A 288,358-nucleotide genomic window follows, 5' to 3' on the forward strand; every position below is an offset into this window, starting at 1 on the left:
GCAATTTGGAGAATTGTTGGCTCATGTATGATGATGAAGAAGAAGCGAGCCATCATCTTTGACATTAGTACTTAGTTCATCATCTTGAACACCACCTTCCTTAGAATCGAGACTTCAATCGTTACTTCTTTGCAGTCTAACAAGTGACCAAGCAACCAGACACGTATTGCATGTATGATAAAGAAGCACATCGTCCAAGTCAAGAAAGAAGGGAAAGATAGCTTCATGTTGCCCTGAGAGGAGAAATTTGCACCATGCCATCATCTACTTTATACATGTGGCAGTGTACCTCACTACAAACACGTGGATATGTAGTGAAGAAAATGATGCACATGAAGAATCCTCCATGCTCGTTTGAATGATTGTCGTCATGGGAGCCACCAACTAATGCCAATAAAAACATCATTATTGAAACTAGCATCAACGTGAAGATGAAGCCTATCATGATAAAATCTTTGGATACCTATGACATAAAAGAGAATCATGGCACCCATGTTTCAAGAGGGAAGCTTTGAAAGTCGTCTTGATCTTGTCATATGATTACGATATGCCAATGTCATGCAATTGGCCTCTTGTGAGCAGCTGTTACAAGTGCCATCATATGCTACTTTGATGAGGGAAGGAGAACATTGATGCCAGGAGGCATATTTCACGGTGGATTCCGTGAGGTTTTACGGTGGATTCCGTAAACTTTGATGACCGGGGCTCATACACAAAGTGGATTCTTTGTGCCAGAAGTTGATGGGGACGCCTGTCCTTTTCGGGCGTTTCATCAATTTAGTGTGTACATGGGTGATTCCATAGCGGGTGATTCTGCAAAATGCATATTAAATTAATAAACGTTTATGAGTTTAGAGTCCGCACTCGTAATAAATTAAGGTTAGGATTTATTTCTAACCAGTTGATTTATTTATGTAGCTGAAGACTGCTAGGTATTCACTTTTGTCGGTTTAATTGTATTATTTTACTAACGATTGTGAATGCTTCAGTTGATGTGTAGAGATAGCAGCAGTGGCGGAGGAAAGCATTGGAGTTTAGCGAGTATTCGACCTATGGATTATATTTTGATAGGTGCCACGCCTATATTTTGTCATGTCTATTGAGACATCGATTATTTATTATTATTTTGTATGCGCTCATGCGCACGGATATGTTATTTTTATTTGGACATTGTATTGGGCGTGCCAGACTCTTTGGGCACCGTCCATTACCTTTATTCCTATTTTTTGTAAAAGCAAACTCAAAAGCTAAAAGCTTGATATATTTTTGTAAATTGGGCTATTATTGAGCATGAAGATGGAATATACATAAAATACATGCTTTGTGAAGCGCTCACACAAGGCATGGGGGGAGATTGAACCCAATTGGTCTCTTGCTCTTGTCATTCATGCTTTTTACCTTGTAACTTATGCAAAAAGTAGAGTTCATTGTTCTTAGGGACCTTCCGGGATTCACTACGTGAGCATACAGCGACCGATCTGCGCACCAGTGGTATCAGAGCGGAGCTGAGATTAAGAGCTTCCAATCGCTACCCATCTCGTGCGAAGGCGGAGCTCCTGGAACGATCGGGCTCTACGGTCAATCTCGTCGCGAACCGTCGATACAGACAGACTTCTGGCGATCAAGAATCCCTGTTTCTGTCATCAGATTGCAAAGGACCGGGCTATACAGGCGGAGGATCACTCCTACATCTCCTTCAACAAGTCGTGGTTAATTAGAGAGATAAGTCCTCAAATCCATATCTTTCAAGACTTAAGCTTCAAAGCTTAGAGAATAGAAGCTTTAAGCTTCAAATTTTTTAATCGTGAGGTTTCAGAGAACCTCCGATTTTTTCGCGTAGCGAAAAAAACGCCCCTCCCCCACGAATCTGCGCTGTTTTCTGATCATAACCCCCCCTTCTAAGCTTAAGCAATTAAGGTTAATCAATTAAGATAAATCAACTAAGCTTACTCCTGCAAGTCAACAACTTCAGGCCACACACCACAGAAGTCAAGTTCTGCAAGTAATCTGTGATCAAGTTCTGTAAGTTCATTAAGTTGGCTAAGTTCTGCAAGTCTGCAACTCTGCAAGTCACATAAGTCTACAATTCTGCAAGTCAGACTAGTCAACTGCAGTCAAAACTGACTTGTGCTCAAAACTCCTAGAAGGACTGTTCCTGCGCAAAGACTCCGAACTGCAAAGTTGTTCGTTGGAAGGTACTCTACTTATACGCAGGTTTGTTGAAGCATTTTCAGCATACGAAGAAGGAAAAATCGCAGAATTTCTGAAGATTGAGAAAGATATACCCAAAAACACATAAGCCTTGTATTCCCGAACTTGAGCTACGCTCATCCCGCTAACCTGATTTTGAGTGAGAAAGGTCTTTTGAGTTTTTCAGGATGATGGAACCACATACAGATGATCTTATGGCTGAAGACAACTTACCTGAGCCTACGATGGAGCAAAAGCTGGACTTAATCATAATGCAATTGGAAGAAGAACGAAGGGCTAGGCAAGCATTGCAAGCGCAACTGGCAAAATTACAAAGAGCATTTACCGACAAAGAAGAACCTCAAGCTGAAGATATGATTCGACGTACCATCGACGCCACTCTTGAAGCTCAAACCATTCGCAAGGAATCAAAGATAAGTAAACGAAGTTTCAAATTTCGTACTTTCAATGGCATACGAGAAGGAAAAACTGTTCTAGCATTCATTAGTCACTTTGATGACTATTTCCATGAGGAAACCTATGCAAAAAAAGATAAAATCAAGTGTGTTACTAATCATTTGGTAGACAGAGCATCACTTTGGTGGACTCTAGTACGCAAGAGCATAGAATGTCCTGCTACTTGGGAAGATTTCAAGAAGAAGTTCATGCAGAATTTCCTTCCACTGCAATTTCATGAGAAAGTTATTAAGTAATGGGATCTACTCCAGCAACGGGATCGTGAGCCTATACCTCAATATACAGAGCATTTTTGGAATGCACTCCTCCAACTACGCATGCTTGAAGACATACCAAAGGCGATACATAAGCACAAGTATATGTTTGGACTCCTTGGGCATTACTACGTTGAAGTTAACATGTTCAAGCCTACTACTCTTGAAGACGCCATTTCACTAGCTCACGACACTGAAGATAAGCTACGCGGTAGAGACAGACGACCACAGCAATTCCAAGCCAATGGTAATTATGGATCTAAACAAATCAATTCCAATTTTAGAAGATTTAATCCAGGTCGTTTCTCTTCATCATCTTTTCGCAAAAATTGGGCAAAACCACTTGCATTACCATCCAATGTCAATCAAAACCCTAAGCCTATTCCACAACCAAATCCTAATGTACCTAGACTTCCTGCCATTGCAAACAATGTAACCAAAGCCAAGCCAATAGTATGCTATAAATGCCACCAGCCTGGACATCTAGCAGCAAATTGTCATTCAAAGAAACCACCAGCTCATATCAACTACCTTGGAGCCATGGATGAAGACGAACATGAAGATATGCCTGATTTCACTGAAGATGAGGACGACACTACTACTACTTCCGATACTTCACCAGGTATGCCTACTCCACATTCTTTATTGACTATGAAATGTTTGGTGCATGGAAAGGAAAAGACTATTTTGCATGATGACGGTAGTACTCATGATTTTATTTCAGCAAAATTGGTAAAAGAATTGAAATTACAGACTGTACCTACGCATTATCGCATAAAAGCTGCATTTTTAGGCACTAGGTATAATGGTACACATGAAGTGCAAGACTTAGAGATTCAAATTGGTTCATACACTAAAAGAAGAAATTTCTTAGTTGTTCCATTACAGTCGAGTGACATTATTTTAGGTATGCCTTGGCGACACCAGCATAACCCAGATATAGATTATTCCACACACACAATGAATATTAATTTTCAAGGAAAATCTATTACATTATATGGTATGCATGCATCTAATGTTTTTCCACTGCTTTTGCATACTCAAGCTAAACGTGCATTACGCAAGAGTAGTAAATCCTATCTCATTTGGATGAATGAATTGCAAGTAAAGGAAAATCATATGCACCCTAGGCATAAAGAATTTCTTGCATATTTTAAGGACTGTTTTGCAGAAGACCTACCACCAGGTTTACCTCCTTCACGTCCAGAAGACCATAAGATAGATTTGATCCCTGGCACACAACCACCTTGCAAAGTACCATATAGGCATAACCAGATAGAGCAAAAAGAAATCCAGAGTCAAGTTGAGGAATTACTAAATAGAGGATTGATTAGACCTAGCAGTTCTCCATTCGGTGCACCTGTATTGTTAGTCAAGAAAAAGAATAATACCTATCGTATGTGCATTGACTATCGAGCTTTAAATAAGATCACTGTAAAGAATAGATACCCTATTCCTAGAGTTGATGACCTTATGGACAAACTGCAAGGATCTGCTATATTTAGTAAAATTGACCTTAAGTCTGGTTATCATTAGGTGAGACTAGATAAATTTGACATATTCAAGACTGCATTTAGAACACAGTTTGGTCATTACGAATTTTTGGTCATGCCATTTGGATTGACTAATGCACCTGCTACCTTTAGTAGAATGATGAACCGTATATTTCTGAAATATCAGTATTGTGTAATTGTTTTCTTTGATGATATTTTAGTGTTTAGTCCAAATGAGAAAGAACATTATGAGCATTTGTCATTGGTTTTTCAGTTATTGAAAGAAAATCAACTGTATGCAAATCCTGAAAGAGTGAATTCTTTAAAACAGAAATTGAGTATTTAGGTCATATTGTATCATCTGATGGAATTAAAGTTGATCCTAAGAAAATTGATGCAATATTGAATTGGCCTGTACCTCAAAACGTGCATGAGTTACGCTCATTCCTTGGTCTTGCTAGTTTCTATAGGAAGTTTGTACGTAATTTTTCATTACTTGCTTTACCATTAACCAAACTTCTGAATAAAGGAATTGTTTATCAATGGACCGAAAATTAACAGAAATCCTTTGACTTACTGAAACATGCATTAACCCATGCCCATGTTTTACAGTTGCCTGACTTTAATAGACCATTCTTTCTAGTAGTGACCGATGCTAGTGGATCGGGAATAGGAGCCGTACTTATGCAAGACAATCATCCTATAGCATATTCTAGTTGTAAGCTGAAATCCTCTGAGCTGAAATATTCCACATATGACAAAGAACTATTAGCAGTTGTACAAGCATTAAGACAGTGGAAACACTACTTAATGGGTTCAGAATTTATGATAAAGACCGATCAGCAAAGTATTAGACATTTACTTAGCCAACCCCAAATCTCTGACCGACATATCAAATGGGCATCCTATCATTCAATACCAACCCGGAAAAGAAAATGTAGTGGCTGATGCATTGAGTAGAAGACCTGCCATTCATAATATTTCTATCATATCTTTTGATTCTTTGATTGCTATGAAAGATACATATCACCAGGATATTACTTTTCATTCTGATTGGAATAAATTAGTTCAAAATAATTTCATTCCTGTTGATTCATTGTCATATAATGATGGATTTATGTTTTATGAAAAGAGACTCTGTGTTACAATTCCATTCCGATCTTTTGTTTTGAATGAAATTCATTGTCCCCCATATCAAGCTCATAGAGGTATCATATCTACCTTACGTATGTTAACTGAAGATTTTTATTGGCCGCATATGGATGCCGATGTATCTAACTTTGTTTCTGAATGTTTGATTTGTCAAAGAGTTAAGAGACATCATGGTAAACAGTATGGATTACTTATGCCTTTGTCTATTCCATCTAAACCTTGGGAACAAATTTCTATGGATTTCATTACTGGTTTACCAAATACTAAATCTAACCATGATATGATTTGGAGAGTTATAGATAGATTTAGTAAACAAGCATATTTCATTCCATGTAAGAAAACTTTAACAGCATCACAAGCAGCACAGTTATTTTTGAAAACCGTTTTTACTAACCATGGATTGCCAAAATTTATTATTTCAGATCGTGATTCTAGATTTTGTAATAACTTTTGGATTACTCTGTTTGATAACCTAGGCACAAAGATTGATTTCTCATCTGCATTTCATCCAGAAACTAATGGACAAACAGAAGCCACAAATAGCACCATTCTAGATCTTTTACGTGCATATACTATCTCTAAACCTCAGACATGGGATACTCATTTGCATTTATTACAGTTTGCATATAACAATACACCGCACACATCTACAAAGAAATCACCGTTTGAAGTCATTTATGGATATAGATTATCTACACCTGTTGTATCTTTGTCTAATAGAATTCAGAGTGCTGATGATATTGCTAGTATGCATAACAGTATTTTTGATGAGGTTAAAGATATGATTGCTAAAGCCTAGCAATCATATACCAAACAAGCCAACAAGAAAAGACAAGCCATGAATTTCAAAGTTGATAATTATGTTTGGCTGAGAATAGAAAAACGTAGACTGCAAAGTGTAGATAGACATCCAGTTGTCAAATTAGCTCCCAAATTCTATGGAACATTTAGGATCATTCATAAAATTAATGATAATGCATTCAAGTTAGAATTACCATCTCATTGGAAAATTCACAACACATTTCACATTAGTTTATTGAGACCATTTAGAGGCCAATTACCTGTATACCCTGTTTATGAAAACCCACCTTTATTAGAGGAAGAGACTGAAATACTTGAACCAGAAGCTATTATAGACACTGATTTTATGACCACTAGAAATGGCCGAAGGTATTCTAGATATCTAGTTAAATTTAAGAACCATCCTGTAGAGGAAGCACAATGCATGCACGCTAGAGACTTAAATGCTTTCCCCACTCTGTTAGCTCCACATTGAGCTAATAGCAATTGAGGTCAATTGCTATCCCACCCCGGGGGTATGATGCCAGGAGGCATATTTCACGGTGGATTCCGTGAGGTTTTACGGTGGATTCCGTAAACTTTTATGACCGGGGCTCATACACAAAGTGGATTCTTTGTGCGAGAAGTTGATGGGGACGCCTGTCCTTTTTGGGCATTTCATTAATTTAGTGTATACATGGGTGATTCCGCAAAATGCATATTAAATTAATAAACGTTTATGAGTTTAGAGTGCGCACTCGTAATAAATTAAGGTTAGGATTTATTTCTAACCAGTTGATTTATTTATGTAGCTGAAGACTGCTAGGTATTCACTTTTGTCGGTTTAATTGTATTATTTTACTAACGATTGTGAATGCTTCAGTTGATGTGTAGAGATAGCAACAGTGGCGAAGGAAAGCATTGGAGTTTAGCGAGTATTCAACCTATGGATTATATTTTGATAGGCGCCACTCCTATATTTTGTCATGTCTATTGAGACATCGATTATTTATTATTATTTTGTATACGCTCATGCGCACGGATATGTTATTTTTATTTGGACATTGTGTTGGGCGTGCCAGACTCTTTGGGCACCGTCCATTAGCTTTATTCCTATTTTTGTAAAAGCAAACTCAAAAGCTAAAAGCTTGATATATTTTTGTAAATTGCGCTATTATTGAGCATGAAGATGGAATATACATAAAATACATGCTTTGTGAAGCGCTCACACGAGGCATGGGGGGAGATTGAACCCAATTGGTCTCTTGCTCTTATCGTTCATGCTTCTTACCTTGTAACTTGTGCAAAAAGTAGAGTTCATTGTTCTTGGGGACCTTCCGAGATTCACTACGTGAGCATACAGCGACCGATCTGCGCACCAAACATAGAAGATATGATAGTATTCCACGCAAGAGTTAGATGAGTGCTACCCAAGAGCTCCATGTGTTGGAAATTCAAGAGAAAACACCTTACACAGGAGTCAACCTGTAGAGACAATATCATGTGTTTCATCTCCACTTTTCTTACTTTGTCCACATATATATTTAATTGAATGTGTATCTTAACCATTCTTCTTACCCCATGTAACTGCCTTGAGTTGAGTACTCTTCATAATACTTTGCTCCCATCTTGCATAGTGTCCTTGCGAATAAGCAGCTTTCACGAACTCTCGCGCGTATTACGTGCATCGACGGCGGGGATAATGCAAGAGCAAGGAACAAGAAGGCCAAAAGTTTGGGAGGCATTAGATATAGTGTTTTTTGTATTGTGATAAAACACCTCGGTCCATTGATGATCTCCTAGGCTTCAAGAAAGCCCCTAACAAATTCAAAACCTTCATGAAGGATACCTAGGGAAAAAAAAAATTCACACACTATATGGTGTGAAGATCAAATGTTTTATGCATGCGTAGTGAATGCCGGAAGGTCCCCAAGAACAAAGAACTCTACAAAACCTTTATAAAATCAAAAGAGAATTTGCATGACATGAGACAAAAAGGAAAATTGGGTGCAATCTCCCCCCATGCCTTGTGTGAGCGCTTCACAAGGAATGTATTTATAGATTTATTTATCTTTAAGCTAAAAAATAGCCCACTTTACAAATAGCATGCTTTTGGCTTTTGTGTTTGCTTTTGCCCAAATATAGAGTAAGGCATTTGGGTGTCCAAAAGTCGAGGGTTGTGCCCAAATACAAATATCGAATAATGAAATATTAAACCAAGCACCTATGCACATACAGGATAATAAATGTTTTGTCAAGCACTTTAATAAATAAGTGTGCTTGAATAAATATTGGTACCACGCCTTTAGTAATAAGGTACACACCCATCAAAAATGGTATTTTTTTCTAGGCATTTGGATTCACGTCATCGCCCAGTGCTACCCAACACCATCCTCGCTGCTCTACACATCAGCTGAAGCATTTACAATTGTTAGAAAATAATAAGATAAAACCCAACAAAAGTGAATACCTAACAGTCTTCAACTACAAAATAATTAAATAGGTTATAACTCTGTCCTAACCTTAATTTAATTAGAGTGTGCACTCTAAACTCGTAAAAATCCATTAATTTGATATGTATTTTGCAAAATCACCCGCTGTGGAATCACCCACATACACATTAAATTAATATGACGTCCGAAAAGGACAGGTGTCCCACTCAACTTCTTGCACAAGGAATCCATGACTGCCAATTTAGACCAATCACAACAAGAGTGATAACATAAGCCACTGCATATTTGAACTTAAGAGTCTCCACCATAACATACATGACAAAGCTCCAAACTTCTAGTGACACAACTTGAAAGAGTGTTAGGATGGATGATGGAAACATGTCAAAAGATTGATATCCATAGCCGAGGTTTCCACTAGTTTTCTTGCATATTAAATTGCATGCCACTTAAGTCCTCTATCTGAGAAATGTGAATAGTATATTACAGGGTAGGACATTTGGCCATCTATTTGTCTTATACACATATATGCAAGATTTGACCCAAAGAACTAAAGTCCAATTAGTGAATAGAAAAATACCATAGCAAGTGCAAGTAACATCAGATCTTCAAGTGGCTCCATACTTCTTTGGAGAGCTTTCAAGATTGCTAGCACATTGCAATCTGTTAGAAAACAGAGTTGCAGCATTGGAATATGTGCACAAGAGGGAGAAAGAGGCTCAAAGTACAAGAACAAATTCTTGTTTAATAAGTTGCTCAAGGTACAACTTGGGTACACTCTATCTCACCCTTGATAGTGACCCATAGGCTGTTTATATAGCCTCTGCCAAGCTAGGTTTAGGGTTTCCCCTGCCCCTAGGGCTATTCACACCCATTTGCCCTCATACTCCCTTGCTTATAGTGGGTTCCTATGCCTATCTTCTAACACCACCCCTCAATGCCAGGGTGGCATTGGATTACAAGGCATGTAAGATGTCCCCCCCTCCCCCCCTTCTTGGGATGCCTTTATAAATTAGACTTACAAGAGTATTTTAGGTAGATGATTTAAAGAGTCAAAATAGTCAATCTTCAGATGGATTGGAGGCATAGTTGGCCACCAATTCGTTGGGTACATCAGGAGTGTTGGGGCATTTACTTGTGATATGCCCTATCTTCTTGCATTTGTTACATTTCATTTTCTCAGGATACTTCTTCCAACAGTTGTTTACAAGATGTCCTTTTTTCTTACAGAAAGAACATCTAGTGAGAGCTGTATGTACTATAGACTACTAAGACCTCTCAGGTGATGGTTATCTTGTTTTTCTTTTTTTAAATCCTACAATCTCATGGATTTTTTTAAAATTTTATTTCTTTATTTCTTTCTTGCCTTCCGAAGAATAAATATTTAGACTCTTCCAAACTGTTGTTATTTGGATTGGATTAGTAGGTTTTTTTTTTTGAAGGATCAATTAGAAGGCTAAGAATGCATCACTTAATTGAATAATCAAGCATTTCAGCTCAACAACTTCACTCGAGGAATCTAATCTAGCACATAATACTAGTCACAGTGACTGGGAAAATAATTAGCAAAGATACTCATCAGCTTAGTATCTCTCGTCCACGCTACTCCTAGTCAAAATTTCATGGACAGAACCTTGTTATTTAGCTACCCCCACATCATTTTAAAAAAATGACAAAAAGATAGGAAAAAACTCTATTGGATTCCTAATCAAACTTCCATACAATGAGATTCACTATGTCATGCACACACATCACCCCCTATCAATCACTCCCTGGTGCTAAGTCCCATCTTATGTGGGTGGACTCTCATATAGACTAAATTGTTTATGTATCGTTCGGTGTATGTGTGTTAAAAATTGAGTTTTGTGTTTCTTCTATAGATATTTAGGTTTGGAAAACTCTAAATCATTGCAATCAAGTTATATTTTTAACTTTCTCTTATTTCAAATATGAATATAAATAGATAGATTAGATACGAAACAACCTATTAAGTACATGGATATTGCAACTCCAAGATAATGCAAAGATAAGCACATAGTGGTTCGCAAATTGCAATAATCATCAACCCTACACAAAACTCAACTAATAGCCACTAAACCATTAATATGTAAGATCAATAAAGAGTAAAACTCCTTTAAAAACCAACCATCTAATCAAACTTCCTTGTAATGAGCTCGTAGCATTGAAGGAGTATCCCAACAGTGTGTGCAACTAACTACCTAACCATGTGAAGACTAACTAAACTAAAGTGCGCTAAAACCTAAAATGTAAAGGTATCAACAAACTAAAAGTTTTTTTTAAAGGATTATTTATTTTTTATATTTTTTTAAATATGTAGAATAAAGTAATAACCCCAAAAGACTCTAAGAAAACAAAATATCTAAACTAAAAACTTCAAACTCCCTTAGATCTTCTATTGCAAACAATAACCCTAATCCAAAATCATCCACACTCTATAAGTCAAGCTTATCAACTAAACCATCAAATATAGGATGCTCATGAATAGCCTCCAGCGTAGACACATCAGATGTTATAGACCGACTATTAGGTGCATCACTAAAAACCTCCATCACAACGGAGCCACAAGTGCATCGTCATAATAGGGCATAGGTGCCACCGATAAACATCCTAAAGAGTAGTCCTCAGTCGCATCCATATACCAATAGATATAATCTCAAAAGGGACAACTAACATTTACTTGATCATCGGGATATGATGGAGTAAAACGGTAAACAACAGCTTGATATCGAGAAAATTCATGTTGCTCTCTACCCACCTTAGACTGAGCGACACCACACTCAGGTGATAATACACTATCATAATCATGGCACCGATAAGTGTAACCTATAGCATCATGCATTATAATGGTACCATAATGTCAAAAGTAATTACGATAATTTTCCCCATCATAAAGGTAGAAGGTGGATGGTATTACAGTATCGTACTTACTTTGGTGAAGGGGGTAATAACTTCAAACATAATTGTCTTTGGTGTGGGCCGTCTTCTTATACCCCCTTCACCAAAGAAAGCTCATCAGTCAAGCCTGATAATAAAGCCACACGTCCACTTGCAAAGACTCCCTCTTTAAGCCTTAATAAAACCATTATTATTGTTCTTCTGTTGATTGATGCAGCATTTCCCATAGGCATTTTTTTGCATAGAATATAGTAGTAACCTTAGATTGATAGTTCGTCCTCATTTGTTCAGATTTGATTTTAAATCTTTCTTTCCATGCCACTTTCTTATCCTTTTCAAGTACCACATCTTTCAGAATGCTTGCTAAGATAGTTGTGTTATAGAAACTAAACTTCTTTGTGTTTCTATTCTTCTTCAAAAGAGCCTAATGCTTATAATGAACTCGAAGGAAAACTCACCTAATTGCAACAACCAGAATATTTACTAGGAAATATCCAACAATCACAACAAGAGTGACAACATAAGCCACTACATATTTGAACTTAACAATCTCCACATAACATGCATGACAAAGCTCCAACCTTCTAGTGACACAACCTAAAAGAGTGTAAGGATGGATGATGGAAACATGTCAAAAGACTAAGATCCATAGCCGAGGTTTCCATCAGTTTTCTTGCATATTAAATTGCTTGGCACTTAAGTCCTCTATCTAAGAAATGTGAATAGTATATTACAGGGTAGGACATTTGGCCATCTATCTACCTTATACACATATATGCAAGATCTAACGACCCAAAGAACTGAAGTCAAATCAGTGAATAGAAAAATACCATAATAAGTGTAAGTACATCACATCTTCAAGTGACTGCATACTTCTCTGTATAGCTTCAAAGATTGCTAGCACATTGCAATCTACTGACATTGAAAGTGACCCCAAATGAGTTGTGGTTTGCATTGTGGGTTACGAGGGGCATGCAACTGTTACTTAAGTGATGTGTCGAACCACCACAAAGCTCCTAGATCTGCCCCTTTTCACTAAATCAAAATCAAATTTGGTATTGGGAATCAAACAAAAGAAGACAAGATCTTATCTTCTCTAGATCATAAAAATTCCCTATGGGAAAATTTTAGATTGTTCATGGTTGGGATTCACTAAGGAAATCTATTATATTTTATCTATAGCACCACCTTCCTCTCATACAAGGGTTTCCTTGTATCTACATCTATTGACCAACAGACTGCAGAGACACGACCTCCAAAAATAGCAATGACGAACATCGCATCTGCATTAAATTAATGTAAAAGGTTGGTAAAAATGTGCCAATTGTGTACAATTTTGCTAATTTTTTTTTCCATATTAGGGATTGTTTCTAGGTGTTGTCAATCCACCTTGTGTACAAGTCCCGACAAATAAATAGTTTTACGAAATGCACTGAAAAACCTTGCAGAATCCACTGTAGAATATGCCTCCTGGAATTATACCTGTACATTTTTAGGGATTGGCCAATTCAAAATTGCCTCTATCTTTTTAGGATTAACGTGAATAGCATTAGAAGAAACAATCTGACCTAAGTATTCAATCTGGGTTTGGAAAAAATCGCTCTTATTAGGGTTATCATACATTTGATTCTCTTTCAACAATTTTAAAACTAAAGATATCTAGATGTTCACAATGCTCATTCTCATCCTTACTTAAAACCAATATATCATCAAAGAAAACAATCACACAATTCTGATACTTCAAAAATATATGATTCATCATACAATTGAATGTGGTTGGTGCATTGGTCAAACCAAAAGGCATAATAAGAAATTCATAATGACCAAACTGAGTTCTAAATGCAGTCTTAAAAATGTCAGGTGTATTCAGATTTGAGATCTATCTTGCAAAAAATAGTGGCCCCTTGTAGTTTATCCATGAGGTCGTCTACCCTAGGAATCGGATATCTATTCTTAATAGTGATTTTTTTTAGGGTGCGATGGTCAATGCACATCCTATAGGTATTATTTTTTTCCTAACTAATAGGACAGGTGCACCAAAAGGAGAACTACTCGGCCTAATGAGTCCTTGATTCAACAATCCCTCAACTTGTGTTTGGATTTCTTTTTGTTCAATCTGATTATGCTTACAAGGTGCTTTACATGATGGTTGAGAACATGGAATTAAATCTATTTTATGGTCTTTAGGATGTATAGGTGGTAAACCAGGTAGATTAGCAAAAAAAATTCTTTAAATTGTGAAAGAAATTGTGCATGCATAGGATGTATCTGATTTTTCTTAGCTTCAATTTCATTCACCCATAGTAAATATGATTTACTACCTTTCTCAATGCATGTTTAGCCTGTGTGTGACTAAGTAGTGGAAAATTATCAAAGATGTGCAATCCATGTAATGTGATTTGGTTTCTGTTAAAATAATTTTTCATGGAATTTGTGGAATAATCTACGTTAAGATTATATTTGTGACGTCGAGGCATTCCTAAAATAATATCACTATCTTGCAAAGGCACAACCAAGAAATTTTTGCGCTCAATATAATCGCCGATTTTAATCTCTAAATCATTAACTTCTTGTGTACCATTGTATCTACTACCTAATAATGCAGTCTTTATGAGTTGGAACAGTAGATAAATTCAATTCTTTTACCAACTTTGCGAAAATAAAATCATGTGTGCTTCCATCATAATGCAAAACAATATTTTCTTGACCATGCACAAAACCTTTCATTGTTAAGAATGTATGAGGATTTGGCTTACCTGATAAAGTATTTGAAGCATCACCGATATCATCATCATCTTCAGTGAAGTCTGGCACATCTTCATGGTCCTCATCATTAGTCACTCCCAAGTGATTGATTTGAATAGCTTGTTTCTTGGAATGATAATCTTTTGCTAAGTGTCTAGGCTGATAACACTTGTAGCAAACGATAGGCTTTGCTTTGGAGACATTTCTGGGCTGAAAGTTTGGGTATATAGGGATTTGGCTGAAGAGAAGGCTTAGAGTTTGAATTTATATTTGATGGTAAAGCAAAAGGTTGAGTCCAGGGTTTACGAAAAGAAGAAGGAACAAAGTGATTTTGATTGAATCTTTGAAAGTTAGAATTGACATGCTTTGTATCAAAGTTACCATTAATAAAAAATTGTTGTGGTTGCTTTTCTTATCCACAAAATTTATCATCCGCATCATGTGCTAAAGAAATCACATCTTCCAAAGTCTTTGGCTTGAACATATTCACTTCTACATATAAGTGACCAAGTAAACCGGGCATATACTTGCGCTTGTGGGTCACCTTAGGAATATCTTCAAGCATTCAAAGTTGAAGTAAGGCACTCCAAAAATGCTCAGTGTATTGCGAGATGGATTCACAATCTCTTTGTCACAGGAGATCCCACTGTTTGATAGCTTTTTCATGGAATTGAGGTGGAAGGAAATTCTGCAAAAAATTTCTTTTGAAAGGCTTCCCAAGTAGAGAGACAATCAACACTCTTGAGGACAATAGTCCACCATAATGATGCTCTCTCCTGCTAGATGGTTAGTGACGCATTTAAGTTTATCTTTTTCAGCATATTGCTCTTTATGAAAATAGTTGTCAAACTGACTCATGAAAGCAAGAAAAATTTTGCCATCACGTTGACCATTAAAAGTATAGAATTTGAAATTTCTTTTACTTATCTTGGACTCTTTCCTAAGAGCCAGTGCATGGAGTGTCGCATCAATAGTACGTCGAATAACATCTTCAAGTTGCGCTCCATCTTGATTGACAGTGGATTGTTGAAGTATAACCAGTTGTGCTTGCAAATTTTGACGTGCTCTTTGTTGTTCTCGAGGCTGCATCATGATTAAATCCAATTTTTGCTCCATAGTTGACTTTGGCAAATCACCTTCGCCCATAGAATCATCCATATTATGATTTGGTATCCGGGATTTGTTGAAGATTCATCACTCGTCCTCTAGTCACATGTGAAGAAGATCACCACCACAAGCTTGCTTTGATTATTAGGATGTCTTTGCTTTTACGATCTTGTTTTTCTTGGGTATGGCAATTACTAACGGTCTTCTTGCAAGAGAAAAAGTCTTCTGCATAGACTGCATGTGACAGCCTTCTTGTTGTGAATCAGTTCTCCCAAGTTGCAGGTGGTAACAAGGGCTTGGTCAAACTTCGAAACTGGTTTAGGAGTACCATAGTGTGAACAACCATTATGGAAGAGATTAAAATTTGAAACTGGTTTGGAAATAGCTTAAAGCTTTGTAAAAAGAAGCTTTAGTAAATTATTGGCAGTGTGCAGGATGGCGACATCTTGTTGACGGTGACGATCTCACCAAGTACATGCCGCATTACTTGATTGAGAGATTAGAGCTTAAGCTTTCTTTAAGCTAAACAATTGCAATAAATAAATTGCTTTATCTCTGAGAAACAAAATACTTGAAGAGGAGACTTCTTGAGTAGTCCTCCACCTCCTAGGAGAGGACATTTCCGATTAGAGGGTACACCTACAGGGGGTTCTTCACCGCCACGAACATGCTTGTATTGTTAGTTCACAGCCTATAGAGCCCGTTCGTTCCAGGACCTTTGCCTTTTCACAAGATGGTAAGTGATTGGAAGCTCTTGATCTCAGCTTTGCTTTGGTACCATTGATGCATAGATGAGATGATGTATGCACATGTAATGAATGTTGGAAGGTCCCCAAGAACAAATACCTCTACAAAACCTTCATAAAAGTAAAAGAGAATTTGCACGACATGAGACAAAAAGACAAATTGGGTGCAATCTCCCCCCTATGCCTTGTGTGAGCGCTTTACAATGCATGTATTTATAGATTTATTTATCTTTCAGATAAAAAATAGCCCACTTTACAAATAGCATGCTTTTGGCTTTTATGTTTGCTTTTGCCCAAATATAGAGTAAGGCTTTTGGGCGTCCAAAAGTCATGTTGTGCCCAAATACAAATATCTAATAATCAAATATTAAACCGGGCACCTATGTGCATACAAGATAATAAATTTTTTGTTAATTGCTTTAATAAATAAGCATGCTTAAATAAATATTGGCACCACGCCTTTAGTGATAAGATGTATGCCCATAAAAAATGGTAATTCTTCTAGGCATTTGGATTTACGTCATCTCTTGGTGCTACCCAATGCCATCGTACTCTACACATCAACTGAACCATTCACAATTGTTAGAAAATAATAAGATAAAACCCAACAAAAGAGAGTACCTAGCAGTCTTCAAATAGATTGGAACTATGTCTTAACCTTAATTTAATTTGAGTGCATACTCTAAACTCGTAAACGTCAATTAATTCGATATGTATTTTGTGGAATCATCCGTTATGGAATCACCCACGTGCACAATAAATTAATCTAATGCCCGAAAAGGATAGGCATCCCCATCAACTTCTTGCACAAGAAATCCACCTTGTGTATGACACTACAACATATACATGCTATAACAACATTTATAATGACGTTTTCTTTATATATGAAAAATATCCCCATCGTTGCTATTAGCATCGCTACAAACCCGTCGCTATTTTCCTCACTATTTTCATCGCTAATTTCGTCGGTATTACAGTCGCTATTTAGCGACACTAATATCGACGAAAATAGCGACAAAAATAGTGATGGTTACAAAGGAATTTTTGATGCTAATACCGACGATTGCAGAGTTATTTTGCGACGCTAATACCGACGGTTGCAAGAAAAACAATATTTGTGGCAGAGCTGCAAATGCAGCCCTGCCACAATTAGAGCCACACAAGGCTAAGAGACAATTCCTACTGTTAAAGAAGTTAGACAATCGATCCCAAATAATGACAAGACTTTGCAAAAAAATACTTTCATGACATTAATTAACACAAGTGTGCACTGCATTGATAAAGAAAACAACAGAAATTAAATTGAGAAGTGCTACTACGACAAAGCAAATATGTATAGACTTGTACATCAGTATGTGTGAAAAACATGGAGATGTGTATATGGAGTCATGCTACAACATAGAAGTCCGAATCATATACACTTAGCTATTACATATGGAGGATAGAGGCCATAAGGCCTTACATAATACAAGATGGGGAGTAATCCTATGTAGCTTAATCTAGTCTCTACGACTCATCCGCATCAGAAAACTCCTCTCACTGTAGTGGCATACCGAAGGGAGCCTGCAACAGCAAATACATATATAATTGTGAGTACCAAATACAAATTGACATATAATGACAGATTTCTCAAATTAGGAATGATATTTATTACTAGTTACCGGTCCTCCACGAGCATAGAGCTTCTCGATCAAGGTACTCAATCCATGCTTCTCCCTGTACGTCACCTCTAGTGCAGTCGGGTCGCGATTCGTAAAACCTTGTTGTGGCACACAAACATTGAAAAACAACGTACTTGAGATTCATGTTCGAAATACATACATCAACATGGATGTCATTAAATTAGAGTACTCTACCCTATTAATACTTACGAAATCTGCCAGGAATTTTGCGTGGCCGCCGCTACCAAGGTGATGCACTAATCCTGTGTCCAAGTGCCACTTTGCTGTGTCCTTCTACTGCTTCCACTTGTCTGGAGTGGATGTCGCCTCATCCTGGAGATTACTTCAGTCCTCTGAATACAGCCACTCCGACTTCGATTTTCCTTCCTTGATTGCTTCGCGTGCATCAGACCGCCTATGCAACTGATAGTAATGCATACGCATCATCATCTACCCTCTCGAAAATCTATCATTGCTAGAGGGCTGAGGGAACTCTCGATACAATGTATCGATTATGTACTCCTTGCTTGCATCTGGGATCTCCTTCCACTTGTGTGTAATGTTGTGCCGAAATACTTGTTGGCACAACTCATGCATCCTAGAGACGACAGCTTTTCCCTCATCATTCATGTATAAATGGCGAGTGGCCTTATCTATGAGATACGAGTGACCTGCAAGATTTTACAAACGGGTACTTTCATGACATTAATACAAATGTGTCAAACACAACTTGAATTGATAAGTGCTACTGCGAAAAAGGATGAGAAAATACATACCTGGAGAAGTGGGTTTCATGCACTTCTTGTCGGCCCTAGGAGTGATCGGTGGGGTGCGTGAAGGAGTGGGAGAAGTAGATGTCTGCCCGCCACCACCGCCAGTGAAAGACAGTGTCGACTCCCTGGTGGCAATGCGAGTGGGAGAGACTGCATCTATATCCCCACAATAGGAGCTGCCTCCTTCTCAACTACGTGACTCTGAAGCAAAGCGAGACCTGCGACTGCGTCTATCGGAGACCGAAGCATTGGACCGTCTAGAGTCTACCGATCATGCTGAGGTGGAATGGGACAGTTGTGCATCGGCTCTATCTCTGACCCATGCTAGCTGCTCCAGTGAGAAACGCACTAGCATCGCGTCAATGTCGTCATCTGTAAAATCGCGACTCATCCTGCCGTCCATGCCCAAATCCTAAACCTGCACATACAAGGAAAAATAATAATATTAGATAATGAATTGTAAGACATAATAAAACTAAGACTTAATTTGCAAGACTTCATTTTAAAATAATTTTAAAAAATAGATAATACAAAACACCATACTCCAAAAACATACAAATTGTCCTAACCGATTTGCAAAAAGTGGCATTGCTGTAGTGGGAGGAACGTTTTGATCGAGTCACTTTTGTTTAGGGTTCCACAATCTCATCTTGACATAGCTCAGTATACACCGGGATATCTATACAAAATTCTCCACAAAATGAGGACTTTGCTTCATTTTCAAAAAACCCATCCTCTATCTCCATAGGTGAGATGTCTTGGTCCTCCAGGTGGTTCATCCTAGTTTCTTGTATGCCTTCTGTCATTGCCGCTATTAAAGGTGTCTCTTCTACGATCGGTACGAGGGTTCTGGCAAACACGGGGATACTCCTAGATGTCATGGGAATGACATATTACCATTGAGGTTGTTGCGGATTAGGGAAAAAGACGACCTGATCCATATTACGATTAGTATAAAAGTCCACTTTGAGATTGCTAAAGTGCGTCAAGTATTAGGGGCTCTTACCTGCTCACAGTGATTTGGCAAAACAAATGTATCACTCAAATTGGTCCACTTCTTCATTGAGTCAATCTCAACAAAGCCACTTGGCCCTCGCCGAACAGTTGCACCTGCTCCTTTGAGAGTAACCTTGAACCATTGCATATCAAATATGGTCACGGAGAAACTTCGATAGTCCACTGCAAGGATACTCTGTAAACATCCGAAATACTCCGTCTCTGCAACTACACGGTTTGGATTTGTGGCACGTCGTCGGCTTTCCTGCTCAAACATTGCTATCACTCCACAGTCCATTGTCGAGCGTGACTTGTCAATGTGCTCTACTCGGAAATGTCGTCCACGTGACCATGTTGCACTATGGACCTTATACTGGGAGAAGAACAAGTATATTAGTTGTGATTTGCAGTATAGATTGTAATTTCTTGGGATTGCATACCTTGGGATTGCATCCATACCTTGGGATTGTATCCACATGAGAAGTCCCACTCTTCTTCAGTAACTGTTTCTCCATCTTGAGATGCTTTGGTTAGGGCCTCATGTAGCCATCTGGTGGACATGGGTAGAGGCATCTCCTCTAAGCCCTTTGGATATCGAATGGGCCGTTGCCGCGTACTCCGTCGAAAGTCAGATCTTGCAGACTCTCACTCAGCTCAAGCATCCTCATACCGTTGCAGCCACTTCTCCATCGTAGCGTTATGCAGCATACGAAATTGGTTTACCTTGGACTCCATGGATGCATCCATCTTCTTCTCTATTCCATTTTCCACTAGGACATCTCCATTCAGACGATCATCCTCCTTTAGTGACCATATCAAGCCTTTGTCCCGGTCCACAATGGACAACCACTTAGAAATATACACCAAGGCCTCCGACACTAACCAACCTTCAGCCATGCTACCCTCAGGACGAGCCTATTGTCACACAAATCCCTTTAAGGTCTTCATGAACCGTTCAAGGAAAAACATCCATCAACTATGGACTGGACCTGCAACCTGCAATTCATCTACAATATGCACTAGAAGATGGGTTTGTATCGTGAGCATGCTAGTGGGAAGATACTTCTCCAAAAGACAAGCAGTCTCTACTGCCATGCATTTCGCAGATTCAATCAATGATGTGTGAATCTCCTTTTGGGAGACAAACTGAACCAATTCAGACAATTTGTAAATGGTTGTCCCTACCTCCAATGTTAGAGACCCCGCGATTGCGATCCGCAATATGAACGGTGAAAACCATGTAATTAATATTGTGTATAAACAAATGGAGATTCTGAAATCTAATATGCAGAATCATGCCATACGTAGCCTCATACCGTACATACCTGACACATCTTATGCCAATCATGGGATTTGAGTCCTGTCAGTTGATCATCCTTTGTGAATGCTGTCTTGAGAGAACGCATTAGGCCAGTTGGTGTGTGAAAGGACTTGATGTTTTCCTTTACTCGTCACACTTCATTGCTAGACAAAACCCAAGGAGCACGTGGCAATTGCACTCGACCGTCGACACCACTTACATGCCAATATGGTTCCATCTTTCCCACTGCTTTCAAATCCATCCTCTCTCCTAGTGTGTCTTGCTGCCCAGTGAGGTGGTTCCATAGCAAGCTACCCACATTATTAAAAGTGTTCATGGGATCTAAAAGGTGGTTAGTTTTCAGTTTTTTCCAATAAGTCAGCTCATAGAAAATTAAGAAGCGTTGCATTCCACTGGGAAGCAAGACTTGGTCCACCATCCTGCGATCAAACCAGCTCAGTGCATTCATTCTCGCAGGGGGGCGACCAAGAAATCCTTCTCTCATGACATGACCCTTTGGCAAAAAATCCTGATGTCCCTCAAATACCATCTTCTTCATAGATTTTGACATACGAGAATCCAACCTTGGTCCACACAGAGGACATGCATGGACTAGCCCTGCAGAACACACATGTACAATGAGGCATGTCATAACACCCACATCGCTCAAAGAAAACTATCAAAATAAGAAAACACGCTTTACCAAAGCATTCTCCATAACCTGGAAAGTCATGCATAGTCCACATAAGAATTGACCTTATAGTTGGGATCGCCTACCAATATGTTTGCTCATGTCCTCCACTACAATTCCCTCCCACAACTCCTTTAGCTCATCAATCATTGGAGAGAGGTAGACATCCATATCCTTGACTTTGTATCGTCCAGGCACAAGCAAGCTGAGCAAAAGGTGTCCTTTCTTGGTGGAAAGCCATGGCAGTATATTGTAGTTAACAAGGACCACGGGCCATACACTATAGGAGGTGCAACGTAAACCAAAAGGATTTACCCCATCCATGGCAAGACCGAATCGTAGATTCCTCGCCTCCTTTGCAAAGTCAAGGAAAGTCTCGCCAATGTGATGCCATGCTTCTGAGTCAGCTGGTGTACGCTTTACACCATCAGTGGATCGATTTTCCGCATGCCATGTAGTCAACTTTGCAAAACTCTTGGTCCGAAAAATGTGACAAACACGCGGTATCAGCGGAAAATGTCTCAAAACCTTCTGCGAAACAGTCTGTCCTTGCAAGTCATTTTGATATCTGTCTGCACTGCACTTGGGACATGTGGCCAACAATTCAAACTCTCCTCGGAAGAGAACAAAATCATTGGGGCAAGCATGAATGCAATTATAATCCATGCCTAGCTTTCGCAGCACTTGTCTTGCATCATCACGAGACTCAGGCATCGTGTTTGGGTAGGCAAAATGTAAGATTTCAATGTTCTACAAATTGCAATGAAGCATGTTATTAGAGTACTACATAACACATTTTAATGGCTTTCAATAAAGAATCATACACATCATAATATACCTGAATAGCTCTGTCACACTTGCATCGCTTCATCCATACTTTGTTTGTATGCTCAACAATGCAAGAAATGTCTTCAAACGGGATACCCGACTCCCATCATACAATGGAATGGCAGCCTCCGCAATTAAAGGGTCTTGGGATTCTGAGTTCGTCAGAAGCAATGATTCGATCATGTCCTCTAACTCGGGCTCCAAAAAAGCAGGAGGATCGTCCATGCCTCCAGCATTCTCACCCATAGAAGGGGGTTGAGAGTTATCACCTTCTATGAGACAGTTAGTTATCTCGGACGGCATTTGTATAGAGCGTGGATGAACCTGTCTTACTGGACGCAAGAGATCTGCGGACTGCAATGTATCGACGTGGCCCTAACCTTGTAAAGGATGTTAAGAAGCTAACTTCTAAGATAACCCCAAACTGTTATACTTAAATCAATTACATGTCATATAGTAATGAGAGAGAACTTACTGCAATCTCGTAATTCAAGACTGCTTGGTCAATTATCTCAACTCGAAACTCTCCATACCGTTGCACATGCTCTATGGACAAATGACGTTTCCGACGAATGGCCAATTTGCATTGCGCGCGTGCATGGATAGGGGACACGTTGATTGAGCCAAGCCTCATGATCCCCACCATGTTGGTCGTGAGTGCTAGACATCTTGACTGCGATGTAATGGAATGATAATTTAATAACGATTCTATATTGTATATTGGAACCACTCCACTATACATATTTCAGGTCTTTTTTTTTAAATTTTCGTACCTATCTCTTTGATTTCGTCTCTAAACTTATATATATATGAGGTTGGCTCTTTCCATTTCTCTTTCTTTTAACACTTCCTACCCTATATACATTGCAAAGATTGAAGAGAACCAACACAAGAAAAATAATAAAAACACTCTCTTCCATTTCTCTCTTTCAACACTTCCTAACCTAAATTGCAAATTAAAGCAACACAAAGATTGAAGAAAAACCAACACTTTCTAACCTACATTGCAAAGAATAAAAACCAACACAAGAAAAAATTTGAAAACACTCGCTTCCATTTCTCTCTCTTTCAACACTTCCTAACCTACATTGCAAAGCAACACAAAGCAACACAAAGATCGAAGAGAAACCAACACTTTCTAACCTACATTGCAAAGCAAAACAAAGATTATAAAGAAACCAAAACAGGGCATACCGTTGTGCTCTCTTCTTCTTCCACAACCTCTTCGTGTGGGTGATGCTCCTCTCCTCGCGTGCGGCTCGCGGCTTGCTTCCTTGCTCACCTCCCTTTCTCTTTCTCTTCGCCTTCACCTTGCTTCTACAGTTCGCGTGCACGTTTGAAAGAAACATTCGGGTTTTCGCGAAATGTTACCAGAGTAAGTTGTCGCTATTAGCGTCGGTAAAATAGCGACGCTAATACCGATGCATTTTTTTACTTAAAATATTTCGAAGATTAGCGACGTAAATAGCGACACCAGAAAAAAAAAACGTCGCTACCTAGCGTCGCTATATGTGTGTACCCTTGTAGTGTGAGTCTCGAAAAATAAATAGTTTTATGAAATCCATCGAAAAACCTCAGGAATCCACCGTGGAATATGCCTGGTGGCATTACTATATGTAAAGGAAGTGAAGGTTTCCAAACCTTGGTTGAAAAGGGATCTAAAATTGTATATCCTTGACCATTAGGGGTGTGCTAAAATATTTGCAAAATGGGGATCTTGTATAGGGACTAAAACACTTGGCTTGCCCTCCTATACAAAACCTATTAATGGACCTAATTGATTATGTGAAGTATGAATCCTCTATGAGGGATAAATCATGTTTAGATGTGGAAAGTAATCATTTAGTGGTTATTCTGTCCTCTAATATGATAGCATGGGGCAAATATTCACATCAGTGTGGTCTCAATTCAAGAAACATTGTGCAAAACCATCCAACAACCTAGAGGATACACAACAAGTATGTTGGAACCCATGGCAATAATGGCATCAACTAATGATCATGTTAAAATTCAATTTTTGCTAAAATGTCCCATGTGGTGGGTCACCATGCTGAAATATTAGGCCTCACAAGGATGTTGGAAGCCTTAGTTGTTAAGGGAAAATCGTTGCTCCAAAGGCATGACCCCCAAGCTCTAAGTAATGTTGGCATATTTACTTTAGGTAAGGACAAAAAGCTCCTGTGTAAATATATTATGGAATTGCCTTTGGATGGCCTTTGGATGGCCAAGGAATAGAAGATCCTCTAAGAAAGGATTAGAATGATATGTTGAAAATTATAGGACTCCCTAGACCACTCCGTGAGTTGGCAAAAAGGGATATCAATGGAAATATTAAACTTCCTATACCACTAAAGGTGTGAACAAAAGACATTAGAGACCCTGAGATGTTGGGATTAGGCCAAGATGAATATGAAGATCTAGATGATCTAGCATTGATCCTAAAGAAGAGTAATAAATGCCATTCTCATTGTAGGGATCTCCCATTGTTTTTATGGGGACTGCTAGATGAGGATCCGATGTTGCATTTGAAGGAATACGATCTAACTTGCCTTGCAAGTGGTTTTGATGATATACATATGATGCTTGTGTTTTCAAGTACTTTAGAGGGAGAGGCCAAGAAATGGTATTGGAGTCTCCCAAAAGAGGCAATTAGAACCTTTGAGTAATTATGTAATAAATTCCTAGATGAGTATGAGAAGAATATTCCCATGACTTTAGTCTTGGGACAACTTGCATAGATCCAGCAATAGCCATAAATTTACGTCAAAGAATATGCTACAGCCTTTGATGACATTCTTAGGCTTTGGCCAAGAATAGCCAATGTGTTGCCAAATGATGTGCTATGTGAGCTCTTTATGAGTGGCTTAGTTACTAATGCACAAATCCAAGTGAGGATGCGAGATCCTAAGTCATTAAGTGAGGCTAAGATGCAAGTAGTTGACTATGCGTAGTATATTCACAAATGTTGGGAAAAATTTTGAAGTTTTTCCCACCCATTACAAGTGCATCCAATTATTCAAACTTTTTGCAAGGAGATAATTCACTTGCTAATACACCAAGCCAACCTATGTGGGGCATTTTGGTAGTCAAAATCTCCAAGCATGCAATATGAATTCTATGTGGAGTGATAGTATGCCTCTTGGTGGAAAGGTTTCGAGCCAAGCAAGTCCAAGTAGGGCTTGTAACACTTCCATGAGAGGTGAATCTGAAGAAAAATTTGATAGAATCATTAGGACTACAAATGTGGATGAGCATCCTATATGTGGTTCTCATTTTGCTCCTCGAAAGGCTCTTGAGAGACCTTTTCTATCTATCAGTGAATCATGATTTTGGGTAGATGTTATTCCTCTTAGTAAGAGCATGATGCCTACGAGTGAGAAGTTGCAATGTGGATAGAGGCAAGTAAAGGCATCTTTTGTCAAGAATATGTAGAATGTCGTAGGTCCACCTGTGTTGGATGGAAGTCATAAGTATGTGAGGCAATTTAGTCATAGCAACAAGTCCACATTGAGTCCATTAGACCAATGTGGCAAATTGTGGCAATGCAAGAATATAAAGAGTAATGTGTGATGGGTTTGGAGGCCCAAAATCTCTAAAAGTATGACTAGTGTGTTAGATGAAAGGCCAAGAATTCTAGGTGGACATACCATGGCTAATTCCTAAGTGGTGTGGATGAGACTAGAGGCCATAATGATAAATTTAATAGTATGTGCCACTTGGGAATGCATCTATGCGATGGGCCTAGGATTGAAACTCTACCTAGTTTGGATTGTAACAATGAGAAATGCAATAATTCAAATAGGGAAGGTCTAAATGAGCATAAATCTATGATTCTTTCTATAGGAGGGGTCTTTGGGAACCTGGGATGATCATATGTTTGAATGACAATCAAGGTTGGACACATGAGCCTAATGAGATCATTCATTTAGCTAATAGCATCCAAGAAGAAATAGCCCATATTGATGTTATATCAGTGGTGCAAAGGATTGGACTTGTGGATATATAGAAGCCCAAGATTGAACTTCGATGATTAGATTATGGTAAGCTAAGTTGTATTTATAGCATGAGGCTAGCCCTCATATCTTATATCATTTTTTATTTATGTTGGTTAGTTTGATAAGATGTGATGTGTATGCCAAGAAGGCCGTGTATTTGATATATCAAACTAACCTATTCTCTTTAGGCCAAGAGAGCCATGTGACTGTTTGGTGCATGTATATTTAGTAGTTCTTTCTTTTAGTGCTGCATTAGGTAGTTTTGAAGGAGCACCTGGGGGAGCCAATTGCTGCATGGAAACTTTTTGTAGCCAATCTAGGTGATACCTTTCCTTTCCAAGTTCATTTCCCTTAAGCAGAATGTATTATGTGCAATTTGGGTATTTTTTTCTCTTATTGGAGACCAAAAATCAAGGCATGAAGTCCTAGGATTAGGTGAGGTATATTTGAGGAGGTTTGAGTAGTTGTCCGCCTCCTGTGAAGATATTGATGGGCATGTAAAGAGTTGTTTTAGAGGGTAGTCCTATTGATCATGTCCTTCTAGCACACTAGAGAGATGGTAATATGAATCCTTCTTACTTGTGAGGTAGTTAGAGGAGCCTACCAAATAAAAGAGAAAAAAAATAACAATGTATTAAATATATATAATATAAAGGTGTGTAAAAAGGAATTCTAACCCCTTAAATAATAAAATTAAAAGAAAGAGAAATATCAAAGAGTTGATATTTATCACCTTGCAAAGGCCTAATAGATTCTTAGGGATGAGTCCACACCCGAGGGCAGGGCTGATGCCTTATCTGTTTGGAGATGGCACTTTGCTGAAAAGGAAATGAGGATGGCTGGAGTCAAAATAAAAGTGAGTGTGAATAAAAAGGAACATTGCGTCACCTTGCAAGAGCTTGGTAGATTCTTGGGTACCGAGACTGGGGACCTTAAACTGATGCCATGTTCTCCTGGGTCACAATATGTTTAGGTCCCTCCTTTTTACACCTCCACGTTTAAATTAATGAAGAATAGATATTGAGACAAAAGTAAAAAAACATAATAGAGACATCTTATATGAGTACTTACCTAGTAGGAGTTCTTGGTCCAATTACCTTAAAAAAGGTAGGCAAGTTAGACCACCACTTTGGATGTCTTATTTGATCATTCTTTTAGCCGGTCTATGTTGGAACAGCTGATTTGTAGCTAGTGATCCGGGTTTTTTACAACCCGGATTATTACCACAAAATTTGGCCAAAGCCCCTATCAAGAGCTTACCATATCACTTTGGGTTTACTCTTCAAGCACTAGGTATGCTACATTGCTTCTCGATTATGATAACTCTAGCAAATGGGGGGAACAAGTTCTTAGAAGGCATGTTAATGTAAAGGGTAAAAGGGATGGTTATCTTAGTAAAGATGAAAATGGATTACACCTAGGAGTTGAGTGAATGCATAGATTTTTCAAAAGACTAGCCTCCAACTACACATGGGCTCCGTCTGCATCACTAAGATTTGGAATCTATCACCATCATTAGAGGACACCTCACCATAGTACAAAAGTCAATATCCACATCATGGTGTCATTTGGATCTTGCACAAAATCTTACAAGCATGGACCCCTTTTGTCACATGCTTATATGTATTTATATACATATGGGGGACTAAAGTCAAAGCAACTTTTAGAAGCCGTTTTTTATAATCTCAATAACTCCCAAGAAAAAGCAAATTTCAAGAAAATTCTCACGAAGCCCGATTGGTTTCGACCTGGTCTACAACATTGCAGAAGAAACTTTTTTCAAATTCCTCACGGATTTGAAGTTACGAAGGCGCAGACTCCTGGCTACATGCAATTTTCTTCTCTCTTTCACCATACCAACTTTCCACTCTATCCTTCTTGTAAATATATTATAATAATGTGCTTTGGGCACCCACCTCTTGTAATCTAGCTCCATTTCTCTATGTTGTCTACCACCACCCTTGGCTTCTTGCATGATGACCAAGGTGGGGACTTGTCCCATTCACTATGCTCCATATTTTTAAAGATGCCATACATCATCTAGGATTATGTTAATCAAGAAGATTAGCTTAATCTAATCCCTCATGGAGGCTATATAAAGAGCCCATGGAGAATGAAGAAAGGGAGAGGAAGGACAATGACAAGTCCATGAGAGCACTCTAGAATATCCTCATCTCTTTGAGGTAAGCTATGAGTGAGTTCTTTTATTATGTAGCATAATGGCAAGCTTCCTCTACCTCTTCTCCTATTATCTCCCTCTCTTCTCATCTTCTCATTCCATGTAGCATAATGGCAAGCTTCTTCTACCTCTTCTCCTCTTGTCTCCCTCTCCTCTCATCTCTCTCTCTTATATTCCAATATGGTGTCTAGCACATATATTCTCTCTTGTAAATTTGTGTCTTGGTTCTCTTGATTCTCTTTGAGAAAAGGGATGTCCTAGCCCATCCTTCCTTTGGCTAGGTGGTGCCCCTCTTTAGTTCTCTTAGTGAGGATTGGAGGTTGGATGGGTAAGAGGCAACCCGTTCATCATTTCAACCCTCACTAGCTCTTGATCTCTTTTTTAGATTATGCTTGGCCTATCCCTTGTGGAATTCATGCCTTGATTTTGTGTTTGTAGATAAGCTCATGGGTTCGATGGTCTGGGTCGCCCTATCCAGTGGTCTCCAATGAGACACAGATTTAAAGGCATACTTTTTAAGGATTTGGACAATTTTAGATGGATCTACAAGGGGTTTGTGGGTGAAAATAAAGATTATAGGCTCAAAGCAATCATCAAGTTGCAAGAGACAAAGCATTTTCAAGTTCGAGACACAGTGAAGTACCAAGTTGAGTCTACAAATAATGAAGAAGAAACTAGCCATCGTTTGGGCATTAATTGCATGTACTTGGTGTGGAATTTAACGTTGTGAGAGCAAAATTTATGTGGGAATGCAGATTGGGTAGCCAAGGAGGCCAAAAATGGCTCCAAAACCATGTAGGCATACCCAATTTGAAGGGACACTTATAGTAGGTCTCAAAAGGGGTGTTTTTTTTATAGGAGAGAAAGAAGGAGAAGAAGTGAGCAAAAAATAAAAAATCCCATCATGTTGGGCATTTTATGATTATTGCACGTGAGATCCTTTTCATTTCTTGCATATGATGGATGAAATGAAGTCCTCCCGCTATCTTGTACGCGATAATGTAAAATTCATGGTCTGATATGAAGAATAAAGAATGTTGGTTTTTCAATCTTTATTTTTCTCTCTCAAGATAGTCTTTCTCTCTCCTTCCTTTCCTCTTGTATAATGGTTTTTCTTATGAGAGAAGGGGGATGGGTGAAAGAGAATGAGAGGTGAGAGTTATGTAAAAGATACAGTTTGTGCCATGTTTCTGGAGCAATGTGATGTACCACTATGTATATTAATGGCTATCTCAAGCATCAATGGCCTTGGAATCCACACTAGCACCTCATTCATATCACCATTATCATGCCGCTACGGGGTTACAATGTGAAAAACTCTAGACTGTGGCTTTCATATTGGTCTAGAGATTGAATGACATTAGTGTCCGTAGTGTGGATGGTCCAAATCTACTAGATTTTTTGACTAGTTTAGTCAATTTTTGATATTTTAGATAGTATCTCTTGTAAAAATCCAAAAATTATAGACAAATTCTAGAGTAGGATGACATGTAAAAGAAAGCATCTAGCTTTCAATCATTTTGAGATGATTCTATGTAAAAAGAAGGATTGGTGAAATTGTGCGACACACGATCGTAGTTTTCAAGTAGTGAATAGCACTCCAAAGTGGGAGATGAAGAAGGAGTGATCTGGCAGAATTCTGGTCAAGTGTGTTAGTATTTTACCCCCCTTTCGAAGTTGAAGGAAGCATCAAATTTGCGATCTAAGAATCATAGAGGAAGGCATCATTTTATGCACATTTTTGTCTACAAGAGATTTATCTTCTCATAATGCAGAAATAAATTCACAGGTTTCACCTCTGTGAGTATTCTTCTACATCTTCTATTTCTTTCTATGAGTATTCTTCTACATCTCCTATTTCTTCCAACTCCTCTTTTGTTTACTCCTCTCCTCCTTGAATCTCTCTTCACCCTATTGTTTCTTATCCGCGTGGTAGACTTTTGACCCCAAATGCTCCGACACCATATATACATGGTTTTCGGGTAAATTTAGTAACTTTTATAGTAAATGAAATGAAATTAAACAACTATTTTAGAGTCTAAAAAGGGTATATAAATACTTAATTTTAATACTTCACGTTTTTTGTTTGTTATTTTTTTAACTTTCTATTAAATGAATTAATAAAAATAAAAAATACATAAAATAGAGAAAAATATCAATAAATAGTGAGATATTGAGAATGAATTAGAGAATTATAAGATATAATTATATTTCATATATAAATTCATAAATCATGAAAATAAGTAATTTTTATCTAAATAAGGCATTTTGGTATAGTATAGGAGTGGTTACGCTTCTGTTTCTCACGGTGTATAAAGGAATCCAAGTGTAAAAACTGAGAGAACAATTATTGAATAGAATGATTTTTTGCTACACTTCATGAATAAGATGGACATGTGTTATTAATTCTCCCAAAGATAGCATTAGTTGGGAGGACTCATTGCCTTTGGGGTGTGTTTAACAATGCCACAATAAGTAGAAAAATCATAAAAGGTATAAAGGAATGATTGTTACACATTCACACTTTGGTTGTCTCATTAAATATGTTTATGCACATTCATTCACATTTTACATACAAGCCTACTCTTGCACATACCATCGCACTGCAATTGTATTCTATTAATCGAGTGTATAAGATACATCTAAGCCATTGTCAAGATACTTAGGTCATAAGGGATATTAGTAAGGAAAGAGGGGAGTATGTTTTGTTGTTCTTTATGTATTAAGATCGTGCATCTTGGGGCTAATCCTTGGGGTGTAGGAGAGCTATAGGAGCCACAACAATTAGCTAGAGGATGCTCTTTTTTTGTGCATAATGAGGTGTTAGTCAACTATATGTATGGGATACTCCATCTGCTTGGAATCAAGATGGGTAGTATGTTGACATATAGTTTGAAAATCATGTTCACAAACAAATGCCTTAGGTAAATTATTTTTTAACATCGAGACGCTCTTGGACCATGAGGCCATGGGGGTTGTTCAATGTGTGTAGAAGCCCACCAACTAGAGCCTTAGATCTAGTGTGGGCGCATTTTTGGTCCTAACAGCCCATTAGTAAGCAAGGACCATACACTTTAGGCATATAAGACACGGTGGTGGTAAAAAAAAGGTAAACATTCTCCAAGAAAATTTTCACTAATTTTACAGGTTAGTTTGGCACAGATTAGAAGAAGCAAAAAGAACATGCCAAGACTCAAACATTACTCTTGGATTAAAATGATTGAAACAAAAGAGACAATAAGCATATAATAACTCATGTGAAAATGACAAAATTTTACAAATGTCTGGCCTTTAAGGAGAGACAAGGCCAGAGGTGGGACTGAAGGAGTAGATAAGCAGACATTCATTCATCCTACATGGGCTCAAAGGGGATGTTTCATCTTCTTTATTGGCATTGTCTCGTTCTCATCAAACTCATCTCCCAAGGTTGGCAATTGTATAAGTAGTGTTGGCCCCCTTGGAGGAAGTGACTCTATAGCTAGCATTCCTAGAGAGGCATGTTATAGAGGTACCTTGCACTTCGTCCACCACAAGAATTCTTATTTTTTATAAGGATGTAATTTGCCTAGTTCTTGGACCCCACTGAAATGGCATGAGTGGCATATGGTATGTAGTAATGCCACCTTCAAGATTGGCATCCATATTCAGTGCCAAATATCCACAATGCATATCACTTCTCAATCATAACTATTTTCTTTGCGTTTATCAAAGGGGCATATCCTCCACAAAACTTGGTCAGTACCTTGAGCACAAAAATGGGGAGCCTTGCATTGTTCACAGAATATTCGCTATGAAAAATTATAACCTATAATAACAAAGTCATATATCCATATCAATACACAATCCTTCTCTGTAATAAATTGCTTGAAAGTGTTTTTGTACATATATACCTTTGTATGAACCGATTTACCAATATATTGCGAGAGAGCTGCATCTTTTTTGTTTCCTATTGTCTTGGAGCTACTACCACTCGATATCCTTGATCCCCAATTTTTCATAAGAAATTCATAATTATCAAGTAGCACCCACTTGCAAATATGGATTCTTAGAAAATAATCCAAGAACCATTGTAGACCATGAATAAGAAGAGCAGACAAAATAAATACCCGTTGTATTTCATTTCTTTCAAGCAAACACAACATCCACAAAGGTATTGTGTTTGCTATGTGGAGCCTTTGCATTATTGCCCATCTTTCCTCTTCAATAGGCCACTACTATTGCTCATAGGCCTTGGCCTCAACTTCAAGCCTTTCAAGAATCTCCTCACCCAATGTCAAATTCACATATTTGACTATAGTATGTACATCTATGTCATCCATTGTCCACCTTGAGTGAACCTCACTAAACTGGGCTAAGGCAGTGAGACTGTAATCCCCATGGAGTGCCAGGCATCAACACATAGTCTTGGTCATTTGACATCATAAATGTAGGCAAAGGTATACCTCCTTTCTCTCCATATGAATCAAGTGGTAGCACATCCTGTAGGTTGACATGGACAGTAATTAGAAGTGTGCAAAAAATTTGCATTTACTAAGAAACTTCCACTCTCTCCTCCTCTGCATCAAAGGCTACAATCTCCTCTACCTCTTCAACCTCTCAATTACTAGATTGTCTCTTATCACTAGACTGCAATGCTACTTGTTGTGAAGTCCTTGCAAGTCATTTCCACCCAATAGGAGATGAAAAGAGCAAAGGAACACAAAGGAAGAATGTAGTAGATGAAACCTCTTTGAGTTTACGGGGCAGTCCTTTGTGCCCCTATGTACACTCATAGGTAATTTATTTAGTACCTTGGCTTTCTCTTGGCAACTTTGTTTGCTAGTGAAGTCCTTCAGGTAAACATATTCCTCCATTTGTTGAACCAACATGTTTTCAAAGGATCCCAATACTTTCTCAATAGGAAGTGGTGACTTGGACATGCATGATAACTCAGAAGTAGAGGAGTGAGCACAAGCATTGTAGAGGAATAAATATAGCTTTTTCTTTTGGATCTTGTCCACATCATCCTCCAATACCACTTCAATCTCTCTTTTTTTGTGCCCAACAAAAAATCTACCAACTAAAACAAAAAATATAACAACTAAAAATGATTGATTTCCAAGCCAAACAAATTAATTTAAAACAAGCCTCCATCTCTTGGTGGTGAATCATAGTGCATTCAAGTGCACATGAAGGTCAACACCAACAAGTGATGCACTTTACTCATTGATCCAATGAGCGGCCTCCCTCACTTGGTGGTATCACATACATCATTCAATGTACAGAAGAGTCAAAACCAAGTGATATGGGAGCTCTTAAGCCTAGGAACAAGCCTCCTTCTATTGGTAGCTACCCATACTAAGTTCAAGTGTACATAAGGGTCAACACCAAGCAAAGTGGGAGTATCTAAGCCGAGGGAGAAGCCTCCTTCACTTGGTATGTTCCGTACCACATTCAAGTGCACTTGAAAGTCAACACTAAGTGATGTGAAGACCTTTAAGCCTAGGGATAAGCCTTCCTTGCTTTATGGTGACCCATATGGTATTGAGTGTACCCGAGCATCAAAACAAAGTGATGAAGGTGCTATATAGCCTAGGGAAAAGTCCCCCTTTACTTGATAGTGACCCATATCGCATTTGAGTATGCATAAGGGTCAACACTAAGCTTCCCTTGCTTGATGGTGACCCATGCTGCATTCAAGTGGACATGATGTCAAAACCAAGCAATGTGGGAGCTCCTTGGCATAGGGAAAAACCTCCTTCACTTAGTGTTGACCTAGAATATTTTTAAGTAGACATGAGGGCAACACCAACTGATACTCTTTGTCTAGCATTCTAGTGAGGGACCTCCATCACTTAGTGATTGACCATATAGCATTCAATGCTCCATTTGAGGGTCTAGATCAAGTGATGTGGGAGCTCTTAATCTAAGGGAGAAACCTCCTTTGCTTGGTAGTGACCTATGTGACCCATATGGCATTCAATGTACACGAGTGTCAAAGCACTCAAATATGCATGAAAGTCAATATCAAGTGACACTCTTTGCCTGCTACCCTATTGAGGAGACTTCATTGCTCAATGGTGACCCATATGGCATTCAATGGGTCAAAACTAAGCAAGGTAGGAGCTCTTAAGCCTAAGAAAAAGCCTCTTTTGCTTGGTGGTGACCCATATGATCCATATGACATTCAGTGTATAGAAGGGTCAAAATTAAGTAGTGGGAGCTCTTAAGTCTAGGGAGGAGTCTTTTGTGCTTGGTGGTGACCCATACTATGGTAAAGTGCATATGAGGGTAATGGAGAATTCTCCCTCGGTTTGTGGCCGATATGGTATTTAGTATACAAGAGAGTCAAAACCAAGCACTATGAGAGCTCTTAAGACTAGGGAGAAGTCTCCTTTGCTTGGTGGTGACCCATGTTGCATTCAAGTGTATATGAGAGTCAACACCAAGCAATTCCCTTTGCCTATTGCCCCATTGAGAAGCCTTCCTTGCTCTGTGGTGACCCGTGCTTTGTTCAAGTGGACATGATGTCAAAACCAAGCAATGCAAGAGCTATTATGCCTAGGAAAAAGCCTCCTTCCCTTGCTGGTAACCCATACTATGATCAACACCAAGAAACACTCTTTGCCCACTGTCCTAGTGAGGGGCCTTTGTCACTTGGTGATATAACCAATATAGTGGAACAACCGGACACCGTTGAATTGGCATGAGGGTGAATCCTTGCCCATTTTGTTGGTAGGAGCAGCAACAAATAATTGAGAATAGACTAGCAAACGAGTTGAATTTGAGTGTGTCAAAGGACATAATAAGATTAGTGTTAACCAACACTAATTAGTATATCAAGAGATACTATGTACTTGATCTTGATCTTGATGTTCAATCTTCTTCTTGGAAGTGGTAGCTTTGCTGAGACTTGAGTGTTGTAGCAGATCAGAGAGTTAGTGACATCACTAAGCCAAACGAAGTGAGAAAATAAAGTAAAATATGAGCTTGGAGATTAATGGCTATGGCTGCCCTCTTTAGGGTTTTGACAGGTGACCAGTAATTTACGTATTGCAACTCACTAAGGTGATTATATGGCATAAGATTTGATGGGTAGGTAGCTTAGATAGTAGACTTCTAATGCCCTATGAAAATCATTGACATTGTTGTATGTGTAGGATATGAAAATAGCACAGCTAGACAACACCACGCAGAATGGTTGGCAACCCAAGAGAGAGATGGCAAGAAATGGAGACCTAGATAAAGATAATAATTTTGATGCATTTAGAGTCCATGAGCGAGCACACGTACGAAGGATATGACACATCCATACTCCTACCTTAACATGAGATGTCTTACAAATTTTGTTTAAAATTTCAAAGGTTTATCACTATGTTTTTCAAATTCAATTTCAAACTATGTTTTTTTATTATGAAAAGTCAATTTTGAAATCCTAAGATAAATATATAAAAATTCCAAACCTTAGAACATTCACTGGCATAGAGAGAGAGGGGAATGAGAGGGGTGGTGAAATCACTACAAGGGTAAAGGGGTATATCAACAGGCCTTTGAGACATTAATTAGTTGCAACGATACAATACTTTGAGGAAAAAAAAGCAGAGCACATTTTTCCACAAAGAGTTTGAGAGAGAGTAAAAGAAAGACAGAGAAGGAGAGCTTGTCACCACCACCGCTGCTGCCGTTTGCGAAGAAGAGAAGAAAGTACATGAAGGAAAAATAGGGACCATCATGAAGAGGAGACGAAGAATCCATCCTCAAGCCTTTGAGGTGAGTACATGTCAACTATCCTAGTGTGTCATCCTAGATCCAAATCAATGTTATTTTAGGGGACCTGAGTTGAGACTATACCTTATTAATAAAGTAAGAAAAAAATACTACTAAAGGAAAACTTCGTTATTCATCAACTCATCTGATAAACAATTGAAAGTCATAACAAATTTGTAAAGGATATAAGAGGTTCTTCTTCATCATCTCGAACTATCCAACCATCATCATCATCACTGCAATTCTCCAAAAATGTATCTCTCGAAAGCAAATCGAATAGGCAACCACCACGATCTCATCACATAAAATTAACCCACAACACAAACACTAAACTCAACCATATGAATGACACCTCCAAAAAGAGATATATATCATTAAGAATCATCCAAAATACATTGTAAAGGCATCAATGAAGGTGATCCCTTTTAGAGGCTTGGTGGTTACGAAAACGATCCATGGAGAAGGACCCATCCACAAATGTCTTTGGAGGATTTTGAAAGAACTGAAGGCAGCACATCCTTTCTAGCAAAACAAGGTATCTGCTAGGTAGACATAGGGCATGAAAATATATGATATCCAACTATTGGGAATTAATGTTCACATTGACATTCATACAAAGCTTGGAAATGGCCTTTTGATCATTATGGGAATGACTATACATATATGCTAGATACGAAGCAAAATGAGCTATCAATCTCATTGAAGGATCTAGAGATTGTGAATATTGGTGAGAAAAATGGAGGTAATTCTGGTATGCTTGACTAGCAGTTGTCCAATCCCCTGGAATTAATGGCTAGTTAATCTGTGGTCCCGTAAGAGAATTAGTCGAGCTCCATCTTCTTCTTCTCGGAATCTGCTGATGAAATCCGTCGTACTCACTAACCAATTGAGGGGGTTGAGAAATAGAAGTGGTAGGAGATGAAAGTGGAATAAGTAAAAGAGGATGAAGAAATGGGTAGGAAAAATCATAAAAGGAGAAAAAAGCTACAAAAGGAGTGGCTAAAAATCTAAGTGAATCAGTTAGGAAAGTTGTCAATTGATAAGCAGGAAAAAGTAGAAGGCATATGGATAGATGGAGAAGGGCATGGTGGAGAAGGGGAAAAAACTCAATCTTCAATGAAAGAATTGTAGGTAAAGATTGGAATTTGAGGAAAACCGTGAGGTTGGAAAAGAAGAGATAAGATAGCTGCTGAGTTGGATTGATAAAGAGAAAGATAAGTATCATAGCAATGGGCCATTTGTTGATAGTACAATAGGCTAGGAATAGAGGGACCTAAAACAAATCGCCTATGGTAGGCATCAAAGAAGGATGAATCAAATGGAAGGTTTTTGGAAAGGTAAGCTAGGAGATCCACCCTCAGTTGGGTAGTGCTTTGCACATAAGTAGAAGTTGTACTCTGATGTTGATTCAGGACCATAGGATCAATCATTGAATGCCATGAAGTGTCAGGGCAAGTAGCCACTTTAGAATAATAACACTAGAACATGTCATCTATCCTCAACTCCAAATAATTGACATATAAAACAACTTGTAAGACCACATCCCCCACATACCAAGCCAAATCTACATCATCTGAAATCAACAGATCACCTCGTAGATACATGTAAGATAGCAATATGGTATCCGTCATCACAGAACCTTCAAAAACCATACGGACAACTTCTGTCAGCAAATCAGAAGACCAAGCCCCACTCCAACCATCCTCTGAAAGAGGAAGATCCATTGTTGAAAGCTTCATATAGAAGGCCAACTTCTGCAACTGATAGTGGACAAAGAAAGAATGGTCCAAAGGAACATACTCCTGAAAGTGCTCAAATGTAGACCATAACAAATCCATCTTGAACTACAATCTTTCCACTTTATCTTGAAACAATGAACATAATGTGGCCTGTCTTTGGAGAACGGCCAAGTCCTACTGAGATATAGAAGGAATCATAGGAACATTGGGGCTTGGAGGAATGGACCATGACTATGCTAGTTGGTCCTGTAACTGCTTAATCTAGGAAGCTTGTGATTCCAATGTATTATGAGTAGTCTACAAAGCTGATAGTTTTGTATCTAAAAGAGTCTGAAACTCTTGAGCTTCTTTGGAAATTTTTGCTTTCTCTTCCAAGACTCTAGTGAGCTCTCACTGAGCTTCTGTTAACTGAATCTTCAAAGAAGATATTTCTTCTCTCTAGGTCTCAATCATTTGGGTTTGCTACTCCATCTGCTTAAACAGATTGGCAAGAGTGTCTTTAGCAGAGGCTAACTCTGATGTTGCCTTATGCAACTGGTCTTTGGACTGCATCAATTCTTCATAGAAAGAAGCATACAACTGTTGAACACAAGCTGTCACCATTGAAAGTTCAATCGAACTCTAGATGTCATTACAAAGGAATGAAAAAGCATCTCCTGCACTAAACTGTTCAGTGAAGGGACTGATATTTCCAAAGAACCCTCTCCATGTGCCCTAAATAAATTGTTGCATGTGAGGTAGGCAGGGAGGTCACTACCAGAAGTAGTAGGAACTATGACTAAAGGAAGTACTGAGGGTGTTTTATCTGCCACACGCTTCAAGCGCTTCTGATGAATGACCAATGGAGGAGGAGAATCAAGATCCTCTATGTCAATACATTCGGAATCCTTTGAAGGTGGAGGGGGAGGTACTGGATTAGATGGAGGAGGTGGTAGCACACCCTTCTTACGGCCGGAATATGCCAAGAAAGCATATAAGTATGAACCATAAGTGACATTTGTGACATTCCCTCTGGTCACTTTGATAAAATCTTGGTCCATCTTCGTAAGCAGGTAAGTACTCCAATCAATGGAAACCCCTTTTAACACAATCCTGGAAGCTGTGAAGAGTTCCTTGGATAAATAATGAGATGGTGTTTTGGCAAGCATAAACCTGTCTTGGAGGAATTCGCAAACTAACTTCCAAAGAGGATCAATGATCATGGAAAAAGACACTCCTGAAGTGTTAATCACTTTTTTGACATCCAGAATCTCTTTGGTCTGCTTCTGATAACAGTTTGAGAATCTCATCATTGGAGAATAATTGTCTAGCCGTAACAAAGGTTGTCCTTTATAGGAAAGAGACAAAGCCTTCCCTAACCCTCGGGGTGTCAATACCATGGAAGCACCATGAACCAGGCCCGATTTCTTACTGTATGATGCAAGAAATTCATCACACAGAGGTTGATCGTCTAGAATCAATGGGAGCGAAGCAGCCACGAAAGTTGCAAGTTCTGCTTTTGCTATAGGCTCAAAAGCTAGTAGGGAAGAATAATCCCTACTGATCAACAGGACACACTGGATAGGAGGAGGAGCGTGAGGCGCCATTCAGATGGAACACACACACACCACAAACATAGACAATCACAAAGAATGCCTGCAAAACAACCAAATAGCTATAAAAAAGAAATCGATTAAAAGAAGTACACACACAGACGTAACTAGCCAATTGACCATCCCAAACAACCCCCACATCCTAGAAAAAATTCGGCATGACCTCTACACATATGCGATTGAAAACTTCATGCGATGCAACAAACAGGCATCCAAGACCCCGTATCAGGCAAAAAAAAAACTACAAACCGCACCCGTAATCATATCACACAAGCAAACCATAATACCTTAAAAACCCAATCAGGACCTAATCATAACTTTGACCAACAATTTCAACCTAAAGGATTTTACGTGCCCATCCCATGAAGCGTGTTTATTAAAAAGGAAAAAAAAAAGTGCAGTGAGGGGAAATGATTTTAATGAACGATTCATTTTAATAAATTATTAACAATGGGTGAAATTTTATTAGATTATAAACCTTAATAAGAAAATGACGGTTCATTCTTAAATTTTAATTACAATTTATTAGGGTGAAGTGGTGCTTTAACGAAACCCGAACTGCGATACCCAGACTGGGGTCTCTAAATGCGAATTCATCAATTAGAAATTAATGGTGATGTGGAGCACTTTTTTTCCAGTGTGTACTTTTTTTTAAATGAAGGGTGGTTCATTTTTATTAAAAATTAAGGTGCCTCTGAAGCGCACATAGCGCGTGCAAAGTGAACGGTTGGTTGATTTTAAGTTATTAGAAAATTGTGTGTAATTTAGCGCGAGCGCACGTGAAAAAGTGGGTGAATAAAGTTCATTTTAAAAATTAACCATGGTTAAGGGATGATCAAAATAAATAAAGCTAAAAAATAAATAAATACCTGTGGTAGGGGTGTGTATGCAATAGAGTGAAGGCGCACTTAGTAGTCCCTAAATGCAAGGAATCCAATCATAAAAGTAAAAACCACTGATTGGAAAAAATTAAGCACCTTAGTGTTTCTGTTTTATTATTATTATTATTATTATTTTTTTCTTTTTTCTTTCAAATTGTAATTTAGGGGTGTTTGTATTTTGTATATTGTTTGGTTGTTTTTTTCGTTCTTTTTCTTCCAAATGATTAAAACGGGAGATAAGACACATGAATATGTTGTGAAGTGTAAGGGTGAAATTTCAGCAATCCAACAAGTGTCAACAATGTGTTTGAATTTATCCATGATTTTCCAATTGATTTTTGGAATTTAAAATGAATTTTCATGAGGTGAAGTATTAAATTTAGGGTTTTGGCTTCAAATAAGACTTAAGCCATTTATGTAAGAATTTCTAATTAATAAATTATTGGCAAAAGGGGAAAGGGGATTTGTGAAATTTTTTGAAATTTTTGGAAATATTTTTAAATTTTTACTAATTTTTATTGAATTTTGCTCATTTTGCATGTATTTTTGAACGAATTTTGAAGTTTTAAATTTTTTACAATTTATTTTCTTGAATTTCCATTTTAGAAAATATTACAAATGATTTCAGTAATTTTAAAAAAAAATTGGATTTTTTTTGTAAATTTTTGGGTATTTTATGATTATTTTTATGTGTTTTTCGGGTTTTGAAATTAAAAGTCAGCACTCGAGCTGCGTGTGAACAGCTGATTGCAACACACCACTGCACGAACTAGTCGGAGGTGCGTCCTTGCGCGTGAACACCCGCTAGCCACACCCGTACACACACGCACACCGAGAGTGGCCGCACGACGTGGAAACAGGGGAGGGAGAGGGGAGGAGGGGCAAGAACTGGGGCTAAAACGAGGGGAAACTGTGGTTAATAGAGGGGAGGGAAGGAAGTGCTCTAAGTTAGGTTAGGTGATGTAAGTTAGGGAAGTGAATTAAGGTGATTAAGCTAATTAAGGTGAGGAAGTTGATTAAGTTAGGTTAAGTGAAGTAAGTTGATTAAATAAGGTTAAGTAATGAATTAGGAAACGGTTAGTTTGGTAGGGAACCAACCAGGAGGAGGAGGGCTGGTGGCGGCGTGAGGGCAGCAAGATGGGAGGAGAGGAGGGAAGGAAGTCGGCAGCGACGGCTGAAGCAGGCGGGATGGGGAAGCACGATGGTGGGTGGCAAAGGCGGCAAGATGGGAGGAGAGGAGGGAAGGAGGTCGGCGGCAGCGGCGATTGAAGCAGGACGGACGGCGAAGAGGGAAGGAGAAAGGGACGACGGGGCTGCGGGTTCGTGGAGAGGGAAGGAGAAAGGGAGCGTGGGGATGTGCGGACAATCGAATAGGTAAGTTTTCTTTAGTTTTCTTTTTCGGGTTTTTGGTTTTTTGTGTGTGTGTTTTTTTTTGTCGCCTTTGGCTTGTGCTTGTTTTTTCTTTTTTGTTATTTTTAAGAGATTAGGGTTTTTTGTCACTTTTTTTTAAAAAAAATTGTTAATCACGTGTTTTTGTTTTTGTGTAGTTTTGTGTTTTTTTTTGTGGGTGGTATGTTGTTTTTTTTTTTTAAATGTTAATCTCGTGCTTGTTTTTTGTGTAGTTTTGTGTGTTTTTTTTTTCTATGGGTGATATGTTGTGTTTTTTAAAATTATAAATGTTATGATTATGATGAGTAGTTTTTTAAATGTGTGTTTTTGTTTGTTGGTTTTTTTTTGTGTGTTAATTGTTTGGGTGTTGGTCATGGTTGGTTGGTTTGTTTGTGGGTGTTTTGGTTTATTTGTTGGTTTTTTTTTTAAATTTAAAAATTATTATGGTTGGTAAAAATGAACGCACCCCCATCCCGCACACATGCGCGGGGCAGGGGTAAAAAAATTTTGCATCGGTGGGATCAGACGGAGTAGGGACGATGGCACGCGAGTCATAGAGAACACGGGGGCATCTTGAGTTACGTAAAACCAAAAACATGTGTGTTCACGTGCGACATGAGAAATGCGGCCACAGGGCAAAAAGGAAGAAAAATTAATAAAACTCAAACCGCACGTGGGATCGAAAAATCATAAGAAGGAAAAAGGTGTCGAAAGACAAGGGAAAAATGATGGAAAAATGTGACACTAGTTCTGGCGCAAAATCAGGGTGTTCACATGGGTAAAACCCCAAAAACGGATCCAAAAATGGACTCCGAAATTAATGCGAGAAGAACCGTGCACCGGAATAGAGGACATTAAAAAGGAAAAATGTCCGAAAGAGAGGGATTCACATGATGGGTGCATCAAAACTCAGTTTGGGGGAAATTGGGAGGGGTTCATATGGGAAAACAAAAAAAACACTTAGAAAACACTTATAAAAATTAATAACTAAAAATTCGGTAGTCGAAAGAGGGGGGAGAAAAAATGAAAAAGTGGAAAAAAGACTGGTCGAACACAGGCGTCAAATTAAACTGGAATTCCGATGCCAATAGGACATGTTCACATGCAAAAATGTGAAAAATAGGTACGAAAAGGGCCCGAAAACCCACAAAAAGTAATAGCGGACCAACCGTGCATCAGAATGACAGGGAGTAAAAAGGAAAAATATCAAGGGGAATGGGTAGTGGCACATCAGATCAGAGTTCTGAAGCAATAAAGACGTGTTCACATGGAAAACCATTCAATTTACGGGAATTGCTTCAAAAATTAATAACTCAAGAACCAACTGTTGGAACAAGGGTTGGTTAAAATGAAAAATGGGAATTTCGAAGGGATGAATAGGGCTGTAAGGTTGGATGTGAGTCTCAATGAATATAGGGTGCGTTCGTATGAAAATATCCCAAAACAAAGGATAAAGGCAAACAATCAAGGAACATCTCCGAGGACAAGGTGAAATAGAACGAAGGATTGGGGAAAGGACCCCTCAGGGTAAAATGAAGTCATGGCATATATGCATGATCATAGCAGGATATATGCATGGGGGTATGCAACATAAACGTGCAGGGATGCGTTCCCACATTTAAAACCTTAATAGGAAGGGTAAACTGAACAACAAGGACCTAGTACCACACATCAGACCAACCACGAACGTCCCCACACTTAAGACATGACCGTCACTGAGAAACAGAAGGTGTATGGTTAGAAGAACTTGGCTCATATTGTCGAGGAATGTCGACTATCGAGGTTGCGTCTTGTATTGTTTTGACTACAGGAGGTAACAAGGTGTCTTCATAGCACACGTCCTTCATCCTTCATGGTAGGGACCACGCGACAACAACCAAGGAGGTAGCTGGTTGAAGGAATCGCAAGAAATTCGTCGATGATGAGGGATATTGCACTCAACTCATGATCACTCAAATGGAATGAAAGAGCAGTCCCTCGCCCCATTACTAATATCACTCAAAGAAATAATGATGGAAACCTAGAGCTCACACCCGGTTTAGGAATCGAAAAAGGAATGGTGCAGAGAAAGTATGCTAGGGTGTACAATTAATGGTGCATTAGTGCATCCAACGCGGCTGGCATGGGTGCAAGGAGAAAGGCTAGGGAGTCTTGTACAGAGTGACGTGTCATGTGTTGATGGCAGAGACCCATCCCATGGGTGCAAAGGGAAACAAGAACGTACTTGACTCCAATGGTCATAACATCCCTCAATCCTCACCTCTCAATAATTGATTGAAGAAACACTAGTCACACTCAGCTCACCCTCTGTCTCACACTCTATTGAAAGATACAAAGGGCAGCCCATTCCTGAAACCCATTGATATAATATTCATTGTCACTTGTGCAGAGGTTGTATGCCTTGTGCGCTTTTGATGGTCCAACTGTGCATCCCGCCCTATGCCGGCATACAGTGCAAGAAGAAAGGCCATGGAGCCTTATGGTGCAGTGCATAGGAACAGATTGTGCATTGTGCATTGAGAGGCCCATCCCGTGCATGCAACACTCTGTTCACATATCTCACCTCTAATTTGATTTGAAGGGAAAAACTAGTCACTCACCTCACCCTCTATCTCACTCTCTATTGAAAGATACAGAGGGCAGCCCATACTCACGTCCCCATCCTGTTAGGATGAAAGCTTGCATTACTCAGGGGTTTGGTGATGAAGATCATGTCGGCTATTGTCATCAGGATCTTGAAGATGAGGCGTACCCAGGGAGGCAGCCTACAAATCTCATACCTCAATGATTTGTAAGAAAGGTCGTCTGTTATGAAGGATAGACGGATTGATATTGCAGAGACAGCACACCAAGGGAGGTGGCTTCAAATTACTTGCTGAAAAGGTTCCTTGCTAGTGAGTTAGCTATCCTGAATTGCGGGTTGTTACCACCTTTTTCATAGTCAACTTCCCGCCCAAGGGTGTTTCCACCTTTTCTTGGAACGAGGCCTGTTATGACAAGGAATTTCCTCATTTTCTCCCATAACAGTTTTGCCTGTTTTTTTTTCTGTTAAGAAAGAGAATATACCATGTGTCAAGACCAACCTCGCCACCGTTGTTGGATCAGACAAGAAGATAACAAAGTTGGATTGAGATGTATCTGTGAGGGGCTAACAGAACGAGACCGCCTCATGAGGACAATCATAAGGGCTATTAGAAGTATGATGAGAAGGACATTGCGACGCCCAAAAGGGAGAGGGTAGGTCGACTGTGATTGTCAAAATCTCCGAGGAGGGAAGTTCTTCTTCAGACAATAGCCATTGATCAGGAAAGGATCATCAGAGGCATCAACGGTCTACACCTGAAAAAAGCCATTAGGATTGTCAGAAAGTACCTTTTATGGGCCCATCCACCGTTGTTGAAGCTTGCCAGGAAACTTGCCAAATCTAGAATCATAGGCTAGGACAAGATCACCTTCTTTGAACTGCTTATACTTGATGAAACTGTCATGATAGGACTTGCATCGCACTTGAGTGGTTTCCATACACTGTAGGGCCATTCGCCATATCTCATCCAAGCATTCCAAGTGCAGGAGGTGGCGTTGCACTGACTCATCATTTCCCAAGCATTCTTTAACTGCCACTCGCAAAGTGGGCAATTCCAACTCAACAAGGAAGACGGCTTTGTACCATACACTAGCTGAAAAGGGGTCTGTCCTGTAGCTACCTTATGGGAGGTTCTGTATGCCCAAAGGACCTCTGTCAGTTGATCCTCCTAGTTATGATGATGTGCGGCAATCGTTCTTGTTAGGATCGAGTAGAGGATGCAATTGGTGACTTCAACTTGTCCATTGGCTCTAGGGTAATAGGGAGTGGACTTACGATGGCAGATCTTATACAGCTCTAGTCAGCTCCTCCATGATTTTGTTAAGGAAATGAGTACCTCTGTCACTTACCAGCTCGAGGGGACTGCCAAAACAGGTGATAATATTTTTCTACATGAATAGGGCTATGATGTTACCATCATCCCGCTTCAGAGCTTTATCTTTACACAACTTTGTGACATAATCTGTACATACTAAGATGTATCTGTTCTGCTTCCGTCTGGTGGGTGGATCAATGGGACCCACAAAATCAATCCCCCACTTCTTGAACGGCTTTAGGTGAAGAATTAGTTATAGTGGCATAGCACTTGTTTTGGTGGATTTCCCCATTCGCTGACAAGCATTATATCTCTTGCAGTAGTCATATGCATCCTTATGGAGGGTCAGCCCACTAGTATCTTGCTAACAGAGCCTTCCTGGCTATCGCTTCTCCTGCGAAGTGTCCACCACATGGTTGCTCATGGCATGCTTTCAATACTATGCCAATTTCATCCCCTGCAACACATCTTCGCAGCACTTCATCTTTGCCTCTCTTGTACAGTGTACCACCTAGCAAGGTGTAGGGGGCTGATTCTAACAGAAGCTTCTTCTTCTCACGGCTTGAGATGCCAGGAGGATACTGTTGAGTTTCCAGGAGGTTGGCTTTGTCTACATACCAGGGAGTAACTGTTTCAACTAGAAACAAGGAAACATCAGGAAGGTTTGGATCATCTTGTTCCTCTTCTTCTATTTGAGGAATCCGTGATAGATGATCGGCTAGGACATGGGAATGACTAGGCTTAGTGACTACTTCAAAGTCAAATTCTTGGAAGAGGAGCAACCATCTTAGCAGTCCTCCTTTAACATCTGCTTTGTTCATCAGGAAAGATAGGGCTTCATGATCCACATAGAACTTGAAATGTGTTGGCAATAGATAGTGTCGAAACTTCTCAAGTGCAAACACCATTGCCAAGCACTCAAGCTCACTGTATAGTTCCATTCCCTATCAATGACCTTCCGGCTTGCATAATATATTGATTGATCTAATTTAGAGGGGCCCTTTTGACATAGAAAAGCACCTAGCCCTTCAACTGATGCATCTGTGTGCACATTGAACTCCTTCGTCCAGTCAAGAGGCTTCTAAGATAGGTGCTTTGATAAGGCACTGTTTTAGGGTATTAAAGGCTTCTTCACAGTCATCAATCCAAAGGAAATCAACATCTTTCCTTAGGAGCTTGTGCAGAGGGGCTGCCTTGGTTGCAAAATGTGCAATAAATCTTTTGTAGTAGCCCACATGGCCAAGAAATCCTCTCGATTGCTTGAGATTTTTTGGTGCTATTAAAGCGGCAATCTTCTCAATCTTCGCAAGGTCTATTGCAATCCCTTGTGCAGAGACAATATGGCCCAAAAGAACTCTTGAGGAGATGCCAAAGACACATTTGTTGGGGTTGAGAGAAATCCCATACTCTTGGCATCTGTCAAAACATTGCTCTAGGTGTCCCAAGTGCTCACGGATCAAACTGTAGACACAGAAGTCATCAAGATACACCTCAATGAAATCATGCAAATGATTCTGGAAAGTAGCCATCATTACTCGTTGGAAGGTGGTAGGAGCATTACAGAGCCCGAATGGCATCACTGTGTAGGCATCATTCCCCCATTCTATGGTGAAGGTCGTTTTGGATTGGTCCTCTTCTGCAATTTGGACTTGGTTATATCCGCTATCAAAGGGGTTTTTGTTGAAAGGTCGAATCCACTGGGGATGAGAAGTAGAAGGAAGTAGAGATAGGAGGTGGAAGAGAAGATACAGAATACCCAAGTGGTAAACACTACAAAGATAAATTACAATGAATTGAATCAATATGTATTGAAAGAACCTGGAATCTTCGCACTACTCAGAAGAAATCTCCAGGCATTAGATCTCCTGGAGCTTCTTTATAGAACAAAACGTGCATAAAAAATTTAGTTCATTCTCTACTGCTCGGAACCCAAATTTGATGGTTCCGTTGGCTCCAAAAGGGGGTTAAAACCGCAGGACACTTGCTCACGGATCTCCCAGATCACTCCTTCTTATTCTTTCAGTTCAATCTCCTATTTACAGCGATCGCGACACGCCGATTTCGTCAATCTGTCCTTCTTGTGAAAATCCCCTAGTTGGCTGAAAAAGCAACTAGATTTTTGCATGCTATCCTAATCTAGAAGCTTTTTCTAACCTTTTCAAAAAATTTTACAATACATAATATAAAAAATAGACAAAAATGATTCAAAAATCTAGTATTTTTGGATAATCCATGCAACTCACACTAGTACTAATGGCTCAGATCACATTGACTCTCTAGATCAATAAAGAAGTCGGATGATAATGTATTCCATAGTTTTTCACACTGTGTCCTCATAACATCACGACATCCATCCCCTCCTGCACATCCTTTGGTATGTGCCAAAATCCTAGTTGTCATCGGATTCTGAGTCTTCCTCATCCTCTGCAACCATATCCTAGTTGTCACCGGATTCTGAGTCCTCCTCATCGTCTGCAACCATATCCTTTGCTTCTTCATCTTCCATATCTTCCTGGCTAGCCCCTGTATCATGGCCACTATTTTCTTCCAATTTTGGCAACTCATAGGTAGTAGATTCCCGCCTCTTGAATACTTTGATTCTTTTCCCTGCTATTGGAAGTTTGATGGCTATCCCATCTAGCTCATTTAATGCATAAGTAGCATTCTCAAACACCTGTCTTACCACATAGGGTCCAAACCATCTTTTGGAAACTTTACACGTGGCACTATGCTGGTTATCTAAACTGCTATCATAAACCAATATCCAATCCCCATCTTATATGGTTATTGGTCTCAGTCTATGTCTTTTGTCAAATCGTTTCTTGTTATGTATCCTTGCTACTCTTAACTTTGCAGTTGTTGCCTCTATGTCTTTTGACTTTCTTTCCAACTGTCTAATGCTTAAGGCCAACAACTCCTCTCGATTCAACTCCCCCTCCCAAGGTAACACACTCCATGTGACTATCATCTCTTTTATTGGCATGATAGGTTTTTGACCATACATCAATTCTGCAGGCATATATCCTATAACAGCGCTATGAGTTGTTCTGTTATCCCACAAAGTATAAGGGAGCAATCATGGCCACTCTTTTATCTTCTCTCCACATGCTTTTGCCAATGCCTTCACAATATGTGGGTGACCTCTTTCACTTTTTCCATTTCCTTCAGGGTTATAGGCTGAAGTTAAAGCAAGCTTTATCCCCAACCGTGCAAAGAAATCATGAGCTTCATCTTCATCCCTCATTTTCCAAAGACCTATAGGCATTGTGATCAAATCCACCACCCACTTAAAATGAAGAGACAATGGATATGCGGGTTGCAATCAATCTTGATGTCTCACAGTTGAATACATTTGACATGTACATGTTTCCACAAAGTGAGCAACATCCTTATACATACCTTGCCACCAATATCTTTCTTTGATCTTTGTAAAAGTACCCCAAACACCTCTATGACCAGCCCACAAGCTTTCATGAAATTCTTGCATTACTTTTACTTGTGAAGCTCTGTCACCCAAAACTCGCAATGGCTTACCCTGATTCTTTTTAGCATGTTTCCATAAGTATCCATCTCTTAAGAAAAATCCATAGGCTTTCCTCTTGATCTTCTTAAACTCCTCATATGACCATTCATCTCTCTTTGTTAATGTACTGAGATATTGACTAATTCTCAGCCACTCCTACATATTTGTCTTCCAAAAACACTTCTACACAAGATGCAAAACATCTAAAGTGTCTTCTCTTTGTTGTCCAAGCTTCTGCTAATGTTGTAGCAACACTTGCATTGCTAAATTCACTCTTGCAACATCATTTTCAGCCATAAGAAAGTCATCTTCTTCGTCCTCATCCATCATCACATCTTCATTCTCATAGCGTGCTCGAGATAACATGTCTACCACTAGGTTATCTCTTCCTGCAATATGCTGAAATTCAGGGTTCAAAGATTTGATGTATGCAATCCACCGGAGCATAGCAATGTCCGAGGTAGCACAACTAGTAATCATACACAATACCGGCAAACAATTAGTCTCAATGACTACATAAGCACCCATAAAATACTCCTTATCACATTTAAGGGTTGTCACAATTCCCCATAATTCTCTTTTTACCTGTGGATATCTTCTCTGTCGTTCAGTCAATACTTTTGCACCAAAGAGAATTGCATATCTTTTCCCTTCCTCATCATCTTGCTTGATTGCCCATCCAATCCCGATATTGGACTTGTATCAATAGTAATAATGATAGGTTTTCCATGTGAATAGTCAGCCTTTCTCAATGTAGGAGCAGATTTTAAGAGTTGCTTCAATTTCTTCACTGCTTTCTGATGCTTCCTTTCCCATTGAAATTTCTGACCTTTCCTTAGAAGCTGATAAAGAACATCGGCTACATGTGCAAAGTGAGGAATCCATATCAAATAGAACACACATGTACCCAAGAATCTATGCACCTCTGATACATTTGTGCATATATCTCACATTCTATCAATCCCATCTATTTTTGCTGGTGATGGCCTTCGCCCATAAGCCCACACATATGCCCAACAATCAAAACCTTTTGAACTCCAAAGACAAACTTTTGTCCAGAAAGAGTTAAATGTACCTCTTCTAGACGTGTCAAAATCCTCTCACAATCCACAATATGGTCTGCAACAAATTGTCTGGATCCATGAGCATCCATCTCTTCATTCTTTTCATCCACTGCACACCCTTTGGTTGGAACATCATCCAAGAAGGGCATAGTCAATTGTGGTATAAAATCCCTGAGTACCCTATTCATAGCATTTGTCATGTGTGCCATTGAGTTTGTTGCACCCTGTGGGAGAGTACACATCCATACTAACCCCAAAGGAGTGTTCATGGTTGTGATATCCTTGCTTTCAATTGCAAGCTGAAACTGATCATAACCCGAGTAAAGATCACCCAAAGAATAGATCGCTCTATTTGCAAAAGCCTCTACAAATTCATCAACCACAGGACCTGCACCCACATTTCTTATGGTCACTTTATTGACCGATTGCATGTCTTGAATAAAGCTCAAAGCCCCATTCTTTTTTGGCACAGTAAACCAACGATTTGAGTACGGGGCTGAAGAAGGCTCCAAGATCTTCATGCGAATCTTTTCATTTAGCCAATCCATCAGCTTTGGCAAGTAAGCTTTAGGCAAGTAAGCAAATCCATCAGCTTTGGCAAGTAAGCTTTAGGCACTGGAATAGGCCTCAAGTTCCATGATACATGTGGCATATTAAATATGACCATAGGAGAGACAACATTTGGATCCACACAACCTATTTCAATTGGCTGAAATGCAAAGGCCTTCCCATGTCTAGCCAACATCCGCATAAAACAATCTCTCTTAGTAGGCAAAATAAACCCTTTTGCTCCAACTTTAAGTTCTTGTAATGTTTCAAATGTAAACCGATGACCTACATCTTTAGGATCCCATAAGCTTGGCTGCCTTGACACTTTTTCATAAATACCCTCACTCTTTGGTGGAAGTGGCAAAGCAATTCGTTTCACCGTTCTATCAATTGTCTTATACTTTGTCTCCACAAGTGCTTCAGCCCATTGTAATCCTTCCTGCTAAGCAAACAATGCTATAACATCATACATATCCAAAGAACATACTGATAACACTCTGTTTTCAGCCTCATTTTCTCCATGTATAGTTGCTGAAATTTCAGCCATAGTGTCAGTAATATTCAGCCCATAAAAGATGCCTAAAATGCCATCATTTTCAGCTAACAGCCCCAATGCTCTGAGTTTCTTAATAGCCCATTTCATAGGTATGCGTTCAGTCCTACACATAGCTTCCATAGGCTTAAACCAACATGATTTGTTTGATGTAAACTGAGAATTACCAATAGTAAATACATGCTTCATTTCATCAAGAGGCGAGTACACCCTCTGAACAGCACTACTGTAGCCCTGCATTACAACAGTTCTTAATGAAAATCCAGGTCTTTGAATTCCCTTGCATTTGGAACCAAAGGAGACTCTTGAAGCGTATCCCAATTTCTAGGATGATTAACACAAACAGTAAGAAATTGGACTGCTTTTATCCCATCCTTACTTCTGACTCTTGCATAAGCAGAACCATCATCAAGCACCTTTGTCTCCATATGCACACCTGTAATATAGGGCTTTCCCAAAATCATTTCATATGAGGAATTATCTTGCACAAATAAGTGTTGCTCTTCCTGTACATCACCAATCGTCACTTTTACATTAAGACAATTAGGATAAAGCTCTCCTGAAGAATTATTTGCAGCCCTCATTCGCCAACCATGATCGGTGTCTACAGGCCATGCACCATTTTCATACAATCCCCACTCAATGAAATTTATCTCAGACCCATGGTCAACTAAAGAAACACAAGGAGTTTCATGTTCCCCTATTTTCACTACCGTTTCAGTGGTAGCTCTAGCCCAATGATTTCTTGTGTAGTGACTTCGAGGAATAAATCCTAGAGTCTCTTCTCCATATTGTTGCATTTGCCTTACTCCACCATGCATATTGCTACAAGACAATGCATTTTCAGCCACTTTCTTCTCTTTTCCACATGTTGTCCACTGATTATTAGCATCCTGCATAAATAATCCAGTACTTACTTCATTCTCATATTCAGTCCGAGTACCCAACAAACTAGTTTCCTCTTCAAATTGTAGCAATGCATTAGTGGTATCACCAAGAAATTGACTCTTCCTTTTAATTATGTCAATGATCTCATCATGAAATTCTCACTTGGCAATGCCAAGCACTAGTGGTATCACCAAGAAATTGACGCTTCCTTTTAATTATGTCAATGATCTCATCATGAAATTCTCGCTTGGCAATGCCAAGCACCTCTCCCAAGGTAATTTCCACCTGACTGTTTAAGATCCGTTCTTCAAGAACCTTCTTAAGATCTATGGTTGTCTTAATGTCAGATTGCAAATTATATCCTGGCTACTTGCCCTACTTTTTGCCCTCTTGTTTGTTATCCTGTTTTTGCTTCTCATTGACCTCTTCCATAACATGCTCGGGAGGTGGCTGATTTGCAGCTTTAGGTTGATCCATACTTCTTCTTGTCATTCTTTTAGATGTGCCTGCAATATCTTCATCTCTTTTTCATTTTTCTTCCACAAGTACATCCGTGTTTTGTACCTTCGCTAAATATGCATACACTGAATATGCATCTACCGGTGATTCCCAACCAATTATGCCACGAATGTCTTGCCCTGCATGAGACATTTCACTATGAGTGACCTTTCTCTTTTCAGCTGCATGTAAATCATGTGTCCATATTTCAGCCTTTGGACCAACCATCACTTGGCCATGCATTCTATCCAACTATAGACCAAAAGTAGAAGCATGTATCGCCGCATAAGCATTTCGGACAGCCAAGTCTTCCAACAACTTCTGCATACCTCCCTTTCCAAAATTCAAAGCAAGAGGCAATCCCATTTCTTGTGCATGGATCTTGCCATCTTTATAAAAGATAAGTTGTCATGCCAAGGCCTCTTGATAGGCAGCAGAATCCTTTCTCTCGTGCTGCAAATTGTCACACCACATATAACTTTTTCCAAGTTTAGGGGCTGCTACCCGTCCCCTTTCCTCTTGTCCTTTTTCATCCAATTTTGCAACCTTCAATTGAAGATCCCACATCTCTTTGACCAATTCATCCAAGACATCTTCCCTAATAGAGGGAACAATAATAGGTACAGCCATAGGGTTAGCCATAGAAGCGGATGCCTTATAGGATACTTCAACTGTTTTGCCCGTAATAGTGGGAAAGCTAGAGACATGCAATCTTTCTCTTCTTCTATGCTTCTTCACAAGTGCAGTAACAGCTTCCTTGACATGTCTCCACTCTGTTTTCAAACATGTCTCTGTAGTCTGATCCTCTAGCAAATCATCAAGCTTCTCTTGAAGCTCAGGATTAGCTACCTATAGAAACAATTCAATTTTCTGACTTGCAATAGCTTGTTGTTCTGCAAGATACAATTGCTCAAATCGACTTTCAAATTCTCTTAACAATTCCGTAGCCACAAGACCCTTATTGGGTTGTAAAACCCACTCTTGAAAAGTCTTGCACGTAATCAAACTAGTATCCTCAATGTAAAATTCTTCCCTGAGTGTCTTCTTGAAGGCTACCCAGTCTACATCCTGCAAGTATAATTCAGTAATCCGTACCTTCAGTTCATGAATAGTAACACATACAAAATACCGGCTCCATGCAGATTGAGTCACTCCAAAGAATTCAATCTTGTGAGCATAGGTATGTACATATGTAGATACATTCCTGCCATTGAATAACTTCACCTCAGGCTCAACTACTTGCAAAGCATTCATCACAACACTTTCTGTTTGAGCTGAAGCTTGCGTCACCTGTTGTTGTTGTTGTACTTGCATAAGCATATTCATATTTTGCACCAACTATTGCAAAACATCACTGGAGAATGTATTTGAAGATTCTCCGATCTTTTCTTTCCTTCTTTTGTGATGACCTTTCACGTCGAGTTCACCAATGTCGGAGGGGTTTTTGTCGAAAGATCAAATCCGTCGGGGATCAGAAGTAGAAGGAATTAGAGATAGAAGGTGGACGAGAAGATAGAGAATATCCAAGTGGTAAACACTACAAAGATAAATTACAATGAATTGAATCAATATGTATTAAAAGAACTTGGAATCTTCGCACTACTCAAAAGCAATCTCCAAGTATTAGATCTCTTGGAGCTTCTTTGTAGAACAAAACGTACATAAAAATTACAGCTCCTTCTCTACTGCTCGAAACCCAAATCTGATGGCTCCGTTGACTGGGAAAGAGGGGTAAAACCCGAGGACACCTGATCACGGATCTCCCAGATCACTCCTTCTTCTTTCAGTTCAATCTACAGTTTTTAGCTTGTTTACAGCGATCGCGACGCGCACGATTTTGTCAATCTTTCCTTCTTGTGAAAGTCTCCCAATTGGCTGAAAAAGCAGCTAGCTTTTTGCATGCTATCCTTATCTAGAAGCTTTTTCTAGCTTTTTTGGATTTTTGAACAATAAATAATATAAAAAATAGACTAAAATTATCCAAAAATCTAGTATTTTTGGATAATCCATGCAACTCACACTAGTACTAATGGCTCAGATCACATTGACTCTCTGAATCAATAAAGAAGTTGGATGATGATGCATTCCATACTTTTTCACACTGTGTCCTCATAACATCATGACACCGCTGAATCTATCCAAGAGGGAATATAGCTCATGGTCTGTGCCACTGTGTCCAAAAAATGGTCTGTAAAAGGAATAGGGAAATGATCCTTCTTTGTCTTCGAATTGAGCTTTCGAAAGTCTACACATATTCGAAGTTTCCATTTCTTCTTGGGTACTACTACAATGGACGATACCCATTCACTATTAGCCACAGGATGAATGAACTCTGCTTCAAGAAGTTTCAATAATTAAGCCTTCACCAAAGCAAAATAATTAGGATTCATACGTCTTTGTCTTTGCCTTACAGGTTCGGCATCAGGCTCTAGGTCAATGTGATGTTGACATACTGTGGGATCAATCCCCTTTAGATCTTTATGTGACCAAGCAAACATGCCTAGGTTCTCCTTTAATAAGTCTCGCAGGACCACTAATTCTTCTTCTGGAAGATTGAGACCCACTTTCAGGTGACGTTCAACACCATCAGTATCCAAGAATGTTACTTGTCTTTCACCTTCCACTTCGCGGATGAATGTCCCATGGATTGCTTTTAGAAAGAGGTCTGACTCTTTCAAGAGAGTAGTGTCCTCGTCTGATGTTCCACTAGAAGTAGTGTCCTCCTTCTGAACAGATGACTCATTTGTTTGTTGAGGTTAATAGAAGAGTATCAGAGCTTGGTTTGCTTTTGTGTGAGGGGTGATTTCTTCTGGACTTAGGGATTCATCTTCAGAGGATGCGTCTAGGAATATCACATAGCATGGACCTTCTAGAAGCCGAGACTTTGATGGCTTTGGCTTCTGTTGGCACGGGGCATCATCATCATGTTTTCTCTGGACTAAACAGTCAGGGTGACATGAGCCACTGGTGAACTGAATTTTTATGCCTTAATCCATTGCTTATATAGGTGTGTTGTAGTGACTCATAATCTCCCAAGCGTTCTTTAATTGCCACTCGCAAAGAGGGCAATTCCAGCTCAATAGGGAAGATGGCTTCTATACCATACACTAGCTGGAAAGGGGTCTATCTTGTAGCTGCCTTATGGGAGGTTCTGTATGTCCAAAGGACCTCTATCCGTCAATCGTCCCAATCGCGACGATGTGCGACAATTGTTCTTGTCAGGATCGAGCAGAGGATGCGATTAGTGACTTCAACTTGGCCATTGGCTCTAGGGTAATAGGCAGTGGACTTACGATGGCGGATCTTATACAGCTTTGTCGGCTCCTCCATGATTTTGTTAAGGAAATGAGTACCTCTGTCACTTACCAACTCGAGGGGACTGCCAAAATGGGTGATAATATTCTCGTACATGAACATGGATATGTTGTTACCATCGTCTCGCTTCAGAGCTTTAGCTTCACACCACTTTCTGACATAATCCGTACATACTAAGATGTATCTGTTTTGCTTCCATCTGGTGGGTGGATCAATGGGACCCAATAAATCAATCCCCCACTTCTCAAACAGCTTTAGGGGAAGAATTGTTTGCAGTGGCATGGCACTTGTTTTGGTGGGCTTCCCCATTTGCGCTGACAAGCATCACATCTCTTGCAGTAGTCATATGCATCCTTCTGGAGGGTCGGCCACTAGTATCCTGCTAACAGAGCCTTCTTGGCTGTCCCTTCTCCTGCGAAGTGTCCACCACATGGTTGCTCATGGCATGCTTTCAATACTATGCCAATTTCATCCCTTGCAACACATCTTCGCAGCACTTCATCTTTGCCTCTCTTGTACAGTGCACCGCCTAGCAAGGTGTAGGGGGTTGATTCTAACAAAAGTTTTTGCTTCTCATGGCTTGAGATGCCATGAGGATATTTTTGATTTGCCAGGAGGTTGGCTATGTCTGCATACCAGGGAGAAATTATTTCAACTAGAAACAAGGAAGCATCAGGAAGGTTTGGATTATCCTATGCCTCTTCTTCTATTTGAGGAATCCGTGATAGATGATCGGTTAGGACATGGGAATGTCCAGGCTTAGTGAATACTTCAAAGTCAAACTCTTGGAAGAGGAGCAACCATCTCATCAGTTGTCCTTTAACATCTGCTTTGTTCATCAGGAAGGACAGGGCTTCATGATCCACATAGAACTTGAAATGTATTGACAATAGATAGTGTCGAAACTTCTCAAGTGCAAACACCATTGCCAAGTACTCAAGCTCTGTCAGTGTATAGTTCCGTTTCCTATCAGTGACCTTTCGGCTTGCATAATATATTGGTTGATCTAATTTAGAGGGGCCCTTTTGACATAGAACAGAACCTAGCCCTTCAACTGATGCATCTGTGTGCACATGGAACTCCTTCGTCTAGTCAGGAGGCTCTAAGATAGGTGCTTTGATAAGGCACTATTTTAGGGTATTAAAGGCTTCTTCACAATCATCAGTCCAAAGGAAATCAACATCTTTCCTTAGGAGCTTGTGCAGAGGGGCTGCTTTGGTTGCAAAATGTGCAATAAATCTTTTGTAGTAGCCCACATGGCCAAGAAATCCTCTCAATTTCTTGAGATTTGTTGGTGTTGTTAAAGTGGAAATATTCTCAATCTTCTTTAAAGTGGAAATCTTCTCAATCTTCACCGGGTCTGTTGCAATTCCTTATGCAAAGACAATATGGCCCAAAAGGACTCCTGAGGACATGCCAAAGAAACATTTGTCGGGGTTGAGAGAAATGCCATACTCTTGACATCTCTCAAAACATCGCTTTAGTTGTCCCTAGTGCTAACAGATCAAACTATAGACACAGAAGTCATCAAGATACACCTCAATGAAATCATGCAAATGATTCTAGAAAGAAATCATCATTACTCGTTGTTGGAAGGTGGGAGGAGCATTATAGAGCCCAAATGGCATCACTCTATAGGCATAGGTCCCCCATTCTGTGGTGAAGATCGTTTTGGATTGGTCCTCTTCTTCAATTTGGACTTGGTTATATCCGCTGAATCCATCCAAGAGGGAATACAGATCATGGCCTGCCACTGTGTCCAACAGTTGGTCTCTAAAAGGGATAGGGAAATGATCCTTCTTCATCTTTGAATTGAACTTTTGAAAGTCTACACATATTCGAAGTTTCCCATTCTTCTTGGGTACTACCGCAATGGGCGAAACCCATTGTGGTACTACCACAATTGGTGAAACCCATTCATTGTTAGCCACGGGATAAATAAACTCTGCTTCAACAAGTTTCAATAATTAAGCCTTCACCAGAGCAGAATAATTAGGATTCATACGTCTTTGTCTTTGCCTTACAGGTTTGGCATCCGACTCTAGGTCAATGTGATGTTGACATATTGTGGGATCAATCACCTTTGGATCTTTATATGACCAAGCAAGTCTAGGTTCTCCTTTAATAAGTCTCGCAGGACCACTAGTTCTTCTTCTGGAAGATTGAGACCCACTTTCATGTGACGTTCAGTACCGTCAATATCCAAGAATGCTACTTGTCTTTCACCTTCCACTTCGTGGATGAATGTCCCATGGATTGATTCTAGAAAGAGGTCCGACTCTTTCAAGAGAGTAATGTCCTCATCTGATGTTCCACTAGAAGCAGTGTCCTCCTTCTGAACAGATGACTCATTTGTCTGTTGAGGTTGCTAAAAGAGTATCAGAGCTTGGTTTGCTTCTGTGTGAGTGGTGATTTCTTCTGGACTGAGGGATTCATCTTCAAAGGATGCATCCAGGAATGTCACATAGCATGGACCTTCTAGAAGCCGAGGCAACATGAGCCACTGGTGAACAGTCATGACAACATGAGCCACTGGTGAACTTAATTTTTATGCCTTTAATCCGTTGCTTATATAGATTCTGCATACTTTGTGGTCCATTGGCCAACCAAAATGGAACCATAGTCATTCCATCCAACATCCTGAGATCTTCGGCCTCTAAGGTCTCTGTAGGGATATCAACAAGATCATCCACTATTAGAGGAGATTTTTCATATGCACTTTCATATCTTGCTTTATTTTCTTCCTCATCATTTTCATCTTCTTTCTCTGGAGGCTCTGTCTCTGCTTCCATAGAGGCTCTGTAGGAGAAGAACAGATCTTCTACCTCTGCATCTACTTTTGCTTCTGCTTCTATCTCTATTTTTACTCTATTTCTGTTCTACATCTACTCTATCTCTGTATCTATGACTGTCTCTATTACTGCTTCTGTGACTATCTCTATATCTGTTACAGCTCTGTGTCTGTTATGTCTCTATTTTGTCTCTGCGACTGTCATGTAACAGGGAGAACAACACATCCATGCTTCTATTTCACTATCAGAGGTGATTTCAGAAGTCAATTCTAGTTGAGGCAGGAGGTACTCTCCCATAAACAAGGACTTTGCTTCCCTTGGTAGTTGGCTTACAGTGCCCATTGTTAGGGACTGTGCCTCTGTTTTCTTGGGAAAGATCTGTTTAACAGCCTCTTCATCTCTTGATGTACCATCTGTTACCTTGCTAGAGGAGTCAATTAGGACTTCAATGGATGTGGATCCATTGCCTTTTTGCGATCCATACAACTTTAACACCACTTTGTTGGGTCCTCTGTCTAGGGTTAAGGTTCCTTTGAACTGATCCGTCCTGGCTCTTGCTTGAAAAAGCCAAGGTCTTCCCAACAACAGAGGGTATGAAGTCCTATAAGAATTTGGTTTGACCACCAGATATGTCAGCCAATAGTCTCTTCCTGCAAGGGTTGTTTTTACGTATGGGAGGATGCCCAATAGTTTAATTCTGCTTTGGTCTACCAATCTGATAAGCCACTGTGTAGGTTGAATTTCTTGCAATCCTAAGTCCTTCATTGTCACATCCATCATTATGTTTACTGATGAGCCTCCATCAATCAATGCATCTGAAATAAAGCACCCTTCAATCCATACACTAATCTTTGGGGTTCCAAGATCTAGAAAGGCGTTAGGCACATCTACTTCCTTTACAGGCTCTAGGGCCTTATTGGTCTTGGTCGTTGTTGAAGGAACAATCCTTAGTCCACGTCTTCTTGTCAATATGCTTTTGAATATCTTTCAGCAGCTAGGAGACAACATCAGTAACTGTCAGAATGTTAGGTTTGGTTTAAAGGTGTCTAGGTCTTTGACCAAGTCATAATCTTTGATAGGATCCATAGGCTTCTCTAGCCTGGGGAATGGGGCTACATCCATTTTCATCTTTCCTTTTTCTTCTAATAATTGCAGCATCGGCACTTCCTTTGTTTCTGGATGTACTTCTATATCATCTATCTCCTAGACCTCTGGTCCTGTTTTTGGGACTCTCTTTGTGACTCTCTATGGGACTACAGTACTTTGTACTAAATTGTTCTGTCCTGTACTGCTCTATCCCTCTGTTGACATGTTCAACTTCACAGTCTTGGCAGGAGAATTAGTTTCATTCTGAATAAGTGGTTTCTTCTTCTTGGCATGGGTGAGAGTGGTAACTTCCAACTCTACCAAATTCGAGGTAGGGTCTTGTATCTTCTGTTGGCTATCAGTGCCATTGGCCTTTACAGGGGCTGGACTTGGATAGTCCATTGCAGTGTGGCCTTCTCCTTTGCATCACCTGCATAAGGGCTTGTAATCCACAGATCGTCTAGGGTTTGGACAATTCGGGGAGATATGATCCTTTTCTCCACACCTGTAACATTCCACCTCTAATCTCTGACCACCACCAGACTGTCGTCCTCTGTAACTTTGAGAGGGAAACCTCCTTGGACCAAAATTAGGACCAAATTCCCTAGGCTTTGTTCCAATATCCTGTGTTGTCATTTTGGACTCTAGCAAGCTGAATCTTGCATTTTCATCCTTCTATCTTCGTTCATGCATCTCTTTTAGAGAGAAAATATCCTCTATATGGTTCTTCCTCAAATAGTACGAACAGAAGGCTCTAGGAATGGTTGGTTTTCCGGTACATTCAGTGTCTAAACATCCCGCTTGATGACACTTTCCGCACCATGTATTAGAGCGCATCACATCTCTTCCAGCTCTCGTAGGGGTAGATATATTGGCGGTATTCACCTTCAACGTTTGTAGCTACTCTGTAATCACATCCATAGACTCTTTCTTGATACTTGCAACTGAGTTGGATAATTAGTCCTTCAAATTTTGACCTCCTGAAGTGCTTGTAGTAGGGTTTTGGGAATCTTTTGTAATTACTCCATACACTGATTGGGTTTTAGGAAGCTTTTGTAATTACTCCATACACTGGTTGGATTGATTGAAAGGGTCCTCTATTTTGGTTCTGATTCAAGGCTGCTGCTGAGACTTGGGATTGTTGATTCCAATTAGTAGGGTTCCATTGTTGTTGAGTCGCCATTGGAGGAACTATTTGAGGCCACTATTGTTGTGGTTGAACCATCATTTGAGGCACTGTCATCTGTGGTGACCATAGTGGATTAGGTGCATTATACTGCGACACTATTTGCATCTAGGGATAGGGGTAGGAAACTATCCCTGGGACTGCATTTGGTGGGTATACAATTCTTGGCATGGGAGTAAGACTCCTCTTCTTGGAGTCATGGACAACCTTGCTTCAACTTCATCATATAATCTTGCACCTTCCACTCCAGCTTGCAGATTGACTGGTCTTCTCAATTTTACGAACTTGTGAACTTCTGGTTGTAGGCCTCTGAGAAACACTCCTTTCTGAATGGCTTCATCCAAAATGGTTAGTCCATCTCTTCAGGATGGATTCCATTCGTGAGACATAAGCTTCTACTCTTTCTCTAGAGGACTAACTTAGGTTCATGAACTCCTCTTGCATCTGCTCTTCAAAACCTTCACGCTTGAATTTAGTGAGGAAGGCCAACTTCAGGTCATCCCATGTGCCAAAAGTTCCTACTGCTTGTCTCTCATACCACTAAAACTCCGTGCCCTTGAAAGTGGCGGGGAATATTGCTAACCAATGCTCAGGGGTTTTGGTATTGTTAGCCACGCATGCTACCATAAATTCTACTACATGAAGATCGGGGTCTGCATTGTACTCTCCCTTAAAAACTAGCAATGGGACTACGTTTGTTGGCCTATCATCAATATTTCCTGGATGAATCTGACTAGGAAGGGGACCTTGAATTGCCATGGGGACTTCTGTAAAGAGTGCTTTTAGGGCGTCAAAGGAGGCTTCTACTGTGAACTCATTCTCAGCCACTACAAGATATAGACCTTATATGGACGTTTAAAGCGACGAAAATAAAAACAACAAAAATTTCCCCCGTCGTCGCAAAAAGTGTCGTTATTAATGACGCCATAGAAACGTCACTATCAACATCGCTATTGGCATCGCTATTGGCGTCGCTATCAGCGTCGCAAATGCGAGGCCAATAGCGACGCGGATAGCGACACCAATAGCGACGCAACCAATAAATTTGCGACGCGCATAGCGACAACAATAGCGACACGAGCAGTAAATTTACGATGCTAATGGCGACGGTAACAAGGATAAAAAAAAATTTGTGGTAGGACATCAAGCTGCCCTGCCACATATAGCATTGTGTGTTGTATGAGAGCCATACAAAATAGTTTCCGCACTACTGTATACAAAGCGCTTGCAAACAAAAAGAATGTATACTGAAATCATAAAACTGATACATGAAATAAATACATGATCGCATAAAAAGTGATTGGTATAATCATGACAGGATATCGCTAATACATAGAAAATGTCTACATAGATCAGGCGACTAAAAAATAAAGGTGTGTGAGCTCCAAGGATCCAAGGGCGAGCTACAAATCCTCATCCCCCGAAAGCTCATCCCGCCACAAAGGAGCATGGAACGGACTCTGCAGAAAAAGAAACAACACATCAATCCACCATACAATAATGCATTCAAATATCTCATGGTAACTACGAACAAGAAAGATGAGTGACTTACAGGGCTGCCACGTCTATACAATCGGTCGATCAATACATTGAGACCGTGCCTCTCTGCATATTGAGTCTCAAGGCCTATCGGATCGTGATTTGTAATGGAGTGCTGCAAAGAAAATAAAATGCTAACTGTTAGAAACATGATTGTCAGTACAAAGAATATTTCAAAAAAGAAAAGGCAAAACAAAAGAAAAACTTACAAAGTCCTCCAAATATGTCCTGTGGCCGCCACTCCCAAGATGATGGACCACTCCGGCCTCGAGTCGTGCCCTCGCCGCCTCGCGCTGCTAACTCCCACGTCCTGGAGAATCTGTAGCCTCCTCCCTCAGTCGGCTCCAGTCGTCTCCATCTAACCACTTGGGCTTTGCAGCCCCACTCTTGATTGCCTTGCGTGCACTGGATCATCTAAGTGACATGTATGCACGCATGCAATCCATCATCCAGCCCGTAGAGAATCTATCTACTGCGGCTGGCACCGAAAACTCCTCATGCAAGGATGCTACTATGTAGTCCTTGCTTCCATCCGATATGTTCTTCCAATGATTCAGGACGTTGTGCCGAAAAACTTGTTGGCACAACTCTCTCATGTGAGCCATCATCCTCCTCCCCTCATCATTCATGATGATGGCTCCTGACCTACTATCGACCAGATATCCATAACCCCTAGGAGTCTGCCTAAGATGGATCCTCTCCCATCTACGTCCACGCTCCTGGGAATATCCAGGAGACCCCTCTACATCCCGTGTACTGATGGGGGTAATCTCTCTCGGAGTGGCACCCAAAGGGCTGCCACCTGCTGTGATGGCTGCGCAAAAGCAGGAGTAACTAGAGTAGACATCCCCACAGGTGTGACAAATCCTGGAGGTGACGCAGCTCCAGCTGAACGACAAGACGGAGACACCACATCCATGTCTCCACAGCAGCATCCCCCTGATCCCAATGCACTCCCTCCCTTTGGCCCAAGTCGTGAGCGTCGAGATCGTCTGCTCGAAGCCGAAGCATCCGATCGCGCTGAAGCAGATCTAGCAGAGCGCCCTGATGAAGAACGAGACAGCTCCTCGTCTGCCATGTCTCTGAATCTCGCGAGCTGGTCTGGAGACATGCGTGCGAAGATGTCCTGCAACTCCTCATCGCTCATCCCTCGACTCATTCTAAAAATGTCACCTACATAGATAAAAAATCATGTTAGAATAATCAATTTAGATCATACAAAGCATAGTAATATAAATCATTTTAAAAAAATCTCTCTTAAAATGCATATCTTATGTACCTTTATAAGAGATTGGTCAACGAATTGAGTAAGTGGATGCTCCAAGTATGAAGTATCCTATGCTCCCATGTTAATCTCTTGGCACAACTCCGCATACACTGGAAGGTCGATAGAAATGTCACCACAAAAGAATGAGTCCGCCTCGTTCTCAAAAATTTCTTGGACTCTTGTATTTCCATCATTGTTAGCCGATGCTGGCTCCAAGCTTTCGACGGCCTCCACCCCTTGTAACATTGACCCCTCTATTTGCATATTATCTTCATCTATGCTCGGAACATCGCTTTGATCATATACTCTTGCACTTCAGGGAGTTGAAGGCATAGCATACCACCATCGAGGTTGTCGGGGGTTTGGATAGAAGATTACGTGTTCACAAACACGTACAAGAGAGTGATTAACCATTGTGACATAAACCATGTCGTAATACAATTAGCAAGCAAATGACTCCATGCACCTGTTCACAATGGGCCGGCAACACAAAGGTGTCACACAAATCCGTCCATTTTTTTCAGAATCTATTTCGAGAAATCCCGATGGACCTTGTCGAACTGTTGCTTCAGCTCCTCCAAGTACCACTTTGAACCATTGCACATCGAATAATATCATGGAGAAGCTACGGTAATCCACCATAATAATACTTTGAAAGTTCCCAAAATACTCCATCTCATCCACAACCGTGTTTGGATCCGTTGCTCGTCGCCGGCTCTCTTGCTCGAACCTTGCCATGACACCATAGTCCATTGTGGAGTGCATTTTGTCAATACGCTCCACGCGAAAATGCCGTCCGTGCGACCACGCTGCACTATATATTTTGTACTCTACATTGAAACACTCAAATTAGATGTTGCATATAAAATTTAGATATGACAGATTCTAAACCCCTCATCATCTTTGGACTACATCCCCTCGAGAATTCCCACTCCTCCATTGAGACCTCACCTCTGTCCCTTCGCTGGATGCTGCAGTCAAGGCTCCATGCAACCATCGCGTTGACATAAATCGCGGCATCTCCTCCATGCCTTTGGGATATCAAATTGGTTGATTACACGTACTATGTCAGAATTCAGCTCGCGCTTCCTCTCGATCTTGCCTTGCAATCTGGTACTTGGCGAGCCACGTCTCCATGGAGGCATGGTACAACATGCAAAAGCGATTCACCTTCTCTTCCATTGAGGCATCCATTATTTTTTCTACCCCATTTCCAACACCACATCTCCATTCAGTCTATCATCGTCCTTCAGCGTCCATAGCATTTCATTGTCTGGTTCCACCGTTGGTAGCCATTTTGAAATATGCATTAACGCCTCTGACACCAACCAACCTTCGGCCATGCTACCTTCTGGCCGAGCTCGTTGTCGCACAAAGCCTTTCAGGGTTTTCATGAAGCGCTCCAGGAAGAACATCCATCGCGTATGGACAGGTCCAACAATCTCCACTTCGTCCACAAGATGTACAAGAAGGTGGATTTGTATCGTGAGCATGCTAGTGGGCAGGTATTTCTCAAAGAGATAGACCGTCTCCACTGCTCCCCGCCTCGCGGATTCAATAGAGGACGTCTTAATCTCTTTCTGTGAGATCCATTGCACCAAATTCGACAACTTGTAAATGGCCCCACGAATTTCTGGAGTAAGGCATCCTGCGATCACGATCGGTAGGACAAACTGCCACAAATGAGAAAGCATTATGAATAATGGCCACTTTCCAAATTGCAAAATGCCCACACTAATTACAATCCATTCGTAGCACAAACCTGACAAATCTTATGCCAATCATGGGATTTTAGCTCCAACAATTGGTCGTCTTTAGAAAATGCGGACCTGAGAGAACGCATCATACCCGTCGGAGTGCGGATAGACTTGATTACTTGCTTCACAATGCACTCTTCTTTAGTGGACAAAACCCAAGGAGCGCGATGAAGCTGCACGCGACCATCAACACTCGACTGTGGCCAAAGCGCCTCCATCTTACCTACCTCCTTCAAATCCATTCGTGCCCCTATAGTGTCTCTCTTTCTTGTGATGTGGTCCCATAGCAAGCTGCCCACATTCTTGAAAATATGCATGGGATCCAACAAGTGGTTGACCTGTAAGTGGGTCCAATATGGCAACTCGTAGAAAACTAAGAACCGTCGCATTCCATTTGGATGTGATTCCGCATGGACCATTTTCAGCTCGTACCAGCTTGCGGCGTCCATACGTGTTGGGGGTTGTCCAAGGAAACCTTCCCTGAGTTCATGATCCTCCGGTAAGAAAGCGGCATGTCCTTGATATACCATCTTCTTCATGGTTTGTGACCTTCAGGAGTCTAATTGTGGCCCACACAATGGACATGCATGATAACCTGAGGTAACCAAACCTGTTCCGACACCACGACCTAGTGAATACTTGATTGAATGAGATAAAATATAGATATTACTAGCGAGAACGGAGGCATGCTCACCTGAGCACTCTTCCAATCCCGGAAAGTCATGCATCGTCCACATGAGAATGGCTCGAATATCGGCTGACCGATGACTATCGCGCCTGCTCATATCTTGCACAGTGACCCCCTCCTCCCACAAAATCTTAAGCTCATCGACTAATGGACGAAGATACAAGTCCATATTTTTTACTTTGTAGCGGCCTAGGATGAGCAAGCTAAGGATGAGATGTCCTTTCTTCGTAGAAAGCCATGGAGGGATATTGTAGTTGACAAGGACTATAGGCCACACACTGTAAGAAGTTGAGCACAGACCGAATGGGTTCACGCCATCCATTGCGAGACCGAGCCGAAGATTCCTTGGCTCTCGTGCAAAGCTTGGGAAGATAGAGTCAATGTGCCTCCATACGCGCGAATCCGCTGATATTCGTTGAACTCCATCCATGGACCTATTCTGCACATGCCATGTTGTCAAGCTTGCATGCCGGATGTACGAAACATGTGGTTTATGCAGGGGATGAGCGGAAAGTGTCTGAGAACTTTTTGAGGGATGGTTTGCCCTTGCAAGTCCTATCGATACCTGTGAGCACCACACTTTGGACATGTCTCCATAGTCTCGTATTCTTCTCGAAACAGTATGCAATCGTTGATACATGCATGGATGTTATTGTAGTCCATGCCAAGCTTCCGTAAAACATGTCATACATCATCACGAGACTCAGGCATGGTATTTGCAGGTGGTAATATATGATATTTCAATAACTTGAAAAAAATCATAAAACACCTTGGAAAAGCACAAATGTTTGTAATAATAGTGTCAAAAAAAAATTTCAATGAAGCCTATGTGCAAGGTACCTGAATAACTCGGTCACACTCGTATCGCTCCACCTGTATTTTGCTTGCACACTTAAGAGTGCAAGCAGTGTCTTCAACCGAGATACTCGGCACCCATCATATAATGGTATGGATGCTTCCTCTCTAAGCGGATCAAATGTCTCGAAATACATGGAAATCAATGCATTGATCATTGCCTCCATCTCAGGCTTCAAGATTGTAGGTAGGTCTGGAAGGTTGTCTGTCTCCTCTGGCATTGACTGTATAAATTGGCCTTGCGAGTGGTGGATTGGCTCCTGCACTCCATCCATCGCACGCCCACGAACTCTTCTAATTGGCCGTAAAGGGTGCACTCCCCCTTGGGACGAGACATCACCTCCCTGGATAGAAAATTTGCCAACAAGACCCAATATTATTGTATATGGTTTTCAATTAGCTTGCGAGTACAATGCATGATTGATATTAACTTTAAATTACAGTTTGCTGAAAATCCCCAATTGCCTGATCAATGATCTTAGATTGAAACTCGCCAAATCGTCGTACGTGTTCTATAGACAATCGGTGTTTTCATCTAATTGCCAACTTGCATTGAGAGCAAGGACATGGGACACGCTGATTAAGATACGCCTCGCGATCTTGAACAATAAGAGCTTCTTCGTTTTCCATATTATCTACATTACAACAAACGAGGCTCAAATGGATAGCTTTATGGAGATGTATGTCAAGTTGCAAGTTGACCATAAGCTCTTGCTTGAGAGGTTTTAGCCTCTGCAAGAGATTGAGAAGCAAATTTTGTAAAACATTGAGGTTGATATTGATGCATCCATGGTGTTGAAATCTAAACTTCAAGATATAAGAAATGCTTTACTGATTAATGTAAAGAATGCATTGGACATAGTAGTTGAGAGATTTATTGATGTTATATCTCGGCCATACACCATGCTCAAGGATTTGTTTGTCTCGATAGATAATTATTCATTATTGTAAAAAAAAAAGCATTGGTTCATAAGGTTCATGAGTCAAAGACTAAATGTTTGGACTTGACTAAAAGATTGGATAATGCCTTAGATGCTAAAAGGAAAAGTGATGAATATGTTACTTCATCATTGCAACAAAAAGATTGGTGACAAGGATGCTATGATTAATGAAGTTCTTCACGAGGTGAATATAGAGTTGAAAGGGATGGAACATGATTCTTCTTCACGAGGTGAATATAGAAGCATCTTAGTAATGTGGTTTTATTGTCCTAGGTCCATGTATAAAAATTAATACCATCTATGAAATTTATCAACTATAGTAATAAAATTTGTTTCAATCAATTCTACTCATAGTCATAACATTTGAAGAAAATATCCTATGCTCAATTTAAGGGATTCTTCTTCTATAGCAATACTTTTGGGTTCATTTTGATGAAGTACCATAATGACCATTAGCTACGGTATCATTTTCTTTTAGTCCTTCTGTTGACTAGTTGGCATGATTACTAATTTGTTATGCCTATAAAGTTAATACAAAAACAATGAATTATGCATATCACAATTAGATCCCCTACTTGGACATTATGAAGGATATGACCAATTTTAAGCCATCTTAAAGAGTCACCAATGTACGTGGCCCATGGCAAAGCACATTGCATACCATTATCGATAAGTCTATTATCGTGCATCTTAAATCTCCTAATTAGACTTTATAAAGTGTATGACTAATTTTTAGCCCTCTTAAGGAGTCGATGTAATGGTACTCATAAAAAAAGCAAAGTGCATACCATTACCATAATCATGGATATGTTATCATTCCAATATATACACACACAGGTGGACTACATCTTGAGTAGACAAAAGCTATACATTTGAGTAGACATACATCTCCATAAAGCTATCCATTTGAGTATACATCTCTTTCTCTTTCTCTTCCTCTCTCTCCCTCTCCCTCTCTTTCTCTCTCATTTCCTCTCCCTCTCACAATATATCCTAACACTCTTCTAAGGAAAAAGGGAGAGGGAGAGAGAGAATGCACTCTCCCTCTCTCTCCCTCTCCCTCTCTTTCTCTTTCTCTCCCTCTCTCATTTCCTCCCCCTCCCTCTCCCTCTCCCTCTCTTTCTCTTTCTCTTTCTCCCTCTCTCTCTCTCTTTCTCTCCCTCCCTCTCCCTTTCCCTCTCTTTCTCTCGCATTTCCTCTCCCTCTCACAATATATCCTAACACTCTCCAAAAGCAAAAGGGAGAGGGAGAGAGAGAATGCACTCTCCCTCCCTCTCCCTCTCCCTCTCCCTCTCCCTCTCCCTCTCTTTCTCTTTCTCTCCCTCTCTCATTTTCTCCCCCTCCCTCTCCCTCTCCCTCTCCCTCTCTTTCTCTTTCTCTTTCTCTTTCTCTCCCTCTCTCTCCCTCTCTTTCTCTCTTTCTCTCTCATTTCCTCTCCTAAACAAGCAAAAGAGAAAGTAATTTAAACCTTAAACAAGCAAAAGAAGGAGAGAGAGAGACTCACCGATGAGATATGGCGAGTGTGGGGCGGCTCCTCTTTGTGATGAAGGCTCTTCCTCTCCTTTGCGAACAACGGCGGCGGCGGCGGCGGCAAGTCTTCTTCCTCTCCTTCTCTCACGACACTCACTCTCTCCCTCGCTCTCGCTCTCAAAACACAAAACACGAAAATGTGAAATAAAGTCGCGCTTGGTTTCGGCCCGTTTTTTTCCCCTGTGGACCGTTGCTATTTGCATCGGTATTTGTGACGTAAATAGCGACGCCGCTACCCGCAGTCACTAATCGATGTCGCTATAAGCTCAAATCCTTCTAGTGATCTTTGATTTTTGCATTCTCTCTTCTCATGTACCTCTGGACTCGTTCTAATGCTTGCCTCTTGATTGCATCATTCATCAGGGGGTTGGCTCCAACCAGTTTGTATGTACTCAACAGGATAGTATTAGAGAGGGCTTTAGTCTCTGGGGGATTCTCTGGCCAACATCTCCTCTGCTTCCTTCTTTTCAACATCTTTGAATTCAGCTTTCAAACCACTACATAGGGGGAGATATTCCATTCTGAAAGTATCAAAACTCATTCTTCTTAGGATTGTTGTTGTACCATTATAATAATGCCCGCTTCTGATGGTTTCAATAGTGTATGTTGTGAAAAACACTATGTCTACCAACTTCCAGTGGGTTGCTAATTCGACAAACAAAAGATTGTTAGTGCACCAAGCATCCCACGTATCTTGCTGTTGAGCATCCACGAATAAATTCCAACTCTTTTCTTTCTTGTTTTCATGAACCTCCATAGACCACGACTCCTAAAGCTTCTTTACAATCTCCCACTTGATGATGTCTGGAAACTTCTCAATGAATACCAAATCTTCCATGGATAGTCATTCTCTCTGTTTCTGTTCTTCACCAAACAATTTTCCACCAAGATGCAAGTTTTTGCTGCTTCAACAAGAAGAGGAAACAATCCACCACATAGAGCATGCATCATGATGGTGATATGTTTCCGCCATTGTGGGATGAACTTCTTGTGGAAAGTGACTTTGATAATGAGAATCTCCAACTCTTCAATGGAAGAAGGAACTTTGCAAACATCCATTGAATTCTCCTCTTCTTGGCAATGCCATTTCCTTCATTTTCAGTCTCTTTTGATGCTTGTTGATGGCAAGTTTCCTCGGCTGCGCACCAAAAACATGGAGCCCCAAGAGGAACACCAAGGAAAAGGGGATTCTACTGTAAGAAAATCTATCTTGTAACATCAACAAGCTTTTATTCCATTCTTTTGATGACCAAAACAAAGAAAACAACCATTCTTCATGCAGCATCATAGTAGATATCCCCCACGGATTTGATAGAATCAACCATAATCTTCAATATCTTCAAAGAATACTTCAATAGAACAAGGAACATAAAGGAATACACCATCTTTAAATGTAAATCAATCACATATTATTCATCTTCAATGTCTTCATAGTTCACTCTCTCAATCTCTCATATACATATACACTGTTTTGATAGAATTGACTATCTCTTGCTCTCTCTCTCTCTCTCTCTCTCTCTCTCTCTCTCTCTCTCTCTCTCTCTTTCTCAATAATACATCATCTCCTCACTACAATACTCTCATAATGACTCTCAATAATCCTTCTTAGGTAATGGATACACCTCCCAAGAGGTATGTCTGATGTGAAGAGGCACCAGAGCCACTACAGTGTCTCTTCATAGCTCACTATTGTCAGTGTCACTCCAGCCTTCTCTTCAGTCTTCAGCAGCTGCTTCTTCCACTTGTTTTAGCTCTTTTGAGCTTAGATTCATCCTTTCCAAAAGTTAGAAAACTTTCTCAAAGTCACACATACATTCTACAGAACACGTATAAAATATCTACAGAACAGTATAGAACAGGAACAGAGCACATACAGAGCAGAGACAGAGCAGATACCAAAGGCTCCACAGAAGGTTTACAAAGGGTTACAGAAGGTCGTCAGAGAACAGTAGATCCTCATAATTCATACTAAATTAACCATTCCAAACTATAAAAAACTATTCAATAAGCTTTCAAAAGATTTCAACCTTCATCAATCATCAATCCATGCTTCATACAGAAGGAAATCAGAACAAAACAGAAGCTATACAGAAGGTATCATAACCAATCAAACAGAACCTATCAGAACATCAGAGAGCTTTATATCTCCACTAAAAATCATCATGAGCTTCCAAAACATAATCAATATCATCCAAAACACTCTCAAACACTTCCATTAACAACCATACATCACTGTAAATCCATCAAAAATCAATCATTCAGACCTAAAAAACAACAAAAATAGTCAAAATTTCAGTCTTTTTCCACTCTCAACATATGTGGATGTGGATGTGGCCCCCTCATGTAAGTGTTTAATGATGCATGCTTGGATTCTTTTGTGCCTTGTTTTTATGCTGCTTTCGATGTCATCAGCATTTCTATGTGTAAGACTTCATTTCAATAATGTTTGTTACAAAGAATAAATCCAAGTTTTGTATACCTTCAAAAGTGGTATTTACCATTTCATAAAGGATTACAATCTTGAATATTATATCTTATTGTTATTTTACCTATGCTTATATTTTTTTCTTTTCAAATTTATTTTTAGATGGTCTCCAATGAAGTCAGAGGTGTAGATACACCTACTTATGAGAAAATCTTTGTACCTCCATCATTCAATAGTCGTGATCCAAATAAAAAGTACGGGAGAAAATATTTGATTACATATTATTGTAGTACACAAAATCAAATTTATTGTGCAAATCAAGCTACTGTAAGATAGCTAGCGGATGAAAGAAGTAGAGGAAAGTATGAAGATCTGTGACACAAGCGTGATCTACAACAAGAAATAAAGGATTACATTTAATCCAAGCATCATGGGATTAGGCCACTTGAATTTCTAGGGCCAAGTTATATTTGGAAAAAGGAAGATATCTATGTTATTTTTTGTGAAATATGCAAACAAATAGAAAGTCCAAGAAACAAAAGATGAAGTGCTTGATGGAGAGCTCCTCTATGGTACGCTCTTTTACATATACTACAACTTAATTTAATTTTTTTCTTACTAATAAAATAATTTTCTTGTATAAATAAAGTAATTCTATGATTGGAGAAAATAGTAAAGATAATCAAGAAGGAGTTCAACACATTTATTTTAAAACTTTTATCACCTTTTTGGAGTGATGTTGTCTTAAATTATAATTTTGATGATATAATTGTGTTAATACATATTATATTTATGTTTTTTTAAAATCTTTTTACATTGTAGAAATCATGAGTTTCTATTAATGAAAAAAAGGATTATTTGAATCTTAATATATGTAAAACATTAGAAGTTTGTCAACAAAACTTGCTCATCATTGATCATTATTTTTTAAAATATTTATGTATTTTATTTCATTATTAATTTTTCTTTTAACCAAGATGGAGATTGAGGATTTTTATTGTCTAGAATTACCTTCACATGCACAACATGATGCAAATCATGTTGAAATTGATGAGATTTTTGATACGATGAGTATGATATCTGTAGTCATGTTCAGTAAAATGTTTTGGATCATTATACTAATAAATTTTATTTTCTTTTAGGGATGACATGTTCAATAAGTATAAGTCATTTATGGATCTTCTTGAAAATGCTACATAGGTTAGTGATCTTTCAATGCTTTCTAAAAATCAATTATTATCACATATCACAAATGTTAATAATACTTATTCTTCATTATAGATTGAGGAGAACACTATGGTGGCAAATAAAATTATAGTTCTAAATGAAAAAGGAAAAAGAACCCCAAATGTGATAAGTTATTTCTCTTTATTTTTTCTCTATAATTTGTATTAAATATTATATTTGATTAACTAATTTATTTTTAAATATTTTAATCGAGAGAAAAGATGAAAGAAAATATGAAGGAAAAGAAAAGAGAAGCTTTAAAGGATAGAGATAATTATAATAAATCCAAGGTCAAATGCTTCAGGATAGGATATGGTAGTTAGAAGTTTTACCCCTAGACAAAGAGGTGTTAGCAATGTCCTATATTCATTGGGCAACTAAGAGAATTGAACAATGCAAAGCTAAAGTTAGAGATAAAGAGATCAAAGTGGCCTAATAGTTGAGCCCTTAAGGTTGCTCATTAATACCCAATAGCACACATAACTTAGGAATAGGACAAGAAATCATTTGAAGCATAGGCCAAAGGAACTGACTCAAGATATATATTCTTAAAGACATGATAGTGTATATTGTTGCTAATTGAGGATGATGGTAAACTCTAGCTCATGTTGCATAGTTGATGCATTTACATCTCCATATCTCCTATCTCTCGATGTTAGAGAAGGGAATAATTATCATCATTCTTTTTTGTTCCATACTCGGGCCACACGTTTTTTCCATATTGAGCGCCTTTTCATCTCCATGCTCCCACCCTACTTCATCAAGTCTTGGAATACCTTTTTCCCACCACATTCCTTGTCTTCATATTTCTCTACTCCATCTAAAGCTTATCCAATATGATTTCTTTTGTTGTATCCTTCACATGTCAATTATTTTGTTACTCTATATACATTTGTCAATGAATAGAAGAATAAGTAAATGTTTTTGTTCGGAGGGAAGCTATCTTCTTACACATCGACCCCCATAGGTTTAGCTATCTCCTTACACTCAGTCATGCCAAATTCTTTCAAGATCTCCCATGTATACTTCTTTTGAGAGATGAAGATTTTATTAGGCTCTTGGAAGACTTCAATCTCATAACAATAGTGCAACCAGCCCAAGTCTGTTATTTCAAACTTAGAGCTCAAAGTCTTTGAAGTCTAATGGATCATATCTTCATAGTCACATATAATAAGAAGGACATCTACATATAGGACAATCAGTATAGACTTTTCACCATCTATGTAAACATATAAGGTAGCAATTCAGGCACATCTTTTGAAATTCAAATCTAAAAACAATATATATGTCTGTTGATACCATGCTCTAGGGGCTTATTTCAACCCATTCAATGGCTTCTTTAGCTTAAAAACTTTGTTCTCAAAACGGAGGAGCTCAAACCTTAGTAGTTGAGCCACACACACATCCTCTTGAAGTCACCATTCAAGAACTCAAATTTAATATCCATTTCATAAATTGACCACTTCTTATGAGTGGACACTGCAAGTTTTGTGTGAATAACAATCATTCTAGCAATTGCAAAAATTGACTCTTGAAAATCAAATCCTTCAACCTATGAAAATACCTATGCAACTAGTCTAGATTTTTACTTTTTAAATCTTCCAAAAGCCTTGTACTTTACCTTTCAAAGCCATCTAATGCCAACTAGCTACTCTCCGTTGTCGTATCGCTATGTGGACATAGTATGAAAAAACTAGGAGTGCATCATCATCTAGCTTTCTTATGAGTCCAGAGAGTGAATGTCATCTTAGTCACTAGTCTTAGTCTCCATAGTATGGTTAGTTACAAAATACAAGATTTTTGGACAAGTTTAACCTACTTTTAATATATTGGATATTATTTCTTATAAATATCCTAAAAAGGTGTAGGAAAACTTCTAGAATAGAGTGACATGCAAAAATAAAGTGGCTTTTTAATGAGTTTTGGGAGATCTCATGCAAAAAAAAGGGGCTTCCAAATTCACTCGGTATGCGATCACAGTTTTTATAGGCATCAAACAACACTCCCAGAATAAGGAGAAGAAGAAGGAGTGATCTGTGAGAATTTTGAGTAGGTATCCTAGGGTTTTACCCCCCTTTCAGAGCCAACGGAACCAATAGATTTGCTATTTAAGTCGTAGAGAAGAAGCTATTTTTTGGTGTGTGTCTTTGCTCTAGTAGGGAGCCCTGGGAGATCTAATTCTTGGAGATTACTTTTGAGTAGTCTCAAACAATGATTTTTTTAATCTTCTTAGGTTCTATCAATACATAGTGCTTTCATTCATTGATTTTCATCTTTATCTTGTGTACCTCTTGTCTAATATTTTTTATTCTCTTCTATCTCATATTATCTACTTCCTTCTCTCTCTGATCTTTGGTGGATATGACCTTTTGACTAAAACCCCTCCAACATTGGTGAACCCGATGTGAAAGATTGTCAAAAGGAAAGATAGGATGGAAGAATCTTCAAGCATGATTTCTAATTATATTTTACAACAACAAGTAGTGGAAAATATGATTATGCTTATGCAGGTACAAATACAACAATAGGTGATGCAAGCAATAGAGTGTGAGATGAAGTTATTTAATGGCAAGAATATATCTACATATTTGCATACCTATGCTCAAAATATGGAGTTCTTTGGGGTGGCTCAACTTGCATGGAGCCAGTATTTTGTACGCGTCACTATTTATGGATTGAAAGCACGAGTCATTGGATTGTACATGTAGGATACTAACTAGATAGCTTTCAAGAAGACACTCATGGAGGAATTTTACATTGAAGACACTAGTTTGATTACCTGCAATACTTTTGAGGAGTGGGTTCTAAAACCCAATAAAGGTCTTGTGGCTACAAATTTATTAAGATAATTTGAAAGTCGGTTTTAGTCGTAGACCTTGTCTAATGATTTATTGTGATAGTTTGTAGCATGAAAGGAAGGATTGTGTTGCTTATCAGGAGACCTTGGCCACGAGAGCTCATCTTTTGGAAAGATGGCAAGATCCATGCACAAGAAACTAGATTGCCTCTTTCTTTGAATTTTGGAAAGGAAGGATTGTGTTGCTTATCAGGAGTCCTTGGCCACGAGAGCTCATCTTTTGGAAAGATGGCAAGATCCATGCACAAGAAACTAGATTTCCTCTTTCTTATCAGGAGTCCTTGTCCACGAGAGCTCATCTTTTGGAAAGATGGCAAGATCCATGCACAATAAACTAGATTGCCTCTTTCTTTGAATTTTGGAAAGAGAGGTATGCAAAATTTATTTAAAAACTTGGTTGTTTGAAATGCTTATGCAATTGTACATGCTTCTACTTTTGATCTATAGTTGGATAGAATGCATGGCCAAGTGATGACTGGTCCGAAGGATACAATATGGACACATGCTTTGCATGTAGCTGAAAAGACGAAAGTTATTGATAGTAAAAAGTATCATGTAGGGCAAAAAATTCATGACATAATTGGCTTGGAATCATCGGTAGATGCATATTCAGTGTATGCATATTTATAAGCAAAGGTGCAAAACACGGATGTACTTATTGAAGAGAAATAAAAGAGAGATGAAAATAATGTAGGGACATCTAAGAGAGTGACAAGAAAAAGTGTGGATTACCCTAAAGCTACAAATCAACCACCTCCTAAGTATGCAATGAAAGAGATTGTACATGAGTAGAAACATGATAGTAGACAAGAGGACAGAAAGAAAGGCAAGCATTTGGGATATAAGCTGCAATCTAATATTGAGATAGCCACAGATCTTAAGAAGGTTTTGAAGAATGGATTTTGAATAATCGGGTGGAATTCGCCTTGGGAGAGGTGCTTGGCATTGCCAAGTGGAAATTTCATGACAAAATCATTGACATAATTAAGTGGAAGCATTAGTTTCTTGGTGATACTACTAGTGCATTGCTACAAGTTAAAGAGGAAGCATGTTTTTTGGTCAATCGAGTTGAATAAGAGCATGATGTAAGTATTGGTTTATCTATGCAGGATGGTGCTAATTAGTGGTCAGCATGTGAAAAAGAGAAGAAAGTAGCTAAAAATGCATTATCTTGTAGCAATATGCCAGGTGGAGTAAGGCAGATGCAACAATATGGGAAAGAGACTCTAGGATTTTTTCCTCAAAGTTATTACACAATAAATCACTAGGCAAGGTCTATCAACGAAAACAATACTGAAAATAGGGGAGCGTGAAACTCCTTGTGTTACTTTGGTTGACCACCATGAGTCTAAGATTAATGTCATTAAGCGTGGATTGTATGAGAATGGTGCATGATCTATGGACATTGATCATGGTTGGCATATGAGGACTACAAATAATTCTTTGGGGGAGCTCTATACGACATGTCCTAATGTAAAAGTGATGATTGGTGATGTATAAGAAGAGCAATACTTCTTTGTGCAAGATCGTTCCTCATATGCAGTGATTTTGGGATAGCCCTATATTAGAGGAGTACGTATGGAAACAAAAGTACATAATGTAAAAGTGATGATTGCTAATGTATAAGAAGAGTAACACTTCTTTGTGCAATATCGTTCCTCATATGCAATGATTTTGGGATAGCCCTATATTATAGGAGTACGTATGGAAACAAAAGTACTTGATGATGGTTCTGCTTATGCAAGAGTTAGAAGCAAGGATGGGAGAAAATCATTCCAATTTCTTACCATTTGTGTTAATCATCCTAGGAATCAGGATACACTTTGCAAGTCTCCTTTACCTCCAAATGCAAGTGAAATCAAAGACTCGGATTCTCATTGAGCACTGTTGTCATACCTGGCTATAGTAGTGCTATTCAAAGAATATACTCACCTCTTGATGGAATGAAGCATGTATTTACTACTGGTTATTCTCATGGATTAAATAGTTCATTTTGGTTTAAGCCTATGGAGAGGTGCTTGGCATTGCCAAGCGAAAATTTCATGACAAATTCATTGACATAATTAAGAGGAAGCATCTACTTCTTGGTGATACCACTAGTGCATTACTACAAGTTAAAGAGGAAATAGGTTTTTGGGCAATCGAGCTGAATATGAACATGATGTAAGTATTGGTTTATCTATGCAAGATGGTGCTAATTAGCGGAAAATATGTGAAAAAGAGAAGAAAGTAGCTAAAAATGCATTATCTTGTAGCAATATGCAAGGTGGAGTAAGGAAAATGCAACAATATGGGGAAGAGAGTGTAGGAGTTATTCCTCAGATTCATTACACAATAAATCACTAGGCAAGGTCTACAACTAAAACGGTAGTGAAAATAGGGGAGCGTGAAACTCCTTGTGTTGCTTTGCTTGACCATGGGTTTGAGATTAATGTCATTAAGCGTGGATTGTATGAGAATGGTGCATGATCTATGGACATTGATCATGGTTGGCATATGAGGATTACAAATAATTCTTTGGGGGAGCTCTATGCTACATGTCCTAATGTAAAAGTGATGATTGGTGATGTATAATAAGAGCAACACTTCTTTGCACAAGGTAGTTCTTGAAATGCAATGATTTTGGGATAGCCCTATATTAGAGGAGTACGTATGGAAACAAAAGTACTTGATGATGGTTTTGCTTATGCAAGAGCTAAAAGCAAGGATGGGAGAAAATCAGTCCCATTTCTTACCTTTTCTTTAATCATCCTAGGAGTCAAGATACGCTTCTAGAGTCTCCTTTACCTCCAAATGAAAGCTAATTCAAGGATCTGGATTCTCATTGAGCACTACTGTCATACATGGCTATAGTAGTGCTACTCAAAGAATGTACTGACCTCTTGATAGAATGAAGCATATATTTACTAGTGGTTATTCTCATGCATTAAACAATTCATGTTGGTTAAGCATATGGAGGCTATGTGCAAGGTTGAACGCCTATCTATGAAATGGGCTACTAAGGAACTAAGAGCATTGGGGTTGTTAGCTGAAAATGAAGACATTTTAGGCCTCTTTTTTGGACTGAATATTGTTGACACTATGGCTAAAATTTCAACAACCATACATGCAGAAAATGATGCTGAAAATAGAGTGTTGTCACTATGTTCTTTGGACATGTATGATGCTATAGCATTGTTTGCTCAGCAAGAAGGATTATCATGGGTTAAATTTATTGTGGAGACAAAGTATAATATGTTGAAAAAGGTGAAACTAGTTGCTTTGTCGCTTTCACCAGATAGTGAGGGTCTATATGAGAAAGTGTCAAGGCAGCCAGGTTTATGGGATCCTAAAGATATAGGTCATCGGTTTATAGTTAAGACATTGCACAAATTGAAAGTTGGTGCATAAAGGTTTCTTTTGCTTATTGAAAGAGGTTTTTATATGCAAATTTTGGCTAGGCATGGGAAAGCATTTGCATTTCAACTAGTTGAAATAAGTTTTGTGGATCCAAATGTTGTCTCTCCAATAGTAATATTTACTATGCCACATGTACCATGGATCTTCACATGAAGATCTTGTAGCCCTCTTTAGCCCCATACTCAAATCATTGGTTTACAGTGCCCAAAAATAATGGGGCTTTGAGGTTTATTCAAGACAAGCAGTCAATCAATAAAGTAACCATAAGAAATGTGGGAGCATGTCCTGTGGTTTATGAATTTGCATAGGCTTCCACAAGCAGAGCAATCTATTCTTTGGGTGATCTTTACTTGGGATATGATCACTTTTAGCTTCTTGTAGTTGATAGTAGGGATATCACAACCATGAAGACTCCCTTGGGGTTAGTACAAATGTGTACTCTCCCACAGAAAGCAAGGAACTCAAGGGCACACATGAAAAATGCTATGAATAGGGTACTTAGGGATTTTATACCACAATTGACAATGCCCTTCTTGGATGATGTTCCAATCAAAGGGTGTGCAGTGCATGAAAAGAATGAAGAGATGGATGCTAATGGGTGTAGACATAGTTTGTTGCAAACCATATTTTTGATTGTGAAAGGATTTTAACGTGTCGAGAAGAGGTGCATTTAACTCTTTCTGGACAAAAGTCTATCTTTGGAGTTCAAGAGGTTTTGATTGTTAGGCATATGTATGGGCCCCATGGGCGAAGACCATCATGAGTGAAAATAGATGGGATTGATAGAATGCAAGATGTATGCACGAATCTATCTAAGGTACGTAGATTCTTGGGTGTATGTGTGTTCTATTTGATATGGATCCCTCACTTTGCACATGTAGCTAATGCTCTATATCACCTTTTAAGAGAAGGTCACAAATATCACTGGGAAAGGAAGAATTAGAAAGCAATGAAGAAATTGAAGAAACTCTTGAGATATGATCCTACATTGAGAAAGGTTGATTATTCATATAGAAAACCTATCATTATTACTGTTGATATGAGCCCAATCCGGATTGGAGGGGCAATCAGGCAAGATCATGAGGAAGGGCAAAGATATGCAATTTGGTTTGGTGCTAAAGTATCGATCGAATGATAGAGAAGGTATGCACAGGTAAAAAGAGAATTGAGGGGAATTGAGACAGCCCTAAAATGTGATAAGGAATATTTTATGGGTGCTGGTGTAGTCATTGGACTAATTATTTGCCAATATTGGGTATGATTACTAATTGTGCTACCTCACACACTGCTATGCTCCAGTGGATTGCATACATCAAATCTTTGAACCTTGAATTTTAGCATATTGTAGGAAGAGATAACCCAATGGCAGACACGTTATCTTAGGCACACGCAATGAGAACAAAGATGGAATGATGTATGAGGATGAAGAAGATGACTTTCTTGTAATTGAAAATGATGTTTTGATTGGTGAAATTGAATTGGCAGCCATTGTAACAACATGTACAACTCTCATGAATGCAAGGATAACATTAAATGCGGTAAATATAGCAGCTCATTTATCAACTACAAGTGTTGTAAGAGTGAATTTAGTAATGCAAGGAGTTGCTACAACACTAATAGAACCTTAGATATCAAACAGAAGACACTTTAGATGTTATGTATCTTGTGTAGAAGTGTTTCTGGACGACAAATATGTAGGAGAGTGGTTGAGAACTGGTCAATACCTCTACACATTAACAAAAGGAGACGAGTGGTTGGATGAGGAGTTTAAGAAGATCAAGATGAAAGCCTGTGGGTTTTTATTAAAAGATAGGTACTTTTGGAAACATGCTAAGAAGAAACAGGGTATGCCATTGCGAGTTCTCGGTGATAGAGCTTCACAAGTAAATGTCATGCAAGAATTTCATGAAAGCTTATGGGTTGGCCATAGAGGTATTTGGGGTACTTTTGCAAAGATCAAAGAAAGATATTGGTGGTAGGGCATGCATAAGGATGTCGCTCACTTTATGGAAACATGTATGACATCAAATGAATTCATCTGTGAGACATCCGAATGGATTGCAACCCGCATATCTCTTGTCTTTTCATTTTAAGTGGGTGGTGGATTTAGTCGTGATGCCTATAGGTCTTTGGCAAATGAGATATCGCATACTTGCCCGTGACGACTTGACTAACCAAGTGCAAGGGATAGCTCTATGTGCCAAGACAACAAATGCAATGTGTACTTTTGTCTTAGAAGAGATATTTTGTTAATATCACTATGTGGGAAAAATTACAACAAATAGGGGAAAACTGGATGCAAATCAAGCCCATGATTTCTTTGCATGGTTGGGGATAAATCTTGCTTTAACTTCATCTTATAACCCCGAAGGAAATGGAAAAAGTGAAAGAGTTCATCCACCTATTGTAAAGGCATTGGAAAAATCATATGGAGAGAAGGTAAAAGAGTAGCCATGATTACTCCCTTATGCTTTTTGAGCTGATAGAACAACTCATAGTGATGCTACAAGATATATGCCTATTGAATTGATGTATGAATAGAAGAGATCATAGTCACATGGAGTGTGCTACCTTGGGAAGATGAGTTTAATCAAGAGGAGTTATTGGCCTTACCTATTAGATAGTTGGAAAGAAAGTTAGAAGATATAGAGGCAGCTGTTACAAAGTTAAGGGTAGCAAGGATATAGAGCAAGAAATGATTTGACAAAATACATAGATTGAGGCCAAGAACTATACAAGATGGAGATTGGGTGCTGGTTTATGATAATAGTTTGGACAACTAGCACAGTGCTGTACATAAAGTCTCCAAAAGATAGTTCAGACCCTATGTGGTAAGATAGGTGTTTGATAATGCTACTTATGCATTAAATGAGCTAGATGGGACATCCATAAAACTCCCAATACCAAGGAAAAGAATCCAACTATTTAAGAGGTGGAAATCTATTGCTTATGAGTTGCCAAAACTAGAAGAAATAGTGGCCATGATACAAGGGCTAGCTAGGAAGATATGGAAGATGAAAAGGCAAAGGATGTTGTTTCAAAGGATAAAGAGGACTCAAAATCTGGTGAGAACTAGGACTTTGGCACCTAGTGAAGAATGTGCAAATTCAGAGGGGATGGATATCGTGTTGCTACATGGACACAATGTGAAAAAACCTAGAGTGCATCATCATCAAGCTTTCTTATGAATCTCAAGAGTCAATGTCATCTTAGTCATTAGTGTTATTGTCTATAGAATGGTTAGTTCCAAAATACAGGATTTTTGGACAAGTTTAGCCTATTTTGGATATTATTTCTTGTAATTATCCTAAAAAGGTGTAGAAAACTTCTAGAATAGAATGACATGCAAAAAGCAAGTGGCTTTTTAGCTAGTTTTGGGAGATCTCATGCAAAAAAGAAGGGGATTTCAAATTTTGATAGCACATGATGGCAGTTTACAAGTAGCAAACAGCACTCAAAATAGGGAGAAGAAGAAGGAGTGATCTGGGGAAATTCTGATTAGGTATCCTAGAGTTTTACCCCCCTTCAGAGCCAACAAAACCAACAAATTTACCATCTGAGCAGTTGAGAAAAAACTATTTTTTGGTAAGCATTTTTTGTCTACCAAGGAGCTCCAGGAGATCTAATGCTTAGAGACTGCTTCCGAGTAGTCCCTGACAAGGATTTTGTTTATCATCTTAGGTTCTATTAATACATTCTGCTTTAATTGATTGAGATTTATCTTTATCTTGTGTATCTCTTGTCTATTTTTTTTCTTCTCTTCTATCTCATATTCTCTACTCTTCTCTCTCTAATCCCCAATGGATACAACCATGCAACTAAAACCCCTGCAACACCATGTTGGATCAGCATATGCATCTCCAAGCTTGGGGAGTCTACCTTGTAGAATATGTAAGATACCACGTGAGTTCAAAAGAAAGGATATTACATTTATAAAATTTATGGGATTATATTTACAAAATGGATTTTTAAATTACCATTTGAAAATAATCTGTAAGTTTAGTAAAGTATAATAGGTCATTTTAGGGCATTATAATAGCATGTAAAGAAAGTGTATTTCTTAATGTCCTTTGAATATACATTATAGATGATTTCCTATAGGTGGATCCCCCTTACTTCCAAGTTTATTGACTCCTTTATTTCTCTCTTAATCTTAGCCCTCAATGCCATATTGACTATATCAGTAAAATCCTTCATTTGCTCCTTTATTCTCTAAGACCTCCTTGGTCCATCTATCTTTCCCTCAATAGTGGTAGGCATAGGGTTACTATGATCATAGAGTTACTTTACCCATCACAACAATGGATTTTCTGGTGGTGTGATTGTAGGTTAGTGAACTTTCTCATCATCATCCAAAGATGATGCTTCCTCCTCCTTGAGAGTAGGAATAGCTCTTGCGATAGGTTTATAGTGGACTACGTCTTTGCTAGATGATAAAGTGGAAGAACTTGTATACCCTTTCTCCTATGTACATTGATGCTCCTTGAAAACCACATCATGGCTCACTATGATCCTCTTTACCTCTTGGTCATACATACAATTTGTAAGCCTTTTTCTCATTACTATAACCTAAGAAGATACATTTTATGATTTCTAGTTTGAACGTGTTTCTCTTATTCTTTGGAGCATGTGCATAGCATTCACATAGACAAAAGTTCTAAAGTGCAAGATAGATGGTTTCCAACCAGCATATGACTAATGAGTAGATGGTTTCCAACCACTATATGCCTCATGAGTAGCTTTTCCCCTTAAGAGTCTTTGTGTAGCTTCGATTGAGAATGTAGATTGCAGTACTAATAGCTTTTATCCAAAATTGGTTAGACAATCCCTTGCCCTTAAGCATGCACCTTGCCATTTTCACAATCATGGTGTGATTTTGGCATTCAAGAATGCCATTCTATTGAGTTATATGAGGTGTCCTAAATGGATGCTTAATCCCTTTGTTCTTACAAAAGTCTTCAATCTCCTTTGAGTGGAACTCACCCAAGGCTTATATAGGCATTTTTGCACACAAGTAAACATGTACCAACTCTAGAGGAGCCTTCGCTCCATTCTTGCTTTCTTGTGAAAATTTATTTTTATGTTGCTTTCCAATCATACAAGCTTCATGTGGTTTCTTTATTTCAATTACTATAGGTAGGTGAGCAGCCATATCTTGCTTATGTATCTCGTTTAACATTGCAAACCAATGTGACCAAATCTTTCATGCCAAAGGTTGCTTGTGCCCACATCAACATCAGCTACAAGAGATTATTCCTTCTTTATCCTTTGCTAACAAATTCAAATGGTAAGGAATAATCTCTTATAGCTGATATTGATGTGCCCACATCAACATCAGCTAATTTCTACACCTGTCTTATTGGACCTCACCTCATGGCCAATATTGTAGAAGCAATTGATAATAGATTTCTCTTAATCTGTGGAACATACAATACATTTGAAATAATTTTGAGTTCACCATTTTTAACAACAAAAAAAAAGTACATGTGCCCTCAGTAGCAAGGCATTTTGCATCCTTTCCAACCATCACAAAGATGGATTCTTGTTGAGGTTACATACAACTATATAGACCTTTCTTATCATGGGATCCATCACTATCCAATACCCATGAGTGAGTGGTAGATATTCCTTGTGCCAAGGAATATAGTTTCATAATGATAACCATGAGCAGCTCCTTCATTCATAATGGATGTCTTCTTTCCTTTCGTCTTCACAATGTCATTTTTTTCATTTTCCTTTCTAACATGGAAATCTACAATTGCATGTTCTTTATTCTTGAGTAGAAGCACTCTCCTTGAAACATTTTATTAACACCCGTCTTCTTTTTGTCACCATTGATAGAGAAACAACCTTTGCCTTTTTCACATCGACAAAGAATGCAACATCTCCACTGATGCTACATTCTCAAGATTTAAGCCATAACTCCTCCTTCATTAGTATTGCACAAAATTTCTCAAATATCCAAGCTTGGAGTCCAATGTAAGCTTAGGGAAGTTACCAACCCATCAAACTTTGGTGGACAATTCCAAAGACACCTCTAAGCTAGCTTCTCACTAGACTTTAGACATCTAGTCATGTATATTCTTGATCTCAGTGATGAATGCTTCTACTGTTCAAAATTCTCTACTACTAGTTGATTATTCAAGTTTTAAATCCTTGTTTGATTTTTTATTTCATATTGACTCACTATATTACAAGTATTTGATGCTTTCGTTGTATCTTGAATCAAGGTCAAAACACTATCCAAATAGCTTGTAACTAAGGCACACAATACATTTCGGTTCCTTCATTTCCAAGCACATAGAAGATCTAAATTATTTGGAGGAGTCATAACACTTAAATTCAATGGGTCAAGGGTGGGTTATGGCTTTAATTCATTCCCTAGTATTGTTTCTAGAAGCTCATAAGAATAAAGCATAGTTGTAATTTTAAACTTCCACAAACTGTAGTTTGTGCTATCTAACTTTCCTTCACTAAATGTTGATTGTCAGTGTTTGAATTATTGGTATAATAGTACCACCACCTAATGTGCTAGCACCACTATCTCATATAGTAGACAACATTTCTCCTTGTTGCTGTGCTAAAGACCTTGTCTCTCGTGTACTCTTTACTCCTTAGAGCCCCTTGGGTTTTGATACCATGTAAAAGTTGCACAACACAATAGATAGAATGTCAGTAGCAGGAGTAAAGAATACACAACAAATATGAGAAGAATAGAAATTGATCTAGTTTTAAATGAAATGATATAGATATGGATCTATCAAGCCATTTGCTTCCAATGTGAAGCCTATATGGCCACCTAGATAGATGATAGGGGAAGAGCTTAAGTCTAGTTGGGAGAACTCTTATTGGGTGAAAGATAGATTGACGATGGCTTTGGAGGGATCTTCCTTTTATAACTAGAAAAGTTAGTCTAGTCGACCTATCTACCCATATTATGAATCTTCCCTAGTTGACTAGGAAATATACCCTTTACTATTTGACCAGGGGTGCCACCACTAGCCCCCTTGAGACCCCCCTAGTCAAGGGTTGCTTCCATGGCTTCCAGACCCTGAAATTGGGATCTAACATATAAGAAGCAAATAAGTTGAGACGCAATCAACCGGGATCACACATGTCTTCTCCTCATAATGGGGCCTTATAACTTAAAGCACCATGGATCATTGGTGGCATCTTATGAGGGTGAGGCATTGAACATATCTAAATTTAGTCTTTAGAAACTTATAAGGGGTCTTTCTTCTATCATAAACTTCAAAATAAACAATTGAGAATCCATAATGCATATATCAAATAACACTAAGAACCAAGGAGAATCATAGCTTTATGCATTGTTTCTAGCCTTTGTATGAAATAAGTCTTGATTCAATGCCTCAATCTTAGCATGGCATCTTCAAGGAAGTGCATCCTCACAATAGCATATTTTGCATTTGAAGGGTAGATAAATGAAAAGTTTAAAGGTAGTAATGGCTTGTGGGAATGAGCCTTCTAGTTTCACAAAGGAGAAGATTGAAACTAGAGGTAAAAACCTTAAGTCTTAAGACCTAACGACTATATTAATTAGCTCAAACTATCAAAGGAAAAAATATGCATTAAGAAAAAGATTCAAAATGTCATGGTGGTCGCTTGACAGCCAATTTCATCCCCTCGCCTTGCATTGAAAGATTCAACTTATAGATTTTTTTCACCTCTCCTACATTCATTTTCCATCTCACAATTTTCCAAGTGTTTAAAAAGCAATGCATATAGATCAATAGTTGATTCATCATAGTCCATCTCTCTAGGATTGCCAAATAGTAAAGGTCATCCACATACTATTTTTGTTGCAATTGGATTCACCTTGCTTTATTGGAAGATTTGCCACAATTTTGCTATGTAATATAATTGACATAAGTCTTATTACTAAGGCTATTCAAAAACTTAATCAAATAACCATAGGCCCCCCTTCACAAAAGACCTTACACAATCACCTTTTGCCCAAAAACAATCTACATTCCCACTTAAGATATCATCTATCTTACACATAGATGTCACAATCCTACATAAATATACGTTTTTTATCATTTGCTTCAACCTTTTCTCCTACAAATGTGCACACTTACTCAAGGCCTCATCATACTCTTTGTGAAATCATGATCTTCATTATTTATTGGAACCTTGGTCCTTGTGGCATTGCATGTTGATTTCACATTATACACAAGCATATAATAGAAACAACTCTTTTTATGTACACATTCACCTAGACTCTACATAAAACCTAAAATATTTTACTAGATATATAAGAGGCTTCTCCTTTTCCAATAAAAGGTGTGTTTGTATGCTATCTAATAGGGGATGGCTAGATATGTGACAAAAAATTCAAAGTACAGTAGCCCAAGTCTAATGTAGAAATAGCATTTTAAAAGTCATCATTATGACATGATCAAATCACAAAGTTGGTGGGACTTACACATAGTAGTATATAAGTATCACTAGCTAGACTTCAATGTAAAATAGCCGTAATTATATACCATGGAATTCATGGGATCATCCCTCAATAAAAGAAAATATTGGGTGATTATCAATTGAATAAGTCAAAGTCTTTAGTGAGGTAAGTAACAATAAGAAAATCTTTTAGTGTCTCCTCACTATTCGATCCTAACAATGGCTTTGATGTCATGTGCCTATTCTACATGATGCTTAATAGAGAAATATTTTTGCATAGGGATATATGTTTTCGAATATGATGCTTTCATATTGTAAGAGAGGGGGACTTAATAACGGGGAAGTACTAGCTACACTGGTTGGTATATAAGGTGAGAGAGACTTAATTTTTCATAATGAGATAATTAATACAAGTCTTATTTCTCCTTCACCTTGCTCTCCAAGCTTCCATGTCTTCTCTCTCTCTCTCTCTCTTCCTGTCTTTCTCTCTCCATTTCTAGTATTTCTCTCTCCTCCTACCTGTCTTTCTCTCTCTTTTGCTCTTCTTCTTCTTCTTCTCTACAGTTTTCTCTCTCTTCTTTCTCTCTCCTAGTCCCTCTCCTTGACAATTGGTATCAGAGCATAGGTTCTTGGTCCTAGTTAGTCCTTCATTTTACCCAATTACAACTTTCTAGTCACATGGAATTTTGAGTCATAGGTACATAGGTACACAGGTACAGGGAGAAGTAGGGATTTCCCAAAGATTTTTGGACCACAAGGACTGCAGGCAAGAGCATTAATGACGACTTGGACCAAGCTTGGAGGAAGGAAGACCGACTTCGGCAGCTCGTGGGTCATTTTTGGCCCATTTTGAAGGTAAACTCTTAGTAACCGTGGTCACAGGAGTTAGAAGAAAGTCTAGTTGGGGTTACTTTTCAGGGAGACTCTTCTCTCTCCCCGTTTCTCAAGCTTCTTGCAAGCTCCCATGGAGGTAATCAGCCCCAAACCTTGCTCTTCCTCTTCCATGGATTTTGCCTTCCTTCCTAAGGGCTCCTTAAGCCTTTGAGCTACAGGGCAAGTGGTGGAAGTGTTGTGTGAGACCTCCTCTCCCCTCCAGACAGCCCGTCGCATTTCACGGCGCAAAATGCAAGCTAATTCTAGGCTAGAATGACAGCACCACAGGCTTCCTCTCCTTCTTGGCTCTCATTCCAGCTTCTTGCAGGTCATTTGGGCAAGATTGAAGCCTCTTTTCTCATCTTCTTGGACTTCTCTTCCATCTTAGAAACCCTGATCATATGCAGTCCATGGCAGCCATGAAAGCTTGATATTTCAGCATGGTGACCCACCACATGGGACGTTTTAGTCACAATTGAATTTAAACATGATCATTAGTTGATGCCATTATTGCCATGGGTTCCAACATACTTGTTGTGTATCCTCTAGGTTGATGGATGGTTGTGCACGATGTTTCTTGAATTGAGACTGCACCGATGTGAATCTTTGCCCCATGCTATCATATTAGAGGATAGAATAACCACTAAATGATTACTTTCCACATCACATGAATTATCCCTCATAGAGGATTCATACTTCACATAATCAATTAGGTCCATTAATAGGTTTTGTATAGGAGGGCAAGCCAAGTGTTTTAGTCTCTATACAAGATCCCCATTTTGTGAATATTTTAGCACACCCCTAATGGTCAAGGATATACAATTTTAGATCCCTTTTCAACCAAGGTTTGGAAACCTTTACTTCCTTTACATATAGTAATGCCATGAGGCATATTCTATGGTGGATTCTTGAGGTTTTTTGATGGATTCCGTAAAACTATTTATTTTTCGAGACTCATACACAAGGTGGATTCCTTGTGCAAGAAGTTGATGGGGATGCCTATCCTTTTCGGGCATTAGATTAATTTATTGTGCACGTGGGTGATTCCACAAAATACATATCAAATTAATTGACTTTTACAAGTTTAGAGTACGCACTTGAATTAAATTAAGGTTAGGACATAGTTCGAACCTATTTGAAGACTGCTAGGTACTCACTTTTGTTGGGTTTTATCTCATTATTTTCTAACAATTGTGAAATGGTTCAGTTGATGTGTAGAGCACGATGGCGTTGGGTAGCACCAAGCGATGACGTAAATCCAAATGCCTAGAAGAATTACCATTTTTTATGGGCATGCACCTTATCACTCAAGGCGTGGCGCCAATATTTATTTATGTACGCTTATTTATTAAAGCAATTCAAAAAATATTTATTATCTTGTATGCACATAGGTGCCCGTTTAATATTTGATTATTAGATATTTGTATTTGGGCACAACACAACTTTTGGATGCCAAAAAGCTTTACTCTATATTTGGGCAAAAGCAAACATAAAAGCCAAAAGCATGCTATTTGTAAAGTGGGCTATTTTTTAGATTAAAGATAAATAAATCTATAAATACATGCGTTGTGAAGCGCTCACACAAGGCATGGGGGGGAGATTGCACCCAATTTGTCTTTTTGTCTCATGTCATGCTAATTCATCATCTGATCTGTGCGTCAATGGTACCAAAGCAAAGCTGAGATCAAGAGCTTCCAATCACTTACCATCTTGTGAAAAGGCAAAGGTCTTGGAACGAACGAGCTCTATAGGCTGCGAATTGACAATACAAGTATGTTCCTAGCGGTGAAGAACCCCTTGCACGTGTACCCTCTAATCGCAAATAACCTCTGCTAGGAGGTGGAAGACTACTCGAGAAGTCTCCTCTTCAAGTATTTTGTTTCTAAGAGATAAAGTAGTTTATTTATTGCAATTGTTAAGCTTAAAGAAAGCTTAAGCTCTAATCTCTCAATCAAGTAATGCGGCATGTACTCGCTGAGGTCGTCACTGTCAACAAGACGCCGCCATCCTGCACACTGCAAATAATTTACTAAAGCTTATTTTTACAAAGCTTTAAGCTATTTTCTAAGCTTAAACTAAAGCTTAAGGTTTCAATTTTTAATCTCTTCCATAGTGGTTGTTCACACTATGGTACTCCCAAACCAGTTTCGAAGTTTGAGCAAGCCCCTGTTACCACCTGCAACTTGGGAGAACTGATTCACAACAAGAAGGCTGTCATGCGCAGTCTATGCAGAAGACTTTTTCTCTTGCAAGAAGATTGTTATTAATTGTTGTACCCGAGAAAAACAAGATTGTAAAAGCAAAGACATCCTAATAACCAAAGCAAGCTTGTGGTGGTGATCTTCTTCACACATGACTAGAGGACAAGTGACTAATCTTCAACAAATCTCGGATGTCAAATCATAATATGGATGATTCTATGGGCGAAGGCGATTTTCCAAACTCGACTATGGAGCAAAAATTGGATTTAATCATGATGCAGCTTTGAGAACAACGAAGAGCACGTCAAAATTTGCAAGCACAACGAGCGACACTTCAACAATCCACTGTCAACCAAGATGGAGCGCAACTTGAAGATGTTATTCGACGTACTATTAATGCGACACTCCATGCACTAGCTCTTAGGAAAGAGTCCAAGATAAGTAAAAGACATTTCAAATTCTATACTTTTAATGGTCAACGTGATGGCAAAATTTTTCTTGCTTTCATTAGTCAGTTTGACAACTATTTTCATGATGAGCAATATGCTAAAAAAGATAAACTTAAATGTGTCACTAACCATCTAGCAAGAGAGAGCATCATTATGGTGGACTATTGTCTGCCGCAAGAGTGTTGATTGTCTCTCTACTTGGGAAGCCTTTAAAAAGAGAATTTTTGCAGAATTTCCTTCCACCTCAATTCCATGAAAAATCTATCAAACAGTGGGATCTCCTGCGACAAAGAGATTGTGAATCCATCCCGCAATACACTGAGCGTTTTTTGAGTGCCTTCAACTTTGAATGCTTGAAGATGTTCCTGAGGTGACCCATGCCCGATTTACTTGGTCACTTCCATGCGGAAGTGAATATGTTCAAGCCAAAGACTTTGGAAGATGTGATTTCTTTAGTGCATGATGCGGATGATAAATTTTGTGGACAAGAAAAGCAACCACAACAATTTTGGATTAATGGTAACTTTGGTACAAAGCATTTCAATTCTAACTTTCAAAGATTCAATCAAAATCACTTTGTTCCTTCTTCTTTTCGTAAACCCTGGACTCAACCTCCTGCTTTACCATCAAATACAAATTCAAACTCTAAGCCTTCTCTTCAGCCAAATCCCAATATACCCAAACATTCAGCCCTTACCAATAATGTCTCCAAAGTAAAGCCTATCATTTGCTACAATTGTTATCAGCCTAGACACTTAGCAAAAAATTACCATTCCAAGAAGCAAGCTATTCAAATCAATCACTTGGGAGTGACTAATGATGAGAACCATGAAGATGTGCCAGACTTCACTGAAAATGATGATGATATCGGTGATGCTTCAAATACTTTATCAGGTAAGCCAAATCCTCATACATTCTTAACAATGAAAGGTTTTGTGCATGGTCAAGAAAATATTGTTTTGCATTATGATGGAAGCATACATGATTTTATTTTTGCAAAGTTGGTAAAAGAATTGAATTTGTCTACTATTCCAGCTCATAAAGGCTGCATTATTAGGCACTAGATACAATGGTACACAAGAAGTTAATGATTTAGAGATTAAAATTGGTGATTATATTGAGCGCAAAAATTTCTTGGTTGTGCCTTTGCAAGGTAGTGATATTATTTTAGGAATGCCTCGACGTCACAAATATAATCTTGACATAGATTATTCCACACATTCCACGAAAATTCATTTTAAGAGAAACCAAATCACATTACGTGGATTGCACATCTTTGATAATTTTCCACTACTTAGTCATACATAGGCTAAACATGCATTGAGAAAAGGTAGTAAATCATATTTAGTATGGGTGAATGAAATTGAAGCTAAGAAAAATCAGATACATCCTACGCATGCACAATTTCTTTCACAATTTAAAGATTTTTTTTTTGCCAATCTACCACCTAGTTTACCACCTACACATCCTAAAGACCATAAAATAGATTTAATTCCACGCTCTCAACCACTATGTAAAGCACCTTATAAGCATAATCAAATTGAACAAAAAGAAATCCAAACACAAGTTGAGGAATTGTTGAATCAAGGACTCATTAGGCCTAGTAGATCTCCTTTTGGTGCACCTGTCCTATTAGTTAGGAAAAATAATAATACCTATAGGATGTGCATTGACTATTGCACCCTAAATAAAATCACTATTAAGAATAGATATCTGATTCCTAGGGTAGACGACCTCATGGATAAACTACAAGGGGGCACTATTTTTTGTAAGATAGATCTCAAATCTAAATATCATCAAGTACGCCTTTCGGTTTGACCAATGTACCAACTACATTTAGTTGTATGATGAATCATATATTTTTGAAGTATCAGAATTGTGTGATTGTTTTCTTTGATGATATATTGGTTTTCAATAAGGATGAGAATGAGCATTGTGAACATCTATCTTTAGTTTTCAAATTGTTGAAAGAGAATCAAATGTATGATAACCCTAACAAGAGTGATTTTTTCCAAACCCAGATTGAATACTTAGGTCAGATTGTTTCTTCTGATGCTATTCATATTAATCCTAAAAAGATAGAGGAAATTTTGAATTGGCCAATCCCTAAAAATGTGCGGGTATGATTCCAGGAGGCATATTCCACTGTGGATTCTATGAGGTTTTTCAGTGGATTCCGTAAAACTATTTATTTTTCGGGACTTATTCAAGGTGGATTGACAACACCTAGAAACAATGCCTAATATGGAAAAAAATTTAGCAAAATTGCACACAATTGGCACATTGTTACCAACTTTTTAAATTAATTTAATGCAGATGCGATATTCGTTGTTGCTGTTTTCGAAGGTCGTGTCTCTGTAGTATATTGGTCAAGAGATGCTGATACAAGGAAACTCTTGTATGAGAGGAAGGTGGTGCTATAGATAAAATATAATAGATTTCCTTAGTGAATCCCAACCATGAACAATCTAAAATTTTCCCATAGGGAATTATTATGATCTAGAGAAGATAAGATATTGTCTTCTTTCCCTTGATTCCCCTCTTTCCAATACCAAATTTGACTTTGATTTAGTGAAAAGAGGCAGGTCTAGGAGCTTTGTGGTGGTTCGGCACATCACTTAAGCAGCAGTTGCATGCCCCTCGTAACCCGCAATGCAAACCACAGTTCATTTGGGGTCAGTTTCAATATTAGTAGATTGCAATGTGCTAGCAATCTTTGAAGCTATCCAGAGAAGTATGCAGTCACTTGAAGATGTGATGTACTTGCACTTATTATGGTACTTTTCTATTCATTAATTGGACTTCAGTTCTTTGGGTCATTAGATCTTGCATATATGTGTATAAGGTAGATAGATGGCCAAATGTCCTACCTTGTAATATACTATTCACATTTCTTAGATAGAGGACTTAAGTGCGTTGACACAAAATTTCATGAATTGGACAACCCTCTTTCCATCATTGCTTTGTGAGAGCTGGATCTTAGGAGGCGTTTCTGAGCCATGCTTGAACTATTTGAGGATATTTTTAGAGTAAGTAAGTGCTCAAGAAGTGCCAAAGATCAAATTTTTATGAAAAATCAAATGGTGGCAGATGGCCAAGCTAGAGTTTTCCTAGGTGCATTTGGACATCAAGAATCCAATGCAAGTCTTGGTTCATCGATCGAAGGTCATTTGGCCCCCCATTTAATCCCCACAAGGTTTGGTGTTATAAAACAACTACTAGATTCGGGAGCTGAAAAGTGCATAGTGGAGGTTAAGTTCATGGATTTTGATGTTGCGAAGCCACCTGCCCATATGGATCTCAAATCCGAGTCCCTTTCCCCACTTGAAATTGAAATATCTAATTGTGATGTAGTGTGAACACAAAAAGCTAAATCGGTTATTTTAAATATCATTAACCTTAGGCTTATTAAACAAAGGAAAAAACTCAAAAAAAAAAGACAACATGGGGGGCACAATTTCTTTTGCATCCTCTTCCAATCTGCTTGATGCCTCTTTGTTTGTGGATATTCTATAGCGAGAGAGAGAGAGAGAGAGAGAGAGAGAGAGAGAGAGAGAGAGAGAGAGAGAGAGAGAGAGAGAGAGAGAGAGAGAGAGAGAGAGAGAGAGAGAGAGAGGTTCCTAATCTAGGTAGAGAGAGAAAGGAGATGGCTATAAGATTGCACATTTTCATGGAGAAATGAGAAATCTGATTTTTTAGTCTTTCTCTCTTCTCTCTCCTCTTTGTTGTCATTCATATGCATCAGTTTAAGAGAGAAGGGGGAGGGGTGTGATGAAGAATCCAGAGCAAACGATGATGCTGGAGCGATGGAGGATGTAGATCGGTCTGAGAGAGTGCATCAACAGCAAAGAAGAAGCATCAACACCCTCCTGTCTATAAGATACAAGCCTCGGAATTGTGGTTTCTATGCATAAGTGAGCGGTTCTTTTGTTTTATAGAAAATGATTTAAGAAAGTGCTTGATTTTGTTTGTTCTTGATTTTCCATGTTACATTCTCTCTGAAATATGAAAGAAAATCAGAAAATTCAATGACATAATAAATTTTTGCAAAACACGAAAAACCCGCAAGTTGTGATTTTTATGAAAACAATGGAATTTGGGATTTTCATTGAGTGTTTTAGGGTCATATGGGATAGAAATTGATATGAAAATGATGCTAACTATCCTTGATTAGTAAGAAATCATAATTTTGAAATAACACATTTTTATGAAAAGTAAATGGAAAAATATAGAGAAAATAAGAGAAAATTTAGTTTTTTGCCCTTAAAAATAGGAAAAAATACATTTTATGTTCATGAGCATATAACAAGGCTGAAGCGTGAGGATCAAACCTTGTTTTCATGTTACAGCAAGTTTTTATCGATTTTTATATAAAAAATTACATAAAAATGAACGTTACACCTACCCAACGAATGCAAAACCTAAACAGTAGGAGGAAAGAGGGTTTTTAAAAGTGGTTAATTATTGAAATGATTCAAATTATGATTTATTTGTTTATGAATAACATATAGGACGGATTATCTTTTGAATTAAGAAGACTAGTAGCACGAAGAAACTCAATACTAGTCTCTATCAATGCTGTTTGTACAATTAGTTGGAAAATCATTAAAGGGTTGTTTTTGCACTTCACCTAGTTGGTTTCTAATGATAAAATGCTTGAGCACAATGGTCGTCCACACTTGCATTGAGCATAACATGAAATAAAACCTGGACGCATTGCAATTGCTTTCCAAATGTTGACCTACTTGGATGTGTGTAAGAAAACTCGAGCTATAGGGTAGATGAACGATTTCTTGGGAAAAGATTGGTAAGAAAATATCAAATCTCTTGGATCATTGAAAATATATAAGAATGGAGATTGTTTGTATGTTATTTATGTTAGAGCAACATATTGAGGGGCTAATCTCCAAGGTGTAGGAGAGCTCCAGTGGAGCTATGACATTGAGCCAAGGGGTTTCCTCCTATGTTTTGTTACATGGTATATTATATTAGATATATGGGATCTCCCTTTGAGAGGTAAGGAAGGGCAATCATCGAACTATGTCTCATTACAAACACAATATTTATAGTAGTGATTAGGGAAGCATGCCCTTAGATGCTCTTGGTTGTTGCAAGGCCATGTGGGGTTATCTTGTAAGTGTTATAGAGGCCCGACTAGTGCCTATAGCCAGTGTCAAGCCCATTTTAGGTCGCCACAAGTGGTGCCTTTGTCGGGAGTTGCCTACAAGTGGCGGTTTTTATGCCTTGGTCGATTGTGACCTATTCTCTAGTGTATGCCAGAAATTAGTGAGCTAGACTCACAACACCATCAAGCAGAGTTTCAAAAGCAAGAAAGGGCTAAATGAGTTAGAGGGAGAGTTGAGATAAACAGAAGATAATATCTGCAAAGGAGTGTCTCAATGTCTTTGCAAGGGCGCGGTCTTAATAACCCTAGCTCAACACAAAATTCATTAGGGGGAGGAAGCTTTAGTTCTTTCCCCCCTCCAATCAGTCCCTCCACTTTGAGTAGAGCTCTAGTTCCGATTGTTCGAACCCCTATAGCAAATCCGATTGTTACCATAGTGACACAACCTATTGCTATACCTACTGGGATGGTGGATTTTCGAGCTTTAGGTTTTCGCCTACCCATCTTAAATGGGTTAGTGGAGGAAGATGCAAAGCTCCACATTAGGGAGTTTTAGAAGTTGATGTTCAACTATCATATCTAGGATGAAGGGCATTTAATGATGTTCTTTAACATGACTCTCCAAGGAAGAGTTGCCATATGGTATCATGGCTTAGAGTTTGGAATCATAACCACTATTGTTTTTGAAGGGAGTTTTTCCATGAAAGGGGTGGTGGATATTGGCTATGTGTACTAAATGTGACACATCAAGAGCCATGTGAGGATATTCGAGCATATGCCAAGTTTTTAAAAGAGGTCTTTCTCATACTGCAAGCCTCTATCCCTATCCCAGTAGCTGCCCCACTGCAATATTTTTTGCATGGTTTAGATTTCAACATTCAAGTGCAGTTGAGTAGTGTCACTTTGCCGGATGTAGACACTACCATTAGACAAGCACAAGAAGTAGAATCGTGACTACAAGTGGCCTATGAGTCTTGAACCAATCTTAATGTGGGGCTAGTTTTGGGAAATAACTTGCCATTGACCAATGGAAATGGAAGTGAAGGGATAGCTATGACTAACCCGAGTGTGAGAGGAAGCATGGTCCAAAATGTTCCAAAATGTTCCTTTATTGTCAACTCCTCGTAGTGTGACAATGCCTATGGCTAGTCAAATGGCTCCACCCAATGTTTATGGCTAAGCATCAAATGCTAATGTTGTTCTTGTGAGTCACAACCAATGCCCAATTAAATTGTTAGGCCAATAGAACGATGGATAGACAATCACGGCTATGAGTGAAGTGCCTCTAATGTCCGTGATGAAGTTAAGGATATGATAAAGCACTACACTAACATGATTTTTGAATAATGTCGACAAGTAGCTGTTAATGTCAATTTTCTTTAAAAAAAATAGAATCTGATAGGAGGAAGCAGACACCTTGGAAGATGGTGCACCCTCAAGATTTAGTTGTAAATGGTGTAGCAGCTAGTACTACCCTGGAAATTGTCCAAATGTCAAATGCAACATATGTGGGAAGTTTGGCCATTTGGCTGCTGTCGGAGTAAGATTAGCTCTCTCTAGGAAGTTAGTAGACGACCAAGTCCTATTAACCATCATGTGCAAAGGAACAATCGTCAGCGAGATGATGAGATGAAACAAATACTTCAAAGAGGTAAGGCTATTGTAGAGGAGCTATCTAGTGGCAATGGAATCAACCTCATTGAGGCTATATGGGTTAATGGCACTGAAGCTTCTAATCTGTGGGCCATTACAAGAGGTCAAAAGGGTAGAGAAGGCGACAAAGATAATGTAAAACCTATCGATGGAAACCCTAAACAAGAGGACAAAGGGATGCAAGTCCTTAACCTCCACGTGAAAGGGGACCTTTAAAACCCGTAGGGAGTAAAGCTAATGCCAAGAAGGATAAAGAATTACCAATGAGAAAGGCAAAAGCTAAGAAGGAATTACCAAAGCTAGTTCAATGACCAAAAGAGAGAATGATCTGGTGAGAGAAGAGAGCTCTAACGAATTATCACGAATTTGATTTGGTAAGCTCTCTTTGTAAACCAAACATGAATCTCTTGCAAAACTGATTAAGCTATCTCCACGAGTACGCAAGGAATTTAAAAAGATCGTGTGTACTAGGTATATCATGGAACCTTTGGGCGTAGCGTAAGTAGGAGATGATTGGCAAGAGCATGCTAAAAAACATTGCCCAAGGGTTGTAGCCTATGTTGATGGAATACTAATGAATCATGCTATTGTAGATATAGGATCATCTATTAACATCATGAGTTCTGAAGTGATGGAGAGGTTGGATCTAGCAATTCAAAAAGACGCCTCCATGATTCTACGAATGGTTGATGACAGTTTAAGACAACCTGAAGGCTGTATTACCAAAGTCCTTGTGACCATTGTGAGTATGGATTGCACAGTGGACTTTAGGGTTCTTAGGTTTGCAAGATGGCCAAGCTATCAAGTATTTTTACAAAGGCCATGGATCTTGTGAAGTTGATATACCTGCTGGTTGATTGATATTTGGCAGAGGCACCAATCGTGTGGTAGTAGATGCATATTCCGAGTCTCCTCAAAGTGAGAGAGCTCCTCTATCCTCTACGGAATTAGAGATATTAGAAGATGTATTTGCTAGTGAGATGCCATCAAGCAATGAATCAAAAGAAGGGTCCACTACCAAGAACATCTATCAAATAACTTTGAATGAGCCAATAGAGCCTCAAGATCGTATAAGAGATACGGATGTGATTGTGCTAGATCTTGGTACGCTAAATGATCCGCGGCCAAGATCCATGATAGATGATTTTTTGATGTTGAGAAGTGCTTAAAATTAGCCCAAAATTCCAATTTTTAGGGAAAAATAGACTTCATCGAAGGCAGCGGTGGCAATCAGTATGATTTTAAGTGGCAATGCCCGAAAATGCTTTAAGGACCCACTGGACGACGGTTGGTGAATTTTCATAAATTTTTGGCATGTCAAAAGGGATTTCTGGAGATGCCAAGTAGTGGGGGACTTCGAGATGGCCAAGCTATCAAGTATTGTTACAAAGGCCATGGATCTTGCGAAGTTGATATACCTGCTGGTTGATTGATATTTGGTAGAGGTGCCAATCGTGTGGTAGTAGATGCATATCCTGAGTCTCCTCAAAGTGAGAGAGCTCCTCTATCCTCTACGAAATTAGAGATATTAGAATATGTATTTTCTAGTGAGATGTCATCGAGCAATGAATCAAAAGAAGGGTCCACTACCAAGGACATCTATCAAATAACTCTGAATGAGCCAATAGAGCCTCAAGATTGCATAAGAGATACGGATGTGATTGAGCTAGATCTTTGTACACTAAATGATCCACGGCCAAGATCCATAATAGATGATTTTTTTATGTCGAGAAGTGCTTAAAAATAGCCAAAATTTCCAAATTTCAGGGAAAAATTAGACTTCGTCGAAGGCGGCGGCAGCAATCAATACGATTTTAATAAGCGACAATGCCTAGAAATGCTTAAAAGACCCACTCAATGGCGGTTGGTGAATTTTCATAAATTTTAGACATGTCGAATGGGACTTCTAGAGATGCTCGGCAGTGGGGGACTTTGAGATGGATGCCCGAGAATTTTCAAAGGTCAATTTGGACATCGGACACCGGGAGGAGTACCAAAAAATTGGTCAACCACTTGAGAGTTGAGGGGGTGCCACCCTTTGGGGTCTTGGACACCCCCTAAATTTGATTTCGTGGGGGGGGGGGAGGGGGGGACTATTTTTTTAGCTGAAAAAGATGGGATGATGGTGCCTCCTTATGCAGGCGATGATTTGTGGATGGGGGGGCTATGGTGGCTGTAAGGAACCCCCCCAATCGATCTTATGCTTGAAATACTCTTGATCTTCGCTCTCCATCCCTCCAGACCACGCATCAAATGGCTGCCCAGTTGTGGAGATCACATTTCAGTCTTTCTCTCTCCTGCAAGAGGCAGTTCCTGTGTGAAGAAGAATACAACCCGGTTGGTGAATGCTCGTCCATTGCGGTACTGGATCGCTTCCAAACCGAAGGTGGGCTGAAGATGACAGTGTGGAGGCCGGTTGAGTATCAAACGGGGCCTGGTTTGCAAACCTGCAACAAGTTTCAAAACCCGAAATAATAAAAAATACACGGTAGTGGCATTTTTACAAAGAAAACAGCTCTTTTTTTGCATTTAATGGGATTAACAATGTTCGTATGGGCTAAAAATTGATGGACATGTTGTTTGTTTCCGTTGCTAGTTTCTTGTTTGTATAATTAAAGACTCAAAAAAATACACTTAAAGTGTGAAAAATAAATGAAAAAAACCCGAAAACCATGGTTTTTAGAGGAAAAATGGGGTTTTCGGGCTTAAAATCGAAAAAGCATGAAACAAACACCAATAAAATCTATATATTTGCTGTTCAAAGAATCAAGAGCTAGAGCTTTGAAGTAATACTAATTTTCTTCCATTTTTTATTGATAATAAATAAGAAAAAATAGAGAAAATTGGAAAAAAATATTTTTAAAAAGGAAAAAAATAGAGAATGGACGAGGAAAATTATGGATGTGTCTAAGAGTATATAATGAGGATAAAGCATGAGTGTTTGCCTCAATTTATCACCATTTATATGTTTTTGTGAGTATTTACTGCTTATTTCGTGCGAAATACACATGAAATCACCCCTTTACCTATGCAATGAGGAAAAACCTTAAACGGTAGGGGAGGAGGGAAGTTTGAGTGTAGAAATATAATATAAAATCTAATGCATTTGCTGTACTATTCATATAGGATGATGTTAAGCTAAATAAAGAGAAGTACAATACGAGTGTAAGGCTCACTGTCTTCTCTCATTGCAGCAATTACGCGTTAGTGTATGGAAACATGAAAAGAATGGATTTGCACAATGCACGAGGCTATTTTTTCAATTGTTTGAGCACTGAATCATATATACATTTGCATCAAGCATCGTTAAATGGTATCAATTACAAGCTCTTGGATGCATAGCACTTGATTTCTTTAGGACTTGACCCACGTAGAGAGACTGAGCAACCCGTTTGTAGGTCTAGATGGTGGGTCCAAGGGGACAGATAAGAGAGGATCAGTGCATTCCTGGAATGATAAATATATTGGCACCAAGAGGGAAGTTTGTTTCGAATGTGTCTATATGTGGAAGCAGCGCATCAAGGGGCCAATCCCCAAGATGTAGGAGAGTTGCAGTAGTGCAACGACAATCAGTCGATGGGGTGCCCCTGTGTCTGTGATATGTGGCATTTATTGCTGATATGTGTATAATCTTCCTTTGAGGAGACGGGAAAGCGAACATTTGTTGGATTACAGACTATAAACACGCAGTGATTATAGTTTTTAGGATAGTGTATCCCTTGACAGATGCTCCTAGCCCGCGAGGCCGTGTGGTGGGATTGTCTATTGAGTGCATGAGGTCTGGCTAGTGCCGGACCTCATGCACTCAATAGACCTAAAATGGTCTGGTGCCAGACCATTTTAGGTCCCATCAGTGGTGCATCTGCCGGGAGCCGCCAACAAGTGGTGGTTTTCAAATCTAAGGTTTCTAGGGACCAAATAGTTGGTTTATGTCCTCTGACAAGGACCGTCAAGCCGAAATACAGAAAGTAGAACGTGCTGAGAAGGGCTAGACGACGGTTGGAGATTGTAAGTCCTTATTCTCCTCAAAGAAGCAGCCCGTTGTGCATAAGTGGCAGTGTTTCTAGTAACCTAAGTGTTACGAGTAGCTCTTTGAGTGCAAGTGGAAGTCTTAATACTTCCCTACTTCTAGTTAATCAACCCACAACAAGTGGGGGTGTAGTTTTACCTATACAAACTCCTATTGTCAATCTAGTTGTAGCCATGGCACAACCTATCGCAATTCTAGCAGGGACACCAAATTTGTCGGCATTAGGAACATCGTTGCCCATTTTCCATGGGTTAGTAGAAGAAGATGGAGAACTCCACATTAAGGAGTTTAAAACATTTATGTTCAATTATCATATCCAAGATGAAGGACACCTAATGATGTTCTTCAACATGACGTTAAAAGAAAGAGCGGCAGTATGATACCACGGTCTTGAAGCCCGGAACCATAACCAGCAGTATGGTACCACGGTCTTGAAGCCAGAACCATAACTAGCAGTGCCCAATTCTTTACAGATTTCCATAGAGAGTTTTCTCCTGAGAAGGGTGGACAATATATTAGTTGTGTGTCTTGAATGTAACATTCCAGAGCCAAATGAGAATGTCTAGGCTTATGCCAATAAATTAAAGCAAGTTCTTCATAAACTAAATACTTATATCCCCTTTCTAGCGGTTGCCTAGTTACAATATTTGCTACATGGATTGGATTTTAATATCTAGGTGTAGCTGAGTAGTGTTTCTTTGGGTGACATTGACAGTGCTATTATCCAAGCAGAAGGAGTAGAGTCGCGCTTGCAAGCGGCTTATGGAGCAAGAATAAATTGGAATGGTAATAACTTGGCCTTGACCAATGGGAGTCAAGGAGATCCCATGTCAAACGCAAATGGGAGAGGAGATATCATGCCAAATTTGCCTATGTTACTAGCTCGTCCTAGCATGACTATGCCCATGGCTAGTCATGCAGCCTCACTAAATAGTGGGGGCCAAACAATGAATCCTAATGTTGTCCCAGTAGGTCAACGGCCAATCCCTAATCAAGTGGTTAGGCCCATGGGACAACAAATTGACGATCGTGGCTATGAGTCGAGTGCCTCTAAGGTCCTTGGTGAAGTTAAGGACATGATGAAGCACTACACTGATATGATCTCTGAACAGTATTGACAAATAGCTGTGGATGTCAATTTACTTAAGAAGCAACCGAATTTGATAGGGAGTCGACGCCTTGAAGAGGGTGGCCCCTCAACATTCAGCTGTAAGTGGTGTGGTGGCCAACATTTTCCTAGGAATTACCCAAATGTCAAATGTGATATTTGTGGAAAGTCTGGCCACTTAGCTGCTACCTATTGGAGTAAGATTAGTTCTCTCCAACAAGGAAGTAAACAACCTGGTCCAGTTAATCATCAGGCACAAGGGAATAATCTCTAGCAAGATGAGGGACCCAGACAAATACTGCAACGAGAAAAGGCTATTATAGAGGAGTTGCCTCATGGTAGTGGAGTCAGCCTTATTGAGGCTGTACGTGTCAATGATGCTAAAACTTCTAATCTACAAGCTGTAACAAGAGGCCAAAAGATTAAAGAGGGTGATAAAGGAACTGTAAAACTTGTCGAGGAAAACCCTAAGCAGGATGCTAGGGAAAAGCGAGTCGTGAATCCGGATATGGAAGGTGGACCTCTAAGGCCTGTTGACGGTAAAGTGGATCCCGAGAAAGATAGAGAGGTGCCAAGAAAGAAGACAAAAGTAAAAAAAGAGGCACTAAAGCTGGCGGTCCAATGACCAAAGGAAATAATGACTTGGCGCGAGGAGAGAACTTTGGCTAACTACCATGACTTTGACCTAGCAAGTTCTCTTTGTGAAGTCAAACCAGATGTGAATCTCCTGCAATTGATTAAACTTTATCTAAGAGTACGCAAGGAATTCAAGAAAATCCTGCATATTGGGTATATAATAGAACCTTTGGGCATAGCTACAGTGGTCGAAGATTGATTAGATCATGCTAAAAAGCATTGCCCTAGGGTTCCACTATATGTGGATGGAATATTAGTGGAGCACCCTATCGTGGACACTGGATCCTCCGTCAATATCATAAGTTTAGACTTGATAGAGCGGTTAGGTCTCAAAATTCAAAAAGACGGCTCCACACTTCTTAGAATGGTGAATGATAGTCTAAGACAACTGGAAGGTTGCATCACTAAAGTTCACGTTACTGTTGCAAGCATGGAATGCTATCTGGAATTTAAGGTGATAAGGTTTGCAGGACGTCCTAGCTATCGAGTTTTGCTAGGAAGGCCATGGATTTTACAAACAGTCTGTCAAATCGATATACTCGTTGGTCAAATGATTCTAGGTTGAAGTGCCCATCGGGTAATAGTATATGCTTACCGTGAGTCTCCTTAGAGTGAGAGAGATCCTTTACCCCCCACTGAACTAGAAATAGTAGATGATCCATCTAATAGTGAGACATCATCAAGCAATGGATCTAAGGAAGACTCCACTATAGAGGATATTTATTAGATAACCTTGAATGAGCCGATAGAGCCTCATGATCCAATAAGAGACGTGGATGTTATTGAGCTAGACCTTGGTATGCCTAATGATTCGCGGCCAATCAAATTGGGTTCTATGCTCAGTTTGAAAGAGAGAGAGAACTATGCATCCCTAATTCAGGAGTTTCGTGACATCTTTTCTTGGAGCTATGACGAACTTAGGGGTATTCCTCCCAATCTAACTATGCATACTATTCATGTAAAGGAAGGTACCCGCCCTGTACGATGTTAGAAAGTAAGGCATATGCCTTTTGAATTAAGGGACAAGTTGTTCAAGGAACTACAGAAGTTGCGAAAAGCAGGTTTGATCTTCCTTGTTCAGCATACTGAATGGTGCTCATCAGTTGTGATCAGGAAAAATAAGAATAATCTGATCCGACTTTGCATAGATTTGAGAGAGTTGAATAAGCAAACTGTTAAAGATTACTACCCGTTGCCGTTTATTGACCAAATTTTGGATCAACTAGCGGGTAGGGAAATCTATTCGTTTATGGACTGCTTTGTAGGGTATAATCAAATGGTGATTACTGAGAAATACAAGCTAAAAACGACGTTTATTACTATCTTCGGTACCTTTGTATACCATGTGATGTCATTTGGGTTATGTAATGCACTAGATTAGTGGCAGAGAACAACCGACAAGACCTTTGATGACATTTTCCCCGAGGAATTTAAAGTACTCATTGACAATCTAGGGGCAGCCACCATAAGGGATAAATAGTTAATTATCTTACGAAAGTGTTTTGAGCGTTGTAGACAATTTTGCATAGCTCTCAACCCAAGAAAGTGCATCTTCGGAGTCCCTTATGGGCTCTTGTTAGGCCATGTGGTCAGTTCTGTAGGGATTGTAACTGATCCTAAAAAGATCAAGGTCATAGTCGCTATGAGTCCACCGCATACTCCAAAGGAAGTGCATAGCTTTCTGTCATTGGTATGGTATTATCGGAGGTTTATCAATGCCTTAGCAAAAAGAATGTTTCCACTGACGAACATATTGTCCTTTAATTGTCAGTTTTCATGGAGTGATGCTTGCAAAGTATCTTTTGACATTGTAAATCAAGAGCTTGCCAAAGCACCTATTTTAAAAATGCCTAAAAGGGGTCAAATGTTCTATATGTTTTCAGCAGCAACTAGGTATAGTATCAGCTGCTATTTGGCCCAAATGTGGGAGGAAAAGTGGTACCATCCAACAGCTTTTGCTAGTCGAAAGTTGGGCATATCGGAAATTAACTACACCTATATGGAGAAGTTGTGCCTTACGATGGTATTTGCGACCAAGAAGTTCAGGCACTACATTCTTTATGAGAGGGTTGTTTTTTATACGAAGGCGGAAGGGCTTTGATTGTTGTTGAATACGTTACAACCACTTGATCATTTAGCAAAGTGGTTAATCACTTTGCAAGAGTTTGATTACGAGATTAAGAGCAAGCCGCCAAAGCTTCAGGGCATTTTTGAGTGTCTTGTGGATTTTGGAGAGCCAAAAGAGGTCGTGGCTGAAGGAAGTGACATGGAAACATTGTTTAAGATTGATAGGGCGTCTATTCCCTCTTGGTATGCTACTATAACGCACTATCTTTCTACGGGAGAGACTAGAGCTACTCTATCAAAACCCGAGAAGAGGAAGATTAAATAGCAGGAATTGAAATTTTCCTTGATCGTAGGGACATTATATCGGCAAGGTGTTGATGATATCTATCTTTCATGTGTGATGTATGAGGAGGTTCTCTTTATTTTGGAAGAGTGCCATGACTCCGCTTGTGGAGGGCACTTTGTGCTACAACTATATATATCATCTCTCACTTGACTTGGGTCTCACCTATATATACTAACTCTACATCGATATGAATCATTCTTTGGGAGCATGTCCTGTGTATCTCTCTCGTACTCTCTCTCTCTCTCTCAACATAGTATCAAAGCTATGGATGCGTAGCAACAACAAGGAAGATAAGTTGTTTCATTGTTTATACTTGATTGAATTCTTTGCACAAGTGATGATTTGATACATGAACTTGTTAAAATTAGTAGTATTAGTTAATTTTGTCTTGCTCTCATTGTGCTCTCGAATCCTATCAAATTAGAAGTACTAGTTAATTTTGTCTTGCTCTCGTCGTGCTCTCAAATCCTATCAAAACCGCTTGTCAATCGGAGTTCTGGATCAAAAGTTATGACAGTTCAGGATTCAAGGCAACAATTCTGCTCAAATCTGCGATTCTTTATTTAAAATTGTAATTCTAATTACAGTTCTTAATCCCCAATTATAGTTCGTTAATCGCTTGTCTTCGTTAATGATGTTGATTACGACAAGCAAACATGCTATTTTTAGCGATGTTTTATTATTGTTCACGTTCTTTGCTCGAACGAAATAGCACTTTTCTTATATGCGTTATCTCGTCTTGCACATTACGTCTCTCTATTTCGGGCTTTCTTTTTAGTCACTCAATACTTTTCGTTGTTCTTATGTGCATCTCCCTATTTTGATTGTCATACGTCTCAACTACGCTCGTCTTGATCATGGTTTGCAGATTTTGTGATCTCATCTTATTTGTTTTCTCTCCACATACAGGCATGGCCAATTGTGTAATTGTTAATGGATATTCGTCTGGCCAATGTTTGGTTTCCTTCTTCCAAGGACAAGGCTTTCTTGGGTGGAAAGCAAATATGATGCTAATTCTTGAAGGTAACGAATTAATTGATATTGTTTTGGGCGACCTGTCTTGCCTAGTTCAACCTATTGATGTGATGAATAACAATTCTATGATTACTGATGGCCCATTATTTGAACAATGGAAAATTGATTATACTCATTGGATTCGTCGTGACAAAGCGGCTCGTCGTTATACATTGTCTGCACTTCCTGACTCACTTATGTTGGATGTCTTTCATCTGGAAACCTCTCATGCTGTTTGGGAGCATCTTATCTCAACCTTTGAGAAGAAATCGGTCACCAAAATTTTATATCTCCAAACTTGTTTGAAGAATCTTCAATATAAGGTTGGTACTTCTATGCACTCTCATATCAAGGCTTTTAAAGACATTATTAATTAGCTTGGTGCTGCCGGCGCTCCTGTTGCTAAAAATCAGATTGTTACTCAACTTCTTCATACCATCAAAGATCCTTTATATGACAATATCATCACTATTTTGTCTAACAAGGATGATATCCACTTTGACAAAGCATGTATATCTCTTATTGAATATTCTCAACATCACGAGCATCATTTGTAAAAATCTGATGTTATTTTGGTCACTCCCAAACAAAGGGATTTTGATGCTGCTTGTGTTGCTCGCAAGCATCCCGCTTCACATTTTCAGCAGGGTGGACGCCCTAATCAAGGTAGTAAATCTTCTCATCTTGCTTATCTTAACAAAAATTGTTCTTATTGTGATAAGAAAGGCCATGTGGCTTCTGATTGCTGGGCACGTCAATCTGATGAGGAGCATGGAGTTACTACAAAGCAACCTTGCTTATCCAAAAGTTTTCCTCCTTGTGATTATTGTGCACATACAGATCATCCATCTCGTCATTGTTATAAACGCAGATATGATGAAGAACGTTCTTGAGCTTATATTGTTCAACAAACTAAAACTGATGATGATCATATTCATCAAGAGCTCAATTTCGTGCATCATGATATCTCTCCAGAAAAGGTACTTCATGTTCATGATGGTTCTCATTCATCGTTGATTTAGAAGCCACTAGAAACATAACATACCAATCGCAGTGGCTTCACAATTATCATTCTCTTCCTGTCAAGAAGTTTGTTTACCTTGCGGATGATACGACTTGTCAAGTCAAAGGAGTGGGTGATTTATATCTAGGGACTGTTTCATCCACTAGAATATTAAGAGGAGTTCTTCATGTTCCAGATTTGCAAAGAAATCTTCTTTCTATTGCTCGTCTAGTTGATCTTGGTTTGTTTGTTGGCTTTGATCATAATCAATGTCGTATAGAGAAAGACGAACATACTATAGCAGTGGCTCCTTGACATGGTAATCTATTTGAGCTATCATTGAATGATACAGTTGCAAATGTTGTTATTGCCCCTCAAGATGCAGATTGCAAATTATGGCATCAACGATTTGCACACTCCGATTTTTCCAAAATTCTTGATTTTCATCGTCATGGTCTTGTGCAAGGTATGAATCTTAAATCTCATCCACGTATGGGAATATGTGAGTACTGTGCACTTGGAAAACACCATTGTTCGCCTTTCCACACTTCTACTTCATCACATTCCTATGCTCTCTTGGATTTGGTTCATACCGATATTTGCGGTCCTTTTCCTGCCTCAAAGTCTCAATATCAATATTTTGTAGCTTTCATTGATGATTTCTCACGGTACACACATGTCTATCTTCTTTGACATAAGTCTGAGGCTTTATGTATATTTAAACAATACAAGATAAGTGTGGAGCTTCAAACTGGATTCTCTATGGAAGGTTATTTTTCTTGGTTATTCAGATCATTCCAAAGGTTACAAATTTTATGATCCTTCTACTCAAAAGGTTATCATTAGTTGTGATGCTATATTTGATGAGAAGACTATGGGTGGCACATGGTCGTCAGATGTTTCAGATGATACACAGTCTTTGCTTAGTGCATTTCCTTACTTGCTTTGTGAGTCTACTAATTCTGATCATAAACCTCCTTCACCTCCAAAGAAGATTGATGAAAATTTGGAGATCTATGTCGATCTTCCTATTGAGATAGAGCATGGATTCTATTCTATTGAATATGATGTCTTTGATGATGCTATGTCTGTCCAAGAGGATCCAATATCGTATATGGAAGCTATCAATTCGTCTCAAAGGGATCAATGGCAAGAAGCTATGCAAGCTGAGTACGATTCTTTAATCTCCAAAGGTACATGGATTCTTACTGAACTCCCCCCAAATCGTGTTCCTATCAAATGTAAATGGGTTTATAAAACCAAGACCAAAGCTGATGGCTCATTTGATAAGTTCAAAGCATGACTTGTTGCAAAAGGTTACTCAGAGATTGCAGGAGTAGATTATCAAGAAACATTTTCTCCCATTGTGCGCTCCACAACTGTTCGTATGATTTTGGCTTTTGCAACACTATTTGATCTATAAATTCACCAAATGGATGTTAAAATGGATTTTCTCAATGGAGATCTTGAAGAAGAAATCTATATGGAGCAACCAGAAGGTTTTATGATTGTAGGAAAGGAGCATCTTGTATGCCAGCTTCATCATGCATTATATGGATTGAAGCAAGCCTCTCGTGCTTGGTATATTAAGATTGATCAGTTTCTCACATCTAAAGGTTTTGTTGCATGTTTTGCTGACCCAAATCTTTACATCAAAAGGGAGGACAAATGTTTTATTATTATTGCTCTATATGTTGATGATACTTTTCTTGTGTCAAATAATATTGCTTTCTTGGATGCTATGAAGAAGCTTTTATCAACTGCATTTGAAATGGTGGATCTTGGTGAGATACATTCTTGTTTGGGTATTCAAGTTCAACGACACCGACAACAAGGCATTCTTCTTCTTCGCCACACAAAGTTTATTAATGATATTGTTAAGAAGTTTGGGTTGACAAATGCGCACTCTGCCAACACTCCCATTGTTTCGAGCTCTACCAAGGGTACATCTACAACACACAATGAAGAATCAGCCATTCATCAACCTTTTGCTAATCTTGTTGGTTGTCTTTAATTTATTGATTTAAACACAAGACTAGATATTTTATTTGTAGCTAACGTTTTGGGACAGTATCTTTCTTCCCCTTCCATTATTCATTGGAGTGCTGCAAAATGTATTCTTAAGTACCTCAAGGGTACTAAGGAATTTGGTCTTATTTATCATCGTTGAGAGGATTCTTCTTTATCTTCTTCAGCTTCTCTTGACCTTATTGGATATACAGATGCTGATTGGGAAAGTTCACACTTATCCATGCGATCTACAAGTGGAAATTGTTTCTTTGTAAATGGATGTTTGGTTTCTTGGTCCAGTAAGAAACATCGATGTGTTGCGGTTTCTACAACTGAGGCCGAATATGTTGCTGCATCATTAGCAGCTCACGAGCTAGTTTGGTTTCGACAACTACTTGCAGATTTGGGACATCCTTCATCATCTAGTAAACCTCTTTGATGCGATAAACAAAGTGCTATTAGTCTTACCAAAGACTATATACAACATAGTAAATCAAAGCATATTGCTATTCATTATCATTATGTTCGACATGAAGTCAAGAAAGGTTCCATTATGGTGGAGCATTGTCCCAGTGATCAAATGGTTGCAGACATCTTCACAAAAGCTCTTAGTGAAGCTCGCTTTAGTTCATTAAGACATGCACTTGGTATTGTTCCAAGTTCTTGTCTCACTGATTGAGGCATGTATCATTGTATTCAAGAAAATTTTATAGTAAATCATTTTTGTATCATAGGTATGTGTAGGGGCTTAGGTTCTTCCCTTATTCTCCCTGAGGGTTTTTTCACTCGCAGCCAGAGACCTTTGTTTGAGTGGGGATGTTACAACTATATATATCATCTCTCACTTGACTTGAGTCTCACGTATATATACTAACTCTACATCGATATGAATCATTCTTTGGGAGCATGTACTCTTGTGTATCTCTCTCGTACTCTCTCTCTCTCTCTCTCTCTCAACACTTTGCTGGGTGGTTGATGGCACAGAAGGCTTTACGAGAGAGTCATTGGTGGCCGTCCATCTTTCATGATTCATTTGACTATGTTAAGAGATGCGAGACATGTCAAAGACATGACAATCGAGAGAATAGGAAGTGTCCACTTACGCCTATTATGGCTGTCCTTCCATTTGAGAAGTGGGGCATCAAATTTTTCAGACCTATTACCCGGTCATCTACTACTTAGAAAAGATAAATTATAGTAGAAATTGATTACTTTACAGTGGTCAAAAGCATGGGCGACAAGGCAAGACAATGAAAAAGAGACTACTAGTTTCCTACTTAAGTAGATCATCTGCCGTTTTGGTCCCCCAAAGGAAATAGTATCGAACCGTGGAACTCACTTTTTGAATAAGGTAATTAGAAGCCTAATTGAAGCATGGAGAATTAAGCATAGCAAGAAGACCCCCTATAATCCGCAAGCCAATGGACAGGTTGAAAGTACCAATAAGCAGCTTGTGGGTATCCTATCCAAGATAGTATCTGAAAAGAAATGGGACTAGGATACAAAATTATATGTGGCGGTTTGGACGTATAATACAACGTTTAAACGAGCCACTCGCCACACCCCATTCAAATTAGTTTACGGGGAGGAGTGTGTTTGGCCCTTAAAAATTGAGTTGCGGGCCATAAGATTTGCAATCAATCATTCTTTGGGTGATGAAGATGTCTTATTTGAGCGGTTTACAACTATAGCCCACTTGGACGAGCTCAAATTGCAGAGTTTGTTGCACCAGGAGGTAGCTAAACATCAGATCAAGCAGTTGCACGATCCAAAGGCGAAGAAGTATACCTTTAAAAAAGGGCAATTAGTTCTGTATTACAATGCGCATACGGAGCTATTTTCAAGAAAGTTGGAAGCTAGATGGGATGGCCCTTACAAGATAGTTCGGATAGGTAAAAATATGTCCATGGTTTTATTAGTTGATCTACAAGGAGTGAAATTTAAGAATAGGGTTAATCTTAATAAGATTAAACCTTATTATTTCTAAATATGCTAACACGCTAAATGCATTGCAGGTCCATGTTGGGGCTGATTTGAGACCTATTGCAGAGCTTAAACTGGTCGATGGGGTACTTAACCCCTTATTTGGAGCACCCATATCTAGAGCAAAGGTATTATCAAGGGAGGCTTATCTAGTGGAGCAAGGGATACAAAGTGGTTGAGCAAGAAGATGGTACCTTTCTGTGGGAGATTAAAATTTTATGCCATCACTGTTTATAAATTTTAACAAGCATCCCTATTGAGTTTAATGAAGAAGGTGGGATGGAGCCGTCAGTTCATCCTCTAAATATGTTGAATTTTGATTATCATAATTATGAATAGAGGAGTTCCTGATGGCTGGCTGTGTAAATCCATTGTGGACATATACGTTATACTTTGATGGAGCGTCCAGGGAGTCTAATAGAAAAGGGAGTGTTGGAGTAGTTATCTGAGATCCCTGACATAGAGTTACAATGAAATTAGCTGCTTATCTCGGGGTGGGATTCACTAACAACATGGTGGAGTATAAAGCCCTGATTACGGGATTGAATATTGCCAAGAAAGGTGGCACTAGGTGGCTGTTAGTCAAAGGGGATTCCCAGCTCATCTTAAATCAACTTCATGGGACCTATATAGTCTAAAACCCTATCCTTTGTATGTATCATCAAACTGCTATAACCCTACTTGATGAATTTGAGAGCATATCTCTTCAACTCATTCCACATTATTGGAATTAGTTTGCAAATTCATTAGCCAATTTTGTTTATGAGGAGGTCCTCGTTTTCAACTGTGGCCCTAGTCTAGATGTTGTTACTGATAAAGAGATGGGACTTGGTCACTTGTGGGAAATGTTATCAGACCACGCATTGTATGGCAGGCGATGGTTGATATGGGTAATGAGAAGAGTAGCTGAGACCCATCTACTACTATTATCTTGGACCCATTGGTTGATTCGATGACATGTTATGTGTATGCCTCTTGCTGTATATGCAGGAGGTATGGGTCATAACTTGATGCATTTAGTTTAGGGTTGAGCGCCCTATCTTTCCCCTTTGAGTGGAGCATGTGTTTGTATATCTGCCTTCTTCCAAGGAGGGATCTATATGTGCAGGTTTGCTTGATTTCTTTAGGCCAAGAGGGCCAGTTTTTTTTAGGTTTTAATTATATATTTTCTTAGGCCAAGAGGGCCAGCTAGTTCGCAGTGAAACGTGCTATTTCTTTAGGCCAAGAGGGCCATTCATGTGTTTGGTGCGAGTACAGTTAATGGTTTCTTATTGTAGTGATTGCATCATACAAGTTAACGAAGTCGTTGAAGGGAGCCTTTGCTGCAAAGGAGCTTCTTGTGGCCATTCCAGGTGGTTTCGTCTCCTTTTCGAGTCTTTTCCCTTAAGCAATTAATGATATATGTGCGTGTAAGGATTTTTTTTTTTGTTATTGGGGACCGGCGCTCAAGGCATGAAGTTAGAGAAGTGGTTCATGTTAGTTGTGAGGTAGTTAGAGAGGCCTACTAAAATAATGATGGAAAGAGACAAAACCATAACTATCTGAAAGACAATATATGAATATACAGACGTGTGTAAAAAGGGGTTCTAACACCTATAAAAATAGAAATGGAAAGAAAGAAAAATCCTTGAGTTGTTGTTTATCGCCTTGTGAAGGCCTGGGAGGTTCCTAGGGATGAGACAAGACCTGGGGCCAATGCCTTGTCTTCCGAGGGGTGGCATCTAGCTGAAAAACAAAGAATATAAGAAGGTTGGAGCGAAAATAAAAGTGAGCATTAGAAAAGGATTAAGTGTCGCCTTGCGTGGGCTTGGTGGGTTCTTGGGTATCGAGACAGGACCTAAGGCCGATGCCTTGCTCTCCTTGGGTCACTACGATCAGCTCCCTCCTTTTTACACACCTGAGTATGGAAATTAAGAGGTTAAAGACCCAATGTGCTAAAAGATAATATTTGTTGATTAGGCTATAGGAGTCCTCACCTAGTATGAGCTTCTAGTTGAGTTGTCCTTAGCTAGGTAGGTTGTTCAGACCACCACTAAGGATGCCCTCTTTGATGGTTCTTGTTAGCTTGGTTGTGTTGGAGCAGTTGGTTAGTGACTAGCTTTCGACTTTCTGTCAGATTATGCTAGGCCTACTCCTCGTGGATTTCATGCCTTAGTTTTGATAGGGGATAGGGTGAGCATTGTGTTGTGTATCTATTTTGTATAAGCTTGATACTCTTTGTGGTTGTGTTTATGTGTAGATCTATTTGTGGAATTCAATGGACTGAGTCGCCCTATCCCATGGTCGCCAATGACAAATGATTTTTGATGCCGAGAAGTGCTTAAAAATAACCAAAATTTCCAAATTTCAGGGGAAAAATAGACTTCGTCGAAGGCAGCGGTGGCAATCAGTACGATTTTAAGCACTATTCATATACATATTCCATTAAATAATACTAGGCATTCCGTGCCTATAATATCCTCCCAACACTTCATGCCGATGTTCTCGTGATATTTATTCAATGCTTTACGCCAAGGTTCAAAGCACCAATGTCACTAACAATTAGCGTATTTCAAGTCCTAATGTGGGTTTCATGTGGCAAGAGGATTCATGAGTGGTCGATTCACAAAAAAAACCAACCACTATAAACCCCAAAACTTTTGTGATATGCATAAGTATTTATGTATTGAAGAACATACCTTCACACATGAATAAACATGCTCTATGAATATATCAATATACTGAATAGTTTTTTCAATATGATTCTAGGATGTATCTATTGAATGAAATCAAGAATATTGGTCACATTACTCACATAAGTTTAACTTACACATATACTTGTATACGGATTTATAAGCAATATTCCTACATATACTAATGTAACTAAAGCACCATAAATAGATCTCAAACATATGAGAAGATGAAAGAGGAGAAGAAAAACATGTTTTGGGCAAGCTAGATTCATAGTCCAAAATCAATTATTGAAAACATACACATGATATTTTAGGAGAGTGTGTGTCTCTGTATGTTTATGTACATGTATATGTGTGCAGGTGCATATGCACATGTGGACGAGATTTGTGTATGTGTACATATACATGCATGCATATGCATGTGATTAATTATAGAAGTAAATAGCAAAGCCTAACACACACCGCAATCTCTACACCAAAGCAGTGTTTATTTGAAATGTTCTATGAAAAAACATCTTGAAAGCATGACATTTCCCACCAACAAGCACTCCTTAGTTTTGGCTTCAATTAGTTCACAATCATATGACTATCTTTTTTATTACAATCATATGATTGCTTCATGCCCAGATTCTAATCATGTATTAGTTTCAATTAGGGCTTCACTTCCTTAGCTTGTTCCTAATTCAAGTTTTGGAGTTTTGGATATTAGTATTGTTCATCATCTTTTTCTTTTTCCCAATACACACACACCGTCTCTCTTGCTATCTTTCTCTCACTTTTTTCTTTCTCTCCCTATCACTCTCCTTTCTTTTGTGTATTCTCTTTTTTTTATTTGGTCTCTCTACATTTTTTGTCCCATCGCACCTCTCTCCCCCCCATTTTTTATTTGTATTCTTTTCCTTTTCTCTCTCTTTCCCTCTTTTTTGTTGGTTCACTCTCTTTCTTCTTTGCCCTTGTTTTCTCAAGATGCACACTCTCTTCTTTTCACTTCTTTGTAATCTCCACACACACACACATACATACACACTCTCTCTCCATCTATGCTTTCTCTCCCTCTTCTCTTCATCTTCCCTTCTCTCTTCTTTCACATCCTATCTTTCTTTTTTTGTTTTAATCACTAGAAAATAACCTCCCTCTCTTAACAATGGTCTCAAGTGGTGCTTCGAAATGTGAGAACCTATCTTTCACATCCTATCTTTCTTTTTTTGTTTTAATCAGTAGAAAATTACCTCCCTCTCTTAACAATGGTCTCAAGTGGTGCTTCGGAATGTGAGCACCCACCAACACTTCTTGGGCTTGTAAAAGTGGAAGAAAAATGAGTTAATTAAAAAAATGCGGTTAAAAAATGGGTTTCTCAATAGAGGGACATATGAAGAAAAAATTCGATTGACTAGAGTAGTTTGTGGTTCTAGAGTAGTTTGTGCCTCCCTCTGTCATCGTACCCTACTTCTCCTCTCCCTCTCCCTTGTAGCATCCCCTCCCCTTGCTATCATGCCTCTCTTTTCAGATCCACCTTTTTGAATCCTAGTTGGAGAGAGAGAGAGAGAGAGAGAGAGAGAGAGAGAGAGAGAGAGAGAGAGAGAGAGAGAGAGAGAGAGAGAGAGAGAGAGAGAGATGGATCCCTACTAGAACCCACTTCTTTTCTACCATGGTGAACAATTGCAAGAGAGAGAGGGAGGGAGAGAAACACACACACACACACACACACACACACACACAAAGATGGATCCCTACTAGAACCCATTGCTTTTCTACCATGGTGAACAATTGCAAGAGAGAGAGAGAGAGAGGGAGGGAGGGAGGGAGGGAGGAAGGGAGGGAGGAAGGGAGGGAGAGAGAGAGAGAGAGAGAGAGAGAGAGAGAGAGAGAGAGAGAGAGAGAGAGAGAGAGAGAGAGAGAGAGAGAGAGAGAGAGAGAGAGAGAGAGAGAGAGGGAGAGAGAGAGGGGTGTGTGTGTGTGTGTGTGTGTGTGTGTGTGTGTGTGTGCCTCTCTAGCGTTGAACATGGTAGAAAAGAAACGGTGTTTGTAGGAAGCCATCACAAACACACACACACACATACACCCCTCATGCATAGAGAGAAAAAGAGTGGCCTATGGACGAAAACATGTGGGATAGGAGAGGAATGCATCACCACTTCAAGATATATCAAGGGTAGGGCATCCCAAGCTTACTCAGTAGAACTATCTCCTTGAAGTTAGCACATCACCATAACCTTCCACGAATTAGGTCCTCAAGTTTGGAACACCTCACATTGCTAGACAAGTAGTCACACCTTCAAGGAGAGCATAAAGATAAGAACATATATAGCGCATGAAGAACCAACATTAACTATGGCCCTCATCTAACTACAATGTCCTTTTGTCATCTCAGCACTAGTATCCTTCTCACCACATTATTGTAGCCGCATAAGTGTCCCAGGATCTAACTTATTTAGGAGTGGAACAAATATTAATAGGTTTTTGAAAGAATAAAGACATTGGAAAATGTAGCAATAATGTTTTGGAAATTATATCAATTGGTCAAAGTTTTGTAGTAACTTTAGCAAGAGCGGGCTCTTCTCCCATGCGAATTGTCAACTTTAGCATAGGAAAATGGATTAAGAGTATGCTAGAGGGAGAAAACTGATCAAATGATCAAAGGATGGGTAGGATGCCCAAGGGGAAATGGGAACCCTAACCCTAGATCTCATGTATAAAAGTGATGATATTCTTATGTGGCCAAACTTGCTTCTCTACTTTCTTGCTCCAAATCTTGTGAGAGATAGAAAGTGAGAGTGTGAGATTAAGGGAGAGAGAGAGAGAGTGAGTGAGTGAGTGAGTGAGTGAGAGGTGAGGGAGTCAGAGACTCGGGTAAGTCACTCATGACTATGTATGCATCATGTGGGTTCAAAATAAGGTATTTTAAAATACCATTTTTATACATTTTTACATATAGAAGGGTGTAACATAAAGGGGTTATTTACTGATTGAATAGAAAAGAGGTATGTTTTATTCAGGAAAAATTCACAAATAAGGATATAAATAGGCCTTAAACCCACATGATGTAGAGGATATACATATAGTAACTTCATAGAGCCAAGAGAGTGAAACCTCTAGCCTCTTCTCTTATACTCTCTCATGCCTACCATGCCTTCTCTTGCATGACAAAGCCTATAGGGGATTAAGGGGCAATGAAGTGGTCACTTGAATCATGGAGCTAATGCATAGGACCTTCTTGATAGGAGGCACATGACTTGACACTCACTACAACAGTTTGTTGTCAATCTGCATGTGGGTGACTAGGTGAGAACTAATCTATGATATCCACATTCAAGCTCTTGAATGAATAAGAGTATGCCCAATGGTCCCAATATGTCAAGTGTGTAGCACAACCATATATTGTAATATATATAATATATTTACATTAGAATCTACATAAGTAGTTAAGTAGAAATCTATGAATATAACTTATAAATAATACATATAATATTAAAGCACATACTCAAACTATTGACAAAAAAATACTAATGAACTAATTTTACCCAGTTAAGAATAAAATACTCCAAATAGCATTAAAAAATAATCATACCATAAACAAACATTGCATAAAGTAGGATGTTAGCTTGAAAAAATCTAACACATATTTAATTGCTATTGTCTAACCGAATGCTTCATATTTAGGATACCTACTGCCCATGAGAAAAACAAAAATCCAAGATATAAGGCACTTTGTGATTCCCCCAACATTTAAAAAAAATTAACAACTAGGACTTGCAAATAATAATCCTCTCTAGAACAAGCAACATGATTATATTTGCACATGCTTTAGTTCCTCATTTTTAGGTTTCTCTATGCAAAGAATGGAACTTAGCTCATAGAAATATTCTTAGAATCATTCATTCAATGCAGGAGATACTCCCTAGGTTGTTCTAGAATAGCATTCTTCACCAAACAAGGGTGCACACTCCAAGAGACTCACCTAGAAGCTAGAAAAGTGAGAAATGCAGTCAAAGTCCTCTATATTTAACGTATTTTCTAGGGTTTTAATCCTGCTAGGTTTTCTTCAAGCCATCTAAAAATCCCAACAATTTTCCGTGATATACAAGAAACCTCTTAAGGTTAATGGGCATAGCGAGTTTCACCCAGCTAACATTGTTAATATAAAATCGTGGAGTTAATGAGTGTTATTATTACAAGATCCTAAAAACATAATGACATTGCCACAATCCCAATGGAAATGTTACTGGGGGCCTTGATAAGGAAGGAACGACGAAATGAGGAGGCTAACTTATGAAAACATAATTTGAAATATGCAAAGGAAAAAAATCCCAAGGGGACTATAAAATATAGTATAAAACTAGATTGAATGGGGATTAGATCAAACTTTGATTATTAAAGTTTAACTTAGAACTATGACTCGAGGAGATAAGACTATACATGTTCATAAGACCATGAGAGTGAAATTTACCTACTCAGAAGTGATACTTGGGGATAAGAAGCAAGAGAGTAATAATTTAAAGCATGATATTATAAGAAATTTTACTTTTTAAAGGTGGCAAATTCATCATTAAGCCTTGTGTTCCTTAGCTAGTCATTATCATTTTGTGATTTGTTGGGTCTTAGTGAATCTCATACAAAGTCCGCTACAATCATGGTTTGCTTCATGAGGATTTCTCCTTTTGTATTGGGATTGTCTATTTATTGAATATCAGACTAGAAATGCTTCATGGCAGTATGGATACCTTATAAGATCAATCATAAGAAGGACATGAGCATGAGAATGGGGAAGGGAGTGGCGACCTGAAAGTAGAATCTCTTGTAGGACCCCATGATGCAAGAGATGGAAGAACCTAATGAGAAAATATCTTTGTTTTTATCTTTATTTGCATTGTTTGGGATGGTGGGAGATCCAAGGGAATCACTCGTAAATATATATGTGTATAATGTGGCTTCAATATGAGGGATTTTTCAAATACAAGTTTTTCAATAGTTTTTACATAAAAATGCACTTGATATATAGGATAGACAACTATTAAACCTCATTGAAACTCTAAATGAAATGAATACTTTAGTGCCTATTCCCCTTTTCATATGCATTTGATAATCATGGTGATCTAGGCATTACAAAAAACCAAGGACACAATGTAGAAGAGACATTGGTAGTGAGACAATAAAATTTTATATTGATGAATGAAAAGAGAAAAGATGAAGGGAGGAGAGGACCTTATTGACGACTAGAAATTTTTTTAATGTACATATATTGATAGCATACATCTTGCTAGTTTGTGTCATAAAGTTGTGATAATTCAGTTTTGAATCCTTTTCGATGTAGAGTCATTGCTTGAAGAGGAAACCCTACACTATAGATAAGTGGATTTCATATGTTTGATAGGCTTTAAAGGATATCCAATCTATCCCAAAAAAACTAGTTAAAGAGGGTGACAAAAAAATTTGCAAAACAGATGTTGTTCAAAACCAGGTTAAGGGGAAAAAACTAGCCCTTTTTTTCCTATGTATTCTTGACCTAGAGATCAAGTTTAGAATGGTTTAGACATCATGAAGACATCTAAAAGTATGAAGGAAAAACCATAGAAGACACATTGGGATAAATGAGAGGTTTTGTAAATTTAATGCTTTTGTTGGGCTAGTTTGTAGGGAGTGAAGTGGAACCATTGGAGGAGAAGTTAAACAACCAAAGCTATAAGAGGCTTGTTTTTCTATCTTAGTACCATGCATCCACTAGGGGGTTTATCATTGTGCACTACACTACACATATTATCTTCCCACTACATTAGGGCTTCATATACCCCATTCTCTTAGCTACTACTAGGCCATGGAGGAGAAAATGCACTTAAATGCCTCTTCCTTATGCACTCCATTACACGAGGCTCGTTGAGGCTATACTCACCAAAGACTAGTTGCACAAGCGCAAGAGTGAGCACCATCATTATGCACACACTTTTTGACAATGAACAAGTGGAAATTGATCAGTCATTAGGAACCCTAGGAGTAGTGAGTGAGGTGCAGGGGAGAGTATGAGGAGCGTGTAGGTCTTGAAAAGTTAAAAGAGGGATTCATGAGCTTTAAATTATATTAACGAGAGAACCTGAGAGTGGGGGGAGAGTGGATCTCCTTTAAAAAAACGAGGTGATGTTTTGAGTGATAAAGGAGACATGCTTAATCAATGAATCTATATGTATGCATGCTTACATGACACACAAGGCACTAGCTAGTCACAAGTGTTTTTTATTTGTACATCCTTCTTATGTGTACATCAAATGGTTGTAGTGCATGACATGATGGCATAATCCTAGAGTTGCATTAACTTCTAAATCATTAGTGCATGAACATGAGATTCACTAATAAAATCAATTTGTGTTTTATAGGAGCACAAAGGGTCATGTAGGAACCCATCTAATCTTCGCAATAGTGCAAGATAATGGCTTTCTCCATCAATCATGAATTGTCGAGAGAATGGGGGACTTAGTGCAAAACTATTGTCCATTATCAACAATAAGAAATGTGAATGAGAAGAGTGATTATTATATCTTTGATTATTCTCAAAATATTAATGCATGTATGGCCCCATGTGATTGTGTCTATCTATGCTACTATTTTCTTTTTGCTTATTTCTTTTTCCAAGGCTAAGACTGGTCAGTGTCTATTTGGAACATATTATGTGTGACTTGGAGGGGTTATCATCTCCTTCTTGGCACTCAGGCTCCTCCTCTAGATTAGCAATGCTTGAGGTATCCACTAGATTGTTTGCACCCTCCAGTCTTGGCTCACTCCTTTCACATCCATAGTACTAGCACCCAAATCCTGCAAGACATCTTGTACCTCCTTGTAAGCATCATCTTTCCTAGACATATTACTAGTAGCTAACATGGTAGGGCCATGGCTTTCCTTCACTCCCTTTCTGAGAACATCTTTTGATTGGTAGCCTCAATGCACTTTCTAGGGATATACACATATACATAAAGGAAACACAAGATTAAATCAAATGACACAATCAATATAGAAAAAAAACATCATGAAAAATAGTTTCCACATACTCTTCAAAGTAGGATACCTAGTGATCTAGGCCTTTGCCTCCATAGAGATAATAGTGTTAGGAATAAACTTAAGACAAGTGTCACTTGCCTACAAAGGAATAGTAAAGCATAAGGGATGGTACTGATGTTGATAATAATGCATGAAGCTATGAACAATGTAAGAGGACTCCAAAGCCTCCCCACAAGAAACACAAGACCCAAAGACATGGATGCTATTCACAATATGAGGCCTTGGCAACAAGGTAAACATCCTTCCATTCTTCACATTTGTAATGAGCTTCTTGAAAAAAGTAAACTAGAGTTGGCTTTCTATCGAGTCTGAACCTTTTCATAGTATTTTTGAAAAAGCACATTAAACAATCAGACCTAGAAATCCCTTACATCTCAAGTTTCATACCTATCATTCAGACTGTATCATAAGAAGTAGTAATAAAAATCATAATCTAGATAGTACATAAAGTACTGAAAAGCTTAAAAAACCAAAAAGTATCAAAAGCACCATAGAAAAAATAACAAAAGATAGTGCCCAAAGTACTAGAAGTACCCTAAAAACAATTTAATAAAGTGAAAGAAGTAGCAATAAGTACCAAAAAGTAACCAACATTACTGAAGGGATTCCAATAAGACCAATTAGTACTAAATAAATATCTCAAATCAAACATACAGTGGTACAAAGAAGTACCCAATAGTACCAAGAGCACCCAAAGTTTCATACATGCCAATTAGTACAATTGAAGTGAAAAAAGCATTAATAAATACAAGTACAAAAAAGTATCAAAAGAACCTAGTAGAAGAATTCCAAAATTCTAACAAAAGCATCAAAGAATTTCAAAAAGTACCAAAAACTAGCAAAGAATATTAGAGAGTACCAAGAAGTATAAAAAATATCAAACAACATAAAGAGTTTCAAAACAATGCCAAAAGTACCAAAGAATATCAAGGAGTACCAAAAATATCAAACAACATAGAGTTCCAAAACATTAAAAAGTGTTAAATGTAACAAAAAAATCAGTAAAGTACCAAAAAATAAAAAAACTACTCTAGCCAATATCACCAAAACTACCTAAACTATCAAAAGTAGTCTAAAAGTACCAAAAGTACTAGAACAAGGTTTCTTTCACGACTCAACCCATACTCCTTGTGCAAGTCCTCTACTATAAAGCAAATTTTATTTGTTGAGGATATCTTCCATTTTGCTTCTACATGAAATTTAAAAACACAGAAAGCAATTAAAAATACCCTCTCCATTCTTTCTAAGAAAGTATATTTTTACACTTTGTACATGCTAAAATTTTACTTATTGAAAGTTAGCAGTTCATCAGCATAATGTATTTTTACTTTTCATATCCTCAAAGTGCTCACTCATAGTACCAAATTTGATACTCCAAAGTACCAAATTTGGTACTGTACACATTTCATATCATCACATTTCACAACATGCATGGTTTCATGAAATAAAAAAATATCATGAGTAGATTGCATGCACTTTTACATGCTTATTTGCATTCAAATAGCATGCAAATCAAGAATAGGCCTAATTTGGTTTTTTATATTTAGAGTTTCACGGCATGCAAGAGGATATACTTAAGATCAAAACATGATTCAAATCATTTGAAACTATTCATGAAAAGTTGCATAATTTAAGAATCAGAGCATGTGCAGCCAACAATATTGATTAGAGATTGCATATACGCTTGCATGCAAAGTAAAAGCTAGATTATCCTCTCAACTCACATATTAGCATTATTATAAACTTGTTCTCCTCATCATTGAAGAGGAAAGGGGTTCATTTAGAGCCAAAATTAATTATAGTGCTTAGCACTTTCCCTTATGTTGGGAGTACTTTTCTGCTACACCTCAGCTTTTGATGATAGTGTTGAATCCTTGTTGATGTTTCAAGGGGATTTCATTGCCTCTTTGCTCTTTGATGTGAGCTCTTGTGAGGCTTGTCTTGTAGTATCCTTGCTCCTTGGAATCCTCATGGCGTAGAACAACAAGAAAGAGTACATCCAATTTTCCTACGAGTCCCCCCTATAATGGCCTTTAGAGCTAGAGTAGCAACAACATAGTAGAGCTAGACTGGGCTAAATGTAGCAAAGTTAGCAAACAAGCACATTGAAAGTGGGATATCCAATGTGTGTGTGTGTGTGTGTGTGTGAATGGTACATGAGTTAAAACTTGAGCACTTGGTAACTCCACCTACTAATGGCATCACCTCTTTCATACTAGTACAATGTAAAGAATAATTTCATTCATATATCAAAGTTTAATTTTCCTAAAGGGATTTCCTACAAAATTCCAAAGGACTCTTGGTATATGTACCAAAAAGTGGAACTCAAATTGGCCCTTTTATTCTACCACCAAACCTTGATTTTAGCCTCATACACTGTTACACTTAATCGACCACTTTCCTTTATGTTGCATCTTATCTACACTTATTGTACATTATTTTGTGTAAAGGAAGAAAAAATGAGAAAAAAAATTTGTCCTCCATCTCTATTCTTGTGTTCTTGAGTGGGTTTCTCATCGCATCTACTATGCGTATTCTATACATCATTTCACGCTATTTCCCTCCATTACACAAGTTTTATAAGTACCACACTTGAGGATCCAAACATAATCTATGTTATGGTGCAAATACTGTGTGATTTCTTCTTGGCCATAATAATTGATGAAGAAAGGATCTTGGTGATGGAAAAAAACCAATTGATGTTGAGACAAAGGGGATCATGAGGAGAAATTAGAAGTAGGAGGAATAAAAATTGGGTCCCATCCAACTACATTTTGAAGGGCATGGGTTTATACTCGAGCTCAACATCAAATAATAGGTGGTGTGTAATTTCTATTACATAAATATTACTATTTAATCCAAATTTAAAATTAATGTCAGGACCTATAACGAGCCCGACACTGGCTATAGCGGGCCTCTATAATACTCACAAGACAACCCCACACAGCCTTGCGGCTTCCAAGGGCATGCTACCCTAATCACTCACTACTAGAGATATTGTTTTTGTAATAGAACATAGTCCAACTATTTCCCTTCCCTACTCCTCAGAGAGAGATCCCATACATCTTGGTATAGTATACCAACGTAGTATAAACATAGGAGGCAACCCCTCCAGCTAAATGTCGTGGTCCTAATGCAGCTCTCTATAATGTGTCCTCTTCGTATCATCCAGGACACGTCTTAGCAGTCCATCAGAAGGGATGTCTAGAAAGCTCTGCCCGGCACTCCCATGGAATGTTACGGGATTTTGGATCTAGGTCTTTCCACGTCTGCCACGTAGTGGAAGTATCCTGGCGGTTCCCACTTAGGATCGACCGGAATTAGGGTTTTCCTGACTGGTCATTAACTAACAGCAACTAGCGTCAGACCCAAGCGAACTACTTTATGCAGACGCCAGGTCTGAAGCGGATTCACGCTGCACTTGGTTCAAGGAGAATGGGAAACGAGAGGGATGCAAAGCTCAACCTCTCTGCCATAAGGCATAGTCCCATTCCGTTCCCCTAAAACAGCGTAAATCGGTTAAGACAACTCTCTAGGTCGTCGCTTTCGTTATTCGTTTTCTTTGACGATCATCCCGCTATTCTTTGAGAAAAGTTCCCGACTAACCGGGACCACCCAACTGCAAGACAGACCTATGGCCCATCCTCCGCACTTTCGTCGGTTTGTTTTAGTTATGTAATTATCTAACACATTAGTTTGACATGTAACAACCAGCTTCTTTAATTAATCCGTTAAACACTGGTTCCTTCACGTAATCTTATCGTGTGACATAGAAAAACAATATCAAACAAGTTCTTTATTAACATATCATCATTTTTATCTTTGAAATACAAAGAGTTCCGCCCGTAGGCTTGTCCATAATCTGCCCGAAGGCTATCCAGTAATCCACAGTGATCACTATTCCAAGCTTCTGCCCGTAGACTAGTATGCGGGCCTCGAGATCCCATCCCGAGTCACGTTAGCCTCTTGTGCAGGACCCGGAAGGCGAGGGATTTACGGCTAGAGCCCCCCCTGGCACCCAAGCGTCCTCCTGCTCCAAGTAGAGCTTAACGGAGAGACCTCTCACAGCGGGTTCGGTCCACGTTCCCGGTGCGGTCAACAACCCCCTTGGTTAGGGTCAGGCAGGCAGTCGGGGGTAACTGAAATTGCCTCTCCCTTCAGGCCTTTAACCTGAAGTATAGGTATTTATTTAATTTGTAATTCATAATTCAAACAGTGCTCTAAAATCTCTAGCAAGCACAAACATTTCCATTAATCGACGGTGTTGTTTGGCAAACTACTAAGGAAATGTTCTTTCCTTTTGAGTGTATCAGCACTTGTTTCCAAGGTGTCTTGTAACTTGGCGAGATCCTTTATATTCCGGTGTAGAGAGTACCTTATTAACCCAACTTGGTCAACCCTAAAGTTCCTTAGATACTTTAGTTTCCGGTTTATAACTTTTCTTATTTAGAAGGATATCCAAAAATACATCCTTTTGCAAGATAACTTGCGTAGGGATCTGCCATCCTTGTTGAGGGTATTTACCCTTTCTCCTTGTGAATTAATTATAAGACTAAATGACTTCGTACTTGCTGCACAAGTCCTGCCATGGAATAATCCGTTTTAGATCCTTTAAGCTGGACCTCGGGTCTCTTTTTAAGAACCTTAGGGACATACCCTAGTTCTTTATCTTTACGAATTTATTGACCCTACAATAAGGAAAGTAGTCAAGTGCTTAAGGTATAAATGTTTCTTTGGTCTTTAAATCATTTCCAATGCATATTTTTGCAGCATGGTATTTCTAAGTTTGGATTGGTTTGGTTATCTTTTGGAAGGTAATATTGATCACCCCATCACGGTTTTGTTATCCTTGTGACAATTGATTTTTCAGTCGGTACAATTCAATTTTAATCTTATTTTTTCCTTGCAGACAAAACTCATGCCAAATAACAATCATTTCCCTTGCTAAGTTGTGCAATTAACAATGATAACTTCCTAGTAATTTGAGCAACAAAAGAAACCTTTCATGATTTTAATCATCTACGATGATTCGTTGCAAAAAGGAATAGGACTAATGGTGCAAGATACAATTTTTATACCTTCAAGATTTAACTGAAATATACTACTATAGTAAGTAGATAATCTTGCTCGTAATTCGTTATAATGCATGATGCTATTCGAAGGAAACTATGTTCTATACATTATCATTTATTCAATTAAACTAAACTCCTTCATTATAAATAACTTGGAAAAATATATCCTATCCCTAACAATTTCTCTTTGCATGATTGACTTAAAACCGATTTAAAGCCAAGAAGAGAAACCTCGTTTTGGGGTGAGATATCCACATGGATACCGGGAGATGAACCTCCCGCAGCTACTCCTTGGACTTTCTTAGGCGGCATCGTAGTTCGAATGTGAAGGTAGCTTTTACTCTTTCTTCTGAATTTCCACCGTCTCTCTTTCGAGGCAAGGTGTCGTTAAAATGGTTGATCACAAGAAGGAATGATAGGACCTTTAGATTCTTAGATTTTTCGGAGAGGAAAAGATTTATAGAGCCTAAGAAGGCCTTATAGGGTATATACTTGGCAAAAAGTTTAGGAGTGAGTGTGGTTTTGCAACCACATAAACCTTTGGAGAACTTTGGGCTTGGGGTAAAAGGTATAGAAGGAAATTATTCTCTTTCCTTGCACTTCCTCTACCTTTTTCTTCTCCTTCCCTACTCCTCCTCCTTCACTCTTTTTTTTTTCCTCCCTTTTTAGCCTTCTACGTCCCTCTATTCCTTCTCTACTCTTCCTCTTTTACTCCTTTATTACTCTTCTTTATCTTTTCCCACCCTCTACTTCTTTCACACTACTCCTCTCTCCTTCACTCCTCTCTACTTCCCTTCCTTATCCTCTACTTCCCTTCCTTATCTTTTCCTCACGGTCTACTTCTTTCACACCACTATTTTCTTCTTCTCTACTCTCTACTTCCCTTCCTTATCTTTTCCTCACGGTCTACTTCTTTCACACCACTATTTTCTTTTGCTCTACTCTCTACTTCCCTTCCTTATCTTTTCCTCACGAGCCCCACGCAACTTGTGATGTGTGGTTACAATCGTAGTGGTCCAAGGCAGCTCAGTGCATGGCAGGCAGTAAGAGGGGGAAGGTGGTTAAGATCGTGGCCCAGGGCCCGTTCAGTGGGACGGGGGGAAAAAAATAGGCTGGGACGTCCCCTGGGTGGCGGCGTGGTACGTCAGCCTACGGCTACCCTTGCAACAGGGGGGGGAAAAAACAGCACCGTTTGGAGGCCCAGGCAGCGTCAGGCAATTCTGGCCGAAGGCACAGGGGAGAGTGTGCAATGCTATCGAGTGAGGGCGGGGCAAGCTTCCAACCAGCGGCCTCAAGGCCCTGCAGTAACTAACGGGCCCGTGACATGCGTAGAAGGCGTAGCCTCTTATCTCCTCGCCCTTCCCTCCAGAGCAATTGGTCGCCGTCTTCTCCCTCACAGACTGAATATATCACCCTCTTCCTCTCCCTCTCGTCATCATTAGAAGACGAATATTTATGGGAGGAGGGGGGTAGGGCCTCCCCCTCCACGTGGATCCTGCATGTGATCCCTCCCCTCCACCACTACTCCATCCCATTTTAGCATCATTCCCTTCCCTCAGCCATGCTTCGGCTGAGGGAAAAGGTAAAAAAAATTTACATTAAATCCCATATTTATCCCTTATCCTCCTCCCAAGAGGAGGTTCCTATGAGAAATACGCGGTTTTGAAAAACTATGTCTCGTATGGATTCAGTGAAGAGTGTATTAGTTTAGACTATCCCGTCCCAAACCTCAATGCAACCTTATTATTATCCCGAGACTTCACATGGCTGGAAACATTAGAGGAATCGAGATGTCCTCATCTCGAGATAAATTGGGGATATTGATGGTTGAAGGTGCCTTCATCTACCCAAGTTGCATCCTCCTCGGGATAATCCTTCCACTGGACGAGATATTCTCTCAAGGTCCTGGATCTTAACTGTCTCTCCCTAACATCTAAGATCCTATCCGGACTTAGTTCAAGGACTCCTTGACTAGGCATTACAATTTGTTGGTCATCAAGTACATGGTTAGGGTTGGGTACATATCTTTTCAATAGGCTGATATGGAATACATTGTGAACCTTTAGGTTCTCAGGGAGTTGCAATCTATAAGCATTGGGTCCTAGGCATTTGAGGATTTTGTACGGCCCACAATACCTTGGACTTAGCTTCTTGCAATCTCCTAGGGATAGAGAACTCTTTTTAGGGTGTACGCGAATGAAGACCATGTCTCCTTCTTCGAAGACTCTTTCTTTACGCTTCAAATCTGCATATTCCTTTTGTCTATCCTTGGCCGCTTGTATGTCTTGTCTTATTGACTTTATTTGATCATCCATCTCTTCTAACATCTGCCTTGACCCTTCAACCATGACCATATAATGCCTGAAAAGGGGTCATCTGAATGCTTTGCTGGTAAGAAGCATTGTAGGCAAATTCTACCAAAGGCAAGTATTGAATCCACTTCTTGGGTTCTCGAGAGCAGTATGCCCTAAGCATATCCTCGATGACTTGATTTACTCGCTCTGTTTGGCCATCCGTTTGGGGATGGTAGGCGGTGCTAAAACAGAGTTGAGTCCCAATAGCTTCAAAGATAGCCCTCCAGAAGTGTGATGTGAAGAGAGAATCTCGATCACTAATGATTCTTTTGGGTAAACCATGTAGCTTGAATATCTCTTTGATAAACAATCTTGCAATGTCGGAGGCTTTATAGTTTGTCTTTACTGGAATTAGGTGTGCAACCTTGGTAAGCATGTCAACCACAACCATAATGGAATTGTATCCTCCTTGGACTTGGGGTAAGCCTATAACAAAATCCATACTGATGAATTCCCATTTCATTTGGGGAATGTCAAGCGAATGCAGTTTCCCTGGCATCATGACATGTTCGGCTTTGATACGTTGGCGAGACAAACACTCAGTGACATATTTAAGAATGTCACCTTTGAGCCTCTCCCAATGGTAGCTCTTCCTAACTGTATTAAGAGTCTTAGCATAGCTAGGATGTCCTGCGAAAGGGGAATCATGAGCTTCCCATATTATCTTCTGCTTAAGTGACTGGCTTGCTGGTATACACAGCCTTGTTCTGTAGTAGACATGTCCATTATCAATGGAAAATTCCTGATACTCAGCTTACAACTTTTGATTCTGCTCCTTGGTAGATATTTCCTTTAGCATTGTTTGGTAGGCCAAATCATGGCATGCTTCCTCTCTAGCTAATTCAAGTATAGGATTGTTTGGCATAGATACTTTTGTAGCCAGAGATCTGGCCGTTGATGGATTCTGCAAGATTAGGGAATTTAGGAATGCCTTACGACTAAGTGCATCGGCAACTACATTCTCTTTCCCTGGCCGGTACTTGATTTCAAAATCATGTTCCTCCAATACTTCAATCTACCGATGTTGCCTCATGTTGAGCTCATTCTGGGTAAAAATCCATTTGAGACTCTTATGATCGGTTACTAGAGTAAACTTGTTACCTAACAGGTAGTGTCTCCAAATCTTTAGAGCATTGATGAACGCTAGTAATTCCAGATCATGTGTGGCATAATTCTTTTCATGACTCTTCAATTTCCTTGAAGAGTATGCTACTGGATGACCTTCCTGCATAAGTACACACCCCAAGGCAAGAATGCTAGCATCAGTTACTACCTCAAACTCCTTATTGAGGTTAGGAAGTTTTAGAATAGGTGCTGATACCAAACTTTGCTTCAATCTGTCGAAGCTATTTTGTTCGTGTAATGGAAGTCTGCTTCTTTAGTAAGTCTGTAAGAGGTGCTGCAATCAAAGCATAGTTTTTGATAAAGACCCTATACCATCCTGTCAATCCAAGAAAACTACGTATCTCTTTGACGGATACTGGTATTGGCCATTCAAGCACATCTCTGACCTTGGCTGGGTCTACCGATATTCCTTCTGATGATACTATGAATCCTAGATATTCAATCTAACGCTTGAAGAATGCACACTTCTTCATTTTTGCATACAGCTTATGTGACCTCATTGTCTCAAGGACAATCCGAAGTTGAGATTCATGATCTTATTCCTGTTTAGAATAGACTAAAGTGTCATCGAAGAAGACAAGCATGAAATCATCAAGATATGGTCTAAAGATATCTTGTATTAATCTATTGAAGGTGGTAGGTGCATTTGTAAGCCCGAATGACATAACTAGGAACTCAAAGTGCCCATATATTGTATTGAAGGCCGTCTTTGGGATATCTTCTTCCTTGATCCTTATCTGATAGTAACCTAACCTAAGATCAATCTTGGAGAAGATCTTTGCACCCTGAAGACGATCAAGAAGCTCATCTATTCTAGGAATAGGATACTTGTTCATTACTGTTGATTGATTCAACCCTCGGTAATCAATACATAGTCGAAGTGTCCCATCTTTCTTTTTCTGGAATAGTACTGGAGCTCCCCACGGTGAATTGCTAAGCTGGATGTAGCCCTGATCTAATAGTTTTTTGAGTTGTTCCTTCAGCTCAATTGCTTCTGGTATGGACATTCTATAAGGTCTCTTTGCAATTGGTGCAGCTCCAGGCACTAACCTAATCTCATGATCCACTTCTCTTTGAGGCGGAAGTTCGGTCAATTCTTCAAGGAATACATCAGCGTATTCCTTTAGCCAAGAAGGTCCTTCATGAGACTCTTGCTCTTGATCTAACTTGTTGAGTTTGATCAAGTAAACGGGTAATCCTTTTCTGACTCCTTTTATGATCCGCGATACTTTGGCTAATTGGATTCTTGGCACTCCTGCCTCACCTTGATTTGTGACAAATTCCCTTCCAAAGTTTCGAAAAGAAACTTGACTCTTTCCACAGTGAATGTGGGCGTCGTTGGGCTTAAGCCAATCCATTCCGAGTAGACACTCATGGATACCTAAATTCATGACTCTGAATTTGAATGAAGTCTTCTTTCCTCCCAGAAAGAATTCCACCTTAGCAGTTTGCCTGGTACAAGTTACCTCACGACCATTTGCTAATTCCATAAGTAGGGTAGGTGCTTCTACTGTGGCTATTCCTAATCTTTTTGCACATGCTGGTGAGATAAAGGAATGTGTACTGCCACAATCAATCAAGGTTTTGAAACCTTTACCTTGATAGTCTGACGGTGTCTGAATCACCGAGAACTGGCGATTCAGCCCTTTCTTGTGTGCTTCCATGGTCGGATCTTCCTCTTCCCCTCTTTCGCACATTTGCCTATTGGCAATGCAGGCAGTTCTTCCTCTTCCTCGGGTAGCGGCTCCTTGACCACGGCCTGTTCCTTGGAAAGGCGCTTGGCAATGTCCTCCGCCGAGCTTGGGACATTGCCTCTTGAAGTGACCGGGTTCTTTGCAGTGGAAAAAACGGAGGTTTCGGCCATTACTTTGAGTAGGAACAAAGTTGTTAATGTTATTTGTCCTTGCTTTCTTTCTTTGTCCCTGATTGTGACCTTGAACTCTCTTCGTTTGAGGTCTGAATGCACCTCTGTTCGGGTCATTATAAGACCAAGTTTTATTACCCCTTGGTTTATCTTGCACCTCCTGAATTATAGGCGCCGCTCGAATGAGTGCATCCTGAAGATCTGATGGATGCATAGATTCGAGACAGGTATTTACTGGTGGATTTAGGCCTGCACAAAATTTGGACACCTGCTACGTCATGTCCATCTGTGGCGCATATTTTAAAAGTGAGACGAATTTAGAGTAGTATGCGTTAAGAGTGAGTCCTAGCTGTTTTAGCTCGTAGAACTCGTTCATTTTTTGCGTGCAATATGCAGGTGGTAAGTATCTTCCCTGCACGGCTTTCTTCAACTTCTCCCAGGTAACGGATCCCTCTGAAATCCCTTGATCCCTGCACCATTGCTTCCACCAAAGTCTAGCTTCGCCGATGAGCTTTAACTTAGCGAGCATAGCCTCATTGGAGGGTGCAGTACCGGCTGCTTCGAAGTAATCCTCCATGGATTCAATCCAAATTTCAGCATCAGCCTGGACGAATCTGCCTCTCCCGTCAAACTCGGGTGTCTTTATCTGCTTGAGGAGGAACTTCTTCTCCTGGATCAGAGTAGTACTTGATATAGGAGGCGAATTTGGAACCTGTACCTGGGGTTGTGCCTGAATAAAGGTTTTCTTAACGTTATTATACGATAATCGACATTAGCTTATCTTTCATTTTTAGTTCAGCTATCTCGTAAACAATGTAGCTACTTAACTTTTTATCAATTCTTATACACAGCCAGACATTGATAGAAAGAAGTCTTTATTTGTATTTACATGGGCATAGCCCTTTCAAATACAGCATTTCATGTGATGACAAGCCAATCGTTACATTCAGTTTGGGGAGAACAACATTGCATTGCATTTATCTACAGGAACTGAGTAATAGTAGGGTTTTGGGTCATGGATCTTTAGGAATCGATAAGTCATTGGAAGTTCAGGATACCCTTTCCGTTGGAATCCATACTTCTCATGGCGGCCCAACAGTTTAATCCTGTCGGCGGGGATTACACGGGTTACTTTCTCATATACATATGAGTTCATCTCAACCCTCCGACCTTGGATATATAAAGTCGAATTTACGTGAGCTTCCACAAAAACGAATAGCTTCACGACTTTCAAGTCTTCCAACCACTTGATCCTCTTTAGGCTGGTCTGTAGATAAGAAAACCAGTGGGCAGCTATATAGTAGATTCCTGAAGACCCCATCCATCTTTGTTCTATGTATAGAGGTGATGGATTATAAATCTGCTCCAAGATGTTCATCATCCCAATTCTTTGTCTATAAAGCAGAGAATGCATTTCAGTCATAAACATGACCCGAAGTACCAAAAACTTGTTCCACGCTTCATAATTCTACAAGACAGCATTGAAGGTAAGAAAATGTTTGGACAACAATAATTTCTTTACTTCATTTTATTGAGATATATAAAAGCAATTCCGTTATTAGTCGGCTCTGATACCAACTGTAACGTGTTCCCTTCGTATCATCCATGACACGTCTTAGCAGTCCATCGGAAGGGATGTCTAGAAAGCTTTGCCCGGCACTCCCATGGAATGTTACGGGATTTGCGATCTAGGTCTTTTTCGTGTCTGCCACATAGCGGAAGTATCCTGGCCGTTCCCACTTAGGATCGACCGGAATTAGGGTTTTCCTGACTGGTCATTAACTAACAACAACTAGCGTCGGACCCAAGCGAACTACTTTACGCAAACGCCAGGTCCGAAGCGGATTCACGCTGCACTTGGTTCAAGGAGAATGGGAAACGAGAGGGATGCAAAGCTCAACCTCTCTGCCATAAGGCATAGTCCCATTCCATTCCCCTAAAACAGCGTAAATCGGTTAAGACATAACTCTAGGTCGTCGCTTTCGTTATTCATTTTCTTTGACGATCATCCCGTTGTTCTTTGAGAAAAGTTCCCGGCTAGCCGGGACCACCCAATCGCAGGACGGACCTATGGCCCATCCTCCGCACTTTCCTCGGTTTGTTTTAGTTATCTAATTATCTAACACATTAGTTTGACATGTAACAACCAGCTTCTTTAATTAATCCGTTAAACACTGATTCCTTCACGTAATCTTATCACGTGACATAGAAAAACAATATCAAACAAGTTCTTTATTAACATATCATCATTTTTGTCTTTGAAATACAAAGAGTTCCGCCTGCAGGCTTGTCCATAATCTGCCCGAAGGCTATCCAGTAATCCACAGTGATCACTATTCCAAGCTTCTGCCCGCCGTAGACTAGTATGCGGGCCTCGAGATCCAATCCCGAGTCACGTTAGCCTCTTGTGCAGGACCCCGAAGGCGAGGGATTTACGGCCAGAGCCCCCCTAGCACGCAAGCGTGCTCCTGCTCCAAGTAGAGCTTAACGGAGAGACCTCTCGCGGCAGGTTCGGTCCACGTTCCCGGTGCGGTCAACAACCCCCTTGGTTAGGGTCAGGCAGGCAGTCGAGGGTAACTGAAATTGCATCTCCCTTCAGGCCTTTAACCTGAAGTATAGGTATTTATTTAATTTGTAATTCATAATTCAAACAGTGCTCTAAAATCTCTAGCAAGCACAAACATTTCCATTAATCGACTGTGTTGTTTGGCAAACTGCTAAGGAAATGTTCTTTCCTTTTGAGTGTATCAGCACTTGTTTCCAAGGTGTCTTGTAACTTGGCGAGATCCTTTATATTCCGGTGTAGGGCATACCTTATTAACCCAACTTGATCAATCCTAAAGTTCCTTAGATACTTTAGTTTCCGGTTTATAACTTTCCTTATTTAGAAGGATATCCAAAAATACGTCCTTTTGCAAGATAACTTGCATAGGGATCTGCCATCCTTGTTGAGGGTATTTACCCTTTCTCCTTGTGAATCAATCATAAGACTAAATGACTTCGTACTTGCTGTGCAAGTCCTGCCATGGAATAATCCGTTTTAGATCCTTTAAGCTGGACCTCGAGTCTCTTTTTAAGAACCTCAGGGACATACCCTAGTTCTTTATCTTTAGGAATTTATTGACCCTACAAGAAGGAAAGTAGTCAAGTGCTTAAGGTATAAATGTTTCTTTGGTCTTTAAATCATTTCCAAGGCATATTTTTGCAGCATGGTATTTCTAAGTTTGGATTGGTTTGGTTATCTTTTGGAAGGTAATATTGATCACCCCATCACGGTTTTGTTATCCTTGTGATAATTGATTTTTCAGTCGGTACAATTCAATTTTAATCTTATTTTTTCCTTGCAAACAAAACTCATACCAAATAACAATCATTTCCCTTGCTAAGATGTGCAATTAACAATGATAACTTCCTAGTAATTTTAGCAACAAAAGAAACCTTTCATGATTTTAATCATCTACGATAATTGGTTGCAAAAAGGAATAGGACTAATGGTGCAAGATACAATTTTTATACCTTCAAGATTTAACTGAAATATACTACTATAGTAAGTAGATAATCTTGCTCGTAATTCGTTATAATGCATGATGCTATTCGAAGGAAACTATGTTCTATACATTATCATTTATTCAATTAAACTAAACTCCTTCATTATTAATAACTTGGAAAAATATATCCTATCCCTAACAATTTCTCTTTGCATGATTGACTTAAAACCAATTTAAAGCCAAGAAGAAAAACCTCGTTTTGGGGTGAGATATCCACATGGATACCGGGAGATGAACCTCCCGCAGCTACTCCTTGGACTTTCTTAGGCGGCATCGTAGTTAGAATGTGAAGGTAGCTTTTACTCTTTCTTCTGGATTTCCACCGTCTCTCTTTCGAGGCAAGGTGTCGTTAAAATGGTTGATCACAAGAAGGAATGATAGGACCTTTAGATTCTTAGATTTTTCGGAGAGGAAAATATTTATAAAGCCTAAGAGGGCCTTATAGGGTATTTACTTGGCAAAAACTTTAGGAGTGAGTGTGGTTTTGCAACCACATGAACCTTTGGAGAACTTTGGGCTTAGGGTAAAAGGTATAGAAGGAAATTATTCTCTTTCCTTGCACTTCCTCTACCTTTTTCTTCTCCTTTCCTACTCCTCCTCCTTCACTCTTTTTTTTTTCCCTCCGTTTTTACCCTTCTACCTCCCTCTATTCCTTCTCTACCCTTCCTCTTTTACTCCTTTCTTACTCTTCTTTATCTTTTCCCACCCTCTACTTCTTTCACACTACTCCTCTCTCCTTCACTCCTCTCTACTTCCCTTCCTTATCCTCTACTTCCCTTCCTTATCTTTTCCTCACGGTCTACTTCTTTCACACCACTATTTTCTTCTTCTCTACTCTCTACTTCCCTTCCTTATCCTCTACTTCCCTTCCTTTTCTTTTCCTCATGGTCTACTTCTTTCACACCACTATTTTCTCTTTCTCTACTCTCTACTTCCCTTCCTTATCCTCTACTTCCCTTCCTTATCTTTTCCTCACGGTCTACTTCTTTCACAGCACTATTTTCTTCTTCTCTACTCTCTACTTCCCTTCCTTATCTTTTCCTCATGGTCTACTTCTTTCACACCACTATTTTCTTCTTCTCTACTCTCTACTTCCCTTCCTTATCTTTTCCTCACGGTCTACTTCTTTCACACCACTATTTTCTTCTTCTCTACTCTCTACTTCCCTTCCTTATCTTTTCCTCATGGTCTACTTCTTTCACACCACTATTTTCTTTTTCTCTACTCTCTACTTCCCTTCCTTATCCTCTACTTCCCTTCCTTATCTTTTCCTCACGGGCCCCACGCAGCTGGTGATGTGTGGTTACAATCGTAGTGGTCCAAGGAAGTTCAGTGCATGGCAGGTAGTCAGAGGGGGAAGGTGGTTAAGATCGTGGCCTAGGGCCCGTTCAGCGGGACGGGGGGAAAAAAATAGGCTGGGACATCCCCTGGGTGGAGGTGTGGTATGTGAGCCTAGGGCTACCCTTGCAAGAGGGGGGGGAAAACGGCTCCGTTTGGAGGCCCAGGCAGCATCAGGCAATTCTCGCCGAAGGCCCAGGGGAGAGTGTGCAACGCTATCGAGCGAGGAGGGGGGAAAAGCTTCCAATCAGCGGCCTCAAGGCCCTGCAGCAGCTAACGGGCCCGTGACGGGCGTAGAAGGCGTAGCCTCTTATCTCCTCGCCCTTCCCTTCACAACAATTGGTCACCGTCGTCTCCCTCACAGACTGAATATATCACCCTCTTCCTCTCCCTCTCGTCGTCATTAGAAGACGAATATTTATGGGAGGAGGGGGGTAGGGCCTCCCCCTCCACGTGGATCCTGCATGTGATCCCTCCCCTCCACCACTACTCCATCCCATTTTAGCATCATTCCCTTCCCTCAGCCACGCTTTGGCTCAAGGAAAAGAAATTTTTTTTTTGCATTAAATCCCATATTTATCCCTTATCCTCCTCCCAAGAGGAGGTTCCTATGAGAAATACGCGGTTTCGAAAAACTGTGTCTCGTATGGACTCAATGAAGAGTGTATTAGTTTAGACTATCCCGTCCCAAACCTCACTGCAACCTTATTATTTTCCCGAGACTTCACATGGCCGGAAATATTACACTCTCCTACATCGAGAGGATTGCCCTTGGATGCGCTACTCTAACATAAAGAAGACATGAACAATATCCAATCTTAGATATTTTGAACTCCCTAGGAGATTTGATATTTTCCTTACAAAGCTTGCCCCAAGGAACCATTCATCTACTCTACAACTCGGGTTTCCTTACACACTCCACGTAGGTCAACATTTGGCAAACAATTGCAATGTGTCTAGGTTTGATACCATGTTATGCTTAATGAAAATATGGATGGCCATTGTGCTCAAGCATTTTATCATTAGAAACCAGCTAGGTGAAGTGATAAAATAACCCTTCAATGATTTTTCGACTAATCCTATGTGTGGTGTTGCTAGAGACTAGCACCAAATTTCTTTGTGCTACTAGTCTCCTTAATTCAAACGATAATCCATCCTTTATGGTATGCATAGAAAAATAGATAAGAATGTGCATCAGTTTCAGAAACTAACCACTTTCACAAACCCTCTTCCCTCCTACTAGTTAGATTTTGCATTCATTGGGTAGGTGTAGAGTTCATTTTCATGTAATTTTCAATATAAAATTAAAAAAACACACTATAACATGAAAACAATGCTTGTTGACTAAGGCTTGATCCTCATGCTCCAATCTTGTTATACGCTCATGAACATAAAATGTATTTTTTTCTAGTTTTTTTGTGTAAAAACTAATTTCTCTCTTATTTTTCCTATATTTTTCCATTTATTTCTTTAGAAAAATAATATATTTTAGCATTATGAGTTCTTACTCATCAAGGACACTCAGCATCATTTCCGTATCCATTTTTGTTCCATATGACCCCAAAACACTCAACAAACCCCAAATCTCATCGTTTCCATAAAAACCTCAACTTATAGGTTTTGTGTATTTTGCGAGAATTATTATATAATTGTATTTTTTGTTTTTTTTTCATATTTCAAAGAGAATGCAACATGAAAATCAGGAATAAGTAAAATCAAGCAATTTCTTAAATCATTTTCCATAAAATAAAAGAACCACTCACTCACACATAGAAACCGTAATTTCGAGGCTCATATCTCATAGAGGGGAGACCACTGATGCTTCTTCTTTGCCGCTGATGCACTCTCTCAGCCTGATCTATGTCCTCCATTGCTCCAACATCATTGTTTGGTATGGATTCTCCAATCACAACCCTTCCCCTTCTCTCTTGAATTAATGCATACGGACATCCACAAAGAGGAAGGAGAGAGGAGAGAGAAATACTAAAAAATCACATTTCTTAATCCTCCATGAAAATCAACCAAATTGCAGTCATGCCTCTCTTTATCTGGATCAAGAATCTCTCTCTATCTCTCCAGAATTGTCAAGATTGAGCAGAGTCGGAAGGGGTGCAAAAAAATTTGCATCATCGAGCAAAGTTGGAAGGGGTGCAAAAAAAATTGCATCCCCCCCCCCTTTTTGTCAATTTTTTTATTAGTTTGAGGCTTTTATCAAGTCGAAGGTTAAAACTCTTTAAAATAACTAGTTCATCTTTTGTGTTTACACTATCCCCAAGTGAATATTTCGATTTTGAGCGGGCAAACAGACTCGGATTCAAGATCCGTCTGGACAAGTGGATTTGCAGCATTGAAATCCATCAACTTGGGCTTCGTTGATTGCCCTAATCGCTACTAGAGATATTGCATTTGTAATGGAATGTAGTCTAAAAATTGCCATTCCCTACTCCTTAGAGGGACATCCCATACATCTTGGTATAATATACCATGTAAAATAAACATAGAGGAGGCAACCTCAGCTCAATGTTGTGGCCCCACTGTAGGTGTCCTACACCAAGAGGATCAGCCCCCTGATGCGCCACTGATACAAATAACACACACGTAACAAGATCCACTCTTATTTTAAATGATCCATGAGATAGAAATTTCTTCACTTGACAATCTTCCAAGGAACCCAAACATCTAAACCTACAGCTTAGGTGCCTCACAACTCAGCGTGGGTCATGTATGTCAGAAACCAATTGCAATGCATCTAGGAGTTACCATGTCATGCTCAATGCGAATGTGGATGATCATTGTGCTAAATCATTTTAACACAGCCACATGAAGTGCAAAGCCAATCCTTTAATGATTTCCAAGCTACTCATAATTGTTGTGTTGCTAAAGACTAGCACCGAGCTTCCTCGTGTTACTAGTGTCCTTAATTCAAATGATGAACCATCCTATATGGTGTGCAAAGACAAATAAATCAGAATTTGAATAATTTCCAGTAATTAACAACTCTCACAAACCCTCATCCCCCATACCATTTAGATTTTACTTTAGTAGATTCAGAGTTCATTTTCGATGTATTTTTCATATAAAAAGCAATAAAAACACACTATAACATGGAAACAGGGCTTGAATGAGGCTTATCCTCATGCTTCAGCCTTGTTATATAGTCATGGTCATAAAATGTTTTTTTTCTAATTTTCTAGCATAAAAACTAAAATTTCCCTATTTATCTTCATTTATTTATTCATAAAAATGTGATATTTTCTAATTTATATGTCTTGACTTATCATATTGACTACACACTAATTTTTTCTAGGTTTTTATCCCATATGCATTCCATTTCCTAACCCAAAATAGAATTAATTTTTATTTTACTTCATTTAAGATGCATTTCGGGTTTTTGATTATTAATTACGACTATGTACGACTATAGATTCTGCATTTTTTCATGTACAACCCTCAAACATACTTCAAACATGATTCATAATAATTTTCTTTCCATGCACTTATCATTAAAATCATCAAACATCAAAACAATGCAATTTTCTTTGTAAAATTTAGGCATACTACTTATTTGCATGTTGTGTGTTTTTATGTAATGGTTTCGGGCAGCCAGTGGACCCATCATTTGTTCCTTGACTGTGGTGGACATTACCTCTCATCCTCCCTTCGATCTTGGAGCGATCCGGTCCATGCCGACAAGTGTCCTTCATCGCATTCTCTTCTCAATTCTCAACTAGGCAGCCATTCCACGATCAAAAATAGGTGTTGGAGAGCGAAAGAATGCGGTGATTTATAAGTGTGATCTCATTAGGGGTTTTTTTTAGCCCACCATCATTATCCTCACCTTGTGGAGGGAGGTTGGCATGTAGTGTAGGCTGTCATTTTAAACGGCGCCCCCCTCCCCCCCAATAAGTCCATGCCCCGCTCTAAAACCTTTTGACCCTTTTTGCGACCGCCAATCCAAACTAGCTCATCCGACATCCAAATTGACCACTAAAAATTCTTGCCTACCCAACTCAAGTTTCCGCAACGCCGGTCACTCACTTTGGCTTGATCTGGTGTCTGAAAAATTTATGAAAATTCCTTATGTGCTCTTCAAATCCACTTTGAAACCTCGTCTTACGTGGCTCATAAAAATTGCCGCATCCATCTTTACTGCTTCTAATGAGGTCAAATTTCGTCATAAATCTTCTCTTCTCTACATGTTTCTCGCACTTTAATGGTCTTTAAATCCCACTCTCATTGGCGACGACCACGAGATAAGGCAACTCAGCCTGTTAAATCCCATGAATAGATCTGCACACGCATAACCACAAAGTGCATCAAGCTGATACAAAACAAATGATCAACACAGCATAAGAACAACTCGCACCCTATCCCCCCTGATAACATCAAGGCATGAAAATCCACAAGGAATAGGCCTAGCATAATCTAACATAAATCCAAAGCGAGTCTCCAACCAACTGCTCTAACATGGACTGGCTAAAAAGCCTAGCAAAGAGGTCATCCTAGTGGTTGTCTGAACTACATATCTAACTGAGGACAACTGAACCAGGACCCCCTACTAGTCGAGGACTCATATAGCTTGGGCATCATATCTTCTTCTTATAACATATTTTTTGTTCAAGGTTTCCATACTCGAGCATGTAAAAATGAGGGAGTTGAGCATAGAGTGACCCAAGGAAAATAGGGCATCGGTCTCAGGTCTTGACTCAGTACCCAAGAACCTACCAAGCTCTCGAGAGGTGACACCTAATCCTTTTTTAACACTCACTTTTATTTTTGCTCCAACCTTCCTTTTCTTTTCTTTATTCTAGCTAGTTTGTACCCCTAGAAAGATAAGGCATCATCTCTGGGTCTTGACTCACCCCCCTAGAAACCTACCAAGCCTCTGCAAGGCAATAATCAACTACTTGTAGGATTTTTTTCCTTTTCTTTTTTCTTTCTTTTCCTATTGAGGGTTTAGAACCCCTTTTTACACACCTCTATAATTTTTATTTTAAGATAGATTCAGAACTTACTCTTCTCTTGATATTTAAGTGCAGGTTGCTCCAGCTGCCTCACACTAATAGGGACTCCTAGAACGGTCACCTAGCAACAAGAAAGTAGGACATGGTCAAAAGAACTACCCTCTAGCATAGGTTTTTATCACCTGACAATGTCCCAATAGGAGGTAGACAGGTGCTCAAATCTCCCCCAGATATACGTAACCAAACCCTAAGACTCCATGCCTTGATTACTAGTCCCCAACAAACGAAAAGAAATGGACCCCTACATACATAGAACATTATTTATTTAAGGGAAAACTCAGAACGGGGACGATACTACCTAGAATGGCCACAAGAAGCTCCTCTGCAACAAAGACTCCCTCCAATGACTTCGCCAACCTGTGTGATGCGATTAGTAAATAGAAAACCATTAGACATACCTGCACCAAACATACATATGGATCTCTTGGCCTAAGGAAATAGAACATTTCACAATCAATAAAATTGGCCCTCTTGGCCTCACATAACCAAACACTAAAACCAATGAAAGTGGCCTCTTGGCCTAAAGAGATATAACACTTTAGACAACCAAAATAGCCCTCTAGACCTTTAAAAAAATAGCTCATTTGGCTCCATCCAATACATGGTCTTCTTGGCTTATACATTGCACGTTATCTATCTAGCCGAGGTGTATCATGAGATGTAAGGGCTAGCCCCATCTCTTATACCACGTAGCTCAAGACTTGATGTTGGCCTTTTGTAGATCCACTAGCCCAAGCCTTTCTACTGATATCTCAACAATAATGCCCATCCCTTCTTGGGTACTATGAGTTAAATGAGTGACCCTCTTGGGCTTATATATCTCATCTCTTTGGTTATTATTCAAATGAATCGGTCATCCCAACTTTCCAAAAACTCCCCCTATAGGGAGAATCATAGATTTAGGATTATTCAACCCTTCCCTAATCGGATCATTACCTATTTCAATGATACGACCCAAACTAGGTGGAGCTTCAAGCCTAGGCCCATTACACCTAAATGCATCCTAGGGCGGTGCATATTGTTAGATGAATCAATATGACCTCCAGTCAAATCCACTTGTAAATTTATCAAACTAAATTCACATGGAATGCTTGGCCTTTCACCTAATGCACCAATAGTATTTTTAGGGGTTTTGGGCCTCCAAACCCATCTTACATTTCTCTTTATATGCTTATACATTCTCGATTTTCCACATTGGTCTAATGGACTCAATGCAGCCTTATTGTTATAACAAAATGGCCTCACATCCTTATGACTTCCATCGAGCGCACAGATGGACCTTTGGCATCATGTATCTTTGTCATATGAGATATCTTTACTTGCCTTTCTCTACTCTGTAACTAATAGTTCATAGGAACCAAGATCTTACTAAAAGGAATAGCATCTACTCGAAATCATGATTCATCCATAAATTGGAAAGGTCTTTCAAGAGCCTTACTAGGAGCACAACTAGAACCACACATGGCATTCCCATCCACACTTGTGGGCCCAATGGTTCTATTATGAAGGCTTCCTTAGCTACCTCTCGTGGAAGTGTTGCAAGCCCCAATGGGACTTTCTTGGCTTGAAGTTTTTTTACCAAGAGGCACACTATCCCTACTTATAGGATTCCCATTTCTTACTTGGAGGTTTTGGCTACCAGGATCTCCCATAGAGGTTTTTTGGGAATCAACAAATTTATTATCTCCTTGTAGAAATGGTTGGACATTAGGATGAACATGCAATGAGCACGAAAAACTCCAAAAGTTTTCCCAACATCTTTGAATATATTTTCTCATAGTCTATTGCATGCATCTTAGCCTCCCTTAATGACTTAGGATCTTGCATCCTCACTTGGATTTGTGTATATCAAGTACTAGACCACTCATAAAGAGCTGACATAGCACATCCTCTAGCAACATAGTGGCTCTTCTTGGCCAAATCCTGAGAATATCATCAAAGGCTCCAGCATATTCTTTAGTAGATGGGTAAGACTCTAATCTATAGAAGCTGCCCTAAGACCTGAGTCATGCACACCTTTTCATATTTACCTAAGAATTTATCACACAACTCCTTGAAGGATTTAATCGACCCTCTTGGGAGGCTCCAGTACCATTTCCTAGCTTCTCCCTTCAGGGTGCTTGAGAATACAAGCATCCAATGTATATTACTAAATTCACTTGCAAGGTAAGTTAGGCCATATTCTATTAAGTGCAACATTAAATCCTCCTTTACCACCCCATGAAACACTGGGAGATCCCTATAAGGAGGAGGGCATTTAGTACTCTCCTTCGGGATCACCACTAGGTCATTAAAACCTTTATATTTGTCATGACCTTAGGCTTATAGTAGGTGGTATTGGTAGGTGGAAAAAGGTGGAAATGGATCATGTTATTCATCAATTGTGGTTTTAATAAACCATGCATACATGAACTAGTCTAAGGCTTTATTTGCAATGTGACTCTTTGCCTTGATGTTCCTTACAAAGAGGCTATAGTGGATGTGATTGCACATTTCTCAACACCCCTCCTCAATCACAACCAAGAAAGACATTGATTATACATGTTCCTTACAACGAGGCTATCATTAGTAGAACATTGCTAAGTGTAGACATGGAAAGAAACAACCATATGAAGTTGGAGGTTGTCACAAGGCCTCACTAAGTGTGTAGAGGCTGTAGTGTGCAAGGGTTACATGAGAAGTACAAGAGCTTATGGTAAGAACATTCGGCAAGTAGACATTTAAAATCTAAAAAAGTCTATCAAAAAATGAGCTACAAAGGAGGGACTGGTGGTGAGTCCTATCCTTTCGTTCTTGGGTATCTTCTTCTTCTTCTTCTCCATTGTTGTCTTCATCTTCTTTGAATGTTGCAAGTTATGCTCTTTGAGATATTTTTCTAGCATGACAAAACTTCTCAATATACCTAGTTTTCTTACAAAAATCACAAACATAATGCTCTTCTTCCCTTTGTCCTTCACATAGAGGAGTTGTTGGTCTCCTCTTGGGATGCTTGTTTCTCCTTTACCGTTGATCTTCTTTTCCTCTTCAAGGAAAGAGGCTTTGATATCCACAAGCTTTGACTTTGGCATGTTGATTAATGTGGTAGACACATTATCATACTCAGGTGGAAGACTTTTGAGAAGTACTCCAATGCAAATGTCTTCATCCATCTTCAAGTTGATTTCTACAAGTTGTGTCAACAAGCTTTCCATATAATTCAAATGAGTTGCAAGTGAGGTACTACCTTTCATGTCAAGCCTAAAAAATTCAATTAGTGAGCCATATTTGGAGGATTTTGAGTGAGCTCCAAACACGGTTTCTAATCGATGCCATGTTGCTTGAGAGGTTTCACAATCATCAACATGATGAATGTAGTTGTCATCAAGTTCCAGCTTGATAATAGCTTGAGCCCTATCATCATTTTTATCCCATATGACTGAGAGTGCATCTTCCCTTGGTTTCTTCTCTTGACAAACATTCTTCATCAAGATCAGTTTCCCATGTGTGGAACCTAACACTATTGAATTGGAATGAAGGTGAATCTTTGCCCATTTTGTTGGTAGGAGTAGTAGCAAATAATTGAGAATAGACCAGCAAAAGAGTTGAATTTGAGTGTGTCAAAGAACATAATAAGATTAGTGTTAACCAACACTAGTTAGTATATCAAGAGATACTATGTACTTGATGTTGATCTTGATGTTCAATCTTCTTCTTGGAAGTGGTAGCTTTGCTGAGAACTAAGTGTTGTAGTAGATTAGAGAGTTAGTGACATCACTGAGCCAAAGGAAATGAGAAAATAAAGTAAAATATGAGCTTGGAGATTAATGGCTATGGCTGCCCTCTTTAGGGTTTTGACAGGTGACTAGTAATTTACTTATTGCAAGTCACTAAGTTGATTATATGGCATAAGATTTGATGGGGAGGTAGCTTAGATAGTAGACTTCTAATGGCCTATGAAATCATTGACATTGTTGCATGTGTAGGATATGAAAATAGCACAGCTAGACAACACCACGCAAAATGGTTGGCAACCCAAGAGAGAGATGGCAAGAAATGGAGACCTAGATAAAGATAATAATTTTGATGCATTTAGAATCCATGAGAGAGCACACATTCTAAGGATATGACACATCAATACTCCTACCTTTAACATGAGATCTCTTACAAATTTTGTTTAAAATTTCAATGGTTTGTCATTATGTTTTTCAAATTCAATTTCAAACTATGTTTTTTAATTATGAAAAGTCAATTTTGAAGTCCTAAGACAAATATATAAAAATTTCAAACCTTGGAACATTCATTGGGGTAGAGAGAGAGGGGCATGAGAGGGGTGGCAGGAGATAGATAGAGGTAGGGATGGGGTGGAGAAATCACTACAAGGGTAAAGGGGTATATCAACAGGCCTTTGAGACATTAATTAGCAGCAACGATACAGTACTTTGAGGAAAAAAAAGCGGAGCGCGGAATTTTTCCACAAAGAGTTTGAGAGAGAGTGATAGAAAGAGAGAGAAGGAGAGCTTGTCACCACCACCGTTGCCGCCATTTGCGAAGAAGAGAAGGAAGTGCATGAAGAAAAAATAGGGACCATCATGAAGAGGAGACGAAGAATCCATCCTCAAGCCTTTGCGGTGAGTACATCTCAACTATCCTAGTGTGTCATCCTAGATCCGAATCAATGTTATTTTAGGGGACCTGAGTTGAGACTATACCTTATTAATAAAGTAAGAAAAAAATACTACTAAAGGAAAACTTCGTTATTCATTAACTCACCTGATAAACAATTAGAAGTCATAACAAATTTGTAAAGGATATAAGAGGTTCTTCTTCATCATCTCGAACTATCCAACCAGCATCACCATCACTGCAATTCTCCAAAAATGTATCTCTCGAAAGCAAATCGAATAGGCAACCACCACGATCTCATCACATAAAATTAACCCACAACACAAACACTAAACACAACCATCTGAATGACACCTCCAAAAAGAGTTATATATCATTAAGAATCATCTAAAATACATTGCAAAGGCATCAATGAAGGTGATCCCTTTTGAAGACTTGGTGGTTACGAAAACGATCCATGGAGAAGGACTCATCCACAAATGTCTTTGGAGGACTTTGAAAGAACTGAAGGAAGCGCATCCTTTCTAGCAAAACAAGGTATCTGCTAGGTAGACATAGGGCATGAAAATATACAACATCCAATTGTTGGGAATCAATGTTCACATTGACATTCATACAAAGCTTGGGAATGGCCTTTTGATCGTTATAGGAATGCATGTGCATATATGCTAGATACCAAGCAAAATGAGCTATCAATCTCATTTAAGGATCTAGAGATTGTGAATATTGGTGAGAAAAATGGAGGTAATTTGAGTATGTTTGACTAGCAGTCATCCAATCCCCTAGAATTAATGGCCAGTTAACCTGTGGTCCCATAAGAGAATTATTTGAGCTCCATCCTCTTCTTCTCAAAATCTGCTGATCAAATCCGTCGTACTCACTAACCAATTGAGGGGGTTGAGAAATAGAAGTGGCAGGACATGGAAGTGGAATAAATAAAAGAGGATGAAGAAATGGGTAGGAAAAATCATAAAAAGAGGAATAAGCTAAAGAAGGAGTGGCTAAAAGTTTAAGCGAATCAGTTAGGAAAGGCGTCAATTGATAAGCAGGAAAAGTAGAAGGTATATAGATAGATAGAGAAGGGCATGGTGGAGAAGGGGGAAAAGCTCAATCTTCAATGAAAGAGCTGTAGGTAAAGATTGAAATTTGAGGAAAACCTTGAGGTTGGAAAAGAAGAGGTAAGATAGATGCTGAGTTGGATTGATAAAGGGAAAGATAAGTATCGTAGCAATGGGAAATTTGTTGATAGTACAATAGGCTAGGAATAGAAGGACCTAAAACAAATCGTCTATGGTAGGTATCAAAGAAGGATGAATCAAATGGATGGTTTTTGGAAAGGTAAGCTAGGAGATCCACCCTCAGTTGGGTAGTGCTCTGCACATAAGTAGAAGCTATATTCTGATGTTGATTCAGGACCACAGAATCAATCATTGAATGCCATGAAGTGTTAGGGAAAGTAGCCACTTTAGAAGAATAACACTGGAACATGTCATCTATTCTCAACTGCAAATACTTGACATATAAAACAGCTTGTAAGACCACATCCCCCACATATCAAGCCAAATCTACATCATCTTAAATCAACAAATCACCTCGTAGATAGATGTAAGATAGCAAAATGGTATCCATCATCACAGAATCTTCAAAAACCATACGAACAACTTCTGTTAGCGAATCAGAAGACCAAGCCCCACTCCAGTCATCCTTTGAAAGAGGAAGATCCATCGTTGAAAGCTTCATATAGAAGGCCAACTTTTGCAAAACTGAGTGGACAAAGAAAGAATGGTCCGAAGGAACATACTCCTGAAAGTGCTCAAATGTAGACCATAACAAATCCATTTTGGACTGCAATCTTTCCACTTTATCTTGAAACAACTGACATCATGCGGCCTATCTCTGGAGAATGGCCAAGTCCTACTGAGATATAGAAGGAATCATAGGAACATTGGGGCTTGGAGGAATGGACCGTGACTATGCCAATTGGTCCTGTAATTTCTTAATCTAGGAAGCTTGTGATTCCAATGTATTATGAGCAGCCTGCAAAGCTAACAGCTTTGCATCTAAAAGAGTCTGAAACTCTTGAGCTTCTTTGGACATTTTCTCTTTCTCTTCCAAGACTCTAGTGACCTCTGACTGAGCTTTTGTTAACTGAATCTTCAAAGAAGATATTTCTTCTCTCTAGGTCTCAATCATTTGGGTCTGCTGCTCCATCTGCTTAAATAGATCGGCAAGAGTGTCTTTAGCAGAGCTAACTCTGAGGTTGCCTTATGCAACTGGTCTTTGGACTGCATCAATTCTTCATAGAAGAAAGAATACAACTATTGAACACAAGCTGTCACTTAAAGTTCAATCAAACTCTAGATGTCATTACAAAGGAATGGAATAGCATCTCCTAACACTAAACTGTTCAGTGAAGGGACTGATATTTCCAAAGAACCCTCTCTATGTGCCTTAAATAAATTGTTGCATGTGAGGTAGGCAGGGAGGTCATTGCCAGAAGTAACAAGAACTGTGATTGAAGGAAGTACTGAGGGAGTTTTATCTGCCACACACTTCAAGCACTTCCACTGAATGACCAATGGAGGAGGGGAATCAAGATCCTCTATGTCAATAGGTTCGGAATTCTCTGAAGGTGGAGGGGGAGGTACTGGATCAGATGGAGGAGGTGGTAGCACACCCTTCTTAAGGCCAGAATATGTCAAGAAAGCATATAAGTATGAACCATAAGTGACATTTGTGAGATTCCCTCTGGTCACTTTGACAAAATGTTGGTCCATCTTCGTAAGCAGGTAAGTACTCCAATCAATGGAAACCCCTTTTAACACCATCTTGGAAGTCGTGAAGAGTTTCTTGGATAAATAATGAGATGGTGTTTTGGCAAGCATAAACCTATCTTGGAGGAATTGGCAGACTAACTTCCAAAGAGGATCAATGATCATGAAAAAAGACACTCCTGAAGTGTTAATCACTTTTTTGACATCCAGAATCTCTTTGGCCTGCTTCTGTAACAGCTTGAGAATCTCATCATTGGAATAATTGTCTCGCTGTAACAAAGGGTTCTCATTTATAGGAAAGAGACAAAGCCTTTCCTAACCCTCGGGATGTCAATACCATGGAAGCACCACAAACCAGGCCCGATTTCTTACTGTATAATGCAAGAAATTCATCACATAGAGATGGATCATCTGGAATCAATGGAAGCGAAGCAGCTACGAAAGTTGCAAGTCCTGCTTTCGTTATAGGCTCAAAATCCAGTAGGGAAGAATAATCCCTACTAATCAACGGGACATACTGGATAGGAGGAGGAGCGTGAGGCGCCATTCAGATGGAATACACACACACCACATACACAAACAATCATAAAGAATGCCTACAAAACAACCAAATAGCTATAAAAAAAAATCGATTAAAAGAAGTACACACACAGACGTAACTAGCCAATTGACCACCCCAAACAACCCACATCCTAGAAAAAATTAGGCATGACCTCTACACATATGCGACCGAAAACTTCATGCGATGCAACAAACAGGCACCCAAGACCCCGTATTAGGCAAAAAAAAACTACAAACTGCACCCGTAATCATATCACACAAGCAAACCATAATACCTTAAAAACCCAATCAGGACCTAATCATAAATTTGACCAATAATTTCAACTTAAAGGATTTTGCGTGCCCATCCCACGAAGCATGTTTATTAAAAAGGAAAAAAACAGTGCAGTGAGGGGAAATGATTTTAATCAAGCATTCATTCTAATAAATTATTAACAATGGGTGAAATTTTATTAGGTTATAAACCTTAATAAGAAAACGGCGGTTCATTCTTAAAATTTAATTACAACTTATTAGGGTGAAGTGGTGCTTTAACAAAACCCGGACTGCAATACCCAGACTGGGGTCTCTAAATGCAAATTCATTAATTAGAAATTAATGGTGATATGGAGCACTTTTTTGCCAGTGCATGCTTTTTTTTGTGACGAATGGTTAATTTTTATTAAAAATTAAGGTGCCTCTAAAGCGCACGTAGCACGTGCAAAGTGAACGGTTGGTTGATTTTAAGTTATTAGAAAATTGTATGTTTAACGCGAGCGTGCATGAAAAAGTGGGTGACTAAAGTTCATATTAACAATTAACCGTGGTTAAGGGATGATCAAAATGATTAAAGCTAAAAAATAAATAAATACTTGTGGTAGGGATGTGTATGCAATAGACTGAAGGCGCACTGAGTAGTCCCCAAATGCAAGGAATCCAGTCATAAAAGTAAAAACCACTGGACTGGAAAAAATAAGGTACCTTAGTGTTTTTGTTTTATTATTATTATTATTACTATTATTGTTTATTTTTCTATTTTTTCCTTTTAAATTATAATTTAGGTGTGTTTGTATTTTGTATATTATTTGGTTGTTTTTTTGTTCTTTTTTTTTCTTTTTTTTTCTTTCAAATGATTAAAACGGGAGATAGGACACATGAATATGTTGTGAAGTGTAAGGGTGAAATTTCAACAATCCAAAAAGTGTCAACAATGTGTTTGAATTTATCCATGATTTTTCAACTGATTTTTTGAATTTAAAATGAATTTTCATGAGGTAAAGTATTAAATTTAGGGTTTTGGCTTCAAATAAGACTTAATCCATTTATGGAAGCATTTCTAATTAATAAATTATTGGAAAAAAGGAAAAGGATATCTGTGAAATTTTCTAAAATTTTCATGGAAATATTTTCGAATTTCCACCCATTTTTATTGAATTTTGCTCATTTTGCATGTATTTTTGAACAAATTTTGAAGTTTTGAAGTTTTTGCAATTTATTTTCTTGAATTTCAATTTTAGAAAATATTGCAAATGATTTCAATAATGTTTCAAAATTTTTAGAATTTTTTTTGTAATTTTTTAGATTTTAAATGAATTTTAATGATTTTTTCAAGTTTTTCATGTTTTATGTTTATTTTTATGTGTTTTTCAGGTTTTGAAATTAAAAGTCAGTACCTGAGCTACGCGTGAACAGCTGACTGCAACACACCACCTCACGGACAAGTCAGAGGCACGTCCTTACGCGTGAACGCTCGCTAGCCAGACCCGTACACACGCACACCGAGAGCGGCCGCACGGCGTGGGAATAGGGGAGGGAGAGGGGAGGAGGAGCAGGAACTAAGGCTAAAACGGTGGGAAATTGTGGTTAATAGAGGGGAGGGAAGGAAGTGATCTAAGTTAGGTTAGGTGACGTAAGTTAGGGAAGTGAATTAAGGTAATTAAGCTAATTAAGGTGAGGAAGTTGATTAAGTTAGGTTAAGTGAGGTAAGTTGATTAAATAAGGTTAAGTTAAGTAAGTTGATTAAATAAGGTTAAGTAATGAATTAGGAAACGGTTAGTTTGGTAGGGAACCAACCAGGAGGAGGAGGGGTGGTGGTGGCGTGAGGGCAGCAAGATGGGAGGAGAGAAGGGAAGGAAGTCGGCGGCGATAGCTGAAGCAGGAGGGACGGGAGAGCGCGATGGTGGGCGGCGAAGGCAGAAAGATGGGAGGAGAGGAGGGAAGGAGATCAATAGCGATCGCTGAAGCAGGAGGGACGACGAAGAGGGAAGGAGAAAGGGACGACGGGGCTGCGGGTTCGTGGAGAGGGAAGGAGAAAGGGAGGGTGGGGCTGTGCGGACAATCAAACAGGAAAGTTTTATTTAGTTTTTTTTTTCGTTTCTTTTTCGGGTTTTTGGTTTTCTATGTTTTTTTTTTTGTTGTCTTTGGCTTGTGCTCGTTTTTTTTTTTTTTGGTTATTTTTAAGAGATTAGGGGTTTTTTGTCACTTCTTTTTTTTGTTTTTTTTTAAATGGTTAAGCACGTGTTTGTTTTTTGTGTAGTTTTGTGTTTTTTTTTTGTGGGTGGTATGTTGTCTTTTTTTTAGTTTTGTTTTTTTTTAATTGTTAATCTCGTGTTTGTATTTTGTGTAGTTTTTTGTGTGTGTGTTTTTTTTTTGTGGGTGGTATATTGTGTTTTTTTTTAAATATAAATATTATGATTATGATGAGTAGTTTTTTAAATGTGTGTTTTTGTTTGTTGGTTTTTTTTTTGTGTGTTAATTGTTTGGGTGTTGGTCATGGTTGGTTGGTTTGTTTGTGGGTGTTTTGGTTTGTTTGTTGGTTTTTTTTAATTTTTAATTTATTATGGTTGGTAAAAATGGACGCATCCCCGAACTGCGCATATGCCCGGGGCGGGGGTAAAAAAATTTTGCATGGGCAGGATCAGACGAGGCACAGACGGCGACAAGTGAGTCATAGAGGCCACGGGGGCATCCCGAGGCACGTAAAACCATAAACAGGCATGTTTACGCGCGACACGAGAAATGCGGCCACATGGCAAAAAGAAAGAAATATTAATAAAACTCAAACCGCACGTCGGATCGAAAAATCATAAGAAGGAAAAAGGTGCCGAAAGACGATGGAAAAATGCGGCACTGGTTCTGGAACAAAATCAGGGTGTTCACATGGGTAAAACCCCAAAAACGGACCCAAAAATTGACTCTGAAATTAATACGAGAAGAACCGTGCACCGGAATAGAGGACATTAAAAAGGAAAAATGTTCAGAAGAAAGGGATTCACAAGGTGGGTGCATCAAAACTCAGTTTGGGGGAAATTGGGAGGGGTTCATATGGGAAAAACACAAAAAACACGCCCGAAAACACTCGAAAAAACTAATAACTAAAAATTCGACAGTCGAAAGAGGGGGAGGAAAATGGAAAAAGTGAGGGAAAGGCTGGCCGAACATGATCGTCAGATTAAACTTGAATTCCGGTGCAAATAGGGCATGTTCACATGGAAAAATGTGGAAAATAGGCACGAAAAGGCCCCGAAAAACCACAAAAAGTAATAGCGGACCAACCATGCATCGAAATGACAGGGAGTAAAGAGGAAAACTATCAAGGGGAATCGGTAGGATAGGCGTGGCATATCAGATCGAGGTTTTGAAGCAATAAAGATGCATTCACATGAAAAACCGTTCAATTTATGGGAATTGCTTAAAAAATTAATAACTCAAGAACCGATTGTCGGAACAAGGATTTGTAAAAATGAAAAATGGGGATTTCAAAGGGACGAATAGGGCTGTAAGATTGGATGTGAGTCTCAGTGAATGTAGGGTGCGCTCATATGGAAAAATCACAAAACAAAAGGATAAAGGCAAACAGTCAAGGAAAATCTCCAAGGATAGGGTCAAATAGAACGGAGGAGTGGGGAAGGGACCCCATTAGGATAAAATGAAGTCATGGCGTAGATGCATGATCATAGCAGGGTATATGCATGGGGGTATGCAACATAGACGCGCAGGGACGCGTCCCCACACTTAAAACCTTAACAGGAAGGGTAAACCGAACAACAAGGACCTAGTACCATGCATCAGACCAACCACGAACGTCCCCACACTTAAGACATGATCGTCACTGAGAATCAGAAGGTGTAGGGTTAGGAGAACTTGGCCCATATTGCTGAGGAATGTCGACTATCGAGGTTGTGTCTTGTATCATTGTCGGCTCTGCAGGAGGTAACAAGGTGTCTTCACAACACACGTCCTTCGTCCTTCATGGCAGGGACCACGCGACAACACCTTTGGAGGTAGCTGGTTGAAGGAATTGCAAGAAATTCGTCGATGAGGAGGGATATTGCACTCAACTCATGATCACTCAAATGGAATGAAAGAGTGGTCAGTCGCCCCATTACTAACATCACTAGAAGAAATAATGATGGAAACCTAGAGCTCACACTCGATTTAGGAACCCACAAATGAATGGTGGAGAGAAAGTATGCCAGGGTGCACAATTAATGGCGCATTAGTGCATCCAACCCAGGTGGCATAGGTGCAAGGAGAAAGGCCAGGGAGCCGTGTAGTGCAGTGTATAGAACAGAGTGACATGTCCTATGCTGATGGAAGAGACCCATCCCATGGGTGCAAAGAGAAACAAGAACATACCTGACTCCAATGGTCATAATGTCCCTCAATCCTCACCTCTCAATAATTGATTGAAGAAACACCAGTCACACTAGGCCCACCCTCTGTTTAGCGCTCTGTTGAAAGATACAGAGTGCAGCCCATTCCTAAAACCCATTGATGTAATCTTCACTATCACTTGTGCAGAGGTTGTATGCCTTGTGCGCTTTTGATGATGCAACTGTGCATCCCGCCCTATGCCGGCATACAGTGCAAGAAGAAAGGCCAGGGAGCCTTATGGTGCAGTGCATAGGAACAGATCGTGCATTGTGCATTGAGAGGCCCATCCCGTGCGTGCAACACTCTATTCATATATCTCACCTCTAATTTGATTTGAAGGGAAAAACTAGTCACTCACCCGACCCTCTATCTCACTCTTTGTTGAAAGATATAGAGGACAACTCATACTCACATCCCCATCCTGTTAGGATGAAAGCTCGCATTACTCAGGGGGTTGGTGATGAAGATCATGTCAACTATTGTCATCAGGATCTTGAAGACGAGGCGTACCCAAGGAGGCAGCCTACAAATCTCATATTTCAATGATTTGTAAGAAAGATTGTCTATTAGGAAGGACAGACGAACTGATATTGCAGAGACATCACACTAAGGGAGGTGGTTTCAAATTACTTGCTGAAAAGGCTCACTGCTGGTGAGTTAGCTATCCTGAATTGCGGGGTGTTACCACCTTTTTCATTGTCAACTTCCTGCCCAAGGGTGTTTCCACCTTTTCTTGGAATGACGCCTATTATGATAGGAAATTTCCTCATTTTCTCCCATAATAGTTTTGTATGTTTTTTTTTTCCGTTAAGAAAGAGAATATACCATGTGTCAGGACCAACCTCACCATCGTTGTTGGATCAGACAAGAAGATAACAAAGTCAGGTTGAGATGTATCTCTGAGGGGCTAGTAGAATGAGACCGCCTCATGAGGAGAATCATAAGGGCTATCAGAAGTATGACAAGAAGGATAGTGCGACGCCCAAAAGGGAGAGGGTAGGTCGACTATGATTGTCAAAATCCCCAGGGAGGGAAGTACTTCTTCAGACGATAGCCATTGATCAGGAAATGATCATCAGAGGCATCAACGGTCTACACCTGAACAGAGCCATTAGGATTGACAGCAAGTACCTTGTATGGGCCCATCCATCGTTTTTTAAGCTTGCCAGGAAACTCGCCAAATCTCGAATCATAGGCTAGGACAAGATCACCTTCTTTGAACTCCTTGTGCTTGATGAAACTGTCATGATAGGCCTTGCATTGCGCTTGAGTGGTTTCCATACACTGTAGGGCCATTCGCCGTATCTCATCCAAGCATTCCAAGTGCAGGAGGTGGCCTTGCAGTGACTCATCATCTCCCAAGTGTTCTTTAACTGGCACTCACAAAGAGGGCAATTTTAGCTCAACAAGGAAGCCAGCTTTGTACCATACACTAGTAGCTGGAAAGGGGTCTGTCCTATAGCTGCCTTATGGGAGGTTCTGTATGCCCAAAGGGCCTCTGTTAGTTGATCTTCCCAGTCGTGATGATGTGTGGCAATCGTTCTTGTTAGGATCGAGCAGAGGATGAAATTCGTGACTTCAACTTGGCCATTGGCTCTAGGGTAATAGGGAGTGGACTTACGATGGCGGATCTTATACATCTGTGTCAGCTCCTCCATGATTTTGTTAAGGAAATGAGTACCTCTGTCACTTACCAGCTCGAGGGGATTGCCAAAATGGGTGATAATATTCTTGTACATGAACAGGGCTATGATGTTACCATCATCCCGCTTCAGAGCTTTAGCTTCACACCACTTTGTGACATAATCTGTACATACTAAGATGTATCTGTTTTGCTTCCGTCTGGTGGGTGGATCAATGGGACCCACAAAATCAATCCCCAACTTCTCGAACGGCTTTAGGGAAAGAATTAGTTGCAGTGGTATGGCACTTGTTTTGGTGGGTTTTCCCATTCGCTAACAAGCATGACATCTCTTGCAGTAGTCATATGCATCCTTGTGGAGGGTCGGCCATCAGTATCTTGCTAACAGAGCCTTCCTAGCTGTCGCTTCTCCTGCGAAGTGTCCACCATATGGTTCATCATGGCATGCCTTCAATACTATGCCGATTTCATCCCTTGCAACACATCTTCGCAACACTTCATCTTTGCCTCTCTTGTACAGTGCACCGTAGCAAGGTGTAGGGGGTTGATTCTAATAGAAGCTTATTCTTCTCACGGCTTGAGATGCCAGGAGGATACTGTTGAGTTGCCAGGAGGTTGCCTATGTCTGCATACCAGGGAGTAACTATTTTAACTGGAAACAAGAAAGCATTAGGAAGGTCTGGATCATCCTGTTCCTCTTCTTCTATTTGAGGAATCCGTGATAGATGATCAGCTAGGACATGGGAACGACTAGGCTTAGTGACTACTTCAAAGTCAAATTCTTGGAAAAGGAGCAACCATCTCATCAGTCCTCCTTTAACATCTGCTTTGTTCATCAGGAAGGACAGGGCTTTATAATCCACATAGAACTTGAAATGTGTTGGCAATAGATAGTGTCAAAACTTCTCCAGTGCAAACACCATTGCCAAGCACTCAAGCCCTGTCACTGTATAGTTCCATTTCCTATCAGTGACCTTCCGGCTTGCATAATATATTAACACCATATTGGGGAATATGGGAATTTCCCATAAGTTTGGGATACGTGGTCAAATCTTTGGATTTGTCATAACTTGAATACTATAACTCCAAATCGAGCGCTCTATAGCTCAATAGATTCCATTTTTCAAGCACTTTCCAATGATAGGTCACATCATATGGTTTTGAGAAACTTATGGGCATGTTATCCGGGTGCCACCTTTTTAGTATTCAAAAAATGAGAATTGGGAGATTCCCAAACTCACTAATATTGTGTTTATTGGTTAATCTAATTTAGAGGGGCCCTTTTGACATAGAACAGCACCCATCCCTTCAACTGATGCATTTGTGTGCACATGGAACTCCGTCGTCCATTCACGAGGCTGTAAGATAGGTGCTTTGATAAGGCACTATTTTAGGGTATTAAAGGCATCAATCCAAAGGAAATCAGCATCTTTCCTTAGGAGCTTGTGCAGAGGGGCTGCGTTGGTTGCAAAATGTGCAATAAATCTTCTATAGTAGCCCATATGGCCAAGAAATCCTCTCAATTGCTTGAGATTTGTTGGTGGTGTTAAAACGACAATCTTCTCAATCTTCGCCGGGTCAATCCCTTGTGCAGAGACAATATGGCCCAAAAGAACTTCTGAGGAGATGCCAAAGACACATTTGTCGGGGTTGAGAGAAATCCCATACTCTTGGCATCTGTCAAAATATTTCTCTAGGTGTCCCTAGTACTCACGGATCAAACTATAGACATAGAAGTCATCAAGATACACCTCAATGAAATCATGCAAATGATTCTGGAAAGCAGTCATCATTACTCGTTGGAAGGTGGCAGGAGCATTAGAGAGCCCAAATGGCATCACTCTATAGGCATAGGTCCCCTATTCTGTTGTAAAGGTTGTTTTGGATTGGTCCTCTTCTGCAATTTGGACTTGGTTATATCTGCTGTCGGAGGGGTTTTTGACGAAAGGTCGAATCCACCGGGGATGAGAAGTAGAAGGAAGTAGAGATAGGAGGTGGAAGAGAAGATAGAGAATACCCAAGTCGTAAACACTACAAAGATAAATTACAATGAATTGAATCAATATGTATTGAAAGAGCCTAGCATCTTCGCACTACTCAGAAGCAATCTCCAGGCATTAGATCTCCTGGAGCTTTTTCGTAGAACAAAACATGCATAAAAAGTATAGCTCCTTCTCTGCTGCTTGGAATCCAAATCTGATGGCTCCGTTGGCTCCAAAAGGGGGGTAAAACCACAGGACACCTACTCACGGATCTCCCAGATCACTCCTTCTTCTTCTTTCAGTTCAATCTGCAATTTTCAATCTATTTACAGCAATCGCGACGCGCGCGATTTTGTCAATCTGTCCTTCTTGTGAAAATCCCCTAATTGGCTGAAAAAGTAACTAGATTTTTGCATGCTAACCTAATCTAGAAGCTTTTTCTAACTTTTTTGAATTTTTTACAATAAATAATATAAAAAATAGACTAAAATTATCCAAAAATCTAGTATTTTTGGATAATCCATGCAACTCACACTAGTACTAATGGCTCAAATCACATTGACTCTCTAGATCAATAAAGAAGTCGGATGATGATGCGTTCCATACTTTTTCACATTGTCCTCATAACATCACGACATCCACCCCCTCTAAACCTGCACATCCTCTGGTATGTACCAAAATCCTAGTTGTCACCGGATTCTGAGTCCTCCTCATCCTCTGCAACCATATCCTTTGCTTCTTCATCTTCCATATCTTCCTGGCTAGCCCCTGTATCATGGCCACTATTTTCTTCCAATTCAGGCAACTCATAGGTAGTAGATTCCCACCTTTTGAATACTTTGATTATTTTCCATGCTATCGGAAGTTTGATGGCTGTCTCATCCAACTCATTTAATGAATAACTAGCATTATCAAACACCTATCTTACCACATAGGGTCCAAACCATCTTTTGGAGACTTTATGCATGGCACTATGCTGGTTATCTAAACTGCTATCATAAACCAATATCCAATCCCCATCTTATATGGTTCTTGGTCTTAGTCTATGTCTTTTGTTAAACCGTTTCTTGTTCTATATCCTTCCTGCCCTTAACTTTGCAGTTGCTGCCTCTATGTCTTTTGACTTTCTTTCCAACTATCTAATGCGTAAGGCCAACAACTCCTCTCGATTCAACTCCTCCTCCCAAGGTAACACACTCCATGTGACTATCATCTCTTTTATTGGCATGATAGGTTTTTGACCATACATCAATTCTGCAGGCATATATCCTATAACAGCGCTATGAGTTGTTCTGTTATCCCACAAAGTATAAGGGAGCAATCATGGCCACTCTTTTATCTTCTCTCCACATGCTTTTGCCAATGCCTTCACAATATGTGGGTGACCTCTTTCACTTTTTCCATTTCCTTCAGGGTTATAGGCTGAAGTTAAAGCAAGCTTTATCCCCAACCGTGCAAAGAAATCATGAGCTTCATCTTCATCCCTCATTTTCCAAAGACCTATAGGCATTGTGATCAAATCCACCACCCACTTAAAATGAAGAGACAATGGATATGTGGGTTGCAATCCATCCTAATGTCTCACAGCTGAATACATTTGACATGTCGTACATGTTTCCACTAAGTGAGCAACATCCTTATACAGACCCTGCCACCAATATATTTCTTTGATATTTGTAAAAGTACCCCAAACACCTCTATGACCAGCCCACAAGCTTTCATGAAATTCTTGCATTACTTTTACTTGTGAAGCATTGTCATCCAAAACTCGCAATGGCTTACCTGTTTCTTTTTAGCATGTTTCCATAAGTATCCATCTCTTAAGAAAAATCCATAGGATTTCCTCTTGATCTTCTTAAACTCCTCATCTAACCATTTATCTCTCTTTGTTAATGTACTAAGAGATTGACCAATTCTCAACCACTCTCCTACATATTTGTCTTCCAAAAACACTTCTACACAAGACGCAAAACATCTAAAGTGTCTTCTCTTTGTTGTCCAAGCTTTTGTTAATGCTGTAGCAATACCTTGCATTGCTAAATTCACTCTTGCAACATCATTTTTAGCCATAAGAAAGTCATCTTCTTCCTCCTCATCCATCATCCCATCTTCATTCTCATAGCATGCTCGAGATAACATGTCTGTCACTAGGTTATCTCTTCCTACAATATGCTGAAATTCAGGGTTCAGAGGTTTGATGTATGCAATCCACTGGAGCATAGCAATGTCCGGGGTAGCACAACTAGTAATCATACCCAATAACATCAAAAAATTAGTCTCAATGACTACATGAGCACCCATAAAATACTCCTTATCACATTTAAGGGCTGTCACAATTCCCCATAATTCTCTTTTTACATGTGGATATCTTCTCTGTCGTTCAGTCAATACTTTTGCACCAAAGTGAATTGCATATCTTTGCCCTTCCTTATTATCTTGCTCGATTGCCCATCCAATCCCGATTGGGCTTGTATCAACATTAATAATGATAGGCTTTCCATGTGAATAGTTAGTCTTTCTCAATGTAGGAGCAGATTTTAAGAGTTGCTTCAATTTCTTCATTGCTTTCTGATGCTTCCTTTCCCACTAAAATTTCTGACCTTTCCTTAGAAGCTGATAAAGAACATCGGCTACATGTGCAAAGTGAGGAATCCATATCAAATAGAACACACATGCACCCAAGAATGTACGCACCTCTGATACACTCGTGCATATATCTTGCTTTCTATCAATCCCATCTATTTTTGCTGGTGATGGCCTTTGCCCATAAGGCCCACACATATGCCCAACAAACAATCAAAACCTCTTGAACTCCAAAGAAAAACTTTTTTCCAGAAAGAGTTAAATGCACCTCTTCTAGACGTGTCAAAATCCTCTCACAATCCACAATATGGTCTGCAATAAATTTTTTGCATCCATGAGCATCCATCTCTTCATTCTTTTCATCCACTGCACACCCTTTGATTGGAACATCATCCAAGAAGGGCATAGTCAATTGTGGTATAAAATCCCCGAGTACCCTATTCATAGCATTTGTCATGTGTGCCACTGAGTTTGTTGCACCCTGTGGGAGAGTACACATCCGTACTAACCCCAAAGGAGTCTTCATGGTTGTGATATTCCTGCTTTCAATTGCAAGCTGAAACTGATCATAACCGGAGTAAAGATCACCCAAAGAATAGATCACTCTACTTGCAAAAGCCTCTGCAATAGGACTTGCACCCACATTTCTTATGGTCACTTTATTGACCGATTGCATGTCTTGAATAAATCTCAAAGCCCCATTTTTTTTGGGCACAGTAAACAAACAATTTGAGTATGGGGCTGAAGAAGGCTCCAAGATCTTCATGCAAATCTTTTCATTTAGCAAATCCATCAGCTTTAGGCACTGGAATAGGCCTCAAGTTCCATGGTACATGTGGCACAGTAAATATGACCATAGGAGAGACAACATTTGGATCCACACAACCTATTTCACTTGGTTGAAATGCAAATGCCTTCCCATGTCTAGCCAACATCCACATAAAAAAATCTCTCTCAGCAAGCAAAAGAAACCCTTATGCTCCAACTTTTAGTTCCTCTAATGTTTCAGATGTAAACTGATGACCTATATCTTTAGGATCCCGTAAGCTTGGCTGCCTTGACACTTTTTCATACATACCCTCACTCTCTGGTGGAAGTGGCAAAGCAATTGGTTTCAGCTTTCTATCAACTGTCTTATACTTTGTCTCCACAAGTGCTTCAGCCCATTGTAATCCTTCCTACTGAGCAAACAATGCTATTACATCACACATATCCAAAGAACATACTGACAACACTCTGTTTTCAGCCTCATTTTCTGCATGTATAGTTGTTGAAATTTCAGCCATAGTGTCAATAATATTCAGCCCATAAAAGATGCCTAAAATGCCATCATTTTCAGCTAACAGCCCCAATGCTCTTAGTTTCTTAATAGCCCATTTCATAGATATGCGTTCAGCCCTACATATAGCTTCCATAGGCTTAAACCAACATACACTGTTTGACGTAAACTGAGAATTACCAATAGTAAATACATTCTTCATTTCATCAAGAGGCGAGTACACCCTCTGAACAACACTACTATAGCCTTGCATTACAATAGTGCTTAATGAAAATCCAAGTCTTTGAATTCCCTTGCATTTGGAACCAAAGGAGACTCTCGAAGTGTATCCCGATTTCTAGGATGATTAACACAAACAGTAAGAAATTGGATTGCTTTTCTCCCATCCTTGCTTCTGACTCTTGCATAAGCAAAACCATCATCAAGCACCTTTGTCTCCATACACACACCTGTAATATAGGGCTGTCCCAAAATCATTGCATATGAGGAATTATCTTGCACAAATAAGTGTTGCTCTTCCTGTACATCACCAAGCGTCACTTTTACATTAGGACATGCAGCGTAAAGCTCCCCTGAAGAATTATTTGCAGCCCTCATTCACCAACCATGATCGGTGTTGTCTACAGGCCATGTACCATTTTCATACAATCCCCACTCAATGACATTTATCTCAGACCCATGGTCAAGTAAAGCAACACAAGGAGTTTCAGGCTCCCCTATTTTCACTACCATTTTAGTGGTAGCTCTAGCCTAATGATTTCTTGTGTAGTGACTTCGAGGAATAAATCCTAGAGTCTCTTCTCCATATTGTTGCATTTGCCTTACTCCACCATGCATATTGCTACAAGACAATGCATTTTCAGCCACCTTCTTCTCTTTTCCACATGTTGTCCACTGATTAGTAGCATCCTGCATAGATAATCGAGTACTTACTTCATGCTCATATTCAACTCGAATACCCAACAAACTAGTTTCCTCTTCAAATTGCAGTAATACACTAGTGGTATCACCAAGAAACTGACGCTTCCTTTTAATTATGTCAATGATCTCATCATGAAATTCTCGCTTGGCAATGCCAAGCACCTCTCCCAAGGTAATTTCCACCCCACTGTTTAAGATCCGTTCTTCAAGAACCTTCTTAAGATCTGTGGCTGTCTCAATGTCAGATTGCAACTTATATCCTGGCTGCTTGCCCTACTTTTTGCCCTCTTGTTTGTTATCCTGTTTTTGCTTCTCACTAACCTGTTGGGGAGGTGGCTGATTTGCAACTTTAGGCTGATCCATACTTCTTATTGTCATTCTTTTAGATGTCCCTACAATATCTTCATCTCTTTTTCGTTTTTCTTCCACAAGTACATCCATGTTTTGTACCTTCGCTAAATATCCATGCACTGAATATGCATCTACCGATGATTCCCAACCAGTTATGCCACAAATGTCTTACCCTGCATGAGACATTTCACTATCAGTGACCGTTCTCTTTTCAACTGCATGTAAAGCATGTGTCTGGACACTGCCTTTAGACCAACCATCACTTGGCCATTCATTCTATTCAACTAGAGACCAAAAGTAGAAGCATGTATCGCCACATAAGCATTTTGGACAACCAAGTCTTCCAACAACTTCTGCATACCTCCCTTTCCAAAATTCAAAGAAAGAGGCAATCCCATTTCTTGTGCATGGACCTTGCCATCTTCCAAAAGATAAGCTGCCATGCCAAGGCCTCGTGATAGGTAGCACAATCCTTTCTCTTGTGCTGCAAACTGTCACACCACATACATCTTTTTCCAAGTTTAGGGATTGTTGCCCATCCCCTTTCATCTTGTCCTTTTTCATCCAATTTTGCAACCTTCAATTAAAGATCCCACATCCCTTTGACCAATTCTTCCAAGACATCTTCCCTAATAGAGGGAACAATAACATGTACAACCATAGAGTTAGCCACAGAAGCGGGTGGCTTACTGGATACTTCAACTGTTTTGCCCGTAATAGTGGGAAAGCTAGAGACATGCAATCTTTCTCTTCTTCTATGCTTCTTCACAAGTGCAGTAACAGCTTCGTTGACATGTTTCCACTCTGTTTTCAAACCTGTCTTTGTAGTCTGATTCTCCAGCAAATCATCAAGCTCTTGAAGCTCAGGATTAGCTGGCTATAGAAACAATTAAATTTTCTGACTTGCAAGAGCTTGTTGTTCTGCAAGATCCAATTGCTCAAATTGACTTTCAAATTCTCTTAACAATTCCGTAGCCACAAGACCCTTATTGGGTTGTAAAACCCACTCTTGAAAAGTCTTGCACGTAATCAAACTGGTGTCCTCAATGTAAAATTCTTCCCTGAGTGTCTTCTTGAAGGCTACCCAGTCTGCATCCTGTAAGTATAATTCAGTAATCCATGCTTTTAGTTCATGAATAGTAACACATAAAAAATACCGACTCCATGCAGATTGAGCCACTCCAAAGAATTCAAACTTATGAGCATAAGTATATACATATGCAGATACATTCCTACCATTGAATAACTTTACCTTAGGCTCAACTGCTTGCAAAGCATTCATCACAACACTTTCTCTTTGAGTTGAAGCTTGTGTCACCTGTTGTTGTTGTTGTACTTGCATAAGCATATTCATATTTTGCACCAACTATTGCAAAACATCATTAGAGAATGTATTCGAAGATTGTCCCATCTTTTCTTTCCTTCTTCTATGATGACCTTTCATGTCGGGTTCACCAATGTTGGAGGGGTTTTTATCGAAAGGTCAAATCCATCCTGGGATCAGAAGTAGAAGGAAGTAGAGATAGGAGGTGGAAGAGAAGATAGAGAATACCCAAGTGGTAAACACTACAAAGATAAATTACAATGAATTCAATCAATATGTATTGAAAGAACCTGGAATCTTCGCACTACTCAGAAGCAATCTCCAAGCATTAGATCTCCTGGAGCTTCTTTGTAGAACAAAACGTGCATAAAAATTATAACTCCTTCTCTGCTGCTCGGAACCCAAATCTGATGGCTCCGTTGACTCGAAAAGGGGGGTCAGGACACCTGATCACGGATCTCCCAGATCACTCCTTCTTTTAGTTCAATCTGCAGTTTTCAATCTGTTTACAGCAATCACAACGTGCACGATTTCGTCAATCTGTCCTTCTTGTGAAAATCCCCCAATTGGCTGCAAAAGCAGCTAGCTTTTTGCATGCTATCCTAATCTAGAAGCTTTTTCTAACTTTTTTGAATTTTTACGATAATTAATATAAAAAATAGACTAAAATTATCCAAAAATCTAGTATTTTTGAATAATCCATGCAATTCACACTAGTATTAATGGCTCAGATCACATTGACTCTCTAGATCAATAAAGAAGTCGGATGATGATGCATTCCATGCTTTTTCACACTGTGTTCTCATAACATCACGACACGTTGAATCCATCCAAGAGGGAATACAACTCATGGCCTACCACCACTGTGTCCAAGAGTTGGTCTGTAAAAGGAATAGGGAAATGATCCTTCTTCATCTTCAAATTGAGCTTTCAAAAGTCTACACATATTCGAAGTTTCTCATTCTTCTTGGGTACTACCACAATGGGCGAAACCCATTTATTGTTAGCCATGGGATAAATGAACTCTGCTTCAAGAAGTTTCAATAATTTAGCCTTCACCAGAGTAGAATAATTAGGATTCATACGTCTTTGTCTTTGCCTTACAGGTTTGGCATCAGGCTCTAGGTCAATGTGATGTTGACATACTGTGGGATCAATCCCCTTTAGATCTTTATATGACCAAGCAAACACGTCTAAGTTCTCCTTTAATAAGTATCACAGGACCACTAGTTCTTTTTCTGGAATATTGAGACCCAATTTCAGGTGATGTTCAATACCGTCAGTATCCAAGAATGTTACTTGTCTTTCACCTTCCACTTCGCGGATGAATGTCCCACGGACTGCTTCTTGAAAGAGGTATGACTCTTTCAAGAGAGTAGTGTCTTCATCTGATGTTCCACTAGAACCAGTGTCCTCCTTCTGAATAGATGACTCATTTGTGTATTGAGGCTGCTAGAAGAGTATTATAGCTTGCTTTGCTTTTGTGTGAGTGGTGATTTCTTCCGGACTTAGGGATTTATCTTCAGAGGATGCGTCCAAGAATGTCACATAGTACAGACCTTCTAGAAGCCGAGGCTTTGATGGCTCTGGCTTCTGTTGGCAAGGGGCATCATCATCATCTTTTCTCTAGATTGAACAGTCAGGGCGACATGAGCCACTGGTGAACTTAATTTTTATGACTTAATCCATTGCTTATATAGGTGTGTTGCAGTGACTCATCATCTCCCAAGCGTTCTTTAATTGCCACTTGCAAAGAGGGCAATTCCAGCTTAATAGGGAAGACGGCTTCTGTACCATACACTAGCCAGAAAGGGGTCTATCTTGTAGCTGCCTTATGGGAGGTTCTGTGTATCCAAAGGGCATCTGTCAGTCGATCGTCCCAGTCGCAACGATGTGTGGCAATCGTTCTTGTCGAGATCGAGCAGAGGATGCGATTGGTGACTTCAACTTGGCCATTGACTCTAGGGTAATAGGGAGTGGACTTACGATGGCAGATCTTATATAGCTCTGTCAACTCCTCCATGATTTTGTTAAGGAAATGAGTACCTCTGTCACTTACCAACTCAAGGGGACTGCCAAAACGGGTGATAATATTCTCGTACATGAACAGGGCTACGCTGTTACCATCGTCTCGCTTCAGAGCTTTAGCTTCACACCACCTTGTGACATAATCCATACATACTAAGATGTATCTATTCTGCTTCTGTCTGGTGGGTAGATCAATGGGACCCACAAAATAAATCCCCCACTTCTCAAACGGCTTGGGGGAAGAATTGGTTGTAGTGGCATGGCACTTGTTTTGGTGGGCTTCTCCATTTGCTGATAAGCATCACATCACTTGCAGTAGTCATATGCATCCTTGTGGAGGGTCAGCCACCACCAGTATCTTGCTAACAGAGCCTTCCTGGCTGTCGCTTCTCCTACAAAGTGTCCACCACATGGTTCATCATGGCATGCTTTCAATACTATGCGGATTTCATCTCCTGCAACACATATTCGCAGCACTTCATCTTTGCCTCTTTTGTATAGTGCACTGCGTAGCAAGGTGTAGAGGGTTGATTCTAACATAAGCTTCTTCTTCTCATGGCTTGAGATGCCACAAGGATACTGTTGAGTTTCCAGGAGGTTGGCTATGTCTACATACCAGGGAGTAATTATTTCAACTAGAAACAAGGAAGCATCAGGAAGGTCTAGATCATCCTGTTTCTCTTCTTCTGTTTGAGGAATCCATGATAGATGATCAGCTAGGACATGTGAATGGCCAGGCTTAGTGACTACTTCAAAGCCAAAATCTTGGAAGAGGAGCAACCATCTCATCAGTCGTCCTTTAACATCTGCTTTGTTCATCAAGAAGGATAGGGCTTCATGATCCACATAGAACTTGACAATAGATAGTGTCGAAACTTCTCCAATGCAAATACCATTGCCAAGTACTCAAGCTCTGTCATTGTATAGTTCCGTTCCCTATGGGTGACCTTCCAGCTTGCATAATATATTGGTCAATATAATTTAGAGGGACCCTTTTGACATAGAACAACACCTAGCCCTTCAACTAATGCATTTGTGTGCACATGGAACTCCTTCGTCCAGTCAGGAGGCTGTAAGATATGTGCTTTGATAAGGCACTGTTTTAGGGTATTAAACGCTTCTTCACAGTCATCAGTCCAAAGAAAATCAGCATCTTCTCTTAGGAGCTTGTGCAGAGGGGCTGCCTTGGTTGCAAAATGTGTAATAAATCTTCTGTAGTAGCCCAGATGGCCAAGAAATCCTCTCAATTGCTTGAGATTTGTTGGTGCTGTTAAAGCAAAAATCTTCTCAATCTTCACCGGGTCTGTTGCAATCCCTTGTGCAAAGACAATATGGCCCAAAAGAACTCCTGAGAAGACGCCAAAGACACATTTGTCGGCGTTGAGAGAAATCCCATACTCTTGACATCTATCAAAACATTTCTCTAGGTATCCCCAGTGCTAACGGATCAAACTATAGACAGAGAAGTCATCAAGATACACCTCAATGAAATCATGCAAATGATTCTAGAAAGCAGCCATCATTACTCATTGTCAGAAGGTGGTAGGAGCATTACAGAGCCCAAATGGGATCACTCTATAGGCATAGATCCCCCATTTTGTGGTGAAGGTTGTTTTGGATTGGTCCTCTTCTGCAATTTGGACTTGGTTATATCTACTGAATCCATCCAAGAGGGAATATAGCCCATGGCTTGCCACCGTGTCCAATAGTTGGTATGTAAAAGGGATAGGGAAATGATCCTTCTTCCTCTTTGAATTGAGCTTTCGAAAGTCTACATATATTCGAAGTTTCCTATTCTTCTTGGGTATTACCACAATGGGCGAAACCCATTCACTGTTAGCCACGGGATAAATAAACTCTGCTTCAAAAAGTTTCAATAATTCAGCCTTCACTAGAGTAGAATAATTAGGATTCAGGTTTGGCATCAGGCTCTAGGTCAATGTGATATTGACATACTATGGGATCAATCCACTTTAGATCTTTATATGACCAAGCAAACACGCCTAGGTTCTCCTTTAATAAGTCTTGCAGGACCACTAGTTCTTCTTCTGGAAGATTGAGACCCACTTTTAGGTGACTTTCAGTAGCTTAGTATCCAAGAATGTTACTTGCCTTTCACCTTCCACTTCGCAGATGAATGTCCCATGGATTTCTTCTAGAAAGAGGTTTGACTCTTTCAAGAGAGTAGTGTCCTCGTCTGATGTTCCACTAGACCTAGTGTCCTCCTTCTGAATAGATGACTCATTTGTCTGTTGAGGTTGCTAGAAGAGTATCAGAGCTTGGTTTTCTTCTGTGTGAGCGGTGATTTCTTATGGACTTAGGGATTTATCTTTAGAGGATACACATATAGCATGGACCTTCTAGAAGCCGAGGCTTTAATGGCTCTGGCTTCTGTTGGCAGGAGGCATCATCATCATCTTTTCTCTAGACTAAACAGTCAGGGCGACATGAGCTACTGGTGAACTTAATTTTTATGCCTTTAATCCATTACTTATATAGATTCTGCATACTTTGTGGTCCATTGGCCAACCCAAATGAAACCATGAGAGCGGAATTTAGGTGACGGGAAGTGCTTAAAAATAGCTAAAAATTATGAAGATCAAGGGAAAAATATTCACCGTCAAAGGCGGCGGCTCGATCTAGGACGATTTTAAGCGCCAAAGTGCTTTAAAGGCGCCCGAGCGACACTTGTTGATTTTTCATAATTTTTCAGATAGTCGTGCAGGTTGACACAAGCTACTGGCCAATGCGGGATGCTAAGCCGGACGCCCAGGATTTTTCAGAGCTCGATTCCGAGTCTTGACGGGGGAAAGGCCACAAACCGGTCAAGATTTGAAAAGGTGGACTTATTTTTTGCCAAAGTGGGCATGACCCTTGGGAGCCCAAAAAATTTAAATGTCACATGAAACTTTGGGGAGGAGAGATGCAAGAAATCGTGAGGAGGGCGTGATCAGAGATGGCGCCGAAAAATGCGCTTGGATGATGGTGGTGCTTCTCCCAGCCTGCACACAACCCTCCTGTTTGACATTGGCCCTTGCCTACACTCCGTATGCTGATCATATCGCCGCCCTTCGCCCGTCGAATGATGGCCTGGTTTGAAATTTCTGATTCTAGTCTTTCTCTCTCCTCCCTCTCTCTCTTCTAAGAGGCAGTTCATGTGTGGGAAGGAGCAATGAAGAAAGAATGATGGAGGCTTGTCCGGCGTGGACCGGATTGCTACACGGACTGAGAATGGTGATTTGTGATGTTGCTGGACATGAAGTGTTGCTGTTTTCCAAATCTACAGCCATGGAAAAGAAACCCGAAACACGCGTTTAAGCGGTAAACTAAAAAATTACAAAGAAAATCTAGTGTTTTATGCTTTTGATTGATGGAATGCCGTTCATATGGACTAAGATTTGATTATGCTGCTGATTCTTCTGAGTTCTTACTGTTTATAACCAGAAATTATGAAAAACATGCATTTCATGGCTCGAAATAATGTCAAGAAACCCGAAAACGCATGAAAAATGGGGAAAAAACAAGGGTTTTGGGCATATAAATGGGGAAGACCGTCGATACACATCAACTAATCTTTCAATTTTGTTGCAAATGAACTAAGGGCCACAGCCCACAAAGTGGTTTTCATTTTCAGCAATTTAAAAAATACAAGAAAATGAAGAAAATGGTGGGAAAATGATAAAAAACCCATGAAAAATAGGGAAAAAATACATTTGGGGCTATGAAAAATATAGAAAAATAGGATTTATGTTTGTTGATGTATAGCAAGGCTGGGGCATGAAGTTATGCTTCAGTTCAGCCTTGTTTATATGTTTTAGTGCGTGTTTCCTTCCTTTCTCCACATAAAATGACAAGGAAACCCTAAAAGAAATGAATGCAATGATGCACTATCAACGGGGAAGGGTATAGTTGTGGAAAAAATGGTTAAATGCCGCTGAGCATGAGGAATAATTTGCTGATTTTATATGCATTACAACTAGGACGGAATAATAATGATAAGAATTAACACCTATAGCACGAAGATCACTTCGGTGCTAGGTGTTGCAGTGAAGCACAAAGCGGTTAGAAAGAAAAGCATGAAAGAGATGTTTTGCACTTGCACGCTGCTGGTTTTTAAAATGTTTGAGCACTAGGCATCCACCTCTTTGCATGATCATTTAGAGGAAATTAAAAGTATCAGAGTTAGCTCCTAGATATGCATAGCAATTGTTTTCAGTAGGCCTGTGACCCACCGTTGAGAGCGTGAGGTTCCTATGCTGTAGGCTAGTCGTGGGATCATAACGGGGAAGTCAAGTAAGGACAATGGTACATTCCTGGATACGTTTATTTGGTACCTTGAGCGACGTTTGTGCGAAATGTCTAAATGTGGAGCGACGCATCGAGGGGCCAATCCCCAAGGTGTAGGAGAGTCGCAGAGGGTTGACGGCATTCAGCCGTAGGAGGAACCCCATGTGTATGTGATTCGAGCCTTTTGGCTATGTGAAAGGGACTCCCTCTGAGGAGCAATATTGGGTTAGGATCAGTTGGACTACAACGTATTACAAACGCAATGTTTAGGAAGGCAGAGATTTTGATAAACGCTCCTGGCCGCGAGGCCGAGGGGTTGTCTTGTGCATAGTGACGAGGTCCGGCTAGTGCATGAGCCAGTGCCGGCCCGTTTTTAGGTCCATCAGTGGTGCGTCTTCCGGGAGCCGCTTAAAAGTGGCGGTTCTCGAATCCTGGTTGTTTAAGGACCAACTAGTAGTTTATGCCAGAGGATACTGAGCTTGATCCGTTATCTAGTGATAAGCATCGTCTAGCAGAAATCCAAAAGCAAGAAAGAGACGAAAGAGCTAGGCGACGTGCTGAAATTTTTAGGAGATATTCCCCTAAGCGTAGCGGTGCTGAACCCTTACGAGGGAGTGGATCTAGTGGTCTTAGGACCACAAGTAGTAAGTTAGGAGAAGGTGGAAGCTCTAGTGCTCCCCTTCCTGCCATAAGTCAGTCCACGTCAATTGCGGGAGGTGTAACCCCACCGTTCCCTATTCCTAGTGCAAATCCAATCCTCGTCATGGCGCAGCCTATTGCAATTCCAGCAGGAACGACGGATTTGCCGGCTCTAGGTTACCCGCTACCCATTTTTAATGGGCTAGTTGAGGAAGATGCGGAACTCCACATTAGGGAGTTTCAAAAGTTGATGTTTAACTGTCGCATTCAAGAGGAAGGACATTTAATGATGTTCTTCAATATGACTCTCAAAGGAAGAGCCGCTATATGGTATCATGGTTTAGAAGCCCGAACCATATTGAACATTGATGCATTTTATGGAGCTTTTCGAAGGGAGTTTGCCCCTGAAAGGGGTGGGCAATATTGGTTGCGTGTACTCAACGTGACCCGCCAAGATCCACACGAGGATATTCGTGCTTATGCGAAGAAGATAAAAGAGGTCTTCCGTAAGTTGGACACCTCTATCCCTATCCCCGCAGCTGCCCAATTGCAATATTTCCTACATGGTTTGGACTTTAATATCCAATTGCAGTTGAGTAGTGTCCCCTTGGGGGATATAGATACTGCCATTACACGAGCACAAGAGGTGGAATCCCGACTACAAGCAGCCTATGCTTCTCGAGGCAATTCGAATATGGGTTTAGTATTGGGAAATAATATGGCAATAGCCAATGGCAGTAGTGGCCAAGGGATAGCGATGGCTAACCCTAATGGGAGAGGGAACATGATACAGAATGTCCCTTTATTACCAGCTCCCCCTAGCATGTCGATGCCGACGGGCAGTCAAATGGCTCCAAATGGTGGAGGCCAGGCGGTCAATTCTAATACCATGCCTGTGACTCAACAGCCTGTGCCTAATCGAATTGTTAGGCCGATTGAACGACATGGTAATGACCAAGGCTATGAGTCGAGTTCTTCCAATGTTCTTGGCGAGGTTAAGGACATGATGAAGCATTATACCGACATGATTACGGAGCAGTATCGGCAAATAGCCGTTGATGTCAACTTCCTTAAAAAACAACAAAATTTGATAGGAAGTAGATACCCGGAGGAGGGTGCACCGTCGAGGTTTAGTTGCAAATGGTGTGGCGGGCAGCACTATCCAAGAAATTGCCCAAATGTTAAGTGCGACATTTGTGGAAAATCCGGCCATCTAGCAGCTACTTGCTGGAGTAAGATCAGTTCTCTCCAGCGTGGTAGTCGGCAACCAGGGCCTATCAATCATCATGCCCAAGGAAATGACTCCCAGCCAGAAAATGGGCCTAAACAAATACTTCAACGACCAAAGACTACAGTGGAGGAGCTACCAAGTGGTAGTGGGGTTAGTTTGATTGAGGCTGTACGCGTTAATGATGCTGAAACCTCTAATCTACGAGCTGTCCTTACAAGAGGTAAAAAGGGTAGAGAAGCCGACATGGATAAGCCTGTCGACGAAAACCCTAAACAAGGCGACAAAGGAACGCAAGTTTTGGATCCTGCCCTAGAAGGGGGACCTTTGAAGCCCGTAGAGAGTAAAGCCGATAAGGAAGCCCCAAAGAAGAAGGTGAAAGTTAAGAAAGAGGCAATAAAGCCAGTTCAGCGACCTAAAGAGCGGATGATTTGGCGTGAAAAGCGAGCTCTATCGAACTATCATGAATTCGATTTGGCAGGCTCTCTTTGCGAAGTCAAACCGGATGTGAACCTTTTGCAGCTTATTAAGCTTTCCCCAGGAGTACGCAAGGAATTTAGAAAGATCCTACGTACCGGGTATATCGTAGAACCTTTGGGTATTGCGCGAGTTGGTGATGACTGGTTCGAGCATGCTGAGAAGCATTGCCCAAGGGTTGCAGCCTATGTCGATGGGATATTAGTAGATTATGCCATTGTCGACATGGGATCATCTGTTAACATTATGAGTTCTGAACTGATGGAAAGGTTGGGTCTTGCAATCCAGAAAGATACCTCCACAATTCTCAGAATGGCAGATGACAGTTTGAGACAGCCGGAAGGCTGCATTACTAAGGTCCATGTCACTGTTGCAAATGTAGAATGCATGTTGGACTTTAGGGTGATTCGTTTTGCAAGGCGGCCAAGTTACCAAGTATTACTTGGACGACCTTGGATCTTGCAAGCGGATTGCCAAGTGGATATACCTGCCGGTCGATTGATATTCGGCAGAGGTGCCCAGCGTGTGGTGGTTGATGCTTATCCAGAGTCCCCGCAGAGTGAGAGAGCTCCTCTATCTTCTACAGAATTGGAGACATTAGAAGATTTATCTGCTAGTGAGACATCATCGAGTGATGAGTCCAAAGAGGGATCCACCACGGAGGACATCTATCAGATCACTTTGAACGAGCCGATAGAGGCCCAAGATCGTATAAGAGATGCAGATGTTATCGAGCTAGACCTTGGTACGCTTGATGATTCGCGGCCAATCAAATTAGGCTCTATGCTCAGCACAGCAGAAAGGGAGGACTATGTGGCCTTGATCCAGGAGTTTCGTGATATTTTTGCCTGGAGTTATGATGAGTTGAGAGGCATCCCTCCTAGTCTTGCTGTTCATACAATCCCGTTGAAAGAGGGCAGTCGTCCTGTACGGCAGAAAGTAAGGCGTATGCCTTTCGAATTGAGGGACGGGCTGTTTGAAGAGTTACAGAAGCTTCGAAAAGCGGGTTTGATTTTTCCTATGCAACACACGGAATGGTGTTCGCCAGTTGTGATTAGAAAGAAGAAGAATAATCAGATCCGTTTATGTGTAGACTTTAGGGAGCTGAATAAGCAGACAGTTAAGGACTACTACCCATTACCATTTATTGACCAGATTTTGGATCAATTAGCGGGTAGGGAGATATATTCGTTTATGGATTGCTTTGCAGGATACAACCAAATGGCAATTGCAGAAGAGGACAAGTTGAAAACAACTTTTATCACTGTATTTGGCACTTTTGCTTACCACGTGATGGCTTTTGGTTTATGCAATGCGCCTGGTTCGTGGCAACGAACAGCCGATAAGACATTCGGTGACATATCCCCTGAAGAGTTGAGGGTGTTTATTGATGACTTAGGGGCCGCCACCGTGAGAGAAAGGCAGTTGATCATTTTGAGAAAATGCTTTGAGCGCTGTAGACAATTTTGCATCGCCCTAAACCCACGGAAGTGTGCTTTTGGAGTACCTTATGGGCTATTGCTGGGCCATGTGGTCAGTTCGGTAGGAATTGCGACAGACCTCGAGAAGGTCAAAGTTATAGTTGCCATGGGTCCACCACGCACTCCGAAAGAGGTTCATAGCTTTCTGTCTTCGGTTGGTTACTACCGTAGATTCATTAACGCCTTAGCAGAAAGAACGTTGCCACTTACAAATTTATTGTCCTTTAGCTGTTCGTTTGTGTGGGGTGATCCTTGCAAGGTAGCATTCGAGGACGTGAAACAAGAGCTAGCAAGAGCGCCCGTTTTAAAAGCACCTAAAAGAGGTGAGGTGTTCTATATATTTTCAGCAGCCACAATGTATAGTATCAGCTGCTGTTTAGCCCAATTTTGGGAAGAGGAGTGGTACCACCCGATTGCTTTTGCTAGTCGGAAGCTGGGGGTATCCGAAATCAATTACACCTACATGGAGAAGCTGTGTCTAGCGATGGTCTTTGGGACCAAGAAGTTCAGGCATTACATTCTCTATGAGAAAGTCGTGCTTTATACGAAGGCGGAGGGACTTCGACTGTTGATGAATAAGTTACAGCCGCCTGATCGTTTAGCGAAGTGGTTGATCACTTTGCAGGAATTTGATTATGAAATCAAGAGTAAGCCACCAAGGTTGCAAGGCATCGTGGAATGTCTAGTGGACTTTGGGGAGCCGAAAGAATCTGTGGCTGAAGGTAGTGACATGGAGATGATATTTAAAATAGATACGGCATCTATTCCCTCCTGGTATGCTGCAATAACGCATTATTTATCAACAGGAGAGGCGGGATCCGAATTATCTAAGGTTGAGAAAAGGAAAATTAAGCAGCAAGCATTAAAGTTTGCCTTGATCGCAGGTACATTATATCGGCAAGGGGTTGATGACATCTATCGCCGGTGTGTGATGCCTGACGAGGTGCCATTCATTTTGGAAGAGTGCCATGATTCTGCTTGCGGTGGTCATTTTGTTGGACGGCTTACAGCACAAAAGGCTTTAAGAGCAGGTTATTGGTGGCCTGCCATCTTCCAGGATGCGTTTGCGTATGTTAAGCGATGCGATATTTGCCAACGACATGATAGTCGAGAGAATAGGAAACGACCACTCACCCCTATTATGGCGATACTTCCATTTGAGAAGTGGGGAATAGACTTTGTGGGTCCTATTACTCCGTCATCGACTACGCAAAAGCGGTACATCATTGTAGCAACTGACTACTTCACAAAGTGGTCAGAAGCACGTGCAACAAGGAAAGATGATGCTAAAGAAACTGCTAGTTTCCTTTTAGAGCAGATAATATGCCGGTTTGGTCCGCCGAAAGAATTAGTGTCGAACCGCGGAACCCATTTCCTGAATAAGGTGATCAAAGGTTTGACAAAGTTGTGGAACATCAAGCATAACAAGACAACCCCATATAATCCGCAAGCCAATGGTCAGGTTGAAAGTACCAACAAGCAGCTTGTGGGCATCCTGTCCAAAACTGTGTCGGAAAAGAAACGGGATTGGGATAAAAAGTTATACGTGGCAGTGTGGGCCTATAATACGACTTTCAAACGAGCCACTGGCCATACCCCGTTCAAGTTCGTATATGGGGAGGAGTGTGTCTTGCCTTTAGAAATTGAGCTGCCGACTATTCGGTTTGCCATCAATCATTCTTTGAGCGATGAAGACGCTCTTTTTGAGCGCTTGACGACACTGGCACATTTAGATGAGCTTAAGTTGCAGAGCTTATTGCACCAAGAAGTGGCGAAGCGCCGAATGAAGAAGCTACACGACCTCAAAGCCAAGAAATACACCTTCAAGAAAGGACAGCTTGTTCTGTATTATGACGCACGGCGTGAATTATTCCCAGGCAAGCTAGAACCCAAATGGGATGGGCCCTATAAGATCGTTAGGATAGGAAAGAATAAATCTACAGTGTTGTTAGCTGACCTTGAGGGGATAGAATTTAAAAATAAGGTTAATCTTAATAAGATTAAACCTTATTACTTCTGATTGCACTAATGCTATGACTGCCTTGCAGGTCTAGGCAAGATCGATCAAACATCTGCAAGGAAATCGTGATAGAGGTTGATGGGTCGTCTGATCCCTTATTTAGAACACCCATATTTGGAACAGAGGTATCATCAGGGAAAGCTCATTTGGTGGAGCAAAGGATACAAGGTGATTGAGCAAGAAGGCGGGATATTCATATGGGAAATCAAGGTCTTCTGCCATCACTGCCTACAAATTTTGACGAGCATCCCTGTCGAATTCAATGATGATGGAGGGATGGAGCCTACAGTCCACCCGTTGAATATGCTGAATTTCGATTACCATAATTACGAGTAGAGTTCAGGATGGCAGGATATGTAAACCCTTTATGGACGTATACCTTGTACTTTGATGGGGCGTCCAGGGGTCCATGCAAAAAAGGAAGTGTAGGAGTTGTCATCCGAGACCCCCGACGACGCATTGTCATGAAGTTAGCTGCTTATCTCGGGGCGAATTTTACCAATAATATGGCCGAATACAAAGCCCTGATCATGGGTTTGAATATTGCAAAAAAGGGTGGTATCCGCCAGTTGTTGGTGAAAGGGGACTCTCAGTTGGTTTTAAATCAACTCAATGGGACGTACATGGTGCGGAACCCGATCCTTTGTATGTACCATCACACTGCCATAGCCCTACTAGACGAATTCGATAGAGTATCTTTTCAGCTGATTCCACGGAATTGGAATCAGTTTGCCGATTCATTGGCTAATCTTGCATATGAAGAGGACCTCTTCTTTAATTGTGGCCCTTGTCCCGATATATCTATTGATGGTGAGACAGGACCTGGTCGTTTGTGGGGTATGCTTTCTGAACATGCCCTCTTTGGCAGACGATGGTTGATTTGGGTGATGCAGAGGGTAATCGAGACTCATCTACCTTTATTATCTCGGACCCATAGACTGATTCGACGACATGTGATGCGAACACCTCTTGCGATATACGCAGGAGGGATAGGTCATAATCTACTGCACCTAGTTTAGGGCTACAAGCCCTGTTCCCCTGGGAATAGTATGCTTTGATGTCTATCATGGTTGTTTCTAGGAGGATGTTGTGCATAGTATTGTTTTATTTCATTAGGCCAAGAGGGCCGATTCAGTTTAGTAGCAAAGTCATGTCTGAATTCATTAGGCCAAGAGGGCCATTTCCCTGTCTAGTGCGGGTGCGTTTAATTGGGTTTTTGTTTAGTGTTGTGCTGGACAGGTTTCGCGGGTTGTGGAATTTTGTGGAGCCTGGAGGAGCCTTTGCTGCGATGGAAGCTTCTTGTGGCCACTCCAGGTGATATTTTTCCTTTACGAGTACCTTTCTTTCCTGTTATATGTGTATTTGTACTTGTCGAGGGGGCACATTTTTGTTGGGGACCGGCAACCAAGGCATGAAGTCCCAGGTTTAGGCTAAGTATGTTTGAGGGAGGTCGGAGTAGTCATTGCCTCCTGTAAAGACATTGTTAGGCATTGAAAGACCTGTTTTAGAAGGAAGTCCTAGTGGCTCTGTTCTGCTAACCTGCTAGGCAGCCGTTCTAGGAGTTTCTGCTAGTAGTGAGGCAGTTAGAGAAGCCTGCTAGAAGATCATAATAATGATGCCAAGAAATCTTGAATATCCTAAAAGATGAATATCAATACGAAGGTGTGTAAAAAGGGGTTCTAACCCCTATCAATGAAAAGAAAAGAAATGAAAATATATAAGCAGTTGCTCGTCGCCTTGCGAAGGCCTGGTAGGTTCCTAGGGACGAGTCAGACCCGGGGCCGATACCTTGTCTTCCTAGGGGTGGCTTCTTGCTGGAAAAATAATATCACAACCAGGAAGGTTGGAGCGAAAATAAAAGTGAGCGATAGAAAAGGATTAAGTGTCGCCTTGCGAGGGCTTGGTAGGTTCTTGGGTGCCGAGACAGGTCCTGAGACCGATGCCCTGTTCTCCTTGGGTCACTACGCTCAGCTCCCTCCTTTTTACATGCCCAAGTATGTTCATCCAATAAAAATCCTAAAACAAGACATGTACTGAATGAAAATATTCCTTGATCAGGCTATAGGAGTCCTCGCCTTGTAGGAGCTCCTAGTGGTGTTGTCTTTAGTTGGTCAGTAGTTCAGACTACTACTTAGGGCAACCTCTTTGACATTTCTTTTTAGTTTGGCTGTGTTGGCGCAACTGGTTAAGTGATTCGCTTCGGATCTTCTATTAAATGATGCTAGGCCTACTCCTTGTGGATGTTATGCCTTGGTTCTGCCAGGGGTAGGGGGAGCATTGTGCTGAGTTTTATGATGATAATTGTTTTGTATCAGTTTGATGCTTCTTTGGTTGTTTATGTGCAGATATGTTCGTGGATTCGACGGGCTGAGTCGCCCTATCCCGTGGTCGCCAATGAGAGCGGAATTTAGGTGACGGGAAGTGCTTAAAAATAGCTAAAAATTATGAAGATCAAGGGAAAAATATTCACCGTCAAAGGCGGCGGCTCGATCTAGGACGATTTTAAGCGCCAAAGTGCTTTAAAGGCGCCCGAGCGACACTTGTTGATTTTTCATAATTTTTCAGACAGTCGTGCGGGTTGACACAAGCTACTAGCCAATGCGGGATGCTAAGCCGGACGCCCAGGATTTTTCAGAGCTCGATTCCGAGTCCAGATGGGGGAATGGCCACAAACCGGTCAAGATTTGAAAAGGTGGACTTATTTTTTGCCAAAGTGGGCATGACCCTTGGGAGCCCAAAAAATTTAAATGTCACATGAAACTTTGGGGAGGAGAGATGCAAGAAATCGTGAGGAGGGCGTGATCAGAGATGGCGCCGAAAAATGCGCTTGGATGATGGTGGTGCTTCTCCCAGCCTGCACACAACCCTCCTGTTTGACATTGGCCCTTGCCTACACTCCGTATGCTGATCATATCGCCGCCCTTCGCCCGTCGAATGATGGCCTGGTTTGAAATTTCTGATTCTAGTCTTTCTCTCTCCTCCCTCTCTCTCTTCTAAGAGGCAGTTCATGTGTGGGAAGGAGCAATGAAGAAAGAATGATGGAGGCTTGTCCGGCGTGGACCGGATTGCTACACGGACTGAGAATGGTGATTTGTGATGTTGCTGGACATGAAGTGTTGCTGTTTTCCAAATCTACAGCCATGGAAAAGAAACCCGAAACACGCGTTTAAGCGGTAAACTAAAAAATTACAAAGAAAATCTAGTGTTTTATGCTTTTGATTGATGGAATGCCGTTCATATGGACTAAGATTTGATTATGCTGCTGATTCTTCTGAGTTCTTACTGTTTATAACCAGAAATTATGAAAAACATGCATTTCATGGCTCGAAATAATGTCAAGAAACCCGAAAACGCATGAAAAATGGGAAAAAAACAAGGGTTTTGGGCATATAAATGGGGAAGACCGTCGATACACATCAACTAATCTTTCAATTTTGTTGCAAATGAACTAAGGGCCACAGCCCACAAAGTGGTTTTCATTTTCAGCCATTTAAAAAATACAAGAAAATGAAGAAAATGGCGGGAAAATGATAAAAAACCCATGAAAAATAGGGAAAAAATACATTTGGGGCTACGAAAAATATAGAAAAATAGGATTTATGTTTGTTGATGTATAGCAAGGCTGGGGCATGAAGTTATGCTTCAGTTCAGCCTTGTTTATATGTTTTAGTGCGTGTTTCCTTCCTTTCTCCACATAAAATGACAAGGAAACCCTAAAAGAAATGAATGCAATGATGCACTATCAACAGGGAAGGGTAGAGTTGTGGAAAAAATGGTTAAATGCCGCTGAGCATGAGGAATAATTTGCTGATTTTATATGCATTACAACTAGGACGGAATAATAATGATAAGAATTAACACCTAGTAGCACGAAGATCACTTCGGTGCTAGGTGTTGCAGCGAAGCACAAAGCGGTTAGAAAGAAAAGCATGAAAGAGATGTTTTGCACTTGCACGCTGCTGGTTTTTAAAATGTTTGAGCACTAGGCATCCACCTCTTTGCATGATCATTTAGAGGAAATTAAAAGTATCAGAGTTAGCTCCTGGATATGCATAGCAATTGTTTTCAGTAGGCCTGTGACCCACCGTTGAGAGCGTGAGGTTCCTATGCTGTAGGCTAGTCGTGGGATCATAACGGGGAAGTCAAGTAAGGACAATGGTACATTCCTGGATACGTTTATTTGGTACCTTGAGCGACGTTTGTGCGAAATGTCTAAATGTGGAGCGACGCATCGAGGGGCCAATCCCCAAGGTGTAGGAGAGTCGCAGAGGGTTGACGGCATTCAGCCGTAGGAGGAACCCCATGTGTATGTGATTCGAGCCTTTTGGCTATGTGAAAGGGACTCCCTCTGAGGAGCAATATTGGGTTAGGATCAGTTGGACTACAACGTATTACAAACGCAATGTTTAGGAAGGCAGAGATTTTGATAGACGCTCCTGGCCGCGAGGCCGAGGGGTTGTCTTGTGCATAGTGACGAGGTCCGGCTAGTGCATGAGCCAGTGCCGGCCCGTTTTTAGGTCCATCAAACCATGGTCATTCCATCCAACACCCCGAGATCTTCGGCCTCTGAGGTCTCTGTAGGGACATCAACAAGATCATCCCTATAAGAGGAAATTCTTTATCTACACTTTCATATCCTGCTTCATTTTCATCCTCATCATTTTCATCCTCTTTCTCTAGAGGCTCAGTCTCTGCTTCCGTAGAGGTTCTGTAGGAGAAGAACAGATCTTCTGCCTCTGCATCTGCTTCTGCTTTTTCTTCTGTCTCTGTTTCTACTCTATCCCTGTTCTGCATCTGTTCTGTCTCTGTATTTGTGACTGTCTGCTTCTGTGACTATCTCTGTATCTGGTTCTATCTCTGTTCTGTCTCTTCAATTGTCATGTAACAAGGAGAACAACACATCCATGCTTCTATTTCACTGTCAGATGTGATTTTAGAAGTCAATTCTAGTTGAAGCAGGAGGTACTCTCCCATAAACAAGGACTTTGCTTCCCTTGGTAGTTGGCTTACAGTGCCCACTGTTAGGGACTGTGCCTCTGTTTTCTTGGGAAAGATCTGTTTAACAGCCTCTTCATCTCCTGATGTACCATTTGTTACCTCGTTGGAGGAGTCAGTTATGACTTTGATGGATATGGATCCATTACCTTTTTGCGATCCATACAACTTTAACACCACTTTGTTGGGTCCTCTGCCTAGGGTTAAGATTCCTTTGAACCAATTCGTCCTGGCTCTTACTTCAAAAAGCCAAGGTCTTCCCAACAGTAGAGGGTATGAGGTCCCATAAGAATTTGGTTTGACCACCAGATATGTCAGTCAATAGTCTGTTCTTGCAAGGGTTGTTTTTACGTATGGGAGGATGCCCAATGGTTTAATTTTGCTTTGGTCTGCCAATCTGATAAGCCACTGTGTCGGTTGAATTCCTTGCAACCCTAAGTCCTTCATTGTCACATCCGTCATTATGTTTACTGATGAGCCTCCATCAATCAATGCATCTAAAATAAAGCACCCTTCAATCCATACACTAATCTCTGGGGTTCTAGGATCTAGGAAGGCGTTAGCCACATCTACTTCCTTTACAGGCTCCGAGGCCTTATTAGTCTTGGTCGCTGTTGAAGGAACAATCCTTAGTCCACGTCTTCTTGTCAAGATACTTTTGAATTTCTTTCAGCAGCTGGAAGACAACATCAGTAACTGTCGAAATGTTAGGTTTGGTTTAAAGGTGTCTAAGTCTTTGACCAAGTCATAATCTTTGATAGGATCCACAGGCTTCTCTAGCCTGGGGAATGGGGCTACATCTATTTTCATCTTTCCTTTTTCTTCTAATAATTGCAGCATCGGCACTTCCTCTGTTTCTGGATGTGCTTTTGTATCTCTATCTCCTAGACCTCTAGTCCTGTTTCTGGGACTATCTCTGTGACTCTCTGTCACACTACAGTACTCTGTATTGCACTGTTTTTTCCTGTACTGCTCTGTCCCTCTGTTGACAGGTTGAACTTCAGAGTCTTGGCAGGAGAATTAGTTTCATTTTGAACAACTAGTTCCTTCTTCTTGGTGCACGTGACAGCGACAACTTCCAACTCTACCAAATTTGAGGCAGGCTCTTGTACCTTCTGTTGGCTATTAGTGCCATTGGCCTTTACAGGGGCTAGACTTGGACAGTCCTTTGCAGTGTAGCCTTCTCCTTTGCATCGACTGCATAAGGGCTTGTAATCCACAGATCATCTAGGTTTTGGATAATTCAGGGAGATATGACCCTTTTCTCCACACCTGTAACATTCCACCTTTGATCTCTCACCACCACCAGACTGTCGTCCTGTAATCTTAAGAGGGAAACCTCCTTGGACCAAAATTAGGACCAAATTCCCTAGGCTTTGGTCCAATATCTTGTGTTGTCATTTTGGACTCTAGCAAGTTCAATCTTGCATTTTCATCCTTCTGTCTTCGTTCATGCATCTCTTTCAAAGAGGAAATATCCTCTGTACAGTTCTTCCTCAAATAGTATGAACAGAAGGCTCCAAGAATGGTTGGTTTTTGGGTACATTCAGTGACTAAATATCATGCTTGATGACACTTTCCGCACCATGTATTAGAGTGCATCACATCTCTTCCAGCTCCCGTAAGGGTAGATATATTGGCGGTATTCACCTTCAACATCTGTAGATGCTTTGTAATCACATCCATAAGCTCTTTCTTGATACTTGCAATTGAGTTGGATAAGTAGTCCTTCAAATTTTGACCTCCTGAAGTGCTTGTAGTAGGGTTTTGGGAAGCTTCCATAATTACTGCATACACTGGTTGGGTTGATCCAAAGGGTCCTGTGTTTTGGTTCTGATTCAGAGCTCCTGCTGATACTTGGGATTGTTGATTTCAGTTGGTAGGGTTCCAATGTTGTTGAGTCGCCATTGGAGGAACTAGTTGAGGCCATTCTTGTTGTGGTTAAACCATCATTGAGCCACTGTCATCTATGGTGACCATAGTGGATTAGGTGCATTATACTGCGACATTGTTTGCATCTGGGGATAGGGGTAGGAAACTATCCCTGGGACTGCATTTGGTGGGTATACCATTCTTGGCATGGGAGAAGGTAAGACTCCTCTTCCTGGAGTCATTGACAACCTTGCTTCAACTTCATCATACAATCTTGCATCTTTCACTGCAGCTTGCAGATTGACTGGTCTTCTCAATTCCACAAACTTGCAAACTTCTGGTTGTAGGCCTCTAAGAAACACTCCTTTCTGAATGCCTTCATCCAAAATGGTTAGTCCATCTCTTCAGGATGGATTCCATTCACGAGGCATAAGCTTCTACTCTTTCTCTAGAGGACTGACTTAGGTTCATGAACTCCTCTTGCATTCGCTCTTCAAAACCTTCATGCCTGAATTCAGTGAGGAAGGCCAACTTCAGGTCGTCCCATGTGCCAAAAGTTCCTACTTCTTGTCTCTCATACCACTGAAACGCCACACCCTTGAAAGTGGCGGGGAATATTGCTAACCAATGCTCAGGAGTTCTGGCATTGTTAGCCACACATGCTACCATAAATTCTACTACATGAAGATCAGGGTCTTCATTGTACTCTCCCTTAAAAACTGGCAATGGGACTATGTTTGTTGGCCTATCATCAATATTTCCAAGATGAATCTGACTAGGAAGGGGACCTTGATTTGCCATGGGGACTTCTATAAAGAGTGCTTTTAGTGCATCAAAGGAGGCTTCTATTACGAGCTCGTTCTCAGCTTTGATTTTTACCTTCTCTCTTCTCACGTACCTCTGGACTCATTCTAATGATTGCCTCTTGATTACATCATTCATCAGAGGGTTGGCTCCAACTAGTTGGTATGTACTTAATAGGATAGTATTAGAGAGGGCTTCAGTCTCTGGGGGATTCTCTGGCCAACATCTCCTCTACTTCCTTCTTTTCAACATCTCTGAATTCGGCTTTCAAACCACTACAGAGGGGGAGATATTCCATTCTGAAAGTATCAAAACTCATTCTTCTTAGGATTGTTGTTGTACCATTATAATAATGCCAGCTTCTCAGGGTTTCAATAGTGTATGTTGTGAAAAACACTCTGTCTACCAACTTCCAGTGGGTTGCTAATTGGACAAACAGAAGATTCTAAGTGCACCAAGCATCCCACGTATCTTGCTATTAAGCATCCACGAACAAATTCCAACTCTTTTCCTTCTTGTTTTCGTGAACATCCACAGACCACGACTCTTGAAGCTTTTTCACAATCTCCCACTTGATGATTTCTGGAAACTTCTCAATGAATACCAAATCTTCCATGGATAGTCATTCTCTTTGTTTCTGCTCTTCAGTTTGTTTCCAAACAATTTTCCACCAAGATGCAAGTCCACCACATAGAGCATGCATCATGATGGTTATATGTTTCCGCCATTGTGGGATGAACTTCTTGTGGAAAGTGGCTTTGATAATGAGAATCTCCAACTCTTCAGTGGAAGAAGGAGCTTTGCAAACATCCATTGAATTCTCCTCTTCTTGGCAATGCTATTTCCTTCATTTTCAACCTCTTTTGATGCTTATTGATGGCAAGTTTCCCTGGCTGCATACCAAAAACATGGAGCCCCAAGAGGAACACCAAGGAAAAGGGGATTCTACTGCAAGAAAATCTATCTTGTAGCATCAACAAGCTTTTGTTTCATTCTTTTGATGATGACCAAAACAAAAAAAATAACAATTCTTCATGCAACATCATAGTAGATATCTCCCACGGATTTGATAGAATCAACCATAATCTTCAACATCTTCATAAAATCCTTCAATAGAACAAGGAACATAAAGGAATACACCATCTTTGAATGGAAATCAATCACATATTATTCATCTTCAATGTCTTCATAGTTCTCTCTCTCAATCTCTCATATACAGATACACTGTTTTGATAGAATTGACTATCTCTTGCTCTCTCTCTCTCTCTCTCTCTCTCTCTCTCTCTCTCTCTCTCTGTGTGTGTGTTAATAATACATCATCTCCTCACTACAATACTCTCATAATGACTCTCAATAATTCTTCTTAGGTCGTGGATACACCTCTCAAGAGGTATGTCAGATGGGAAGAGGCACCAGAGCCACTACAATGTCTCTTCATAGCTCACTACTGTCACTGTCACTCCAGTCTTCTCTTCAGTCTTCAGCAACTGCTTCTTTCACTTGTTTTAGCTCTTTTGAACTTAGATTCATCCTTTCCAAAAGTTAGAAAACTTTCCCAAAGTCACACATACATTCTAAAGAACACTTACAATAGATCTACAGAACAGTACAGAATAGGAACAGAGCAGATACAGAGCAAAGACAGAGCATATACCAGAGGCTCCACAGAAGGTTTACAAAGGGTTACAGAAGGTCATCAGAGAACCGTAGATCCTCATAATTCATACTTAAACCATTCCAAACTATCAAAAACTATTCAATAAGCTTTCAAAAGATTTCAACCTTCATCAATCATCAATCCATGCTTCATACAAAAGGAAATCAGAACAAAACAGAAGCTATACAGAGGGTATCAGAACCAATCAAAACTTTAAGAGAACCTATCAGAACATCACAGAGCTTCATATCTCCACTAAAAATAATCATGAGCTTCCAAAACATAATCAATATCATCCAAAAAACTCTCAAACACTCCATTAACAACCATACATCACTCTAAACCCATCAAAAATCAATAATTCAGACCTCAAAAACAACAAAATTCAGTCAAAAATTCAGTCTTTTTCTACTCTCAACATATGTGGATGTGGATGTGGCCCTCTCATGTAAGTGTTTCTTTAGTGATTTTGAAACAATGTAGTATTATTCTCTTGACAAAAAATAAAAATATGATACATGCTTGGATTCTTTTGTGCCTTGTTTTTATGCTTCTTTCGATGTCATCAACATTTCTATGTGTAAGACTTCATTTCAATAATGTTTGTTACAAAGAATAAATCCAAGTTTTGTATACCTTCAAAAGTGGTATTTACCATTTCGTAAAGGATTACAATCTTGGATATTGTATCTTATTGTTATTTTACCTATGCTTATATTTTTCTCTTTTCAAATTTATTTTGAGATGGTCTCCAATGAAGTCAGAGGTGTAGATACACCTGCTTATGAGAAAATCTTTGTATCTCCATCATCAAATAGTCATGATCCAAATCAAAAGTACGGGAGAAAATATTTGATTACATATTATTGTAGTACACAAAATCAAATTTATTGTGCAAATCAAGCTACTGTAAGATAGCTAGCGGATGAAAGAAGTAGAGGAAAGTATGAAGATGTGTGACACAAGCGTGATCTACAACAAGAAATAAAGGATCACATTTTATCAAAGCATCATGGGATTAGGCCACGTGAACTTCTAGGGCCAAGTTATATTTGGAAAAAGGAAGATATCTATGTTTTTTTTTAAAAATATGCAAACAAATAGAAAGTCCAAGAAACAAAAGATGAAGTGCTTGATGGAGAGCTCCTCTATGCTACGCTCTTTTACATATACTACAACTTAATTTAGTTTTTGTCTTACTAATAAAATAATTTTCTTCTATAAATCAAGTAATTCTATGATTGGAGAAAATAGTAAAGATGATCAAGAAGGAGTTCGACACATTTATTTTAAAACTTTTATCACCTTTTTGGAGTGATGTTGTCTTAAATTATGATTTTGATGATATAATTGTGTTAATACATATTATATTTATGTTTTTTAAAATATTTTTACATTGTAGAAATTGTGAGTTTCTATCAATTAAGAAAATGATTATTTGAATCTTAATATATGTAAAACATTAGAAATTTGTCAACAAAACTTGCTCATCACTGATCATTATTTTTTTAAATATTTACGTATTTTATTTCATTATTAAATTTTCTTTTAACCAAGATGGAGATTGAGGATTTTTATTGTCTAGAATTACCTTCACATGCACAACATGATGCAAATCATGTTGAAATTGATGAGATTTTTGATACGATGAGTATGATATCTGTAGTCATGTTCAATAAAATTTTTTGGATCATTTTACTAATACATTTTATTTTCTTTTAGGGATGACATGTTCAATAAGTATAAGTCATTTATGGATCTTCTTGAAAATGCTACATAGGTTAGTGATCTTTCAATGCTTTCTGAAAATCAATTATTATCACATATCACAAATGTTAATAATACTTATTCTTCATTATAGATTGAGGAGAACACTATGGTGGCAGATAAAATTATAGTTCTAAATGGAAAAGGAAAAAGAACCCCAAATGTGATAAGTTATTTCTCTTTCTTTTTTCTCTATAATTTGTATTAGATATTATATTTGATTAATTAATTTATTTTTTAATATTTTAATCGAGAGAAAAGATGAAACACAATGTGAAGGAAAATAAAAGAGAAGCTTTAAAGGATAGAGATAATTATAACAAGTCCAAGGTCAAATGCTTTAGGATAGGATATGGTAGTTAGAAGTTTTACCCCTAGACAAAGAGGTGTTAGCAATGTCCTATATTCATTGGGCAACTAAGAGAAGTGAAAAATGCAAAGCTAAAGTTAGAGATAAAGAGATCAAAGTGGCCCAATAGTTGAGCCCTTAAGGTTGCTCATTAATACCCAATAGCACACATAACTTATGAATAGGACAAGAAATCATTTGAAGCATAGGCCAAAGGAACTGACTCAAGATATATATTCTTAAAGACATGATAATGCATATTGTTACTAATTGAGGATGATGGTAAACTCTAGCTCATGTTGCATAGTTGATGCACTTACATCTCCATATCCTCCTATCTCTCGATGTTAGAGAAGGGAATAATTATCATCATGCTTTTTTGTTCCATACTCGGGCCACACTTTTTTTCCAAATTGAGTGCCTTTTCATCCCCATGCTCCCATCCTACTTCATCAAGTCTTGAAATACATTTTTCCCACCACATTCCTTGTCTTCATATTTCTCTAATGCATCTAAAGCTTATTCAATATGATTTCTTTTGTTGTATCCTTCACATGTCAATTATTTTGTTACTCTATATACATTTGTCAATGAATAGAAGAATAAGTAAATGTTTTTGTTCGAAGGGAAGCTATCTCCTTACACTCAGTCATGCAAAATGCTTTCAAGATCTCCCATGTATACTTATTTTGAGAGATGAAGATTTTATTAGGCTCTTGGAAGACTTCAATCTCTAAACAATAGTGCAACCAGCCCAAGTCTGTTATTTCAAACTCAGAGCTCAAAGTCTTTGAAGTCTAATGGATCATATCTTCATAGTCACATATAATAAGAAGGCCATCTATATATAGGACAATCAATATAGACTTTTCACCATCTATGTAAACATATAAGGTAGCAATTCAGGCATATCTTTTGAAATTCAAATCTAAAAACAATATATATGTCCATTGATGCCATGCTCTAGGGGCTTATTTCAACCCATTCAATGGCTTCTTTAGCTTAAAAACTTTGTTCTCAACATGGGGGAGCTCAAACCTTAGTAGTTGAGTCACACACACACCCTCTTGAAGTAATCATTCAAGAACTCAAATTTAATATCCATTTCATAAATTGACCACTTCTTATGAGTGGACACTACAAGTTTTGTGTGAATAGTAGTCATTCTAGCAATTGCAACAATTGACTCTTGAAAATCAAATCCTTCAACCTATGAAAATACCTATGCAACTTGTCTAGATTTTTACTTTTTTAAGCTTCCAAAAGCCTTGTACTTTACCTTTCAAAGCCACCTAATGCCAACTAGCTACTCTTCGTTGTTGTGTCACTATGTGGACACAGTATGAAAAAACTAGGAGTGCATCATCATCTAGCTTTCTTATGAATCCAGAGAGTGAATGTCATCTTAGTCACTAGTCTTAGTCTCCATAGTATGGTTAGTTACAAAATACAGGATTTTTGGACAAGTTTAACCTACTTTTAATATTTTGGATATTATTTCTTATAAATATCCTAAAAAGGTGTAGAAAACTTCTAGAATAGAGTGACATGAAAAAATAAAGTGGCTTTTTAATGAGTTTTGGGAGATCACAGTTTTTATAGGCATCAAACAACACTCCTAGAACAAGGAGAAGACGAAGGAGTGATCTGGGAGAATTTTGAGTAGGTATTGTAGGGTTTTACCCCCCTTTCAGAGCCAACAGTACCAATAGATTTGCTATTTAAGTAGTAGAGAAGAAGCTATTTTTTGGTGCGTGTCTTTGCTCTAGTAGGGAGCTCTAGGAGATCTAATGCTTGGAGATTACTTTTGAGTAGTCTCAGACAAGGATTTCTTTAATCTTCTTAGGTTCTATCAATACATAGTGCTTTGATTCATTGATATTCATCTTTATCTTGTGTACCTCTTATCTATTTTTTTTTCTTCTCTTCTATCTCATATTATCTACTTCCTTCTCTCTCTAATCTTTGGTGGATATGACCTTTCGACTAAAACCCCTCCAACATTGGTGAACTTGATGTGAAAGATTATCAAAAGGAAAGATAGGATGGGAGAATCTTCAAGCACGATTTCTAATGATATTTTACAACAAGTAGTGCAAAATATGATAATGCTTATGCAGGTACAAATACAACAATAGGTGATGCATGCTTTTGCTCAAATAAATTTTTTTGTGATGAGTGCTCTGCAAGCAGTAGTGTGAGATGAAGTTATTTAATGGCAAGAATATATCTACATATTTTCATACCTATGCTTAAAAGATGGAGTTCTTTGGGGTGGCTCAACTTGCATGGAGCCAGTATTTTGTACGAATCACTATTTATGGATTGAAAGCACGAGTTATTGAATTGTACATGTAGGATGCTAACTAGATAGCTTTCAAGATGACACACATGGAAGAATTTTACATTGAAGACACTAGTTTGATTACCTGCAAGACTTTTGAGGAGTGGGTTCTAAAACCCAATAAAGGTCTTGTGGCTACAAATTTATTAAGATAATTTGAAAGTTGGTTTCAATGGTAGACCTTGTCTAATGATTTATTGTGATAGTTTGTAGCATGAAAGGAAGGATTGTGTTGCTTATCGGGAGTCCTTGGCCACGAGAGCTTATCTTTTGGAAAGATGGCAAGATCCATGCACAAGAAACTAGATTTCCTCTTTCTTTGCATTTTCGAAAGAGAGGTATGCAAAAGTTATTAAAAGACTTGGTTATTCGAAATGCTTATGCAGTTGTACATGCTTCTACTTTTGATCTATAGTTGGATAGAATGCACGGCCAAGTGATGACTGGTCCAAAGGATACAATATGGACACATGCTTTGCATGTAGTTGAAAAGAGAAAAGTTATTGATAGTAAAAGTCTCATGTAGGGCAACGCATTCATGACATAATTGGCTAGGAATCATCTGTAGATGCATATTCAGTGTATGCATATTTAGCAAAGGTGCAAAACACGGATGTACTTATTGAAGAGAAATAAAAGAGAGATGAAAATAATGCAAGGACATCTAAGAGAGTGACAAGAAAAAGTGTGGATTACCCTAAAGCTACAAATCAACCACCTCCTAAGTATGTAATGAAAGAGATTGCACATGAGCAAAAACATGATAGTAGATAAGAGGACAAAAAGAAAGGCAAGCTGTTGGGATATAAGTTGCAGTCTAATATTGAGATAGCCATAGATCTTAAGAAGGTTCTGAAGAACGGATTTTGAATAATCGGGTGGAATTCTCCTTGGGAGAGGTGCTTGGCATTGCCAAGCGGGATTTTCATGACAAAATCATTGACATAATTAAGTGGAAGCATCAGTTTCTTGGTGATACTACTAGTGCATTGCTACAAGTTAAAGAGAAAACATGTTTTTTGGGCAATCGAGCTGAATATGAGCATGATGTAAGTACTGGTTTATCTATGTAGGATGGTGCTAATTAGTGGTGAGCATGTGAAAAAGAGAAGAAAGTAGCTAAAAATGCATTATCTTGTAGCAATATGCAGGGCGGAGTAAGGCAGATGCGACAATATGGGAAAGAGACTCCAGGATTTGATCCTCAAAGTTATTACACAATAAATCACTAGGCAAGGTCTATCAGTGAAAACAATAGTGAAAATAGGGGAGCATGAAACTCCTTGTGTTACTTTGGTTGACCACCATGAGTTTGAGATTAATGTCATTAAGCATGGATTGTATGAGAATGGTGCATGATCTATGGACATTGATCATGGTTGGCATATGAGGACTACAAATAATTCTTTGGGGGAGCTCTATGCGACATGTCCTAATGTAAAAGTGATGATTGGTGATGTGTAAGAAGAGTAATACTTCTTTGTGCAAGATTGTTCCTCATATGTAATGATTTTGGGATAGCCCTATATTAGAGGAGTACGTATGGAAATAAAAGTACTTGATGATGGTTCTGCTTATGCAAGAGTTAGAAGCAAGGATGGGAGAAAATCAGTCCAATTTCTTACCATTTGTATTAATCATCCTAGGAATGAGAGTCTCCTTTACCTCCAAATGCAAGCGAATTCAAAGACTCGGATTCTCATTAAGCACTGTTGTCATACGTGGCTATAGGAGTGCTATTTAAAGATTGTGCTCACCTCTTGATGGAATGAAGCATGTATTTACTATTGGTTATTCTCATGGATTAAATAGTTCATGTTGGTTTAAGCCTATGGAGAGGTGCTTGGCAATGCCAAGTGAAAATCTCATGGCAAAATTATTGACATAATTAAGAGGAAGCGTTTGTTTCTTGGTGATACCACTAGTGCATTGCTAGAAGTTAAAGAGGAAATTGGTTTTTATGGGAAATCGAGCTGAATATGAGCATGATATAAGTATTGGTTTATCTATGTAGGATGGTGCTAATTAGCAAACAACATGTGGAAAAGTAAAGAAAGTAGCTGAAAATGCATTATCTTATAACAATATGCAAGGTGGAGTAAGGCAGATGCAACAATATGGGAAAGAGACTCTAGGATTTGTTCCTCAAAGTCATTACACAATAAATCACTAGGCAAGGTCTATCAATGAAAGTAGTAGTGAAAATAGGGGAGCATGAAACTCCTTGTGTTTCTTTGGTTGACCACCACGAGTCTGAGATTAATGTCAGTGAGCGTGGATTGTATGAGAATGGTGCATGATCTATGGACATTGATCATGGTTGGCACATGAGGACTACAAATAATTATTTGGGGGGGCTCTATGCTACATGTCCTAATGTAAAAGTGATGATTTCTAATGTATAAGAAGAGTAACACTTCTTTGTGCAAGATCGTTCCGCATATGCAATGATTTTGGGATAGCCCTATATTAGAGGAGTACGTATGGAAACAAAAGTACTTGATGATGGTTGTGCTTATGCAAGAGTTAGAAGCAAGGATGGTAGAAAACTAGTCCAATGTCTTACCATTTGTGTTAATCATCCTAGGAATCGGGATACACTTTGCAAGTCTCCTTTACCTCCAAATGCAAGCGAATTCAAAGACTCGGATTCTCATTGAGCACTGTTGTCATACATGGCTATAGTACTGCTATTTAAAGAATGTTCTCACCTCTTGATGGAAGGAAACATGTATTTACTATTGGTTATTCTCATGGATTAAATAGTTCATTTTGGTTTAAGCCTATGGAGAGGTGCTTGGCATTGCCAAGCGGAAATTTCATGACAAATTCATTGACATAATTAAGAGGAAGCGTATGCTTCTTAGTGATACCACTAGTGCATTACTACACGTTAAAGAGGAAACCGTTTTTTTGGAAAATCGAACTGAATATGAGCATGATGTAAGTACTAGTTTATCTATGCAAGATGGTGCCAATTAGCAGACAATATGTGGAAAAGAGAAGAAAGTAGCTAAAAATGCATTATCTTGTAGCAATATGCAAGGTGGAAAAAGGAAAATGCAACAATATGGGGAAGAGACTATAGGAGTTATTCCTCGGAGTCATTACACAATAAATCACTAGGCAAGGTCTACAACTAAAATGGTAGTGAAAATAGGGGAGCGTGAAACTCCTTGTGTTGCTTTGCATGGGTTTGAGATTAATGTCATTAAGAGTGGATTGTATGAGAATGGTGCATGATCTATGGACACTGATCATGGTTGGCATATGAGGACTACAAATAATTCTTTGGGGGAGCTCTACGCTACATGTCCTAATGTAAAAGTGACGATTGGTGATGTATAATAAGAGCAACACTTCTTTGCACAAGGCAGTTCCTGATATGCAATGATTTTGGGATAGCCCTATATTATAGGAGTACGTATGGAAACAAAAGTACTTGATGATGGATTTTCTTATGCAAGAGTTAGAAGCAAGGATGGGAGAAAATTAGTCCCATTTCTTACCATTTTTGTTAATCATCCTAGGAGTCGAGATACGCTTCTAGAGTCTCCTTTACCTCCAAATGCAAGCTAATTCAAGGATCTGGATTCTCATTGAGCACTGCTGTCATATGTGGCTATAATAGTGCTACTCAAAGAATGTACTCACCTCTTGATAGAATGAAGCATGTATTTACTATTGGTTATTCTCATGCATTAAAAAATTCATGTTGGTTTAAGCATATGGAAGGTATGTGCAAGGTTGAACGCCTATCTATGAAGCAGGCTACTAAGGAACTAAGAGCATTGGGGTTGTTAGCTGAAAAATGAAGACATTTTAGGCCTCTTTTTTGGACTGAATATTATTCACACTATGGCTAAAATTTCAACAACTATACATGCAGAAAATGATGCTAAAAATAGAGTGTTGTCACCATGTTCTTTGGACATGTATGATGCTATAGCATTGTTTGCTTAGCAAGAAGGATTACCATGTGTTAAATTAGTTTTGGAGACAAAGTATAAGATATTGACAAAAGGTGAAACTAGTTGCTTTGTCGCTTTCACCAGATAGTGAGGGTCTATATGAGAAAGTGTTAAGGCAGCCAGGTTTATGGGATCCTAAAGATATAGGTCATCAGTTTATAGTTAAGACATTGCACAAATTAAAAGTTGGTGCATAAAGGTTTCTTTTGCTTATTGAAAGAGGTTTTTATATGCAAATTTTGGCTAGGCATGGGAAAGCATTTGCATTTCAACTAGTTGAAATAAGTTTTGTGGATCTGAATGTTGTCTCTCCAATAGTAATATTTACTGTGCCACTGTGTACCATGGAGCTTTACATGAAGATCTTGTAGCCCTCTTTAGCCCCATACTCAAATCATTGGTTTACTGCGTCCAAAAAGAATGGGGCTTTGAGGTTTATTCAAGACAAGTAGTCGATCAATAAAGTAACCATAAGAAATGTGGGAGCATGTCCTGTGGTTTATGAATTTGCATAGGCTTCCACAAGCAGAGCAATCTATTCTTTGGGTGATCTTTACTTGGGATATGATCACTTTTAGCTTCTTGTAGTTGATAGTAGGGATATCACAACCATGAAGACTCCCTTGGGGTTAGTACAAATGTGTACTCTCCCGCAGGGTGCAAGAAACTCAAGGGCACACATGACAAATGCTATGAATAGGGTACTCAGGGATTTTATACCATAATTGACAATGCCCTTCTTGGATGATGTTCCAATCAAAGGGTGTGCAGTGGATGAAAAGAATGAAGAGATGGATGCTCATGGGTGTAGACATAGTTTGTTGCAAACCATATTTTTTATTGTGAAAGGATTTTCACGTGTCTAGAAGAGGTGCATTTAACTCTTTCTGGACAAAAGTATGACTTTGGAGTTTAAGAGGTTTTGATTGCTGGGCATATGTATGGGCCCCATGGGTGAACACCATCACGAGTGAAAATAGATGGGATTGATAGAATGCAAGATGTATGCACGAATCTATCTAAGGTATGTAGATTCTTGGGTGCATGTGTGTTCTATTTGATATGGATTCCTCACTTTGCACATGTAGCTAATGATCTATATAACCTTTTGAGAGAAGGTCACAAATTTCACTGGGAAAGGAAGAATTAGAAAGCAATAAAGAAATTGAAGCAACTCTTGAAATATGCTCCTACATTGAGAAAGGTTGATTATTCATATGGAAAAACTATCATTATTACTGTTTATATGAGCTCAATCCGGATTGGAGGGGCAATTGGGCAAGATGATGAGGAAGGGCAAAGATATGCAATTTGGTTTGGTGCTAAAGTATTGATCGAATGATAGAGAAGGTATGCACATGTAAAAAGAGAATTGAGGGGAATTGAGACAGCCCTAAAATGTGATAAGGATTATTTTATGGGTGCTGATGTAGTCATTGAGACTAATTATTTGCCAATATTGGGTATGATTACTAGTTGTGCTACCTCACACACTGCTATGCTCTAGTGAATTGCATACATCAAATCTTTGAACCTTGAATTTCAGCATATTGTAGGAAGTGATAACCCAATGGCAGACATGTTATCTCGGGCACACGCAATGAGAACAAAGATGGAATGATGTATGAGGATGAAGAACATGACTTTCTTGTAACTGAAAATGATATTTTGATTGGTGAAATTGAATTGGCAACCATTGTAACTACATGTATAGCTCTCATGAATGTAAGGATAACATTAAATGCGGTAAATATAGTAGCTCATTTATCAAGTACAAGTGTTGTAAGAGTGAATTTAGTAATGCAAGGAGTTGCTACAACACAAATAGAACCTTGGACAACAAATAGAAGACACTTTAGATGTTATGTATCTTGTGTAGAAGTGTTTTTGGAAGACAAATATGTAGGAGAGTGGTTGAGAACTGGTCAATACCTCTACACATTAACAAAAGGAGACAAGTGGTTGGATGAGGAGTTTAAGAAGATCAAGATGAAAGCCTGTGGGTTTTTCTTAAAAGATAGGTACTTGTGGAAACATGCTAAGAAGAAACAAGGTATGTCATTGCGAGTTCTCGGTGATAGAGCTTCACAAGTAAATGTCATGCAAGAATTTCATAAAAGCTTATGGGTTGGCCATAGAGGTGTTTAGGGTACTTTTGCAAAGATCAAAGAAAGATATTGGTGGCAGGGCACGTATAAGGATGTCGCTCACTTTATGGAAACATGTATGACATATCAACTGTATTCATCTGTGAGACATCCGAATGGATTGCAACCCACGTATCCCTTGTCTTTTCATTTTAAGTGGGTGGTGGATTTAGTCCTGATGCCTATAGGTCTTTGGCAAATGAGATATCTCATACTTGCCAATGACGACTTGACTAACCAAGTGCAAGGGATAGCTCTACGTACCAAGATAACAAATGCAATGTGTAATTTTGTCTTAGAAGAGATCTTTTGTCAATATCACTATGTGGGAAAAATTACAACAAATAGGGGCAAACTGGATGCAAATGAAGCCCATGATTTCTTTGCATCGTTGGGGATAAAGCTTGCTTTAAATTCATCTTATAACCCTGAAGGAAATGGAAAAAGTGAAAGAGGTCATCCACCTATTGTAAAGGCATTAGCAAAAGCATATGGAGAGAAGGTAAAAGAGTAGCCACGATTACTCCCTTATGCTTTTTGAGCTGATAGAACAACTCATAGTGGTGCTACAAGATATATGCCTATTGAATTGATGTACAAATAGAAGAGATCATAGACACATGGAGTGTGCTACCTTGGGAAGATGAGTTTAATCAGGAGGAGTTATTGGCCTTATGTATTAGATAGTTGGAAAGAAAGTTAGAAGACATAGATGTAGCTGTTGCAAAGTTAAGGGTAGCAAGGATATAGAGCAAGAAATGATTTGAAAAAATACATAGGTTGAGGCCAAGAACTATACAAGATGGAGATTGGTACTTTTTTATGATAATAGTTTGGACAACTAGCATAGTGCTATACATAAAGTCTCCAAACGATAATTCAGACCCTATGTGGTAAGATAGGTGCTTGATAATGCTACTTATGCATTAAAAGAGCTAGATGGGACATCCATAAAACTTCCAATATCAAGGAAAAGAATCCAACTATTCAAGAGGTGGAAATCTATTGCTTATGAGTTGCCAAAACTAGAAGAAATAGTGGCCATGATACAAGGGCTAGCTAGGAAGATATCAAAGATGAAAAAGCAAAGGATATGGTTTCAAAGGATAAGGAGGACTCACAATCTGGTGAGAACTAGGACTTTGGCACCTGGCGAAGAATGTACAAATTCAGAGGGGATGGATATCGTGTTGCTACATGGACACAGTGTGAAAAAACCTAGAGTGCATCATTATCAAGCTTTCTTATGAATCTAAAGAGTCAATGTCATCTTAGTCATTAGTGTTATTGTCCATAGAATGGTTAGTTCCAAAATACAGGCTTTTTGGACAAGTTTAGCCTATTTTGGATATTATTTCTTGTAATTATCCTAAAAAGGTGTAGAAAACTTCTAGAACAGAATGACATGCAAAAAGCAAGTGGCTTTTTAGCTCGTTTTAGGAGATCTCATGCAAAAACGAAGGGGCTTTTGAATTTTCATAGCACACGACTGCAGTTTACAGGTAGCAAACAACACTCAAAACAAGGAGAAGAAGGAGTGATTTGGGGAAGTTTTGATTAGGTGTCCTAGAGTTTTACTCCCCTTTCAAAGCCAACAAAACCAACAAATTAACCATCTGAGCAGTTGAGAAAAAATTGTTTTTTGGTGAGCATTTTTGGTCTACCAAGGAGCTCCAGGAGATCTAATGCTTTGAGACTACTTCAGAGTAGTCCATGACAAGGATTTTTTTTATCATCTTAGGTTCTATTAATACATTGTGCTTTAATTGATTGAGATTTATATTTATCTTGTGTATCTCTTGTCTATTTTTTTTCTTCTCTTCTATCTCATATTCTCTACTCTTCTCTCTCTAATTCCCAATGGATACAACCATGCGACTAAAACCCCTCCAACACCGTGTTGGATCAGCATATGCATCTCCAAGCCTAGGGAGTCTACCTTGTAGAATATGTAAGATACCACGTGAGTTCAAAAGAAAGAATATTATATTTAGTAAAATTTATGGGATTATATTTACAAAATGGATTTTTAAATTACCATTTGAAAATAATTTGTAAGTTTAGTAAAGTATAATAGGTCATTTTAGGGCCTTATAGCATGTAAAGAAAGTGTACTTCTTAATATCCTTTGAATATACATGATAGATTATTTCTTATAGGTGGATCCCCCTGACTTCCAAGTTTACTGACTCCTTTACTTATCTCCTAATCTTAGCCCTCAATGCCATATTGACTATATGAGTAAAAACCTTCATTTGCTCCTTTATTCTCTAAGACCTCCTTGGTCCATCTATCTTTCCCTCAATAGTGGTAGGAATAGGGTTACTATGATCATAGAGCTACTTTACCCATCACAACAATGGATTTTCTAGTGGTGTGATTGTAGGTTAGTGAAGTTTCTCATCATCATCCGAAGATGATGCTCTCTCCTCCTTGAGAGTAGGAATAACTCTTGCGATAGGTTTATAGTGGACTACATCTTTGCTGGATGATAAAGTGGAAGAACGTGTATACCCTTTCTCTTATGTACATTGATGCTCCTTGAAAACCACCTCATGGCTCACTATGATCCTCTTTACCTCTTGGTCATACATACAATTTGTAAGCCTTTTTCTCATTACTATAACCTAAGAAGATACATTTTATGCTTTCTAGTTTGAACGTGTTTCTCTTATTCTTTGGAGTATGTGTATAGCATTCACACAGACAAAAGTTCTAAAGTGCAAGATAGATGGTTTCCAACCAGTATATGCCTCATGAGTAGCTTTTCCCCTTAAGAGTCTTTGTGTAGCTTCGATTGAGAATGTAGATTGCACTACTAATAGCTTTTATCCAAAATTGGTTAGACAATCCCTTGCCCTTAATCATGCACCTTGCCATTTTCACAATCATGGTGTAATTTTGGCATTCAAGAATGCCATTCTATTGAGGTATATGAGGTGTCCTAAATTGATGCTTAATGCCTTTGTTCTTACAAAAGTCTTCAAACTCCTTTGAGTGGAACTCACCCAAGGCTTATATAGGCTTTTTTGCGCACAAGTAAACATGTATCAAATCTAGAGGAGCCTTCGCCCCATTCTTGCTTTCTTGTGAAAATGTATTTCTATGTTGTTTGCCAATCATATAAGTCTCATGTGGTTTCTTTATTTCAATTACTATAGGTAGGTGAGCAGCCATATCTTGCTTATGTATCTCGTTTAACATTGCAAACCAATGTGACCAAATCTTTCATGCCAAAGGTTGCTTGTGCCCACATCAACATCAGCTATAAGAGAGCATGTAGCTGATCATAGAGATTATTCCTTCTTTCTCCTTTGCTAAAAAACTTGCTAGTATTGATAATCTCTAAACCTATCTTAGTGGACCCCACATCAAAATTAGCTATAAGAGCATGTAGCTCATAGAGATTATTCCTTCTTTCTCCTTTGCTAACAACTTTGCTAGTAGTATTGCTAATTTCTACACCTGTCTTAGTGGACCTTACCTCATGGCCAATATTGTAGAAGCAATTGATAATAGATTTCTCTTAATCAGTGAAACATACAATACATTTGAAATAATTTTGAGTTCACCATTTTCAACAAAAAAAAAAAGTACATGTGCCCTTAGTAGCAAAGCATTTTGCATCCTTTCCAACCATCACAGTGATGGATTCTTGTAGAGGTTACATACAACTATACAGACCTTTCTTATCATGGGAGGCATCACTATCCAATACCCATGAGTGAGTGGTAGATATTCCTTGTGCCAATGAATATAGTTTCATAATGATAACCATGAGCAACTCCATTCATAATGGATGTCTTCTTTCCTTTCGTCTTCACAATGCCATTTTTTTCATTTTTCTTTTTGACATGGAAATCTGCAATTGCATGTTCTTTCTTCTTGAGTAGAAGCACTCTCCTTGAAACTTTTTATTATCACCCTTCTTCTTTTTTTCACCATTGATAGAGAAACAACCTTTGCCTTTTTCACATTGGCAAAGAATGCAACATCTCCACTGATGCTACATTCTCAAGATTTAAGCCATAACTCCTCCTGCATTAGTATTGCACAAAATTTCTCAAATGTCCAAGCTTGGATTCCAAAGACACCTCTAAGCTAGCTTCTCACTAGACTTTAGACATCTAGTCATGTATATTCTAGATCTCAGTGATGAATGCTTCTACTGTTCAAAATTCTCTACTACTAGTTGATTCTTCAAGTTTTGAATCCTTTTTTGATTTTTTCTTTCATATTGACTCACTATATTACAAGTATCTGATGCTTTCGTTGTATCTTGAATCAAGGTCAAAACACTATCCAAATAGCTTGTAACTAAGGCACACAATACATTTGGGTTCCTTCATTTCCAAGAACATAGAAGATCTACATTATCTGGAGGAGTCATAACACTTAAATTTAATGGGTCAAGGGTGGGTTATGGCTTTAATTCATTTCCTAGTATTGTTTCTAGAAGCTCATAAGAATAAAGCATAGTTGTAATTTTAAACTTCCACAAACTGTAGTTTGTGCTATCTAACTTTCCTTCACTAAATGTTGATTGCCAGTGTTTGAATTACTGGTATAATAGTACAACCACCTAATGTGCTAGCACCACTATCTCATATAGTAGACAACATTTCTCCTTGTTGCTGTGTTGAAGACCTTGTCTCTCGTGTACTCTTTACTCCTTAGAACCCCTTGGGTTCTGATACCATGTAAAAGTTACACAACACAATAGATAGAATGTTAGTAGTAGGAGTAAAGAATACACAACAAATATGAGAAGAATAGAAATTGATCTAGTTTTAAATGAAATGATACAGAGACGGATTTGTCAAGCCATTTGCTTCCAATGTGAAGCCTAGATGGCCACCTAGATAGATGATAGGGGAAGAGCTTAAGTCTAGTTGAGAGAACTCTTATTGGGTGAGATATAGATTGACGATGACTTTGGAGGGATCTTCCTTTTATAACTAGCAAAGGTAGTCTAGTCGACCTATCTACCCATATTATGAATATTCCTTGGTTGGCTAGGAAATATACCCTTTACTATTTGACCAGGGGTGCCACCACTAGCCCCCTTGAGACCCCCCTAGTCAAGGGTTGCTTCCATGGCTTCTAGATCTTGAAATTGGGATCTAACATATAAGGAGCAGATAAGTTGAGATGCAATCAACCGAGATCACACATGTCTTCTCCTCATAATGGGGCCTTATAACTTAGAGCACCATGGATCATTGGTGGCATCTTATGAGGGTGAGGCATTCAACATATCTAAATTTAGTCTTTAGAAACTTATAAGGGGTCTTTCTTCTATCATAAAATTCAAAAGAAACAATTGAGGATCCATAATGCATATATCAAATAACTTTAAGAACCAAGGAGAATCGTAGCTTTATGCATTTTTACTAGCCTTTGTATGAAATAAGTCTAGATTCAATGCCTCAATCTTAGCATGGAATCTTCAAGGAAGAGCATCCTCACAATAGGATATTTTGCGTTTGAAGGGTAGATAAATGAAAAGTTTAAAGGTAGTAGTGGCTTGTGGGAATGAGCCTTCTAGTTTCACAAAGGAGAAGATTGAAACTAGAGGGAAAAGACTTAAGTCTTAAGACCTAAGGACTATATTAATTAGCTCAAAATATTAAAGGAAAAAATATGAATTAAGAAAAATATTCAAAATGTCATGGTGGTCGCTTGACAGCCAATTTCATCCCCTCGCCTTGCATTGAAAGATTCAATTTATAGATTTTTTTCACCTCTCCTACATTCATTTTTTGTCTCATGATTTTCCAAGTGTTTAAAATGCAATGCATGCAGATCAATAGTTGATTCATCACAGTCCATCTCTCTAGGATTGCCAAATAGTAAAGGCCATCCACATACTATTTTTGTTGCAATTGGATTCATCTTGCTTTCTTGTAAGATTTGCCACAATATTGCTATGTAATATAATTGACATAAGCCTTATTACTAAGGCTATTAAAAAACTAAATCAAATAACCATAGGCTCCACTTCACAAAAAACCTTACACAATCACCTTTTGCCCAAAAACAATCTACATTCCCACTTAAGATATCATCTATCTTGCACATAGATGTTACAATCCTACATAAATATACATTTTTTATAATTTGCTTCAACCTTTTCTCCTAAAAATGTGCACACTTACTCAAGGCCTCATCATACTCTTTGTGAAATCATGATCTTCATTATTTCTTGGAACCTTGGTCCTTGTGGCATTGCATGTTGATTTCACATTATACACAAGCATATAATAGAAACAACTCTTTTTATCATGTACACATTCACCTAGACTCTACACAAAACCTAAAATATTTTACTAGATATATAAGAGGCTTCTCCTTTTCCAATAAAAGGTGTGTTTGTATGCCATCTAATAGGGGATGGCTAGATATGTGACAAAAAGGTCAAAGTACAGTAGCCCAAGTCTAATGTAGAAATAGCATTTAAAAAGTCATCATCATGACATGATCAAATCACAAAGTTGGTGGGACTTACACATAGTAGTATATAAGTATCGCTAGCTAGACTTCAATGTAAAATAGCCGTAATTATATATCATGGAATTCATGGGATCATCCCTCAATAAAAGAAAATATTGGGTGATTATCAATTGAATAAGTTAAAGTCTTTAGTGAGGTAAGTAACAATAAGAAAATCTTTTAGTGTCTCCTCACTATTCGATCCTAACAATGGCTTTGATGTCATGTGCCTATTCTACATGATGCTTAATAGAGAAATCTTATTGCATAGGGATATATGTTTTCGAATATGATGCTTTCATATTGTAAGAGAGGGGGACTTAATAACGGGGAAATACTCGCTGCATTGGATGGTATATAAGGTGAGAGAGACTTAAATTTTCATTATCAGATAATTAATACAAGTCTTCTTTCTCCTTCACCTTGCCCTCCAAGCTTCCATGTCTTCTCTCTCTCTCTTCCTGTCTTTCTCTCTCCATTTCTAGTACTTCTCTCTCCTCGTACTTGTCTTTCTCTCTCTTCTTCTCTTCTTCTTCTTCTTCTTCTTTGCAGTCTTCTCTCTCTTCTTCTCTCTCCCAGTCCCTCTCCTTGACAATTGGTATCAGAGCATAGGTTCTTGGTCCTAGTTAGTCCTTCATTTTACCCAGTTACAACTTTCTAGTCACATGGAATTTTGAGTCTCAGGTACACAGGTACAGGGAGCAGTAGGGAGTTCCCAAAGATTTTTGGACCACAAGGACTGCAGGCAGGAGCATTAATGGTAGCTTGGACCAAGTTTGGAGGAAGGAAGACCGACTTTGGCAGCTCGTGGGTCATTTTTGGCCCATTTTGAAGGTAAACTCTTAGTAACCGTGGTTACAGGAGTTAGAAGAAAGTCTAGTTGGGGTTATTTTTCAGGGAGACTCTTCTCTCTCCGCCTTTCTCAAGCTTCTTGCAAGCTCCCATGGAGGTAATCAGCCCCAAACCTTGCTCTTTCTCTTCCATGGAGTTTGCCTTCCTTCCTAGGGGCTCCTTAAGCCTTTGAGCTATAGGGCAAGTGGTGGAAGTGTTGTGTAAGACCTCCTCTCCCCTCCAGGAAGCCCCAAGCATTTCATGGCGCAAAATGTGGGCTAATTCTAGGCTAGAATGATAGCACCACAGGCTTCCTCTCCTTCTTGGCTCTCATTCCCAGCTTCTTGCAGGTCATTTGGGCAAGATTGAAGCCTCCTTTCTCATCTTCTTGGACTTCTCTTCCATCTCAGAAACCGTGATCATATACAGTCCATGGCAGCCATGAAAGCTTGGCATCAAGCTCAAGAATCTTGAAGATTTTGGTCTCTTCTTGGTCCCGAGGGTTCACTCTTCAAGCCTAGCTCAAGATTTGGCCATCAAGAAGCACGGGAAGAAGATTAGAAGCAAGATTTGAAGACATGCATTTGTGGGCAGCCATGGCTATGGAAGTAGGGCTTCAATTTCATCAAGAGCTCTTCATGGGAAGGTCCTGAGCCATCCTATCTCCAAGCTACAGCCACATTGGAGCTCATTCTCAATATTTGAAGGCCGTGCTCATTTGGAAGGAATCCTTCTCTTGATCAGTTTATGCAAGCAATGCCCTTCCCCCATTGAAGAATCCTTCTTCCCCAAGCTTGAATTCATCTCTTCTTGACGGAGCACAACCATTTTGGAGCTATGGAGCATACGCGATCAAATTCGAGCTCTCATGAAGGACTGAAGTGGCATTAGTAGCTGCAATCTTCATCAAACAACACAAGGTAACCGATTCTTGGCTCTCATTCTCTCCCATTAAGCCTCTTGTTGAATCCTATCCACTTGCTTGAGAGGATGCATGAGTCCAAGTAGATAATAGGAGTCCCAAACATTGTATGCATGCTGAATATTAATCTCAGTCATTCTCATTTGATCCTATGGCATTGGAATGGATTTTATTCATACTAAAGCTTCATTGAGATTATACTTTTGCTTACCCATAACCCGTTTGGCTTCTTGTGAATTGGGTGAGCTAAGAATTGATTAAAAAAATCCATTGTGTAAGGGTGAGTTGGCAGTGAGTCACTGCCAGTAAGCTCTCTATCCCTATTCCCAATTCCAATTCTATGCACTTCATGAAAAGCCAAAATTTCCATTCCGGGTGAGAAAAAGCCCGATGCCAAGTGAGGTGGCAAGAGAAAAGAGGGGTGACCCCCCTTGCTATCAAAGACCCTAAAGGGGTGCACAACCCAGCCCGGTTGCCCACCTCCCGATGATCTAGAGCCCAAAACTCGTTTGCAGGTGCAGGTATTTCTTGGGAGATTGAGAAATTGACTTGGCATGATGGAAATTCTGATGACTATGGCATGACACACTCTTGTGTGCATGGGATGTATGATCGTACTTCAACAAATGTATCAGGAAATGTATCTTTAGATACACATGCAACTATGTATGCAGTGATTTATGGGAATGTATTGCTTCACTTGGATTGAAGATGGATATATGTATCATGGGATACACCTATGCAGTCATATATGCAGTAAGGGCAGTGGTTATGCATGTAGGAGAGCCTATCTTGTTGGATATGGTCATGGGAACGCTTACTCTTATGCTCAGTAATGCTGAAGTGATGCCAAATATGCTAAGGGATGCTAAAGTGATGTATGATGCCAAGGAAACAGTGAATCCCACAGTGCAATAGAAGGGGAATCCAATTTCAGCCCTCTTGTGACTGTTTCAGGGTGCTGTAGAGAAATTGCTTGCATTTGCAGAAGTGTTGCCACTCCCAAGAATTGAAGTGCTGACCTTGGAGAGTACCCTCAGGCCTTGTCAAGAACCTCGCTCAGTTTTGGATACCCACTTGGATCATACCAAATACCTACAACCCAAAACAGGCCTTTCCTAGGTGTAGACAGGGTGCTGGACTGCACAGAACAGTCCCACATTTCTAATTACAGATTTTTTTGTATAAAATCTAGGAACACGTGCCTATGCTCATCTTGAAGAAAGTGTTTCTACCTCCGTTTTGAACAAAAAAGTATGTCAATCGGAGTTGTCTATCTCTAGTTATAGCCAAAACAATGACAAGTGGTCTCACGGGACTGCACCTAGACATGGCAGGTAACAGGGGGAAAGACAAAGCAAATGAAGATGTTCAGCAACAGATAAGGGATGCACGCACCCCCAAAGGATGACACAAACTTTGAGGTTGAAGAGGAATACCTCTCTCACTCCATGGGAAGTCTTAGTGCACTCAATCATACCCTCAGTTCACACGAGACTAGACATGCGAAGAGGCATAGGGAAGTAATGGAAGGTCAAGCTCAAATGGTGACGGAGATGCGCCAAATGACCTCTACCATGGAAGCACTTGCAACCAAGTTCTCAATGTGGATGGATTCCCAAATGAAAGGCAAGAAAAAAGAGGTTAGACCAAGCATGCAAGGTGAAAGAGTTACCATCCCATTCGCGAATGCAGCCTATGCAAGTACCCAATGTATTTTGGAAAGAATGGGCATTCCCAACATCAGCTTTGAGCAAGGAGAGCCCTCACAAAGGCATGCACAACCCACAAACAATGGGATGAGGAGTAACTCTTAGCCACCACCCGTGCCCATGCCACCTATGCATACTCAGCCGTCTTTTGGAAGGAATCACTCAAACAATGGGTCATTTCTTGGCAGCCCAATGGATCAGCCCCACTTTGGGTATATGGGACAGCCCCCCAACCATGAAAGGGAGTTGAGAGACAAAATCATTTTCTCAAAGTTCAATGGACAGTCGTCCTCCCTGGCTGAACTAGAAGAATGGCTCTCCAAGCTTGAAGACTACTTTAGCATAATGCCAAGAAATGACGATCAAAAGATACACTTTGCCACGATACACTTAGAGGGCTTTGCCCACACGTGGTGGTGGTACATAAAGACGGAAAATTAGCAGCTTGTTAATACTTGGGATGTATTCAAAGCTCTTATGATTCAAGTCTTTGTATCTCCGGTTGAGAAGGAGAAGCTTGCAAGGCAATGGTATGGCTTAGAGCAACGTGGGATGACGGTGCGTGACTACACAAACCAATTTCTCAATCTCACAATGTATGTTGAGTCCATTAGTGACGATGCAAAGCTTCACAAGTACATTTATGGTTTGGATCTCCAACTCTCGGCTAATGTTTCAGCCCAAAGTCCATCATATTCTTTCAAAGCTATTGAGTTGGCTGAGAGGTACTCTCGTAAGTACCACTGAGACGCTTCAGGACAACAAAGAGGGGCGTCTCAACCACTATTTGGGTAGCAAAGAGGACCTATGCAATCACATTTTGGGCAACAAAGAAGTGTTGTAAGTCCCGGGAAGTTTGGGGCAGGTTATGGTGGTGGAAATATACCATTCATCACCCCAAAGATCCCCACATACCCCACCTTTAATGCCTCTAGGCAAAACAATAATTTCAGGACTGCAAATCAAGAAAGAGCTGAAAATAGACAAGGGGATAGGAGGGGTAAAAATGCTTCAGCTTTTGGTGGTCAACGCTTTATCTCGATGGACCTCTACAAAGAAAGGAATGAAAAAGGACTTTGCTTTAAATGCGGGGAAAAGTATACAGTCGAGCATGCATCTAAATGTACTTATAGGAATGCAAAAGCAAGGGTACATAGTATGTTAGTCTTTGATGAATCTGATAAAGATCATGAGGATGCAAGTGCCTTTGCAATCGCTATCAAAAATGATGAGGTTGAAGAGGAATGTGGGCAAGAAGAATTCTTTGACCCGACCGACACCTTTCCATTTGACCTCGGGCAGTCATGTAGATGTAAATATGGGTGATAAGAATGGTTCACATGCAATTTTTCAGGGCTGGACAGCTTGTTCACCTGTAGGGAATTAAAAACAATAGTGAATTTCAGCTTATTACAGCCAAACAACTCAAGAAAGAGTTCAAGAAATGTTCCTAGATTTTTGTGCTGCAATTGAATAAGAAAAATGCAGATCAGTCCCGAAAAATGCATGATAATTCAACCCTTAAGGCTCTTCTTGCGGAGTATGGTGACTTGTTTTACTTACCTATAACATTACCTCCCAAGAGAGTGGTTGATCACCCCATTGATTTGGAGACCCACTCCAAGCCGGTCAATAAACCCCCTTACAGGTTGTCCAAATGTGAAAGAGAAGAAGTGGCCAAGCAGGTCAAGGATTTAGTAGATATGGGACTCATTGAGCCTAGCTCATCCCCTTTTGCATCACTTGTCTTACTGGTCAAAAATAAAGATGGCACTTTCAAGATGTGCATAGATTATAGAGATCTGAATAAGATGACTATCAAGAATAGATATCCTATTCCTAGGGTGGATGACGTGTTAGATGAGTTGAAGGGAGCTAAGTATTTCACAAAGATTGATTTGAGATTCGGCTACCATGAGATACACGTGCGTGAAGGGGATGAGATAAAGACTACATTTAGGACTGATCGTGGGCTCTATCACTTCTTGGTCATGCCCTTTGGCTTGACTAATGTACCAGCCACGTTTCAGAGCCTCATGAACAAAATACTTCAGCCTTACCTATTCAAATTTGTATTGGTATTTTTCAATGGCATCCTTATTTATAGTCGCTCAAAGGAAGCTCACCTTATGCACATGAGGCAGTTATTTGATGTACTTAGACAGCATAGACTCTTTGCTAAGGAGACAAAGTGTTCGTTCATGCAAATTGAGGTTGAGTACTTGGGACACATTGTCAGTGAGGCATGCATTAGAGCTGACCCAAAGAAACTGTAGTGTGTCAGAGATTGGTCCACACTTACAAATACTACCTCTGGGTGGATTCTTGGGTCTCTCCTCATTTTACCGCAGATACATTCGGCACTATGCCACTATTGCAGCCCCTCTCACTGATAGGCTAAAGAAAGAAGCATTTTTTTGGGATGCATTGGCAGATAGAAGCTTTAATCAACTAAAAGATTTGCTTACTTCAGCCCTATCTTGGTATGCCCTGATTTTTCTAGGGAATTCACCATTCAGTGTGATGCCAGTGGGAGAGGAATTGGTGCAGTCTTGCTGCAAGAACATGGGGTCATAGCTTTTGAGAGCCGAAAGCTGGCTGAAAATGAGAGGGTTATGAATGTCTATGATCAGGAAATGCTGGCCATCCTTCATGCCATCAAGAAATGGCATCATTATTTGTATGGCAGCTGGTTTAGAGTGAAAAGCGACCATAGAGTACTCAAGTACTTCTTGTCTCAGTCAAATCTAACTCCAAAGCAGAGGAAATGGGTAGCCACCTTACAGAACTATGACTTTGACATCACCCACACTCGTGGGAAGAACAATGTAGTGGTAGATTCCCTGTCTAGGATATGGGCATGTAAAGTCTCTGCTATCATGGAGTTACACAGTGATTGGATACATGAGCTTTAGGAGGCTTACCTATTAGACGCTGATTTCAACAATGTATTTCAGAAATTACAGGAAGGACAATGTGTGAAAAACTCTTCGTATTAGCTGAAAAATGGGCTTTTATGGTATAATGGCTGAATTGCCATCCCTCATGCTTCCCCATTCAAGCAGAAAATCATGTAGGAGATACATTCAGCCCCTATAGCTGGTCATTTGGGAGTCTTTAAGACCTATGACAAGATTGCTAAAAGCTTTTACTGGAAGAGCCTTTGGAGAGATGTGAAAGACTTTGTCTTGGGCTGCATGCCTTGTCAGCAAAACAAGGACAACACCTTAAAACCAGCTGGTTTACTTCAGCCATTGCCTATGCCTCAAGGCAAGTGGACACACATCACTATGGACTTAATTACCAGCCTACCGGTGACCAAGAAAGGTTGGGACAGCATCTATGTAGTTGTGGACAGACTCACAAAGGCAGCCCATTTCATCCCCACAAAGACTCAGTATAATGCTTCTCAAGTAGCCAGCCAATTCATGGAATCTGTTTTCAAATTACATGGCTTATCGCAGGTCATTGTGCATGATCGAGATGCTAAGTTTATGAGTAACTTTTGGCAAGTAGTTTTTATCTCTATGGGCACTCAGTTAGCCCCTTCCACTGCTTACCATCCATAGATAGATGGTCAGACAGAAAGGGTTAACAAATGGCTGGAAACTTACTTGAGGCATTTTTGTCATGATGTGAAGCATGCTTAGGATTCATGGTTGCATTTGGTTGAGTTTGCCTATAATAACTCCACACACACTAGCATTGAAGTTTCACCTTTTAAGGCCTTGTATGGCTACAAGGTGCCCCTTCCTGTGGTTATCTTCAATGATAAAATAAATCTACAAAGCAAGGAAGAATTGGATAGAATGCAGGCCTTACTTCAGTAGTGCAAATCTAACTTGAAGAGAGCTCAAGGTCAAATGAATCTTTATGCTAATGACAAAAGACGGGATGTGGAGTTTCAAGAAGGGGGTTTGGTGCTCTTGAAAGTGCCTAAGTCTAGATATGCCTCCCTTAAGGACAGGTCTAGCAATAAGTTGGCACATAGGTTCTATGGACCATACTGGATTATCAAGAGAGTGGGAGACTTGGCATATAGATTGGCATTACCCCCATCTATGAAGATCCATAATGTCTTCCATGTGAGTCAGTTGAAGCCCTTCATTGGCTCAGTAGTGGACTATGTTGAGGAACTCCCACCGATAGATGAAGAAGGCATCATTCAATATGTACCCGAAAAAGTCATAGGACAAAGGGAAAAGAGGCTTCGCTCTCGCTCGATCATGGAATACTTGATTAAGTGGCAAGGTTTACCACTCGAGGAAGCTTCTTAGAGACCAACTTCAGTTTTGGAAGAGTTCCCATACCTTTTAGAAGCAGATTTGGCTGAAATCTAGCTAACTATGGTCCTTGATTTCTCCCAAACTGACTACAGATAGCACTCTATTTTAAAGAAGACTTTATTTTGTACTACGAATAGCAATGCACACCATACATGGGCTGAAAGCACTTCTCGAGAGCTCCGTTTTGATATATAGCACACCCCGTTTGGAGCCTCCCATAGAAAGTTATGACAAATTCACTACAGCAAGGTCCTATAGTAAACAACTTGCTGTCCACTGTCTGCAGCCCACATTTACTCCATATATTTGGGTCAAAACTCATGTTTATAACTCCCCAATAAGGCCCATGTATCGTACATACCCCATGACCTATCATACACAATAATACCTCTTCATTCATCATTATACCCTTGTAATAATGCAGTAGAGTAGTACTCTGATCGGCCCCTCCCAGTTATCACACGTGCCCAAATTGTTTTTGAGGGCAAAAACCTTCGGGTGGGGATGGAATGTAAGAGAGGGGGACTTAATAATGGGGAAATACTAGCTACACTGGTTGGCATATAAGGTGAAAGTGACTGAATTTTTCATTATCAGATAACTAATATAAGTCTTCTTTCTCCTTCACCTTGCTCTCCAAGCTTCCATGTCTTCTCTCTCTCTCTTCTTGTCCTTCTCTCTCCATTTCTAGTATTTTTCTCTCCTCGACGTACCTATCTTTCTCTCTCTTCTATTCTTCTTCTTCTTCTTTGCAGTCTTCTCTCTCTTCTTTCTCTCTCCTAGTCCCTCTCCTTGACACATATAGTTGGGGTATTTACAAGTAGCTTATGCATTCACCCTTTTTATGCCATATAAAAGGGGATGTCCCAGTGTGTGACAAAAAAGTCAAACCCCAATAGCCCAAGTCTAATATAGAAATAAAATTTGAAATGTCATCGTCACCATACCTGCAAATCGCAAAGTAGGTGGAGCTTGCACATGATAATATACAACTATTGCTAGTTAGACTTCAATGTAAAATAGCAATCATGTAAATTCATGAGAGCATCCTTCAATGACATAAAAGATTGGGTGACTATCAATTGAATAAGTAAAAGCATTTTAATGAGTTAAGTAGCAATAAGAACTTCTCACCATTCAATCCAGACAATGATTTTCATTGCATGTGCATATTCTACATGATGCTTGACATACATTTACTCTAAAGTTCATATCATGAATTTCGAAAATGTGATGTCAATATCTCAAACCTTTTCTATCAAATGATATGACTTTGAGTTGGCAACTTCTATCAAGAAACATACCATTTAAGTAGACAATGGATATGTGAACTACATTTTCAAATGAGCTTTAGAACAATTGGCATCACGTGTAACTCGCACAAGAACTATGAAAATGTGTTAACCATGACTAGAGAAGAAAGATTCTACAAACAAAAATAATTTGATGCTTGGAAGGACTCTTTGTCAATGTCAAACTTCAATGGAGCACAACCTTTCTTTTGGGTCTTTGTCACAATGATAGGACATCTATAGCCAAAGTCATCTAGGCTAATAAAGGCAAAGTGTCGATTAGTGATTGAACCGAAATCTCAACTTTTCTATTAAATGTGCCAACAACTAGTAGATGATATTGGACTTAGCATATCAAGAGAGATGATGTTAGCTTTGCAACCACCTAGTGTTTGAATTGTATGGTTAAATGAAATTTTCTTTTCAATCATTAGATTGTGTGGTTACAAGCACTTTTGCTTTTCATATGTTGTGTGCACATGTAGAGAACTTGTCTATTTAATGCTCTTACACCTACACATCGTTTCCTTTTCATGTAAAGCACTCCCATATTTACCTAAGCCTTTTGAGTAATCATACTTCTTAAACTCATAATAAGAACTTATTTTTACATTGGGGAGGAGCATAGCTCTTATTCACTGGCACTCATTCTCTTTATTCACTGTAGAGCAATAGCTAATTTTTAGGTCGTATAATAATTTAAAACTCTTTTGAGTTGGGATCAAACGTATGTTGTGCGGTAAGGCACCACACTCAAAGCCATGCATCTTAAATTATGATGATTTGAGCAGAAGTTAAAGTTACTATATGTATATCCTCTACATCGAGTGCATTCAAAGCCTATTTATAAATATCATTATCTGTGAATTTTTCCTGAATAAAGCATAACCCCACGTGATGCACACATATATTCATGAGTAACTTACCCGAAGAATGAAGCTTTTTATGATCGATGGCACACTTTAGTGGGATTGTGGAAAAGCCGGCCTCTTCAATCAAAGAGTGAGAACTCATTAGAGAGAAATTTCACGGGTTGGTTGTAGCATTAAAGAGAGGAGGACACACACGAAAGAAATTTCTGATGGAGTAGCCGTGTGTACTGCTTATTTCATGTTGGAAGCTCGCGCGATATTGCACTGGGCATTGACTTCCACGCGAGGAGAACCTCGCGCACATAAAGGCAACGAGGTAGAAAAGATCAAGTCATAGAATCCGTCGCCATTATTATCCTCCTCATCCATGTCGCCCTGGTGAGCTCATGAGATGACATTATAGCGCTAATTTGCTGCTTTTGCTCGCTCCATGACGACGATCAAAGTTAGTCCCAGATCATGTGCTTCTGTCGTAGTTTTCGCTCCTGAGAATTCCCGCCACTTGAACATGCAAATCGCTAGTTCGGTCACCGATGGAATATTATTCACCATGCGATAGGAGTGTGTGCGCCCTTTGGAATAAGGTTGCACCTAGCATAGGAGACACATGTCCCCTATTTGCAAGGGATATAAGTAATCTTTCACATAAGGTTGAGTCTAGCTATAGCTAGCTAGCTCTCAAAAGATATCAACAATCCAAATCCTAAATAATCCAAGTTAACGATCCCAAGTCCCATGACCCCTTTATAAAGCAAGACCCCATAAGCTAGCCCCAGTGCCATGCGATAGTGAATCATTCAACTAATCGCGTGGTAGGAGTGCGTGTGCCCTATCATTTCTGTTACCGATGGATTATTCACCTTGCGATAGTGAATCATTCAACTTGCGTGGTAGGAGTGTGTGCGCCCTGTGGAATAAGGGTGCATCTAGCATAGGAGACACAGGTCCCCTATTTGCAAGGGATATAAGTAATCTATCACATAAGCCCCAAGCCTTAAGGATATCAATATATAAAGCCCCTCAAGTAACGTACAAGGTGATAGCACATAAACCTTTTGAGAAGTCAAGAGCATGCTTTGAAAGACACATCAATTATGATTCACGATAAATGTAGACATGCCACATCCTAAGGGCCACGAACTGCCCCCATTAATTGGGATGAAACTCCCTAACTAAGATGGATCTATGGGTCCGCTTTATTTTTTCAGGCCCACTTTGTATGGCATTGCTTCTCATCCCCTTTTATGGACTTTTGCAAAATTCTTAGTCTTAATCCTGTGAAGATTATTTAGTGGTGCATCAAGCCTGATAAGTGTAGCTATAATTGATCAATAATTTAAAGTTGACCACCTTTTATCCTAGTTTGATATTTATAAAAACTAGGAACTAATTATATTGTGCCGTTTGTGCATCTTCTTCCATATCCTTCTAATGCATGGACATTGTTAAAAGAGATAAGAAGAATCCTCTATTTCAACCTTGCATAAAGAGTAAGGTCCTAAAATAAGCATCAACATACTATGCCTACCACTATGGGAAACTTCAGCATAACTAGACTCTAAAGAAACGTATTGAACTTACAAAAATATATGGCATTCTAAGTTTCTAAGGTTTATAATTTTGTAGTTGTTGCTTACATAGATAAATTTCTTGTGCTTATCCAAATCATGTAAGAGTTTATGGACACATTGCCCACCTTGCCTAGGATTGAGCTTAATGTTCAATTCAACATCTTTGTTTACCATTTCATTAGCCAATAGGGATCTACTTGGGTAAGAATATAGTACCACTATATTATGGCATCATGTGAATTATTTCAAATAATTTATTGAAATAAAATTTCATATCTAGAAACTTTTTCTCAACATAAGAAAAAAAAACATATATAGGAAAATATTACCTAGCTAGAAACTTCTTCTCATAGGAAAAAATAGCCTATATAGGAAAATATTACTTATTTAGAAAAATTTTCTACACATGAGGAGAAAAAGCCTATATAGTGAATTTTTTAAAACCTAATCTATATAGGAAGAGAGCGCCCTTTTCGCTAGGTCCAAAAATCCCTAGATGTGTGTACTTTTGTTTAGTAAATTAGGTAGGAAAACTCTTTTTCTCCTATCTAGACACATTAGTCAAAAGCTCCTAGTGATTGATTAGTACAAGATAAGAACTAGCTTATACTCTAGTTATAATTATGATAAACCACACCAACAAGTTAGGGGTGAATGTGCATACTAATGAGACATGTTGTATCTAAGTTTGATTAGCTGTGTGCATTTCTTCATAGGTTCTTATGACATGATGTAACCATCACCATCCTCTTAAATTGAATTATAGCAAAAAGTTTACATATTCCAAACATGTAGCATTGAATGTAAGTTGACTATGGTTAGCTTATCTTCACAACTAGAATTTACATAAATACTTTGCATGCAACTAGTTTCTCATGTTTAGCCCTTGTATTTATGATTTTGAAAATAGGTACAAGTTGGTTCATCTCAAGATGGAGGAACAAATAACCATTTTGTACTCATCCATGGTTTAAGCCATGGGGCATGGTGTTGGTACAAAATCATAACAATTTTACAAAGCAAGGGAAACAATGTGACTGCTTTAGATCTCACATCAAATGGCATCAACAAAGCAGTAGCAGACCAAGTGACTTCTGTAGCTCAATATGTGAAGCCTTTGATAGACTTTTTACAGAACAACATTACAAATGTTGATGAGAAGGTTTGATTTGGTTGTCAATTTCCCAGTCACTTTAATTTGCTAGAGCCCATACATTACCTTTTGAATATATATTGGATCAACCACTTCTAATTTATTTAAATTCTAATACGTCAGGTTATTCTTGTTGGACATAGCTTGGGAGGAGGTGCCATCTCTTATGCAATGGAACATTTTCCAAATAAAATAGATAAAGCAATATTCCTTTCTCCGTTTATGCCAAGGAATGGGGAAAGCTATATACCCATACAAGATTTCGAGGTACTAGACATAAGACCTATGCTTTCTACAATGTGATAATTTATTTCATGTTTTATTGCATTTTATGACACTCATTTCATACATCATGAACATCATGATTATTATAACAATGGCTATGGTAATGAATTTAGATGTGCTTATGTTGCAAATATGTAGGCATGTCATGATGGAGTAGCCATGACTAATGAAAGCATGATAGAAATTGTGAAGAAAATTTGAAAAAACTAAAAACATAGTTACAATTTTTTTGATGATGATCATGGCCCTAGAGCTTGTGGTGGAAATTATTGTGGTGATAATTAGAATAAAGCATAGTCATTGTGTCATATTTTATTACCATTATTTTATTGTGTGCTCACTTGATGTTTCTCTTGGAACTTCTTGAATTTTCTAGGCTTCACAAGAATTAATCCAAAATAGAGTTTTCCTATTCAATTTTGCAAATGGTTCTTCATCCGAGCCAACATCAGTTTATATTAATCTTGCAAAAGCTGCAGAATATTTTTATAATAAAAGCCCAATCGAGGTAAGAATTCACTATTTGGTGCTCTAGCAAGAATCTTAGTGCATGAATAACTTGGTTAATCAATTAATTTAAATACAAATCTAAGTCAATGTCATTATTCCTCTCATACCCCTTCTTTTTGCAACGTACATTACAAGTAAATATAAAACAAGCAATGCATGTTTTTTGTTCATTTTGTAATAACTACCAACATCTATGTTGCCATGTAGATACATATTTAGATTTACCTACCATATAGTTTGTATGAAAAATCTCATCATGTAGATTATAAAAAAATGCAATGATTGTCTATTGTTGTGTTCCATGGTACGAAACTAAGTGGACTTACTGTTCATCAATGTAGTCTGGATGCTCATTTGTGAATGTGTGCAAAAGCATGCAACCTTCCATATGCACATTGAGACGCCCATAAAATTGCAATATTTACTAACAAATTATCCATATCTCCAACCTTTTAAAGAGGAACAAAAAGGTAAAGTTAAACAAATTATGAAACATAATATAGAATGCTTAGTCCTTCATATTCAAAGTCAATAGACCTTACTCTTAGGAAATGTGTGTAGTTAGAAAAAACTAAAATCTAACAAATACCCTATATTTCTGGTATTGAAAATCACTTTTGAGTAAAAGTAACTTACTAAGAACTTATTAATAACTTTTGTATTTTCTCAAGGAAATACTTTTAGGGTCTACATGACCTAGTCTCTAACAATGTTATGCAAAGAGTTGGAATTTTATTTATGAACAACATTCAAACTAGTTTTTTATTTTGACAAATGCATATTAACCTCATCAACAAAAACTAGTCTATCTCAAAAATAGAGTAACAATATAAATTATTGGTGTTTTTTGCAGGATATAAATCTTGCATTCACATTATTGAATCCCTCACCTTATGGACCACTCTTTGAGAACCTTACATTAACTCAGACTCGGTATGGTCGTATTAAGCGATACTACATAAAGACAACCATGGACCGTGTAATTCCACCATCTCTACAAGCACAAATAGTGCAGGATAATCCCCCAAATAAAGTGTTCAGTATTGAAGGTAGTGACCACTCGTCCTTTTTTTCTTATCCAGAAGTCCTTTCTAATATTCTCAATTCCATTGCCAAAAACCAAACCTTAAAAAAATAGTATAGTCATGCAAAATGTAAGAACCAAAATTTCAAAGCTCCTTAATAGTTATGTTATCTAGGTTATAGATGATCATTGCCCTTGAAAGAAGTCAAAACACTATTCTAATAAGCATAGAGGTTTCCATGACTACTCTTATGTGAGGGTCTCTATGCCTTGATGTGTTAACAATAATGGAGCTTAAATACATATCCAGCTTAAAGTTGCAATAATTCCATGTTGTATTGGATTGCATCAACCTCTCTTATGAATAGAAGGAAGCTTGCAAAGGATGATGAAGGACACATAAAGAGAAGCCATCAAAAGTGAAAAGTTATACATGGAAAATATGTGTACCATAGGGAGTACGAAAGAGATGCATGCGTATGTAAGAAACCCACAGGTATACTACAATAGAACGAATTCAAACAGATGGATGTTAAGATAGAAACTAAGAAACCCTTGTGATTTTTAGTTTGTAAATATGTGGATAAATGTTTTGTTGATCAAAGGTGGAGATTTAGAAATTTGAGAAAAAATTTGGGTGAATTTTAGAAAAAAAACATAAATTTTTGTCTATGTGGGCTATTTTCTAAGTTTTAAAGCCCATAAATTTAGGGTTGTGACCTTGAAAACCTCTAGAATAAGTCATTTGCCTAAAAATAGCCTCTAATTTTACCTTGGTGAAAAAATGAAAAAAATAACATCCTCCCTTATGCAAAGTTACATCAACACAATCCTCAAATCAGATATATCTCATTGTCAGGACCTACAATGGGCCCAACATTGGCTCTAAGGCACAAGTAGGGCCTTTACTACTCACTTGAAACCACCCCACATGGCTACACAACCAGGAACATCTAAGAACTTTGGGTTTGTTCGAGTTTGTAGTCCAATGAATGTCTCTTTTCGCACTCCTCAAAAGGAGTTCTTGAACATCTCGGTGTTGTATACCATGTAGAACACACACATGGAGCACCCCTTAGTTGATTGTCGCGACTCTACTACAACTCTCCTACACCTTGGAGATTGGCCCCAAGATGTGCCATGAACACAAAACATATTTGAAAAAAATTCCACTCTTTTGATTAAATAATCAAGGAGATGATAGATAAACCTCACCAAATAACTCCGAAGGAATCGAATATCTAGACTTATGGCTTGGGATACCTCACACTCTCAACTTCGGGTCATCATTCATACAAACACATGCTATGCATCCAGGATATAATACCATGTGGTGCATCAATGCAAGTGTGAATATGATCATTGTACTCAAACAAATGTTCATTGAAAATCAACAACGTGAAAGTGCGAAGACAATTCTTTTCATGATTTCCTTTTTTCTATAATAGTGCTTTGTTGCTTAGGGCTAGCACCGAGCTTCCTCGTACTACTAGTCCCTTTAATTTTAAACAACCACAAACTCTATATAAAATGCAACATAAAACATTAAAATTTAACGTAATTTATCACTCAATAACCCCTACTCCCTACCGTTTAAAATTTTTCTTGCATTGATAGGTATAGGCATGGTTTTTAATGTATTTTTCTTTATTAAAAGCTATAAAACCTCACTCCAACGAAGAGATAGGGCTGAACGAAGCCTCATGCTTCAACTTCATCATATGTCCACGCACATTAATCTTCTTTTTTCTTATTTTTATGACGTGAAAATCTTATTTTTTTCTATTTATTTATTAAAAAATGTAAATAATTATTGATTCAAGTGTAGAGTGATTACTCCTACACAAAATGATTTTCTTAGTATGTTTCATTCCATAGAACGATGAATGCACACCAAAAACCCAAAAACCGCATATTCCCCTTAAACCATCTAGTCTCGGGTTTTGCATGTTTTGCATAAAATTATTATACGCGTGGTTTTTTATGATTCTTTCAATATGACTAATCAAACAGAGGATTGGCAATTAAATCCAAGCATTACTAACCATTTCAATAAGAATCCATCATAAAACGATAAAATCTATCTTTTTCTCATAAAACTATTCATTATGATGTGCATTTTTCGATGTTGGAGGCCCTATGATGCTCTTCCATAGCTGTTGATGATCCATCAAAATCTGATTCACTTCTCTGTCCACTTGTGCATAATCGTTTGACCAAAAACATGTATAAGAGTCCATCCCCCTCTCTTTTACATTGATCCATGAGAATAAACCATAAGAGGAGAGAGGAGAGGGGAGAGAGAAATACTAAAATCCAATATTCTTGTATAATGCATCATTTCAAGCATTGTTTGTCATGATGTAAAGCGAGGAATTGGAGCATCCTGCTACCTTGAGAATTCTTTTTGATGTTGCTGATCATAAACATCATTTCATACATCATGAACATCATGATTATTATAACAATGGCTATGGTAATGAATTTAGATGTGCTTATGTTGCAAATATGTAGGCATGTCATGATGAAGTAGCCATGACTAATGAAAGCGTGATAGAAATTGTGAAGAAAATTTGAAAAAACTAAAAACATAGTTACAATTTTTTTGATGATGATCATGGCCCTAGTGCTTGTGGTGGAAATTATTGTGGTGATAATTAGAATAAAGCATAGTCATTGTGTCATATTTTATTACCATTATTTTATTGTGTGCTCACTTGATGTTTCTCTTGGAACTTCTTGAATTTTCTAGGCTTCACAAGAATTAATCCAAAATAGAGTTTTCCTATTCAATTTTGCAAATGGTTCTTCATCCGAGCCAACATCAGTTTATATTAATCTTGCAAAAGCTGCAGAATATTTTTATAATAAAAGCCCAATCGAGGTAAGAATTCACTATTTGGTGCTCTAGCAAGAATCTTAGTGCATGAATAACTTGGTTAATCAATTAATTTAAATACAAATCTAAGTCAATGTCATTATTCCTCTCATACCCCTTCTTTTTGCAACGTACATTACAAGTAAATATAAAACAAGCAATGCATGTTTTTTGTTCATTTTGTAATAACTACCAACATCTATGTTGCCATGTAGATACATATTTAGATTTACCTACCATATAGTTTGTATGAAAAATCTCATCATGTAGATTATAAAAAAATGCAATGATTGTCTATTGTTGTGTTCCATGGTACGAAACTAAGTGGACTTACTGTTCATCAATGTAGTCTGGATGCTCATTTGTGAATGTGTGCAAAAGCATGCAACCTTCCATATGCACATTGAGACGCCCATAAAATTGCAATATTTACTAACAAATTATCCATATCTCCAACCTTTTAAAGAGGAACAAAAAGGTAAAGTTAAACAAATTATGAAACATAATATAGAATGCTTAGTCCTTCATATTCAAAGTCAATAGACCTTACTCTTAGGAAATGTGTGTAGTTAGAAAAAACTAAAATCTAACAAATACCCTATATTTCTGGTATTGAAAATCACTTTTGAGTAAAAGTAACTTACTAAGAACTTATTAATAACTTTTGTATTTTCTCAAGGAAATACTTTTAGGGTCTACATGACCTAGTCTCTAACAATGTTATGCAAAGAGTTGGAATTTTATTTATGAACAACATTCAAACTAGTTTTTTATTTTGACAAATGCATATTAACCTCATCAACAAAAACTAGTCCATCTCAAAAATAGAGTAACAATATAAATTATTGGTGTTTTTTGCAGGATATAAATCTTGCATTCACATTATTGAATCCCTCACCTTATGGACCACTCTTTGAGAACCTTACATTAACTCAGACTCGGTATGGTCGTATTAAGCGATACTACATAAAGACAACCATGGACCGTGTAATTCCACCATCTCTACAAGCACAAATAGTGCAGGATAATCCCCCAAATAAAGTGTTCAGTATTGAAGGTAGTGACCACTCGTCCTTTTTTTCTTATCCAGAAGTCCTTTCTAATATTCTCAATTCCATTGCCAAAAACCAAACCTTAAAAAAATAGTATAGTCATGCAAAATGTAAGAACCAAAATTTCAAAGCTCCTTAATAGTTATGTTATCTAGGTTATAGATGATCATTGCCCTTGAAAGAAGTCAAAACACTATTCTAATAAGCATAGAGGTTTCCATGACTACTCTTATGTGAGGGTCTCTATGCCTTGATGTGTTAACAATAATGGAGCTTAAATACATATCCAGCTTAAAGTTGCAATAATTCCATGTTGTATTGGATTGCATCAACCTCTCTTATGAATAGAAGGAAGCTTGCAAAGGATGATGAAGGACACATAAAGAGAAGCCATCAAAAGTGAAAAGTTATACATGGAAAATATGTGTACCATAGGGAGTACGAAAGAGATGCATGCGTATGTAAGAAACCCACAGGTATACTACAATAGAACGAATTCAAACAGATGGATGTTAAGATAGAAACTAAGAAACCCTTGTGATTTTTAGTTTGTAAATATGTGGATAAATGTTTTGTTGATCAAAGGTGGAGATTTAGAAATTTGAGAAAAAATTTGGGTGAATTTTAGAAAAAAAACATAAATTTTTGTCTATGTGGGCTATTTTCTAAGTTTTAAAGCCCATAAATTTAGGGTTGTGACCTTGAAAACCTCTAGAATAAGTCATTTGCCTAAAAATAGCCTCTAATTTTACCTTGGTGAAAAAATGAAAAAAATAACATCCTCCCTTATGCAAAGTTACATCAACACAATCCTCAAATCAGATATATCTCATTGTCAGGACCTACAATGGGCCCAACATTGGCTCTAAGGCACAAGTAGGGCCTTTACTACTCACTTGAAACCACCCCACATGGCTACACAACCAGGAACATCTAAGAACTTTGGGTTTGTTCGAGTTTGTAGTCCAATGAATGTCTCTTTTCGCACTCCTCAAAAGGAGTTCTTGAACATCTCGGTGTTGTATACCATGTAGAACACACACATGGAGCACCCCTTAGTTGATTGTCGCGACTCTACTACAACTCTCCTACACCTTGGAGATTGGCCCCAAGATGTGCCATGAACACAAAACATATTTGAAAAAAATTCCACTCTTTTGATTAAATAATCAAGGAGATGATAGATAAACCTCACCAAATAACTCCGAAGGAATCGAATATCTAGACTTATGGCTTGGGATACCTCACACTCTCAACTTCGGGTCATCATTCATACAAACACATGCTATGCATCCAGGATATAATACCATGTGGTGCATCAATGCAAGTGTGAATATGATCATTGTACTCAAACAAATGTTCATTGAAAATCAACAACGTGAAAGTGCGAAGACAATTCTTTTCATGATTTCCTTTTTTCTATAATAGTGCTTTGTTGCTTAGGGCTAGCACCGAGCTTCCTCGTACTACTAGTCCCTTTAATTTTAAACAACCACAAACTCTATATAAAATGCAACATAAAACATTAAAATTTAACGTAATTTATCACTCAATAACCCCTACTCCCTACCGTTTAAAATTTTTCTTGCATTGATAGGTATAGGCATGGTTTTTAATGTATTTTTCTTTATTAAAAGCTATAAAACCTCACTCCAACGAAGAGATAGGGCTGAACGAAGCCTCATGCTTCAACTTCATCATATGTCCACGCACATTAATCTTCTTTTTTCTTATTTTTATGACGTGAAAATCTTATTTTTTTCTATTTATTTATTTAAAAATGTAAATAATTATTGATTCAAGTGTAGAGTGATTACTCCTACACAAAATGATTTTCTTAGTATGTTTCATTCCATAGAACGATGAATGCACACCAAAAACCCAAAAACCGCATATTCCCCTTAAACCATCTAGTCTCGGGTTTTGCATGTTTTGCATAAAATTATTATACGCGTGGTTTTTTATGATTCTTTCAATATGACTAATCAAACAGAGGATTGGCAATTAAATCCAAGCATTACTAACCATTTCAATAAGAATCCATCATAAAACGATAAAATCTATCTTTTTCTCATAAAACTATTCATTATGATGTGCATTTTTCGATGTTGGAGGCCCTATGATGCTCTTCCATAGCTGTTGATGATCCATCAAAATCTGATTCACTTCTCTGTCCACTTGTGCATAATCGTTTGACCAAAAACATGTATAAGAGTCCATCCCCCTCTCTTTTACATTGATCCATGAGAATAAACCATAAGAGGAGAGAGGAGAGGGGAGAGAGAAATACTAAAATCCAATATTCTTGTATAATGCATCATTTCAAGCATTGTTTGTCATGATGTAAAGCGAGGAATTGGAGCATCCTGCTACCTTGAGAATTCTTTTTGATGTTGCTGATCATAAACATCATTTCATACATCATGAACATCATGATTATTATAACAATGGCTATGGTAATGAATTTAGATGTGCTTATGTTGCAAATATGTAGGCATGTCATGATGAAGTAGCCATGACTAATGAAAGCGTGATAGAAATTGTGAAGAAAATTTGAAAAAACTAAAAACATAGTTACAATTTTTTTGATGATGATCATGGCCCTAGTGCTTGTGGTGGAAATTATTGTGGTGATAATTAGAATAAAGCATAGTCATTGTGTCATATTTTATTACCATTATTTTATTGTGTGCTCACTTGATGTTTCTCTTGGAACTTCTTGAATTTTCTAGGCTTCACAAGAATTAATCCAAAATAGAGTTTTCCTATTCAATTTTGCAAATGGTTCTTCATCCGAGCCAACATCAGTTTATATTAATCTTGCAAAAGCTGCAGAATATTTTTATAATAAAAGCCCAATCGAGGTAAGAATTCACTATTTGGTGCTCTAGCAAGAATCTTAGTGCATGAATAACTTGGTTAATCAATTAATTTAAATACAAATCTAAGTCAATGTCATTATTCCTCTCATACCCCTTCTTTTTGCAACGTACATTACAAGTAAATATAAAACAAGCAATGCATGTTTTTTGTTCATTTTGTAATAACTACCAACATCTATGTTGCCATGTAGATACATATTTAGATTTACCTACCATATAGTTTGTATGAAAAATCTCATCATGTAGATTATAAAAAAATGCAATGATTGTCTATTGTTGTGTTCCATGGTACGAAACTAAGTGGACTTACTGTTCATCAATGTAGTCTGGATGCTCATTTGTGAATGTGTGCAAAAGCATGCAACCTTCCATATGCACATTGAGACGCCCATAAAATTGCAATATTTACTAAAAAATTATCCATATCTCCAACCTTTTAAAGAGGAACAAAAAGGTAAAGTTAAACAAATTATGAAACATAATATAGAATGCTTAGTCCTTCATATTCAAAGTCAATAGACCTTACTCTTAGGAAATGTGTGTAGTTAGAAAAAACTAAAATCTAACAAATACCCTATATTTCTGGTATTGAAAATCACTTTTGAGTAAAAGTAACTTACTAAGAACTTATTAATAACTTTTGTATTTTCTCAAGGAAATACTTTTAGGGTCTACATGACCTAGTCTCTAACAATGTTATGCAAAGAGTTGGAATTTTATTTATGAACAACATTCAAACTAGTTTTTTATTTTGACAAATGCATATTAACCTCATCAACAAAAACTAGTCCATCTCAAAAATAGAGTAACAATATAAATTATTGGTGTTTTTTGCAGGATATAAATCTTGCATTCACATTATTGAATCCCTCACCTTATGGACCACTCTTTGAGAACCTTACATTAACTCAGACTCGGTATGGTCGTATTAAGCGATACTACATAAAGACAACCATGGACCGTGTAATTCCACCATCTCTACAAGCACAAATAGTGCAGGATAATCCCCCAAATAAAGTGTTCAGTATTGAAGGTAGTGACCACTCGTCCTTTTTTTCTTATCCAGAAGTCCTTTCTAATATTCTCAATTCCATTGCCAAAAACCAAACCTTAAAAAAATAGTATAGTCATGCAAAATGTAAGAACCAAAATTTCAAAGCTCCTTAATAGTTATGTTATCTAGGTTATAGATGATCATTGCCCTTGAAAGAAGTCAAAACACTATTCTAATAAGCATAGAGGTTTCCATGACTACTCTTATGTGAGGGTCTCTATGCCTTGATGTGTTAACAATAATGGAGCTTAAATACATATCCAGCTTAAAGTTGCAATAATTCCATGTTGTATTGGATTGCATCAACCTCTCTTATGAATAGAAGGAAGCTTGCAAAGGATGATGAAGGACACATAAAGAGAAGCCATCAAAAGTGAAAAGTTATACATGGAAAATATGTGTACCATAGGGAGTACGAAAGAGATGCATGCGTATGTAAGAAACCCACAGGTATACTACAATAGAACGAATTCAAACAGATGGATGTTAAGATAGAAACTAAGAAACCCTTGTGATTTTTAGTTTGTAAATATGTGGATAAATGTTTTGTTGATCAAAGGTGGAGATTTAGAAATTTGAGAAAAAATTTGGGTGAATTTTAGAAAAAAAACATAAATTTTTGTCTATGTGGGCTATTTTCTAAGTTTTAAAGCCCATAAATTTAGGGTTGTGACCTTGAAAACCTCTAGAATAAGTCATTTGCCTAAAAATAGCCTCTAATTTTACCTTGGTGAAAAAATGAAAAAAATAACATCCTCCCTTATGCAAAGTTACATCAACACAATCCTCAAATCAGATATATCTCATTGTCAGGACCTACAATGGGCCCAACATTGGCTCTAAGGCACAAGTAGGGCCTTTACTACTCACTTGAAACCACCCCACATGGCTACACAACCAGGAACATCTAAGAACTTTGGGTTTGTTCGAGTTTGTAGTCCAATGAATGTCTCTTTTCGCACTCCTCAAAAGGAGTTCTTGAACATCTCGGTGTTGTATACCATGTAGAACACACACATGGAGCACCCCTTAGTTGATTGTCGCGACTCTACTACAACTCTCCTACACCTTGGAGATTGGCCCCAAGATGTGCCATGAACACAAAACATATTTGAAAAAAATTCCACTCTTTTGATTAAATAATCAAGGAGATGATAGATAAACCTCACCAAATAACTCCGAAGGAATCGAATATCTAGACTTATGGCTTGGGATACCTCACACTCTCAACTTCGGGTCATCATTCATACAAACACATGCTATGCATCCAGGATATAATACCATGTGGTGCATCAATGCAAGTGTGAATATGATCATTGTACTCAAACAAATGTTCATTGAAAATCAACAACGTGAAAGTGCGAAGACAATTCTTTTCATGATTTCCTTTTTTCTATAATAGTGTTTTGTTGCTTAGGGCTAGCACCGAGCTTCCTCGTACTACTAGTCCCTTTAATTTTAAACAACCACAAACTCTATATAAAATGCAACATAAAACATTAAAATTTAACGTAATTTATCACTCAATAACCCCTACTCCCTACCGTTTAAAATTTTTCTTGCATTGATAGGTATAGGCATGGTTTTTAATGTATTTTTCTTTATTAAAAGCTATAAAACCTCACTCCAACGAAGAGATAGGGCTGAACGAAGCCTCATGCTTCAACTTCATCATATGTCCACGCACATTAATCTTCTTTTTTCTTATTTTTATGACGTGAAAATCTTATTTTTTTCTATTTATTTATTTAAAAATGTAAATAATTATTGATTCAAGTGTAGAGTGATTACTCCTACACAAAATGATTTTCTTAGTATGTTTCATTCCATAGAACGATGAATGCACACCAAAAACCCAAAAACCGCATATTCCCCTTAAACCATCTAGTCTCGGGTTTTGCATGTTTTGCATAAAATTATTATACGCGTGGTTTTTTATGATTCTTTCAATATGACTAATCAAACAGAGGATTGGCAATTAAATCCAAGCATTACTAACCATTTCAATAAGAATCCATCATAAAACGATAAAATCTATCTTTTTCTCATAAAACTATTCATTATGATGTGCATTTTTCGATGTTGGAGGCCCTATGATGCTCTTCCATAGCTGTTGATGATCCATCAAAATCTGATTCACTTCTCTGTCCACTTGTGCATAATCGTTTGACCAAAAACATGTATAAGAGTCCATCCCCCTCTCTTTTACATTGATCCATGAGAATAAACCATAAGAGGAGAGAGGAGAGGGGAGAGAGAAATACTAAAATCCAATATTCTTGTATAATGCATCATTTCAAGCATTGTTTGTCATGATGTAAAGCGAGGAATTGGAGCATCCTGCTACCTTGAGAATTCTTTTTGATGTTGCTGATCATAAACATCATTTCATACATCATGAACATCATGATTATTATAACAATGGCTATGGTAATGAATTTAGATGTGCTTATGTTGCAAATATGTAGGCATGTCATGATGAAGTAGCCATGACTAATGAAAGCGTGATAGAAATTGTGAAGAAAATTTGAAAAAACTAAAAACATAGTTACAATTTTTTTGATGATGATCATGGCCCTAGTGCTTGTGGTGGAAATTATTGTGGTGATAATTAGAATAAAGCATAGTCATTGTGTCATATTTTATTACCATTATTTTATTGTGTGCTCACTTGATGTTTCTCTTGGAACTTCTTGAATTTTCTAGGCTTCACAAGAATTAATCCAAAATAGAGTTTTCCTATTCAATTTTGCAAATGGTTCTTCATCCGAGCCAACATCAGTTTATATTAATCTTGCAAAAGCTGCAGAATATTTTTATAATAAAAGCCCAATCGAGGTAAGAATTCACTATTTGGTGCTCTAGCAAGAATCTTAGTGCATGAATAACTTGGTTAATCAATTAATTTAAATACAAATCTAAGTCAATGTCATTATTCCTCTCATACCCCTTCTTTTTGCAACGTACATTACAAGTAAATATAAAACAAGCAATGCATGTTTTTTGTTCATTTTGTAATAACTACCAACATCTATGTTGCCATGTAGATACATATTTAGATTTACCTACCATATAGTTTGTATGAAAAATCTCATCATGTAGATTATAAAAAAATGCAATGATTGTCTATTGTTGTGTTCCATGGTACGAAACTAAGTGGACTTACTGTTCATCAATGTAGTCTGGATGCTCATTTGTGAATGTGTGCAAAAGCATGCAACCTTCCATATGCACATTGAGACGCCCATAAAATTGCAATATTTACTAACAAATTATCCATATCTCCAACCTTTTAAAGAGGAACAAAAAGGTAAAGTTAAACAAATTATGAAACATAATATAGAATGCTTAGTCCTTCATATTCAAAGTCAATAGACCTTACTCTTAGGAAATGTGTGTAGTTAGAAAAAACTAAAATCTAACAAATACCCTATATTTCTGGTATTGAAAATCACTTTTGAGTAAAAGTAACTTACTAAGAACTTATTAATAACTTTTGTATTTTCTCAAGGAAATACTTTTAGGGTCTACATGACCTAGTCTCTAACAATGTTATGCAAAGAGTTGGAATTTTATTTATGAACAACATTCAAACTAGTTTTTTATTTTGACAAATGCATATTAACCTCATCAACAAAAACTAGTCCATCTCAAAAATAGAGTAACAATATAAATTATTGGTGTTTTTTGCAGGATATAAATCTTGCATTCACATTATTGAATCCCTCACCTTATGGACCACTCTTTGAGAACCTTACATTAACTCAGACTCGGTATGGTCGTATTAAGCGATACTACATAAAGACAACCATGGACCGTGTAATTCCACCATCTCTACAAGCACAAATAGTGCAGGATAATCCCCCAAATAAAGTGTTCAGTATTGAAGGTAGTGACCACTCGTCCTTTTTTTCTTATCCAGAAGTCCTTTCTAATATTCTCAATTCCATTGCCAAAAACCAAACCTTAAAAAAATAGTATAGTCATGCAAAATGTAAGAACCAAAATTTCAAAGCTCCTTAATAGTTATGTTATCTAGGTTATAGATGATCATTGCCCTTGAAAGAAGTCAAAACACTATTCTAATAAGCATAGAGGTTTCCATGACTACTCTTATGTGAGGGTCTCTATGCCTTGATGTGTTAACAATAATGGAGCTTAAATACATATCCAGCTTAAAGTTGCAATAATTCCATGTTGTATTGGATTGCATCAACCTCTCTTATGAATAGAAGGAAGCTTGCAAAGGATGATGAAGGACACATAAAGAGAAGCCATCAAAAGTGAAAAGTTATACATGGAAAATATGTGTACCATAGGGAGTACGAAAGAGATGCATGCGTATGTAAGAAACCCACAGGTATACTACAATAGAACGAATTCAAACAGATGGATGTTAAGATAGAAACTAAGAAACCCTTGTGATTTTTAGTTTGTAAATATGTGGATAAATGTTTTGTTGATCAAAGGTGGAGATTTAGAAATTTGAGAAAAAATTTGGGTGAATTTTAGAAAAAAAACATAAATTTTTGTCTATGTGGGCTATTTTCTAAGTTTTAAAGCCCATAAATTTAGGGTTGTGACCTTGAAAACCTCTAGAATAAGTCATTTGCCTAAAAATAGCCTCTAATTTTACCTTGGTGAAAAAATGAAAAAAATAACATCCTCCCTTATGCAAAGTTACATCAACACAATCCTCAAATCAGATATATCTCATTGTCAGGACCTACAATGGGCCCAACATTGGCTCTAAGGCACAAGTAGGGCCTTTACTACTCACTTGAAACCACCCCACATGGCTACACAACCAGGAACATCTAAGAACTTTGGGTTTGTTCGAGTTTGTAGTCCAATGAATGTCTCTTTTCACACTCCTCAAAAGGAGTTCTTGAACATCTCGGTGTTGTATACCATGTAGAACACACACATGGAGCACCCCTTAGTTGATTGTCGCGACTCTACTACAACTCTCCTACACCTTGGAGATTGGCCCCAAGATGTGCCATGAACACAAAACATATTTGAAAAAAATTCCACTCTTTTGATTAAATAATCAAGGAGATGATAGATAAACCTCACCAAATAACTCCGAAGGAATCGAATATCTAGACTTATGGCTTGGGATACCTCACACTCTCAACATCGGGTCATCATTCATACAAACACATGCTATGCATCCAGGATATAATACCATGTGGTGCATCAATGCAAGTGTGAATATGATCATTGTACTCAAACAAATGTTCATTGAAAATCAACAACGTGAAAGTGCGAAGACAATTCTTTTCATGATTTCCTTTTTTCTATAATAGTGCTTTGTTGCGTAGGGCTAGCACCGAGCTTCCTCGTACTACTAGTCCCTTTAATTTTAAACAACCACAAACTCTATATAAAATGCAACATAAAACATTAAAATTTAACGTAATTTATCACTCAATAACCCCTACTCCCTACCGTTTAAAATTTTTCTTGCATTGATAGGTATAGGCATGGTTTTTAATGTATTTTTCTTTATTAAAAGCTATAAAACCTCACTCCAACGAAGAGATAGGGCTGAACGAAGCCTCATGCTTCAACTTCATCATATGTCCACGCACATTAATCTTCTTTTTTCTTATTTTTATGACGTGAAAATCTTATTTTTTTCTATTTATTTATTTAAAAATGTAAATAATTATTGATTCAAGTGTAGAGTGATTACTCCTACACAAAATGATTTTCTTAGTATGTTTCATTCCATAGAACGATGAATGCACACCAAAAACCCAAAAACCGCATATTCCCCTTAAACCATCTAGTCTCGGGTTTTGCATGTTTTGCATAAAATTATTATACGCGTGGTTTTTTATGATTCTTTCAATATGACTAATCAAACAGAGGATTGGCAATTAAATCCAAGCATTACTAACCATTTCAATAAGAATCCATCATAAAACGATAAAATCTATCTTTTTCTCATAAAACTATTCATTATGATGTGCATTTTTCGATGTTGGAGGCCCTATGATGCTCTTCCATAGCTGTTGATGATCCATCAAAATCTGATTCACTTCTCTGTCCACTTGTGCATAATCGTTTGACCAAAAACATGTATAAGAGTCCATCCCCCTCTCTTTTACATTGATCCATGAGAATAAACCATAAGAGGAGAGAGGAGAGGGGAGAGAGAAATACTAAAATCCAATATTCTTGTATAATGCATCATTTCAAGCATTGTTTGTCATGATGTAAAGCGAGGAATTGGAGCATCCTGCTACCTTGAGAATTCTTTTTGATGTTGCTGATCATAAACATCATTTCATACATCATGAACATCATGATTATTATAACAATGGCTATGGTAATGAATTTAGATGTGCTTATGTTGCAAATATGTAGGCATGTCATGATGAAGTAGCCATGACTAATGAAAGCGTGATAGAAATTGTGAAGAAAATTTGAAAAAACTAAAAACATAGTTACAATTTTTTTGATGATGATCATGGCCCTAGTGCTTGTGGTGGAAATTATTGTGGTGATAATTAGAATAAAGCATAGTCATTGTGTCATATTTTATTACCATTATTTTATTGTGTGCTCACTTGATGTTTCTCTTGGAACTTCTTGAATTTTCTAGGCTTCACAAGAATTAATCCAAAATAGAGTTTTCCTATTCAATTTTGCAAATGGTTCTTCATCCGAGCCAACATCAGTTTATATTAATCTTGCAAAAGCTGCAGAATATTTTTATAATAAAAGCCCAATCGAGGTAAGAATTCACTATTTGGTGCTCTAGCAAGAATCTTAGTGCATGAATAACTTGGTTAATCAATTAATTTAAATACAAATCTAAGTCAATGTCATTATTCCTCTCATACCCCTTCTTTTTGCAACGTACATTACAAGTAAATATAAAACAAGCAATGCATGTTTTTTGTTCATTTTGTAATAACTACCAACATCTATGTTGCCATGTAGATACATATTTAGATTTACCTACCATATAGTTTGTATGAAAAATCTCATCATGTAGATTATAAAAAAATGCAATGATTGTCTATTGTTGTGTTCCATGGTACGAAACTAAGTGGACTTACTGTTCATCAATGTAGTCTGGATGCTCATTTGTGAATGTGTGCAAAAGCATGCAACCTTCCATATGCACATTGAGACGCCCATAAAATTGCAATATTTACTAACAAATTATCCATATCTCCAACCTTTTAAAGAGGAACAAAAAGGTAAAGTTAAACAAATTATGAAACATAATATAGAATGCTTAGTCCTTCATATTCAAAGTCAATAGACCTTACTCTTAGGAAATGTGTGTAGTTAGAAAAAACTAAAATCTAACAAATACCCTATATTTCTGGTATTGAAAATCACTTTTGAGTAAAAGTAACTTACTAAGAACTTATTAATAACTTTTGTATTTTCTCAAGGAAATACTTTTAGGGTCTACATGACCTAGTCTCTAACAATGTTATGCAAAGAGTTGGAATTTTATTTATGAACAACATTCAAACTAGTTTTTTATTTTGACAAATGCATATTAACCTCATCAACAAAAACTAGTCTATCTCAAAAATAGAGTAACAATATAAATTATTGGTGTTTTTTGCAGGATATAAATCTTGCATTCACATTATTGAATCCCTCACCTTATGGACCCCTCTTTGAGAACCTTACATTAACTCAGACTCGGTATGGTCGTATTAAGCGATACTACATAAAGACAACCATGGACCGTGTAATTCCACCATCTCTACAAGCACAAATAGTGCAGGATAATCCCCCAAATAAAGTGTTCAGTATTGAAGGTAGTGACCACTCGTCCTTTTTTTCTTATCCAGAAGTCCTTTCTAATATTCTCAATTCCATTGCCAAAAACCAAACCTTAAAAAAATAGTATAGTCATGCAAAATGTAAGAACCAAAATTTCAAAGCTCCTTAATAGTTATGTTATCTAGGTTATAGATGATCATTGCCCTTGAAAGAAGTCAAAACACTATTCTAATAAGCATAGAGGTTTCCATGACTACTCTTATGTGAGGGTCTCTATGCCTTGATGTGTTAACAATAATGGAGCTTAAATACATATCCAGCTTAAAGTTGCAATAATTCCATGTTGTATTGGATTGCATCAACCTCTCTTATGAATAGAAGGAAGCTTGCAAAGGATGATGAAGGACACATAAAGAGAAGCCATCAAAAGTGAAAAGTTATACATGGAAAATATGTGTACCATAGGGAGTACGAAAGAGATGCATGCGTATGTAAGAAACCCACAGGTATACTACAATAGAACGAATTCAAACAGATGGATGTTAAGATAGAAACTAAGAAACCCTTGTGATTTTTAGTTTGTAAATATGTGGATAAATGTTTTGTTGATCAAAGGTGGAGATTTAGAAATTTGAGAAAAAATTTGGGTGAATTTTAGAAAAAAAACATAAATTTTTGTCTATGTGGGCTATTTTCTAAGTTTTAAAGCCCATAAATTTAGGGTTGTGACCTTGAAAACCTCTAGAATAAGTCATTTGCCTAAAAATAGCCTCTAATTTTACCTTGGTGAAAAAATGAAAAAAATAACATCCTCCCTTATGCAAAGTTACATCAACACAATCCTCAAATCAGATATATCTCATTGTCAGGACCTACAATGGGCCCAACATTGGCTCTAAGGCACAAGTAGGGCCTTTACTACTCACTTGAAACCACCCCACATGGCTACACAACCAGGAACATCTAAGAACTTTGGGTTTGTTCGAGTTTGTAGTCCAATGAATGTCTCTTTTCGCACTCCTCAAAAGGAGTTCTTGAACATCTCGGTGTTGTATACCATGTAGAACACACACATGGAGCACCCCTTAGTTGATTGTCGCGACTCTACTACAACTCTCCTACACCTTGGAGATTGGCCCCAAGATGTGCCATGAACACAAAAAATATTTGAAAAAAATTCCACTCTTTTGATTAAATAATCAAGGAGATGATAGATAAACCTCACCAAATAACTCCGAAGGAATCGAATATCTAGACTTATGGCTTGGGATACCTCACACTCTCAACTTCGGGTCATCATTCATACAAACACATGCTATGCATCCAGGATATAATACCATGTGGTGCATCAATGCAAGTGTGAAAATGATCATTGTACTCAAACAAATGTTCATTGAAAATCAACAACGTGAAAGTGCGAAGACAATTCTTTTCATGATTTCCTTTTTTCTATAATAGTGCTTTGTTGCTTAGGGCTAGCACCGAGCTTCCTCGTACTACTAGTCCCTTTAATTTTAAACAACCACAAACTCTATATAAAATGCAACATAAAACATTAAAATTTAACGTAATTTATCACTCAATAACCCCTACTCCCTACCGTTTAAAATTTTTCTTGCATTGATAGGTATAGGCATGGTTTTTAATGTATTTTTCTTTATTAAAAGCTATAAAACCTCACTCCAACGAAGAGATAGGGCTGAACGAAGCCTCATGCTTCAACTTCATCATATGTCCACGCACATTAATCTTCTTTTTTCTTATTTTTATGACGTGAAAATCTTATTTTTTTCTATTTATTTATTTAAAAATGTAAATAATTATTGATTCAAGTGTAGAGTGATTACTCCTACACAAAATGATTTTCTTAGTATGTTTCATTCCATAGAACGATGAATGCACACCAAAAACCCAAAAACCGCATATTCCCCTTAAACCATCTAGTCTCGGGTTTTGCATGTTTTGCATAAAATTATTATACGCGTGGTTTTTTATGATTCTTTCAATATGACTAATCAAACAGAGGATTGGCAATTAAATCCAAGCATTACTAACCATTTCAATAAGAATCCATCATAAAACGATAAAATCTATCTTTTTCTCATAAAACTATTCATTATGATGTGCATTTTTCGATGTTGGAGGCCCTATGATGCTCTTCCATAGCTGTTGATGATCCATCAAAATCTGATTCACTTCTCTGTCCACTTGTGCATAATCGTTTGACCAAAAACATGTATAAGAGTCCATCCCCCTCTCTTTTACATTGATCCATGAGAATAAACCATAAGAGGAGAGAGGAGAGGGGAGAGAGAAATACTAAAATCCAATATTCTTGTATAATGCATCATTTCAAGCATTGTTTGTCATGATGTAAAGCGAGGAATTGGAGCATCCTGCTACCTTGAGAATTCTTTTTGATGTTGCTGATCATAAACATCATTTCATACATCATGAACATCATGATTATTATAACAATGGCTATGGTAATGAATTTAGATGTGCTTATGTTGCAAATATGTAGGCATGTCATGATGAAGTAGCCATGACTAATGAAAGCGTGATAGAAATTGTGAAGAAAATTTGAAAAAACTAAAAACATAGTTACAATTTTTTTGATGATGATCATGGCCCTAGTGCTTGTGGTGGAAATTATTGTGGTGATAATTAGAATAAAGCATAGTCATTGTGTCATATTTTATTACCATTATTTTATTGTGTGCTCACTTGATGTTTCTCTTGGAACTTCTTGAATTTTCTAGGCTTCACAAGAATTAATCCAAAATAGAGTTTTCCTATTCAATTTTGCAAATGGTTCTTCATCCGAGCCAACATCAGTTTATATTAATCTTGCAAAAGCTGCAGAATATTTTTATAATAAAAGCCCAATCGAGGTAAGAATTCACTATTTGGTGCTCTAGCAAGAATCTTAGTGCATGAATAACTTGGTTAATCAATTAATTTAAATACAAATCTAAGTCAATGTCATTATTCCTCTCATACCCCTTCTTTTTGCAACGTACATTACAAGTAAATATAAAACAAGCAATGCATGTTTTTTGTTCATTTTGTAATAACTACCAACATCTATGTTGCCATGTAGATACATATTTAGATTTACCTACCATATAGTTTGTATGAAAAATCTCATCATGTAGATTATAAAAAAATGCAATGATTGTCTATTGTTGTGTTCCATGGTACGAAACTAAGTGGACTTACTGTTCATCAATGTAGTCTGGATGCTCATTTGTGAATGTGTGCAAAAGCATGCAACCTTCCATATGCACATTGAGACGCCCATAAAATTGCAATATTTACTAACAAATTATCCATATCTCCAACCTTTTAAAGAGGAACAAAAAGGTAAAGTTAAACAAATTATGAAACATAATATAGAATGCTTAGTCCTTCATATTCAAAGTCAATAGACCTTACTCTTAGGAAATGTGTGTAGTTAGAAAAAACTAAAATCTAACAAATACCCTATATTTCTGGTATTGAAAATCACTTTTGAGTAAAAGTAACTTACTAAGAACTTATTAATAACTTTTGTATTTTCTCAAGGAAATACTTTTAGGGTCTACATGACCTAGTCTCTAACAATGTTATGCAAAGAGTTGGAATTTTATTTATGAACAACATTCAAACTAGTTTTTTATTTTGACAAATGCATATTAACCTCATCAACAAAAACTAGTCCATCTCAAAAATAGAGTAACAATATAAATTATTGGTGTTTTTTGCAGGATATAAATCTTGCATTCACATTATTGAATCCCTCACCTTATGGACCACTCTTTGAGAACCTTACATTAACTCAGACTCGGTATGGTCGTATTAAGCGATACTACATAAAGACAACCATGGACCGTGTAATTCCACCATCTCTACAAGCACAAATAGTGCAGGATAATCCCCCAAATAAAGTGTTCAGTATTGAAGGTAGTGACCACTCGTCCTTTTTTTCTTATCCAGAAGTCCTTTCTAATATTCTCAATTCCATTGCCAAAAACCAAACCTTAAAAAAATAGTATAGTCATGCAAAATGTAAGAACCAAAATTTCAAAGCTCCTTAATAGTTATGTTATCTAGGTTATAGATGATCATTGCCCTTGAAAGAAGTCAAAACACTATTCTAATAAGCATAGAGGTTTCCATGACTACTCTTATGTGAGGGTCTCTATGCCTTGATGTGTTAACAATAATGGAGCTTAAATACATATCCAGCTTAAAGTTGCAATAATTCCATGTTGTATTGGATTGCATCAACCTCTCTTATGAATAGAAGGAAGCTTGCAAAGGATGATGAAGGACACATAAAGAGAAGCCATCAAAAGTGAAAAGTTATACATGGAAAATATGTGTACCATAGGGAGTACGAAAGAGATGCATGCGTATGTAAGAAACCCACAGGTATACTACAATAGAACGAATTCAAACAGATGGATGTTAAGATAGAAACTAAGAAACCCTTGTGATTTTTAGTTTGTAAATATGTGGATAAATGTTTTGTTGATCAAAGGTGGAGATTTAGAAATTTGAGAAAAAATTTGGGTGAATTTTAGAAAAAAAACATAAATTTTTGTCTATGTGGGCTATTTTCTAAGTTTTAAAGCCCATAAATTTAGGGTTGTGACCTTGAAAACCTCTAGAATAAGTCATTTGCCTAAAAATAGCCTCTAATTTTACCTTGGTGAAAAAATGAAAAAAATAACATCCTCCCTTATGCAAAGTTACATCAACACAATCCTCAAATCAGATATATCTCATTGTCAGGACCTACAATGGGCCCAACATTGGCTCTAAGGCACAAGTAGGGCCTTTACTACTCACTTGAAACCACCCCACATGGCTACACAACCAGGAACATCTAAGAACTTTGGGTTTGTTCGAGTTTGTAGTCCAATGAATGTCTCTTTTCACACTCCTCAAAAGGAGTTCTTGAACATCTCGGTGTTGTATACCATGTAGAACACACACATGGAGCACCCCTTAGTTGATTGTCGCGACTCTACTACAACTCTCCTACACCTTGGAGATTGGCCCCAAGATGTGCCATGAACACAAAACATATTTGAAAAAAATTCCACTCTTTTGATTAAATAATCAAGGAGATGATAGATAAACCTCACCAAATAACTCCGAAGGAATCGAATATCTAGACTTATGGCTTGGGATACCTCACACTCTCAACATCGGGTCATCATTCATACAAACACATGCTATGCATCCAGGATATAATACCATGTGGTGCATCAATGCAAGTGTGAATATGATCATTGTACTCAAACAAATGTTCATTGAAAATCAACAACGTGAAAGTGCGAAGACAATTCTTTTCATGATTTCCTTTTTTCTATAATAGTGCTTTGTTGCGTAGGGCTAGCACCGAGCTTCCTCGTACTACTAGTCCCTTTAATTTTAAACAACCACAAACTCTATATAAAATGCAACATAAAACATTAAAATTTAACGTAATTTATCACTCAATAACCCCTACTCCCTACCGTTTAAAATTTTTCTTGCATTGATAGGTATAGGCATGGTTTTTAATGTATTTTTCTTTATTAAAAGCTATAAAACCTCACTCCAACGAAGAGATAGGGCTGAACGAAGCCTCATGCTTCAACTTCATCATATGTCCACGCACATTAATCTTCTTTTTTCTTATTTTTATGACGTGAAAATCTTATTTTTTTCTATTTATTTATTTAAAAATGTAAATAATTATTGATTCAAGTGTAGAGTGATTACTCCTACACAAAATGATTTTCTTAGTATGTTTCATTCCATAGAACGATGAATGCACACCAAAAACCCAAAAACCGCATATTCCCCTTAAACCATCTAGTCTCGGGTTTTGCATGTTTTGCATAAAATTATTATACGCGTGGTTTTTTATGATTCTTTCAATATGACTAATCAAACAGAGGATTGGCAATTAAATCCAAGCATTACTAACCATTTCAATAAGAATCCATCATAAAACGATAAAATCTATCTTTTTCTCATAAAACTATTCATTATGATGTGCATTTTTCGATGTTGGAGGCCCTATGATGCTCTTCCATAGCTGTTGATGATCCATCAAAATCTGATTCACTTCTCTGTCCACTTGTGCATAATCGTTTGACCAAAAACATGTATAAGAGTCCATCCCCCTCTCTTTTACATTGATCCATGAGAATAAACCATAAGAGGAGAGAGGAGAGGGGAGAGAGAAATACTAAAATCCAATATTCTTGTATAATGCATCATTTCAAGCATTGTTTGTCATGATGTAAAGCGAGGAATTGGAGCATCCTGCTACCTTGAGAATTCTTTTTGATGTTGCTGATCATAAACATCATTTCATACATCATGAACATCATGATTATTATAACAATGGCTATGGTAATGAATTTAGATGTGCTTATGTTGCAAATATGTAGGCATGTCATGATGAAGTAGCCATGACTAATGAAAGCGTGATAGAAATTGTGAAGAAAATTTGAAAAAACTAAAAACATAGTTACAATTTTTTTGATGATGATCATGGCCCTAGTGCTTGTGGTGGAAATTATTGTGGTGATAATTAGAATAAAGCATAGTCATTGTGTCATATTTTATTACCATTATTTTATTGTGTGCTCACTTGATGTTTCTCTTGGAACTTCTTGAATTTTCTAGGCTTCACAAGAATTAATCCAAAATAGAGTTTTCCTATTCAATTTTGCAAATGGTTCTTCATCCGAGCCAACATCAGTTTATATTAATCTTGCAAAAGCTGCAGAATATTTTTATAATAAAAGCCCAATCGAGGTAAGAATTCACTATTTGGTGCTCTAGCAAGAATCTTAGTGCATGAATAACTTGGTTAATCAATTAATTTAAATACAAATCTAAGTCAATGTCATTATTCCTCTCATACCCCTTCTTTTTGCAACGTACATTACAAGTAAATATAAAACAAGCAATGCATGTTTTTTGTTCATTTTGTAATAACTACCAACATCTATGTTGCCATGTAGATACATATTTAGATTTACCTACCATATAGTTTGTATGAAAAATCTCATCATGTAGATTATAAAAAAATGCAATGATTGTCTATTGTTGTGTTCCATGGTACGAAACTAAGTGGACTTACTGTTCATCAATGTAGTCTGGATGCTCATTTGTGAATGTGTGCAAAAGCATGCAACCTTCCATATGCACATTGAGACGCCCATAAAATTGCAATATTTACTAACAAATTATCCATATCTCCAACCTTTTAAAGAGGAACAAAAAGGTAAAGTTAAACAAATTATGAAACATAATATAGAATGCTTAGTCCTTCATATTCAAAGTCAATAGACCTTACTCTTAGGAAATGTGTGTAGTTAGAAAAAACTAAAATCTAACAAATACCCTATATTTCTGGTATTGAAAATCACTTTTGAGTAAAAGTAACTTACTAAGAACTTATTAATAACTTTTGTATTTTCTCAAGGAAATACTTTTAGGGTCTACATGACCTAGTCTCTAACAATGTTATGCAAAGAGTTGGAATTTTATTTATGAACAACATTCAAACTAGTTTTTTATTTTGACAAATGCATATTAACCTCATCAACAAAAACTAGTCTATCTCAAAAATAGAGTAACAATATAAATTATTGGTGTTTTTTGCAGGATATAAATCTTGCATTCACATTATTGAATCCCTCACCTTATGGACCCCTCTTTGAGAACCTTACATTAACTCAGACTCGGTATGGTCGTATTAAGCGATACTACATAAAGACAACCATGGACCGTGTAATTCCACCATCTCTACAAGCACAAATAGTGCAGGATAATCCCCCAAATAAAGTGTTCAGTATTGAAGGTAGTGACCACTCGTCCTTTTTTTCTTATCCAGAAGTCCTTTCTAATATTCTCAATTCCATTGCCAAAAACCAAACCTTAAAAAAATAGTATAGTCATGCAAAATGTAAGAACCAAAATTTCAAAGCTCCTTAATAGTTATGTTATCTAGGTTATAGATGATCATTGCCCTTGAAAGAAGTCAAAACACTATTCTAATAAGCATAGAGGTTTCCATGACTACTCTTATGTGAGGGTCTCTATGCCTTGATGTGTTAACAATAATGGAGCTTAAATACATATCCAGCTTAAAGTTGCAATAATTCCATGTTGTATTGGATTGCATCAACCTCTCTTATGAATAGAAGGAAGCTTGCAAAGGATGATGAAGGACACATAAAGAGAAGCCATCAAAAGTGAAAAGTTATACATGGAAAATATGTGTACCATAGGGAGTACGAAAGAGATGCATGCGTATGTAAGAAACCCACAGGTATACTACAATAGAACGAATTCAAACAGATGGATGTTAAGATAGAAACTAAGAAACCCTTGTGATTTTTAGTTTGTAAATATGTGGATAAATGTTTTGTTGATCAAAGGTGGAGATTTAGAAATTTGAGAAAAAATTTGGGTGAATTTTAGAAAAAAAACATAAATTTTTGTCTATGTGGGCTATTTTCTAAGTTTTAAAGCCCATAAATTTAGGGTTGTGACCTTGAAAACCTCTAGAATAAGTCATTTGCCTAAAAATAGCCTCTAATTTTACCTTGGTGAAAAAATGAAAAAAATAACATCCTCCCTTATGCAAAGTTACATCAACACAATCCTCAAATCAGATATATCTCATTGTCAGGACCTACAATGGGCCCAACATTGGCTCTAAGGCACAAGTAGGGCCTTTACTACTCACTTGAAACCACCCCACATGGCTACACAACCAGGAACATCTAAGAACTTTGGGTTTGTTCGAGTTTGTAGTCCAATGAATGTCTCTTTTCGCACTCCTCAAAAGGAGTTCTTGAACATCTCGGTGTTGTATACCATGTAGAACACACACATGGAGCACCCCTTAGTTGATTGTCGCGACTCTACTACAACTCTCCTACACCTTGGAGATTGGCCCCAAGATGTGCCATGAACACAAAAAATATTTGAAAAAAATTCCACTCTTTTGATTAAATAATCAAGGAGATGATAGATAAACCTCACCAAATAACTCCGAAGGAATCGAATATCTAGACTTATGGCTTGGGATACCTCACACTCTCAACTTCGGGTCATCATTCATACAAACACATGCTATGCATCCAGGATATAATACCATGTGGTGCATCAATGCAAGTGTGAAAATGATCATTGTACTCAAACAAATGTTCATTGAAAATCAACAACGTGAAAGTGCGAAGACAATTCTTTTCATGATTTCCTTTTTTCTATAATAGTGCTTTGTTGCTTAGGGCTAGCACCGAGCTTCCTCGTACTACTAGTCCCTTTAATTTTAAACAACCACAAACTCTATATAAAATGCAACATAAAACATTAAAATTTAACGTAATTTATCACTCAATAACCCCTACTCCCTACCGTTTAAAATTTTTCTTGCATTGATAGGTATAGGCATGGTTTTTAATGTATTTTTCTTTATTAAAAGCTATAAAACCTCACTCCAACGAAGAGATAGGGCTGAACGAAGCCTCATGCTTCAACTTCATCATATGTCCACGCACATTAATCTTCTTTTTTCTTATTTTTATGACGTGAAAATCTTATTTTTTTCTATTTATTTATTTAAAAATGTAAATAATTATTGATTCAAGTGTAGAGTGATTACTCCTACACAAAATGATTTTCTTAGTATGTTTCATTCCATAGAACGATGAATGCACACCAAAAACCCAAAAACCGCATATTCCCCTTAAACCATCTAGTCTCGGGTTTTGCATGTTTTGCATAAAATTATTATACGCGTGGTTTTTTATGATTCTTTCAATATGACTAATCAAACAGAGGATTGGCAATTAAATCCAAGCATTACTAACCATTTCAATAAGAATCCATCATAAAACGATAAAATCTATCTTTTTCTCATAAAACTATTCATTATGATGTGCATTTTTCGATGTTGGAGGCCCTATGATGCTCTTCCATAGCTGTTGATGATCCATCAAAATCTGATTCACTTCTCTGTCCACTTGTGCATAATCGTTTGACCAAAAACATGTATAAGAGTCCATCCCCCTCTCTTTTACATTGATCCATGAGAATAAACCATAAGAGGAGAGAGGAGAGGGGAGAGAGAAATACTAAAATCCAATATTCTTGTATAATGCATCATTTCAAGCATTGTTTGTCATGATGTAAAGCGAGGAATTGGAGCATCCTGCTACCTTGAGAATTCTTTTTGATGTTGCTGATCATAAACATCATTTCATACATCATGAACATCATGATTATTATAACAATGGCTATGGTAATGAATTTAGATGTGCTTATGTTGCAAATATGTAGGCATGTCATGATGAAGTAGCCATGACTAATGAAAGCGTGATAGAAATTGTGAAGAAAATTTGAAAAAACTAAAAACATAGTTACAATTTTTTTGATGATGATCATGGCCCTAGTGCTTGTGGTGGAAATTATTGTGGTGATAATTAGAATAAAGCATAGTCATTGTGTCATATTTTATTACCATTATTTTATTGTGTGCTCACTTGATGTTTCTCTTGGAACTTCTTGAATTTTCTAGGCTTCACAAGAATTAATCCAAAATAGAGTTTTCCTATTCAATTTTGCAAATGGTTCTTCATCCGAGCCAACATCAGTTTATATTAATCTTGCAAAAGCTGCAGAATATTTTTATAATAAAAGCCCAATCGAGGTAAGAATTCACTATTTGGTGCTCTAGCAAGAATCTTAGTGCATGAATAACTTGGTTAATCAATTAATTTAAATACAAATCTAAGTCAATGTCATTATTCCTCTCATACCCCTTCTTTTTGCAACGTACATTACAAGTAAATATAAAACAAGCAATGCATGTTTTTTGTTCATTTTGTAATAACTACCAACATCTATGTTGCCATGTAGATACATATTTAGATTTACCTACCATATAGTTTGTATGAAAAATCTCATCATGTAGATTATAAAAAAATGCAATGATTGTCTATTGTTGTGTTCCATGGTACGAAACTAAGTGGACTTACTGTTCATCAATGTAGTCTGGATGCTCATTTGTGAATGTGTGCAAAAGCATGCAACCTTCCATATGCACATTGAGACGCCCATAAAATTGCAATATTTACTAACAAATTATCCATATCTCCAACCTTTTAAAGAGGAACAAAAAGGTAAAGTTAAACAAATTATGAAACATAATATAGAATGCTTAGTCCTTCATATTCAAAGTCAATAGACCTTACTCTTAGGAAATGTGTGTAGTTAGAAAAAACTAAAATCTAACAAATACCCTATATTTCTGGTATTGAAAATCACTTTTGAGTAAAAGTAACTTACTAAGAACTTATTAATAACTTTTGTATTTTCTCAAGGAAATACTTTTAGGGTCTACATGACCTAGTCTCTAACAATGTTATGCAAAGAGTTGGAATTTTATTTATGAACAACATTCAAACTAGTTTTTTATTTTGACAAATGCATATTAACCTCATCAACAAAAACTAGTCCATCTCAAAAATAGAGTAACAATATAAATTATTGGTGTTTTTTGCAGGATATAAATCTTGCATTCACATTATTGAATCCCTCACCTTATGGACCACTCTTTGAGAACCTTACATTAACTCAGACTCGGTATGGTCGTATTAAGCGATACTACATAAAGACAACCATGGACCGTGTAATTCCACCATCTCTACAAGCACAAATAGTGCAGGATAATCCCCCAAATAAAGTGTTCAGTATTGAAGGTAGTGACCACTCGTCCTTTTTTTCTTATCCAGAAGTCCTTTCTAATATTCTCAATTCCATTGCCAAAAACCAAACCTTAAAAAAATAGTATAGTCATGCAAAATGTAAGAACCAAAATTTCAAAGCTCCTTAATAGTTATGTTATCTAGGTTATAGATGATCATTGCCCTTGAAAGAAGTCAAAACACTATTCTAATAAGCATAGAGGTTTCCATGACTACTCTTATGTGAGGGTCTCTATGCCTTGATGTGTTAACAATAATGGAGCTTAAATACATATCCAGCTTAAAGTTGCAATAATTCCATGTTGTATTGGATTGCATCAACCTCTCTTATGAATAGAAGGAAGCTTGCAAAGGATGATGAAGGACACATAAAGAGAAGCCATCAAAAGTGAAAAGTTATACATGGAAAATATGTGTACCATAGGGAGTACGAAAGAGATGCATGCGTATGTAAGAAACCCACAGGTATACTACAATAGAACGAATTCAAACAGATGGATGTTAAGATAGAAACTAAGAAACCCTTGTGATTTTTAGTTTGTAAATATGTGGATAAATGTTTTGTTGATCAAAGGTGGAGATTTAGAAATTTGAGAAAAAATTTGGGTGAATTTTAGAAAAAAAACATAAATTTTTGTCTATGTGGGCTATTTTCTAAGTTTTAAAGCCCATAAATTTAGGGTTGTGACCTTGAAAACCTCTAGAATAAGTCATTTGCCTAAAAATAGCCTCTAATTTTACCTTGGTGAAAAAATGAAAAAAATAACATCCTCCCTTATGCAAAGTTACATCAACACAATCCTCAAATCAGATATATCTCATTGTCAGGACCTACAATGGGCCCAACATTGGCTCTAAGGCACAAGTAGGGCCTTTACTACTCACTTGAAACCACCCCACATGGCTACACAACCAGGAACATCTAAGAACTTTGGGTTTGTTCGAGTTTGTAGTCCAATGAATGTCTCTTTTCACACTCCTCAAAAGGAGTTCTTGAACATCTCGGTGTTGTATACCATGTAGAACACACACATGGAGCACCCCTTAGTTGATTGTCGCGACTCTACTACAACTCTCCTACACCTTGGAGATTGGCCCCAAGATGTGCCATGAACACAAAACATATTTGAAAAAAATTCCACTCTTTTGATTAAATAATCAAGGAGATGATAGATAAACCTCACCAAATAACTCCGAAGGAATCGAATATCTAGACTTATGGCTTGGGATACCTCACACTCTCAACATCGGGTCATCATTCATACAAACACATGCTATGCATCCAGGATATAATACCATGTGGTGCATCAATGCAAGTGTGAATATGATCATTGTACTCAAACAAATGTTCATTGAAAATCAACAACGTGAAAGTGCGAAGACAATTCTTTTCATGATTTCCTTTTTTCTATAATAGTGCTTTGTTGCGTAGGGCTAGCACCGAGCTTCCTCGTACTACTAGTCCCTTTAATTTTAAACAACCACAAACTCTATATAAAATGCAACATAAAACATTAAAATTTAACGTAATTTATCACTCAATAACCCCTACTCCCTACCGTTTAAAATTTTTCTTGCATTGATAGGTATAGGCATGGTTTTTAATGTATTTTTCTTTATTAAAAGCTATAAAACCTCACTCCAACGAAGAGATAGGGCTGAACGAAGCCTCATGCTTCAACTTCATCATATGTCCACGCACATTAATCTTCTTTTTTCTTATTTTTATGACGTGAAAATCTTATTTTTTTCTATTTATTTATTTAAAAATGTAAATAATTATTGATTCAAGTGTAGAGTGATTACTCCTACACAAAATGATTTTCTTAGTATGTTTCATTCCATAGAACGATGAATGCACACCAAAAACCCAAAAACCGCATATTCCCCTTAAACCATCTAGTCTCGGGTTTTGCATGTTTTGCATAAAATTATTATACGCGTGGTTTTTTATGATTCTTTCAATATGACTAATCAAACAGAGGATTGGCAATTAAATCCAAGCATTACTAACCATTTCAATAAGAATCCATCATAAAACGATAAAATCTATCTTTTTCTCATAAAACTATTCATTATGATGTGCATTTTTCGATGTTGGAGGCCCTATGATGCTCTTCCATAGCTGTTGATGATCCATCAAAATCTGATTCACTTCTCTGTCCACTTGTGCATAATCGTTTGACCAAAAACATGTATAAGAGTCCATCCCCCTCTCTTTTACATTGATCCATGAGAATAAACCATAAGAGGAGAGAGGAGAGGGGAGAGAGAAATACTAAAATCCAATATTCTTGTATAATGCATCATTTCAAGCATTGTTTGTCATGATGTAAAGCGAGGAATTGGAGCATCCTGCTACCTTGAGAATTCTTTTTGATGTTGCTGATCATAAACATCATTTCATACATCATGAACATCATGATTATTATAACAATGGCTATGGTAATGAATTTAGATGTGCTTATGTTGCAAATATGTAGGCATGTCATGATGAAGTAGCCATGACTAATGAAAGCGTGATAGAAATTGTGAAGAAAATTTGAAAAAACTAAAAACATAGTTACAATTTTTTTGATGATGATCATGGCCCTAGTGCTTGTGGTGGAAATTATTGTGGTGATAATTAGAATAAAGCATAGTCATTGTGTCATATTTTATTACCATTATTTTATTGTGTGCTCACTTGATGTTTCTCTTGGAACTTCTTGAATTTTCTAGGCTTCACAAGAATTAATCCAAAATAGAGTTTTCCTATTCAATTTTGCAAATGGTTCTTCATCCGAGCCAACATCAGTTTATATTAATCTTGCAAAAGCTGCAGAATATTTTTATAATAAAAGCCCAATCGAGGTAAGAATTCACTATTTGGTGCTCTAGCAAGAATCTTAGTGCATGAATAACTTGGTTAATCAATTAATTTAAATACAAATCTAAGTCAATGTCATTATTCCTCTCATACCCCTTCTTTTTGCAACGTACATTACAAGTAAATATAAAACAAGCAATGCATGTTTTTTGTTCATTTTGTAATAACTACCAACATCTATGTTGCCATGTAGATACATATTTAGATTTACCTACCATATAGTTTGTATGAAAAATCTCATCATGTAGATTATAAAAAAATGCAATGATTGTCTATTGTTGTGTTCCATGGTACGAAACTAAGTGGACTTACTGTTCATCAATGTAGTCTGGATGCTCATTTGTGAATGTGTGCAAAAGCATGCAACCTTCCATATGCACATTGAGACGCCCATAAAATTGCAATATTTACTAACAAATTATCCATATCTCCAACCTTTTAAAGAGGAACAAAAAGGTAAAGTTAAACAAATTATGAAACATAATATAGAATGCTTAGTCCTTCATATTCAAAGTCAATAGACCTTACTCTTAGGAAATGTGTGTAGTTAGAAAAAACTAAAATCTAACAAATACCCTATATTTCTGGTATTGAAAATCACTTTTGAGTAAAAGTAACTTACTAAGAACTTATTAATAACTTTTGTATTTTCTCAAGGAAATACTTTTAGGGTCTACATGACCTAGTCTCTAACAATGTTATGCAAAGAGTTGGAATTTTATTTATGAACAACATTCAAACTAGTTTTTTATTTTGACAAATGCATATTAACCTCATCAACAAAAACTAGTCTATCTCAAAAATAGAGTAACAATATAAATTATTGGTGTTTTTTGCAGGATATAAATCTTGCATTCACATTATTGAATCCCTCACCTTATGGACCCCTCTTTGAGAACCTTACATTAACTCAGACTCGGTATGGTCGTATTAAGCGATACTACATAAAGACAACCATGGACCGTGTAATTCCACCATCTCTACAAGCACAAATAGTGCAGGATAATCCCCCAAATAAAGTGTTCAGTATTGAAGGTAGTGACCACTCGTCCTTTTTTTCTTATCCAGAAGTCCTTTCTAATATTCTCAATTCCATTGCCAAAAACCAAACCTTAAAAAAATAGTATAGTCATGCAAAATGTAAGAACCAAAATTTCAAAGCTCCTTAATAGTTATGTTATCTAGGTTATAGATGATCATTGCCCTTGAAAGAAGTCAAAACACTATTCTAATAAGCATAGAGGTTTCCATGACTACTCTTATGTGAGGGTCTCTATGCCTTGATGTGTTAACAATAATGGAGCTTAAATACATATCCAGCTTAAAGTTGCAATAATTCCATGTTGTATTGGATTGCATCAACCTCTCTTATGAATAGAAGGAAGCTTGCAAAGGATGATGAAGGACACATAAAGAGAAGCCATCAAAAGTGAAAAGTTATACATGGAAAATATGTGTACCATAGGGAGTACGAAAGAGATGCATGCGTATGTAAGAAACCCACAGGTATACTACAATAGAACGAATTCAAACAGATGGATGTTAAGATAGAAACTAAGAAACCCTTGTGATTTTTAGTTTGTAAATATGTGGATAAATGTTTTGTTGATCAAAGGTGGAGATTTAGAAATTTGAGAAAAAATTTGGGTGAATTTTAGAAAAAAAACATAAATTTTTGTCTATGTGGGCTATTTTCTAAGTTTTAAAGCCCATAAATTTAGGGTTGTGACCTTGAAAACCTCTAGAATAAGTCATTTGCCTAAAAATAGCCTCTAATTTTACCTTGGTGAAAAAATGAAAAAAATAACATCCTCCCTTATGCAAAGTTACATCAACACAATCCTCAAATCAGATATATCTCATTGTCAGGACCTACAATGGGCCCAACATTGGCTCTAAGGCACAAGTAGGGCCTTTACTACTCACTTGAAACCACCCCACATGGCTACACAACCAGGAACATCTAAGAACTTTGGGTTTGTTCGAGTTTGTAGTCCAATGAATGTCTCTTTTCGCACTCCTCAAAAGGAGTTCTTGAACATCTCGGTGTTGTATACCATGTAGAACACACACATGGAGCACCCCTTAGTTGATTGTCGCGACTCTACTACAACTCTCCTACACCTTGGAGATTGGCCCCAAGATGTGCCATGAACACAAAAAATATTTGAAAAAAATTCCACTCTTTTGATTAAATAATCAAGGAGATGATAGATAAACCTCACCAAATAACTCCGAAGGAATCGAATATCTAGACTTATGGCTTGGGATACCTCACACTCTCAACTTCGGGTCATCATTCATACAAACACATGCTATGCATCCAGGATATAATACCATGTGGTGCATCAATGCAAGTGTGAAAATGATCATTGTACTCAAACAAATGTTCATTGAAAATCAACAACGTGAAAGTGCGAAGACAATTCTTTTCATGATTTCCTTTTTTCTATAATAGTGCTTTGTTGCTTAGGGCTAGCACCGAGCTTCCTCGTACTACTAGTCCCTTTAATTTTAAACAACCACAAACTCTATATAAAATGCAACATAAAACATTAAAATTTAACGTAATTTATCACTCAATAACCCCTACTCCCTACCGTTTAAAATTTTTCTTGCATTGATAGGTATAGGCATGGTTTTTAATGTATTTTTCTTTATTAAAAGCTATAAAACCTCACTCCAACGAAGAGATAGGGCTGAACGAAGCCTCATGCTTCAACTTCATCATATGTCCACGCACATTAATCTTCTTTTTTCTTATTTTTATGACGTGAAAATCTTATTTTTTTCTATTTATTTATTTAAAAATGTAAATAATTATTGATTCAAGTGTAGAGTGATTACTCCTACACAAAATGATTTTCTTAGTATGTTTCATTCCATAGAACGATGAATGCACACCAAAAACCCAAAAACCGCATATTCCCCTTAAACCATCTAGTCTCGGGTTTTGCATGTTTTGCATAAAATTATTATACGCGTGGTTTTTTATGATTCTTTCAATATGACTAATCAAACAGAGGATTGGCAATTAAATCCAAGCATTACTAACCATTTCAATAAGAATCCATCATAAAACGATAAAATCTATCTTTTTCTCATAAAACTATTCATTATGATGTGCATTTTTCGATGTTGGAGGCCCTATGATGCTCTTCCATAGCTGTTGATGATCCATCAAAATCTGATTCACTTCTCTGTCCACTTGTGCATAATCGTTTGACCAAAAACATGTATAAGAGTCCATCCCCCTCTCTTTTACATTGATCCATGAGAATAAACCATAAGAGGAGAGAGGAGAGGGGAGAGAGAAATACTAAAATCCAATATTCTTGTATAATGCATCATTTCAAGCATTGTTTGTCATGATGTAAAGTGAGGAATTGGAGCATCCTGCTACCTTGAGAATTCTTTTTGATGTTGCTGATCATAAACATCATTTCATACATCATGAACATCATGATTATTATAACAATGGCTATGGTAATGAATTTAGATGTGCTTATGTTGCAAATATGTAGGCATGTCATGATGAAGTAGCCATGACTAATGAAAGCGTGATAGAAATTGTGAAGAAAATTTGAAAAAACTAAAAACATAGTTACAATTTTTTTGATGATGATCATGGCCCTAGTGCTTGTGGTGGAAATTATTGTGGTGATAATTAGAATAAAGCATAGTCATTGTGTCATATTTTATTACCATTATTTTATTGTGTGCTCACTTGATGTTTCTCTTGGAACTTCTTGAATTTTCTAGGCTTCACAAGAATTAATCCAAAATAGAGTTTTCCTATTCAATTTTGCAAATGGTTCTTCATCCGAGCCAACATCAGTTTATATTAATCTTGCAAAAGCTGCAGAATATTTTTATAATAAAAGCCCAATCGAGGTAAGAATTCACTATTTGGTGCTCTAGCAAGAATCTTAGTGCATGAATAACTTGGTTAATCAATTAATTTAAATACAAATCTAAGTCAATGTCATTATTCCTCTCATACCCCTTCTTTTTGCAACGTACATTACAAGTAAATATAAAACAAGCAATGCATGTTTTTTGTTCATTTTGTAATAACTACCAACATCTATGTTGCCATGTAGATACATATTTAGATTTACCTACCATATAGTTTGTATGAAAAATCTCATCATGTAGATTATAAAAAAATGCAATGATTGTCTATTGTTGTGTTCCATGGTACGAAACTAAGTGGACTTACTGTTCATCAATGTAGTCTGGATGCTCATTTGTGAATGTGTGCAAAAGCATGCAACCTTCCATATGCACATTGAGACGCCCATAAAATTGCAATATTTACTAACAAATTATCCATATCTCCAACCTTTTAAAGAGGAACAAAAAGGTAAAGTTAAACAAATTATGAAACATAATATAGAATGCTTAGTCCTTCATATTCAAAGTCAATAGACCTTACTCTTAGGAAATGTGTGTAGTTAGAAAAAACTAAAATCTAACAAATACCCTATATTTCTGGTATTGAAAATCACTTTTGAGTAAAAGTAACTTACTAAGAACTTATTAATAACTTTTGTATTTTCTCAAGGAAATACTTTTAGGGTCTACATGACCTAGTCTCTAACAATGTTATGCAAAGAGTTGGAATTTTATTTATGAACAACATTCAAACTAGTTTTTTATTTTGACAAATGCATATTAACCTCATCAACAAAAACTAGTCTATCTCAAAAATAGAGTAACAATATAAATTATTGGTGTTTTTTGCAGGATATAAATCTTGCATTCACATTATTGAATCCCTCACCTTATGGACCACTCTTTGAGAACCTTACATTAACTCAGACTCGGTATGGTCGTATTAAGCGATACTACATAAAGACAACCATGGACCGTGTAATTCCACCATCTCTACAAGCACAAATAGTGCAGGATAATCCCCCAAATAAAGTGTTCAGTATTGAAGGTAGTGACCACTCGTCCTTTTTTTCTTATCCAGAAGTCCTTTCTAATATTCTCAATTCCATTGCCAAAAACCAAACCTTAAAAAAATAGTATAGTCATGCAAAATGTAAGAACCAAAATTTCAAAGCTCCTTAATAGTTATGTTATCTAGGTTATAGATGATCATTGCCCTTGAAAGAAGTCAAAACACTATTCTAATAAGCATAGAGGTTTCCATGACTACTCTTATGTGAGGGTCTCTATGCCTTGATGTGTTAACAATAATGGAGCTTAAATACATATCCAGCTTAAAGTTGCAATAATTCCATGTTGTATTGGATTGCATCAACCTCTCTTATGAATAGAAGGAAGCTTGCAAAGGATGATGAAGGACACATAAAGAGAAGCCATCAAAAGTGAAAAGTTATACATGGAAAATATGTGTACCATAGGGAGTACGAAAGAGATGCATGCGTATGTAAGAAACCCACAGGTATACTACAATAGAACGAATTCAAACAGATGGATGTTAAGATAGAAACTAAGAAACCCTTGTGATTTTTAGTTTGTAAATATGTGGATAAATGTTTTGTTGATCAAAGGTGGAGATTTAGAAATTTGAGAAAAAATTTGGGTGAATTTTAGAAAAAAAACATAAATTTTTGTCTATGTGGGCTATTTTCTAAGTTTTAAAGCCCATAAATTTAGGGTTGTGACCTTGAAAACCTCTAGAATAAGTCATTTGCCTAAAAATAGCCTCTAATTTTACCTTGGTGAAAAAATGAAAAAAATAACATCCTCCCTTATGCAAAGTTACATCAACACAATCCTCAAATCAGATATATCTCATTGTCAGGACCTACAATGGGCCCAACATTGGCTCTAAGGCACAAGTAGGGCCTTTACTACTCACTTGAAACCACCCCACATGGCTACACAACCAGGAACATCTAAGAACTTTGGGTTTGTTCGAGTTTGTAGTCCAATGAATGTCTCTTTTCGCACTCCTCAAAAGGAGTTCTTGAACATCTCGGTGTTGTATACCATGTAGAACACACACATGGAGCACCCCTTAGTTGATTGTCGCGACTCTACTACAACTCTCCTACACCTTGGAGATTGGCCCCAAGATGTGCCATGAACACAAAACATATTTGAAAAAAATTCCACTCTTTTGATTAAATAATCAAGGAGATGATAGATAAACCTCACCAAATAACTCCGAAGGAATCGAATATCTAGACTTATGGCTTGGGATACCTCACACTCTCAACATCGGGTCATCATTCATACAAACACATGCTATGCATCCAGGATATAATACCATGTGGTGCATCAATGCAAGTGTGAATATGATCATTGTACTCAAACAAATGTTCATTGAAAATCAACAACGTGAAAGTGCGAAGACAATTCTTTTCATGATTTCCTTTTTTCTATAATAGTGCTTTGTTGCGTAGGGCTAGCACCGAGCTTCCTCGTACTACTAGTCCCTTTAATTTTAAACAACCACAAACTCTATATAAAATGCAACATAAAACATTAAAATTTAACGTAATTTATCACTCAATAACCCCTACTCCCTACCGTTTAAAATTTTTCTTGCATTGATAGGTATAGGCATGGTTTTTAATGTATTTTTCTTTATTAAAAGCTATAAAACCTCACTCCAACGAAGAGATAGGGCTGAACGAAGCCTCATGCTTCAACTTCATCATATGTCCACGCACATTAATCTTCTTTTTTCTTATTTTTATGACGTGAAAATCTTATTTTTTTCTATTTATTTATTTAAAAATGTAAATAATTATTGATTCAAGTGTAGAGTGATTACTCCTACACAAAATGATTTTCTTAGTATGTTTCATTCCATAGAACGATGAATGCACACCAAAAACCCAAAAATCGCATATTCCCCTTAAACCATCTAGTCTCGGGTTTTGCATGTTTTGCATAAAATTATTATACGCGTGGTTTTTTATGATTCTTTCAATATGACTAATCAAACAGAGGATTGGCAATTAAATCCAAGCATTACTAACCATTTCAATAAGAATCCATCATAAAACGATAAAATCTATCTTTTTCTCATAAAACTATTCATTATGATGTGCATTTTTCGATGTTGGAGGCCCTATGATGCTCTTCCATATCTGTTGATGATCCATCAAAATCTGATTCACTTCTCTGTCCACTTGTGCATAATCGTTTGACCAAAAACATGTATAAGAGTCCATCCCCCTCTCTTTTACATTGATCCATGAGAATAAACCATAAGAGGAGAGAGGAGAGGGGAGAGAGAAATACTAAAATCCAATATTCTTGTATAATGCATCATTTCAAGCATTGTTTGTCATGATGTAAAGCGAGGAATTGGAGCATCCTGCTACCTTGAGAATTCTTTTTGATGTTGCTGATCATAAAAAAATGGCATTATTTTAAGCGTCGAAAAAAATGCCCCCCCTCCCCATGTTTTAATTAGTTGCATCTTTTCATTTTACAAGCTTACACTAACTTAAAGCTTTTGGTTTAAAAAACTGGTTCACTACTTTGTGTTCACACTCTAATCCAAGTGGTTTTTTCATTTTCGAAGGAGCAAATATGCTCAAAATTGAGATCCATCTAGACAAATGGCTTCATGACGTCGAAATCTATAAACTTGGCCACTGTGATGCACTTTTTGGCTCTCGGATCACATAGCTGCTTCATAACACAAAACCTTGAGGGGATGAAATGGGAGGTCAAGTAGACTCCAATTGATAAACCGAGACTTACCTTGGGTTCCTGGCATCGAACTCCATCCAAGAAAACTCTAGCTCATCTAACTGCAATCATTTGATTTTGAATGAACATTTGGTCTTTTACAGCCTCTCGGACTCTTTTCTGCTTTAAGAATAGCCTTTAAAATCCGCTCTCATTGGCAACCATGGGATAGAGAGAGTCAGCCCATAGAATCCCACAAACTAATCTGCACAAATAACAACCAAAGAAAGCATCAAGCTGCCACAAAAAATATACACAACAAAGCATAAGAATAGCTCTCACCCTACCCTCAACAAAACCAAGGCATGAAAATCTTGAAGGGATAGGCCCAGCATAAACTGATAGAAAGCTAGAGTGAGTCGCTAAACCAAATGCTCCAACACAAACGGGCTAAAAGAACTATCAAAGAGGTCAAGAACTAAGCGCAAACTCCTACTAGGTGAGAACTCCTATAGCTTAGTCATCATAAATTTTATTTTAACACACTTCCTTTCAAAGTTTCCATACTCACGCATGTAAAAAGGAGGGAGTTTGATGCCAGGAGGCATATTCCACGGTGGATTCCGTGAGGTTTTACGGTGGATTCCGTAAACTTAGATGACCGGGGCTCATACACAAAGAGGATTCTTTGTGCGTGAAGTTGATGGGAACGCCTGTCCTTTTCGGGCGTTTCATTAATTTAGTGTGTACATGGGTGATTCCATAGCGGGTGATTCCGCAAAATGCATATTGAATTAATAAACGTTTATGAGTTTAGAGTGCGCACTCATAATAAATTAAGGTTAGGATTTATTTCTAACCAGTTGATTTATTTATGTAGCTGAAGACTGCTAGGTATTCACTTTTGTCGGTTTAATTGTATTATTTTACTAACAATTGTGAATGCTTCAGTTGATGTGTAGAGATAGTAGCAGTGGCGGAGGAAAGCATTGGAGTCTAGCGAGTATTCGACCTTTGGACTATATTTTGATAGGCGCCACGCCTATATTTTGTTATGTCTATTGAGACATTGATTATTGATTATTATTTTGTATGCGCCTATGCGCCCGGATATGTTATTTCTATTTGGACATTGAGATTGGGCGTGCCAGACTCTATGGGCACCGCCCATTAGCTTTATTTTCCTATTTTTGTAGAAAGCAAACTCAAAAGCTAAAAGCTTGTCATATTTTTGTAAATTGGGCTATTATTGAGCATGAAGATTGAAATATACATAAAATACATGCTTTGTGAAGCACTCACACAAGGCATGGGGGAGATTGAACCCAATTTGTCTCTTGCCTCTTGTCGTGCATGCTGTTACATGGTTTTTTGTGCAAAAAGGTAGAGTTCATTGTTCTTGGGGACCTTCCGGGATTCACTACGTGAGCATTCTGCATCCGATCTGCGTACCAATGGTATCAGAGCGGAGCAGAGATCAAGAGCTTCCAATCGCTACCAATCTCGGGCGAAGGCGGAGCTCCAGGAACAAACGGGCTCTACAGTCAATCTCATCGCGAACCGTCGATACAGGCAGACTTCTGGCGATCAAGAACCCCTGTTTCTATTGTCAGATCGCGAAGGATCAGGCTCTGCAGGCGGAGGACCACGCATCCATCTCCTTCATCAAGTCGTGAAGAAACAATGAGAAAACAAAAATTTCATCTATTATTTCTCATAAGTTAAAGCTTTAAGCTTAGAAGAAGCTTAAGAAGCTTAATAGCTTCTCAATTTTTTTCATCGTGGTCTCAAAGGAGGTCCGAATTTTTCGCGCAGCGAAAAAAACGGCCCCCCCCACGAAAATCAGATGCCGCCTACTTCATTAAGCTTACTAAGCTTAAGCTTAATCTCCTTAAGTCAAAGCTAAATTAGTGCAGTCACACAGGGTAAACAAGTCCATAAACTTCAGGTCCTGCACCTCAGAAGTCAAGTTCAGCAAGTCAATTGGAATCAAGTTCTGTAAGTTCTGCAAGTCGGCCTAAGTTCAGCAAGTCAGCAACCCTGTAAGTATGCTAAGTCTGCAACTCTGCAAGTCAGACTAGTCAACTGGAGTCAGAACTGACTAGTGCTTAAAAGTCATAGAAGACTTGTTCCTATACAAAAACTCTGAACTGGAAAGTTGTTCGTGGCAAGGTGTTCTACCTATCTACAAGTTCGTTGAAGTACTTTCAGCAAACGAAGATAGAAATATTGCAGATTTTTTGAAAATAGACAAAGAAATACCCAAAAATACATAGCCTTGTAACCCCGAATTTGAGCTACGCTCATCCCGCTAACCTGATTTTGAGTGAGAAAGGTTTATTGAGTTTTCCAGGATGACTACCCCACATATGGATGATCCTATGGCTGAAGACGACTTACCTGAGCCTACCATGGAACAAAAGCTGGATCTAATCATGTTACAACTGGAAGAAGAGCGAAGGGCTAGGCAAGCATTGCAAGCGCAATTGACAAAACTACAAAGAGCATCCACCGACAAAGAAGAATCTCAAGCTGAAGATTTGATTCGACGTACCATCGACGCCACTCTTGAAGCACAAACCATTCGCAAGGAATCCAAGATAAGTAAACGAAGTTTCAAATTTCACACTTTCAATGGCATACGAGAAGGAAAGACTGTTTTATCATTCATTAGCCAGTTTGATGACTATTTCCATGAGGAAACTTATCCCGAAAAAGATAAAATCAAGTGTGTTACTAATCACCTGATAGACAGAGCATCACTTTGGTGGACTGTAGTCCGCAAGAGCATAGAATGTCCTGCTACTTGGGAAGATTTCAAGAAGAAGTTCATGCAGAATTTCCTTCCACCACAATTTCATAAGAAGGCTATCAAGCAATGGGATTTACTTCAACAACGGGATCGTGAGCCTATTCCACAGTATACAGAGCATTTTTGGAATGCACTCCTACAGCTACGCATGCTTGAAGACGTACCAGAGATGACACATAAGCGGAAGTATATGTCTAGACTTCTTGGACATTACTACGCTGAAGTGAACATGTTCAAGCTTGCTACCCTTGAAGACGCCATCTCCTTAGCTCATGACACTGAAGATAAGTTACGCGGAAGAGACAGACAACCACAGCAATTCCAAGCCAACGGTAATTATGGATCTAAACAATTCAATTCCAATTTTAGAAGGTTTACTCCAGGTCGTTTCTCATCACCATCTTTCCGCAAGAATTGGGCTAAACCACCTGCATTACCATCCACTGTCAATCCAAATCCTAAGCCTATTCCACAAGCAAATCCAAATGTACCCAGACTTCCAGCCATTGCAAATAATGTAACCAAAGCCAAGCCAATAGTATGCTATAAATGCCACCAGCCAGGGCATCTCGCAGTAAATTGTCATTCAAAGAAGCCACCAGCACATATCAACTATCTTGGAGCCATGGACGAAGACGAGCATGAGGATATGCCGGATTTCACTGAAGATGAGGATGATCCTACTACTACTTCCGACACTTTACCAGGTATGCCTACTCCACATTCATTATTAACTATGAAATGTATGGTGCATGGAAAGGAAAGAACTATTTTGCATGATAACGGTAGTACTCATGACTTTATTTCAGCAAAATTGGTAAAGTAATTAAAATTACAGACTGTACCTATGCATTATCGCATAAAAGCTGCATTTTTAGGCACTAGGTACAATGGCACACAAGAAGTACAAAATTTAGAGATTCAAATTGGTGCATACATTGAAAGACGAAATTTCTTAGTTGTCCCATTACAGTCAAGCGACATTATTTTAGGAATGCCTTGGAGACACCAGCATAATCCAAATATAGATTATTCCACACACACAATGAATATTAATTTTCAAGGAAAATCTACTACATTATATGGTATGCATGCAGCTCATATTTTTCCACTGCTTTCGCATACTCAAGCAAAACGTGCACTACGCAAGAATACTAAATCATATCTCATTTGGGTGAATGAATTGCACGCAAAGGAAAATCATATGCACCCTAGGCATAAGGAATTTCTTGCATATTTTAAGGACTGTTTTGCAAAAGACCTACCACCAGGTTTACCACCTTCACGTCCAGAAGACCATAAGATTGATTTAATTCCTGGCACACAACCACCTTGCAAAGCACCATATAGGCACAATCAAATAGAGCAAAAAGAAATCCAGAGTCAAGTTGAAGAATTACTAAATAGAGGCTTAATTCGACCTAGCAGTTCTCCATTCGGTGCACCTGTACTCTTAGTCAAGAAAAAGAATAATACCTATCGTATGTGTATTGACTACCGAGCATTAAATAAGATCATTGTAAAGAATAGGTACCCTATACCTAGAGTTGATGACCTTATGGACAAACTGCAAGGATCTTCTATATTTAGTAAAATTGACCTTAAGTCTGGATATAATCAGGTGAGGCTAGATAAATCCGACATATTTAAGACTGCATTCAGGACACAGTTTGGCCATTACGAATTCTTAGTCATGCCATTCGGATTAACTAATGCACCTGCTACTTTCAGTAGAATGATGAACCGTATCTTTCTGAAATATCAGTATTGTGTGATTGTTTTCTTTGATGATATTTTGGTGTTTAGTCAAAGTGAAAAAGACCATTATGAGCATTTATCATTAGTTTTTCAATTACTGAAAGAAAATCAATTGTTTGCAAATCCTGAAAAGAGTGAATTCTTTAAGACAGAAATAGAATATTTAGGTCATATTGTATCAAAAGAAGGAATTAAAGTTGATCCTAAGAAAATTGATGCAATATTGCATTGGCCTGTTCCTAAAAATGTGCATGAATTACGCTCATTCCTTGGTCTTGCTAGTTTCTATAGGAAGTTTGTACGTAATTTTTCATTACTTGCTTTACCATTAACCAAACTTCTTAAGAAAGGAATTGTTTATCAATGGACTGAAACTCGGCAGAAATCCTTTGATTTACTGAAACGTGCATTAACTAATGCCCTTGTTCTATAATTTCCTGACTTTAATAGACCATTCTTTCTAGTTGTGACCGATGCTAGCGGATCAAGAATAGGAGCCGTACTAATGCAAGACAATCATCCAATAGCATATTCTAGTTCTAAGCTGAAACCCTCTGAACAGAAATATTCCACTTATGACAAAGAACTATTAGCAGTTGTACAAGCATTAAAACAGTGGAAGCATTATTTAATGGGTTCAGAATTCATGATAAAGACCGACCAGCAAAGCATTAGACATCTACTTAGCCAACCCCAAATTTCTGACCGTCATATCAAATGGGCTTCCTTCATTCAAAGTTTTCATCCTATCATTCAATACCAACCTGGAAAAGAAAATGTAGTTGCTGATGCATTGAGTAGAAGACCTGCAATTCATAATATTTCTATCATATCTTTTGATTCTTTGATTGCTATGAAAGATACATATCATCAGGATATTACTTTTCATTCTGATTGGCAAAAATTAGTTCAAAATAATTTCATTCCTGTTGATTCATTGTCATACAATGATGGATTTATGTTTTTTGAAAAGAGACTGTGTGTTACTATTCCATTCCGATCTTTTGTTTTGAATGAAATTCATTGTCCCCCATATCAAGGTCATAGAGGTATCATATCTACATTACGCATGTTAACTGAAGATTTTTATTGGTCGCATATGGATGCAGATGTATCTAATTTCGTTTCTGAATGTTTGATTTGTCAAAGAATAAAGAGACATCATGGTAAACAGTAAGGATTATTAATGCCTTTGTCTATTCCATCTAAACCTTGGGAACATATTTATATGGATTTCATTACTGGTTTACCAAATACTAAATCTAACCATGACATGATTTGGACAATTGTAGAAAGATTTAGTAAGCAAGCATATTTCATTGCATGTAAGAAAACTTTAACAGTATCACAAGCAGCACAGTTATTTTTGAAAACTGTTTTTACTAACCATGGATTGCCAAAAGTGATTATTTCAGATCGAGATTTTAGATTTTGTAATAATTTTTGGATTACACTGTTTGCAAATCTAGGCACAAAGATTGATTTCTTATCTGCATTTCATCCAGAAACAAATGGACAAACAGAAGCCACAAATAACACCATTCTAGATCTTTTACGTGCATATACTATCTCTAAACCTCAAACATGGGATACTCATTTGCATTTATTACAGTTTGCATATAATAATACACCGCACACATCTACAAAGAAATCACCTTTTGAAGTCATTTATGGATATAGATTATCTACACCTGTTGCATCTTTGTCTAATAGAATTCAGAGTGCTGATGATATTGCTACTATGCATAACAGTATTTTTGATGAAGTTAAGGATATGATTGCTAAAGCCTAACAATCATATACCAAACAAGCCAACAAGAAAAGACAAGCCATGAATTTCAAAGTTGATGATTATGTTTGGCTTAGAATAGAAAAGCGTAGACTGCAAAGTGTAGATAGACATCCAGTTGTCAAATTAGCTCCTAGATTCTATGGACCATTTAGAATCATTCATAAGATTAATGATAATGCATTCAAGTTAGAATTGCCATCTCATTGGAAAATTCATAATACATTTCATATTAGTTTATTAAGACCATTTAGAGGCCAATTACCTATCCACCCTGTTTATGAAAACCCACCTTTATTAGAGGAAGAGACTGAAATACTTGAACCAGAAGCCATCATAGACACTGACTACATGACCACTAGAACTGGCCGAAGGTATTCTAGATATCTAGTAAAATTTAAGAACCATCCTGTAGAGGAAGCACAATGGATGCACGCTAGAGACTTAAATGCTTTTCCCACTCTGTTAGCTCCACATTGAGCTAATAGCAATTGAGGTCAATTGCTATCCCACCCCGGGGGTATGATGCCAGGAGGCATATTCCACGGTGGATTCCGTGAGGTTTTACGGTGGATTCCGTAAACTTAGATGACCGAGGCTCATACACAAAGAGGATTCTTTGTGCGAGAAGTTGATGGGGACGCCTGTCCTTTTCGGGCGTTTCATTAATTTAGTGTGTACATGGGTGATTCCATAGCGGCTGATTCTGCAAAATGCATATTAAATTAATAAACGTTTATGAGTTTAGAGTGCGCACTCATAATAAATTAAGGTTAGGATTTATTTCTAACCAGTTGATTTATTTATGTAGCTGAAGACTGCTAGGTATTCACTTTTGTTGGTTTAATTGTATTATTTTACTAACGATTGTGAATGCTTCAGTTGATGTGTAGAGATAGCAGCAGTGGTGGAGGAAAGCATTGGAGTCTAGCGAGTATTCGACATTTGGACTATATTTTGATAGGCACCACGCCTATATTTTGTTATGTCTATTGAGACATTGATTATTGATTATTATTTTGTATGCGCCTATGCGCCCGAATATGTTATTTCTATTTGGACATTGAGATTGGGCGTGCCAGACTCTATGGGCACCGTCCATTAGCTTTATTTTCCTATTTTTGTAGAAAGCAAACTCAAAAGCTAAAAGCTTGTCATATTTTTGTAAATTGGGCTATTATTGAGCATGAAGATTGAAATATACATAAAATACATGCTTTGTGAAGCGCTCACACAAGGCATGGGGGAGATTGAACCCAATTTGTCTCTTGCCTCTTGTCGTGCATGCTTTTACATGGTTTTTTGTGCAAAAAGGTAGAGTTCATTGTTCTTGGGGACCTTCCGGGATTCACTATGTGAGCATTCTGCGTCCGATCTGTGCACCAGAGTTGAGCTTCGAGTGACCTAAGAAGAACAGGGCATCAACCTCAAGGCGGCCTGACTCGGGACCCAAAAACCTACCAAGCTCTCATGAGGCGATACTTAATCCTTTTGTTTGTTCGGCTCAAGGAGAATAGGGCATCGGCCTCAAGGTGACCTGACTCGGGACCCGATAATCTACCAAGCTCTCATGAGGTGATACTTAATACTTTTCTTTGTTTGGCTCACTTTTATTTTTGCTCCATCCTTCCTTATGTGTTTATTTTAGCTACTACCACTAGGGTGACAAGGCATCCCCAGGTTTGAATCGTCCCCAGGAACCTACTTGGCCTCTGCAAGGTGATATTCAACTACTTTAAGGAATTTTATTTCTTTTCTTTTCTTTTCTAGGTTAGGGGTTAGAACACCTTTTAACACACCTCTGTAATTCTGTATTTTTTCAAGCATATTCATATTTTTCTCTTCTTTATACTTTGGCAGGCTTCTCTAACTGCCTAACAACACTAGTAGCAAGGACTCCTAGAATAACTACCTAGCAGGCTAGTAGAAAAGGGTCACTAGGACTGCCTTCTAAAACATGCCTTTAATGCTTGAGAATGTCTTGACAAGAGGAGGTAGACAACTACTTGAACCTCCCCCCAATACACCTAACCAAACCCTAGGACTTCATGCCTTGATTGCCAGACCCCACAAATGAAAAGAAAATAACCCCCACATACACATATAACATTGTCAGCTTAAGTGGAAAACTTGAAAAGGTGACAACACCACCTAGAATGGCCACAAGAAGTTTCCCCACAGCAAAGGCTCCCTCTAGGTGCACTTCATCAAACCTGTCTAATGGAATCACTTAAATAGAAAACCGTTAAATGTACCCACACCAAATAGACACATGACCCTCTTAACCTAACATAAATCATTTTGCTCTACTTGGCATGTAAATTGTTTCTTGTCAGATTAACCAAGCTAAACCAAAGTCACATAAGGTATGAGGGTAATTCCATTATTAAGTTTTAATCTTGGACATTTTGTATATCCACAAGTCCAAGCCTTCCTACTAATATAACATCAATATGGGCTATTTGTTTTTGTCCGCTATTATTTGAAAAAATGACCTCCTTAGGCTCAAATATCTTACCTTTCAAATAGATTGGTTGTTCTAGCTTCCCAAAGGGCTCTTCTATATAGAGATATGTGGATTTTGGCTCATTTGACCCTTGTTTGGATTTTGAATGTGTCATTGTTACTACCCAGACTAGGTAGGGATTCAATCCTAGGCCCATCATAACGATGCATCCTAGAGCGGTGCACATTGCTAGATGTATTATTATGTCCTCTGGTCTCATCCACTTGGGAATTCACCATGGTATATTCACTTGGAACTGTTTCCTTTCATCTAGCACAACAACCACACTTTTTGAGATTTCAAGCCTCCAAACCCATCTTCTTTTTATCTTTGCAAGGCTTGATTGGTTGCCACCACTCCTTCTATTTTTATGTTCTTTCATGTGGACCAATCTATCTCGGCTCATTTGCTCAATATCATTTCCCCAAAACTAGATCCTTTTACTAGATTGTGTCTTCACCATTGTAAACCCTAGGTTTCCTCTCACGTTGGCTCTTAATTATCGAGACAACCTCCACACGGTAGTATATATTAGCTATGTTTTGGGCCGTTATATCATTAGGATAATTTTGTTTCAAAATTAGGCCACTAAGGGGTTACTTAACTAGTTTGCTTCCCCTATTAGCTCTACACCTTTCCATCTAGCTCATGGCTTTGGAACATGGAATTGGTTGCACTAGGAGGCAAGGGTTCTTGGGCCTTAGTGTCTTTATATTAATGCCAGGATTATCCCTAGTATACATGTCATTTGCACCTCCAATAGAAGTAACATACAATAAATATTGCCAATCCTTATGGATTTCAAGGTGTGGAGAAAACTCCAATAGTTCTCCCAACACCTTTGAATATATATCTCATAATCATCTACTTGAACCTTTGCCTCCTTCAATGACTTAGGGTTTCTCATCCTAACTTGGAGCTACATTTTTATTTCCAAGCCATTGTCAAAGAGTTCACCAATCACATCTTTTGGTAATTGACTGACTTTCCTCGACCAAAGCTTCAGAATGCCATAAAAGGCTCTTGTGTACTCTTTGATGGAGGTATATAACTCTTGCCAAATCTATATAACTTGTCCCAAGACTTGAGTCATGGGAACCTTCTTTTCATGTTCATGTAAAAATCTATCACATAATTTCTCGAATGATTTGATTGACCCATTTTTCGGTCTCTCCTTTTAGGGTACCCGAGAGCACAAGCATCCCATGTAGATCGTCTAATCTCTTGCGTTTCCACCTTTATCGGTGTAGGAAGGTTTCGTGTTAACTGGGCCTCCCTTTCTGCTAACTCACAGAGTGGTTTAGGGAGTCCAACACGACGCAATAGGGAATCTACCTCATCACCAACGGATGGTACTTTAGCAAGGCTATTCTCATCTACCACCACTTTGCTAGAACCTAGGATAGGTCCCAATATAACCTTCCTTGCCAACAATGGTTTCCCACACACATAGACCATCCAATGCTTTATGGATCTTAGCAATTACACTAGAGTACCCAATTATTTCAAAAACTAGCATCGGATGTATTCTCGAATCGGAGTCATGTATATTAACCATTGTTATCATACTATTTTTTTCTAAAAAGTCATCATCATTAGTGTGGATGACTGTGCCCTCTTAGCCTCACTTTTGGTTTATAATTTTTTCTCTACCTCCTATGGCTTATGAATCTCAAAAGTTGCTCCATGTGTACTTCCCCATAGTGGCCCAAACTTGAGCATGGTATCACTTTCGGGGCAAAGGATAAAATAGTCAGTCACATGAATAACCAAAGATCCCACTAATCCATTTAGGATGGACAAAGTATCTTTCGAGTTATGGGGATTCCTTGGATTAAGCATCATGTTGATAACCAAAGTATTAGTTAGCTTGCATTTAATATCCACCGCTTCTTCAAGGTGGCTCCCAATTAGAAGCTAAGAAATATAATTGATCACTTATAGCCAAGATTCGAAAGTGACCACTTATTAGCGGCTCCTAGTAAATGCACCACCTATCAGGACCTAAAATGGGCCCAACACTAGCTTTAAGGCACTAGCCAAGCCTCTACTACTCACCTAGAACCACCCTACACAACCTCGCGACTAGGAGCATCTAAGAACTTTGCATTTGTATGAGTTTGTAGTCCAATGAATGATTCTTTCCCCACTCCTCAAAAGGAGTCCCTGAACATCTTGATGTTGTACACTGCATAGCATACACACAGGGAGCACCCCTCGATTGATCACCGCGGCTCCACTACGACTCTCATATACCTCAAGGATTGGTCCCAAGATGCACCATAAACACAAAACACATCCAAAATAAAGTCCACTATTTTAATTAAATGATCCAAGAGATGATAGATAAATCTCACCAAATAACTCCCAATGAATTGAATACCTAGCCCTATGGCTTGGGCTACCTCACACTCTCAGCATCAAGTCATTACTCATACAAACACATACCATGCATCCAAGATATAATACCGTCTAGTCTCGAGTTTTCCTTAGACCAAGCCATAGGGCTACTCTCATATATGTTCATTGAAATTTAGCAACATGAAATTGCAAAGACAATTCTATTCATGATTTCTCTTTTCCTATAATAGTGCTTCGTTGCTTAGGGCTAGCATCGAGCTTCCTCGTGCTAATAGTCCCTTTAGTTTTAAACAACCATGAACTATATATAAAATGCAGTATGAAGCATCATAATTTAGCGTACTTTATCACTCAACAACCCCCTACTCCATACCATTTAAAATTTTTGTTGTGTTGATAGGTGTAGGCATGGTTTTTTATGTATTTTTCTTTATTAAAAGCCATAGAAACTCACTCTAACAAAGAGATAGGGCTGAACTAAGGCTAAGCCTCATGCTTCAACTTTATCATACGTCCACACATATTAATCTTTTTTTTCTTATTTTTATGACGCAAAAACCCCAAAATTTTCCATTTTTATTTTTTTCTATTTATTTATAGAAAATTGTAAATAATTAGTGATTCAGGTGTAGATTGATTACTCTTATAGGGATTGCTTTTTTTAGCATGTTTCATTCCATAGGAACGGCAAATGCACACCAAAAAACCAAAAACTGCATATTTTTCCTTAGACCGTCTAGTCTCGAGTTTTGCGTGTTTTGCATAAAAATATTATACGATTGATTTTTTATGATTCTTTCAATATGACTAATCAAACAGAGGATTGGCAATCAAATCCAAGCATTTCTAACCATTTCAAATGAGAATCCATCATAAAACGATAAAATCTGCATTTTTCTCATAAACTGGTCATTATGATACGTGTTTTCAACGTTGGAGGCCCCTTGACACTGTTCCATGGCCATTAATGATCCATCCAACTTTGATTCATGTTTCTTTCCAGCCGTGCATCATCGTTTGACCAGAAAATGTCCATCTCAGCCCATCCCCCTCTGTTTTACATTGATCCATGAGAACAAACTACAAAAGGAGAGAGGAGAGAGAAATACTGAAATCTGATATTCTTGTATGATGCATCATTTCTAGCATTGTTTGTCATGATCGAGGGTGAGGAATTGGAGCATCATGTTGCAATGAGGATTCTTCCTAATGTTGATCATAAAAAAATGGCATTATTTTAATGATTTGGGGGCATTGAAATAAAGATGCCCCCCCTCACATTTTCATTAATTGTATTTTTATAATATTAAACAAGCTTTAAGATTTTGGTTAAAAAAATTGTTTCACTACTTTGTGTTCACACTGCTCCATCCTAAGTGATTTTTTCACTTTCGGAAGGGCAAACACGCTCGAAATTGAGATTTTTCTGGACTGATGGCTTTGTGATGTTGAAATCTATAAACTTGGCCACCATGATATACTTTCTAGCTCCCAGATCACATGGCCGCTTCATAACACGAAACCTTGAGAGGATTAAATGGGGGGTTCAAAGGAACTCCGATCAACAAACCGAGACTTGCGTTAAGTTCCTAGCATTGAAATTCATCTAGGAAAACTAGACTCATCGATCTACAATTGTTTCATTTTTCATGAAAATTTCGTCTTTTACGGCATCTCGAGCTCTTTGCCACTTCAAGAATAGCCTTTAAAATGCACTCTCACTCATCCATGCATCATTGTACCATTTGTGGTGGCAATCGTGCCACCATTTTCAATCACCCATTTGTGCCACATGTGCATAGCCTCAATCTCAGGGGAGTGTTTGCTACAAGTCATTCACTTATTGTGCAAGGTCTTGATTCCCTTAGAGCACTTGCATTGCGGCAATATGGCATGCCAAAAATATTAGGTACAAGTTTCAGAATTGATGGCATGAATACAAGTCGCTCATTGAATGGTGCCATGTATGCTAGTAATCTTGTGCTTGTGACATCATCAATGAGTATGCACCTTCTTAAAGGCCTCAACACATGGTTGATGATGCATTTTTTGAACCCCTAGCCTACATGCACACCAACTTTGATGATCCCAATCTAGGATACAATCTTCTATTTCCTTCTAAGGAATCCTTTGAAGTGCAAGTTTAGAGTACTTGCCTAGTAAGAAATCTTGGCACTCCACCTTTGGTGCGCAGATCGGACGCAGGTAGCTCACGTAGTGAATTCCCAAAGGTCCCCAAGAACAAAGCACTCTACTTTTTAGCACAAAAATCAATGTAAATACAAGCACGACATGAGACAAGAGACAAATTGGGTTGAATCTCCCCCATGCCTTGTGTGAGCGCTTCACAAAGCATGTATTTAATATATATTTTCAATCTTTTTGCTCAAAAATAGCCCAATTACAAAAATATGACAAGCTTTTAGCTTTTGAGTTTGCTTTCTACCAAAAATAGGAAAATAAAGCTAATGGACGGTGCCCAAAGAGTCTGGCACGCCCAATCTCGATGTCCAAATAAAAATAACATATCCAGGCGCATAAGCGCATACAAAATAATAATAAATAGTCGATGTCTCTATAGACATAATCAAAATATAGGCGTGGCGCCTATCAAAATATAGTCGAAAGATCGGAAACCCGCTAGACTCCAATGCTTTCCTCCGCCACTGCTGCTATCTCTACACATCAACTGAAGCATTCACAATCGTTAGTAAAATAACACAATTAAACCGACAAAAGTGAATACCTAGCAGTCTTCAGCTACATAAATAAATCAACTGGTTAGAAATAAATCCTAACCTTAATTTATTACGAGTGCGCACTCTAAACTCATAAACGTTTATTAATTTAATATGCATTTTGCGGAATCACCCGCTATGGAATCACCCACGTACACACTAAATTAATGAAACGCCCAAAAAGGACAGGCGTCCCCATCAACTTCTCGCACAAAGAATCCTCTTTGCGTATGAGCCCCGGTCATCTAAGTTTACGGAATCCACCGTAAAACCTCACGGAATCCACCGTGGAATATGCCTCCTGGCATCATACCCCCGGGGTGGGATAGCAATTGACCTCAATTGCTATTAGCTCAATGTGGAGCTAACAGAGTGGGGAAAGCATTTAGGTCTCTAGCGTGCATCCATTGTGCTTCCTCTACAGGATGGTTCTTAAATTTCACGAGATATGTAGAGTACCTTCGGCCAGTTCTAGTGGTCATGTAGTCAGTGTCTATGATGGCTTCTGGTTCAAGGATTTCAGTCTCTTCTTCTAGTAAAGGTGGGTTTTCATAGACAGGGTGGATAGGTAATTGTCCTCTAAATGGTCTCAATAAACTAATATGAAAGGTATTATGAATTTTCCAATGAGATGGCAGTTCTAACTTGAATGCATTGTCATTAATCTTATGAATGATTCTAAATGGTCCGTAGAATCTAGGGGCTAATTTAACAACTGGATGTCCAAATAAAAATAACATATCCAGGCGCATAAGCGCATACAAAATAATAATAAATAGTCGATGTCTCTATAGACATAATCAAAATATAGGCGTGGCGCCTATCAAAATATAGTCGAAAGATCGGAAACCCGCTAGACTCCAATGCTTTCCTCCGCCACTGCTGCTATCTCTACACATCAACTGAAGCATTCACAATCGTTAGTAAAATAACACAATTAAACCGACAAAAGTGAATACCTAGCAGTCTTCAGCTACATAAATAAATCAACTGGTTAGAAATAAATCCTAACCTTAATTTATTACGAGTGCGCACTCTAAACTCATAAACGTTTATTAATTTAATATGCATTTTGCGGAATCACCCGCTATGGAATCACCCACGTACACACTAAATTAATGAAACGCCCAAAAAGGACAGGCGTCCCCATCAACTTCTCGCACAAAGAATCCTCTTTGCGTATGAGCCCCGGTCATCTAAGTTTACGGAATCCACCGTAAAACCTCACGGAATCCACCGTGGAATATGCCTCCTGGCATCATACCCCCGGGGTGGGATAGCAATTGACCTCAATTGCTATTAGCTCAATGTGGAGCTAACAGAGTGGGGAAAGCATTTAGGTCTCTAGCGTGCATCCATTGTGCTTCCTCTACAGGATGGTTCTTAAATTTCACGAGATATGTAGAGTACCTTCGGCCAGTTCTAGTGGTCATGTAGTCAGTGTCTATGATGGCTTCTGGTTCAAGGATTTCAGTCTCTTCTTCTAGTAAAGGTGGGTTTTCATAGACAGGGTGGATAGGTAATTGTCCTCTAAATGGTCTCAATAAACTAATATGAAAGGTATTATGAATTTTCCAATGAGATGGCAGTTCTAACTTGAATGCATTGTCATTAATCTTATGAATGATTCTAAATGGTCCGTAGAATCTAGGGGCTAATTTAACAACTGGATGTCCAAATAAAAATAACATATCCAGGCGCATAAGCGCATACAAAATAATAATAAATAGTCGATGTCTCTATAGACATAATCAAAATATAGGCGTGGCGCCTATCAAAATATAGTCGAAAGATCGGAAACCCGCTAGACTCCAATGCTTTCCTCCGCCACTGCTGCTATCTCTACACATCAACTGAAGCATTCACAATCGTTAGTAAAATAACACAATTAAACCGACAAAAGTGAATACCTAGCAGTCTTCAGCTACATAAATAAATCAACTGGTTAGAAATAAATCCTAACCTTAATTTATTACGAGTGCGCACTCTAAACTCATAAACGTTTATTAATTTAATATGCATTTTGCGGAATCACCCGCTATGGAATCACCCACGTACACACTAAATTAATGAAACGCCCAAAAAGGACAGGCGTCCCCATCAACTTCTCGCACAAAGAATCCTCTTTGCGTATGAGCCCCGGTCATCTAAGTTTACGGAATCCACCGTAAAACCTCACGGAATCCACCGTGGAATATGCCTCCTGGCATCATACCCCCGGGGTGGGATAGCAATTGACCTCAATTGCTATTAGCTCAATGTGGAGCTAACAGAGTGGGGAAAGCATTTAGGTCTCTAGCGTGCATCCATTGTGCTTCCTCTACAGGATGGTTCTTAAATTTCACGAGATATGTAGAGTACCTTCGGCCAGTTCTAGTGGTCATGTAGTCAGTGTCTATGATGGCTTCTGGTTCAAGGATTTCAGTCTCTTCTTCTAGTAAAGGTGGGTTTTCATAGACAGGGTGGATAGGTAATTGTCCTCTAAATGGTCTCAATAAACTAATATGAAAGGTATTATGAATTTTCCAATGAGATGGCAGTTCTAACTTGAATGCATTGTCATTAATCTTATGAATGATTCTAAATGGTCCGTAGAATCTAGGGGCTAATTTAACAACTGGATGTCCAAATAAAAATAACATATCCAGGCGCATAAGCGCATACAAAATAATAATAAATAGTCGATGTCTCTATAGACATAATCAAAATATAGGCGTGGCGCCTATCAAAATATAGTCGAAAGATCGGAAACCCGCTAGACTCCAATGCTTTCCTCCGCCACTGCTGCTATCTCTACACATCAACTGAAGCATTCACAATCGTTAGTAAAATAACACAATTAAACCGACAAAAGTGAATACCTAGCAGTCTTCAGCTACATAAATAAATCAACTGGTTAGAAATAAATCCTAACCTTAATTTATTACGAGTGCGCACTCTAAACTCATAAACGTTTATTAATTTAATATGCATTTTGCGGAATCACCCGCTATGGAATCACCCACGTACACACTAAATTAATGAAACGCCCAAAAAGGACAGGCGTCCCCATCAACTTCTCGCACAAAGAATCCTCTTTGCGTATGAGCCCCGGTCATCTAAGTTTACGGAATCCACCGTAAAACCTCACGGAATCCACCGTGGAATATGCCTCCTGGCATCATACCCCCGGGGTGGGATAGCAATTGACCTCAATTGCTATTAGCTCAATGTGGAGCTAACAGAGTGGGGAAAGCATTTAGGTCTCTAGCGTGCATCCATTGTGCTTCCTCTACAGGATGGTTCTTAAATTTCACGAGATATGTAGAGTACCTTCGGCCAGTTCTAGTGGTCATGTAGTCAGTGTCTATGATGGCTTCTGGTTCAAGGATTTCATTCTCTTCTTCTAGTAAAGGTGGGTTTTCATAGACAGGGTGGATAGGTAATTGTCCTCTAAATGGTCTCAATAAACTAATATGAAAGGTATTATGAATTTTCCAATGAGATGGCAGTTCTAACTTGAATGCATTGTCATTAATCTTATGAATGATTCTAAATGGTCCGTAGAATCTAGGGGCTAATTTAACAACTGGATGTCCAAATAAAAATAACATATCCAGGCGCATAAGCACATACAAAATAATAATAAATAGTCGATGTCTCTATAGACATAATCAAAATATAGGCGTGGCGCCTATCAAAATATAGTCGAAAGATCGGAAACCCGCTAGACTCCAATGCTTTCCTCCGCCACTGCTGCTATCTCTACACATCAACTGAAGCATTCACAATCGTTAGTAAAATAACACAATTAAACCGACAAAAGTGAATACCTAGCAGTCTTCAGCTACATAAATAAATCAACTGGTTAGAAATAAATCCTAACCTTAATTTATTACGAGTGCGCACTCTAAACTCATAAACGTTTATTAATTTAATATGCATTTTGCGGAATCACCCGCTATGGAATCACCCATGTACACACTAAATTAATGAAACGCCCAAAAAGGACAGGCGTCCCCATCAACTTCTCGCACAAAGAATCCTCTTTGCGTATGAGCCCCGGTCATCTAAGTTTACGGAATCCACCGTAAAACCTCACGGAATCCACCGTGGAATATGCCTCCTGGCATCAACCTTGTCTTATCTACTACACCAATATTTAGAGCATGGTAGGAAAGCTTCACACTCCACTTTCTCTTGCCTAGGGCTTGGTAAGAAAGGTTCTTTCAACATGCATAGTTAATTAATCCAATATCTAGTTTACTCTAACTTCTCTTGTGGAGTCTAACTACACCCATATATGTGGCCCAGTTTGCGAGAAAATATAAATTGTATCCAAAGATGCATATGCGATTGCGATATACCAATAGGGTTCTGATAGGGCAAGATTCCATTTAGGATATTGTCAAAGCTCAAAGAATGTCTGTTTTTGGAAGGACCCCTCCCAATGACCATCTTGTTCTTCTCTAGATTAGACTTATTCTTGAGGGTATCTACTATTTTTTATTCTAGAGGCCCTGGAAGCTCTAGAGCCATTAGTGCATCAACTAACGTCATTAACCACATCCTTCTAATGCGTCTACATAGCATTCTAATGTGTTCCTTATGAGTTTAATTTGATGTGCTCTCAGTATAATCTTTTGTAAAATCCTACAATCACTACTTTTCTGAGACAAATGCATCTGCATAAATTGTTTTAATTGTTTTAAATATTAAAAATTTTAAGCTAACATTTTGGATTTGGTCATATTTTAAATCTGTGGCTCAAATTTTACTCAATAGACATGCATTTAATAATGTGTACACCTGCCAATCTATTAATAATTCATGTTTCTTCAATTAAAACACTTGTTTGTCACCCTTTTTTTACTAATTTAATTCAAAGCTAGATTTTAGGAGCGGATTTTGAGCCATGCTTGAAGCATTTGAGGTCGTTTTGGAGCAAAAAGTGTCAGAGAAGCAGCAAAGACCAAATTTTCATGAAAAATCAAACGGCGGCAAATGGCTGAGTTGGAGTTTTCCTAGATGGATATTGATGTTAGGGATCCAATGCAAGTCTCGATTCTTCGATCGGAGGTCGTTTGACCCCCCATTTAATCCTCGCAAGGTTTGGCATTACAAAGCGGCTACTGGATCCGAGAGCCAAAAAATGCACGACAAAGACAAAGTTGATGGATTTTGATGCTCTGAACCCACCTGCCCAGAAGTATCTTGAATCGGAGTTTGTTTGCCCGCTCAAAATTGAAATATCCACTTGGGGACACTGTGAACACAGAAGATGAACATATTATTTTAAATAGTTCTAACCTTAGGCTTAATAAAAGCCTCAAACTAGTCAAAAAATTTGACGAACAGGCGAGGATGCAAAATTTTTTGTGCCCCTTCCAAAAATGCCTGATGATGCTTCAATCTTCACAATGAGAGAGAGAGAGAGAGAGAGAGAGAGAGAGAGAGAGAGAGAGAGAGAGAGAGAGAGAGAGAGAGAGAGAGAGAGAGAGAGAGAGAGAGAGAGATTCTCGACCTAGACAAAGAGAGGAAGGAGATGATTGCAATTTGACTGATTTTCATGGAGGATTAAGAAATTTGATTTTTTACTCTTTCTCTGTTCTCTCTCCTCCCTACTCTTTGCAGCTATTTGTATACATCAATTCAAGAGAGAAGGGGGAGGGTTGTGATGGAGAATGTGGACCAAACAATGGTGTCGGAGAGATGGAGGACGTAGATTAGGCTAAGAGACTATGTCAGCGGGAAAGAAGAAGTGTCAATGACCTCCCATCTATGAGATACGAGCCTTCGAATCGTGGTTTTTATGTGTAAGTGAGCGCTTCTTTTATTTTATGGAAAATGATTGAAGAAAATACTTGATTTTTCTTATTTCTAATTTTCCATGTTGCATTCTCTCTAAAATATGAAAAAAAACCAAAGAATGATATAATAATTTCTCGCAAAATACACAAAACTCGTAAGTTGAGGTTTTTATGGAAATGATGGAATCTGGGATTTTTGTTGAGTGTTTTGGGGTCATATGGGATAAAAAAGGATATGGAGATGATGCTGAGTGTCCTTGATCAGTAAGAACTCATAATGCTAAAATATCTCATTTTTATGAACAAATAAATGGAAAAAATAGAAAAAATAAGAGAAATTTTAGTTTTTATTCCTAAAAAACTAGAAAAAAATACATTTTATATTTGTGAGCATATGAAAAGGATGGAGCATAAGGATCAAGCCTTAGTCAATCCTTGTTTCCATGCTATAGTGTGTTTTTATCAATTTTTATATTGAAAATTACATGAAAATGAACTCTACAACTACCCAATGAATGCAAAACCCAACTGGTAGGGGAGGGGAGAGGGTTTGTGAAAGTGGTCAATTCCTGAAACTGTTGCAAATTATGATCTATTTGTCTATGCACAACATATAGGACGGATTATCGTTTGAATTAAGGAAACTAGTAGCACGAAGATATTACGTGCTAATCTATAGCAACATCGCACGTACGATTAGTCGGAAAATCATTGAAGGGTTGTTTTTGCACTTCACCTACCTAGTTTCTAATGATAAAATGCTTGAGCACAATGGTCATCCACATTTTCATTGAGCATAACATGGTATCAAACCTGGACGCATTGCAATTGTTTGCCAAATGTTAACCTACATGGAGTGTGTAAGGAAACCCGAGCTATAGAGTAGATGAACTGTTCCTTGGGGCAAGCTTGGCAAGGAAATATCAAATCTCTTGGATCGTTCAAAATATATAAGAGTGGAGATTTTTCGTGTCTTCTTTATGTTAGGGCATTGCATGGAGAGGCCAATCCTCTCAATGTAGGATAGCTGCAGTGGGGCCATGACATTTAGCTAGACGGGTTGCCTCCTATGTTTATACTATGTTGGTATACTATACGAAGATCTATGGGATCTCCCTATGAGGAGTAGGGAAGTGCAATCATTGGACTACGTTCTATTAAAAATACAATATCTCTAATAGTGAGTGATTGGGGTAGTGTGCCCTTGGACGCTCATGGCTGCGAGGTCGTGTGGAGTTGTCTTGTTAGTGTTAAAGAGACCCGGCTAGTGCCTATAGCCAGTGTCGGGCCCATTCTAGGTCTCGACAGGTGGTGCATTTTTCAGGAGTTTCCTATGAGTGGCGGTTTTTGTGTCTTGGGTTGATTGGGACCTATTCTCTAGTATATGCAAAAAATTAGTGAGCTAGACACAAGACTGTCAAGCGGAACTCCAAAAGCAATAAAAGGCTGAACGAGCTAGATGGTGGGCTAAGATAAATAGAAGATACTCTCCACAAAGGAGTGACCCGATATCTTTGCAAGGGTGGGGTGATAATAACCCTCGCTTGGCACACAATCCATTAGGGGGAGGAAGCTCTAGTTCTTACCCCCCTCCGATCAGTCCCTCCACTTCGAGTGGAGCTATAGTTCCACTTGTTCGAACCCCTGTAGCGAATCCAATTGTTACCATGGCCACACAACCTATTGTTATACTTGATGGAATGACGGATTTGCCAACTTTAGGTTCCCCCTACCCATCTTTAATGTGTTAGTCGTGGAAGAAGATGAGGAACTGTACAATAACGAAGTTGATGTTCAAATATTGGATTCAAGGTGAAGGGCATTTAATGATGTTTTTTAACATGACTCTCAAAGGAAGAGCTACCATATGGTATCACGACCTAAAGCTAGAACCATAACGACTATTGATCCATTTTTTGAAGCCTTTCGAAGGGATTTTTCCCTTGAAAGGGGTGGTCAATATTGGCTATATGTACTAAATGTGACACGTCAAGAGCCACATGAGGATATCCAAACATATACCAAGAAGTTAAAAGAGGTCTTTCGCAAATTTCAAGCCTCCATCCCTATCCCAGCAACTGCCCAACTACAATATTTTTTGCATGGTCTGGATTTCAACATTCATGTGCAATTGAGTAGTGTCACTTTGCCTAATGTAGACATTGCCATTAGATGAGCACGAGAAGTAGAATCCCAACTACAAGTGGCCTATGCCTCTCGAACCAATCTTAATATGGGTCTAGTTTTGGGAAATAATTTGGCATTGACCAATGACAATGGAAGTCAAGGGATAGCTATGACTAACTCAAATGTGAGAGGAAGCATGGTTCAAAATGTTCCTTTATTGCGAGCTTCTCCCAGTGTGACTATGCCTATGGCTAGTCAGATGACTCCACCAAATGTTGGAGGCCAAGTATCAAACCCTAACATTGTTCTTGTGAGTTAGAAACTCATGCTCAATCAAATTGTTAGGACAATGGAATGACGGATAGACGATCATGGCTATGAGTCAAGTGCATGGAATGTCCTTGGTGAAGCCCAAGTGAAGCACTACACTGACATGATTTCCGAACAATATAGACAAATAGCCATTGATGTTAATTTCCTTAAAAAACAATAGAGTCTGATAGGAAGTAGATGCCTTGAAAAGGGTCCACCCTCAAGGTTTAGTTGTAAATGGTGTGGCAGCTAGCACTATCCTAGAAATTGCCCAAACGTCAAATGTGATATTTGTGGAAGGTCTGGCCATTTAGCTGCCACATGTTGGAGTAAGATTAGCTCTCCAACAAGGTAGTAGATAGCTAGGTCTTGTTAACCATATTGGACAAAGGGAACAATCTTCAGCAATATGGTGGACCGAAACAAATACTTTAAAGAGGTAAGGCTACTGTAGAGGAGCTGCCTAATGGCAGTGGAGTTAGCCTCATTGAGGCTGTACAGGTTAATGGCACTGAAGCTTCTAATCTATGGGCCATTATAAGAGGTCAAAAGGGTAGAGAAGGCGACAAAGGTAATGTCAAGCCTATTGATGGAAACCCTAAATAGGACAACAAAGGGATGCAAGTCCTTAAACCAATATGGAAGGGGGACCGTTGAAACCCGTAGAGAGTAAAGCTAATGCCAAGAATGATAAAGAATTATCAAGGAGAAAGGAAAAAGCTAAGAAGGAAGCACCAAAGCTAGTTCAAAGACCAAAAGAGAGAATGGTCTAGCAAGAGAAGAGAGCTCTAGCGAATTATCATGAATTTGATTTGGCAATTCCTCTTTGTGACATTAAACCAGACGTGAATCTCTTACAGCTAATTAAGCTATCCAGGAGTGTGCAAGGAATTTAAAAAGATGCGTACTGGGGATATCGTGGAATCTTTGGGTATAGCAGGAGTAGGAGATGATTGGTGGGAGCATGCTGAAAAGCATTGCCCAAAGGTTGTAGCCTACATTGATGGAATACTAGTAGATCATGATATCGTAGATATATGATCATCTGTTAACATCATGAGTTCAAAATTGATGGAGAGGCTGGGTTTCGCAATTGAAAAAAATGCTTTCACAATTCTACGAATGGGTGATGACCGTTTAAGACAACCTGAAGGTTGTATTACCAAAGTCCTTGTGACTGTTGCGAGTGTGGATTACACTATGTACTTTAGGGCTCTTAGGTTCCTAGGATGGCCAATCTATCAAGTAGTGTTAGGAAGGCCATGGATCTTGTGATCTGATTGTCAAGTGGATATACTTGCTGGTCGATTAATATTTGGTAGAGGTGCCAATCATGTGGTAGTAAATGCATTCCTTGAGTCTCCTCAAAGTGAGAGAGCTCCTCTATCCTCTACATAATTAGAAATAGTAGAAGATATATCTGTTAGTGAAATGTCATCGAGTGATGAATCTAAATAAGGGTCCACTACAGAGGACATATATTAAATAACTTTGAATGAGCCAATAGATCAATAGGGTATTATCGAAGGTTCATAAATGCCATGCTAGAAAGAACGTTGCCACTAATGAATCTATTATCCTTTAGCTATTATTTGAATGGAGTGACCCTCTTGTAAGGTATCTTTTGATGATGTGAAATAGGAGCAAGTGAAAGCACCAATTTTAAAAGCACCTAAAAGGGGTGAAGTATTCTTCATATTTTCAGCAGAGCTACCATGCATAGTATCAATTACTATTTATCCCAAATTTTGGGAGGAAAACTGGTATCATCTGATTGCCTTTTCTAGTCAAAAGGTGGGCATATCAGAAATCAACTACATATACATGGACAAGTTGTGCCTTGCAATGGTGCTTGGACTAAAAAATTCACGCACTACATTCTCTATGAGAAGGTAGTTTTCTATATGAAGGGGCTTAGATTGCTTGGTGATTCTTTTTAGTGTTTTAATGCTTAATTTCCTTAGGCTAAAAGGGCCGTTTGAATGCTTTATTTTCTTAAGCCATGAGGGCCGGTTTTGTTAGGTATGAATTGTTATATTTCTTTAGGCCAAGAGGGCCATATGCCTATTTGGTCCAGGTACGTTTAATGGTTTTCTGTTTTAGTGATTGTATCACACAGGTTGGACAAAGTCACTCGAGGGAGCCTTTGTTGTGGAGGAGCTTCTTGTGGCCATTCTAAGTGGTTTTTTCTCCTTTCTCAGTCTTTTTTCCTTAAGTAGATAATGTTATATGTGTATGTGGGGGTTATTTTCTTTTCAGTTGTTGGGGACCGGCAATGAAGACATGAAGTCCCAGGTTTGTTTAGGGTAGGTTTATTCAAGGAAGATTTGAGTAGTCATCTACCTCCTGTTTAGACATTGTCAGGCATTAAAAGATCTATTTTAGGGGGTAGTCCTTGTGACCCTATCTTTCCTGCTTACTAGGTAGTTGTCCTAGGAGTCCCTGTTAGTGTGAGGTAGTTAGAGAAGCCTGCCTAACTATCAAAGAAGAGAAAGTTCTAAATATATCTGAAAATAAAAATGACTAAGGTGTGTAAAAAGGGGTTCTAATCCCTCAATCAGAAAAGGAAAAGAAAAAGGAAGAAACTTCATATAAGTACTTGATTATCACCTTGCAGAGGCCTAGTAGGTTTGTGGGAATGCATTTGACTTGGGGTCTTGTCGACCTTGGGGCCTTGGGCCAACCTGGTCAAGGTCCCACGTCAAGGCTAACCCAGGGTTGATGCCTTGTCTTCCTAGGGGTAGTAGCTAGCCGAAAATATAAGAAAGGAAGGTTGGATTGAAAATAAAAGTGAGTGTTAACCCGAGTCAAGATGGCAAAAAATGAAGGAAAAAGCAGAAAAAAGCATGGAAAAAGAGCAAAGACACGCAGGCGACTGCTAAAACTAAGCCTGGACAAAAAGCGCAATTTCAAATGAAAGGGGCCTCAAAAACTTGGAAAACTCTTGTAAAAGAGCGCTAGGCTCCCTCCTATGCCAATTGTAAAATATTAGATGGGTGTAGGCTAAAGGCATAATGCTAGAAGAGTAAAATGGAAAAAGGACCTTGCCACAATGGTCGGTCATGTAAAAAAGGGGATCGGTGCACATGGGATTTTAGGGCTTGTATATAAAGTTCAAAAAAATGAATGGAAGCTCATTCTTTGGTGTGTGGCTAACAAGAGCTCTTATCTTCTTCTCTTCTTCTCTTCCCTCTTGCTTGTGTGTGCTCTTGAGAGAGGGAGTGTGAGAGTGTGAGGGAGTGAATGTGTGGGAGTGAGGGATCAAGAGGGTGAAGCTCTTCACCATCTCCTCTTCTCTTCTTTTCTCTTTTCTCACGCGCGTAGCTATGGAGGCTGGAGCTTGGTGATGGAGGAAGCTTGAGGATACTTGAGCTTGCATCAAGAATCGTGGAGCTACCGAGGTGTGTGAGAGAGGAGGCTACTCACATAGACATCAAGGTAAGCTCACTACATTCGTAGGATCGACGGCGCGTCAACTAGGTGAGAGATAGCCATTAGAGCTCACTTGAAACGCTTGAAGCAATAAGCAGTCCGTGGGTCTTGGCAGTTGAGCGTGAGGTCCCTCTACATTTTGGTTCCGTTGCCGGGACAAACAGATTCAAGCTTGAACACTTGCGCCCCTCATATTGAGCATCGAAGCAGGGGATTCATCCCCGAAACGGAGCTTGAGATAGGTAGGAAGTTTGGGTGTTCTTGATCTTCAAAGACAAGTAAGTATTTTGAGACATTTTGTGTGTTTGATGATTGGAAAACATGGAGAAATTATTTCAGTTTTTTGCTTTTGATTCTTGTTGCATTTAGAGTAGGCTAACATTAGGAAATTGCACCCGAGAGGCATAGGGTTTGCTACTGTAAAACAGGGAAAAAATCAGATAAAACAAGTGGAAAATGGAGGAAATGCTTATTTGAATGTATAGGAATTGCAAGGAGAGTGATCGGTAACATCCGGGTAATGTCGAGCAGGGGTATAAGTTCTTGGAGGGCAAGGAAATCCTCATTTGCAACTAGTTGAGAGTGAGAGAGAGAGAGAGAGAGAGAGAGAGAGAGAGAGAGAGAGAGAGAGAGAGAGAGAGAGAGCTTGGGTAACACATTTCAATCGATCAATGTGAGGAGTTACATTGCTATCGGCGATCCCCAGGTATATAGATCTCTTTCCCATCACTCCAGCATCATTCTTGTTGAATCTTACAGCTTTTAATAATCAATACCTTAAGATTTTGACGATTTCATGCTCAAAAGTGCGTTCGGGTTGTTGAGATGACAAGCTCAACACATGCGGACATTGATGATGGACCGCCTGGTTAGATGGGTCCACACATCTACACTTAGCACGTCAGTGGTCATTATGACTCTCACATGGCCACTAACTCATTACTTATTATATTCAGGTTGCTACACTTATTTACAAACAACTGGCATAGTTATAGCGCCAGTCGACTAGTGTAGTCGGTTATGCATTGTTTAACTTGGTAGGCCACTTTTCTTTATGTTGTATCTTATCTATACTTTGTGTACATTGTAAAGTGTGTGGAAGAAGAAGAAGAAACCAGCAAGAAAACGTTTTTTCCTCCATCTCTCTTCTTGTCTCTTGAGTGAGCTTCTCCTTGTGCATTCTGTGTGTGCTCGGCACAGTATCTTGAGCAAGTCCCCCCACCACGCGATTCTTGACATGGTATCAAAGCCTCACCACTGAGAGAGGTTGATTTTGAAGGCTGAAGTGAAGGAGAAGAAGTAAGGTTCGAGCAAGCAAGCCACGGGTAAGAAGCTCTCCCATCCTTCCACTCTTTCTCTTGGATAGTGCCTATGGAGGCACCGGAAGCAGGGCATAGCAAAAATCTCAGATTGCAGTGAGATTTGGTGTGCGCGAAGAGCATTGTGTATTCTCCAAATGAACCTTGTAGGGCTTTCCCGCAGTTATTTTGGGCATCTGAGGCCGTTTCAGGTCCCGTTTTAGAGCCGTAAGGTTGCGGACATCAGTTTCAGGGTACACTGTGATTTCGGTTGTTTTGACCGAAAGTGGGTGCACAGGTTACAGATTACGAATCTATAATTCTTGAAGTGTTTGCAAGAAGCAAACATAAGGTTTATCTGCAAACAGGTTGCAGAGTACATGTATTGTTGAGCAGGCAGTGAAAAAGACTGTCTTGTATATTGCTATGCACCACAGATCGAGTTTTGCAGAAGATTTGCTTGTTGTTTGGTATTAGTTTTGTGATAATGGCAGAGAACAGTGGAAGCCCCATCATTGAGAAGCTCGACAAGAACAAGTACCCTTCATGGAAGTTCCATGTCACGAACTTATTGGAAAAGGCCTCTATGAGTTTGTTTCAGGTGAAGAAAAGGAGCCAAAGGTGAGTGATCCTCCAAGAGACAAAGGCACGGAAGGAATGGAATGCAAAAGACAAGAAGGTCATGTATTGATTGTCTGTAGTAATTGACAATAATATGCTGGGACATATCAGAAATGCAAAGAATTCATATGTAGCTTGGACCATACTTGAAAGTATGTTTTCCGTAAATACAAAGGCATGAAAGATTCAACTCAAGCTGGGACATATCGTCTACTTGGGTGGACTTAACAATGAAAAGGCTTGGAAGTCTTTTGTAACTTCCTTATATGTCAGAAAGCCATTTCCAGATTTTGATGAGTTGGTCTCCCTTATGATCATTGAAGAGATCAACATGTAGAGTGAGACATTTGAAAGAAATGGTGAACAGGTCCAAGCTTTCTACTCCAATTCAGGAAGGGTACGTGGCAGGTTCTCTTCAAGAGGCCGTGGTATAGGACGTGGTAGTGACAACCAGCAAAACAGATTGAATCAGCAATTTGGAGATATGCAGGTTTCAGGAGGTCATGGTAACTTTAGAGGCAGGGGGAGCTTTAGAGGAAGAGGTGGATGGCAGAGCAGAGGTTCTAACAACTCTGGTATTGTGTATCACTATTGTGGCAAAACAGGTCATATTGTAGCCCAATGTCATGCTAAGAAAGATAATATTCGCAGTGGTAAGTTGCAGCAAGGAAACTAAGCATCGTCTTCACGACAGAATGAAGACAAAAATGAACGTATGTTTGTTATGCAGCATATGCTAAATGCTGTTACAGGAAAGGGAACACATGATGATGTTTGGTATGTTGATTCAATTTCATCCAATCATATGACCAGCCATGCAAAATGGTTTGGAGAGATGCAAAATTTACAAAATACAGGTTATGTGCAGATGGGTGATGATTCATGCCACCCAATTTTACATATTGGAAAAGTTCCCTTGTCCTTGCATGATGGTAAGACAAAGAGTCTTTCAGATGTATTACATGTGCCATCTATTACAAAGAACTTGGTGTCAGTCGGTCAAATGGTAGAGCAAGGGCTGCAAGTCAGATTTAATGTAAAGGGCTGCTTTGTAGAAGACTTCAATGACAAGTGTAGGTTGGTAGCAAAGGGAAGTAGAGTTGGACGTATGTTTACTCTGGATGCTGGAATTCCTACTATGAATGCTACTATGTATGCTAAAGGAAAATGTGTTGTTGCAGATATTGAAATTTGGCACAAACGCATTGGACATGCAAATGTACAAAGGCTGAAATTAATGCAGTCCAAAGGGTTGGTTACAGGTTGGCCTACATTTAGAGTTGCAAAATTTCATAAGGTATGCAAAGCATGTTAGTTTGGTAAGCAGGCAAGACAACCCTTTTCACATGACAGAGATGTAAGCAAAAATATCATTGTTGTTGTGCATACAAACATTTGGGGGCCTACACAAAATGTATCTCTTGGAGGCAGTTCATACTTTGTCACATTCAATGATGATTGTTCTAGAAAGCTATGGGTATATTTTATGAAGGAAAAAAGTGAAGCGTTTGAGCACTTTAGAACTTTCAAGGTTGTAGTTGAACGAGAAACAGGCTTGAAAATAAAGTGCTTGAGGTCAGATGGAGGGGAAGAATACTCTCAAATGAGTTCAGTGATTTTCCGAGGTCTCATGGGATAAAGAGACAATTCACATGTAGATATACCCCACAGCAAAATGGGATTGTAGAAAGGAAAAACAAGCATATTGCAGAAGTTGCATGCGCCTTGATGGTTGACTGAAAAGAATATGCCTAAGCATTTTTGGTCTGAGGCTATTCATACTGCTGTTTATATTATGAACAGAACTCCCACAGTTGCAGTTCATGGGATGACTCCTTAAGAATGTTTTGCAGGTAAGAAGCCTGATGTCTCACACTTGAATGTGTTTGGTTGCATTGCATATGTTCATGTGCCAGATGAGTTGCGAAAGAAACTGGATCCAAAGGCTGAAAAGTGTGTCTTTATTGGATACTCTTTACAGCAAAAAGGGTATCGCTGTTATAACCCTGTCACATGTAAGTTCAGAGTGAGCAGGGATGTCATATTTGATGAAATGAGCAGTTGGTATGCATCTAGTGGTGATGCATTAGATGATGATGATGATCATGACACTCATGTGCAGGCTGAAAAGCAAGAGTCACGGACTCTTAATGGACCAGAGACATCATCTGGTAGTCCTTGGTCTAGGAGACTAAGGAGTACCTCTACATCTTCAAGTGCATCTAGTAGCACTACAAGTAAATACAAAGGAAAGAATAAAGTGTCAGAAGGCATTGATGCAGTTCTTGATGGAGACTCCAGTGGCGGAGAGAGCTTGGATGATGAGCTTGGCATTCCCTCAGTGAGGACACCAGGTGTACAGAGAACTCATAATAATGTAAAGGCTCCATTGAGTGATCCGGTGGTATGCAGATCTAGCAGGGTCAGATACCCTATTAAAAGATTTGGTTTTGAAGGTTATGCAGCTCACCATTATGCTTATATGGTGAAACTAGTTGAGGACATTGAGCCCACGTGTTTTGAGGATGTTGTTGGTCATACTCATTGGGATGCAACAATGGATGAGGAGATGGCTACATTAGAGGCCAATAAGACTTGGGATCTAGTATCATTGCTGAAGGGCAAGAAAGCTATTGGATATAAGTGGGTTTATAAGATTAAGCACAATGCAGATGGTTCTATTAGTAGGTACAAAGCTAGGCTGGTTGCAAAAGGCTATGCCCAGACATATGGTATAGATTATGATGAAACCTTCAGTCCAGTTGCTAGGATGGCAACTGTTAGATGTGTGATTGCTTTGGTAGTAGCCAAAGGTTGAAGGTTGCAGCAAATGGATGTGAAGAATGCCTTCCTTGCATGGTGATTTAGAGGAAGAAGTGTATATGGATCAGCTAGCAGGTTATGAAGATTTAGAGCATCCCACATATATGTGCAGGTTGAAGAAGGCGCTCTATGGGCTCAAGCAAGCACCTAGAGCATGGTCTGACAAGATCAGAGAGTATCTTGTCAATATTGGCTTTTATGTTTCTGATGCTGATCACTCACTTTATGTGAGAAAGGGAGATGCAGGTTTGGTCATCATAGTCATCTATGTGGATGATTTGATTATTACATGTGATAGAAATAGTGGGACTGCTGAAGTCAAGGATTTTTTGAAGAAGAAGTTTGAGATGAAGGATTTAGGTGAGCTAAGGTATTTCCTTGGCATTGAGGTGATCAGATGTGATGATGGTATATGGCTGTCCCAAAGACAGTATGGCTTGGATATGTTGTCCGAGTATGGTATGACAGCATGCAAACCACTTTCAGTCCCATTGGAGCAGAATGTAAAGTTGAGTGCTGATGTTGGGGATGAGATAGAAGACCCTACTATGTTCAGGAGGATAGTGGGGAGTTTGATCTACATGACCATTACAAGGCCAGACTTGAGCTACGCTGTTGGTCTTGTGAGTCAGTTTATGCAAGTACCTCGAAAGACACATTTGGATGCAGTCAAATGCATATTGAGATATGTGAAGTCCACATTACATTATTGACTTTTCTATGAGGCAGGTACAGATGTAAAGGTTTTTGGATACACAGATGCAGATTGGGATGGTAGTATGTCTAATAGAAGATCTACCAGCGGATACATGTTCTCTCTTGGTAGTGCAGTAGTTGCTTGGAGCAGCAAAAAGCAATCTATAGTTGCTTTGTCGAGTACAGAGGCTGAGTATAGAGGTGCTGTTGTTACAGCATGTGAGGTAGTATGGCTACAAAAGTTAATGGCTGATTTGGATGTATAGGTGGAAGGTCCACTTGTCATTTATTATGACAACATGAGCAGTATACAGTTGGCTAGGAACCCTGTGTTCCATGCCAAGAAAAAACGTATTGAGGTACACTACCACTTTGTGAGAGAGAAGGTATTAGCAGGTGAGATTGACTTGGTGTATGTCAGCACACTGGATCAGATGGCTGACATCTTCACGAAGGCATTGGGTATAGAGAAGCTTCAAAATTTTGGAAGCTTACTTGGAGTTGTAGAGATGTAGTTGAGCTTGAGGGGGAGTGTTGAGATGACAAGCTCAACACATGCAGACATTGATGATGGACTACTTGGTTAGATGGGTCCACACATCTACACTTAGCACGTCAGTGGTCATTATGACTCTCACATGGCCACTGACTCATTACCTATTATATTCAGGTTGTTACACCTATTTACAGTTGGCATAGTTATAGCGCCAGTCAACTAGTGTAGTCGGTTATGCATTGTTTGACTTAGTAGGCCACTTTCCTTTATGTTGTATCTTATCTATACTTTGTGTACATTGTAAAGTGTGTGAAAGAAGAAGAAGAAACCATCAAAAAACGTTTTGGCCTCCATCT

The 288,358-nt window shown here is 38.6% G+C and overlaps 1 protein-coding gene and 1 pseudogene across 1 annotated transcript; one reads left to right on the forward strand and one right to left on the reverse strand.

Moving 5' to 3' along the window:
- Positions 1-11,470: 11,470 nt before the first annotated feature.
- On the reverse strand, positions 11,471-22,754 carry LOC148032513 (uncharacterized; annotated as a pseudogene).
- A 19,138-nt stretch (positions 22,755-41,892) lies between these two features.
- LOC148032514 (methyl jasmonate esterase 1-like) lies at positions 41,893-219,151 on the forward strand. Its single transcript, XM_087683933.1, has 6 exons — positions 41,893-42,065; positions 214,314-214,383; positions 216,487-216,738; positions 216,853-216,996; positions 217,391-217,522; positions 218,378-219,151. Exons 1-6 carry the CDS (start codon positions 41,893-41,895, stop codon positions 218,660-218,662), a joined length of 1,056 nt encoding a protein of 351 aa, XP_087540059.1. The 3' UTR covers positions 218,663-219,151.
- Positions 219,152-288,358: the final 69,207 nt, after the last annotated feature.

This window comes from Lygodium microphyllum, chromosome 8 (assembly GCF_053477565.2).
Source record: "Lygodium microphyllum isolate KBCC chromosome 8, Lygodium_microphyllum_v1.1.10, whole genome shotgun sequence".
NCBI classification, from domain to species: Eukaryota; Viridiplantae; Streptophyta; class Polypodiopsida; order Schizaeales; family Lygodiaceae; genus Lygodium; species Lygodium microphyllum.

Excerpts from the sequence above, each read along its gene's own strand:
- LOC148032514 (XM_087683933.1), top strand. The coding sequence starts at position 41,893 with ATGGTGGGTGGCAAAGGCGGCAAGATGGGAGGAGAGGAGGGAAGGAGG. Across the intron at positions 42,066-214,313 it reads ATGTGCGGACAATCGAATAG|GCAACGAGGTAGAAAAGATC; the intron begins GTAAGTTTTCTT and ends GCGCACATAAAG. Across the intron at positions 216,997-217,390 it reads TACCCATACAAGATTTCGAG|GCTTCACAAGAATTAATCCA; the intron begins GTACTAGACATA and ends TGAATTTTCTAG.